At 38.7% G+C, this 288358-nt stretch overlaps 2 protein-coding genes and 1 pseudogene across 4 annotated transcripts; all 3 read right to left on the minus strand.

Moving 5' to 3' along the window:
* Nucleotides 1-25332: 25332 nt before the first annotated feature.
* On the minus strand, nt 25333-137185 carry NDUFS4 (NADH:ubiquinone oxidoreductase subunit S4). 2 transcript variants are annotated; one of them, XM_068990729.1, is made up of 5 exons: nt 137085-137185; nt 79498-79576; nt 48149-48321; nt 45483-45556; nt 25333-25524 (listed from the first exon to the last, which is right to left on the minus strand). In XM_068990729.1, the coding sequence occupies exons 1-5, from the start codon at nt 137180-137182 to the stop codon at nt 25421-25423; spliced, it is 528 nt and encodes a 175-aa protein (XP_068846830.1). In that variant the 5' UTR covers nt 137183-137185; the 3' UTR covers nt 25333-25420. The 2 variants fall into 2 exon arrangements, with proteins under 2 accessions (XP_068846830.1, XP_068846831.1); XM_068990730.1 differs by lacking the exons at nt 25333-25524; nt 45483-45556 and having other exon boundaries at nt 48145-48321.
* On the minus strand, nt 118409-118912 carry LOC138094716 (cytosolic iron-sulfur assembly component 2A pseudogene; annotated as a pseudogene).
* A 61695-nt stretch (nt 137186-198880) lies between the features above and the next one.
* On the minus strand, nt 198881-205153 carry FST (follistatin). 2 transcript variants are annotated; one of them, XM_068990493.1, is made up of 6 exons: nt 205062-205153; nt 202892-203083; nt 202236-202454; nt 201686-201910; nt 200799-201026; nt 198881-200039 (listed from the first exon to the last, which is right to left on the minus strand). In XM_068990493.1, exons 1-6 carry the CDS (start codon nt 205144-205146, stop codon nt 199957-199959), a joined length of 1032 nt encoding a protein of 343 aa, XP_068846594.1. In that variant the 5' UTR covers nt 205147-205153; the 3' UTR covers nt 198881-199956. The 2 variants fall into 2 exon arrangements, with proteins under 2 accessions (XP_068846594.1, XP_068846593.1); XM_068990492.1 differs by having other exon boundaries at nt 200799-201029.
* Between the last annotated feature and the right edge of the window lie 83205 nt (nt 205154-288358).

Here is a 288358-nt window from a genome sequence, read left to right on the forward strand (position 1 = left end):
AGGGAGGCCTGGAGTGATGCGATTCATGGGGTTGCAAGGAGTCGGACATGACTGAGCGACTGAACTGAACTGAATTTTGTTGATTTGATTCTCCTCTCATTTTTTCTTGATGAGTCTGGCTAAAACTTGTCAATTTGTTTATCTTCTGAAAGAACCAGATTTTAGTTTTATTAATCTTTACTATGGTTTCTTTCTTTTTCATTTTTTTCTGCTCAGATCTTTATGATTTCCTTCCTTCTACTAAGTTTGGGTTTCTTTACTCTTCTTTTCCAGCTGTTTTAGGTGTAAAGTGAGGTTGTCTATTCAGTGCTCTTGTTTCTTGGGTAGGACTGTATTGTATAAACCTCCCTCTTAGAACTGCTTTTGCTGCAGCCGATAGATTTTGAGTTGTCTTGTTTTCATAGTCATTTGTTTCTAGAAAATTTTTTATTTCCCTTTTGATTTCTTCAGTAACTTGTTGGTTATTTAGAAACATGTTTAAGCTCCATGTGTTTGTGTTTCTTACAGTTTTTCCCTTGTTATTGATATATAGTCTCATAGCATTGTGGTTGGAGAAGATTCTTGATACAATTTCAATTTCAATTTTCTTAAATACACTGAGGTTTGATTTGTGACCCAAGATGTGGTTTATCCTGAAGAATGTTCCATGTGCACTGGAGAAGAAAGTGTATTCTTCTGCATTTGGATGGAATGTCTGTGAGACCCATCTCATCTAATGTATCATGTAAGACTTGTGTTTCCTTATTAATTTTCTGTTTTGATGATCTGTCCATTGGCGTGAGTGGGGTGTTAAAGTCTCCTACTATTATTGTGTTACAGTCAATTTCTCCTTTATGTTTGTTAGTGTTTGTCTTATGTATTGAGGTGCTCCTACATTGGGTGCATAGATATTTACAATTGTTATGTCTTCCTCTTGGATTGATCCCTTGATCATTATGTTGTGTCCTTCCTTAACTATTGCAATATTCTTTATTTTAAGGTCTATTTTGTCTGATATGAGGATTGCTATTCCAGCTCTCTTTTGCATTCCATTTGCATGGAATATATTTTTCCATTCTTTCACTTTCAGTCTATTTGTTTATTGAGGTCTGAAGTGGGTTTCTTGTAGACAGCATATATATGGGTCTTATTTTTGTATCCATGCAGCCAATATGTATCTTTTGGTTGGAGCATTTAATCTATTTACATTTAAAGTAATTATTGATATATATGTTGCTATTGCCTTTTTCTTAATTGTTTGGAGTTGATTTTGTAGATCTTTTTTCTTCTATTGTATTTCTGGACTATATAAGTCCCTTTAACATTTGTTGCAAAACTGGTTTGATGATACTGATTTCTCATAACTTTTGCTTGTCCAAAAAGCTTTCTATTTCTGCATCAATTTTGAATGAGATCCTTGCTGGGTACAGTAATCTTGGTAGTAGATTTTTTCCCTTTCAGTACTTTAAATTTATCCTGCCATTCCCTTCTGGCCTGCAGAGTTTCTGCTGAAAAAATTAGCTGTTAAGCATATAGAGTTTCCCATGTATGTTACTTGTTGCTCTTTCCTTGCTGCTTTTAATATTCTTTCTTTGTGTTTAGTCTTTGTTAGTTTGATTAGTATGTGTCTTGTCATGTTTCTCCTTGGGTTGATCCTGTATGGGACTCTTTGTGCCTCTTGGACTTAAATGACTATTTCTTTTTCCATGTTGGGGAAATTTTCAACTATAATCTCTTCAAAAATTTTCTCATACCCTTTTTCTCTTCTTCTTCTGGGACCCCTATAATTAGAATGTTGGTGTGTTTGATATTGTCCTAAAGGTCTCTGAGACTATCCTCAGTTCTTTTCATTCTTTTTACTTTATTCTGCTCTTCAGAAGTTATTTCCACCATTTTATCTTCCAGCTCACTGATTTCTTCTTCTGCGTCATATATTCTGCTATTGATTCCTTCTAGAGTATTTTTAATTTCAGTAATTGTGTTATTTGTCTCTGTCTGTTCATTCTTTAACTCTTGTAGGTCTTTGTTAATTGAGTCTTAAATATTCTCCATTTTGTTTTCAAGGCTTTGATCATTTTTACTATCATTCTGAATTATTTTTCAGGTAATTTGCCTAGTTCCTCTTCATTTATTTGGACTTCTGTGTTTCTAGTTTTTTCCTTCATTTGTGTAGTATTTCTCTGCCTTTTCATTATTTTTTTTTAAACTTATTGTGTTCGAGGTCTCCTTTTCCCAGGCTTTGAGGTTGAATTCTTTCTTTCTTTTGGGTTTCTGCCCTCCTAAGACTGGCCCAGTGGTATGTGTAAGCTTCCTATAGGGTGAGATTTGTGCTGAGTTTTTGTTTCTTTGTTTTTCCTCTGATGGGCAAGGCTGAGTGAGATGGTAATCCTATCTGCTGATGATTGGGTTTGTGTTTTTGTTTTGTTTGTTGTTTAGATGAGGCATCCTGCACAGGGTGCTGTTGGTGGTTGGGTGATGCTGGGTCTTGTATTCAAGTGGTTTCCTTTGTGTGAGTTATCACTATTTGATACTCCCTAGGGTTAGTTCTCTGGTAGTCTAGGGCCTTGGAATCAGTGCTTCCACTTCAAAGGCTCGGGGCTTGATCTCTTGTCAGGAACAAAGATCTCACAAGTGGTTTGTTATGGCATTAAGTGAGATTAAAACAAATATCCAAAAACGAGAAACCAAAGATGAACCCCAGACAAATGGCAGTTACAAAATCAGACAAATAATAATTAAAATAATGGAATATATGCATATACACATACACCCATGAGCAAACTGAAAACAGTTCAACAAAAATAAAGTACAGCAGATTGACCTGGCAAACAAAGTATATCAAAAATTATATTTACCAGTTAAGAACAAAACTAAAGCACAAACTGGAAAACAAAACTAAAGCAAGGTGCCAAGTGGAAATAAAGCAATGAAAACTAACAAATATGTTGAGCAGAAAGGAAAGAAAGAAAAGAAAGAAAGAATAGATATACAAAGTTAAATAGAGGTAGATGAAAAAGATTTACATACATTAAAGATTAACTGCAAGGGGAAAAGAACAGTAGGAAAGGCAAACAAAGGAAGAAATGTAGAAAAACTATATTAGATTTTTTAAACAATTAAAAATTAAAGTTATAAAAAAGAGAAAAGGAAAACTCCACAGAACTGCAGAAGACCAACTTAGAGGCAGAGGTTTATAACAGCAATAAACAATGTGACTGAGGGGGAAAAAAAGCTCGAAAGCTTAATTAGATTTCATAGTGCCAGTAAAATTGACAACCACAACAGAGAGACTGTATGCCATGATCTTAGTTCTCTGAATGTTGAGCTTTAAACCAACTTTTTCACTCTCCTCTTTCACTTTAATCAAGAGGCTTTTTAGTTCCTCTTCACTTTCTGCCATAAGGGTGGTGTCATCTGCATATCTGAGGTGATTGATATTTCTCCTGGCAATCTTGATTCCAGCTTGTGCTTCCTCCAGCCCAGCGTTTCTCATGATGTACTCTGCATATAAGTTAAATAAGCAGGGTGACAATATACAGCCTTGATGTACTCCTTTTCCTATTTGGAACCAGTCTGTTGTTCCATGTCCAGTTCTAACTGTTGCTTCCTGACCTGCATATAGGTTTCTCAAGAGGCAGGTCAGGTGGTCTGGTATTCCATCTCTTTCAGAATTTTCCAGTTTATTGTGATCCACACAGTCAAAGGCTTTGGCAACACTTCATGGCAAATAGATGGGGAAACAGTGGAAACAGTGGCTGACTTTATTTTTCTGGGCTCCAAAATCACTGTAGGTGGTGATTGCAGCCATGAAATTAAAAAACACTTGCTTCTTGGAAGGAAAGTTATGACCAACCTAGACAGCATATTAAAAAGGAGATCCATAACTTTGTTAACCAAGGTCTGTCTAGTCAAGGCTATGGTTTTGCAAGTGGTCATGTATAGATGTGAGAGTTGGACTATAAAGCAAGCTGAGCACCGGAGAATGGATGCTTTTGAACTCTGGTGTTGGAGAAGACTCTTGAGAGTCCCTTGGACTGCAAGGAGATCCAACCAGTCCATCCTAAAGGAGATCAGTCCTGGATGTTCATTGGTAGTACTGATGCTGAAGCTGAAACTCCAATACTTTGGCCACCTCATGCGAAGAGCTGACTCATTTGAAAAGACCCTGATACTGGGAAACACTGAGGGCAGGAGGAGAAGGGTACGACAGAGGATGAGATGGTTAGATGGCATCACTGACTCAATGGACATGGGTTTGGGTGGACTCTGGGAGTTGGTGATGGACAGGGAGGCCTCGCCTGCTGCGGTTCATGGGTCACAAAGAGTCGGACACGACTGAGCGACTGAACTGACTGAACTGACAACAGAGGGGAGAGAAAAGAAACAAAATCCAAAAGAATCTACAGAGCAAGTCAAAGCATAAGAATAATAAATGTTTTTCTTCAGTCACTGCTGTCAGAGTCCTTTCCCTCACTGGGAGTCACAGTTTACCTCACCTCCCTAGGATGCTTTCCAACACTGTGCTGATCTCTGGACCTGCTGTGGGGGCAGCTCAGATTCTAACCTGGTCCTACTCCTATGTGTTCTTGCCTCCAATGTCCAGAGCTATCAGAACTACAGTATTTTCTTTTGTGGAAGCTCTCAGTGACCTTTTATATATTCCATATACCTAGCATCTGCCTAGTTGATCGTGTGGATTTAATCTTCAGCTTGTATGCTGCTGGTTTTGGGTCTTCTTCCTTAGCCACACTGCTCCTGGGTTTCAGTTGTGGTTTTATTTCCACCTCTGCATGTGGGTTGCCCACTGGGGTTGCCTTGGAGCACTTGGGTTTGCCCCTGTGAGGGCCAGGTGTAGAGGAGGTGCAGTTGCTTGGGTCACAGGGGTTCTGACAGCGCGAGGTATTCAGGGGAGTTGGTGGCTAAGGCAGTAGGAAATATAGCACTCTAGAAGGGTACAGCAACAAGTATTGGGCAGTACGCTCCAGTATTCTTGCCTAGAGAACCCCCCTCCCTGACAGAGAAACCCGGCAGGCCACAGTCTACAGGGTCGCAGAGTCAGATGTTACTGAAGTAACCCTGCACGCATAGAGGGCAGACTTTTTTTTGCCTGTGGCAGCTCTGCCCAGTGAGAGTTGAGTGTGAAGGTGGCACAGCTGCTTGATTTGCAGGGACCCTGGTGGCGCCAAGTGTGCAAGTGACTGCCTCCACCACAGGAGTTACGGACCTATCAAAGTCTTTTTTTTGAGCCTCTTGTAGCTGGTGATCAGAAGACCTCTGGCCGGTCTTTCTCCGTAGCTCTGCCGGTTCAGACGCTTAGAGGGCTCTCTTGCCTGGGGTCCTTCTCTGTTGTTTGGTGCGTCAGGCAGATAGAGAGGGCCCCCCTGGCTGGGGTCCTACTCTGTAGATTGGTGTGTCAGGCACTTAAAGGGGCACCCTGGGTGGGGTCCTACTGTGTAGTTCAGTGCATCAGGTGTTTGATGGGCCAGCCTGTCTATTGTTCAGCTGCCGATGCTGGTGCATGGGGAAGAGAGAGGCTATGGTGATGGCTCCATCCACTATGAGTGACTCAGCAGTACTGCCTTGCTTCCATGGCTGCCCAGCTTTTTCCACAGGCATTTCCCATCACAATCTCCTTCCTCACCTCCCTCGATCCATCTCTCTGCAGTCAATAGCAGCCCTCACCTCCACACTCCCCAAACTACCTCCCAGCCCCTGCACTTTCTAGGGGACCCTTGTCCCTGTCCCTGGTATGTATGACTGTGGCAAGGACTGTTTGATCCTCATTCCATTTAGGCTGCCACAGATCAGCTGTTTCACTCTCAGCCTTAAGTGTTTCTCCTCTGACTGAGACAGCTGCCCTGGTGTGGGGATTGGACCCCTGCCTCAGTCCCCTCACCCGGTGAGGGCAGGTCCAGTCCAACAACACTCCTGCTTTTCCCCTAGTCCCTTCCTCCTACTGAGTTTTACGTGGTTCTGCATATTCTTTTCCTCTGGTCAGGTCCTCCCATCTGCTCTCAACTGGTGTTCTGCATGCACTTCTGTGTCTGAAGGTGTACTCCTGATGTATCTGTGGAGAGAGATGTACTCTACATCCACCTATTCTGCCACCATCCTGTTCTCTCGCATGCCTTAAACTTTTGACATTTTAATTATGTGTCTTGATGTCAGTCTCTTCGGGTTCATCTTATTTGTAACTCTCTAGGTTTCCTGGATCTGGATGTCTGTTTCTTCCCCAAGTTGGGGAAATTTTCAGCTGTTATTTTTTTCATGTAAGCTTTTCGCCCTTTTCTTTCTATCTTCTCCTTCTAGGACTTAATGTGAATATTATTTTGCTTAATGTTGCCATGTAAGTCCCTTAAGCTGTCTTCTATTTTTTTCATTTTTTCTTTTTGCTGCACTGAATGTGTAAATTTCTTTTACCCTGGCCTGGAGGTTATGGATCCTTTTTTCCGTTTTACGTAGTCTGCTGTTGAACCCCTCTACTGTAATTTTCATTTATTAATAGTTTCATGTCTGTTACTTCTATTGGAACTTTTAAAATATTTTCCATTTCTTTGTAGAAGTTCTCACTGTGTTTATCTGTTCTTTTCCCAACTTTGTTCATTATCTTTATAGCCATTATTCTGAACTCTTTTATCTGGTAAATCACTTATCTCTGTTTTATTAAGGACTTTTTCTAAGGTTTAATCTTGTTCTTTTGTTTGTAATATACCCTCTGTTTCTTCATTTTCTCTGTGTTGGTTCTTATGCATTAAATAATGTAGCCATCTCTCCTAGTCTTGAAGGAAGTGACCTTGTGTAGTGTAGTAGATTAATCCCATTGTTTAACTTTGCCTCAGCTCTTGGTTGTCTCTGAAACCTTTGTGATTGTCCAAGCTGATTATTTTGAATGGTTCCCAGTAATTGACATGTGCTGACTTTTTTTTTTTAATTTAAATTTATTTATTTAAATTGGAGGCTAATTACTTTGCAATATTGTATTGGTTTTGCCACACATCAACAATAATCCACCATGGGTGTACACATGTTCTCCATCCTGAGCCCCCTCGCACCTCCCTCCCCGTACCATCCCTCTGGGTTATCCCAGTGCACCAGCCCCAAGCATCCTGTATCCTGCATCGAACCTGGACTGGCGATTCATTTCTTATATGATATTATACATGTTTCAATGCCATTCTCCAAATCATCCCACCCTCTCCCTCTCCCACAGAGTCCAAAAGACTGTTCTATACATCTGTGTCTCTTTTGTTCTCTTGCATACAGGGTTATCATTACCGTCTTTCTAAATTCCATATATATGCATTAGTATACTGTATTGGTGTTTTTCTTTCTGGCTTACTTCACTCTGTATAATCGGCTCCAGTTTCATCCACCTCATTAGAACTGATTCAAATGTATTCTTTTTAATGGCTGAGTAATACTCCATTGTGTATATGTACCACAGCTTTCTTATCCATTCATCTGCTGATGGACATCTAGGTTGCTTCCATGTCCTGGCTATTATAAACAGTGCTGCGATGAACATTGGGGGTACATGTGTCTCTTTCAATTCTGGTTTCCTCGATGTGTATGCCCAGCAGTAGCATTGCTGGGTCATATGGCAGTTCTATTTCCAGTTTTTTAAGGAATCTCCATACTGTTCTCCATAGTGACTGTACTAGTTTGCATTCCCACCAACAGTGTAGGAGGGTTCCCTTTTCTCCACACCCTCTCCAGCATTTATTGCTTGTAGACTCTTGGATCACAGCCATTCTGACTAGCATGAAATGGTACCTCACTGTGGTTTTGATTTGCATTTCTCCAATAATAAGTGATGTTGAGCATCTTTTCATGTGTTTGTTAGCCATCTGTATGTCTTCTTTGGAGAAATGTCTAATTAGTTCTTTGGCCCATTTTTTGATTGGGTCATTTATTGTTTTGGAATTGAGCTGCAGGAGTTGCTTATATATTTTTGATATTGTTTGTCATTTGCTTCATTTGCTATTATTTTCTCCCATTCTGAAGGCTGTCTTTTCACCTTGCTTATAGTTTCCTTTGTTGTGCAGAAACTTGTAATTTTAATTAGGTCCTATTTGTTTATTTTTGCTTTTATTTCCAGTATTCTGGGAGGTGGATCATAGAGGATCCTGCTGTGATTTATGTCGGAGAGTGTTTTGCCTATGTTCTCCTCTAGTTTTATAGTTTCTGGTCTTATGTTTAGGTCTTTAATCCATTTTGAGTTTATTTTTGTGTATGGTGTTAGAAAGTGTTCTAGTTTCATTCTTTTACAAGTGGTTGACCAGTTTTCCCAGCACCACTTGTTAAAGAGATTGTCTTTTCTCCATTGTATATTCTTGCCTCCTTTGTCAAAGATAAGGTGTCCACAGGTGCATGGATTTATCTCTGGGCTTTCTATTTTGTTCCATTGATCTATATTTCTGTCTTTGTGCCAGTGCCAAACTCTCTTGATGACTGTGGCTTTGTAGTAGAGCCTGAGGTCAGGCAGGTTGATTCCTCCAGTTCCATTCTTCTTTCTCAAGATTGCTTTGGCTATTCGAGGTTTTTTGTATTTCCATCCAAATTGTGAAATTATTTCTTCTAGCTGCGAAAAATACCTTTGGTAGCTTGATATGAATTGCACTGAATCTATAGATTGCTTTGGGTAGTATACTCATTTTCACTATATTGATTCTTCTGATCCATGAACATGGTATATTTCTCCATCTGTTAGTGTCCTCTTTGATTTCTTTCACCAGTGTTTTATAATTTTCTATATATAGGTCTTTAGTTTCTTTAGGTAGATATATTCCTAAGTATTTTCTTCTTTTCATTGCAATGGTGGATGGAATTGTTTCCTTAATTTCTCTTTCTATTTTCTCATTATTAGTGTATAGGAATGCAAGGGATTTCTGTGTGTTGATTTTATATGCTGCAACTTTACTATATTCATTGATTAGCTCTAGTAATTTTCTGGTGGAGTCTTTAGGGTTTTCTGTGTAGAGGATCATGTCATCTGCAAACAGTGAGTGTTTTACTTCTTCTTTTCCAATTTGGATTCCTTTTATTTCTTTTTCTGCTCTGATTGCTGTGGCCCAAACTTCCATAACTATGTTGAATAGTAGTGGTGAAAGTGGGCACCCTTGTCTTGTTCCCGATTTCAGGGGAAATGCTTTCAATTTTTCACCATTGAGGATGTTTGCTGTGGGTTTGTCATATATAGCTTTTATTATGTTGAGGTATATTCCTTCTATTCCTGCTTTCTGGAGAGTTTTTATCATAAATGGATGTTGAATTTTGTCAAAGGCTTTCTCTGCATCTATTGAGATAATCATATGGCTTTTATTTTTCAATTTGTTAATGTGGTGTATTACATTGATTGATTTGTGGATATTGGAGAATCCTTGCATCCCTGGGATAAAGCCCACTTGGTTATGGTGTATGATCTTTTTAATGTGTTGTTGGATTCTGATTGCTAGAATTTTGTTAAGGATTTTTGCATCTATGTTCATCAGTGATATTGGCCTGTAATTTTCTTTTTTTGTGGCATCTTTGTCAGGTTTTGGAATTAGGGTGATGGTGGCCTCATAGAATGAGTTTGGAAGTTTACCTTCCTCTGCAATTTTCTGAAAGAGTTTGAGTAGGATAGGTGTCAGCTCTTCTTGAAATTTTTGGTAGAATTCAGCTGTGAAGCCATCTGGACCTGGGCTCTTGTTTGCTGGAGGATTTCTGATTACAGTTTCAATTTCCGTGTTTGTGATGTGTCTGTTAAGATTTTCTATTTCTTAGTGGTTCAGTTTTGGAAAGTTGTATTTTTCTAAGAATTTGTCCATTTCTTCCACGTTGTCCATTTTATTGGCATATAATTGCTGATAGTAGTCTCTTATGATCCCTTGTATTTCTGTGTTGTCTGTTGTGATCTCTCCATTTACATTTCTAATTTTATTGATTTTTCTCCCTTTGTTTCTTCATGAGTCTGGCTAATGGTATGTCAATTTTATTTATCCTTTCAAAGAACCAACTTTTGGCTTTGTTGATTTTTGCTATGGTCTCTTTTGTTTTTTTTTGCATTTATTTCTGCCCTAATTTTTAAGATTTCTTTCCTTCTACTAACCCTGGTGTTCTTCATTTTTTCCTTTTCTAGTTGCTTTAGGTGTAGAGTTAGGTTATTTATTTGACTTTGTTCTTGTTTCTTGAGGTATGCCTGTATTGCTATGAACTTTCCCCTTAGCACTGCTTTTACAGTGTCCCACAGGTTTTGGGTTGTTGTGTTTTCATTTTCATTCATTTCTATGCATATTTTTATTTCTTCTGTGATTTGTTGGTTATTCAGCAGCGTGTTGTTCAGCCTCCATACATTGGAGTTTTTAATAGTTTTTCTCCTGTAATTGAGATCTAATCTTACTGCATTGTGGTCAGAAAAGATGCTTGGAATGATTTCAATTTTTTTGAATTTACCAAGGCTAGATTTATGGCCCAGGATGTGATCTATCCTGGAGAAGGTTCCATGTGCACTTGAGAAAAAGGTGAAATTCATTGTTTGGGGTGAAATGTCCTATAGATATCAATTACGTCTAACTGGTCTATTGTATCATTTAGAGTTTGTGTTTCCTTGTTAATTTTGTTTAGTTGATCTATCCATAGGTGTGAGTGTGGTATTAAAGTCTCCCACTATCATCATGTTATTGTTAATTTCCCCTTTCATACTTGTTAGCATTTGTCTTACATATTGTGGTGCTGCTATGTTGGGTGCATATATATTTATAATTGTTATATCTTCTTCTTGGATTGACCCTTTGATCACTATATAGTGTCCTTCTTTGTCTCTTTTCACAGCCTTTGTTTTAAAGTCTATTTTATCTGATATGAGTATTGCTACTCCTGCTTTCTTTTTGTCTCTATTTTCATGGAATATCTTCTTCCATCCCTTCACTTTCAGTCTGTATGTGTCCCCTGTTTTGAGGTGGGTCTCTTGTAGACAACATATATAGGGGTCTTGTTTTTGTATCCATTCAGCCAGTCTTTGTCTTTTGGTTGGGGCATTCAACCCATTTACGTTTAAGGTAATTATTGATAAGTATGATCCCGTTGCCATTTACTTTATTGTTTGGGGTTTGAGTTTATACACCCTTTTTGTGTCTTCTGTCTAGAGAATATCCTTTAGCATTTGTTGGAGAACTGGTTTGGTGATGCTGAATTCTCTCAGCTTTTGCTTGTCTGTAAAGCTTTTGATTTCCCCTTTGTATTTGAATGAGATCCTTGCTGGGTACAGTAATCTGGGCTGTAGGTTATTTTCTTTCATCACTCTAAGTATATCTTGCCATTCCCTCCTAGCCTGAAGCGTTTCTATTGAAAGATCAGCTGTTATTCTTATGTGAATCCCCTTGTGTGTTATTTGTTGTTTTTCCCTTGCGGCTTTTAATATTTGTACTTTGTGTTTGATCTTTGTTAATTTGATTAATATGTGTCTTGGGGTCTTTCACCTTGGGTTTATCCTATTTGGGACTATCTGGGTTTCTTGGACTTGGGTGATTATTTCCTTCCCCATTTTAGGGAAGTTTTCAACTATCATCTCCTCAAGTATTTTTTCATGGTCTTTCTTTTTGTCTTCCTCTTCTGGGACTCCTATGATTCGAATGTTGGGGCATTTAATATTGTCCTGGAGGTCTCTGAGATTGTCCTCATTTCTTTTAATTCATTTTTCTTTTTTCCTCTCTGATTCATTTATTTCTAATTCTAGACATAATCCTATCTTCTAATCCTATCTTCTGCCTCTGTTATTCTACTATTTGTTGCCTACAGAGTGTTTTTGATCTCATTTATTGCATTATTCATTATATATTGACTTTTTAAAAAATTCTTCTAGGTCCTTGTTAAACCTTTCTTACATCTTCTCAATCCTTGTCCTCAGGCTATTTATCTGTGATTCCATTTTGATTTCAAGATTTTAGATCATTTTCACTATCATTATTCAGAATTCTTTATCAGGTAGATTCCCTATCTCTCCCTTTTTTGTTTGGTTTGGTGGGCATTTATCCTATTCGTTTACCAGCTGGGTATTCCTCTGTCTCTTCATCTTGTTTATATTGCTGAGGTTGGGGTGGTCTTTCTGTATTCTGGCAGTTTGTGAAGTTCTCTTTATTGTGGAGTTTCCTCGCTGTGGGTGGGGTTGTACAGGTGGTTTGTCAAGGTTTCTTGGTTAGGGAAGCTTGTGTCGGTGTTCTGGTGGGTGGAGCTGGATTTCTTCTCTCTGGAGTGCAATGAAGTGTCCAGTAATGAGTTATGAGATGTCAATGGTTTTGGAGTAACTTTGGGCAGCCTGTATATTGAAGCTCAGGACTGTGTTCCTGTGTTACTGGAGAATTTGCATGGTATGTCTTGATCTGGAACTTTTTGGCCATTGGGTGGTGCTTGGTTTCAGTGGAAAGTGTCAGACTGTATTTTTTTGGGCTCCAAAATCACTGCAGACCGTGATTGCAGCCATGAAATTAAAAGACGCTTACTCCTTGGAAGAAAAGTTATGACCAACCTAGATAGCATATTCAAAAGCAGAGATATTACTTTGCCGACTAAGGTCCATCTAGTCAAGGCTATGGTTTTTCCAGTGGTCATGTATGGATGTGAGAGTTGGACTGTGAAGAAGGCTGAGCACCAAAGAATTGATGCTTTTGAACTGTGGTGTTGGAGAAGACTCTTGAGAGTCCCTTGGACTGCAAGGAGATCCAACCAGTCCATTCTGAAGGAGATCAACCCTGGGATTTCTTTGGAAGGAATGATGCTAAAGCTGAAACTCCAGTACTTTGGCCACCTCATGCGAAGAGTTGACTCACTGGAAAAGACTTTGATGCTGGGAGGGATTGGGGGCAGGAGGAGAAGGGGATGACCGAGGATGAGATGGCTGGATGGCATCACCGACTCGATGGACATGAGTCTGATTGAACTCCGGGAGTTGGTGATGGACAGGGAGGCCTGGAGTGCTGCGATTCATGGGGTCGCAAAGAGTCGGACACAACTGAGCAACTGAACTGATGGAGGCATTTGATGAGCTCCTGTTGATTAATGTTCCCTGGAGTCAGGAGTTCTCTGGTGTTCTCAGGATTTGGACTTAAGCCTCCTGCTTCTGGTTTTCAGTCTTATTTTTACAGTAGTCTCAGAACTTTTCCTTCTATACAGCACTGTTGATAAAACATCTCCTTTCAAAGACAATGGGCTGCTTTTCTGGGTGCCTGATGTCCTCTGCTGGCATTCAGAAGTTGTTTTGTGGAATTTACTCAGCATTTAAATGTTCTTTTGATGGAATTTGTGGGGGAGAAAGTGGTCTCCCTGTCCTATTCCTCTGCCATCTTAGGACGCCACTTTTTGTTTTTTAATATGATCCACCTTTTGACATTTAGATGTTGTTTCCTTCTCTGGAATTCTCTCCATATATTTCTTTAAATGGTATAACCTAAAGCAAAATGGATTCTGTATTTGATCCTTGGGAAATTTAACTGAAACAATTCTTCACTTATCTCAGTTTATCCTTTGCTTCAGTTCAGTTCAGTTCAGTCACTCAGTCCTGTCGGAGTCTGCAACCCCATGGACTACAACATGCCAGGCTTCCCTGTCCATCACCAACTCCTGGAGCTTACTCAAACTCTTGTTCATTGAGTTGGTGATGCCCTCCAACCATCTCACCCTCTATCATCCCTTTCTCCTCCTGCCTTCAATCTTTCCCAGCATCAAGGTCTTTTCAAATGAGTCAGTTCTTCGCATCAGGTGGCCAAAGTATTGGAGTTTTAGCTTCAGTATCAGTCCTTCCAACGAATATTCAGGACTGATTTCCTTTAGGATGGACTGGTTGTATCTCCTTTCTGTCCAAGGGACCTCAAGAGTCTTTTCCAACACCACAGTTCAAAAACATCAGTTCTTTGGTGCTCAGCCTCTCTCTAGTTCAACTCTCACATCCATACATGACTACTGGAAAAATCATAGGTTTGACTAGACAGACCTTTACTGACAAAGTAATGTCTCTGCTTTTTAATATGCTGTCTAGGTTTTTCATAGCTTTTCTTTCAAGGAGCAAGCATCTTTTAATTTCATGGCTATAGTCACCATCTGCAGTGATTTTGGAGCCCAAGAAAATAAAGTCTGTCACTGTTTCCATAGTTTCCCCATCTATTTGCCATGAAGTGATGGGACTAGATGACGTTAGTTTTCTGAATAATCTTAGTTTTCTGAATGTTGAGTTTTATGCCAAGTTTTTCACTCTCCTCTTTCACTTTCATCAAGAGGCTCTTCAGTTCCTTTTCGGTTTCTGCCATATGGTTGGTGTCATCTACATATCTGCGGTTACTGATATTTCTCCCTGCAATCTTGATTCCAGCTTTTGCTTCATCCAGCCTGGCATTTCACATGAAGTACTCTGCATTTAAGTTAAACAAGCAGGGTGACAATATACAGCCTTGACATACTCCTTTCCAGATTTGGAATCAGTGTGTTGTTGAACATTCATTTCTAACTGTTGCTTCTTGACATGCACATAGATTTCTCATGAGGCAGGTAAGGTGGTCTGTTATTCCCATCTCTTTAGGAATTTTCCACAGTTTGTGTGATCCACACAAAGTCTTTGGCATAGTCAATAAAGCATAAGTAGATGTTTTTCTGGAACTCTTGCTTTATTGATGTTCTGATGGAGGTTGGCAATTTGATCTCTGGTTTCTCTGCCTCTTCTAAATCCAGCTTGAACATCTGGAAGTTCATGGTTCATATACTGTTGAAGCCTGGCTTGTAGAAGTTTGAGCATTCCTTTGCTAGCACGTGAGATGAGTGCAATTGTGTGGTAGTTTGAATATTCTTTGGCATTGCCTTTCTTTGGGATTGGAATGAAAACTGATCTTCTCCCGTCCTATGGCCACTGCTGAGTTTTCCAAATTTGCTTGGCATAAGTGCAGTCTTTTCACAGCATCATCTTTTAGGATTTGAAATAGCTCAACTGGAATTCCATTACCTCCACTAGCTTTGTTCATAGTGATGCTTCCTAAGGCCCAATTGACTTCACATTCCAGGATGTCTGGCTCTAGGTGAGTGATCCTTTAGTACACAGCAAAATTGCAGTATGTCCACCTCGGGTCCTTCCACATTTTTACATACTTTGTTGTTCAGTCACTCAGTTGTGTCCAACTCTTAGTGACCCCATGGACTGCAGCATGCCAGGCTTCCTTGTCTTTCACTATCATACTTACTTGATTCCTCTTCATCTTATGGTTCTCTATAATCGTTCATCTCCTTCTCATTGTTAGTAATTTTTTAATTTAAAGATCAATTATTATGTCTTGCAAATGTATAATCTATATTTCAAGTGTACTACTGTGTCCCCTTAGGTGAACTGCCATTTTTAAAAGAGTAAAGCATGCTTTAATTGTGGTGTATATTACTTTAGACTCACATGGAAATCCCTTTGTAAAAATCATGATGTCCAAAATATTTCCTTCATTTCAAGAATTGTAAATTTGTATTAATGCTGAAAACCCAGCCTCTGTGCACCGATGCTGAATTGAATCTTAGAGAAAGAGTTTTGGGTGAAATAGAAAAGAATAGTTTTGTTGCTTTACCAGACAAAGCAGGACACAGCAGCCTCATGTCTCAAAAACTGTGTATCACAACCTAAGAGGGTTTGGTGAGGAGTTTTACAGCGGTGGTTCAAGGGCAGGGTTACTGATAATGATCATGGTGTGTATATTCATAAAGAAAAATATCAGCAGATATTACAGTATAACCTACTATTATTGATTTTCTCTTGAAATATTCATTAAAGAGTATATTCAAGTTAGATAGTAACATATGCTTAATCACTCTGTATTCAAATACATTATTTCCATTGCTTACTCATAAAACCATTAATTAGTTCAAGTATTCACAACAGACTGCTAGGTCCTGTTTATTCTTGATTATAAATACAAATTTAAAAATGAAACTACATTATTTTATAAGTTCTACTTTTCTACTTTTATCTGTAGGCATTCTGCTTTATCTATCTTACATTATGATTAAGGTTTTAAAAAGTTACTTAAGTAGAGATCCTAGCAAATACACATCAATTTAGCCAAATGCCTGGCCATAAATAATATTTAATAAATGATGTGAATTTTCATGAAGGAAAAGTATTTAATATTTATCAAGTATCTACTGAGTGCTGATTGATTCAGTGACACTTGATAAGGGCACTAAGGCATTAGAGAGGTAAAGTGCAAGCGGCATATCTGACATTTGACCTAATAGCTGTCTTGCTAAAGAATACTGTGCTTTAGTTTCTCTTTTAAGGAGGTAATGAATCTAATAAGTTTATTTATTTACTTATTACAAGTTTTATTTACTTAAACTCTTCTTGGCTTAGGCAGGCCTGATTTTATTCATAGGTCATAGTCGGCACGTGACTGTTCTAAGAAACTATTCAAAATGAGAGACAGTTATGAAGCCTCATTGTGATTAAGACTGGTTTTGACAACTTGTGTAAGTTAGTCCTTGTTCCACAACTTCAATTACATCTTCTATTATCTTTGAAGGCTCTTCTAAACTAATCTTTCTTGTAAATACCCATAACTATGTACTGCCAAACAAACTTAAGTTTAAAGAATGCAGTGTTTCTGGGCTAAGAAGATTCCCTGGAGGATGACGTGGCAATCCACTCCAGTATTCTTGCCTGGGCAATCCTGGGCAGAGGAGCCTGGTGTGCTATATTCCATAGGGTCGCACAGAGCCTGACATGATTAAAATGACTTAGTGTGCATGCATGCATTCCTTACTTACCACCTCTTCCTCTCTGTTTACTGAAAGTAATTTCCCTAAGGAATTGTCATGGACCCTCCTGTTTTTATAATCTTCTAGCCACTACTCTATTCATCGCCAGAGCTTTCATTATTACAGTACAGCCAATGGTCTTGGTCTATATGCTAAGCTCCAGACTCACATTTCCAATGGAGGGCTATGAATCTTTAACTGATAGCTCATACGCATCCTGTAGTTACTATAACTAAAATTGAATTCATCTGCCCACATGTAGATTTATAAACAGAAAACCAAATCACACCAAAAATGAATGTTTCACCAAATAAGGAATGTTAAGAATTTTGTTTTGTTTTACACAATGATGGAAAACTAGAGAAGTATCTAATTTTTTGGTTTTTGCAGATGTCAGTTTTGAGTAATATTTCTTCCAATATTTCTTCATGTTGCTTTGTTCCACATGGACCATCCTAGTCATGGTGCAAATGCTGCAGGAATGGAAAATCTGACTTTTAGATTATTCTGTATGTGGCTTTTAACCCTGATCTTGTCAATCAAGTATCAAAAACATTACATATAGTTGTTTTCGTGTTTAACCATTATAAGCCATAACACATGCTCATAGATCATGAGCATTTTATGTGTTGCTCTGATATCCACTGAGGTTTGTTTTTATGTTTGTCAAATTTATTGGGGTTTTACATTCATTCAGTTCAGTTGTTCAGTCGTGTCTGACTCTTTGCGACCCCATTCAGTAGGATGTACAAAATTTAAGTATAGAGCTGATATGATATACACTAAGAAAAAAACACAGCAAAGTACAAGAGTACACAGTCTGCTTTGCATACAAAAGGATATGAATATGTAATTTCCTTAATTTGCAAAATGAAATACAAATCAGCAATAAAATTGGTTCCACCATAGAGGGTGGGTAAGAATGGGGCTCTTTCAACTTTTTAGTACAATTTTGACTTCTGACCATGTTAAAATTTTAAATGTTTAAACAATAAATCAACAAGAAAAAATCCTATAGATGAATACAAAGAACAAATGAACCTAGTTGTACATGAAAATAGATAACAGAGTTAATTCAATAAACCAGGAAACAGTTTTTCTGAAGAAACTGTTGAAAAAATCTTGTACTTTACCTCATTACCTCATTTAGAGATTTTAAACCATTTTGTGTGTATTTTAAGAGAGTAAAAGAGTAATACACTGATGTTAGGAACCAGGATTCTCATTGAGAGAAGGGTGTTAAAATATTAAATGGGGGTGGGAGGAGTGAAGGGGAAGGTGAAGAGAAAGAATTCTGACCCACTGGACTGGAATTGGGTTATCAAAATAATATAAAATGTGTGTATACGTGTAAACTTTGCCCACTTACATGGGCCTATATAGCACCCCAATTAAAAAAAATTTTTTTGAAGTATAGTTGATTTATAATCTTGTGTTTTTACTATATAACAAAATGATTGTTATATATTTTTTTCAAATTCTTTCCCATTATGATTATCTTCCCATTATGATTTATCACAGGATATTGAACATAGATCCCTGTGGTATTCAGTAGGACCTTGTTTATCTATTCTACCCTATATATACTAGTTTGTATCTGTTAATCCCAAACTCTCAGTCCTTCCCTCCCCTTCGGCAACTAGAAGTTTGTTCTCTGTTTCTGTTTCATAAATATGTTCATTTGTGTCACATTTTAGCTTCCACTTGTGAGTGATATCATACAGTATTTGTCTCCTTCTGACTTACTTTGCTTAGTATGATAATCTCTAAGTTTCATCCATATTGCTGCAAATGGCATTATCTCATTCTTTTTATGGCTGAGTAATATTCCATTGTAATATTCCATCATGGCATCTGGTCCCATCACTTCATGGGAAATAGATGGGGAAACAGTGGAAACAGTATAAGACTTTATTTTTGGGGGCTCCAAAATCACTGCAGATGGTGACTGCAGCCATGAAATTAAAAGACGCTTACTCCTTGGAAGAAAAGTTATGACCAACCTAGATAGCATATTCAAAAGAAGAGACATTACTTTGCCGACTAAGGTCCATCTAGTCAAGGCTATGGTTTTTCCAGTGGTCATGTATGGATGTGAGAGTTGGACTGTGAAGAAGGCTGAGCACCAAAGAATTGATGCTTTTGAACTGTGGTGTTGGAGAAGACTCTTGAGAGTCCCTTGGACTGCAAGGAGATCCAACCAGTCCATTCTGAAGGAGATCAACCCTGGGATTTCTTTGGAAGGAATGATGCTAAAGCTGAAACTCCAGTACTTTGGCCACCTCACATGAAGAGATGACTCACTGGAAGACTTTGATGCTGGGAGGGATTGGGGGCAGGAGGAGAAGGGGACGACACAGGATGAGATGGCTGGATGGCATCACTGACTCGATGAATGTGAGTCTGAATGAACTTTGGGAGTTGGTGATGGACAGGGAGGCCTGGAGTGCTGCGAATCATGGGGTCGCAAAGAGTCGGACACGACTGAGCGACTGAACTGAATTGAATATTCCATTGTATACCCACATCTTCTTTATCCATTCATCCATTGATGGACATTTAGGTTGTTTCCACGTCTTGTCTATCATAAATAGTGCTATGGACACAGGAATAACACCCTAACACTGATTTCAAAATATTACTTTCTACTAAAAGGAAACAGAACTTCTTAAAGAAATGACTGATTCCAGGTCTAAGGGGGGAATGTACAAGGTAAACCTAACATATATATTGTTCCAGATTCTTTATTTGTTATTGCAGATTCTTTATTCTTTACCATCTGAGCTACAGGGAAGTCCCATAGGACAGTAATGAATACTGAATAAAAGAGAATCCAAAAGTCAATAATAAGTTGGTGGGGGTAATTTAGTAAATGGAGGAACTGAAAGAACTAAAAATTTATCATTTGCAATATCTGGTATAGTACCTGATTTGGGTAAGGATGGTCCAAAAATCCTTACACAATTTGGTAAAATTTTCTTAGGAAACAGGATTTATGCAATCTTGAAGTATCAACCCATAGATTACTAAATAAGAGATAAAAAAGTACTTTATGATGGAAACCCTGGCATGTACCACCTTAGCCAAGTGATCACACTGACATCACCAGTAACTGGACAGTGACTTTACGTGCTGCCAGAATTGATTCTTTGAGAAAAACATAACATTACTATTAATTGGTGATTTTAAGTTTGAACACTTGGTTGATGTGGTACATGCCCAATTTCTCCATCGTAAGTACTTTTATCTCTGTTAGTACATAATGTATGGGTTGGCACTTTTGAGATTGCATAAATCTGTTTCCCAACAAAATTTCACCATTGTGTTAGCATTCTTTGGATTATTACAGTAAATATTTAACTCAAATCTCAACATGAGAAAACACTGGGAGAAACCCAAATTGTGGAACAGTTTTTTGAGGACAGCCCAAATTCTTAAAAAACAAATGCTACGGAAAAAACAAAAAAGCAGGTAAACTGTGCAAAATAAAAGGAGACTAAATTTAATATACAATTACTGACTGGATATGGGATTGAAATAAATCAGTATAAAGAACAATATTGGGGCAATCTGGTGAAGTCTGAATATGGACAATTGAGCTGAATTTTTAAAAATTGTGACAATGCTGTTATAGAATATAGAATGTCTTTTTCTTTTTTAATTTTAATTTTTATTTTTCTTTACAATACTGTATTGGTTTTGCCATACATTGACATGAACCCACCACAGGTGTGCATGCGTTCTCAAACATGAACCCCCCTCCCACCTCCCTCCCCATAACATCTCTCTGGGTCATCCCCGTGCACCAGCCCCAAGCATGCTGTATCCTGCATTGGACATAGACTGGCAATTCGATTAGAATGTCTTTTTCTAAATTATGTAGAGATATGGTGCCTGAACCTTTTAAATGAAGGCTGCAGGGAGGAAGGAAAATGCATGTGACAAAATATTAACTAGTAAACTTAAGTGAAGGGTATATGAGTATTTTTTTTCTTATAATAAAAATTTACAGAAAACCCCAGCGAAAAGAAAAAAAAAGCTTAGAAATATAATCACTGATCTTTAGGAGAAAATCTATTACATTATGATAATTATATTGCAAAAAGCAACATCATGAATTTCCTGCAGTAAGTAATGAAATCTCCTGGACTTATTCTTGTTAAACCGGAGAGAGACACTGAAGCTCCTCATGAGGTTCCCAGAGTCCAAACTACAGGTGTAATCATGTCTATATCTATAGGTAATCAATTAAATCACAATCCAAAATCTATTTTTTCCCAATTTTGTGACTTAATCTTCATTACCCATGTAGGATTAATATTTATTTTCCAAAGAAACCCACTGTAATGAAACTCAATGTAATAACTGTACATTAACTTTTCTATCATTTTAACATTAAGATAAAACAAGATTTATAAAATTAAAAAAAAATCTTTTGAGACCTAAAATTTTAAAAATCCATTTAAAATAAAATTAACTCTTGAGCGGTCAGTATAATTCTTAGATGAGTATAAATAAAGTCAACACTTGAGCAGCTATTTAATAGAGTTCCAGTAAATATTCACTAACAGTTTCAAAGAGATATCAACTAAAAGCCAGAAGAGATTGGGACAGATTAGGTTTGGTTTGTATTCAGAATCATTTAAACAATCAAAGTAACCATTTTTTATCCAGTTTTCCCATGAATGAGGCTTTGAAGAAGACATTGAGAAAGAAATCTCAGAGCTTACGCTTCTAGTCATTTGCAGTCTGGCTGGGGAGGTAGGAGTTATGTTTTTAAATATAAAAACAAAAACCCAGAAAATAAAATCAATACACAATTTAAACTTCTGTTTTTCAGATGTTTAAATTGTGTATTACATACCATATTATAAAAAATGTCATGGGAAAACACTATAGTCAGTGGAAAGTGTGATAACAGTGCAGTTTTGTTTTTTTTTAAATGTACTTTTGTTTTATAAAAGCAACATGTATTATGAAGAAAAATAATACCAGAAACACACACACCAGGTATACAACTATGGTTATCTTAAGAGTGGTGGAATTTATGATTCTTTGATTTCTATATCAAATATTTTTGCAACACTTTTATAACCAAAGCACAAATATTTTAAAGAAATAATTTAAAGATATCATTAAAAATACAAAGTAATATACACTATAAGCACCTAATTGTCCTGAGAAGTTAGTTCTGCAACATCAGCTTCATAGGGCTGGGGTGCCCCAGGATATCTTCCTAGAAGAGACAGAATGCCCACACAGCTGTAACAGTGCCCTGTGCATGACAGAGTGAGTGCTTAATAAAGTCACTCAGATTATATTAATTTTCACCTACCCCATTAGGTCAATAACCCCCCATTCTGGAGATGAGGAAACAGAGAAATTTACTTGACTTTGTAAAGATCACCGAGCTAGTAAATGGCTGAACCAGAATTCAAGTCCAAGTTGTCTAACTCAGTCTTTACTCATACTAAATTGGCAATTACTAGCAGAATATAAGCTCCCTCTGTAGGTCTGTAACACACGGGCAGGGGGACCTTGTCAATCTTGTCACTATGGTTTATAGGTAATGGGAAACTTAAAACTGGCGTTCAGAATCGGTCAATAAAGATAATAACTTTGTATCTGTGATCAAAAGGAAAAAAAAAATTCAAATACCAAAAAAAAAAACAAAATGATAATACTAAAATTTTTAAATTAAAATAGTGTAAAAGAATAAGATATTAATAACTGATGTTAAAAGTCACTAAAACATCTATTTCAGGATTATTGGCAAAGTACCTGCTTTTTGACTTAGAAAATTTACATCACAGGATCCCTTAGTGTTGCATAAGACAGATTCTATAAAAATGATAGCTGTCTGGTTTATTTTCTTTCTTTTAGGACCTGTCATACTTAACATCCCCCAAAAAACAAAAGGGGACTCCTTTATGCTAGTCTTATATTGTCTTATTATAAGGGGTATAAATATTTTTTTTAAAAAACTGAAATTTAACCTTATACTCACTGAAATATCTGTGGAACTTAACAGCTAAATTTTATCATTTTGTAGAGTTTACCACTTACTTAAAATCTTAAATTAGTAGTAATTAAAATGTATAATTTTTCAAGCAAAGGTAAGATGGCATGATATGAACTGTAGTATAAAAGATGCATTTATAACTATGTAGACTTATACAAATAATACATCCTTACAGTAGTATATTTAAAAAGCATATTGAAAGTTAAATGTGAAAGACCCACGACTCTCTTCTCCCACAACCAGTGGTAAGCAGTAAACTCAAGTTACTAGTTTCTTATATATTTTTTCCCAAATATTCTAGGTGCATATGTAATACCACGTGCTGCCCACCAAACCCCAGATATTATTTACTACTCTTTTCTTTCACTTAGCACTATATCTTGAATATCATTCCAAACAGCTCATACAGATTATTTCTTGTTCTTTACAATAGCTGTATTAACACTCCATTTAACTTTATTCCATTTTAATAGACATTTAGATTATTTCCACTTACTAGCTATTAGAAACAATTCTGTAATATCCTTGGTACATTCACTTCTGTGTACACCCACAGGCTATTTGTCTGGAAGATAATTTTTAGAATTAAATGGAATACGCAGTTAACATTTTGAAGAGAGACTTCCAATAGGCTCTCCAAAACAATATCATAAAAATTTATACTCTGACATGTTTTCTTTGTTGGGCTAGGTCAATGTGCTATTAGTGTTTTTAAGAAATGCGATTGTGAGAGACTGTATATTTAGTATATAATTTTTGAAACATCAAAGAATGTATTAACAATCCAAAGAAATTATTTGCCATTAATAACACCTATTTCTCTGTAACTAAAGTAATTAACAGTATGTGCTTTGAAGACAGACAGAAATGGGTTCAAATGCTATTGTGTAATTTTGAGCATGTTATCTAGTCATTTTAACCCTTAATTTAAATGTCTGCAAAATGGGGAAAACAGTGAATTATTCAGTTCAGTCATTCAGTTGTGTCTGACTCTTTGTGACCCCATGAACTGCAGCACGCCAAGCTTCTCTGTCCATCACCAACTCCCGGAGTCCACCCAGACCCATGTCCATTGTGTCAGTGATGCCATCCAAGCATCTCATTCTTTGTCGTCCCCTTCTCCTCCTGCCCTCAATCTTTCCCAGCGTCAGGGTCTTTTCAAACGAGTCAGCTCTTTGCATCAAATGCCAACGTTTTGAAGTTTCAGCTTCAACATCAGGCCCTCCAATGAACACCCAGGACTGATCTTCTTTAGGATGGACTGGTTGGATCTCCTTGTAGTCCAAGGGACTCTCAAGAGTCTTCTCCAACACCACGGTTCAAAAGCATCAATTCTTTAATTTCATGGCTGCAATCACCATCTGCAGTGATTTTGGAGCCCAGAAAAATAAAGTCAGCCACTGTTTCCACTGTTTCCCCATCTATTTGCCATGAAGTGATGGGACCAGATGCCATGATCTTTGTTTTCTGAATGTTGAGCTTTAAGCCAACTTTTTCACTCTCCTCTTTCACTTTCGCCATAGTTCCGCTTCACTTTCTGCCATAAGGGTGGTGTCATCTGCGTACCTGAGGATATTGATATTTCTCCTGGCAATCTTGATTCCAGCTTGTGCTTCTTCCAGCCCAGCGTTTCTCATGATGTACTCTGCCTAGAAGTTAAATAAGCAGGGTGACAATATACAGCCTTGATGTACTCCTTTTCCTGTTTGGAACCAGTCTGTTGTTCCATGTCCAATTCTAACTGTTGCTTCCTGACCTGTATACAGGTGTCTCAAGAAGCAGGTCAGGTGGTCTAGTATTTCCATCTCTTTCAGAATTTTCCAGTTTATTGTGATCCACACAGTGAATTATTATGAAGATTAGTATATAGTGTTTATTGAGATAACTGACAAAAGTATGTGCTTGGTAACCCATACTGTATGATCTAAATGATCAGCACATAACAAAGACATGTATTTACTTACATTTTCTAAAAACAGTGAACACTAGACATATCTAACAAAGAATTGATTTTTATTTTCTGAGTCTTTTAGTTCACAAGAGTATAAAATCTTTACCTGAACCATCACAATCATGAAGTACTGATTAGTGGGCAAAGTTTAGTATGGAACACAATTCACTCAGGTTCAAAGAAGCTTAGAGAAACAGTTCTAAATAAAGAAGCAAATTTCAATAATAAGGAGATTTGGGCTTAGGTTTATCAGACTGCAAAGTAATCATGAATTTCTTTTCCTGCCATAAGGGTGGTGTCATCTGCGTACCTGAGGATGTTGATATTTCTCCTGACAATCTTCCTTTCTTTAACAGGAAAATTTGTAAGACAGTATTTTGATAATGAGGGTTGGTAGTTTATAAACACTGTTAACTTGAGAATGGCCATAAAAAACAAGTGTAAAACTTCAATGTTGCAGCTGATTTCAAATATTTTTTTTAATAGATTTTTTAAGTGCTGAAATTTCCTAGAGGTATGATCACCTGTAAAGGAAATTATAACATGTTTAATTTGGGACATCAAAAAACATTTAAAATAGACACCACAAAAATGTTTCTGTAGTTTAAAGGTCAAATTTATTAGGAGATTAAGAGGTGTATTATACACAGACTATAAATACTGCACAGCTGACTTTATTCACAGTCAAGCACAGAGATACAGTCCATGCCAACCTATTTTGTGGATACTCTTGTTCTTTTATTCCAAGAAAAGTTTGCGCCATAAGACTTGGACTTAGGTTTTGGAACCTTTCTCTCCTCAACATCATAGCTCCATCCTAGAAAACAAAGACAATAATAAACCCACAAAAACACAATTAAAGAGGATCCCTGAAGAACACAGCAAGCAGAGGCTAACTTTCATAAATTTAATGTTCATTTATCAGGAGTATGTGTCAACACATCTTAAGTATAAATACTTAGTAATGTGTTCCTTTCTAATCCTATGTGACAAGAGGGTCTTAACTATTGCCTGAAGATGATTTATCATATCTTAAAGGTTCAAGCCATGATTCAGTTTCTCTCTGCTGAATATTGTTCAATATTGATGGTTATGTATTATGTAAAAATTTACATTCCTCCTTGTGGTTTAATATGTGACTTCAGTATCTGAAATAAGGAGCACTGAACACCACAACCCATCTCACTGCTTTCTAAGAGCTGGTGCCTTTACAACAGTTTGGAGCTCACTTGAAGTGATTATAGAAAAACATGTACACAACTATATAAATCAGAGTTAGAAGAGACCATAAGAGATTACTTGGTTCAGCTCCCTTGACTATGACAGGCTATTGATTAAACTCAAGAAGTTTTTCAACATTTGTTTCAAGGGCTATCAACATCAGAATCCCATTCAAGTATCTGGTAACAATGCAAATTCTTAGGCCTGACCAGAGGTCCACTGGATCAGCTCTTGAGGGGACCTGGGAATCTGCACTTAATTGATTCCAGGAAATTTTTATGCATAGAAATTTGAGTTGTTTCTGCTTAGTCCCTAACTTGTGTCCAACTCTTCAGCGACCCTCGTGCACCGCAGTCTGCCAGGCTCCTTTGTCCTGGGATTTCCCAGGTAAGAATACTGGAGTGGGTTGCCATTTCCTTCTCCAGGGGATCTACCTGACCCAGGGATCAAACATGCATCTCCTGCACTGGCAGGTGGATTCTCTACCACTGAGCCACCTGGGAAGCCCTACCGCTCGTCTAATCTGTTCATTCTCTTCTGAGAGTCATTCCTTCTCTCCAAAGTCCTTCTCAGTGTTTCACAATTTTGAAAACTGGGTTTATGTATGTCTATGCTATGCTAAATGGCTTCAGTCATGTACAACTCTGTGACCCTATGGACTGTAGCCCGCCAGGCTCCTCTGTCCATGGGATTCTCCAGGCAAGAATACTGCAGTGGGTTGCTGTGGCCTCCTCCAGAGAATCTTCCTGACCCAGGGGTCAAACATCTCTTACACCTCCTGTATTGGCAGGTGGGTTCTTTACTGCTAGTGCCATGTGGGAAGCCCCATATATGTCTATACCTCTGCCTTGGGTTTTTCTCCATATCTTTGAAGAACTATACTTAAAGCAGAAGTATATCTTATTCTATTAAACCAAACAAACACTCCTCCTTGAAAATATAATTACGTCCTCCTCCTATTCCCCAGTCTAAGCAACCTATCTATACAATTCACTTTTCTTCATTAGATCCATTTTCCATCCCTGTAATTTATCATTCTTCTCTCCCAGAACTTTCTTCAAATAACTCATCTTGAAACATTTGATTCATGGCTGAATCATGTAGTCATATATAAAATGTCCAAACTGAATATCATAGTCTAATTAAGTAACTTTCTTGATCTTAGGAGTTGTCATGAATTCTAGTGCCTCTAGGTGAGTCTAATTTGCTACCACAAAGCTTATGTTTCCACAAGCCTCTTAGAATTCATTTTGCCATAAAAGTGAAACTTAAGAAACTCAAAGTATACTGCTAGTGTGCCTATTTCAGTGTTCTAAAAGGGAAAGCAATTTAATAACTCCACTGCTATATCTCTTTGAAGAAAGCCCATTTGCTATAAGGAAATGGAGGAGGGAAGAAAATGAAACAAATGTCTTAAAATATCTTCCACAGACCCTGAACTTATTATAAGATATTAACAAGTAGTTATTTGAATTTCAAAAAATTTACTAAAGAGCATAAGAATAGTACCTACTTTACAGGTTGTCATGAAGATTAAACAAACGAATTCATTAAAGTGCTTAGCGCCTGGTATTTCAGTTCTGTGAGACAGGTATTTTTCTAAAACCTTTATATGAATTCATATTAGTTCCTTTACATAACTGAGGAAACTGAGGCCCAGAATGATTAGGAAACTACCTAGCACAAGGTCCCTTTCCTTTCTCAGCTAGGAAAGGGCACAAGCAGAATCTGAATACACACGGCCTAATTCTGGAGCCTGTGCCTTAAATACACTATATTGTTCCTTGTGGTTTAATAGTAAGCACTTGATAAATGTTAAAGCTATTATTTTTCCCTCAAGTTTGATTTTCAACTTCCTAGCAGCTTACTTTCTATTGAAGTAAAGTATTAATGTAAATAAACTTTCTGTCACATTGTAACCCATTAGTTTTGAATTTATGATGCTTTGAATATAGTTAGGCATAAGTTGGTCTAGTTATTTACTACAGAAAGAGGTTTTGGTAAGCAAACTAATACTATAAACTGAGCATAATTTTAACACTATAAACTTCTCAAGCATTTTCTACATTAATCAGCAAATGGTGCTGATAATTATAAAAAATATTCAGTTCAATAAAGCAGATGTAACTATTTACTGTACATTTATTATACATTTAATAAGTATTATCAATTGCTTTCTCTGTGTCAGGAACTCTATGGAAACCAGAGGTGAAACGGTAAACAAAAAATCCCCAAGCTGCTTCAAGTATTTATGAGAAGAAGTTAACTAGTAAATGAATAGTATATTAGGTGTTATTATAGTAAAACAGGGCTTCCCAGGTGGTGCTAGTGGTAAAGAACCTGCCTTCCAATGCAGGAGACATAAGAGCTGTGAGTTCCATCCCTGGCTTGGGAAGATCACTGGAGGAGGTGAGGGCGATCTAGTATTCTAGATCCACTTTAGTGTTCTTGCCTGGAAAATCCCATGGACAGAGGAGCCTAGCAACCTACAGTCCATAGGGTTGCAGAGTCAGACACGACCTGGCACCCACACATAGTAAAACATCCAATTAAACACACACACAGACACACACACACACACGAGTACTTAAGAGAAAACAGTTTAAGAGAGGGCACCTTGCATCTGAGAAGATCACATTTGAATGAAGATGTAAAGGTCAGAATTAGTCATGCGGATGTCTGGAAAGACAGCTTGCAGGCAGAGAACCCAAGTACAAAGACCTCCAGTTAAGAATGTCCCTGGTATTCCACATTCTAGGTCCTGTGCTTTAAATGTAATTGCACTGAGTTTTAAAATTTAGCTCATAGGTTTCTTGGTTTATGGGTTAGGCATTATAATTATCCTTATTTTGTATCTAATTATGAGGAAAAAATAGAGGAGATAAGCAGCCTAAAGCCACGTTGTTAATAAGTGGCAAAGCTTGGATTTTAACTCAGGTTAAGTCTATGCACATAGCCACATCATAATAAAACTGTATTTATTTTTAAAAGTCCTGTAACTGTGATTTTTTAAAATCTGTTTCACCCATGTCCTTTCAATCTATGTGATTTCCTAACCATTTTTCCTATTTTTGTAAATGAGTTGAAAAGACTGTTTTAAGAATCCTTCCCTATGTTCCTCCCCTAGTTATGAAGCAGGTAAATAGTTTCTAGTGTCAATTCTATGTCTGACTACAATGGTTACTGGTAAGTTACCTGAGACCTCAGTAAACTTTTATTGCCAAATGATGGGTGAGAGAACTTATCTTCCCTCCCCCTCAGCCTCCCACCCCAAACTCTCCAGACAAGAAAGACATCTTAAGAGGAGCTGAAGAAGAAATGAGAAATATTTAGGAATTGCTATTACAACACACACATACCTGGTAATCACTCATTTACACAGTTAATCTTTCAATCACAAGGGAGAAAAAGCAATTTTTTAAACTGCATCAGAATGCAGACATTAGCTCTATTATCTCTTCTGTCTGTGAAAGTCTAAAAATGTTGTCAGGGTCACTGCAATGTGAGAAGACTGGGGTTTTGTACACATAAAAGAACAACTGGTTTGAGTTTTCTCCTGGTAACTAAGGAGTGAGCTGACTTGGGAATTGTAAGCCAGATTATAGTTGCTGTTGATGGTGATAACAACAATAAATAGAAGTATCACTATAGGGGTTGGAATGTGGATGGGCAAAACACCCCGTGAAAGCAAACAAAACCACACATAGAAGAAACGTATTAGCATTTGCTAATAGTATCCACCTCTGTATTACTTTACCACAGCCATCCATGATTTTAAGGACGTATGGGAGAAAAGTTTCTTTCCCTCACATTTTTCTGTGGAAAACAACTGTGTTCCCAAAACTAGACACACACCTATGTTTCTCTGATTAAGTAAAAGCAAAGAAGGATATGGGGAAGTCTAATAACAATTCATAATAGAGACTGAAACTCAAGTCAGGGTCTACGTAAATCTCCCTTTGGATTTTTTAGCAAAGTTTTCTACTATATAGGACTGATGTTACAATGAAAATTTGCTCTTTTCTGGAACCCTGTTAAGAATCTGACCACATTTCCAATCATCCTTTTCCAAAGAGTTTACCTTATAGTGCCTGGATGAACAAATTTACTGGTCCCACTAAAAACTTCCTACCATAGTCTCCCCCACATTTTTTGTGATATTCCTGGCAATATAAAGGACAGTGGAAGAAGCGGTGAGCTTTAGCTAAAAAGACAAAATGACTGTTAGAGTAACAGCACTTGAAAGGACATCAAACATTTGTACTTAATAAGCATGTTACATGAATTGTACTCATCTTTTCTATATCCTATTTGAAACTTCTTAGAAAGATAATATAACTTGCAGGGAATAAAACAACAGGCATTTAAGAATGCAATCTTATTTGTGAAATGTTTAAATTTCCATAGGAATTTCTTTTTCAGCCTGAAAGTTTTCTTTTTTTAAAAGAAATAACTCAAACTTGAGAGTTTTTTAATGAGATTAGGAAAGTGAAAACGCATCCTCTGAAGAATGCTTGTATAAAATCAAGGTGTGTGCAGTCTATGACAATGGTTTCATGTGTTGTTCTTCTGCGACACTGAAAACCAGCCCGTCCTCCTCCCAGCTGTGCAACAGAAGATGATCAAAGCAACTGAGTCCAAGGCAGCTGCCCCAGGGACGGGGTAAAGCTCCTAGGGCTGCCGTCACTTCCCACTGAGGAGACCAGCCATATGGCATGGATTAGCTACAAATCCAACCACCGGCACCTACATGATGAGAAGCTGACTCCCTTGGCTGTTTCACACACTGGAATGCTTTCACAAAGATATTTTGAATTTTAAGCCCTAGTATCAGAGAAATACCTCTGGCAAATGTGCCAATAAAGTTAAAATGTGACCTATAATATCCCATGCTCAATTTCTTTTTCAGAAATTCACCCATTTATTTTGCTGTTCTCCAGACTGTGGCTGGGAGATTCTACTTCCTATAACATGAATGTCTGGTGTAATCTCTTCAAATACTACTAAAAAACAAGAGCCCCTGAACAAAACTAGATCCCAATAATTTATGAATTCCAAGTATTGTATGAGATAAAAGAAAATCCCATTCATTTTAATTTCAGAACCATTTCACTTATGTTCAGTAAAGCTGAAATACAGAGAAACATTCATCGGTATTTTTACTGCTTGTGAAATATGTTACCTTTAGTAACCTTGGTTCAAGTCCTGTTAAAGGTCTGTCCCCTCCAGTAACCTAATGGCAAGCTCTGATAATACTCAGAAGTGAAAGGTTTAATGATTTTTCCTACTGTGCATTTATGTACAAAGCAAGAACAACCACATAATCTGGCACAGACTGACATAACTGGCAGGCGCTGCTGAGGATAGCAAAGGCTTTGGGAGGCCACAATGATGTTTGTTAGCACTTGCAAAGTTTCAAGATTCCTCACCAGGCTATGTGCCCATAATATGCCTAGGTCAAAACATAGCATAAACATAAATTATATTTTGAGGGAAGGTAACGAGGAAGAAAAGTAGCTTTATAAGCATTCGTTTTTAAAAAGTACTTCTATTTGAAATTCTCATGTATTTCATTTTGGGAGAGAGGAGAGGTTCAGATCAGAATAATTTAAAAATATCTTAGATCGTCTTATAGAAAATATTATGGAGGGTAGATGTATTTTGGAAACATTGACAAAGCAATTCTTTCCACGAAAATTATATAAGATGGATTAGTAACACCCTATACCTGCCACACCTGCAACACCCCCTCCCCACAAAAAAGAACCTTTGCTATGATAGCAAATGCCTCCATAAATTTTATCTGTTCAAATAATATAGTTGCTATACGGTATTACTATTTTGGAGCCACATTATTCAGAATTTGCCACAGAACAAACTGGTTTGTGTTCCAAAAGTACAACTGAAAAATTAGTCATTAGAAATTTAGAAACCCTTTTTCTAGAAAACGAAACTATACAGCAACGGTAGAGATCCAAAAATCACTGAGATTTTGACATAATTGATCTGGGTGTGGTCTGTGCATAGGATTTCCACAATCCTATGTAACCCATAATATATTAGAACCTTATTAAGCTGCCATGTATATATAACACTACGAGAAAAATTATTTCAGACTTCTGACTGGGAATCTAAGGAATTCATGTCTGTCTCCTTAGTAGTCAAGTTGAACATTTCCCCAGCCAAAAAACAGACGGTACCAGGACTGGGGATTGGGAAGACAGTTATGTAGAAAAAAACATTTCTGCTTCAATAGAGACTATGCAGTATTTACAGAACACCAGATCATAGCCTTGTTTGTTTTCTTTGAGTTATTTTGCAATTCAAAAAGTTGTATATACAAATAATCTTATTTGCTGATTCTGTATTTGTGATTTGCCTACTAGCTAAAATTCATTTGTAAATCCAAAATCCTCCAAGGGCTCCTCCGACCTGGGAACTCTGATGCTGGCATCTCTTTCAGACTCCCTGCAGGCCGCAACGGTGCCTGTGGGTGATGCTTGCGTGGTCATTCGTGACACGCACAGAGCCGTGAGTTCTGAGTCACCCAGCACACATGCTCCAGCTGAGGTCAAACAAGGTAATGCTATGCCTTCTTGTTTCAGCTCTCACACTGCAAACAAGTGTCCTTTTCGTAGTCTATTAACAGCACATTTTTTTCATTTTTTTGCATTTTGTTGGTAATTTCACTGTTTGAAATGACCCCCAAGAGTAGTGGTTTAGTGCTATTTAGTGTTCCTAAATTCAAGAAGGCTGTGATATGCCAACTTGGGTTAGATAAGCATCATCCAGGATAAAGTATAACACAGCTGGCCATGAGTTCGATGTTCATGAAGCAACAATATACATTAAATAAGGCACTTTAAACAGAAACACACATAAAAAACAAGATGATGTATTGATCAGCTGACAAAACTTTGTGATCAGAGGCCCACAGGAATCTTTTTCCCTAGGAGCAATTTTTTCAGATTTTTCACTAGTGTTTGTGGTGACTTTACAGAACATAACTACCATGAGTAATGAGACTTAACTGAACTTGAGGGGTACAGAAATTCTGTCCTGCCTCGTGACTCCCCAAGCCTCAGAAAAACCAGTTTGTCTCCATATGCAAGTCATCTCAGCATTCTTTCACTTTATATAATTTTGGGCTGTACTGACTTTTCCTTTGAACTGGTTATAACACCAGCATGGGTCTCTTGTTTCTTTAGTAAAATAAATCTTCAACATGTGTTCATTTATATCTCTATTAAGTCATGATCTTATCTTTTTCAGGATGTTCTTTTAATAATTTTGGAGGTGCTACTGAGATGGCTAATAGCAACCAAAGTCAGGAAAACTTCCTTACCAGAAATGGTTTATGTTATTTTAAGCCCAAGATTATTTTTTCTTGGCTTCTGAATGTCAGAACTTTGCTGAATCTCTTGTTTATCAAATTTCAATTTTGTTCTCCACCAAACTGGGGAACTGATTTTTTAAGGTCTGATCATTTAAGATTCTTTTAAAATGGATTAATGGTTTTAAAAATCCATTCTCAGAGGAAAAAAGAAAATCTGGTTTGTCTTTTTCTGTATTTAAGGTCTAATGAAGTACTTCCTGAGTAGAAAACAGCTCTTTAGTATGGTATGGGCCACTGAATGTTACAATTCTGTGGCCATTAACCCATGGCTTAAATTGTAGAAGTGAAATAAGTTCCCATCTGTCTGCATATACGCTCAGTCAAATCTGACTTACTGTGGCTCGCCAGGATCCTCTGTCCATCGGATTTTGCAGGCAAGAAATAGTGGAGTGGGTTGCCATGCCCTACTCCAGGGGATCTTTCCAACTCAAAGATAGAACTCGCATAGCTTGTGTCTCCTGCAGAAGCACGCAGATTCTTTATTACTGTGACAATTGTGTCTGTCTGCTGCTGCTGCTGCTGCTAAGTCGCTTCAGTTGTGTCCCACTCTGTGTGACCCCACAGATAGCAGCCCACCAGGCTCCCCCGTCCCTGGGATTCTGTCTACATACCTATTAATTCAGAAATGCATTTACTGCTCATTCTGTGTATAGGTAATGTTTTTTCTACCTCCAAGTATAATTAATGAATTAAGATTATAAAATACTTTGAATGGGTTCTGTTTTGATTCTCTTACAGAGAAAATACATGCTTGTATAAGTGCAATATTCCTAAAATAGGAAAATGGAATTTCTAATACTTTGAATATGCTAAATTTAAAAAGTATTCTTATAGGATCTAACAAACATTTAAGAATTTAAATTCAGGTAGTATTGGTAAATGTTTGGCAAATGGAAAATTTAATTTTTTCTTTAATAAAAACAATTATGTTTTCTCTAATTTATCAGTATTAATATAACACAAGCATAGATTTTTATTCTACATGGCCATGTTCTTTCTAAATTAGCACATCTTTTCTGATCAAATAAGCTAACATTATTTCTGTTTAATGTTTTACAATCCTGCAAGATGCAATTTTTGTTTATTCACAATGATTCCCTGTTCTGACAATTTCAACATTAATTACATTTTGTAATACGTCACCTTGAAAATTAATTTCTATGATCTTTAGGTAACTTAAAACCCTAAATGGTATTAATGGATACTTATTGATTACTAAGCAAAAATTTAAACTTATTTACTTTTTTTTTTAATGCTACAGGGAGGCTGCATCTTTGAGTCTGTTAATGGACATGTTCATTTTTGCCATTTGGATAAGTTGAACTATAAAGAATGCACATAGTTGTGGCAAGTTTTGTTATGTGTATTTATCAACTTTGCCAGTCTACTAAAATGCTGGTGTGTAACAGTTTTCATCTCTACTTTTTCTATGAAATCAAAGTAACTTTGGCTAAAAGATAATTAAATGTACATAAATGAAACACTACTGGGAGTGATGGTGGAAAAGGGATGTAACCTTGTATACAAAGTAATGAGTTGTGTTTTTGGTTTACTAAGGGTGGTGACAGTGGTAAAGAACCTGCCTGCCAATGCAGGAGACAGTTGTGGGTTAGATCCCTAAATCCAGAAGATCCTCTGGAGGAGGGCATGGCAACCCACTCCAGTATTCTTGCCTGAGAAATCCCATGGACGGAGGAGCCTGGTGGGCTACAGTTGATAGGGTCACAAAGAGTTGAACATGACTGAAGCGACTTAGCATACTCAGAAGAAGGGAAAAAGGTAATAGTTCTAAAGTAAAAAGTCTGTTCCAGAATGAGAAAGGAACAGTGAAGGACAAAACTTGAATGGGTACAGAAAGTTATATAAGATTTATAAAAAGTAAGTTTTATGTACCTTAGATTACAGTGTATCTGGAAAATAAGTCTGAAAACCTATGTTGCTGTTCAAACTGACTCGGCCGTGTCCGACTCTTTGCGACTCATTGACTGCAACATGCCAGGCTTCTCAATACTTCACCATCTCCCGGAGTTTGTTCAAACTCATGTGCATAGAGTCGGTGAAGCCATCCAACCATTTCATCCTCTGTCATCCCCTTCTCCTTCTCCCTTCAACCGTTCCAAGCAGCAGGGTCTTTTCCAATGAGTCAGCTCTTCATATCAGGTGGCTAAAGTATTGGAGCTTTAGCATCAGCCATCCAACCATTTCATCCTCTGTCATCCCCTTCTCCTTCTCCCTTCAACCGTTCCAAGCAGCAGGGTCTTTTCCAATGAATCAGCTCTTCATATCAGGTGGCTAAAGTATTGGAGCTTTAGCATCAGTCCTTCCAATTTAGGGTTGATTTCCTTTAGGACTGACTGGTTAGACCTACTTGCCATTCAAGGGACTCAAGGGTCTTCTCTAGCACCACAATTCAAAAGCCATCAATTCTTCGGTCCTTAAGCCTTTTTTTATTGTCTAGCTCTCACATCCGATACATGGCTCCTGGAAAAACCATAGCTTGACTATAAAGACCTTTGTCAGCAAAGTAATGTCTCTGCTTTTTAATATGCTGTCAAGGTCTGTCACTGCTTTTCTTTGAAGGAACAAACGTCTTTTAATTTCATGGCTGCAGTCATTGTCCACAGTGATTCTGGAGCCCAAGAAAATAAAGTCTGTCACTGTTTCCATTGTTTCCCCATCTATTTGCCATGAAGTGATGGGACCAGATGCCATCATCTTAGTGTTTTGAATGTTGAGTTTTAAGCCAGCTTTTTCACTCTCCGCTTTCATCTTCATCAAGAAAGAGGCTCTTTACTTCCTCTTCACTTTCTGCCATAAGGGTGGTATCATCTGCATATCTGAGATTGCTGATAATTCTCCTTTCAATCTTGACAACTGTGCTTCATCCAGCCTGGCATTTTGCATGATGTACTCTGCATAGAAGTTAAATAAGAGGACAATATACAGCCTTGATGTATTCCTTTCCCAATATGGAACCAGTCCATTGTTTCATGTCCAGTTCTAACTGTTGTTCCTGGACACAAGTTTCGCAGGAGGTAGGTTGAGGTGGTCTGGTATTCCCATCTGTTTAAGAATTTCCCACAGTTTATTGTGATCCACACAGTCAAAGGCTTTAGCATAGGCAATTAAGCAGAAGATGTTTTTCTGGAATTCTTTTGCTTTTTCTATGATGGAATGGATGCTGGCAATTTGATTTTTGGTTCCTCTGCCTTTTCTAAATCCAGCTTGTACATCTGGAAGTTCTCACTTATGTACTATAGAAGCCTAGCTTGAAGGATTTTGAGCATTACTTTGCTAGGATGTGAAATGAGTGCAATTGTGCAGCAGTCTGAACATTCTTTGGCACTGCCCTTTGTTGGGACTGGAATGAAAACTGACCTTTTCCAGTCCTATCGCCACTGCTGAGTTTTCCAAATTTGCTGGCATATTGAGTGCAGCACTTTAACAGCATCATCTGAGAAGCTATGAAATGTGTTAAAATCTTACCAAAGTTTGTTCCATTTTGATGGGCTTGTTTCATTAGGTTACTGTTTATTGCCTTCACCTACAATAAGAAGGGTTCTACTTTCCGTCTAATCTGCCTAGACTACAAAGATTCTGTGGCTTACCAGAATAACTTTATATGCTTGTGTTGACTTTAAGTACTTGATAACTTATCTAAGAGCTAAAGTTCTTTACAGTTAGGCTAAGTTCTTTGTAAATTGTATCACCAAGCTGAGCAGTCAAATACTGTTTATCAGCCACTTCTAATCCTATTCTTTCCTAAATGTTCAAATCTTTTGAAAATTTTTGATTTTTGCCTTCTCCAAATCAAATCTTAAATGTAAAATAAAACAGAGTATCTGTGCACCTAAAACTATCTTTGTGATATTCCACAGGCCCTCTGGGAAATCTCAAAGATGTATTCTTTCAACTTTGTAAAAATAAGTGCTCAAAGACTCAGACTCCATATGTCAGTTGTGTCCGACTCTCTGAGACCCCATGGACTGTAGCCTACCAGGCTCCTCTGTCCATGGGATTTTCCAGGCAATAGTACTGGAGTGGATTGCCATTTCCTTCTCCAGGGGATCTTCCCGACCCAGGGATCGAAACCGGGTCTGCCGCATTGTAGACAGACGCTTTGTGTTACAATTGATGAGCTACATGGGAAGAGCTGTCAATTTGGAATAGATGCTTAACCATCATGAGGTTAATTCTGTTTGGATAAATGTTAATGATATTTCTCAAATTACAAGCTATATGCTAAGCTTAGAGATTTGTCAATACCTTCACTGTTTATGATAGGTTTTATTTATCTGAGCTCTGGTGCCTGATATCAGAAATAGTATAGGTTATCTTTCAGAATTTGTTATTTTAAAAAATATTAACTTAGTTGCATCTTTAGTTCTTTACTTTGTATCTTGTATATTCTTTAGTTTACTTCTTGTATCTTCTAGGCCAGTATATGCCAAATAGAAAGTCATACTACATATCTATGGAGGTTTATTAATATATAGACACACAGGACCTACCCTAGAATAACTGAATCTTTTAACTTGATTTTTTTGGGGTATATTCTTAACTATATGTTTGGTAATTCACGGTATATTATATCGCAGGATTACTGTAAAAATTTTTTTCCTCTGTAAAGAGTATGTTTATTTTTATAAATTAGGTGAACATTTGCTATCTTCTTTGAAAACAGGCTTATTAACAAATTGAGTACAGATATTTTGTAACGCTTGTTGGAATGCCTTTAAGTTGCATTATTCTTGTTATGAACTCCCAATCATATTTCACTTTTGAAATTTAGCTAATGTTATACATGGAAGTTCAGTTCAGTTGCTCAGTCATCGCTGACTCTTTGCAACCCCATGGACTGCAGCACGCCAGGCTTCCCTGTCCATCACCAATTCCCACAGCTTGCTCAAATCATGCCCATTGAGTTGGTGATGCCATCCAACCATCTCATCCTCTGTCGTCTGCTTCTCCTCCTGCCTTCAATCTTTCCCAGCATCAGGGTCTTTTCAAATGAGTCAGTTCTTCACATCAGGTGGCCAAAGTATTGGAGTTTCAGCTTCAGCATCAGTCCTTCCAATGAATATTCAGGATTGATTTCCTTTAGGATGGACTGGTTGGATCTCCCTGCAGTCCAAGGGACTCTCAAGAGTTTTCTCCAACACCACAGTTCAAAAGCATCACTTCTTTGGTGTTCAGATTTCTTTCTAGTCCAACTCTCACATCCACACAAGTCTACTGGAAAAACCATAGCCATGACTAGACAGACCTTTGCTGGCAAAGTAATGTCTCTGCTTTTTAATATGCTCTCGAGGTTGGTCGTGGCTTGGCTGCAGTCACCTTCTGCAGTGATTTTGGAGCCCGAGAAAATAAAGTCAGTGTTTCCACTGCTTCCCCGTCTATATGCCATGAAGTGATGGGACTGGATGCCATGATCTTCATTTTCTGAAAGTTGAGTTTTAAGCCAATTTTTTCACTCTCCTCTTTCATTTTCACCAAGAGGCTGATTTTGATTTTTGCCTTCTCCAAATACATGGAAGAGACCCAGGAGAACTAAGTAATTCACCAAAATTGCCAAAGCCCTCATCTGAAATACTATCCAATGCTAAAAACAAAAGAGAACACTGAGGATATAGAGTCAATTCTGTGAGATTACCAGGAAAAAGAACAGTAAATAAGGGTGAGATTATTAGGCAGATTTAAGTCACTTCCTTCTCAGTTGATTAGAGTTTCTAGAGATAAGGTCATCCTCCTCTTTCAGGTACTTCCAGAGATACCCTTACAAATGGAAATTTCCCTTATGTATATAAATACTTCTTACAAAAGGGGAACTCCTACTTTGTTTTGAGAGTTTTCCCCAAGTTTGCAATTTCTTAGGAAAAAAAAAATCAGCTTAAATAATATGCCAAAGAAACATTTTGTGGTGGAAAATTCTCCCCTATAGAGTAAAATAAATACTTTACTTTATGAAGAATTTTATATATATTGAGTCATGACATACTTTTGTTTTGAAATTTGTCTTTGTTCATTTTAGTTTCTGAAAATTGTTTTTTAATAAATAGATGGATATAAGGTTGAGACCCTCATGAGAAGGTTAAAGATAGGTGGAAATCCAGACCTTGCTGATGGTGTCCACTTCTGAGAAAATTCTAAGTTCTGGTTTGCAACTCCCAAATTAACTCTGTATTTTCCTGAGTCAGTGCTTCCACCTTCTGTAACTTTAGAGGTGGGTTTTTCCTCCCCAATACATCATGATAGAAGTTTCACTGCTTATTCTCTGTCATCCTGTTTACTCCTGAAGAAAACCCTCCTCTATTGGAGAATTTTAGTAAGTTGTTACAGCTAACAGGGGGTAAAATGACAGACCAAAGGGAAGTCACAAAGTTTCAAATCAGATCAAAAGGGAAAGGGGATAAAACCATTTCTGGTTTCATTAGCATGTAAATGTAGGGATCCTAGCCCACTACAAGAAAAGACAAAAGCCACATGAGTGAGAAAGGTGGGTCTTTTCTGTACACAAAGAAAAAAGAAAGGTTCATCAACATTTGAGAAAACCACAGATTAACTTTCTTTATAAAAAGACAAAGCATCTTTGAAGAGTTCTTCTGGAATATATGCTGAGTTCAAAGGGAGATGTTTAAGATGAGGCTCCGGTGATAAAAAGACACAAGGGTATTTATAACTTACTTAGTGTATGCTAATGGAGGGAGAAGTGAGAGGTGAGCAGGGGAAAAAGAAGCCAAGGAAGAGCATTCAGTCTTTCTTCTACCCCACTCAGCAGGTGACAGAACCAGGCTTCCACAGGAAGTGAGGTATGGTGAGAAGGGAGACCAGAAGCAAAATTATCAATAGCAGGAAGAAGAAAACCTTTAATGTCAGACAGAAGGGCATTCTTATGTAAATATATGGCTTTACATAATGCCTTATTTAAGAAATTGAAAAAAAGTGTTAACAGGGATTAGGTGATGTAATGTAGATCTTTTGCCCTTCCTTGGTGGTTCAGATGGTAAAGAATCTGCCTGCAATGATCCCTGAGTTGGGAAGATCCCCTGGAGAAGGGCATGGCAATCCACTCCAACCTTCTTGCCTGGAGAATCCCCATGGGCAGACAAGCCTGGTGGGCTACAGTTCATGGGGTCACAAAGAGTTGGACACAACTGAGCAACTAAGCACCCACATAGATTTTTTAGCTATTTTATTTCACTATTGTATGTAATATAAAAGTTTACACTTATCCTTGATCCTAGGTAAGGGTCTGAAGAACAGAAGTGCGTTTCTTTTTTAAAAAAATTATTTTTATTTTTTTGGCCACGCAACACAGCTTGTGGGATCTCAGTTCCCCAACCAGGAACTGACTCAGGACCCCTGGCAGTGAATGTGCAGAGTCCTAACCACTGGACTATCAAGAAACTCTCTGCATTTCTTAAGTAATGTAACTTTTCAAAGTTGGGTAAGGTTTTCCTATTTCTTATATTCACTACAGAATATATAGAAATGATATATCTAGAATATGTATGTAATGTATGTCTTATATAGCTTGAAGTATTCTAGATTAGTGCTACCCAACAGAAACATAATATGAACCAGACAATTAAAATTTAATAATTTTAAATTACTTAGGAGCAACATTTTTTAAAATGTCTAAAACGAAAAAGTAAGCCTTCAATCATTTAGGTTCCTAGCCTAATATACATCTTAAATATTATCATTTTAATATGTAATCCATGTAAAATTTATTAGATATATTTAATGCTTTTTTTAAAATACACTTAAGAGCACAACCTAATTCTAACTAAATATATTTCAAGTGCTACACAGCCACATGTGGCCTACCGTACTGGACCATGCAGATCGAGATGATGGATGTAACATCTACAGCAGCATAGTAGTATCATGGAAAAAAACACTGGACTTGGAACCTAGAAACTTGGGCCCTATCAGCTAGGTGCTATGTGACAGACACTGGTCTTATAGGAATTAACAGTTCTTCTAAAAGAAAGAACTAGTAGCCAAATAAATTCAAAATGACTTAAGGAAAAGTTTAAAACATGATCTGGAGAGTAATTTACAGCATCACTAAATGTACTGTTCAAATTTACCAATTTTTATTGAGCATATAAAAAGATTAAGATGACTGGGGTGGTCTCCCTGGTGAAAGTGTTAGTCACTCAATCATTTGGCACTCTTTGCGACCCCATGGGCTGTAGCCTGCCAAGCTTCTCTATCGATGGGGTTCTCTAGGCAGGAATACTGGAGTGGGTAGCCATTCCCTTCTCCAGATCATCTTACCTACCCAGGGATCAAAGCTGGGTCTCCTGCACTGCAGGCAGATTCTTTATCGTCTGAGCCACCAGGGAGGTGCTCATAATTCAGCAAATAAAGTATTATAGTTTGAGTAAGAGGACTATGTCTTATTTAAAGAATGATCCCCAGAACCTAAGCCAGGAGTGCTGGCATATAACAGGGTGCTCAACATATGTATGACTGAATGCAATACAAAAAAGTAAAATACAATACCACAGTAAGAGAGTTATAAAAAAGGAATAAATCAATGTGGAAGCTAAAAGGAAGAGAGAGCACATCTATTTGGAGGTTGGAAAGGGAAGTAAGAAAAGCGATCAGGAAGGAGGTAACATTTAAAATGTATTCTGAAGAGTAGGTTGGAGTTCGTAGGCAGGGAAAAAGAGGAGAAAGGGAACAGAATGAGGAAGAGACTGCAGAAGGAAGAAACTAAAGCAGAGATAAGGGCAGGAAGAAATGCTGAGGCACAGCAAGATAAAGGTAGGTTACTGTTTGAGTGACAGGCTACTATTGGAGTGATAAGTTAATGCTTATATTGTGAAGAACTTGAATTATCAGCTGAGGAGTATATTAAGCATAGGCCTTTTGAAGTGTTTGAATAAAAAGTATTTCAGATTAACAAAAAAGTCAGAGGAGAAAGGGTCTCAGTATTGATGGAGTACATAATTGTTTAGACCAGAGGTCAGTAAATATTTACTGTAAACGGCCAAATACAAAATATTTTTAGACTATGGGGGCCATATTGTCTCTATTACAACTATTTACTTTTACTGTTAGAGCTGCAGAGTTATCACCGACTATACAGGGATTGAACTTGTGTCTCCTGCATTGGAAGGTGAATTCTTAACCACTGGGCCACCAAGGAGCCAAGATATATAATACTAAATGTTAAGTAAGTGAAGAATGAGAAATAACCTCTTCCCTCGGAGATGAAAGTGCCTTCAAATTCCTGAGTAGGGAAAATATTTTAGAAAGGCAATAATTTCACCAGATAGCCAGTGTCCACTATATAGGTTTTGTGTCAGGCACTGCAAACAAAAAGAGTTGGACACAACTTAGCGGCTGAACAACAACTGGAAACAAAAAAGTGAATGATATCAACAGAATACCTACTACCTTAAAGGTTGTCAGGGCTTCTCAGGTGGCACAACAGTAAAAACTTCACCTGCCAATGCAGGAGACAAGTTTGGTCCCTGGGTCGGGAGGATCCCCTGGAGTAGGAAATGGCAACTCACTCCAGTATACTTACCTGGAGAATCCCATGAACCGAGAAGCCTGGGCACAACAGATAACCTAGGTTTTTCTGGTCAGTTTGTTCTCTCCCTGTAAACCATACTTCATCCTAACACACGATCCCTCCCATGCAGCTCTCTCTAGGTCTTGCTCCATAAGTTTGGTAACACCATCCCACTGTCCCACTATGTCCTGTGGTTTTCTTATACCTTGTCCATACTTCTGTAAGTCCTTTGGGCTTCCCAGTTGATTCTAGTGGTAAAGAACCCACCTGCCAATGCAGGAGATAAAAGAGATGGGAGTTCAATTCTTTTGGGTTGGGAAGATCCCCTGGCGGGCGGCATGGTAACCCACTCCAGTTTTCTTGCCTGGAGAAGCCCACAGACAGAGGAGCCTGACAGGCTACAGTCCACAGGGTCATGACTAAAGCAACTTAGCATGCAAGCACTAAGAGGTAAGAATTCCTGATTCACTGTTTTTCTCTTTGTTTTTTGTTTTATCTTGGCTGCGCCAGATGGTTCTGAGATCTCAGTTCCCCAACCAGAGAAGGAATCTGGGCCATGGCAGTGAAAGCGCCAAATCCTAACTATTCGATCACCAGGTAACTCCCCAGATCCACAGTTAGCTTACAGTTTTATACGGTAATATTCTCTAGGCTTTTTCAACTTACACTGTCTATCGACTTTGGTAATGCTCCTCAACTTTCATTCTGGTGTGGGGAGTAGAAATCACATTGGAAAGGCACTTGATTTTATTAGTAACAGTAGCAGTGGTTAGATCGTATATCTGCAATTCACATGGCAACTACAGTCGAACAGTCCTTGTGCCCAACTCAGGAAGTAGTCAGGTTTAAGAGTTTAATTAGACTTCCTGTCATTAAACGCACATGATAGACTATTTGAGGTGTCAGACATGAAATATGGTAGGCTACAAAGATGAAAAACATTAACAGAACTGTTGCTGATGAGCTACATTACAGTTTAATTTTTAAGAGAGCAATGTAAATGTTACATCAAAATAATATTTTAAAGACTATGATCACTTTGAAAACAAGTATGTAATTTGGAAATTTGGTAATATAGGATACTTAAGAAAATTTATTTTTAAAGTCTACTAATAAGATAAACAAATACTATTATATACTTAGCTATGTCCTAAGTAGTTTACTTTTATAAACTTATTCAATCCTCACAACAATTCCCATTGTATTTGCATTTTCTCCTTGTACAAACCCAAACAAATAGAGATCCGACATGGACTCAAATCTGACAGTCTGGCTTCAGATTCTTAAGGTATAATATAAAGTGAACACAGGATGAAAAGCAAATATTTCAGATAAGAATAATCTTTATAGCGCTTTTACATTTATGTCAAATAGGTTGAAAAAACACTAATAATCATTTACACTTATATTGCCTTATAGTAATAACATACTTAAATGGACACGATCTCATTTAAATAGACAGCTGAATTAGATTCAAATTCAATTTGATCAACTAGAACAATAGAATGCATCAGGTACAAAGGCACAGTATTGCAGTTAAACCTGAGAGAAACAGAAGAAACAACAGATGAAGGGAGGTAAGGGAAAGGAATAATAGTTTCCAAATGGCCAGTTGTGTATGCATGTGTGTGTTCAGTTGTGTGTAACTCCTTACAACCCCATGGACTGTAGTCCACCAGGCTCCTCTGTCCATGGAAATTTCCCAAGCAAGAATACTGCAGTGGGTTGCCATTTCCTGACCCAGGGATTGAACCTAACTCTCTTACACCTCTTGCACTGACAGGCGGATTCTTTACCACTGCGCCACCTGGGAAGCCCATTATGTTTTAAGTACTTGCCTAAGTACACCTTTAGATAAGTACCATTATTTGAACAATGAAGAAACATTAAGTACATGATGAATACACAATCATGTAGCTTTGAGTGGCATAATAAGGATTAGAATTCATCATGATCTTCCTCCAAAGCTTCCTTTCACTACCCATACCAACACTACTGTGTTGCATGGTTTAACAGCAGAAAAATGAGAAAAAAAAGACATTCTATTCTGTGTTTCTGTTGAAAGAAAAAATAACATAGGTCAAGAGTTTTAGGTAGCTACTAATATACTCTTAGGTTGTATTAATATAAATACAGACCCAACATATCAATAGAAGTGGTAAACACAGACATTTATGTTCACATGACATTTTAGAGGAAACATGATAACCAATTTGTAATAACTGAAAAGCTATTAGGTAGAGTAACAGACATGAGATTTTGTTTCAAAGTAAGAAAATAATAAACAGATGTCAAAACTGGAATAGGTTGCCTTATGAGATGTTTAATGTTTTAAACTTAGTGATTTTGCAGAGGCATTCATAAATAAGATAGGAGTTAGAGAAGTAGTTTTATTCCAAGCCTCGACTTCAAATTTAGAGCAGTTTGACTTTCACATGTTACACGTGCATTTATTTTTCAGATTTTTTATTTTTTGGAGGGGTATGTTCTCATGGTGTAAAAAGAAAAAAAATCTAAAACCACTAGACTAGATACATTGATTTCCTTCAACTTAATTATAGAATGTAGGTTAAGAACATAAAATCATATCTTACCTGTCAAAACAAAAGCAAATCACACTTACCATTTTTTTCTGCAAAGGCAATTGCATCTTCTTTAGTACTAAAAGTCAGAACCAGGTTGGATAAGGGATCAGCCCTGTAAGAAACAATTTTTTTCCCAGGATTTAACATTAACCTGTGATTGAAAATTGCTTATTTTGAATAATTTATTTAAAACTGTTAACTATCTGAATATGTTTTTCTATGTTAAATTACAGAGAAGGCAATGGCAACCCACTCCAGTACTCTTGCCTGGAAAATCCCATGGATGGAGGAGCCTGGTAGGCTGCAGTGCATGGGGTCACTAAGAGTCAGACACGACTGAGTGACTTAACTTTCACTTTTCACTTTCATGCACTGGAGAAGGAAATGGCAACCCACTCCAGTGTTCTTGCCTGGAGAATCCCAGGGACGGCGGAGCCTCGTGGGCTGCCATCTATGGGGTCGCACAGAGTTGGACATGACTGAAGCGACAGCAGCAGCAGCAGTGTTAAATTAGGGCAATTTTCTAACTAAAAACTTTAAAATGACAAAGACATTCAGCAATCTTTAGTCTCTAATAAAAATCACTTATTAAGCTTTAAAAAAAAGAAAATGAATGAGAATCCTCTTAGGTTTGTTTTTATTCTTTAAACATATCTTATAAATTCACTGTAATTAGAACGAGCTTGGCCAAAATTGTGAAGACCCTGAGCTTACCTCTTCTCACAGACACATCAAAACTACAACTGTTAACACAGCAACAATTGAGAAAACCTAGAATCTAGCAGAAAAGATCTTCTATAATCAAAGGTACAAAGAAGGAACCACAATCAGACAGGAGGCAGAGACCCATACCAAGATGGGCAACCCACAAGCAGGAGCTAAGTACAACTGCAGAAAGTCAGTCGCTCAGTCGTTTCTGACTCTTTGAGACCCCAGGGACTGTAGCCTGCCAGGCTCCCCTGTCCGTGGGATTCTGCAGGCAAGAATACTGGAGTGGGCTGCCATTTCCTTCTCCAACAACTGCCGAGGTTCTCCCCAAGGAGCAGTATGTCCAAGCCCCACAATGAGCTCCCAAGCCTGGGGATCCTGAACTGGGAAGACAAGCCCCCAAACATTTGGCTTTAAAGGCCAATGGGGCTTAGTTTCAGGAGACCCAGTAGGCTGTGGCAAACAGACTATCTCGTAAAAGGCTCACAAAAAATCTCATATACTTCGGGACCCAAGGCAGAAGCGGTAATTTGAAGGAAGCGTGGGTCAGACCCACCTCCGATCTTTGAGAGTCTCCTGGAAAGTCAGGAGACAACTGAAGCCCAGGGATGTAGAAAACTGGCAAGAGCCATTTGGGGGAGGCCATTCCACCATTTTGGAATCTTCTCAATAACTTCTAACCACCGGACCAGATTGTAAGCACCATTCCTGAGACATCTCAGGCTAAGCCATTAGCTGGACGGGAACACAGCTCTACCCACCAGAAGGCAGGCTGCCTTAAGAACTCCTGAGCCCATGGGCTGCCCCAGGAAACAACAGCCTTGTCCACCAGAGGGCCCTGCAGCCACCCCAGCAGACCCTTAGCCTGCCACAGAGAACCCAACTCACCTGCCAACACGCTAGCACTAGCCAAGACCCCATGGGCCCAGGCCCTGGCCCTGCCAACCAGCTGGACAAAAACAGCTCTGAGACACTGCAGACATCAGTCAGTGGGCCAACACACCAGCTCAAGGACTACTGGGGTTTTGGAGGCAGAGGTCCCACAATTTACCTCTGCTGAGCAGTGAACCATCACTAGGCCCAGAACCCCTTGGCCCTACCCACCAGTGGTTAGACATCTCCTCTAGAACCCCTGGGCCCTGAAGCAAGAGACCATTAGACTTGGCTTCATGCAACAGTTGGGAGGGGTGGGAGGAATTAGCCTCAAGATGCTCCAGGACCAGACCCTGTCCACCAGCAGGTGGTCACCAATCCCAGGACCACTGCAGCCCCACAGCCTGCCTTATCAGGATCCAGCCAACACCTCAGGAGGCTGACACCAGCACTCATCACTTGTATTCAACATAGTACTGAAACTCCTAGTTACCCCAATCAGACTGGAAGGAGTAAAAGGAATTCAAATTGAAAAGGAAAAGTTGTCACTGTTTGCAGATGACATGATACCCTCTATAGAAAATCCTCAGGATACCACCAGACAACTGTAAGAGTTGAATCTGATAAAGTTGCAGGATACAAGATTAATATTCAAAAATCTATTTCATTTCTATACACTAACAATGAATTATCAAAATTTATAAACTCATCTAATCTCCTCTAATAAAAAATATAAAGAAATTTTATTTAAAAACTAAATGTCATTAAATTATTAACACTATTCACAATATATTTTAAACTAATATCTACAGCTTGGGGACCATGTTAAAAGTGCTCACAGTGTCAGCCATTTTTATCCAATATATAGTACTCTGAAAAAAATTGTTCTTACAATATATTTTGCTGGGCCACACTTATATAAATATTCTTATATATATGTTACCTATGTGGAACGTATATGTCTATACCATTAAACATGGTGATATCTATGCAAAACTGTCTCAAAAAGTATTGTTATAAGGCATCCTATATACAAAAAAGCCTGAAAATCAGTGCGTTTAAAAGGAAAATCTACACAGAAAAAGAGCCGAAAATAGTACTCAAATTAAACCAAAATACTCACGTTGATGCCCAACCCATCAAAGGATTTTCCCATCTCTCTCTGGTATCAAACTCCATCTTCCATTTCTTCGTGTTGTTTACTCCAGACTGCATGTTATTGCGAGCAGGAACAAAGATCCTGGCTTTTCTAGTTTTGATATGCTCTTCTGGAACACCAGTTAAAGTAGTAATATCCTACAGAAAAACAAACAAATGTGTTGCTAACAGCCCACTTACACCCTAATGTATTTCTGTTGCTTTCTGTATCTTACAATACATACTTATTTATAATTTTTTTAAGCTTTATTTCACTTCTTTGTTATTTTACCATGTAAACTACTATTTTGATATTTGGAAAAAATATCTTAGGGGAATGTTATGGTACAGTGGGAAAAGGCTCATAAAAAAATTTAGGCCCATTTTGTACAACAAGGTACTGGTAATTTTTGAAGAGTCTGCTGGCAGAAAAGCCTGTACTGAGTAGACTCTGATTTCATGAGCTGGTATAATTAGCAGAGAAAGAATGTAAAGGGATATTAAAAGTAAACAAATATAAAAAGTGACTCAATTTTAAATAGAAAAATATATCTGTTACCAGTGGTTTCTGTGTTCTGCTTACAAGGCATTCTTTTCAGAGAAAGGCCTGACCCTTTTCGTAAACAATTAAAATCAATTAACAACTTTAATTACCATTTTGATTTATCTCTCTTTAATGAAACCTACTGAAGAGAAAAGGATATCAGATAGATGTCAAATTTATTCTGCAAAGATAAAAAAATCTGCACAATTTTTGCAGAAATGTTAGAGGAAAACAATGATAACTTGACTCTTTTTCTATATTTCTACCCAATAACAAAAGGTCAACTGATGAATACATACAATTTTGACTCCCTGATTAAATATATTTCAAACTATAGTAGCAATCAGGACAGAAAATAACAAAGTAATTTAGAGTTTAAGTCTCCATTTAGTAATGGTAAAAGACTTCATTCTAGCAATGTAAAATCATATTACGGTCAACTATATGATGCTCATAAAGCATTTTAAAATTATAGTTCCTTACTAAGGTAAACTTTAAAAAACTGGTTAAAAACAACAGGTTTAACGTGTAAATGATTATGTCAAAACTTGTGAAAACTAGAAAACTTAGCACATTTTGTTAATTTTAATTTCATGTTTATTTGTAGTTCCAATCTAATCAATGCTTTAGACCAAAGAAATACTTGGAGTTCTTAGCTGTAATATATACTGGGAAAAAACTAAATGTATTTCTGACTCAATTAATCTTTCTACCCACAGATTAAAGAAACAATTTCTTAAAGTTATTTTAGCTGACAACTATACCTTTTCACCTATATCAATAATTAGGTGTGGTTACTTTGTCACAGTTTGTCTATTTGGAGAAACTATTAAAATGATCCATAAAAATATTTACACAAAAATGTACTTCTAGTGTATGCCTACATTTTTAAAGTTTATAGGATAAAATAAAAGCTAAATGAGTACAACTGATACATAATTTTTAAAGGCATCAATATGTCAAGTTACTACAAATTGTCAAGTTCATCCTCAAAGAAAAGTAATTTCAGGTTATTATTACATTCAATAACTTTCTAAAGAATATTCCTCTACTCAAGAGCTTGAAAGAAACTCAGCTCCTGGAAAGTCCTTAATGTTTATTTCCCCCTTTGAATTCACTATAGTGTTGGTAATCTTTCACATTAACTTAGTATTTAATATTATATATTTTCACATTTAAAAATCTATTTAGTTATAGCTGAAGCAAAGTATAAACAAACAGTAAGTATATTACAAAATTATGAATTCCATAGCAACACCTCCATTCTGAGCTGAGCTCATAAAAGCTGAAGCTATTAAGTTGGCTATTCTTTTAATTAAGACTTACAGAAAAGACAGCATATTAACCTCTTAATACCAGTTCAGGAAACAGACTTACTTTTTTTTAAATAAATGTCTATATTGTATGCATATACCAAAGTAATTAAAAAACCAATAAAGCTTTAGTAAAATGGAAAGAGTATTTCTTGATTTGTACTATCAAAGCAGAAAGGCACAGCATGATTTTTTAAGGATGGAAAACCACTTTAAAATCAGTGGCTACAAAATAGCTGCAAGTGCTTCCCTGCCTTCTCAAATTATGGCAATTATTTGGTATCTTCTCCAAATAAAACTGGCATTCAAACAAATGAGTTTCTGAAGTTTGAAGTCCAAGTTGTTCTGACATGGAAGCCCTTTGCTGGCAGAAGACATGTAAGGTACTGGAGAATTGAACTGCTGCCAAAGACGGAATAAAAAGGCTTGGCATCTCTCACATACTTGACAACTAAAGGGCACAGAAGCTCTAAAATTCCTAGTCCTTGTAGGCACACACTCAGTCTAGACAAACTGATTTCTCACACTTTTAAAGCGCATCACAACACTCTATTGTTATCATTTCATCCACACAGCTTCGGCAAGTGACAGAAGAACATGTCCTTTAAGCGACATTTCAATGGGCTAAAGCTCCCATTCCAAGATTCCATTAAAACAATGTAATACTTGAAAAGAACTATGAGGCACTATGAACTTTTTACGTGTCTTCAATGCTTTGCTTTCCCTCAAAGTTCTCACTGACCTATCTGTGACTCAACTTTTGAAAATAAATAAATCATCTGCAGACTACTGAAACTATACTGAACTAATGATACTCTAGATTTCTACTTTAATGACACTCTTTTTGGATGTCTACTTTTCTACTGCAGTATGGATCATATGTGATTATTTTCATAGATTTTCTATGTCTACAAAAAAGATAAAACACATAAGATAGGAGAAGGCTGCAAGTTGGCACCTGAAGAATCTGAAGACTCACCAGTTAGTATTTATAAATTCTAAGGAAACAAGTAACCCTATACATAATATATACACTTACTGAATTTTAAAACTTTTTAATTTTTAACAACTGGATCAAGCATGACACCTATGTTTACATTATTAAACTAAGTATCTTCATAAAGTTTCATAAATATGAACTTGTGTACAATATGCTATTTAAGAAATAGTAACTAGTTACCTAATCATGATTCATAGATTAAAGGGCATTCATATTTAAAAATTTGCTACTTTGCTACAAGCATATCATTAATTTCAAAGTTCTACTCTTTTAGCATAATCTTTTTCACAATTTTAAATTTATAAGAGCTGATACACTGACTTTCCATTTCACAAGTCTAGTTTAAATTGAAGAGTAATTTAAAAAATCATGAAGAAAGTATATGCCAGTATATGTAAATGAACTTTACTCTTTCAAATACCAATTTCCATTATAAAATATTAGTTTTCCATATAAAAACTGTATGATTCGATTATCAACTGTCCCCATTTATCTTGTGTGAATTCAACTTGTTTTTTTAAACAAAGGAAGCAGGGAACAAGCAATGGGAAGTTGGTGTCAAAATGCAGAAAAACCTCCCAGCAAGCTTCTTGCAACCACCCAGGATTTAGAGTCTTGCTGGCCGCTCTCTTTTCAATACCAGAATTTCACACATTTCAATGACTATTATGACTTCAAAGAATCAAATTTTCATCATTGTCTGTCATCTGCCGGTTGATTTGTATAAAGGAGTTCTTCTGCATGCACTCCAAACAAAAGCCTCCTTACTTTTGTGGCTATATATCAAGTTTAAAAGTTTTGTTTGTGACAGTTGTGTCTTTGGTAAATTAGGGTAACACTGAAGGAGTGCAGCTGCTCTGCAGGAACCTCCTTTTTGGCACCATTTCACTTAAATAAAAACTGAATAATTAGCTTCTGCCTTTATTAAACCACAAAAATGCCACTGGCCTTAGTAATTACTTCCGGTTGCCCCACCCACTTAACCTTAATACTTTACACCTGTCATAAAGAGAAATTAACGAAAAAGGCTTTCACCACTTTGGATGAATTTCTGATAGATCTCCCAGTATACCCAGAAGAGTCAAAATTCTTAACAGGCTTTTTGGTAATAAGTTCACTACACTGTATGTTATTTGTGGATCAATGTTGAAAAGTTTTAATAGAGTACATATTGGAACATTAAGTACAAATATTGCTTACAGAAACTTGTTCTACTGCAGGCTATTAGTTACCAATTATGTGTTTAAATTTGTTTTAGGACTAAAATCCATCTAAATTTGATGATTCTGTTTATATTCTACTTCAACAATGAAAGATGTTAAAAGGAAAACAATCCTGGATATATAATAAAAACTTCCTTTCAAGTACTCTATGGATACTTAATACAAGAAACTCATTAAGTGGTCTAATAAATAATGAAGGACACTATACTAAATAAATACTAGTTTGAAAAATAATAGATTTGGCAGACAGCATAACCATATGTATTTTATTTATCATGGAAGAACTTGAAACGCTTCTAAAAAGTTAGTGGCCATAGCGATTCAAGATACAACCAAAACTGTAAATGAGAAGTGTGCTAGTAGAACCAATTTTTGTTTGTTAAAGGAAGACATTGATGTAGGAGTCTAACAAGGTAATGAGACAAGCATTGAAACATATCATCCATTTTATCTTGCATATCGAGCAAAGCTATCGTGAAACCAAACCTGGGTGGTGGCGCTAGTGATAAAGAACTTGCCTGCCAATGCAGGAGCCACAAGAAACACAGGTTCAATCCCTGCGTCGGGAAGGTGCCCTGGAGAAGGAAGTGGCAACCTACTCCAGTATTCTTGCCTGGAGAATGCTATGGACAGAGGAGTCTGCCAGGCTACAGTTCATGGGGTCGCAGAGTCAAACATGACTGAAGAGACTTGGCACACATCAGGAAACCAAAAGTTCAGTTTTAAATGGAATGTTGTTACAATACTAACAAGAGATCAAGCAAATGATACACCTAATCATATAATGAATAAAAAAAAAATCTTAAGAATTGTCTCATTCTCAAACTATTTTCATTACTCCTAGATCCTTCTGAGCACGTTAGGGTACAGCAATGGCCGAAAGCAAAGGGCTGAGTCAAAACTGGGTTAGAATCCCAGCTTTTGGGCAAATTAATAGATTTCTCCTAAAATATTATGTATAAGGATCAATTAAACAAGGTAAAATGAGGACTAAATAATGTATGTAAAGTGCCTGGGCAATAAAACAATGTCCCATGTATTTTTAGTGCCTATGTATTAGAACCTAGACACAATGCTCAAAGGTAAAGACATGATCTCTATTCTCATGAAAATTACTATCTGACTTTTTTAAAAAGACAGACTGAACAAGTAATGGGAGGTTGTTGGTGAGATGCAAAAAAATTCCCATCTTCTTGGGATGGGATAATATGAGTTAGTAAATAAAATACAACAAAAGATTTTGTAATTAGAGTCAATTAAGTTGCTTCAAGCCTAGAGAAAAGCCTTGTTTTCTTCCTAAAGGCTGGATATTCCATTTTTGTATGTGTCAAAATAAAAATAAGATTTTATTCCTGAACTTAAAGTCTATAATCTCTGCACCCATAAGAAGGAGGGAGGATAACTAAATAATCATTACTGTAAAATACAGTATTAAGACTCAGATAAATCTCAAGGAACCCAAGCCCCACCATTTGCTACCTGTGCAATATTGACAAGTTGCTTAAATTCCATCAGCTTCCTCCTTCAAAAAATGTACTACAGAGAATTCCCTGGCATTTCAGTGATTAGGACCCAATGCTTTCATTGCCGAGAGCACAGGTTCAATCCCTAGTCAGGGAACTAAGATCCTGCAAGCTGTGTGGTAAGAGTCCCCCATCCAGGTACTACAAAACATACCTCATAGTAATGTTTGGAAGGATTAAGTCAGGATACAAAGTAAAATGTAAAAGAGAGTGCATTTGGTTTTAAAGGCAGAAGTATCTATCTCCTTCTTCAGTTACTTTTTCTAACTGAAGAAGGAGACAGAAGATGATTCTTTCAGGATAGTTATGATTTTAAGAAGTTACTGTTAAAACATTATAAAAAAATTAAAGAAAAAATTCAAAAATATATTCATATATTTGGACTTCCCTAGTGGTAAAGTGATATAAGAATCAGCCTGCTGATGCAAGGGACATGGGTTTGATCCCTGGTCTGGAAAGACTCCACATGTTGAGGAGCAACTGAGCCTGTGGGCCACAACTACTGAGCGTGTGCTCTAAGACCTGCAAGCCACAACGACAGAGCCCACGTTCTGCAGCTACTGAAGTCTGGGCTCCCTAGAGCCTATGCTCAGCAACAAGAGAAGCCACTGCAAGAAGAAGCCTGCAAGCTACAACTAGAGTAGCCCCTGTCCTCTGCAACTAACGAAAGCCCGTGGGCAGCAATGAAGACCTGGTTTGACCAAAAACTAGAAAAATAAAAATATATCCATGTGTTTAAAATCTTAGCAACTGCTTTTCTTATGTATATTACACAATAATGATCTATATACATATCCACTTTATACAGCGATAATAGTTTTTTTGCACTATTTCCAAGTATCACACTTACTTTTTTTTCCATGTAGTTACCCTATTTTGATATTTCTTGTTTTAATGGCCTCAGTAATAATCTATGAAGTTGATATACCACAATTTCTCAGCCAATCCATTACTGAAAAATCAAATTGTTATTATTTCTTTTACAGTATAGGTTACTACAATGAAAATCTCAGTACCCTAATTCTTTAAGGTTAGTCACTGAGGGTAATATTAACTGGGTCAAAGGTTATGATAAATTTCCATGGTTTCTGACATGTTATCAAATTCCTTTTTAAAGAGTGGTAAAATTTTATGTTGCTACTCACAATATGGGTCAGTTTCTATTTATGCTTTAAAGGCACAGAGAAATAGTATATATTAATTGGACTGAATTTATTTATTGTATATTCTTCCTTACAAACCTATAAAGGAGAAGATGAATTTGATTTTTGACTTGTAAGAATATTTTTAAAAATTAACAAAATTTCCTCAAAATTGACTCAAATGATATTATTTTATAGGAGCTGCTACTGGTAGAAACAGGTGGTAAAAGGTACCACTTACCTAAAATCTAACTGATTGCTCAAAATGTAACTCCAGAACATACTACAAATGCATAATTTTTTTTGTAATGGTATAAGGATGTATGTTCAGATTCTTACTGTACAGTTATATCATAGTACATGATCGGATGTATGGTATAGCCAAATCAAGTTTACTAAACAGACATTTTAAGACAGAATGCTGTAAGTTGGTTTTTTTTTTTTTTTGGCCACACTTCGCAGCTTGAGGAATTCTCAGTTCCCTCACCAGGGATTGAACCCAGACCACAGCAGTGAAAGCCCAGCTGGAATCCTTATCACTAGGGAGCAACGGAACTCCCCTGGAAAGCTGTAATTGTTTTAAATAATATAGAAATAAATTTTCTCTCCCAATCAGGAAAATCCACTGGAAGGCTTCATTTTTACAAGGAAACACTGGAAACAATAATTTTCTATTAACTTTGAAAGAAGTGAAAGTTACTTAGAAAAAAAAAATGCTTACAAAATAAATTGGTTAATACTGCCTCAGTGAAAACCAGTATGCTTCAATGAAGCATGTGAAAGTTATTAAGTAATTGTTTTAAACTTGTAAGATACAGCATATAAATAATGACCAACTTAATACCTAAACCCTTCCTTGTTTATTTTTTAACCCAATGATCCAGAATTTTTTTGATTTTTAAATTACTAATTCATGTAGCTACAGTAGGTCACATAATAGTTTTTTCAGAAGCTGAAATAAAGGGAAAAAATGGCCACAAATACTTGGAACTTCTATAACATATTACATTTTTAAAAGATCCATTCTGTTATTTCATAATCAAACAGTTCTCCTCATACCTTGGTAATAAATTAAAAAGCTGATGTACACACAATGTAAATTAAGAATTACGAGAACAAAAGCTACAGCAGCAGAGAACTAAATATGAAATAACTGCTGAATAAACAAACATCAGGGCAAAGGGAGAGAAGGTGAATAAACAACTGGAAAACAAGTGGTGGTTTAAACATAAATGAAATTAGTTATATCTGGAAAGGAACTGAAAATAATCTAAAGCTGAATGTTTCTAGTTTAGTAAAACAACACTGAATAGGCAATGTGTGAAAGTCAAACTTCAAGGAGACAAAAAGTATAAGATAATCCCTCATTAATTTAGCATAAAAATAAAAGTTAAGCTATGGATCGAAGTCTTTTTTCTGACTTAGGAACAGATAGTTGTTAACTAAAAATATTGGTGAAAATAGATCATTAAGTGAATACACACATTCATGTATACACAGCAACACTTTCATACTGTATTATAACTTAAAAGGTACACATGTACATTCTTTCAATAATCTTCGGATATAGGGTCAGTACCTTTCCATTGAGTGTAGGTCCAGTGGTTAGAATTCCAAGTGTCATTTCTGTCATAAACTACCAAGAAAATGCATATCTACAATCTACAGTTTTGTTTTTAAAAAATGCGAAGAATACAAAGAGATTTGTGAAACATTAAGTCCAAAATCAATCTAGATTTCCTTTTGTAGCACAACCTTTTATAACTGTTTCACCGCCACCTAGTTTGACAAAAATCATGTCAGAAATTCACCTTTATTATCTTTTCAAAGTATTCAAAAGAACAATCATATAAAGAATTCTTTGTCCCCCATATAGCAGCATTCAGACTGTAGTATCCAATTAAATTATGTAATTACAATGGCAAGTAAAACTGGCATAGAAAGGTATGGAAACAAGCACAGCTGAGTCTTGGTAAACATGACTTATTACTGAGAGCTAAAGTCTGGTAGTATATTTAAATTAAGACATAATATGCAGTACATTGGTAAGGATGTTTTACAGAAATAACTGAGAGCATCAATAACGGAGCAAATTGTTAAAAGGCTGGTTTAAAAAATTAAAGATTCATTAAACCCATTATTGTAAAAGGCTGTCACAATGCAATAGATGGATTTTTATTTGTATCCATGATAGAGTAACACTGCAGATTACCATTGTGGCCTTGTAAAACTATAAAATTGGGAAAGCAATTTTTTTCAGATATTAGACAACTGGATAACAGGCAGCATCATACTGCTATCCCTGAAAGAAGGGAAATTCAGGATGAAGTCTTACAGTCGTCCCAGTTTGACCTGGAGGCACACTGCAGACCATGACAGAGCCCAAGCAGAACACCACAGCCTTGAGGAGCAGAGACAGTATAGTGATTAGAGCACAGGGCTACTAACATTTGGGAGGCAGAGTTCTCAAGAAAAAGAAATTAAAGGCATCCAAATTGAAAAGGAAGTGGTAAAATTATCTCTGCTCACAGATTTATAGGATACTACACACAATCACAAAACCTATTAGAGCTAATGAACAAGTTCAACAAAGTGGCAGGATTTAAAAAAAAAAAAATCATGCATGCTCTATCATTAAGTCATATCTGACTCTTTGACCCCACTGGATGCTCCTCTGTCCATTGGGTTTCCTTGGCAAGAATACTGGAGTGGGTTGCCATTTCCTTCTCCAGGTATCTTCCCAACCCACAGACAGAACCTACATCCCCCGTGCCTCCTGCATTGGCAGACAGATTCTTTACCACTGGACCACTTCAACACACAACAAATACCAGTTGTGTTTCTATACACTAACAATGAACAATATGAAAAGATTTAAATTCCAATTTAAAAGATATATGCACCTTTATGTTCACTGCAGCATTATTTGTAATAGCCAGGATATAAACACAACCTAAGCACCTACTGATGGATGAATGGATAAACAAGATGTATATATAAATACAATGGAATATTACTTGGCCCCAAAAAGAAATCTTGCCATTTGCAACAATATGGACGGACCTAGGGGGTATTATGCAAAGTGAAGTAAGTCAGAAAAGACAAACCTATGATTTCACTTACATGTAGAATCTAAAAAACAAAACAGACTAATAGATACAGGAAATAAACTGGTCGTTATCAGAGGGAGGAGTGGTTGGAACGTGGACAAAACAGGTGAAGAGGATTAAGAGGTACAAACTTCCACATATAAAATAAATAGGTCATGGGGATGTAATGTATTAATACGCCATATGAAATATAATCAATAATACTGTTACAACTTTAAGGCTTCAGATGGTAAAGAATCTGTCTGCAATGCAGGAGACCTGGGTTCAATCCCTGGGTTGGGACGATCCCTGAGAGAAGGGAATGGTTACTCACTCCAGTATTCTTTCCTGGAGAATTCCATGGACATGGGACCCTGGCGGGCTACATTCCATGGGATTGCAGAGTCAGACAAAACTGAGCAACTACCATTTTTTTCACTTATCACTTTTTTCAACCAACAGTAACTAGATTTATCATGATAAAAAAGGCCTGATAAAAAATGCCAAGACCATTTTAATAGGGAAAGCACCAACAAATGGTGCTGGGAAAACGGCATACCCACATGCCAAAGAATAAAACTGAATTCTTTACCTAATATCATACACAAAAGTTAGCTCAAAATGGATCAAAGACCTAAATGTAAATACTTAAAAATAAAACTCCCAAGTTTTGTGCACCAAAGGACATATACATGATAATAGATAAATATCCAGAATATATAAAGTGAAGTGAAAGTCGCTCAGTCGTGTTTGACTCTTTGAGACGCTATGGTCTGTGGCACTCAAGGCAACCCCATTCATGGAATCCTCCAGGCAAGAATACTGGACTGGGTAGCCTTTCCCTTCTCCAGGGGATCTTCTCAACCCAGGGACTGAACCCAGGTCTCCCACACTGCAGGTAGATTCCTTACCAGCTGAGCCACCAGGGAAGCCCAGAATATATAAAGAACTCCTACCACTCAACAAAAAACAAGCCAAAGTACTTGAATAGACATTCCTCCAAAGATATGGAAATAACCAACAAGCACATGAAAGAATGCTCAATATCGCTAGTCATTAAGAAAATGCAGATCAAAACCAGTGAGATACCTTTTGACACACATTAGGATGGCTATTATCTAAAACCAGGGAAAGTAAGTGCTGATGAGGAAGGATGTAGAGAAACTGGAACCCTTGTGTGTTGCTGGTGGGAATGTGAAAATGGTACAGCCACAGTCTGGTCGTTCTTCAAACTGTTGAACATAGAATTACTGTGTAATCCAAACACTTCCACCTAAGGTAGGGATTGTACAACAGATATTTGCACATCCATGCATATAGCAGCAACAGGCAAAGGTGGAAACTATCCAAATGTCCATCAACAGATGAACGGATAAACAATACAGCACACATATACAACATGAGCTCAAAAAGGAACGAAATTCTGACACATGCTATATAACATGGATGGACCTTGAAAACATCATGCTAAATGAAATAAGCCAGTCACAAAATGTCACATATTATACGGTTTCTGCTTATATCATATATTGTTTGGCAAATTAACATAGCCAGAAGGCATAAAAAAGGTTACTAGAGACTAAAAGAAGGAGATAATGGCGAGTTACCGTTTAAAGGGTTCAGAGTTTCTCTCTGGGATCACAAAAATGTTCCAGAAATGGATAGTGGTAATGGCTGCATAATACTGTGAATATGCTTAGTGCCACTGAATTATACACTTAAAAGTGGTTAAAACTGTAAATTTTGTTATGCATATTTACAATTTTTTTAAAAAGAAAGTGGAATGACATCTTTAAAGTGCTAAAAACTTTCAATCTAGAATTCTATATCCAATGAATAGATGGTTATGGACTGAATACCCATAACATTCAGAGTCCCCCTGCCCTCTCAAATTCACAGATTGAACCCTTAAGCCCAAATATGAGATATTTGGAGACAGGGGCTTTGGGAGGTAATTAGGGTTAGATGGCATGATGTGGGGTCCTTATGATGGGATTAGTGCTTTTGTAAAAAGAGATGGCAGGGTGCTTGCTTGCTTTTCTATGCCATGTGAGATGCAGCCACCTACAAGCCAGAGACAGTCCTAATCAGAAACTAACCATAGAAGCACCAGAATCTTGGACTTCTAGCCTCTAGAACTATGGGAAAATAAATTTCTGTTGTTTAAGCCATTCAGTCTATGGTATTTTGTTATGGTAGCCTGACCAAAAAAAAAAAGAAAAACCTCTTTCAAACGCAGAGGCAAAATAAAGGCATTTCCAAATAAACAAAAGCTGAGATTTTTGTCCCCAAAGATCTGCAAAATAAGCAAGGTTAAATGAAGTTCTGTAGGCTGAAGGAAAGATACCAGATGGAAAGAACATCAGAAATGGTAAATTTCTGAGTAAATATAAAATTTTTTCTGCTTAAATAAGCAAGGTGACAATATATAGCCTTGATATACTCCTTTCTGGTATTCTCATCCTTTTAAGAATTTTCCACAGTTTGTTGTGATCCACAAAGTCAAAGGCTTTAGCATAGTCAATGAAGCAGAAGTACATGTTTTTCTGGAATTCTCTTGTTTTTTCTATGATCCAACAGATGTTGGAAATTTGATCTCTGGTTCCTCTGCCTTTTCTAAATTCAGCCTGTACATCTGGAAGTTCTCAGTTCATGTACTGTATAAGCCTAGCTTGAAGGATTTTGAGCATTACCTTACTATCATCTGAAATGAGTACAATTGTATGGTAGTTTGAACATTCTTTGGCACTGCCCTTCTTTGAGATTAGAGTGAAAATCAACCTTTTCCAGCCCTGTGGCCACTGCTGAGTTTTCCAAATTTACTCACATACTGAGTGCAGCACTTTCACAGCATTATCTTTTAGGATTTGAAATAGTTCAGTTGGAATTCCATCACCTCTGCTATCTTTGTAGTAATTTTTCCCAAGACCCACTGGACTTCACACTCTAGGATGTCTGACTCTAGATGAGTGACCACACCTTCATCGTTATCTGGGTCATTAAGACCTTTTTTGTATAGTTCTTTTATGTATTTTTGCTCCTTCTTAATCTCTTCTGCCTCTGTTAGGTCCTTACCGTTTCTGTTCTTTATCATGCACATCCCTACATGAAAATGTTCCCTTGAAATCTCCAATTTTCTTGAAAAGATCTCTCGTCTTTCCAATTTTATTGTTTTCCTCTACTTCTTTGCATTGTTCATTTGAAGAAGGCTTTCTTATCTCTCCCTGCTATTTTCTGGAAGGCTGCATTCATCTGGGTATATATCTTTCCTTTTCTCCTCAGATAACCACTTGGTTGGTGCAAAGTAATTGCAGTTTTGCACTGTTGAACTTTGCCATTTGATACTGGAATATATTCTTAAATAAATGTGGTAATGTTACACATCATTGCATCATTGCATGTGCATTTAATGCACATTTCTTACTTTATGTTTTTTGTTAAGGACTAGTCACTTGCTACTTATTTTATATTTATTTTAGACTAGGGCAAGAAGGCAATGGCAACCCACTCCAGTACTCTTTCCTGGAGAATCCCACGGATGGAGGAGTCTGGTAGGCTGTGGTCCATGGGGTCGCTAAGAGTCTGACACGACTGAGTGACTTTGCTTTCACTTTTCACTTTCACGCGTTGGAGAAAGAAATGGCAACCCACTCCAGTGTTCTTGCCTGGAGAATCCCAGGGACACGGAGCCTGGTAGGCTGCCGTCTATGGGGTTGCACAGAGTCGGACACGACTGATGTGACTTAGCAGCAGCAGCAGCAGCAGGGCAATGATGTTAGACAAAAAGCAAATTCGAATGATTTTCTTATTTGAGTTCAAAATGGGTTGCAAAGCAGCAGAGAGAGCCCACAGCATCAACACTGCATTTGGCCCAGGAACTTCTAATGAAAGTACAGTGTGCAGTGGTAGTTCAAAAAGTTTTGCAAAGGAGACAAGAGCTTTGAAGATGATAATGGCCAGCCCTCAGAAGTTGAAAAAGACCAACTGAGAGGTTCACTAAAGCTGATCCTCTTACAACTACACAAGAAGTTGCTGAAGAACTCAATGTTGACCATTCTATGGTCCTTTGGCATTTGAAGCAAAATGAAAAGGTGAAAAAGCTCAATAAGTGGGTACCTTGTGCTGCTGCTGCTAAGTCACTTCAGTTGTGTCCAACTCTGTGCAACCCCATACACTGCAGCCCACCAGGCTCCCCCTTCCCTGGGATTCTCCAGGCAAGAATACTGGAGTGGGTTGCCATTTCCTTCTCCAATTCATGAAAGTGAAGTTGCTCAGTCGTGTCCGACTCCTAGCAACCCCATGGACTCCAGCCTACAAGGTTCCTCCATCCATGGGATTTTCCAGGCAAGAGTACTGGAGTGGGTTGCCATTGCTTTTTCCAACCTTGTGAGCTGACCGCAAACAAAAAAAAAATAACATTATCAAGTGTCATCTCTTATTCTAAGCAACAACAATGGATTGTGATGTGCAACAAAAAAGTGGATTTTATAAAACAACCTGTGAAACCAGCTCAGTGGGTAGATCAAGAAGTTCCAAAGGAGTTCCCAAAGACAACCTTGTGTGAAAAAAGGTCATGGTCACTGTTTGGTGGTCTGTTGCCTGTCTGATCCTCTACAGCTTTCTGAACCCCAGTGAAACCAATACATCTGAGAAGTATTCTTGGCAAACTGATGAGATGCACCAAAAACTGCAACGCCTGCAGCCAAGACTGGTCAACAGAAAGGACCCAATTCTTCTCCCTGACAACACCTGTCAATGTCGCACAACCAAAGCTTCAAAAGTAGAACAAATTGGGCTATAAAGTTTTGCCTCATCTACCATATTCACCTGACCTCTCACCAACCAACTACCACCTCTTCAAGCATCTCGACAACTTTTTGTAAGGTAAATGCTTCTCCAACCAGCAGGAGGCAGAAAAAGCTTTCCAAGAGTTCACTGAATCCTAAAGCTTGGATTTTTATGCTACAGGAATAAACAAACTTATTTCTCGTTGGCAAAAATGTGTTGATTGTAATAGTTCCTACTTTGATTAATAAAGATGTGTTTGACCTTTGTTATAATGATTTAAAATTTATTGTCTGAATCACAATTACATTTGCATCAACCTAACAGTTCACGTCGACTGTACAAAGTTAAGAATGCATGTTGTAATCCATAAAGCAACCACTAAAAAAAGGAGGTAGAACTAAGACACAGAGGAGAAAAAATGAGCTTCCAAAAATGTACTCAATCCAAAATGAAAATGAGAAAGGTAAGGAGGAGGAGAAAACAAATCAAATGGAAATTAAAAGGCAGAGACTGTCAAACTACATAAAATAAAGCAAGAGCAAAATATATGTGCAAGGTACAAACTTTAAATGTAAGCTCACAAATAGGTTAAAAGTAAAAGGTAGAATAAGATGCACCATGTAAAACTAAGAATAAGAAAATGGAAGCTATATTAATACCATCAAAGTAGACTTCAGAACAAGGATTAGCACCAGGATAAAGAGAGATGTTTCATAAGGATAAAAACATCAATTCATCATGAACATGTAAGACTCTTCAATCAATGTCTATGCATCTAAAAGTAGAGCTTCAAAATAACTGAAGCAAAAAAGTGATCCAACAGAAGAAACAAATTATATTTTGAGATGTTAACACTTCTCTCTCAGTAACTGACAGAAGACAGACAAAAACAGCAATAAGGATAAAGAAAACCTGAACAACGCTGTTAACCAACCAAAAACTTATTTGAAATTTATAGATCACCAAACCCCAAAAGAAAAAAATGCGCATTCTTTCCAAATGTACATGAAACACTAATCAAAATATACCATATTCTGAGCCATAAAAAAGTCTAGGAAAATTTCATAACTGAAATCATAATACTGTGTTGTTGATTACAATAAAATTAAATTAGAAATTAAAAATAATGCAGTTCACCAATAAACAGTGAAGATAAATACTATAGATATATTAGTGGATGATCACCTTGCATTGTTCTGGAAAGGCTTTGGAGTAAAGAATACAAACTGACACATAAGATGTGGAGACTATCACTCAGATACATTCTTTACATAACAAACTCTGTTACAATGCATTATAAAAGAATAGTAATAGCAACAGTAGTACTAATTGCTATGCAGTGGCCTAATATTTTACATTTATTTATGATGTAACTATATCAACATATACACACACAACTTGATAGTACAATGATAGCTAAGTTCATAATGCTGGTCCTCAGGATATACTAAGTTTTGAAGTACTTTTTAATTCAATGCTACATTATTTAACTACTCTGTATTTTTATTGTTTTCTAATTTTTAGATGTATAGTATTTACCCATTAGACAGAACATGTAACACCCTATGTGTCAGTCTGAAAGGCATCTTTAGAACTGGATAATGTATACTAGAAAAAAATACAGGGCATGAAGAGCCATATCTCTAAAATTATATAGTTAAAGTAAAAAAGTAAAAGAAAGAAAAACTTCTCAAAAAGGTTATTAATCATGTTTAGGTATCAAAAAATTAAAATATTTACAATAAATAAGCCCTTTAAGTTAGTAATCCCACTTCTAAGAATCAATCCTAAAATTGAAACGTTATCAAAAAGACTGGGCTTCCCTGGTGGCTGAGATGGTAAAGAATCTGCCTGCAATGCAGGAGACCCGGGTTCAGTTCCTGGGCCAAGAAGATCCTCTGGGAAAAGGAACGGCTACCCACTTCAGTATTCTTGCTTGGAGAATTCCACGAATGGGGGTGCCTCAAGTGCTACAGACCACAGGGTCACCAACAGCTGGACACGACTGAGCAACCAGCACTTTTATCAAAGATTAGCCTTAGGAATACAGATGTTCATTCTAGCATTGTATATAACTGCAAAAAACTGTAAACAACCTGCATTATATATAAAACATGTCACAAAAATAACACAAAATAAACACAACACAAAAATAACAAAAGATATTATTATGGGGTAGCCATATAATGGGAGGTTATATATCAATTTACAATCATTCTTTTGAATAATTTTAAAGATAGTCACAACATAATGCAAATAAAGTAAAAAAAAAAAAAGGACATCAAACTACAAAACATAATTTGTGTTGCATATAAGTATGTTGGATGTTGCTGTTTTTAAATATTCATACAAAAAAGAAGTAAATTTACCAAGACTATGACATTAAAGGTGATTTAATATTTCCAAGTTAATGTTTCTACAATGTATATGTTTTACTATTAAATAAGTAAAACAAAATTTTTTTAAGTTACATACAGTTTAATGACCAAATATTAAGTTTAATAACATGAATAAGCCCTTCAAAAACTTCTTCAGAGTTATAGTTTAAAATTCACACCATGAAAAACAGGTTATAAATGACTAAAGAAATTTATCATGAGAATGACAATTATATAGCAATATATCTACACAACTGACTGGCAGAAACTATGTAAAGAAAGGCAGTAATATCACAGATTATTTAGTAAAGTGCCATAGGCTGTAAGAAAAGGCGTTACATGACAAAGTCACTGAATACTCATTTGACATACATAAATGAATACACTCCACAGATATAAGACCATGATAACTGAGAATCAATATTTTGCTCCAAGATCCCAAAGGAACTCAATATCTGAGTAGCAAATTGACTAAGAACGGCAGTCTAAATTAACTCAGATTCTAAGGTTATAATATCCATCTGATTTTCTTTTCAGATTAACAACTCTACATAGGAAAAAAGTGCAATGGGGCAGGGGAAGAGGATTTTTCTTGAAAGATGAAATAAACAAGATACTGTATTCTCCTGTTGTTTAATGGGGGTATTCTAAATTAACTTTCAAAACAACTCTAAAAAGTGTTTTCATTTTAAGAGAATACTCACAGAGGTTAAATAACATGCTCAAGGTCACACAACTAAAAGAAGGGATTTAAAGACCTAATGCTGTATCTATAAATACGCTCATGGTCTTTCTAGTATCACAAGCGTCTCATTAGGTTGAAAATTTCAAGTAATACAATGTACACGTTATGATAGTTCTTCTTACAGTTTGTAAATGTCTTCAAGTCCCATATATTCCCAAAGGGGGAAATAAGACAATGAGAGGGAAAAAGTAATTAAAGAGTGGTGCCATCTTTGTCTCTCCTCTATGGATCTGATGTAGCTCTCCTATCATTTTGAAAAAAGAGGAAAAAAGAGGCAAAGATTGAAGAAAAACGGCAAAAGGAACAAAAGTGTGAAGACAGGCAGAACAATAAAGAGGATAGAAGAGACACAGAAGAATGAAAAAAAGAAATGAACGTTAGCCAAAGAATTGGCCAGAGAGTCAAAACCAGACAGAGACAGGGCGGAAAGAGCAGAGGAGAAAGAAATAGCCAGCCATTTGAAAAGGGAAACTGAAAGGAGGTAAGAGAAAACACAAGTAGCCAAAAAGATAAAGAGAGACGACTATCAGCTACACAGTCAGCAAAAGAGGAAGAGTCACAAAGACAGAGGGAAAAAAGACATACAAACATTGGGCAATACAAACATATCTGGGATCTAGGGCTTTGTCAGCACCTACCTGGTGGACAGCACCTCAGACAGCCTTACCTTCTTTTACCCTGAGGACAAATCTCCACCCTTTTCCCGTTTTTTTTTCCCCCCGCCCCGGGGCGGGGGCTGGGGGGGGCGGTTTGATTTGGGGGTGGAGCAGGATCAGTATAGGAGGGCCAGTATAGAGAGTATAGAGAGTAGAAAATTCAGGGAAGATGAATTTGTTATTCCAGGTCCCAATAAGATCTTTATTAAGAAAGCAATTTCAAATTTAGAAGATTCTTTAATAGAAGAATCAGTGAATTGTTACACCATATGTAAAATCTAAAAACAAAGATTTTTTAAAAATGGGGTCCTTTAAAAAAATAGTTGTTAAAAATTCAATCACGTGTAGAAAACTTGATGAAAACTATTTAAATTTCATGGAACGTCAAAAAAAGGCATATGAGTTAACAAAAATGCCAACAAACAGATCACTTCCTTTGAACTTCTTTGAATGACCTTTAACCATAATTAAGTAATTCTCAAGCTTTTTTGAGAAGTAAATCAGATCAAATCACTTTCCTACTTAAAACCCTATAATGGTTTCCCATTAAAATTAGGATAAAATTTAAACTTGTTACCATGGACCCAAAATCTTACCTAACCCACCCCCTTCCTACCTGTCTGACCTTGCTTTATATCACTCTCCCTCTTACTCAACATGTCACAGCTTTTCTTCTCTTCTTTGACTACTGTCACCAGCTACACTTTACGGCATTACCTTGTTCCTCTACCTGGCACGCTGTTACCTTGGCTTCTCATGCAGCTGGCTCCTTCATCATTCAAACCTTAGTTCATATTTCATATCTTCTCAAAGTGTCTTTCTTTGATTGCCCTATTAATAACACCTATTTTACCCAAACCCCCAGCTATTCTCTAGCCTATCACCTTGCTTGATTTTTTTCTCTAACATTCATTATTCTATGAAAGTATCTTAATCATTTAGAAATAAAGTTGCCATATGCTTACACATGAAAATATAAGCTCTAAGGGCAACAATGCTGTTCTTTATTTATTGGTATATCCCCAGGGCCAAGAATATGGTACATAGTGGGTGCTCAAATAACTGAATAAACAAATGGAAAAGTACAATACAGTTTTTATATTATAAATAAAATATGAGCTTAATAAAAATTCCTTGCAGAATCTTTACAAACAGTTACACACTGTTGTAGTTACAGATTGTTGTAGTCGAAAACTCCTAGCCAGAGAGATTTAGTCCTCAGTCTAGGCACGTGCGACTCCAGTCACCATGTGAATGTTTAATATATTATAACGCTTATTAAAACAGGAACTTTATTTTAATTTTTTGGATGTAAATTTCTAACTAGTGAACTATGCTTAAATGTCTTTTAATTGATAAATTTTAACTAACAATACATATTCAGTAGTCACTGTAAATAACAGATGCAAATCAGTACACTAATTGAATCCTCAGCTCTTGAATTTAAATTAGCATTCTCAGCCCAACATTTCAGTTTATTTGTGTCCTATATATTGCTTAGAGAAAGCCAAGATCATTTTTAATACCTATTTTATTGGAAGCATTACAATTTTTTTTAAAAAGACCTTCACCAAATAATATGCAATAAATTCAAAGTTGAAACAAATAAAACATTTAACATGAAACAGGAACTGAACAAAATGCCTATTAACACATATCTTGAAAAGTATGCCTTATAAAGAGAAAGAGTTTTATGAACACATAGTACACTGCAAGCAGCAAAGCTTCCATATCACTACCCTATGTTTTAAGCCTCCTTACCTTGTATAATGTAAGTGAAACTTGTAAGCTTGCAAGTGGCAAGCTTATCCTGAAGAATAAAATCAGAGCACAGACTAAGTCAAATAAGATCAGAAAGCCTGAACCCAGAAACAGATTGGATGATTGCTAGTCTCAAATTCTGAGGTCTGCATTGTTCTTTCCTTTATTCCAACTCTAGTCCCAGAAATACATGATGAAAAATGGTCAATTTTCTTTCTATATATTGTCACCAAAAGATGTTACTGTTTTCTTCACTTCCTCTCACCCCTACCTTCATTAAGAACTTACTATCAGATGATGGACATGAGGCTTTTAACAAGTTTAATGTGGGTATCTAGAATTAATTTTTGAAATTATCTGACAAGCTGGCCAATCAAAAAAAGCCTTATAACTCTAAAAACAAAATTATCCTCTTTCTACTACCAAAGAAACAACAACAAAATCCCACCTACATTCAAATACAGTATAAAATGAAGCATTATATATCTACATACTGATATAAACCTTTATGATTAGTTTATAATTATATTCAGTTAAACAAAGTTAGACAACCAATTTCCAAGGAGATAATATGCAGCTTATGTACTTTGATTTCATTAAAAAGATAATGTATTTTTATAGGTAAATCTCTAAAATATGACCTGAAATAATCTCTAAAATATGACCAAAAAACCTGATATAAAATCTAAACAAATAAAATATTATCAATTCTACTTTATTGAGAGCCAAAGTGCCTACATAATTACATGCAAGAATTTTAAATTCTTGAAAGCAAGTGTCAAGTACTAGACACAATTTCCATACACAGCAGGTAGCAAAGCAAGAAAAGAACTGACACAGTTACTCTCCTTAAAAGAGACATACAATGAAGAACTGTTATACAGCGCTAACATACTACAGATCTATGCATTAAAGATGTTGTGGCTATTAACAGTTTAAACCTTTACTGTATTTTGCTAATTGGTACATAGAACTTTAAAGCTTTTGAAAGATAAAACATTCCAGTCAGTTCAATTCTCTAGCATTGTTCAAGTACTGCAAGTAGGAACAAAGAGGAAAATAAATCTGCTTTAATTGCCGAAGAATCACAAATAGAGATGGCTGAATACTGTAGAGGAAAGACCTTTTGTTCCTTAAACAATTTTAATAAAGATCATTCTCTATTTTAAGTTTAAATAGTTCTTGTCTGTGTATTAAAACTACTACAACATTCATTTTCTCTGTATTTAGTATAAGTTTTTATATAGTTTGACTGTATGTGAAAATAATTTATTTTAATTGGGAGTATATTTTAGAACATGCTGCTCTATATTTATCACTTTTATTTAAAATAACTATATGAAAATTGATTTGACTTGTTTTAATCAGTGTTATATGTAAGAGTTAACTGAAGTTGTGTTAAAACAAATGACATGTCATTAATAAGAGGAGAAATATTTCTATTTAAATGATAAATTAATGCTATTAATTTAATGGAATTCAGTAACTTAAGAGCATGTTTTTGCCATAAACATAAAATAAGCTATGTTAATATTAGTTCATATGCTGAGGTATATTACATCATATAATAGGAATATTATATGCAATTGAATGATCTTCTAAACATAAGCAATCACTAACCATGTGATTAATGCTACTGGTACATAATACATTTACTGATTAACCTATACCAAAAGTATAGAAAGAAGAACATTTATTTCTAGCTATACTAAGTCTTAACATTTTTCATTACTTGGATTTTTTGTTTTCCAAAATCAACACACTGCCTCCTGTACCCTGCCCCCACCAAGTACTTGAAAAAAGGCCAATTAAAGAACGGCCATTTCAGTATAAAATTTACACTACCAAAATTATGTCATTACTTCTTTACAATTTTAAGCAATCGTATTGCTACAATTTTATATAATTTTAACAGCTACTCACCAATTTTTTTCAGTAGTTTATGGGTAATGTAAAATCAACAGGGAGCAATAATACATAGTTAAAAAAAAAAACTATGCTGTTTCTAAAACCTAAAACTATACTGCAACCTAACATGTACATTTAGTCAACACCTCTCTTTTTAATAGTCTCATCCAAATATAAGAATATAAATAAGCAACTGCAAAGTAAAAAACATTATTCCATATTTAGTGAGTCTTTAAGAAAAAAACTTTCATGCTAAACTGCCACCATGAAAGGTTCTCAAAGGCTGCTATTCTTTGATGTAAAATGAAATACTACTTAGTGAATAAAACATAAAAAACTCCTGTCTACCCTTCAAAGAGACATATCCTTTGACCCAATGCTCCAGACTAAAGCCTTGAAATTTTTGCACAAGAATGCTGCATGAGCAAAGTCCAGACAAAACAGACACTTGAGATGCTAGAAGGCTGTATAACCCCAATTGCAGACACTACTCCTTCTAATAATCTAGCAGAGATAGCGCTGCCATACACCAAAAGAAAGTAATCTCACCAAAAGAAAACTGACCCCTTTAAAAAGAAAAAAAAAAAGCAAGCAGTCAAAGCAAATGCAAGCCTTTAACTTAGGTTTATCTTTTTGTGCAGGTCACCTCATAATGACCAATTTTTAATTCAAGTTTGCAGACTTACAAAAAGTTTTCATCTATAAACTTTTAGTATTGTGGGAGGCAAAAATAGCATAAAATACAGGTGTTGCAAATATGATTTTATTTTGAAGACTTGCAGAAATCATTCATTTTTATAAAGTTGTTAGAGCAAATTCAAGCAAGGAAGAAATTTAAAACCTATTAAGTGACAATAAATTTCTATTAAATAACTTGTTGCTTGCAGACATTCTAAAATAGCAATATTATCACCCGGTTGGCTGAATGTGTTAATAACATGTGCTTAATCAAATAGCAATTACTTATTGTAAGTATCAACAAGTCACAAAGCTTTAATTACTGTGTTATTGCTATTTGGAAGTAATTGTCAAACAGTAAAACACAAATAGGCAACATTCAAATTACTGACTCTATTTTACACACACACCTAACTTTTAAATCAAGATATTAACACAGACTACTTAAAATGTCCAAAATATTAGGATTTTAGATTAATACTATATACTATCAAATAATTTTTCAAAAAAAACTTAGAAATTAAAGCTATCGTTCACAACCCAAGTCACAGATTTGAGATTCACAGATTGCAAAAGAGAAAGTTTCCTTTCTCACATGCATGTATGTTGAGAATGCATGTATTACTAAGCATAACACCTTCATAAGATATAAAACAGGTGGTGCTTAATAGTTTTTAGAGAAAATAAGTACCTAAATGAAAACAAACCACTGAAAGTATCAATATAAACACTGAAGGCTAGTGCCTGGCACACTTAAGGGCTCAGTAAGTATATATTAAATAAATAAATGAAGGAATTAAAGATGGCATATAATAATTTTATGGAAGTAATATGCTAATGTCAAACCATTGAGACTTGTTTCACATTATTTTTATGAATAAACAAATAATTCTTGTATTTTATCATAGTAGTTTTTTTATCTTTTGTGTAAAATATTAACTATAGCAGGTGACACTTAAATAGGTAATTGTGAAAAACAAGGAATCAGTATTTTAAAAATACTTAATACAAATGCTTAAAAAGCAAATAAAAAATACACCTATGCAGGTCTAATTTTTATGCTTTGTTTTGTGGGAAGCCTTTACTCAAAATCTTCAAAGAGTACTGAAAATTTAACTTCTCTCTTTTGTATAATACAAGTGAATATAAAAAGACAATGTGTTCACTGGACTTGGGTATTCATCAAATGTACTGAAAGGAGATTGGGGTGGGGTAGCATGAAGAAAAAAAGTTACTCTCTTAATAAAGCACAAAGACAAAGACATTCTTCACCCAACCTCCATGGTACAGCAATTCCTGCAACAGAAGCACAAGGGCCTACCAAACAACCATTTGTAAGCTTTCCTTATTATCTGTAGGACATATTTGGAAATAATAATGGTACAACCCCAAAAAGTTTTTTCTTTTTAAACACTGTGCTTCTACATATATCAACAAGATTATTTTAAGACACTGTCATCTACTCTTTTAACATTTTATTAGTTGCAAGAGTAAATGAAAAGGATAGTTAGCAGTTTATATACAACAGAGAAGATTTTAAGAATGATTAAAAATTTGCCATGTGCAGAATATAAAATTCATTATTAGCAGTAATCCAGGAATGACTACAACTTTATTCTCTGGAGATCTGTTTTCTAACAATGTCAACATTGTGTATAGTTCTAAAATGACAGAAAAGAATTCATTACACTAGAAAATGCCAAGTGGACTTTACCCCTCTACATTCTATACCTTAAAAAAGAAAAGGACAGGATACAAGTTATCAATATACAACTGATGCCCAGAATAAAACAATTTTTCTTCGTATGGTATTGATGTCCACAAAACACTATAAAAATTCCTTCAATTATTTTTACTTGTTACACACATTAAATTTAGCCTGTCAGAAGTAACAGTAAAAAAAAGAAATTTACTTGGTGACATGCCCTTTGAGCTAACCTAGTAACAGTTTTAAATAATAAGCAGCATATACCTAAGATGAAAGAAATGAAACAGGACAGTGCAAATAAAAAAGTGTCTGAGGTTCCACCTCTCCATGAAATCCACATAAGGAAGAAGTATGAGGACCTAATTTTAAGTTGCCTTACTAGACAGCTAAGATTAGAAGGAACAGAGGTAATAATCCCACCTTATCCTGCACCATACATCTGGAGCATCATGAGAAATCCTGGCAATAATGTTTTAAAACAAATTCAGTCAAACTAGAAGGTAATCAAGATGATGAATTAACTGAAACTCACAAAATGAATCAAAGCCCTGGGGATATATAGGCCAGGAAAGAGAAGACTTAGGAGAATAAGTCTCTAAGATTTTGGTGTTTAGGATTCCTTTACACTCTCAAATACGATTGGGACTCCTATGAGATTTTACAAAATCTCATATATCTATAGGTATTTTATCATGTAAGAAATTAAATTGGAGAAAAACTTAGATATAGACAGCTTAAAATAATAATAAAATGATTATATACTAACATAAATAATATCATAAAAATACATTTTCAAAAACTGAAAAATTGAGAAGAGCAGCACTTTTGAAAATCTCTAATGTCTAGTTTTATAGAAGACATTCTAACTTCTGTTCTTACATTCAAACTGGCCAAGTTGTTTTGCTTGTAATATGTGAAGAGAATTGATTACACAGATATGTAATTAGAAAAGGGAGCAATAACTTAATATTCTCATTCTCACATTAAATCTATTGTTTGCTCTTGCACTTTAATTGATATCCATTCATGATTTTATAACATACGTTAAGTCATACGGAAAACAGTGGTTCACACAAGTATGAAGATCTTCCAAATGTTAAAATATTTCATTACACAATATTTTAAAAGTCACATTCATTAATTTCACTACCAATCCCATTAAAATAGTCTTCAAGTATGGGGAAGCTGTCAAGCTCATTCAGATCAGTGACTAAGTTCTACAAAAATTCTCATTTTCACTTGAAATAAAGTTTATCACAGAAAACACTTTCTGGAAATGACAAGTTTATTTTTTAAAAAATGGGTTGGCTACCATGTACCAAAAACAGAACAATCATAATTTGCCTGTTGTCTGTTTTTTCACATAAAAGTTCTTCCATGAAAAAAAGGACTAGATTCAGTTTGCAACACCAACTCTGTCATACAAGTGCTTTTCCTTGAGACAGCTGTCCTTCTGTATGCAGAAGAGTTTTATGCATACTTCTGTTTTGCTACATAGAACATTTTAAAAAGTATATGCACATTGAGATTTTTTTAAAAACTAATAATTTTCACTGCTTTATCAAAGATATTAAGTGAAACTAGCTTTTCTCCTTTTTTTAAAGGCTCAAATGCAAGGAAGTGAAGGGTACAAAGAAAGGATACACAGGGCCACTGCCTTGACTTAGGCTAAGATGCTAACAGTTTTGCCACAGTTGTTTTTATAACAAGTGTCCATGTCAGCACAGTGAAAGGGCAAATTAAGTCTTTGTATAATTATGAAAATAGTTTGACTTTGTAGGCCTTCTACAAAAGTCATGCTCCCTCAGCCCCAGCCAGTATTGTTTGAGAACCGTTGATTTCGGACCACAGAACTGTTTTCAAATATACAGAAGGTGATCATGTAGAAAATGGCAAGCCCCGTATACTATTAGGCCAGCTCTTGAACCACTGGATATTATTTATAAAGAAGTAGCTTGGGGCTTCCTTAGTGGCTCAGTGGTCAAAACTGCCTACCAATGCAGGAGACACTAGTTTGATGCCTGGTCCCAGAGGACCCCACATGCCTCAGAGCAACTAAGCCTGTGGACCACAACTATTGAAGCTGCGCTCTACAGCACAGGAACCAGGAACGTCAACAGTACTAAAGCCCACGTGCCCTAGGGAACTAGAGTAGCCCCCACTCGCTGCAACTAGAGAGAAGCCTGTGCAGCAGCAAAGACACAGCACAGCCAAAAAAATAAAGTTATTTTTAAAAAAAGTATCTTAGCACCAAATTTGGAAATAATCTTTTCTGTTTAAAAAATTTGATTAATAATTTATGAACAGTAAAATCCAACCTTGGTTCTGACTCAAAAAAATGAACACCAGAGTCAAACTACAGAACAGTCTGATCACCTCCTAAAATTTTCTAATGCCCTTTATAGTTAACTCCTCCTCCTACATCCAACCCAGAAAACCACTGATCAGTTTTTCTGTCCTGAGAGTTTTGCCTATTCTAAAATGTCAAATGCCAAATAAATGAAATCACACAGGATGTACAAAGTCTTTGGGTCTGGCTTATCAGCATAAAGCACTTGAGGTTCATCCATGGTGGTTCCTAATCAGTGTGTATAAATCGACTGACAAGTTGTTTCCTGTTTTTGGAATTATTAATAAAGCTATTAAAAACATTTACATGCAGGATTTTGTATAAACATAGATTTCATTTCACTTGGATAAATATTTAGAAGTGAGACTACAGGATTATATGGTAAAAACATGTTTCACTTTATAAGAAACTGCCACACTATTTTCCAAAACAGCTAATGGTTGTACCATTCTGGATTCCTCCTGTAAGAGTTCTAGCAGCTCTGTATCCTCACTAGCATTTGGTATGGTTAGTATTTTTTTTTTAATAACTTATTTATTTTATTTTTGTTTGTGCCAGGTCTTCCTTGCAATCCGTGGGCTTTCTCTAGTCACAAAGCACAGCTTCTAGGCACACGGGCTTCAGTAGTTGCAGCGTACGGGTTCTAGAACAGCGGGCTCAGTAGTAGTGCGCCAGCTTAGTTGCTCCAGGACATGTACAATCTTCCCAAACCAGGGCCCAAACCCATGTCCCTGGCACTGGCAGGCAGATTCTTACCCACTGTACCACCAGGGAAGCCCTGGTATGGTCAATTTTTTAAAGCCATTCAAATAAGTGTCTAGTGGTATCTCACTGTAGTTTTAATATGCAATTCTATAATCACTATGATGTTAAGCATCTTTTCATGTGTTTATATTCCATCTGAATATCTTCTGGGTACTGCCTGCTTGTTTTTGAGTTAATATCTTATTATTTAAAGTGGTTTTTATTTTCTGGATACAATTCCTTTATTAGAAACGTGTTTTGTAAATATTTTCTCCCAAACTATGGCTTGTATTTCCATTCTTTTAACAATGTCTTTCAAATTTCTTTGAAAATTTTATTTGTGAGGGAAGTCTAACTATAATTAAAAAAAAAAAAATGAATTATGCTCCAGTGTTATAGCTAAAAAATATTTATCCAATCCAAAGTTACGAAGATTTTCTCCTACATTTTGTTCTAAAAGTTTAACAATTTTCAGTTTTACATTTTGGACTATGAGTTTACATCTAGGGCTTTGAGTTAATTTTTAAGTATGGCACAGGCATGAATGGTTTTTTTTCCCCCTGCATTTCAATATACAATTATTCTATCTTGATTTAAAGACTATTTTTCTCAATAAGAAAAAGCCTTCTAATAATTATGACTGATCAGTAACATAAAGAGCAGCATCAAAAGAAATGAGAATCAGCTGTTCTGTCCAAATTACCTTTCCAACTCTCCCTCTATGAAGTCCCCAGAGGGGGATGTCTTGAGGAAAGACAGGGCTTCTTCCCTCATGCACTTAATCCTTACCCTCTAACAGTTCAGCTTTCATCGTTTATTATTAATTGAATTCTCACATAAAATTTCTCTTGAATAAGAGGTTAAATAATTTTTTAGATGAAAAAAACCTGATGCAGTAACAAAACTAGGTAACATCTGAAGTTATCCTTTGGTTTTAAATTCCTAAGATCCATTTTCTAAAAGTAGAATAACCAATGAAATTGATCCCCAACTAAGTTTAGTTTGTATGCTTAATCACTGGGCTTTAGACAGCATCACCTATATTAATTTTTAAAATATATTATGTAACAATATTCAACAGAAATCATAATAATGGCTATTTCCCTTAGCTTCCAATTAAGATTCTGCTGCTGCTGCTAAGTCGCTTCAGTCGTGTCTGACTCTGTGAGACCTCATAGATGGCAGCCCACGAGGCTCCCCCATCCCTGGGATTCTCCAGGCAAGAACACTGGAGTGGGTTGCCATTTCCTTCTCCAATGCATGAAAGTGAAAAGTGAAAGTGAAGATGCTCAGTCGTATCCGACTCTTAGCGACCCCATGGACTGCAGCCTACCAGGCTCCTCCATCCATGGGATTTTCCAGGCAAGAGTACTGGAGTGGGTTGCCATTGCCTCCTCCGAATTAAGATTCTAGCTTCTATCTAATTTCAGATACAAATACAATAGTAGTGTTGAATAATAAAAATGGTATATTAAGTTAATAAATGGGTTTACCTTATGTATCAGTGACATTAAAATGCTGTTTCTACATCTTTTAAGACACTCATGAGGATTTACTTCACATTTTGAAATATTTTTTATCATTAATGATATATATTTTTAGAATCATTTTTGTTCAAAATGCAAACATAATCAACTTCAACTGCTCAGTATTTCTGGAGGTACTCTTCAGACCCTAGTCTTATCATTTTGCCACTTATCATGTTTGCCACTCAACAGTGTGTAGGAACAAGAAGACATAAAACCCCTACTGGCATTATATTACCTATTCGATTACTTAAATGAATGGGTAAAACTTTGGTTTGAAAATTACCTGTGGGTTTTAGTTTTCCATATTAAGTATCAATTCAAGAACTATGAATAATTATACATAAGACTTCAACTCATTTCAACTGGAATATCATACTAATATATTGACCACTATACTTTAAGAAAAACATAACAAAGCTGGGGAAAATCTAAAAAGAACAAAACTCATTAAAAAGAGTATACAACTGACTTTAGGGAATATCATTAAAAACACAAAACTCAAAGCAGTTTGTATATCTCTGGTATGATTCACAGCACCTTTTTAGAGCAACGGATTGTTGTTGGACTTACTCATTTTGTGAACTAGTAAGAAACGCTACTGACAAACTCTAAAATTTGAAACTTTACTGTAGACAGTAAACCTCATAATACCGGAATGAGAGAGTAATCTCTTGAGGCTTAAAAGAGATAGTCAATGGAAAAAGTAAAATAATAGTATCCTCATTAATTTATGAACACGTGGCATGTGTAAATCCTCTTCCTCTCACACACATATCTGCCTCATTGCTTTCATACTTGACTAAGCAAATGATATTTAGGGAGTTTTTGTTTGTTTTTTTGCTACGCCTCACAGTGTGCAAGATCTTAGTTCTCCAAACTATGGATGGAACCCGGGGCTCCCCTGCAGTGGAAGCTTGAAGTCTTTACTACTGGACCATCAGAGAATTCCCAGCAAGTGATATTTGATTAACATTTGATGAATAGGTAGATGGTACTTGAATGAAGGGCTAGTGAATTGGTAAAAAGCAGCTAGGCATAATTAACTGAAATCTCAATGCCCTAAAGCAGTAAAGAACAGCAAGGGCCAGGCTTGGTGAGGCTGAAGCACAGTTATATAAAAGACAGAGATACAAGATAAACTTAGAAATGCAGGAGTTAAATCACAAAAGACTTCAAAGGCCATGATAGGATTTTAATGTTTACTCTCAGGTCAGTAAGAAACACCAAAGGATTTTAGACAAGAGGATGATACAACCAGCATTTTAAAAAGACTATTCTGGTCATCCTGTGGAAAATGAATTAGAAGAAGATTAAAGTATCTATGGAGATCAATTAAGAAACACCACAGCAATCCACCCTTAACTAGGATGATGGCAAGGTCAGTACAGAGATCTAAGAGAGAATTTAAAGACAAAACCAACCAGTCTTAAGCATAAGCAGACTTCCAAACTGTCCATTTACTTCTCTATTTTTTTTATCTGTTTATATCTTTAAGGTGCAAATAGAAACTTAAATATGACCTATTATTTAAATTATGTTTACAGGTTCAAAATGAAGTTGCAAAAGAATGTACAATCGGAAGGAGAGTAGCAAAGAAACATACCCATGTATCTGATCATTGTAAACCAAATATAGAATGAAAAGTATGTCTATACAATTGCATGTTTTTACTAGACGTCTTAGAAACTTTTTACAAAATGTATACTGTTGTACGACAGAAACATAATAACAAGTTGCATCTGAAGTAACACAGAAAAATTTTATGTGAGTACCAAAATTCAATCTGCTACTGATCAACAGAAGAACATTATTCATTTGTTGGTAGTTGTAATCACTCACACATAATGCAGAAATAGGATGTGTATGAGTATATACACACATATATATGCACAGTAACAGTAACAATCATTGATTCCAGAAAAACCCAGTATACTTAATTTTAGATGGTACTAGTGTGTCTTACAATTTAACTGAGAAAATCACAAATAGTATATTCATTACAAAACCAAAAAAAAAATTCTGGTGTCTACTTATAAACATCACAAAAATGGAAGCCTTTTGTAATTTTAATTTGATGTTTGTGTATGACAATATTTGTGTAAAATGCTTAACACAAATTATCTTTTTATCTTAAAATTTATATACAGTCAAGAAATCACTATCCTAGAAGAACCCTGACCACCATACTGAAAAATCTGTTGTACAAAAATAACCCTGAAGGCAGAATCCTAGCAGTGTATAGCAGAAAATTCTTACCAATTTTTCATCAACTGTTATGAGCTGCGTGTCTCGAGTTTGGTCCTGTGCCAGCCTCCATGTGGAAGTGCTCAACGACCTGCAGTGCGAGACTTTAAGTTAAAAAATGATCCATGCAACGAGAAAAGAGAGGCAGACAAATCTTACATAAACCAGCTACTTTAACAGTATCAGTCTTATAAAACAAAAAGAACAGAAAGAAAGAGGGCACAAAAAATCCTTTTTCTCCACAATTAGTTCTGTCTGCTGAGATTTTGGCAGAGTCTCACTAGACAGTTCACAAAAGGCTGCACTTTATGGCAGTCTATAGGCTCTCAGTCACAGAAGGCCCCCAGTAACAAGAACTGTTCTGCTCTCTATAAATGTACACTGGCTAGTTTGTCATTATGAGGAGGAAAAATGCAGAGCTATATCAACCCTTCTGGAAGGCCAATTCCTAAAGGATGCCATCAGAAAGAAACAGATATCTCAATCAAATTCTTAGTGGAATAAAGAAAGGCTGTGCAATTAACACAAGATTAACAAAAAGTTTCTTTGCTCTAATTTCAAATCAAAAGTAGTTTAAATAGGAATGATTTGTATGATCATTTAATATTATTGTTTTAATCATGGATCCCATTCACAGAATTGAAGAAAGTCTGAATAGTTAAAATAGAAACATTAAGCCAGCAATAAAATCAGGACAGAACCTAACTCTTTTACATTAGTATGGTCTCATCCTCAACCCAAAGAAGCCTGGCGCTAGTGGTAACGAGCCTGTCTACCAATGCAGGAGATATAGAGATGCGTATTCCATCCATGGGTTGGGAAGATCCTCTGGAGGAGGAAATAGCAGCCCACTCTAGTATTCTTGCCTGGAAAATTCTATGGACGGAGGAGCCTGGCGGGCTACAGTTCATGCGATCACAAAGAGTTGGACACGACTGAGCGACTAACACTACTACTACTAACAGATTTCTAAATTTCATGTACACATTGTAGTTTATACCAATGAATGTAACAGCCATCAATGATTGTGACAATTTAGCTTTTTTAAATTTTGCAAAATATTAAGCCATCCTATGTAGATTTCTTTTTTGAAAGTAAATTAATATATACAATTGACTCAAGCCAGCTGAATATACAGTATTCAAATTCAATTCTTTCACTTAATGTAATATAATCACCATCATAATTTTGATGTTGCTGTTCAGCCACTAAGTCATGTCCAACTGTTTTAAGATACAACATAACCACCAATAATTGATGCAAAACTTCACGCTAATGTTTAATTTTCAATAGATACACGGTTTTATGAAAAAAAATCTACTTACTAACAACATAAAGATGATTCATAATACAAAGGGTTTTATTTCATGAACATATTTTCTAAAAAAGGTTCATTATTTTCCCAAATTAATACCATTCATTACCAATGTAAATACCCTGCTCAGAAATATATCTACAAAAAAGAATATACCAACAAAGTATAATTAAGCACCTCTGAAATCTATTTACTCTGGAAATCACTAAGATCAATAACCACATTTTGAATACTTTTAACCAAATCCATATAATGCAAGAAAAAAAAAGGGCAATGAAAAGGGTACTCAGGAAAACCTGAAATATTAGAAGTATTAGAAAATGTAGCTATATTACAAGGAAATGAAACTATATAATTCCTCTAATGAACAGAAGTATTAGGCAAAAATAGTACAAATTAGATAGATTAAAACTATAATCCATGAACTGTGCAATTTTAAACTGTGCAGTAGATTTGACTGATTTAAAGAATTTTAAATTGTATGATAAAATCTTATTGTAAATTAGTCAAAACACAAAATAAATTTTTAAAAACTTCTAAAGTATATATACTTTAAGGATATGTTGTTTAGTCGCTAAGTCGTGTCTGACTCTGCGACTCTATGGACTGCAGCATGCAAGGCTTCCCTGTCCTTCACTATCTCCCACATTTGCTCAAACTCATGTCCATTGAGTTGGTGATCCCATCCAACCAACTCATCTTCTGTTGACCCCATCTCCTCCTGCTTTCAATCGTTCCCAGCATCAGTGCCTTTTCCAGTGAGTTGAAACTTTGTGCCAGGTGGCCAAAATACTAGGGCTTCAACTTCAGCATCAGTCCTTCAAATGAATATTCAGAGTGGATTTTCTTTAGGATTAACTGGTTTGATCTCCTTGCAGTCCAAGTGACTCTCAAGAGTCTTCTCCAACACCACAGTTTGAAAGCATCGATTCTTTAACGCTCAGCCTTCCTTATGATCCAACTCTCACATCTTTACATGACTACTGAAAAAACCATAGCTTTGACTAGACAGACTTTTCTTGGCAAAGTGATGTCTCTGCTTTTTAATACACTATCTAGGTTTTGTCATAGTTTTTTTTTCAAGGAGCAAGTGTCTTTTAATTTCATGGCTATAGTTATTGTATGCAGTGATTTTGAAGCCCAAGAAAACAAAGTCTGTCATTATTTCCATTGTTTCCCATCTATTTGCCATGCAGTGATAGGACTGGATGCCAAAATCTTTGTTTTTTGAATGTTGAGTTTTAAGCTAGCTTTTTCCACTCTCCTCTTTCACCTTCATCAAGAAGATCCTTAGTTCCTCCTCACTTTCTGCCATTAGGGTGGTGTCATCTGCATATCTGAGGTTATTGATATTTCTCCTGGCAATCTTGATTCCAGATTGTGCTTCCTTCAGCCCAGCATTTCACATGATGTACTCTGCATATAAGTTAAATAAGCAGGGTGACAATATACAGCCTTGATGTATCGGGCTTCCCTGGTGGCTCAGACAGCAAAGAATCTGCCTGCAGCGTGGGAGACCCAGGTTCAATCCCTGGGTCAGGAAGATTCTCTGGAGAAGTAAATGGCAACCCACTCCAGTATTCTTGCCTGGAAAATCCCATGGATGGAGGAGCCTGGCAGGATACAGTCCATGGGGTTGCAAAGAGTTGGACACAACTGAGCCACTTCACTTTCCCAATTTTGAACCAGTTTGCTATTCCATGTCCAGTTCTAACTGTTGCTTCTTGATCTGCATAACAGGTTTCTCAGGAGGCAGGTAAGGTGGTTTGGTATTCCTCTCTCTGTTGTGATCCACACAATCAATGGCTTTAGCATAGCCAATGAAGCAGAAGTAGACATTTTTCTGGAACTTTCTTGCTTTTTCTATGATCCAACAGATGTTGGAAATTTGATCTCTGGTTCCTCTGCCTTTTTTAATTCCAGCTTACACACTTGGAAGTTCTCAGTTTATGTATTGTTGAAGCCTAGCTTGAAGGACTTTGAGCATTACCTTGCTGGCATGTGAAATGAGTGCAATTGTGCGGAAGTTTGAGCATTCTTTGGCATTGCCTTTCTTTGGGATTGGAATGAAAACTGACCTTTGCCAGTTCTGTGGCCACTGCTGAGTTTTCCAAATTTGCTGGCATACTGAATGCATCACTTTAACGGCATCAACTTTCAAGATTTGAAATAGCTCAGCTGGAATTCCATCACTTCCACTAGCTTTCTTTGTAATGATGCTTCCTAAGGCCCACTTGACTTCACACTCCAGGGTGTCTGGCTCTAGGTGAGTGATCACATCATTGTAGTTATCCAAAGTCATTAAAATCTTTTTTGTATAGTTCTGTGTGTTCTTGTCACCTCTTCTTAATATCCTCTGCTTCTGTTAGGTCTATACCGTTTCTGTCCTTTATTGTGCCCATCATTTGCATGAAATGTTTCCTTGGGATCTCTAATTTTCTTGAAGAGATCTCTAGTCTTTCCCATTCTATTGCTTTCTCTATTTCTTTGCACTGTTCACGTAAGAAGGCTTTCTTATCTCTACTTGATATTTGGAACTCTGCCTTCAAATGGGTATATCTTTCCCTCTCTCATTTGCATTTTGCTTCTCTTCTTTTCTCAGCTATTTGTAAGGCCTCCTCAGACAACCATTTTGCCTTTTTGCATTTCTTTTTCTTGGAGATGGTTTTGATCACCACTTCCTGTACAATATTATGAACCTCAGTCCATAGTTTCTTCACGCACTCTAACAGGTCATAACCATTAGTGAAAATATTAAGTCGCTCAGTGGCAAGCAATTCTTTGCAACCCCATGGACTGTAGCCTGCCAGGTTTCAATGCCCACTGAATTCACAAGGCAAGAATACCAGAGTGGGTTGCCATTACCTTCTCCAGAGGATCTTCCCAACCAAAGGATCAAACCTAGAGTTGTCACCAGGGAAACCCTCATACTCATGAGGATAGTTACCAAAAAAATAATAATAAGTATTGGTAGAATATGGAGAAATAAGAACTCTTGTGCACTGCTAGTAAGAATGTAAAATGCAGTTGCTGTGGAAAACAGCACGGCAGTTTCTAAAAAAATGAAACTCAGAATTAACATATGGTCCAGCAATTCCACTTATGGGTACATCCACAAAATAATTGAAAACAAAGACTCAAATAGATACTTGTACACAAATATTCATTGCAGCATTATTAGCAAAATCAAAAAGCAAAAACTGTCAAATATTAATAATCATATTTTAGTTGACCATGTATCATAACACTAGGAAGTTAAGTATACATGTAGAAATAACTAATATGCAATGATTAGTAAATAAATGGGAATTTTATTTTGCTATTGTACTTATTTTTGAGAAACTTGGAAATTTAATTTGCTCCATGAACTTGCCTTGCTATCTATCCATTTCTTTTGTTAACTGTGTATGTGTGAAGTCGCTCAGTCATGTCCAACTCTTTGCGACCCCGTGGACTGTAGCCCACCGGGCTCCTCTGTCAATGGGATTCTCCAGGCAAGAATACTGGAGTGGGTTGCCATTTCCTTCTCCAGGAGATCTTCCCGACCCAGGGATGGATCCCCAGTCTCCTGCATTGCAGGCAGACGCTTTATCCTCTGAGCCACCAGGGAAGCCTTTTGTTAACTGACCTGTTTACATTTCTAAGTTTCTTAAGTGTCAATCTAAATTCTGAGCTCAAAGGATAAACCATGAGAGCTGTGATATTATCAATTATTATTAGAGTATACGATCAATTCTATTTATTTTTTGTATAAATTTCCTGAAAGAAAATGAGGTATCCTGGAAATGGATATTATAAGATATTATTTCTAACTCTGATTTTCCTACTTATTGTTGTGTCTATGAACAAATCATTTAACCTCTCTGCATCTCAATTTCATTTTTGTATATTTATAACATGAAGACTGGTTGCTCTATTTTTTTTTTTCTAATGATGAGTCTATATTATTCTATTAAGTGGAAAAGATCATAGTTCTAGTTTGTTTTAAAAGGCAATCTTTTTGCCTGAAAATTCCCAAGGACAGAGGAGCCTGGTGGGCAACAAAGGGTCACAGAGTCAGACATGACTGAGCACCTAAGCAAGCTTACAGAGAAAATTTAAACTGTCTTCATCATACTGCACTCACCTGGCAGAAGCAAGAAAGACCTAATTATTAACAGGAAAAATAGACACCAGAGGTCAAGAGATCATTTAATATTCTGGGAAAATATGCAGAGTAAAAGGAAAGGCAAAGATCTACAAAAGACTCGGCTAAATTCAGTGGAAACAACAGAGAATATAATTTATAATATATGCACAAATAAATTATTTAATTCTAGTTTAAATTTATTCCAATAATGTCCAATCTTCACCTAAGCAATTAATATCATCTTAAAATGTTCAACTGATCAAGTAAAAATTATAATACCCTGCTCGTAGATATCTTATGCTTTTCTGAGCCAGGTAGAACTTGTAGCAGGAACTAACAGCTGTTGTGCCAGGGGGTACAACCCAAGCTAAAACCTTAAACTAATTCTTTGAGACTCATCCAACGGACTAAGAAAAGATCTGTGTAAGAGGGATAAGAGTAATTATGCTCACATACCAAACTTTGAAATGGAACTGAAGAGTATAAGGAGGAGAATGTGGGCAAGGGTAATTTTGGAAGGCAGTAACAAAGAACCTGAAGGGCATAATAGAAATCATAAAGGAGAAAGAAATATGCTTAAGTCTATACCAACAGGATATCAAAATAAATATATATGAGTTTAACAAAGGGGATAAGAAATATAAATGTTGTGGTGATGACAGTAATAATATTACAAAATACAAGAAATATATGAAAAGTTCATATTTATGAAGGCCAAATCATTGAGCTATATGGGTTATTAAGCAAAAACTTTACTGGTTTGGAATGCCTTAAAGAAAGGAATTGAGTTGCTGTACTTTTGGCATGTCTTGTAAATAATGAAAGCTAGTTTACCATAAAGATGTCAGTTATTAATCTACAAATTAAATATAATAATTATGAAACCTCTAACAGAATTTTTATAAAGTTAGATGATTCTCATGAGGGAAAAATGATTCACAAAAACAGCCAAGAAAACTTTGAAAAACAATCAGAGGCATATTTCAGAGATGTTGCAGGTTCACTTTCAAACTACTGCAATAAAGGAAATATAGCAATAAAGAAAGTCACGAATGTTTTGGTTTGTGGAAGCCTATAATAGTTATATTTATACTATACTATAATCTAGTAAGTGTTCAATAGCATTGTATCTTTTTTAAAAAAATGTTCTTTAATTTTAAAATACTTCATTGCTAAAAAATGCAAAGCATCAACTGAGACTTCAACAAGTCACAATCTTTCTGAAATAGTAAATCAAGGATCAGTGATCACTGTTTTAAAAAAAGGTGGTAACAATAATGAAAGAGTTTGAAATAAAGTGAGAATTCTCAAAATGTGACAGACACAAGTGACCGAATGCTGTTGGGAAATGGTGCTGACAGACTTGATCAATGCAGGGTGTCCACAAACCTTCAATTACTGTATCTGTGAAGCACAATAAAATAAGGTATGCCTGTATAAGGCAGGATTCACCTTACCAATTAATAGGCTATAGCAATTAAAATATCTTGGTGTTAGCACAGGCACACACATACAGATCAAATAAACGGTTCAAAGTACAGAAACAAATTACTTAGATCTGTAAATTTATTATATAATAAAAGTGCAATTTCAAATCTGTGGTGAAAAGCTAGAATATTCAGTAAATGATACTGAGACAACCAGCTATCCTTCCATGGAAGAAAAATATTTAAATCCTCTTATAAAATAGTTATATACCAAGGAATTCCACAATTACTGGGATAAAACATAAGAATTTTAAAAATTTAAAAAATACAATATCCACTGGACTTTCTTGGTGGTCCAGTGGTTAAGAATCCACCTGCCAATGAAAAGACATGGATTCGATCCCTGGTCCAGGAAGGCCCACATGCCACAGAGCAACTAAGCCTGTGCACAGTGACTAAGCCTGCGCTCCAGAGCCTGTGCAGTGCCGCCGCTGAGCCCACACCTGGAGCCTGTGTCCCGCAGTGAGAGGAGCCCCTGCAGTGAGACCATGCTCTACAGTGAAGAGCAGATCTTGTCTGCCCTGACCAGAGAAAGCCCGTGCGCTGCAAAGACCCCGCACAGACGAAAATAAGTAATTAATTTTTTAAAGAGGCTATCCATGAGCTGTAGGATATCTACAAAGCAAAGTAACTTCTGAACAATAGAAGGTGCTGCAGACTAAATTCAAGGAAAAATCAGAGATAATAAGCACGGTACACAGAGAGAGTAGAGGAATCAAGAAAAAAATCACCCCCAAAATTGGAGGAATAAAGCATAGGGTATGAACACAGTAGACATTAATGCCAACTATGTTGCTATCACCTTAACAACTTATTGACCAGAGACATATTAATATGTCTTTTGTTACCTCAGCATTACTAACCAGAGATGTTTCTGTATTCACTTACATAATAAATCACCAGCCACAGGCATTAGTTTCTGCAATAATGCCCCAGTCAATGTGTTAAATGTGAATAGACTACACCAACGGGAAGAGAAAATGTGTCAAGTAATGAAAATTAAAACCCAGGACCCAGTGATGTTTCCTGAAAGAACCCCATTTTAAATATAGACACAGACGTTAAAAGTAAAGAAATGAACAACAACAAAACAGAAAAGAGATGGAGAAAGACACACCATGCTTACAGAAATCAAAGCTTACTTCTGTAGCTTTATTAACCTCTAAGCAAATTTCAGCAAAAAGAACATTATCACAAATAAAGAAGGGCGTTACATCATGATAAAGGAGTCAATTCCCCAAGAAAACAGTAACAGTTCTAAAGGTGTATATGCCACCTTTAGAGCATGTCAAAATATGTGAGGAAAAAACTAAAAGAACTGTGAGGAGAAACAAAGAAATCCATTAGTATAGCTGGAGACTTCAATACTCTTTTAATAGTAATTTGACAGAGCCACTAGGCAGAATATCAGTAAGGATATAGTTGAACTGAAAAGCCCATTCAATCAACGGAATTTAATGGACATTTATGGAATGCTTCATCCAACAACAGAAGAATATAAATTAATATATATACATGGAATATACATGGAACAGTCACAAAGACAGACCACCTTCTTGGCTATAATACACATTAACAAAAAAACAACAACAACAACACTCCATGTATATGCTCAGTTAAAAATGAAATTAAACTAGAAATCAGTAACAGAAAAATAGAAAATCCCTAATTACAGTTGACCCTCTAACAACACGCATTTGGGCTACACAGGTCCACTTACACACAGATTTTTTTTAAGTACATACATGTACTATAAATGCATTTTCCCTTCCTTATGACTTCCTCAACATTTTCTTTTCTCTAGCTTACTTTATTGTAAGAATATAGTATATAATATATACAACATACAAAATAACTTAATCAACTATTCATGTTATCAGTAAGGCTTTTGGCCAACAGTATGCTATTTGTAAGATATCAAATTTGGAGGGAGTCAAAATTATACGTGAATTTTCAAATTCACAGAGAAGCAACCCTAACCCCCATGATACTCAAGAGGTAATTGTATTTGAAGACTAAACAACATACTTCTAAATAACTTATGGGTCAAAAGAGGAATTCTCAAGAGAAATTTTTAAGTATTTTGAAGAAAATGAAAATACATTTCAAAATGTTGTGGGATACACCAAATGCAGTGTTTAGAAATATATAACACTGAATGTATATATTAGAAAAAAAGAAAAATTCAACCACCTAAGTTTCCACTATAAGAAACTATAGAAGAGAGCAATGAATATAAACCTCAGGCATTTCTACTGGGGCTTTGTTCTATACTCTGGGTTTGGGCCACAGGCTGTTCCCACAGCAACATGAACTTAAACAACAGCCTCTATCACAAAGCACACATTTCTGTCAGATTCCCCATTCAGGCCCTCAAAGACCTGCTATGGTGTGGACTGGACCAAAGCCCCCAGCTCATGTCTGAAGAAACTTCTTACACAAATGATTGGCTGTTCCTCCCAATCGTAGCTCCGAACTTGTGGACGTGAAACACCTTGAAACAGTCCCTGCAGAAGGCTTCTCCTCTTATATCCCCAGGGCAGGTAACCATCTCAACACTAAGACCTGGGTACACCCAACTGCCTACAGGCCCGAGTGCTGGACACCTCATACCAGACAACCAGCAAGACAGTAACACAGCCACTCTCATCAAAAGAGAGGATGCCTATAGCCATACTAAGCTCACAGACACCTCAAACCATACCACCTGACACAGTCCTTCCCCTAAGAAGATAAACACTCAGCATCACCCACCAGAGTGTAGATTACTGTCCCTCCCACCAGGAAGCCTACACAATCCCCTGGACCAACCTCACCAACCAAGGGGCAAACAACAGAAGCAAGTGTAAAGAAGCCTGCAGTGGATAGAAAGGAGATCATAAACAAAGTAAGTAAAAAAAAAAAATGATACAAAAGAAATATGCTGCAGATGAAGAAGCAAGGTAAAAAGATCAAATAAATGAAGAGAAAATAGGCAATCTACCTGAAAATAATTCACAGTAATGACAGTAAAGATGACTCAAAGACTCAAAAATGGAGGCACAGACCAAGAAGATATAAGAAATGTTTAACAAAGACCTAGCAGAACTAACAAACAATCAGTGATAAACACAACTGAAGTGGAAAACACACTAGATGGAACCACTAACAGAATAAATGAGGAAGAAGAACAGATAAGTGAGTTAGAAAATAAAATGATGAAAATAACTGCTGTGGAGCAGAATAAAGAACAAAAAGAAATGAAGACAGTCTCAGAAACTTTTAGGACAACATTAAATGTACCAATGGAAACAGTGATGGACTTTATTTTCTTGGGCTCCTAAATCACTGCAGACAGTGGCTGTAGCCACGAAATTAAAAGATGCTTGCTCCTTGGAAGAAAAGCTCTGACAAACCTAGACAGCATATTAAAAAGCAGAGATATTACTTTGCAACAAAGGTCCATCTAGTCAAAGTTATGGTTTTTCCAGTAGTCATGTATGGATGTGAGAGTTGGACTATAATGAAAGCTGAGTGTCAAAGAACTGATGCTTTTGAACTGGTTTTAGAGAAGACTCTTGAGAGTCCCTTGGACTGTAAGGAGATCCAACCAGTCCATCCTAAAGGAAATCAGTCCTGAATATTCAGTGGAAGGACTGATGCTGAAGCTGAAACTCCAATACTTTGGCCACCTGATGAGAACTGACTCATTTGAAAGGACCCTGATGATGGCAAAGACTGAAGGTAGGAGGAGAAGGGGATGACAGAGGATGAGATGGTTGGATGGCATCACTGACTTGACAGACATGAGTCTGAGCAAGCTTCAGGAGTTGGTGATGGACAGGGAAGCCTGGCATGCTGCAGTCCATGGGGTCGCAAAAAGTTGGACACAACTGAGCAACTGAACTGAACTGACTGAAATGTACCAACAGTCAAACTGTACAGGTCCCACGAGAAAAAAAGAAAAGGTTTGAGAAAATATTTGAAGACGTTATAGTTGAAAACTTCCCTAACATGTTACCAGCAGTCATGTACGAATGTGACAGTTGGACAATAAAGAAGGCTGAGTGCAGAAGAACTGATGTTTTCAAACTGTGGTGCTGGAGAAGACTCTTCAGAGTCCCTTGGAATGCAAGGAGATCAAACCTGTCAATCTTAAAGAGAATCAACCCTGAACATTCACTGGAACAAATAATGCTGAAGCTGAAGCTACAATACTTAGGCCACCAGATGTGAAGAGCTGACTCACTGGAAAAGACCCTGATGCTGGGAAAGATTGAGGGCAGGAGGAGAAGGGGACAACAGAGGATGAGATGGTTGGATGGCATCACTGACTCAATGGACATGAGTCTGAGCAAACTCAGGGAGATGGTGAAGGACAAGGAGGCCTGGCGTGCTGTAGTTCATGAAGCTGGAAAGAGTCAGGCATGACTTAGTTACTGAATAACAAGAGAATAGGAAAGGAAATAGCTCACCCAAGTCCAAGCAGCACAGAAAGTTCCATACAGGATAAACCCAAGGAGAAACACATCACAACACATATTTGTCCAAGTAACAAAAATTAAATTCAAAGAAAAAATATTAAAAGCAGAAAGAGAAAAGCAACAAATAATATCCAAGGGAATTCCCATAAATATATTAGCTGATTTTTCAGCAGAAACTCTGCAGGCCAGAGGCAGTGGCAGGATATATTTAAAGTGATGATAGGGAAAAACCAACCACCAAGATAACTCTACCCAGCAAGGATCTCAATCAAATTCAACTGAGAAATCAAAAGTTTTACAGACAAGCAAAAGCGAAGAGAATTCAGCACTACCAAACCAGCTTTACAACAAACGCTACAAGAACTTCTCTAGGTGAGAAACACGAGAAGAAAGACATACAAAAGAAAAAAACATACAAAAAGAAACTCAAAACAAAATTAAGAAAATGGTAATGGTAACACACATTATCAGTAATTACCTTAAATGGAAATGCATTAAGTATTCCAACCAAACAACACTGACTGGCTGAATGGATACAAACATGAGGCTTGTATAGTTGCTCTCTACAGGAGACCCACTTCAGATCTAAGAAGACATAGACTGAAAGTGAGGGGATGAAAAATATGTTCTATGCAAACAGAAATCAAAAGAAAGCTGGAGTAGAAATACTCATATCAGACAAAATAGACTTTAAAATAAAGACTATTTCAAGAGACAATGAAGGATACTAAATAATGATTTAAGGATCATTTCAAGAAGATATTAATCATAAATATTTATGTGCCCAACACAGGAACACTTCAGTGTATAAGGCAAATGCTAACAGACATGAAAGGAAGAATCAGCAATAACACAATAATAGTAGGGTACTCTGGCTCAGACAGTAAAGCGTCTGCCTGCAATGCAGAAGACCCGGGTTCGATTCCTGGGTCAGGAAGATCCCCTGGAGAAGGAAATGGCAATCCACTCCAGCACTCTTGCCTGGAAAATCCCATGGATGGAGCAGCCTGATAGGCTACAGTCTAGGGGGTCGCAAAGAGTCAGACACGATTGAGCAACTTCACTTCACTTCACTCTAACACTACTCTTGTACCAATAGATAGATTATCCAAACAGAAACTTGATAAGGAAACGCAACCCTTAAATGACACATTAAACTAGACAGACTTAACATTTATAGGACATTCCATCCAAAAAAGGCAAAATACACTTTTGCTCAAGTGTACATGGAACATTCTCTATGACAGATCACATTCTGGGTCATAAACCAAGCCTTGGTAAATTTATGAAAACTGAAATCTTATCAAGCATCTTTTGCAACCACAATGCTATGAGGTTAGAAATCAATTACAGGAAAAAAAAAAAAAACCTGTAAAAAACAAACATGGAGGCTAAACAATAAGTTACTACATAACAAAGACATCACAGTAAAGAAATCAAAGAAGAAATTTAAAAAATACTTAGAAACCAATGACAATAAAAACACAACAACCCAAAACCTATGAGACATAGCAAAAGCAAATCTCAGAGGGAAATTTATAGCAATAAAATTCCTCCTCGAGAAACAAGAAAAATCTCAAATAAACAGCCTAACTTTTCACCGAAAGCAACTGGAGAAAGAACAAATAAAACCAAAGTTAAAGGAAAGAAATCATATAGATTAGAGGAGAAATAAATGAAATAGAAATGAAGAAAACAATAGCAAAGATCAGTGAAACTAAAAACGCATTGTTTGAGAAGATAAACCAGATAAACAAAGTGAAGTGAAAGTTGCTCAGTCATGTCCAACTCTTTGTGACCAATGGACTGTAGCACACTGGGTTTCTCCGTCCATGGAATTCTCCAGGCCAGAATACTGGAGTGGGTAGCTGCTCCCATCTTCAGGGGAATCTTTGGAACCCAGGAATCAAACCCAGGTCTCCTATGTTGCAGGAGGATTCTTTACCATCTGAGCCACCAGATAAACGTTTAGCTTCCATCAAGGAAAAAAGGTAGAGGATTCAAATCAATAAAATTAGAAATGGAAAAGGAGAAATTACAATGGACAATGCAGAAATACAAAGGATCATAACAGACTATCACAAGCAACTATATGCCAATGAACTGGACAATCTGGCAAAAATAGACGAATTCTTAAAAAAGTATAACCTTCTAAGACTGAACCATGGAGAAATATAAAATACGAACAGAGCAATGACCAGTAATGAAACTAAAGCTCTGGTTTTAATAACTATTCAAAAAAACAAAAGTCCAGGACCAGATGGCTTCACAGGTGAATTCTACCCAACATTTAAGTAAGAGCTAAACTTTTCAAACTCATCTAAAAAATTAGAGGGAGGAATATTCCTAAGCTCATTCTATTAAACCACCATTACTCTGATACCAAAACCAAGGTATCACAAAAAAAGAAAATTACAGGACAATATCACCAATGAACATAGACACAGAAAGTCATCAACAAAATACCAGCAAACTGAATCCAACAATACGTTAAAAAGGGGATTCCTTGGTGGCTCGAACAGCCAAAGCAATCTTAAAAAGGAAAAACGGAGCTGGAAGAATCAGGGTCCCTGACTTCAGACTATACTAAAAACCTACAATCATCAAAACACTATGGTACTGGAACAAAAAAAAGAAATATAGATCAATGAATCAGAAAAGAAAGCCCAGTGATACACCCATGCACCTATGAACTCCTAATCTATGACAAAGGAGGCAAGAATATAGAGTGCAGACATTTTTTCCCAATATGTGCTGCTAGAAAATCTCTTTAAGGGTGAAACTGCAACACCCCCTAATGCCATATACAAAAAAACCCCAAAACCTCAAAATGCATTAAAGACCTAAATGTAAGGCTGGACTTTATAAAACTCTCAGATGAAAACAGGCAGAACACTCTTTGACATAAATCTCAGCAAGATCTTTTTTGACTCACGTCCTAGAGTAATGAAAATAAAACCCAAAATTTAACCAGTGAAACCTATTTACACTCAAAAGCTTTTGCACACTAAATGAAACCATAAACCAGGTGAAAAGACAACCCTGAGAATGTGAAAGAAAGTATTTGCAAATGAAGCAACCAGCATAAGGATTAATCTCCAAAATATACAAAAGCTCCTGTACCTCAATATCAAAAAAACAACCCAATCAACAAATGACACAAGACCTAACTAAACAGGCAAAAGACCTAAATAGACATTTCTCTAAAGAATGCATGTAGGTGGACAACAAACACATAAAACGATGCTCAACATCAATAATTATTAGAGAAATAACTTACACCAATAAGAATGACCATCATCAAAAAAATCTACAAGCAATGAGTTCTGGAGAGGGTGTGGAGAACAGGGAACACTGTTGGTGGGAATGTAGATTGATACACCCACCATATAACCAGCAAAACATACAGTATCATTTACATTATCACCAAAAAATAAACAATATTTAGGAGTAAGTCTAAAAAAGCATGTATATGAAGAATACTAGAAAACCCTGATGAAGGAAATCACAAACATCTTAATAAAATGAAGGGGCTATTCCATGTTCACCCATGCTCTTCCTGACTTAATACTGTTAAGGTGCCAGCCCTCCCCAAGTTATTCTATAGACCATCACATCCAAATCAAGATTCCAAAAAAGTTATTTTGTGGATCTCAGCAAACTGATTCCAAATTCAAATAGAAGGACAAAAGATCCAAAATAGCATGAAACTATTAAAGAATAACAAAATCAGAGGACTAACACTGACTTCAGACTCACTACATGTCAGTAATTAAGACAATGCAGCACTGACGAAAGGATAGACAAATAGATCAGAGACACAATTGACAGCCAGGAAATATACTACTCATAGATATATACTACTCATAAATATGCTAATAGAGTCAGCTGATCTTTGGGAAAGAAGCAAAGGAAATCCAAGGGGAAAAAAGATAATCTATTTAATATGAGGAACTAGAACACAGCTCCTGCAAAAGAATCAATCTACATACCTTTTACAAAAACTTACACCTTACCTTACACCTTTTACAAAAATTAATTCAAAAACAGATCATAGCTCTGAATGTAAGAAACAAAACTATCAAACTTCTAGAACATAACATAAAAGTCTAGGTGACTTTGGGTTGGTGCTGAGTTTTTAGACACCGTAATGAAAGCACACATGAAAAAAAAAACCTAGATGAGTTTGACTTCATAAAAATTAAAAGCTTTTGCTTTGTGAAAAACACTTTAAGAGAATGAAAAGCACAGAGTAGGAGAAAATAATTGCAAAACACACATCTGATAAAGGACTTTATTTACAATATAAAAAGTCTTAAAATTCCAACAGTAAGAAAACAACCCGATTAAAAAACGGGCAAAGAGGGACTTTTCTAGAGGTCCAGTGGTTAAGAATCTGACTGCCAATGCAGACGACATGCGTCTAATCCCTGGTCCAGGAAGATCCCATATGACACAGGGCAACTAAGCCCAGGAGCCACAGCCACGGAAGCCCATATGCCCCAGAGCCCATGCTCCACAACAAGAGAAGCCACTGCCACGAGAAAGCCACATACCACAACTAGACAGCAGCCCGTCTGCTGCAACGAGAGAAAGTTCATGCAGAAACGAAGACCTAGTGCAGCCAAAAAAAAAAAAAAAAATTTTTTTTAAAGTGGACAAAAGATCTGAACAGACACCTCACCAAAGAAAATATATGAAATGTGTTTCAACATCATATGTCATTTGGGAATTGAAAATTAAGGTAACAATGAGAGGCTACTACATGCATGAATTAGAATGGGCTTCCCTGGTGGCTCAAATGGTAAAGAATCTGCCTGCAAGGTAGGAGACCCAGGTTCAATTCCTGGGTTGGGAAGAAGGGAATGGCTACCCATTCCTGTATTATTGCTTGGAGAATTCCATGTACAGAGGAGCCTGCTGGGTTACAGTCCATGAGCATGTGGAGCAAGAAGTCTAATTCACAGTGGTAGAAATACAAAGTGGTACAATCACTTTAGAAGATAGTTTGGCAGATCTGTACAAGGCTAAACAAAGTCTCAACATACACTCAGCAACTGTGCTACTAGGGTTTACCTAAATGAACTGAAATTATATGTCCACACAAACCTGCACAATGATGTTTATCACATCTTTATTCATAGTTGCCCAAAATCCGGAAGCAACCAAAGGTCCTTAAATAGGTAAACTGGTAAACTGTGGTGGAACCACACAATGAAATGTAATTTAGTGGTGAAAAAAGAAGAGAAATGGGCTGGAGAAAACATTTATAAATCACTTATTTGACAACCTTTATGCAGAACATAAAGAAAACTACTTAAACTCAACAACAAAATCACCACCAACTCAATCCAAAAATGAACAGAAGACTTAAACAGACATTTCTCCAAAGGAGGTATACAAATGGCCAATAAGCACATGAAAAGATCTTCAACATCACTAATTATTAGGGAAATGCAAATTAAAACCAAAAGATACTACATCATACTCATTAGGGTGACAAAGCAGAGGAAGGGAAGGAGCAAGGGTATGCAAGGATACAGAGAAACTGGAACCACTGGTTAGAATGTAAAATGGTGCAGGTGTTATGGAAAACAGTGTGACAATTCCTCAACAAATTCAAAACAGAATTCCCAGATCATCCAACAATTCTACTTTGGATATTTATCCAAAATAACTGAAAGCAGGTACACAACTTGGTATTTGTTCACCAAATGTTAATAGAAGCATTACTGACAGTAGCCAACAAGAAAAAAAAAAAAAAAAATCAGCTGTCCACTGGTGGATAGGTGGATTAAAAGTGATGTGGTATGTACGTACAAAAAAATTTTTATTCCGCCTTGAAAAGCAAGAAAGTTCTCACATATGCTACAATAGGGTTATGAAACCTGAAGAAATGCTAAGTGAAATAAGTCAGCGAAGGACGAATGGTGCATGGTTCCATTCATACAAATTATCCAAGTAGTCAAATGCACAGACAGAAAATAGAATGGTGAGTGCCAGGGGCTAGTGGGAGGAATAATGGAGAGTTATTATCCAATGGATACAAAGTTTCAGTTTTGTAAGATGAAAAAAAGTTCTAGAGCTTTATGATGGAGATGGTTTCACAACAATATGAATGTAGTTAATGTCACTGCGGCTGCTAAGTTGCTTTAGTCATGTCTGACTCTTTGTGACCCCATGGACTGTAGCCCACCAGGCTTCTCTGTCGGTTGCCACGCCCTCCTCCAGGTAAAGCCACCAAACTACACTGTAAAATGGTTCAAATGGTAAATTTTGTGTATTTTAATAATTAAAAAACTATATATGCCTTATGAAGAAATTGCTGAACCCTGGTTTACACTACCAATAGAGAGAAACACACAAAAAGTGTGTCAACACCAAAGATTTATAACTTTGCCTAGAGAAAGCCTCTCCGTGTATGTATGCCAAAGTACTCTGTCTATAACAATTACTCATGTCTTCACAAATGTTTAGAATACCAAATTGAAGTTGCTGAACTTCAGTGTCAATACTGATACTGCCTCACATAATGTATTTTCCAAAATTTAAGTTTTTAAAAACTTCTAGCTTGTGTCTATAGAATACAAATTACGTAATATTCTGGTGCCATACTTAATTACAATAACCATCTTTGTGATTTTTCAGACCACTGCACTGGCACATTCAACATGTTTTCCATTAAAATAGTTGGTACTTTAGAATTATTTCATTAATAGATTTATGTTACAAATAAGCAAATAGCAGATGTTTTAAAATATATTTATGAAAATTTAATGGACAAAAGACAAGAAAAAACAAGCCCAGATGAACTCCTTGACTCCATGAAAGTAAGTAAACTACTGAACATTTTCAGTTATTTGCCTACTCGTCTTTTAGAATCGAGATCCTTAATCACAGTAATATTACCTCAAAGGTACTTAGTATCCTTTGAGGGGGGAAAAAAAATGGCTTATAAGAATCAACCGTGCATAATTCTCTGTGTTCCTCTAAAGACTGTTAGCTATCACGGCAGTGCACCAATATTCCAGTCCTCCATCCAAACACATGGTGAGAGTATACTTCACAGCCGTCTCTGAACTTGGTGCGGGCATGTGACTGACTTTAGCCATCAGACTGAAAGGTAGAGTATCCAGGAGAAGCTTTAAAAACTGGTGTGTTATTACCTATCTCTTTTCAGTCAGAATGATGGTAAGTCTGGGTCTCCAAGTAAGGACAAATGGAGGTACAGAATTCCCAGCTGTCCCACTAGGGACATGCACCATGAATAAGAAACCAATCTTTATGATTATAAGCTACAGAAATGTTGGGGTTTAGGATACTGACAGCTTGATAAGGAATTCTCTAGTCAAGGAATTTCCTAAGGAATGTCATATGAGAACTCAGTTATGGGGTGTCTTTTTACATTACATGTCTGAGGTTAGAAGTGTTATAGAAGGAGAGTTTACTATGTTCAACTGAATCAAAATGTCACTTTAAAAAGTACATTTTTGGTCTTTCAGGGAAGCATGATTTATCTTCTCGTGCCTCCAAAGCTCAGAAGGGGTCAAAAAAAATCATTATATGATTTGCTTCACACCAGCTTTAATGCTGTTTAATCATGAACAGTTCACTGTATTTTTAAAAAGGCTATGTATTTTATCAATAACCTCAGGTATGCAGATGACACCACCCTAATGGCAGAAAGCAAAGAGGAACTAAAGAGTCTCTTGATGAAGGTAAAAGAGGAGAATTAAATAGCTGGCTTAAAACTCAACGTTTAAAAAACGAAGATCATGGCATCCAGTCCTTAACTGTGTGGATCACAAGAAACTATCAAAAATTCTTAGAGATGGGAATACCAGACCACCTTATCTGCCTCCTGAGAAACCTGAATGCAGGTCAAGAAGCAACAGTTCAAACAAGACATAGAACAACAGACTGGTTCAAAATTGGAAAAGGAGAGTGTTAAGGCTGTATACTGTCACCCTACTTATTTAACTTACGTGCAGAGTACATCATGAGAAATGCCAGGCTGGATAAAGCTCTAGCTGGAATCAAGATTGCTGGGAGATAGATCAATAACCTCAGATAGGCAAAGACCACCCTTATGGCAGAAAGTGAGGAGGAAACTAAAATGCCTCTTGATGAGGGTGAAAGAAGAGAGTGAAAAAGATGGCTTAAAGCTCAACATGCAAAAAACAAAGATTGTGGCATCCGGTTCCATCACTTCATGACAAATAATAGATGGGGAAACAATGGAAACTGACAGACTATTTTCTTGGGCTCCAAAATCACTGCAGATGGTGACTGCAGCCATGAAATTAAGACACCTGCTTCCCTGGAAGAAAAACTATGACAAACCTCGACCACGTATTAAAAAGCAGATAGATTACTTTGCTGACAGAGGTCCATCTAGTCAAATCTACAATTTTTCCAGTAATCATGTAGGGATGCGAGAATTGGACCATAAAGAAGGCTGAGCACCAAAGTAGTGATGGTTTTGAACTGTGGTGTTGGAGAAGACTCTTGAGAGTCCCTTGGACTGCAAGGGGATCAAACCAGTCAATCCTAAAGGGAATCAACCTTGAATACTCATTGGAAGGACTGATGCTGAACCTCCAACACTTTGGCCCCTGATGTGAAGAACTAACTCATTAGAAAAGACCCTGATACTGGGAAAGATTGAAGACAGGAGAAGGGGATGACAGAGGATGAGATGGTTGGATGGCATCATCGACTCAATGGACATGAGTTTAAGCAAACTTTGGGAGATGGTGAAGGACAGGGAAGCCTGGGGTGCTGCAGTCCATGGGATCGCAAAGAGCTGGACACAACTGAGCAACTGAAGAACAATGTATCTTCATTTATCTTCACTTTTAACTACTGCAGCCTGTTGCTTATTTGCCTCAATTTAAGAATCGTTTACTTTAAAACTTTTAACTGCCATAAGACCATCAGGACTATATTTGATAGAGAACATATTTAAAATGAAATAAATTCAATCAGAGAAAATATGCTGAAATTATAAGATATAACAGCTAAACAACACAGCATTCATTATCTAGTAATCTGACAACAAAAAAAGCTAGTTGGGGGACTTCCCTGGTAGTCCAGTGGCTGACTCCACGCTCCCAATGCAGGGGGCCCAGGTTCACTCTCTGGTGAAGAAGCTAGATCCCACATGCCCCAAGTAAAGATCTGGCATGCTGCAACTAACCTGGCACAGCCAAATAAATAAATTTTTTTTTAAAAAAAAGGTAAGCTAGTTCGTAGGTATTGCTTACTCTTTGATTTTTCAAAGATGAAGCATATTTCCATCAGGAAATCTGGCATTCTTGGAATACTATTTCTTAAAGGTTGATGATTACATGATTAAGAATAATTACCGATACAATGAGAAGGAAAGAATCACTAACATTCACATTTGCTTCAATTTTTTAACTTCATGAAACAATTTGGAAAATGGTCATGTAGTGACTCCAGACTTAACCAGAGCCATATTAAAATTTCATATCTGCCACTTAAGAGCAATACAATCTTGAACAAATTACTTCACAACTCTGCACTTCAATTTTCTCATCGGCAAAAATAAGGATAATAATACCTCACAGGATGACCGTGAGAATTAAGTAACATTTTAAATAACTAGTCTTTTCTTCCTTAAATGCATCTTCCCCATCAGTCAATTACATCCTATCATTTCACTCCTTTACTTAAAATCTGTCATTCACTGGTAGTTTACTATTACCAGTTTACTATTGGTAAGAGTTTTTTAAAAGAAAACTTTTTTTTAAAGTTTTTTAAAAGTTTTTTCTTTTAAAATGGAAGTATTTGGAGATGGAGTACTATATTTGTAATTTACTTTCAAATAGCTTGGGTAATAAAAATATCTGTGTGTATGCATTTTGCTCATAATCTACACCCTAAGCTTGGTTAGTTACACTGTCCAGAAGTATCTTCTTATAGACATGAATTTCAAAAATAATTATCAAAATTCATAACAAAGGAATTTTTGGTGGGCATAAATCAAGACTGAATTTATTTTACCTTGATGATAAGAGTGGTACCTGAAATATATGACTGTCTAGAAAAACTGCATGTATTCCACTGAATAAGAAGAGCAATTTAGCAAGCTTGGTAGTAGTCTAGAATTTTACACCACCACTCAAGGTTTAGAGCTCCATTTGGATCTAGGATCTCCCACTGTTGCCCCTGACCAGTCTTGGCATCAGACTTCTGCTATTGCTTATCTTTAGTAAACCAAGATTCTCATCATAAGGCCGGTGGATTACTTCTTGATGGATGGCCCTACTACATAACCTGACTGGACTGCAGACCATTCCTATTATAAGTACTGGAGTTTCAGCTTTAGCATCAGTCCTTCCAATGAACACCCAGGCCTGATCTCCTTTAGAATGGACTAGTTGGATTTCCTTGCAGTGCAAGGGACTCTCAAGAGTCTTCTCCAACACCACAGTTCAAAAGCATCAATTCTTCGGCACTCAGCTTTCTTCACAGTCCAACTCTCACATCCATATATGATCACTGGAAAAACCATAGCCTTGACTAGATGGACCTTTGTTGGCAAACTAATATCTCTGCTTTTCAATATGCTATCTAAGTTGCTCATAACTTTCCCTCCAAGGAGTAAGCGTCTTTTAATTTCATGGCTGCAGTCACCATCTGCAGTGATTTTGGAGCCCGGAAAAATAAAGTCTGCCACTGTTTCCATTGTTTCCCCATCTATTTCCCATGAAGTGATGGGAACAGATGCCATGATCTTCGTTTGCTGAATGTTGAGCTTTAAGCCAACTTTTTCACTCTCCTCTTTCACTTTCATCAAGAGGCTTCTTAGCTCCTCTTCACTTTCTGCCATAAGGGTGGTGTCATCTGCATATCTGAGGTGATTGATATTTCTCCCGGCAATCTTGATTCCAGCTTGTGCTTCTTCCAGCCCAGCATTTCTCATGATGTACCCTGCATATAAGTTAAATAAGCAGGGTGACAATATACAGCCTTGACGTACTCCTTTTCCTATTTGGAACCAGTCTGTTGGTCCATGTCCAGTTCTAATTGTTGCTTCCTAACCTGCATATAGGGTTCTCAAGTGGCAGGTCAGGTGGTCTGGTATTACCATCTCTTTCAGAATTTTCCACAGTTTATTGTGATCCACACAGTCAAAGGCTTTGTTTAGTACTCAATTAATAGTTTTACAGGTCTCCATACCATTTAAGAAAAATTCAGCATTCACTAAAATATTTACGCAAGAGACCTGGTATAAATTTTGGTATGGTCAAGATGGCAAAGTAGGATGATGTTGAACCACTTCCTCCCATGGTCACAGCAACCATCTATTGATGATTGAAGACTAGCAGAAAAGATTTTCCACAGCTAAAAACACAATGAGATGGGTAAGAAGGGTAGAGATGCTGAATAGTGAAGACCTACACTCACAGATAGGCAACCTACAAATCGGAGGACAGTCACAATTGCAGAGATTACCCCAAGGAGCAAGGGGTCAAAGTCTCATGTGGCACTCCCCAGCCCAGAGGTTTTATACCAGGAATAGGAGCTCCCAGAACAGCAGGCTGTGAAGGCCACAGGGCTTCCATAAAGGAGACAGAGGGCTCTAGGAAACAGATTCTACTTTTTTTTTAAGTGGCACAAAGAAAATCCCACACATTTCAAGTCCAAGCATAGAGGCAATAATTTGAAAGTTGCGTGCATCAGACATGTTTACTAATTTTGGAGATCCTTCTAGAGAGGCAGGAACCAACTGAGATTCGCCCCCTGGAGAGTAGAGAGGCTGGCAGCAGTCATTTTGAGAAGCTCACTCTACCACAAGGACACTGATGTCTTCAGGTAAAATTTTGGAGTCGTCCCTCTAGCCATTTAGTCCTGGGAGCTGCTAGCATCAGCTCTGGAAGCCCCGTCAGTCATACAGCCAACTATACTGGAATCCAACACAGTCCAGCCCATCAGCAGGCCAGTAGCCACCACAAAACCCAGGACCCGGCAGCCATCTAGGCTGGGGGCAAGCCCTACCTACCAGTGCATGCATAGTAGTTGGTCCTACCACAGCAGAAGCGCCCACGCCACCCACACAGAGGCAGCCCTGGAGTTCACGCCTCATGACCAGAGCAGGTGTGCTGCTGGGCCCCATAGGATGCGTCCTACAGGCTTAGTTCTCAAAGCTCAGGAAATGTACTCAACCTATCTAACACAGAGAAATAAACACAGAGATCTATAGACAAAATGAGGAGGAAGATGAATGCATTTCAAACAACAAAACCCCAGAAGAACTAAATGAAGCAGAGATCAGCAATCTATCTCAAGTTCAAGGTACTGATCATAAAGCTGTTCAACAAATGTATGAAAAGAATGAAAGAAAATAGTGAGAAGCTTAACAAAGAGATAATATAAAGGAACAACCAAACAGAGCTGAAGAATATAGTACCTGAAATTAAAAATCACTAGAAGGAATCAACAGATGATACAGAAGAACATAGCATGGAACTGAAAGAGAATTAAAATTAACCCAAGCTGACCAGGAAAAAAGAATTTTAAAAAAGAGATAGTTTGAGACCTCAGGGACAATATCAAGCATCCTCATATTATAGGGGTCCCAGAGCAAGAAGAGAGAGTAATAGGCTGAGAATTTATTTGAAGAAATAAAAGAAACATTCCCTAAGCTGGAAAAGGAAACAGACGTGCAGATCCAGGAAGCACAAAAAGTCCCAAACAAGATAAACCCCCCAAAATGCACACCAAAACACCTTATAATTGAACAGCAAAAACTAAAAGTAAGGAATCTTAAAAGCAGCAAGAGAAAAGTAGGTAGGTACAATAGAATTCCCATAAGACTATGAGCTAACTTTTCAGCAGAAACTATAGGCTAGAAAGAACAGCATGATACATTCAAACTGATGAAAGAAAAAAAATCTACAACCAAGAATACTCTACACGGCAAGGCTATCATTCTGTTATGCAAGAGAGACAAAGTTTTACAGACGAAGAAAAGCTAAAGGTTTCAGCACCAACAAACTGACTTCATAATAAGTGTTAAAGGATGGAAAGGTGGATGGAAAACATTCCATGTGAACAAAAATGAAAAGAAAGCTAGGGTAGCAATACTTGCATCAGACAAAACAGACTTTAAAAAGAAAAACCATTACAAGAGACAGAAAAGGTCATTTGTGTATAATGATCAAGGAATCAATGCAGCAAGAAGATAAAACAATTGTAAATAGATATATACATCTAAGACAGGTACACACAAATATATAAAGAAAATGTTAACAAATAAAGAAACTGACAGTAATGCAATAGTAGTAGGTGACTTTAACACTTCACTTACATCAATGGAGAGAAAATCCAGACAGAAAAATCAATAAAGAAACACTGGTCTTAACTCGAGACAGATGGACTTAACACACTCCATCCATGAGGCAGAATACACATTCTTTTAAAGTACACATGGAACTTTTACATACTAGGCCACAAAACAAGTCTCAATAAATTTCAGTTCAGTTTTATTCAGGCGTTCAGTCGCGTCTGACTCTTTGGGACCCCATGGACTGCAGCACACCAGGCTTCCCTGTCCATCACCAACTCCTGTAGCTTGCTCAAACTCATGTCCATTGAGTTGGTGATGCCATCCAACCATCTCATCTTCTGTTGTTCCCCTCTCCTGCCTTCAATCTTTCCCAGCATCAGGGTCTTTTCAAATGAGTCAGTTCTCTGCATCAGATGGCCAACATATTGGAGTTTCAGCTTCAGCATCACTCCTTCCAATGACTATTCAGGACTGATTTCCTTTAGGAATGACTGGTTAGTTCTCCTTGCAGTCCAAGGGACTCTCAAGAGTCTTCTCTAACACCACAGTTCAAAAGCATCAATTCTTTGGTGCTCAGCTTTCTTTATAGTCCAGCTCTCACTAGACGGACCTTTGTTGGACGTTTGTATTCTATGTATTCCTGCCACCTCAATAAATTTTAAAAGACATAAGTCATATTAAGCATCATTTCCGACCACAATGCTATGAGATTAGAAATCAACTACAGCCAAAAAAGCCTGCAAAAAAATAGAAATACATGGATGACAAATAATCATGTCACTAAACAACAAAAGGTTCATAAAAGAATCAAAGAGCAAATCAAGAAAGATATGAAAAATGAAACAGTGATCCAAAGTCTATGGAATGTAGCAAAAGCAATACTAAGAGGGAAATTTACAGCAACACAAACATACTACAGGAAAAAAAAACTTCAAATAAACAATCTAACTTTACACATAAATCAACTAGAAAAAACCCAAAGTTAGTAGAAGGAAAGAAACAATAAAAATCAGGGCAGGAATAAAGGAAATAAAGACTTTAAAAAACAAATAGAAAAGATCACTGAAACTAAGATCTTCTTCTTTGAAAAGATAGGTAAATTTGATAAACCTATAGCTAGACTCATCAACAAAAAAGACTAGGCACAAATAAAGAAAATCAAATGAAAGAGAAGCTACAACTCACACCACAAAAAATAAAAAAGGATCATAAAAGATTACTACAAACAACTGCACTCCAATAAAATGAATAACCTGGAACAAATGAATAAGTTTCTGCAAACATACAGTCTTGAATGAGAAAGGAAATATGGACAAATCAAATAACAATAATGGAACTGAATCAGTAAAACACATTCTCAACAAAGTGCATGACCAGACAGCTTCACAAATGAATCCTACCAGACATTTAAAGCAAAGTTAACACCCGAACTTCTCAAACTACTTTAAAAATTGAAAAGGGAATACAAACTCACTCATTAAGCAAAATCACCCTACTATCAAAACCAACAGAAACATCAGAAAATAGGAAAACTATGGGCCCAACTCATTGATAAAATAGGTAAAAAAATCCTCAGCAAAATATCAGCAAACAGAATTCAATGATACATTAGAAGTATCATATACCATAATCAAGTGAGCCTTATCCCAGTGATGCAAGAATGGTTCAGTACCTGAAAGTCAATCAGCACGATTTACCGTATTAACAAAATGAAGAAGAAAAATTGGAGAAAAAAGCATCTGAAAAAATCAGCATCCATTTATGATAAGAATTCTCAACAAATTGGGTGTAGAAGGAACATTCCTCAACATAATAAAAGCCATATATGACAAATCTTTTGCCCATAACATACTCAGCAGTGAAAACCTGAAAGCATTTCCTCTAAAATCAGAAACATGAAAAAGATGCCAACTCTTGCCACTATAATTCAACAGTTTTGGTCCTAGCTACACCAATCAGGCAACAAAAAGAATAAAAGGAATCCAAATCAGAAAGGAAGTGTAGAACTGACACTTTTTGAAAATGACATGATACTGTAAATAGACAATCCTAAAGATAATACCAAACACTAACAGAACTAATAAATGAATTAATAAGACTGCAGGATACAAAATTAATATATAGTAATCTGCTGTTTCTATACCCTAAAAGCAATCAGAAAGATATATTTAAAAAACAGTACAGATTCAATGCAGTCTCTATCAAAATACTAATGACATTTTTCACAGAACTAGAACAAATAATTCTAAAATTCATATGGAAACATAAAAGACCTCAAAAGTCCAAAACAATCTTGAAAAAGAAGAACAAAGTTAGATTTTAACCAACCATATTACAAAGCTATAGTAATCAAAACAGTATGGTACTGGCATAAAAACAGATCAATGGAACAGAATAGAGGGCCCAGAAAGAAACTGACATTTTTATGGCCAGGAAGCACATTAGTAAAGCATCTGCCTGCCTACACGGGAGACACAGGTTTGATCCATGGATTAGAAAAATCTCCTGGAGTAGGAAATGGAAACCCACTCCAATATTATTGCCTGGGAAATCCCATGGACAGTGGAGCCTGGCAGCCATGGGGCTGCAAAGAGTCAGACATCACTGAGCACAACGACTGGATTGGATTCTATAAAAAAAGAGGCAAGAATATACAAGGGAGGAAAGACAGCCTCTTCAATAAATGATGTTGGGAAAACTGGACAGCCACATGCAAAATAATCAAACTGGACTACTTTCTCACACCATATACAAAAATAAACTCAAAATAAATTACAGGCTTAAATGTAAAACCAGACACCATAAAAATCCTCAAAGAAAACATAATCAATATGTTGTTTAACACTGGTCTTAGCAATATTTTGGGGGGTATCTCCCCTCAGGCAAGGAAAACAAAAGCGAAAATAAAGAAATGGAATTAAATCAAACCAAAAAGCTTCTGCACAGAAAAGGACACTGTCAACAAACTGAAGAGGCAGCCTACTGAATGGGAGAAGATATTTGCTACAACATATTTGATAAGGGGTTGATATCCAACTATATACAAAGAACTCACACAACTCAACAACAAACAAACGACCCAATTAAAAACTGGACTCAGGGCCTATTTAGGCGTTTTTCTAAAGATACACAGATGGTCAAATGACACATGAAAACATGCTCCAGTATCACTAATCATTAGGGAAATGCATATCAAAACCACAATGAGAAATTACCTCACAAATTTCAGAATAGCTATTTAAAAGATAACAAATAACAAGTGTTCAGGAGGATGTTGAGAAAAGGGAATGCTTGTGCACTGTTAGGAGGAATGTAAACTGCTAGTCACTATGGAGAACAGTATGGAGGTTCCCCCACAAATTTAAAAAACAGAACTACCATATGATCCAGGAATTTCACTTCTGGATAATTTTCTGAAGAAAACAGAAGCACTAATTCAAAAAGGATATACAAACTCCTATGTTCACCACAGCAATATTTACAACAGCTGAGATATGGAACCAAACTAAGTATCCATTCATAGATGAATGAATAAAAAAAGATGCGGGTGTGTGTGTGTGTATAAAAGATGTGGTATATGGAACACTACTCAACCATAAATAAGAATCAAATCTGGCCATTGTGACAGTACAGGTGAATCTGGAGGGTACTATGCTAAGACAGAGAAAGACAAATACTGTATGATTTTACTTGTATGTAGAATCTGAAAAACAAAACAAATGAACAGACATAACAGAAAGAGATTAACAGACAAAGAAAACAAAAGGGTGGTTTCCAAAGGGGAAAGGATAGGGAGGATGAGTTAATTAGGTAAGGGAGATTTAAGAGGTACAAATGATCAGTTATAAAATAAACAAGTCATAGGGACATAATGTTCAGTTTAGGGAGTATAGTCAGTAATACTGTAATAATTTTGTATGGTGACAGACTAGATTTACTGTACTAACCATTTTGTAATGTATAAAAATATTGTGTCATTATGCTATACATCTGAAATATAATATTGTAAGTCAATTATACTTCAACTAAAAAAAAGAAAAAAATTTTAATTTATCCAAATCCAGTAAAACTGTTGACTAGACCTGAATATAATAATTAGAACTCTTAATGACTTCCCTAAGTAAATTACATAACTAAATACGTAAGTCTATGACTTTAAGTATTTTCAAATTTCGATTTCAATTTGATTTCAATCAAAAAACTATAATAATCAGTAAGAAAATGAGACATGAACTTTTCCACTGACTTTTCATAATAACAGTCTATCTTTTCAATAGAAAAAGCAAGGGAATTTCAGAAAAATATCTATTTCTGCTTCACTGACTATACTAAAGCCTTTGATTGTATGGATCACAACAAATTATGGAAAATTTTGTGCTTAGTCACTCAGTTGTGTCTGACTCTTTGTGACCCCATAGACTATGGCCTGCCAGGCTCTGTCCATGGGGATTCTCCAGGCAGCAATATTGGAGTGCGTTGCCATGCCCTCCTCCATGGGATCTTCCCAACCCAGGAATCGAACCCAGGTCTCTCACATTGCAGGCGAATTCTCTACTATCTGAGCCACCAGGGAAGCCAAGGGATGGGAATACCATATCGTCTTTCCTGCCTCCTGAGAAACTTGTATGCAGGTCAAGAAGCAACAGTTAAAACCTTAAATGGAACAACTGGTTGGTTCAAAACTGGGAAAGGAGTATGACAAGGCTATTTGTTGTCACCCTGCTTATTTAACATCTATGGAGAGTACATCACGTGAAATGCTGGGCTGGATGAAGCACAAGCTGGAATCAAGATTGCAGGGAGAAATATCAACAACCTCAGATAGGTAGATAATATCACTCTAACTGCAGAAAGTGAAGAGGAACTAAAAGAGCCTCTTGATGAGAGTGAAACAGGATGGTGAAAAAGCTGGCTTAAAACAACATTCAAAAACGAACATCATGCCATCCAGTCCCATCACTTTAAGGCAAACAGATGAGTAAAGAGTGGAAACTAGGACAGATTTTATTTTCTTGCGCTCCAATATCACCACAGATGGTGACTGCAGCCATGAAATTAAAAGACTCTTGCTCTTTGGAAGGAAAGCTATGACAAACCTAGACAGCATATTAAAAGACAGAGACATCACTCTGCGACAAAGGTCTGTCTAGTCAAAGCTATGGTTTTTCCAGGAATCATGAATGGATATGAGGGTTGAACCATAATGAAGGCTGAGCACTGAGGAATTGATGCTTTTGAACTGTGGTGTTGGAGAAGACTCTTGAGAGTCCCTTGGACTGCAAGGAAATCCAACCAGTCAATCCTAAAGGAAACCAATCCTGAATATTCACTGGAAGGACTGAAGAGGAGGCTCCAATACTTTGGCCACCTGACACAGAGAGTCAATTCAATGGAAAAGACCCTGATGCTAGGAAAGATCGAAGGCAAAAGGAGAAGGGAGCACCAGAGGATGAGATCATAGGATAACATCACCAACTAAGTGAACATGAATTTGAGCAAACTGTGAGAGATAGTGAAGAACAGGGGTGCCTAGTGTGGTGCATGCAGCCCACGGGGTCGCAAAGAGTCAGACGTGACTCAGCGACTGAGAAACAACAAATAATAATATATATATTATTTTACAAAAGATTCTTGAAACAGTGCTTCTTCCATCTGTCACTTTAGTCTTTGGTGTTAATGTTGACATAGATTTCACTTCCACATATTTTAGCAATTGAACAACAATCACATCTTTTAAAAACATTCTCCTAAAATTTTTTTAATTGAAGTGAACCATGTATTAGTCTCAGATGTACGATTCACTATCTGTATATATTACAAAATGATCAGCAGAAATAAGTCAATGCCATCGGCAGAGTTACAAATTCTTTTTCTTATAGTAACTTTTAAAGCTTTACTCTCTTAGCTTTCAAATATGCAATACAGTATCAACTATACTCATAGACTATAGTCACGCTGCTATGGACCAAGGCTTGCAGGATCTTAGTTCCCTGACCGTGGACTGAACCTGGGCCCCTAGCAATGAAAATGCAGAGTCCTAACCACTGGACTGCCAGGGAATTCCCAAAGAGGTTTTAACTTTAAATATTTTTGATTGCGCTGACCAATATCCAGACAATAAAATACTCTGAAGAGAAGTTTAAACAGCACCTGAGAGTTAATACTTGTCAACTACAAAATAGTGCATCTGTGTTCAGTTGAACTCTACTGACCATATATACTTAAGAAAGTATACCAAAGTTCTAACTCTTATTCTCAATTCAAACATATACCGAAACATCTGCTATGTCTTATGCACAATACTAGATCCAGTAACTGGCTTTAAAGGTTTTATTGGAAGGAAAGCAAACATATAAACAGTAATTTCAATGTCACTGTTCTGAATGCTAGTGGTAATTTCTATAATAAAGCTATATCAAGGTGCTCTTCTTGCTATAGAAGGAAAAACCATACATTGTGGAGTAGAAGATGTAGCGGGTGGGATATGGCAGGACTGTCAGGAAAAACTTAACAATGTTGCCCATGCTGTCTAGATACATTTGCTTCTATTGAGCACCCAATGCTATAGGATTGAGAAGGGAACTACAAAAGGTGTTACTTTAATTTATTCACACATCTAGTGCCTACTGTGTGTCATACAATCTTGACAAATAAGTTCATAATTTATTTTTAAATTAGGTATAATCCCACAAAGCCAGGAGTTTTAAATTGTGGTTGAAAGATCATGAATTCTTTATTTTCCAAAAAATGCTTATTTTTCCTCCAATGCTTCTCATTTTACCTCCTGCCAACTTCCTCCCAGTAAGTTGAATGAAATGGTAACATTTAATAATATCTACAATACTCCAAAATTCTTTAAAAACTAGTAGATTCCATTGTTACTTGCTTTTACTTCTAAAATAAACAAAACTGAATGAATAGAACTAAGTAAAATCATATGGTTTGCTTAATGCTGACTGTAACAGCAGAAAGTAATTCTCAATCTCAAATCAGGGTTTATTCTGTGTATTGAGCACTCTGTAATTACAAAATCTATAATATAATAGCTACAGAGCTATTTATTATAGAAAAATGGCAATTATTTAAATTTGCAATACATTTCCATCTTATCCATTCTGTCTTTGATGGAAAACTTTGGAGTCATAGTGAAGAATCAATTCACCAAAAAAAGCTGGCTGACAGAATTATACCTATTCATTTCAGTAAATACTGCCATAAGATAAAGCTTACAACATAGATACCACACACATACACACACAAAAGAAAATTACAGGTCAGTATCACCAATGAATACAGGTGCAAAAATCATCAGCAAAACACTAGCAAACTGAATTCAACAATACATTAAAAGGCTCATATACCTTGATCAAGTGGGAATCATCCCATAGATACAAGGATTTTTCAATATCTGCAAATCAATCAGTTGTGATACACCACAATAACACCACTGAAGAATAAAAAACCTATGATCATCTCAACAGATGCAGGAAAAGTTTCTAATAAAATTCAACATCTATTATGATAAACCCTCTCCAGAAATATGGGCACAGAGGGGAACATACCTCAGTATAATAAAGGGCACATAGGACAAGCCTGCAGCTAACATCACATCCAATGATGAAAAGCTGAAAGCATTTCCTCTAAAATCAGGAAGACAAGGATACCTAATCTTGCCACTTTTATTCAACATAGTTTTGGATCCTAGCAGCAATCAGAGAAGAAAAACAAAAGGAATCTTAATTGGAAAGGAAGAAGTAAAATTGTCACTGTTTGCAGATGACTAAAAATACTATACAGAGAAAATCCTAAAGATGCCACCAGAAAACTACTGGAGCCCATCAGTGAAAAGTTGCTAAACACAAAATTAAAATACGTAAGTCTGTTGCATTTCTATACACTAACGACAAAATATCAGAAAGAGAAATTAAGGAAACATTCTCATTTACGATCACATCAAAAAGAATAAAATACCTAGCAATAAACCTTCCTAAGGAGACAAATGATTTGCATTCCAAAAACTGTAAGATGCTGATGAAAGAAATTGAAAATGACAGACGGAAAGATACACCTGCATTCTTGGACTGGAAGACTCAGTATCATTAAAATGACCATTCTACCCAAGGCAATCTACAGATTCAGTGCAACCCCTATCAAATTACCAATGGCATATGTATGGAAATACAAAAGACTCCAAATAGCCAAAACAATCTTGAGAAAGAAGAATGGAGCTGAAGCAATCACACTCCCTGACATCAGACTATATTATCAATGCAAACCTACAGTAATCAAAACAGTATGGTACCAGCACAAAAACAGAAACATAGATTAATGGAATAAGATAGAAAGCCCAGAGATATACCCATGCACTTATGATCAATTTATCCACAACAGAGGAGGCAAGAATATACAATGGAGGAAAGACAGTCTCTTCAATAAGTGGTGCTGGGAAAACCAGACAGCTATTTGTAAAAGAATAAGAGCATTCTCTAACAGCAAATACAAAAACAAAATTCAAAATAGGTTAAAGACCTACATGTAAGACTGGAGATTATAAAACTCACACGGGAAAACACAGGCAGAACACTCTTTGACATAAACCACAGCAATATTTTTTTGGATTGGTCTCCGAGAGTAATGGAAACAAAAGCAAAAATAAACAAATGAAACCTAATTAAATGCTTTTGCACAGCAAAGGAAACCATAAACAAAATGAAAAGAAAACCTATAGAATGTGAGAAAATATCTGCAAACAATGCATCAACAAGGGACTAATTCCAAAATATACAAACAGCTCATACAGCTTAATATCAAAAACAAACAAAAAGCAATCCAAAAAATGGACAGAAGACCTAAATATTTCTCCAAAGAAGACATACAGATGGCCAATAGGCACATGAAAAGATGTTCAACACTGCTAATTATTAGAGAAATGCAAATCAAAACTACAATGAGATATCACTTCACACCAGTCAGAATGGCCATCATTAAAAAATCTACAAACAATAAATGCTGGAGAGGGTGTGGAGAAAAGGGAACCCTCGTGCATTGCTGGTGGAAATGTAAACTGATACAACCACTATGGAAGATGGTAAGGAGATTCCTTAAAAACTAGGAATAAAGCCACCATATGACCCAGCAATCCCACTACTTGGCATATACCCTGAGCAAACAAAAACTGAAAGACACACGTACCCCAATGTTCACTGCAGCACTGTTTACAATAGCAAGAATATACATAACAGCAAGAAGCTGTTACATATATACAATGGAATACTACTCAGCCATAAAGAGGAATGCATTTGAGTCAGCTCTAATGAGGTGGACGAACCTAGAGCTTATTATACAGAGTGAAGTAAGTCAGAAAGAAATATAAATATCATATACTGATGCATATATATGGACTAAAAAGATGAATTTATTTTCAGAGTATCAGTGAGAAACACAGAGAACAGACCTATGGACACAAGAGGAGGGAAGGAGGAAGAGGGTGAGATGTATGGTGAGAGTAACATGGAAATTTACAATACCATATGGAAAATAGACAGCCAATGGGAATTTGCTATATGACTGAGGGAGCTCAAACAGGGGCCCTGTGACAATCTAGAAGGGTAGGATGGGGAGGAAGATGGGAGGGAGTTTTGGGAAGGATGGGACATGGGTGTACCTATGGCTGATTCTTGTTGATGTGTGACAGAAAACCACAAAATTCTGTAAAGCAATTATTCTTCAATTAAAGAAATAAAATGGCAAAACAAAAAAAAAAAGTCTACAAATAATAAACACTGGAGAGGGTGTGGAGAAAAGAGAACCTTCCTAAACCGTAGAACAGTATGGAGGTTCCTTAAAAAGCTGAAAACAGAGTTACCATATGATCCAGCAATCCCATTTCTGGGCATGTATCTGAAGAAAACTCTAATTCAAAAGGATACATGTACTCCAATGTTCACAGCAGCACTGTTTACAACAGCAAAAATGGAATCAATCTAAATGTCCACAAACAGATGAATGGATAAAAAATATGAAATATTACTACTAAATTTACTACAGAATATATATTATGGAATATTACTCAGTTGTAAAAAGAAAGAAACACTACAACATGGATGGACCTAGATATTATCACATTAAGTAAGTCAGACAAAGAAAGACAAATATCACATGACATCACTTATATGTAGAATCTAAAAAAAAAGACACAAATGAACTTATTTACAAAATAGAAATAAATACAGAAAATAAACTTATGGTCACCAAAGGGGAAAAGGAAGGAGGAATAAATTAAGAATCTGGGATCAACAGATATGCACTACTATATACAAAATAAACAACAAGGACCTGCTATAGAGCACAGGAAACTATACTAATTATCTTGTAACAGCCTATAATGAAAAAGAATCTGAAAAAAAATAGGTGTCTATATATAACTGATTCACTTTGCTGTACATCTGAAAGACTGTAAATCAACTATAATTTTTTAAAAGAATTTTTAAAAAATATAAAGTCTCCAACATGCAATACTAGTATTCAATATAAGGAAGAAGCAGGACACAACCTAACAAGGAAAAAAGTCATTTTCCAGTAATCTATAACATCATTGTCCGTGACACATTTAAAACCCAAATATTTATTTCATAAGGAAAACAAAAATCTAAAATGCTATCTTGCTTAAGGAGATGCTGGTATGAAATATTTTAAATATTCTATACTATTGTATAATCATATGAGCCCACAGATGTTACTGTAGTTAAGTACTGTGTTATGCTATGAAAGGCAAAAGGTGAAGAAAACAGTTCCAACTCTCAAAGAACTTACAACTAATGGGAAACATAGACAAAGAAATAGGCAATCACAATGAAGTATAACCAGTACCAGAAAGAGGTAAGACATAAGAATAAGGCATGCTAAGACCACACAGAACTGGTATTTAACCTAAGCTTGTGAATTCAAATAATGCTCCTTAGAGAAAGTGATGGTAATGTGCCATCTGAAGGACAAGTAGTACTTAAATATCCAAAGAGTGCTGAGGTGGGGTAAGAGACAGGAAGGTCAGAGAGGAAACCAGAAGAAATAGTCCGGGCAGACAGAATCTTGATTATGTAGGAGCAAGAGCATACACGTGCCAGCAGTCAGGGATAGCAAGCAGTTCAAGACAGCCAAAATATAGTTTGCATATGGCTGGAGACGGGGCCAGAATGGAACTGAGAAGAGGATGAAGGTCGAAGAATGAAAAGAAGATGCAGGCAGGGAATATGAAGGCCTTTCTGACATGTTGAGAAGTTTGGACTTTATCCTACAGGCAACACAGAGAACAAATTAAGCCCAAAGACAAGTAGACCAGTTAGGAGGTAGGATGAAAGTAAATGTTAGGAGAATGAATACTAGAACTGAATGACACTGATAGGAAGCCTAAGAGGGAGAAGACAGGAATGGTACATAGGTTTCCGGCTCAGATAACTGGCTAGGTATTGGTGACAATACTAAGGGAAAAATGAGAGGAGCAGTGGAAGAGATGGTCATTATCAACTTGTTTCAGACATACTGTGATTCAGATGCCTGTGGAAAATCAAACAGTTCTAAGGGTCTAAAATTCAAGAAAAAGATGCAGTTATATATCTTAAGAAGCCAGTCCTCTAGCAGTAGAACAAATTACTGTTTCTTTGGTTGAAAAGTAAACAATCACTAAGGTAAAACATCAAAGATTTAACTTGAATTTTTAAATGTTACTAAAACATTTTCTACTCTTATTTGCCATGTGCATAGCCTGAATTCCTTGAGTAAAAAGTATGTATGATACAAATGAACTATATACATTTAAGCTTTCGTGTAAACAGGTGGTAACTGAAGTCACAGCAGATAAGGAGATAGAAGAAGAGTATGCTAGTTTCCTATTGCTGCCATAACAAACTTCCACAAAGTTGGAGGAGTAAAACAACGTAAACTTACTCTCTTACAGTTCTGGAGGTCAGAAATCCAAAATGAGTCTCACAGGCTAATAATAATCAGTGTGTCACAAGGCTGGTTCCTTCTGGAGGCACCAAGGGAAAATCCCTTCCTTATCTTTTCTCCAGCTTTTATAGTCTGCCTCACCAGTGGTCACAGCACTCTAGTCCCCGCTTCTGTGGCGGTATTTCCTTCTCCTCGGACTCTTCCTGTGGCCTTCTTATAAGAACCATTTTTATTACATCAGGCCCAAAAGGATAAGCTGCCACCTCAAAAGCCTCAATTTAATCATACCTATAAAGTCACTTTTACATTCAAGGTCATATGTTCTGGGGATTAACACATGGACATTTTAGAGTGAAAGGGTATTATTCAGCCTATCACAGAGTATGCAAAGAAACAAGGTATTGGTAATTTTTAAATTGAATGTTGAGTTCACATCAATTCATTTTGCCATTGTGCTTCCTAAACATATATATACATGTATATATTCACATGTATATAAAGTATTATATAATATAAAACACTTTTAAAAGAGTAAAGAACTATAAATCAAACTCTGAGAAACACTGCCAGTTCAAGGAAAGGGCAAAAGCTGATGGGCATTCAAAGTGAGAAAAGCCAAAATAGAAGTGAAAGGAAGACTCTTTCAAGAACGAGAAAGCCATCCTTTTGGATTTCAAAGGCCATGTAAGATAAGGACAGAGAAAGGTCTTCTCATTTAGCAGCAGGTTCACTATCGACCTTGATGAAAGCTATTTCAGAGGAATGATGGATACCAAAAATAGATTACACTGAGCTGAGGGGTGCATGGGAGGTCACAATCTGGAAAAAGCCAGGTGCAGATACATCTTTTAGATACTCGCGAATAAAAAACTAAGTAAACACAAAATCCAAGATGCTCCAATAATCCAAGAAGAGGAACTAGAATCTGGGCAAGATTTACAAAAGGAGGGGACGAAAAGGAGAAGAAAGGAATAAACACTAAAAGAAGCTACAAGAATAATGACAATGATGATTCTGTTGTTACAACTATTAGGCCTTAGCATATGCCAGGCACTGCCCTAAATACTTCATAAACTTTATGAAACAGAGGTTATTCCGTCCAATTTACACAACAGAAAACAAGCACAAAGACAGAGCTAAGCATTGTCAGAGTTGGACTTCAAATGTAGGTAGAGTTGACTCTAATAAAACGTGTGCTTCTAAATACTATATTAACTGATGTGATGGCTCCATTGGAGTAGTTCAAGTATGAAAAAGCTAAAAATATAGCCTGGCAGCATGGCTACTATCAGCAGTTAACAGAAAATCTCTAGAAAGCAGTTTTTCCCAAAACTAGAGTCAAGGACACTTAGCAAAGAGACTATTAAGAGAGTTGGCCACATCAACAGTTTGAACTTAAAGCCAAAAGATTAAATTTGGGACCAAAATAAAAACGCGAGTCCTAAAAGGGGCCATTTACAAGCAGTAATTAAGATGCATGAATACTTAAACCAGTAACTTCAGTAGCAGCAGAATACCAATGTTTTAAGTCTCAACTAAAGGAAAACGAATTTGTGAGATAACCCATGATGCACTGTATGCATCCCAGAGCTAACTACGCACGAATATGGTATGCTAAAACATGTTAATAAGATGGACAACAAAACTGTCACCATAGTAATCAGTCACAGACAACAGTGGAACAGGAGCATGAGCCTAAACGGTAGCAGCAGAAAAAAGTCCTCAAAACTATCATTAAATCATTTAGGCAGTATCAGTGAAGAGAAAATATATGCTCATTCACCCAGGTTACTGGCCACTCGCTGGATCTGTTACATTCTCAAATTCAAAGAAAATTCTATAGGTTGATCTTTGTCTGCTGGGATGTTATACAGTCACTGGTCAACTGGTACATAATACAGGAGTATTGTGCCATCATGAATTTTTTTTTTTTTTAAACAAGAATCATCTCCTTTATTTATTTTACAGAGTAATGGTTTAATCTGAAAACACTTGGGCACAGTAAATATTTTGACATGAAAAGCGTCAGAATGGAAAAAAATAGCAACTCATCTTACACACAATAACTAGAAAATATTTTTGTCTGATCATTTAAGGGTTACAAATCCTGAGAATGTTATACATTGAACAAACTAGGTACTATCTGATAATTAAATCTTGCTTGGAAATCATCGTTTAAAAAAATGCTCCGAGGTACAAATCACCTATGTATTAAGCATGAATCTTTTACATTTTACAAAGACTTTAAACAAATATATCAAATGATTATACTTCAGTGGCTCTAAAACAGCTATCAGTCAGGTTCCACTGTTCCACGATTTCCCCTAAGTTGGGGTTCTCCATGGCAGCCGCCACTCGCTCTTTGTCATTTATCTGCTTGTTGATATTCTCCTCTGTTGAGTGGGTTCCTTCAGAAATGTAGCTTTCCAACTTATGTTTAAACGGTAAACACCACTGAAGTTTTTACTCTTAAGCACAGCCCAATAAGAGTCGCCAAAGAGCAATGAGGTACCGTTGGCGTGAACCTTATAATAACCAAACAGTCATCTTCATTAATCTCCTGAACCTCCACACAACTTTCCGTTACCACTTCCAGTTCTTCTAAAGTATTGGGCTTCTCTGGGTCCTGGATGGTTCGAATCAAATCATAAACTTCTAGCGCTTTCTCTTCCATGATCCGGGGCTGCCGGGCAGCTCCCACTCAGAGAGGCCCGAGAGCCAAAGGAATCTGCACAGTGTCCAAGAGAGCAGTCTGGACACCCGCTCCATCCTTACGTTCCGCCATCCCTGGCGACTGTCCATGAATTCTTTAAACATGGCATTGTCCTCTCCTCTGGAGAACTTCTATTATTATTTACAGTTAAGTGAGTTTTAAGACTTCAGTTTCCTGATCCTTTGTCATGTCCTTCAAAATACTGGTGAATAAAGCAAATTCTAAAAAATATGAGTTATTTACAACCCTAGGAATAGATTGTGCTGTGCTTGGTCACTCAGTCATGTCCAACTCTTTGCGACCCTCTGGACTGTAGCCCACCAGGCTCCTCTGTCCATGGGGATTCTCCAGGCAAGGATACTGGAGTGGGTTGCCATGCCCTCCTCAAGGGGATCTTCCCAACGCAGGGATCAAACCCAGGTCTCCAGCTCTGCAGGCGGATTCTTTATCTTCTGAGTCACCAGGGAAGCCCAAGAATAGATTAAACTATAAAATAATTATCAATAGATCATCTAAAATGAGATCATTCACTTTGATGAAATAACATACATAAAGCAATTACCAGTGTCTAAGTGTTCATAAATTATAGCTATTAAAATTATAGGACTTCCCTGGTGGCTTAGACGGTAATGCATCTGTCGACTATGCGGGAGACCCGGGTTCAATCCCTGGGTTGGGAAGATCCCCGGGAGAAGGAAATGGCAATCCACTCCAGTACTATTGCCTGGAAAATCCCATGGAGAGAGGACCCTCACAGTAACAGGTTAGAGAGAGTCTTTTGAGTTATAAGGAAGCCTATAACCAATACCTTTGGTGCTCACATTACATCCCCTCGACCTGTTTTTCATTTCAGCCCCAGCCCCAGAAGCTCAGACTCACGTCATCTTCCAGTATTCCAACTGAAGTGAACCCATTATGCCTCAGGGTCTTAAGAAGCGCTATAACTCAAAAGCACAAAAAAAGCTAACACCTTCAACCAAAAGCAAACAAGAACCAGTGGGTAACTGTCCGAGCGTTCCAGCTTTCAAATGGATAATACTGAAAGGCATTCTGTATAATTCTTAAGTGATTCCATTGAAATTAAACCTCTTACTGCTCACCGCAAGCACTCTCATTTATCACCCTTTTTTCCTCCTTCCCTGTCTCACTCCAGAGCTCCTCACTTCTAGTTCCTAGGTCAGTTTTCAAATAAACCACCTATATCCATGTTTTTGTTTCATACTCTACTTTGGGAAATGCCAATCTAAGACAAAGCCCACCCATAAGACCCTAAGAAATGATCATCCAGCCTCTGCTTGAACACTTCTATCCTACTATGTTCATCCTCAAAGCAGATGTTCTAAGAGTTCACATTCTAGCAAAGTGCAGAAATGCAATCCTGGAGACTAGAAAAGAATTACAAATATTTATTGAATGAGTGAACAAACTTTAACAAGCGAAGTGCCAGAGTTCTTTAAGAAAAAGGTTAAGAGGTCAGTCTACACAATATATACAGACATTATTTGTTCTCTGGACATGACTGAGCGACTGAACTGAAGGATACTATAAAATATTACTGGTTTTTAATTTTTCTTCAAGAGGCCCAGCTTTCATTACAACTGACTTCCAGAGTTCCTATAATCTACATGCATGATACCTGTAGGATAACTAACATGTATCCTGTTGTATGGTACAACAGGAATAATAAAATTACAAACAATGACCGTAGTCTGTTTAATCTGACTCAGTTGAATATTCCCAAGACTTTTAAACTTGGTACCAAAGAAAGGGATTTTTAGTCCCTTTCTAATGATAAAACTATAAGATATAAGCCTGAAAACACTTCCATCAGCTATATCTGCCACATTGAAAAAAAACAATCTGACATAGTAGTTGACAAATGACAGAGACAAGTTAGAGAGTCTGGCAGCTTTCTAGCTCTGATCCCTGGGACCAGTTAGCTACCCTTCCCCTTCCATTGCTTGATGATATAAGTCAATTGCCTTTTCCTGACTGTGCTACCTGTTTGAGTTTCTAGGCTTCTGTAACTTGTAACTGAGAACAGCCTAAAACAAGAGCTAGTATAAAGAAAACGTTGCATAAAATCTAATGCTCTCCATGGAGGGCTGCAAAGCCTGGGATCCATGAATCCTCTAGAAATCTCAACTCTCGATTTTATATATTTCTAGAGATATACATATGTATACATATGTATACATATCTCTAGAAGGAAGTCAAAATAAAACTCAAAATAAAACTCTGACTTCTATACCCTCTCAAAGAAATTAAGATCTATTGGTTGGTGGTCTAAACCAAGGACTCGATGTATTTTTCTGCCAATTAACATGGACAACAATCTTCCATCGTTGATTAAATCCAATAATTTTCTACCAAGGGAATATGTATTTTCTTTGAAACCCTTTCTCTGGCCCATTTCTAAGATTCTTTCTCCGACCACAGTTGAGAATCAATGGTTTAGAATATGATTGTATGAAGAACTGTTGGGAGTCGCTTGATCTTTTATTCAGATGTGCTAAAATATGAGCAATTTTAGAACTAGATAATTCATTCTAGGCTGGCTAGCCGTGGTAAGATGTAATAAGCACACTCTATTCTGTCTCTCCCACTGAATGCAATCGTAATCTCTGGACATGATACACGGAAAAGTTATTTTAACACTGTAAAGTAAATAGCAAGCAGATTACGGAAAGGTTATCAGAATTCAAAGTATCACTCAACCAGAGACGAGTCTGTCATATTATTTTTCCCTCTAGTATCCCTTGCCTTCTGCTTCACTGATTATGCTAAAGCCTTTGACTGTGTGGATCACAACAAACTGTGGCAAATTCTTAAAGAGATGGGAATATAAGACCACCTTACCTGCCTCCTGAGAAATCTGTATACAGGTCAAGAAGCAACAGTTAGAACCAGACATAGAACAATGGACTGGTTCCAAATTGGGAAAGGAGTACATCAAGGCTGTATATTGTCACCCTGCTTATTTAACTTATATGCAGATTACATTATGTGAAATGCCAGGCTGAATGAAGCACAGGCTGGAATCAAGATTGGCAGGGAAAAATATCAATAACCCCAGATATGGAAATGACACCACCTTTATAGCAGAAAGCGAAGAGGAACTAAAGAGCCACTTGATGAGGGTGAAAAGTTGGCTAAAAATTCAACATTCAAACAACAAAGATTTTCATGGGCTCCAAAATCACTACAAATGGTGACAGCAGCAATGAAATTAAAAGACACTTGCTCCTTGGAAGAAAAGCTATAACCAACCTAGACAGCATATTAAAAAGCAGAGCATTACTTTGCCAACAAAGATCCATACAGTCAAAGCTATGGTTTTTCCAGTAGTCATGTATGGATGTGAGAGTTGGACCACAAAGAAAGCTGAACGCTGAAGAATTGATGCTTTTGAACTGTGGTGTTGGAGAAGACTCTTGAGAATCCCGTGGACTGCAAGGAGATCAAACCAGTCAATCCTAAAGGAAATCAGTCCTGAATATTCATTGGAAGGACTGATATGAAAGCTGAAGCTCCAATAATTTGGCCACCTGATGCGAAGAGCTCATTGGAAAAGACCCTGATGCTGGCAGACTGAAGGCAGGAGAAGGGGACAACAGAGGATGAGATGGTTCGATGGCATCACCAGTTCGAGGGACACGAATTTGAGCAAGCTCCGGAAGTTGGTGATGGACAGGGAAGCCTGGTGTGCTGCAGTCCATGGGGTCACGAAGAGTCTAACATGACTGAGCGACTGCACTGAACTGACTGATCCCTTGCCTAACCTTAATGGAACTGCAAACTTAGAAATGAGCACTTCAGGAGAAGCATCCTATCCCAAGAAGCTAGAAAGAGAACTAACAGAAATGTGTGATTGTGTAAATCATTCATTTTTTTTCTATTTACTTTGTTTTCTCATGTACCAAGTGGTATACATGGAAACCTAAAAGACCCAAAAACTAGAAGCAAGGAAATCTTTTTCTCCATTCATTGAGGTGTTGGTCCTACCTTCTTATTAATAGAATGACAACCTCAATGAGGTACAGAGATTGGACAGATGAAATAAACAGTCCCTATGCACAGAATGCATGATCACCTACTTTAAAAAATCCCAAAGAATCTACAAAATACATAGAAAACTAACGAATCAACTTAGCAAGGTTGCCTGCAAAGTCAAACACACAAAAATCAATCATATTTCTATACATGGCAATGTTCAATTAGAAACTGAAATCCTAAAAACAAGGCTATTTACCATAGCTCCCCCAAACTGAGATATGTAGGCATAAATAGAACAAAACATATAGGATCTGCACATTCAAAACTATGAAACACCAATGAAAGAAATCAATAAATACATGAAGACACATCCATGTATACGGATTGGAGGGGTCAGCATAATAAAAACGACAGCGCAGGACTTTCTTGGGAGCCCCATGTTGAAGTCTCCGATTTCATAATGCATGGGGCCCTGGTTCGCTCTCTGGTCAGGGAACTAGATCCTCATACCACAACTAAGAGTTTACATGCAACCAAGACCCAGGGCAGCCAAATAAATATTTTATTTTTAGAAACGACAACTATGCTCCGATTTTGTTGTTGTTGTGCAGTTGCTAAGTCATGCCTGATTCTTTGCAACCCCATGGACTGTAGCACACCAGGCTTCCCTGTCCTCCACTGTCTCCCAAAGTTTGCTCAAACTCATGTCCATTGACTCAGTGATGCTAACGATTTCATCCTCTGCCACCCACTTCTCCTTTTGCCTTCAGTCTCTCCCAGGATCAGGGTCTCTTCCAGTGAGTCAGCTCTTCACATCAGGTGGCCCAAGAATTGGAGCTTCAACTTCCACATCAGTTCTTCCAGTGAATATTCAGGACTGATTTCCTTTAGGATTGACTGATTTGATCTCCTTGCTGGAGGGATCTTGAGGGACGCTCAAGAGTCTTTTCCAGCACCACAATTCAAAAGTCTCAATTATTTGGCGCTCAGCCTTCTTTATGGTCCAACTCTCCTCAAATTAATCTATAGATTTAAAGCAATACCAATCAAAATCCCAGCTGGAATTTTCAGAGATATGGATAAAATGATTCTAAATTTTAGATGGACAAGTAAAGAAACTCAAATAGCTAAAAAGTTTTTGAAAAAGAATGAAACAGGAAGAATCACAACTCCTCAATTACAATACATTAACCATAAAACTATAGTAATCAAAGTCTGTGTGGTAATGGCAAAGGGATTTAGATCAATGGAATAAACCCTGACAAATATTACTGAACACTGACAAAGGTCCAAAAATAATTTAATTATAAAAGAATAGTCTTTACAATAAATGGTGTTGGATCAAACGTACATGTGTATGCAAAAAAATTAACCTCAACTTAAATCTCACATTGTATATAAAAATTCACTCAATATGATCATAGATCTGAATAAAAACATTTCAAAGCCTCAATAAGAAAACAGAGTAAAAAATATTCATGCCCTAGGGTTAGGCCAAGAATTCTTAAATACGACAACAAAAGTACAATAAATAAGAGAAAACAGCTGGTGAACTGGACTTTATCAGTATTAAGAACTTTTACTCTCGAAAAGATACTGTTAAAAGAATGAAAAGAAAAGCTACAGATGAGCAGAAAATATTTGCAAACCACAAATCCAACAAAGGACTTATAGCCAGAGTATTTTAAGAACTCTTAAAATTCAACAATAAGAAAATAGACACCTCAACTTAAAAATGGGCAAAAGATATAACAGACACTTGGCCTCAATATTATCAGCTATCGGGAAATACATATTAAAACCACAACGAGTTATCTGCAATGGAAATGCAAATCAAAACCACCAGACACCACTTCATACTCACTGAAGTGAAGTCGCTCAGTCATGTCCGACTCTTTGCGACCCCATGGACTGTAGCCTACCAGGCTCCTCCCTCCATGGGATTCTCCAGGCAAGAGTACTGGAGTGGGTTGCCATTTTCCTTCTCCAGGGGATCTTCCCGACTCAGGGATCGAACCCTGGTCTCCCTCATTCCAGGCAGATGCTTTAACCTCTAAGCCAGGACAGTTATATAAATACAGTAATAAGTGTTGGCAAGGTTGTGAAGACCCTCATTCACTGCTGGTGGGGATGTAAAGTGGTGCAGCCAGTTTGGAAAGAGTCTGGCAATTACTCAAAGGGCTAAACACAAAGTTTTTATATTATCCAGCAATTCAACTAATCTGGATATATCCAAAAGAATGAAAATCTGTGCCACACAAAAACCTGTACACAAATGTTCACAGTATTGCTATGTGCCTTTGCAACCCCAAGAACTGTAGCCAGCCAGGCTTCTCTATCCATGCAATTTTCCCAGTAAGAATGCTGGAGGTTGTTGCCACTTCCTCCTCTAGGGGAATCTTTCTGGTCCAAAGATTGAACCCATGTCTCTGGTGTCTCTCGCATTGGTAGGCAGATTCTTCACCCCTGGGCCACCTGGGAAGCCAATGTTCATAGAACATTATTCATACTAACCAAAAGGTAGACACTCCCAATGTCCATCAACTTGTGGATAAACAGTGTGCTATGTCCATTCAACAGACTATCATCCATCAATAAAAAGGAATAAAGTACTGATACATGCTACAATTCAGATAAACCTGGAAAATATTAAAAGAAGCTAGTCACAAAAGGTAACATATGATTCTCTTTGTATGAAATGCCTAGAGTAGGCAAACTTAAAAGACAGAAAGCAGATCCTGGCTGGCTAGAGCTAGAGAACGGAAAAAAACACACAGTGAAGGCTAATGAGCACAGGATTTCTTCTTGGAGTGATTGTCTAAAACTGACAGTGAACAGTAGCAGTTTACAACTCTGCTAAGTCATATCTGACTCTTGCAAATCCATGGACTGTAGCCTGCTAGGCTCCTTTGTCCATGGGGTTCTCCTGGCAAGAATATTGGACTGGGTTGCCATTTCCTTCTCCAGGGGATCTTCCCAACCCAGGAATCGAACCCAGGTCTCCTGCACTGCAGGCAGATTCTTTACCAACTGAGCTATGAGGGAAGCCCATAAATATACTGCTGCTGCTAAGTCACTTCAGTTGTGTCTGACTCTGTGCGACCCCACAACGGCAGCCCACCAGGCTCCGTCATCCCTGGGATTCTCCAGGCAAGAACCCTGGAGTGGGTTGCCATTTCCTTCTCCAATGCATGAAAGTGAAAAGTGAAAGTGAAGTCGCTCAGTTGTGTCCAACTCTGTACGACCCCAGAGACAGCTAGAAACCATCAAATCATACATTTTATATGAGTGAATTATGTCTCAAAAAAGTTGTTTAAAAAAATGCAATGAATTATCACCAATTAAAATGGTTAAATTTTAAAATATTGACAATACCAATGTTAATAAGGATACAAAGCAACTAAATTTTATACATTGCTGCTGGAAAAGCAAAATGGTACAACTACTCTGGAAAATGGTTTTGCAGTATCTTATAAAGTTAAAGAATATTACCTGAGGCTTCCCTAGTGGCTCAGTGGTAGAGAATCCACCTGTCAATGCAGGAGACACTGGTCCAATCCCTGGTCTGGGAAGATCCCACATGCCGCGGAGCAACGAAGCCCATCTGCCACAACTATGGAGCCTGTGCTCTAAGGCCCAGCAAGTGCACCTAGTGAGCCCATGCACTGCAGCCACTGAAGCCCCCTTGCAGTCTAGAGCCCATGCTCTGCAATGAGAGAGGCCACCTCAGTGAGAAGCTCACACACCAAAATCAGAGAGAAATCCCCACTCACTGCAATGAGAAAAAAGCCTATGCACAGCAATGAAGACCGAGAACAGCCCCCAAAAGTGTTACCTATGGCCCAGGAATCTCCCTCCTAGATATATATGCTAGAGAAATGAAATGTTTACACAAAATCTTGTATACAAATGTTTAAAAGTGGCTCTATTTACAACTGCCAAAAACTAGAAATAATTCAAAAGACCTTCCAGGGTTAAATGGATAAACTGTGGTACATTCAAACAATGGAATATTATTTAGCAATAAGAAGAATGAGGTATTGATATACACAACTTAGAAGACTCTCAAAGGCATTATGATGAATGAAAGAAACCAGTTTTCACAAGATTGTATACCATATGGTTCCATTAATATTACAGTCTCAAAAATCACAAAACTAAGGAGATGAAGAAAAGATTATTTGTTGCCAGATATTACAGGGAAAGAGAAGTTTTTTTGGGTTAAGTATTTTGTTATTCTGTACCCTGATGACTGAGGTAATCACACAAATCTATACACGTGTTAAAATTCTAAAAACTGTTCACCAAGATAGTGAATTTTTCTTAATAATTTAAAAAATTTTAAAATGTTAAATCCAATCAAGAGTCAACTCTTTTATGATTTCAATTCACTAAACTACCACATTTGATCATCTCATTTAGTTAAAAATACAGTATATAGTTCAAAGATAGATACTGGAAAAAATGAAATACATCCTAAGGAGTACCAAGAAGTATCAGGAAACTTGGTCATTAATTAGGGGTAAACAAACTAGACATGCTAAGCCTGGAGCAAGAACTCAGAGGGAGAATGACTGATGACAAATGTCTTCAATTAACTAACGGGCTGACATATGTATAAGGGTTACAATTTTTCCATATAGTATTAAAGAGAAACTTCATTTACCAGTAAGTCTAAATAAAAGTACAGAGGGCTTTCTAAGGCTACCAGAAATTCACCGTATATTCCTCAAGTGTTAGATAATCAAGAAGCAGAAAGTTCTGGGGATTCCTGCATTAAACAAAGGATCAGACAGGACGGTCCAAGAGTTTTCTTCCACCTCAAACATTCTATGAATCTATGAACTATAACTTCTACAGTTAACCTACCTACCAAAGTAGAAGACACTGAAAATCAAAAGAGTATCCCAATCAAAAAGGTATCCCTATCAAAAAGGTATCCCTTTGTGTAAAATATCACCTTTCATTGCACAAAAATATTTAATATTAATATTTAATATTTAAGTTTCCAATTTTAAAAAGACCAAATAAATACAAAACCTTAACAAAAGCCTTATTAAGACCTATTTTATTTCTCTAAATTTCATTTGTACTAAGGACATTAAATTCAAATTATTAATGACCAATTAAATCTAATTTCATTAGACATAAAAGACAAATGTTACAAATATAAATTTCATGCAAACGTCTGTAAGTATATTGAAGAAATTTCTTGAAAAAGTACTCTTTCCACACAAAGGGTGGTAGTCCTCAAAAGAGCCAAAACATCTGTATTCACTTTAAAGCTCATCAGGACAGACTGACATTTTTAGGAGAAGCATATGGCTTGCTGAACAGTCATCTAGAACAGGATCTTTTGTCTAGTAAACCTATTCAAGGACCATTTACTTATGTATGGAGTGGCTGAATAAAGAAAAGAACATATTTTTGAGTCCTAGAAAATGCAAAGACTTAAATCCTTCATCTAGCGTTGTTAAGGATACAGCAAAACACATTAGAGAAGCAGCCAGATCTTTACTCTCAGAGATAGTGCTCTCACACATCTGAAACAATTCTAAGAAATCACTGAAACAAAAGAACTCTAGAAAAGCTTTCTTAGAGAACTATATCCAGCCAAAGACCACCTCCCTAAAAAGTCATTTCCATTTTAAAGGATAAAACACTTTCTTCTTAAAACTCTGAAGGGCAGAGTTCAACAGCTGCGCTATATTAAACCTGAGCCCTTCCAAAAGGAAGAACAAGAGTCTCTGGAGAGTGAGTAACATGGCCTGCTTTCTCCAAAATTATCAAAATGCCTGCTTTGCCTCAAAGGAAAGTATCTCCTGGAAAAAGCCTCTATAAAATACATGGGTAAAAAACATAAAACTTAGATTAGGAAAATATACAAAAACAGAAACATTTTTGCTGGTTTTTTAAAATCTCCACCTAAGGTAAAATGTCGTTTGACATCCTTCAAGATATAGCATGGAAACTATGAAACAAAAACAGTAGTTTTCAGCCTTCCCTTCCCTTCAGAATCACTACAGAGCGAGATCTCAACCTAAACTTAGTGAACCAATATATACTGGGACCCAGACATCTGAATTATTTATGCACACAACAGGTGATTTTGATGCATAGCAAGAGTTTAAAGACAACTGACCTAGAGCACGATCCCATAAGAAAAAATTTAAGTCTAGACAGTAAAGTCAAGAAAAAAAGGTCACATTTGAACAACTAGTTCTAAGGAACCTTAGTACTTTAATCTATGAAATACCATTTAATATTTAATACATTTAATATTAAATATTCAATATAACTTAAATTTAATATTTAATATAATTTAATGTTTACTCTATTAAAATACTCAGTAACAGAATTTGAAACAAATTCTGAATTGTTCTCATGCCATTACTTAAAGGACAAAAGACTTCAAATAGTTTGCTAAAATATTCAAATATTTGGATGAAAGTTGTTATGAAGAATATGATCACTGCAAAGATTCCATCAGGGTGTTTGGATATTGCAAATTGAAAAAAAATGTTATAATAAAGAGCTCATGTAGGACAGAGGAGCTTGATGGGCTACAGTCCATAGGGTCACAAAAGAGTCAGATACAACATAGTGACTAAACAACAATTATACGTATTATCCATCAACATTTAAAAAGTTCAAGGCTGTAATCACAATAAAGTAAATTTCAGCCACCAACAAAGCTTTAATTCTATTTTATACAAAATTCTAATAGGTTTATTTGCTCGGTATTCAAATCCATTATAAATGAAAAGCAGTAATGGAAATGCTAAAGGGGAGCAGACCAGTCAAGGAAGAACACAAAAACACTATTAAAAAACAGACACAAGAACTCAGAAAGCATAGCAGACACTTGATAGTTTTTAAAGGCAGCAGAATACAATAACTTTTTCCCAGTGATCACAAGGGTAAGGAAGAAAAATATGGTCAGTATTCTTTGTTCAATATATATTACATGGATTTTGTTTAATAGGGAAAGACAGTATAATCATGAAGTTACCTACAGTCTCTTATCAGAAATAATGACAAACTTTAGGGGAAAGATCCTTACCACACACACACACACACCAAAAAAAAGCCCCAGTTCCTCAATTGGAGACTCTCATTGTATAAAAGGAATAGTGGAGTGAAAGTAAAGAGCATCAGAGTCTTTCAAATAAAAAATATACCTTGCTAAAAGGAAAAAAAAGAGAAGACAAGTTATAGGTTACTATTATCAGACATAATATTTCTTCCTGCAAAAGTCACATATTCCTTTAGCTAAGTCAGACTATTTCCTAGTAACGTAAACTTGAAAATGTTTCCTCATCTGACAAATAAGAATAAAAACATCTAAGTTTGTAGGATTACTTTGAGAAATGGGATAACGAAGGTAAAGTCCTTGGCCCAGTGGCTAATACACAGTAAGTGAGAAATGTTAGCTGTTATTATTAATTTGTACTCAAAATAAAAATCACAAAAATTATTCTCTATGTTCACCAAAGGATATATTTTAGAAGCTTTTTCATTTGAAATGGTCTTATCCTGTTTTCACCCTATCCCCAAACAGAGACCTCTTCTAACATGCATTATACAGGAACCAAGTTGGCTCATTTGTCTTCACTAAGTCCCATGTACTATTATTAACTTTTAAAAACTTCAAGTAGATTGCAGATAGCAAGTTTAATAATCACCTTTAGTTACTATTATTCCTAAAGAGTTCAGAGGTTCTGTGAGTACACTTTCTCAAATAAATTCATTTCCATGTCTTTTTTAAATTTGAAAACAAAAGAGGAATCAGGACACTTCTCAAAGAAATGTATGAATACAAAAAAGATCTATTCATGAGACAACTTCAACCCAGAAGTTAACAGGGTTTTAGGTGAATATCCTAAACTCAGACCACTGCAAACGATTAGAAAACAATGTGTGTTGTAGATATTTTATATCCACATTTAGTAGGTTATTGCCTATCTGGTTTTCACTGATGAGGCTATTAATAGAAATACTACCTAGGGCTTCCTGCTTTTCCTTACCATCTCTGAATATGTATTTACTCATCTATGTGATAAGCATTGTTACTGTAAGACCAATTACACTAGATGCTATGAAGTATAGAAAAATAAATTAAAAATTTTTTTATCCCTCCAAAAGCCTGTGACCTAATTACTGATGTATCAGTGCACATACCAAAACCTGCTTATTTTCATGTGTATGTGCAAGAGTCAGTATAGGCTGTTACACTGAGGTAGTCGACAATCCAAACATCTTTGTGGCTTGTAACAAACTTTATTTCTTAGTCTCTTTATATTTTATATAACCTATAATAATCAGCTCTGCTTTTCCCCATGTTATCTTTATTCCAGGATCTAGGCTGAAAGGAAAAAGCCCACCTGGGACAGCAGAGGAAAAAACAACATGGCAAAACATGGGAAAGTTCCTGGAGCTAGTGTCTGACGTGAGCTAGCTATTTCTGGTTAGGATTTCATTGGTCGAAACAAATCATTTGCCAAATGGGGCAGTGATGCATAACCCTGTCACAGGGAATGTAAATGTTATAAATAATAATATCATCTACCACGATATCCATCAACAAGATTAAAAAAAGAAAAATATTCGGCCTATTCAAACCAATAATAAAATCAGCATATATTTAGGTAAAATTTACTATGTGCCAAGATATTATTCTAATATTAGACTAATCAGAACTAGTCTCTACACAACTGCACTCATTTCACAGGCTAGCAAAGTAATGCTCAATATTCCCCAAGCTGGGCTTCAACAGTACATGAACCAAGAACTTCCAGATGTTCCAGCTGGATTTAAAAAAGGCAGAGGAACCAGAGATCAAACTGCCAACATCTGTTGGATCATCGAAAAAGCAAAAGAGTTCCAGAAAAACATATACTTCTGCTTTACTGACTACACCAAAGTCTTTGGCTGTGTAGATCACAACAAACTGTGGAAAATTCTAGAGATGTGAATATCAGACCACCTTACCTGACTTCTGAGAAATCTGTATGCAGGTCAAGAAGCAACAGTTGGAACTGGACATACAACAATGAACTGGTTCCAAATTAGGAAAGGAGAACATCAAGGCTGTATATCATCACCCTGCTTATTCAATTTATATGCAGACTACGTCATGCGAAATGCCAGGCTGGATGAAGCACAAACTGGAATCAAGGTTGCAGGGAAAAATATCAATAACCTCAGATACGCAGATGACACTATCCTTATGGCAGAACTAAAGAGCCTCTTGAAGAAAGTGAAAGAGGAGAGTGAAAAAGCTTGCTTAAAACTCAACATTCAGAAAACTAAGATGATGGCATCCAGTCCCATCACTTCATGGCAAATAGATTGGGCAACGGTGGAAATAGTGGCAGACTTTATCTTTTGGGACTCCAAATCACTGCAGATGGTGACTGCAGCCATGAAATTAAAAGATGCTTACTCCTTGGAAAGAAAGTTATGACCAACCTAGACAGCATATTAAAAAGCAGAGACATTACTTTGCCAACAATGGGGCATGTAGTCAAAGCTATGGTTTTTCCAGTAGTCATGTATGGATGTGAGAGTTGGGCTATAAAGAAAGCTGAGCACTGAGGAATTGATGCATTCGAACTGTGGTGTTGGAGAAGACTCTTGAGAGTCCCTTGGACTGCAAGGAGATCCAACCAGTCCATCCTAAATGAAATCAGTCCTGAATGTTCATTGGAAGGACTGATGCTGAAGCTGAAACTCCAATCTTTGGCCACCTGATGCGAAGAACTGATTCGCTGGAAAAGACCCTGATGCTGGGAAAGATTGAAGGCAGGAGGAGAAGGGGATGACAGAGGATGAGATAGTTGGATGGCATCACCAACTCGATGGACATGAGTTTGAGTGAACTCTGGGAGTACTGGTGATGGACAGGGAAGCCTGGAGTGCTGTTGTCCATGGGGTCACAAAGAGTTGGACACGACTGAGTGACTGAACTGAACTGAGAGTGCTCTAGACTCACTCTAGAGCAGGAGCTCAGAGTGTTAAAATGTTTAACTAGTTTTTAAATCTCCTAAGACTCGATGGAGGTGAGTCTGAGTGAATTCCGGGAGTTGGTGATGGACAGGGAGGCCTGGTGTGCTGCAATTCATGGGGTCACAAAGAGTCGGACACGACTGAGCGACTGAACTGAACTGAACTGAAGAGGAATTCAACAAATATGTCTGCTGATGAAAACAGAACAACTAATTATGGATATTTTTAATGAGGAAAATAAGCAAAACAATGAAACCTATTAGAAAACACATTATGAACACTGCAAGCTCACAAAACTTGGTCTTGATACATTCCAGACAGCAAAAAGTAGCTGCCCTTAAGAGAGGAATTTGTTTATCTAGCAGAAGCCAACCTACCAACTTTAAATGTCCTAATAGCTGAAGCTCCAATACTTTGGCTAACTGATTCGAAGAGCCGACTCACTGGAAAAGACCCAGATGCTGGAAAAGAATGAAAACAGGAGGAGAAAGGGCAACAGAGGATAAGACAGTTGGATGGCATCACCGACTCAATGTACATGAATTTGAGCAAACTCCAGGAGATAGTGAAGGACAGGGAAGCCTGGCCTTCTGCAGTCCCGGGTTCCAAAGAGTCAGATACGACAGCAACTGAAAAACAAGTGTTCCTCAAACTTAGGCTGAGACAGTTTCTCAGCAAGGTGTAATATACAGAGAACTCTTATCAAACTTAGTACCTCTTACTCATTGAAGGTTCCTGCAAACTCGCAATTTCATACTGGCTTATCTAACGCTGAAAAAGAAAACAGAGCAAAAGAATACAATACAAAACAGGCCTCACAAAAAGGTCCCATACATTTAGCTCCCACCAGTATTAATAGCACACCCTCTGAAGAACCTAAGGAGCTATTTGAGATAAACACAAGACAGTCCTATCGAGAGAAGTGACAGAACAGGGCTAGGTAAGTATACATGAACAGGTTAAAGAAAACAGCAACACTGTATCAAATGTCCTGAGTCCTAAATACTGCTATTTTGAAATAAAATGCCATTTTTCTCTGGGCTTCCCTGATAGCTCAGCTGGTAAAGAATCCGCCTGCAATGCAGGAGACCCCGGTTTGATACCTGGGTAGGGATGATCTGCTGGAGAAGGGATAGGCTACCCACTCCAGTATTCTTGGGGTTCCCTGGTGGCTCAGCTGGTGAAGAATCTGCCCACAATGCGAGAGACCTGGGTTCGATCCCTGGGTTTGGAAGATCCCCTGGAGAAGACTAATATCTAAATAGTTAAACTTACTCTGGACAATCCCTTAGGAAAGTCAGGGAAAGTAAGGAAAAGTGCAGGCCATATATCCAGGGTTTTCTCCCTTCTCCTTCAGTCCAGGGAAATAAGAAGCACCTGGAAACACACTCACTCTAGAGCAGGTGTTCAGTAACTAGATCAGCTGAAATCAACTACACCTTTTAGTTTTTTCTCTGTCTTGTGTGTACATGTTGTCTGGCTTTTTGGTCTCTTTGGTTTTTTACAGATATACTGCAGTTAAATTCACACATTAATAAGTTAATGTAACAGTTAACTGCTTCTTTCCTTCTGCTAAGAGTTTTGTTTTTTTTTTAAGTATTTGATCACTACTCCCTTCCTTACCAAGGGCCTTACTGATTCTCCCCTCTCATTTTACTCAAGTGATTTAAAATGTCACATTATTTACAAATAAAGTAATAAAATACAATGAATTTTAGATGTATATTTCCCCATTAATTGGCTCTCTTTCCACACTCCACTTTTCCAGATCCTCATTAATCACAAGTCATAATGTAAAGAGATTTTAAGGATAAAAAGCAAATAGTATGTAAGAAAGAAGTGCCATACATTTCCCTCAAGATGAAATTAACAACATAAGCTCTTTAGGGAAAAAAAGAAAAAAAAAATAGTAAAGAAAGCAAACAAGTGTATCATTTGACTTTTAAGAATTTTAATATCTGAAACTGGAGAAGGAAATGGCAACCCACTCCAGTATTCTTGCCTGGAGAATCCCATGGATGGAGGAAGCTGGTAGGCAACAGTCCATGGGGTCACAAAGAGTCGGACACGACTGAGCAATTTCACTCAATATCTGAAACAGTTCGTCTTTACATGGTTTAAAGTTTTATTTTCAAATCTCTTCTAACACATTTGCAAGCAGAAGCTTTTTAAATGTGGATAAGACTAATTACCAGAGTTTCCAAAATCTAGTATCTTAACTTCAACTACTGTAAATTGCTAACAAAATGGCTGTGACTTAGACATACAGCACAGCCATGTTTTGTTTGTTTATTTTTGGCCACGCCCCGGAAGCTTGTGGGATCCTAGTTCCCCACCTGGGATTGAAGCTGGGCCCTCCCCCAGTGAAATGGCTTCATACTGGCTTATCTAAGAACTAGTGTGTGTTAGCTGCTCAGTCATGTCCGACTCTTTGCGATCCCACAGACCGTAGCCCACTAGGCTTCTCTGTCCATGGGATTTTCCAGGCAAGAATACTGGAGTGGATTGCCGTTCCCTTCTCCAGAGGATCTTCCCCACCCAGGGATCGAACCCTGGTCTCCTGCACTGCAGGCAGATTCTTTACCATTTGAGCTACAGGGAAGTCCTTCTAACCCTTAGAGCACCAGGGAATTCCCTACAGCCACGGTTTGATTGGCCATGGACCCTTCAAATTTGCTCTCAGTTCTAGGGCTACTGTGAATTACTTGGAAATACAAAATTAATCTCCATAGTATCTAGGAGAATAGCTAACCTGGGTCACCTCTATTCTAGTCCTAGGTTAACCAGTGGAGTATCTTAGAGAAATACTTTCCATTCTTTAAGCTCCCCGTAAGTAGAACAGTTAATTACAAACTTATATTTTTGAATGACACTATATTATGTATATGAGCTTCTCTGATGGCTCAGAGGTAAAGAATTCGCCTGCCAATGCAGATAACACAAAAGATGCAGGTTCCATCTCTGGGTCAGGAAGATCCCCAGAGAAGGAAATGGCAACCCAATCCAGTATTCTTGCCTGAAGAATTTCATGGACAGAGGAGCTGGGGGGCTACAGTCCATGGGATCGAAAGAGTCGGACACGACTTGGCAACTAAACAACTAACAGTATTATGTATATATTGCACTCAAGACTTTTAATAAGCCACTGACCCTACCTAGGGCATTTTTCCCATCCATCATCCACTATTTAAAACCTAAATAAAACTTATCTCCAAAAATCCTTTTTAATTAACTTTTTCCAAATCTCTGTATTCCCTTCATGTTTAATATAACACTAAACTAATTTCAATAGACTCTCTTCAATTTTTAACACTCCCACCCCTCACACCCGCTTCAGTTCTGTCCATCCAGTCTTTGCATCGCTGTTCTAAGCACTCCTGCAGAAGACAAACAACAAAAGCCCTGGTTTATATTTATACTAACAAGCTGTGAAAACAGCAATTTAACAAAATAATAAATTTTTCGCAGATAAAAATGCTAGATGTGTGTGGGCGCGTGAGCTGTTGTGTTATACTAAAATCAGGAAAATTCAGAAAAATAGGGAAAGGAAGGATTAAATAATGCAGTCAAAAAAGAAAACACCATCACAAAAATGCTTCAATGCAAAACAATGAACAACAACAATCTCTGAATTACAGTGAGACTTTAATAAAATTCTAGATGGGAAAACTCTCGGCATTACCACCAGCCTTTTAAAAATTACTTTCCAGTACTACTAGCAGCGGTAATTTCACTAACATTGAATACCAACCAAGTTTTCCTCCCAAGCAGCCTGACAAAATGTTTCAGTTCAGAAACCTAATCAATACCACTTAAAGCCGTGGAAGGGAAAGAGAGATTCAACCCTCCAGTAAAAACTGGAGTGATGGGCAAACAGGTGAAAAATGGACGGTTTCGGAAAGTGGGGAAGAAAAATGAGACCCCGCCTCCTCTCTGGGGGCTCAGGCTTGGTTCATGGCTTCGGAGACAACCCCATATCCTAAACCCTCTCCCATAGCAGCAATGCAAGGTTCCAAGAAACCAGGGGTCCTCCTCCCCTCATGCACGCCCCCACTCGCCTGGCCAAGCTCCCCTAGATCGGCCCAAATCCGCCCGCACTCTCCCGAGGAAAGGGTCAGAAAAGGACGTTTTCCCGAGGCCTTCTCCGAGACCCAGCTAGCAGAGACCTCCGCAAAGGTAGAGAGACCCGAGAAGGTTGAAGAAGAAGCCTCATAATCCTGTTACCTGGTCGAAACCTTGGAAACGGAAACGGCAGCTACAGTCGCTACCCTTCTCCCCCACAACGCTTGCCTCAGCGCCACTGACATTGAGACCGCCGCCATCTTGCTACAGGCAGACACTAGGACGGATCACCGCAAGGGACAAGCTTCCTTCGTTTCCAAGCCCATGGAACCGCAACGCAAAAGAGTAGAGGGGTTTTGGTTAACTTCATTATTGTTAGGTGTTTTGTTAAATAATGGAGTTTTAAAAAGAAGTGCAACGTTTGGTTGCAAGAGATAAGGAAAATGGACGGAAGAAAAATGCAAGAAGTGCATTAAGTGTAAATATCAACCTCATAAAGTAAAATCCTTGTCTGTTAGGACTGGTTTACTTACCGGTTAATGAAGAGACCGAAAGAAAATGCTCGAAAATTTCAACACCTGCAACTCATAATTTTTTCAAAGGACTCAATATAAGAGGCTGAGGCCACTAGAAGAGCCAGAGGGCTTGTTGGTTCTTGAGAACCTAAAGTAGTACTTTTCCAAAATGTTGCCAGATTCAGTTTGCAAGCCCTCAGGAAAGGGCTGTATTCAGTTTGATGTTCTGTAGTTGATAGTTATAATGATCATATTTTCCAAATGAAAAATCTAGACACATGGCCGGGCAAAAGTTTTTTTTTTTGATGTGTGTATTCATATGAAAAATTTATGAAACATACTATTTTATATCAGTCTTTTCCCAGTAAATCTTGAATGTGTAATCATAATTCATGGATACTAGACACACAAAACAAAAATTATCTTCTGAGGCAATTGTTAGAAATATGTTGGTATTGTGGGCTACTAACCTTAAGAACAATGATTAACTGTGGATTATAAAATAAAAAGCAGGTTCGTTGTACTTTTTTTAAGTTAGAATGCCCCTGCTTTTAAAATTAAGCAGGTGAAAACAATTTTTATTAAAAGAATAGTATTAACAGGTGAATGGGGAATGCCTTGGTTTTGCATTAAAGCCAATTAAAAGAAAATGAAATACATAAGGGAAAGGGGTTAAGAAAGAGATTGAGTGGGGAGTGAAATGGGATGGGTATTTAAGATGGAAGGGGACATAGGAATACCTATGGCTGATTCATGTTGCCGTTAGGCAGAAACGAACACAATGCTGTAAAACAGTTATCCTTCAGTTAAAAATAAATTAATTAAAAAAAAAGATTGAGCACCACAGCACCTAGTACCAGAGAGAAAGCCTTGTCCAGGGAAAGAGGAAAAGCACAGAAAGATGAAGAAAGATATATCTCACAGAGAATTTTCTTTTAAACTTTTAATTTTGAAATAGATTTCACAGGAAGTTGCAAAAACAGTACAGAGAGCTCTTGTACAAACTTAACCCAGTTTCCCGCATTGATTACATCTTATATAATTGTTGTACAGGATGGAAGCCACGAAACTGACATTGGTATAAAGTGTTTATGCATTCCTTTGTCATTCTATCACGTGTCAGTTCATGAAACCCCTAACAGAATCAAGATACAGAACTGTTCATCACCACAAAGATTTCCCCTGGTGCTATTCTTTTATGTACCCACCTCCCAACCCCTGGCCACTACTACTGTTTCCATTTGTATAATTTCGTATTTCAAGAATGTTATGTAAATAGACTTGTAGTATATATAACTTTTTGACATTGGCTTCTTTCACTCTTCATAGTACCTTTGAGATCCATTCAAGTTATTGCATTTAACAATAGTACGTCACTTTTTGTTGCTGGGTGGTATTAGTACTCTGTGGTGCATTAGTCTAGATTCTCCAGAAAAACAAAATGAATAGGATATATGTATCTGGATTACCACAGTCTGATTAACCATTTACCTGTTGCAGAATATTTTGGTTTGGTTAGGACTATTACAGATAAAACTGCAATGAGCAATCATGTAAAGGTTTTTGTGTGGACATAAATTTTCATTTCTCTGGAATAAATGCTCAAGTGTGCAATGTATATTTATTTAGTTTAATAAAACTGCTAAACTATTTTCCAGAAAACCTGTACCATTTTTCATACCCACCAGCACTGTATGAGATCCAGATTCTCCGTGTCCCCACCAATATTTGTTGTTTTTAATTTCAGTTCAGCTAACATAAATAATAGGTGTGTAATGATAGTTCATCAAGATCCTAATTTATATTCTCATGGTGACTAATGATGTGGAATATCTTTTCATGTGCTTATTTGCCATTATGAGTATTCCATTCAGTTCAATGTCTCATTTTGTCCATTTTCTAATTGCATTATTAGTTTTTTGCTGTTACATTTTGAGAGGTTTTATGTAGTCCAGATATAAGTCTTTTATCAGATACGTGGTTCACAAATATTTTCTCCTATCTGTAGCTTGTCTTTTCATCCTCTTAACAGGATGTGTTGCTCAGTAAATATTTCTAATTTTGATGAAGTCCAGTTTAGTCATTTTAAAATTTATGGATTATGCTTTCTTTTGCTTCCATGTTTTACTTATTCATTTTTTTTGCATTATAATTAACATGCAATATTGTAGTAGTTTTAAGTGTCTAACAGTAATTCAATATTTTTGTACTTTATTAAATGATTACGGCAGTAAGACCATTTGCCATCTGTCACCATACAAAGTTGTTATGACATTATTGACTGTATTCCCTATGTGTACATTATATCCTCGTGACTTATTTATTTTATAGCTGGAAGTTTCTGCCTCTTAATCCCTTTCACCTATTTTGTCCATCTCCCTACCCCACTCCCATCTGGCAACCACCAATTTGTTCTCTGTATCTATGAGTCTGTTTCTGTTTTGTTTGGTTTGCCCATTTGTTTTGTATTTTACATTCCACATGTAAGTGAAATTGTACAGTGTCTGTTTTTCTCCATTTGACTTATTTCACTTAGCATAATACCCTCCAGATCCATCTATGTTGTTGTGAATGGCCTGATTTCATTATTACTCGTGGCTGAGTAATATTCCATTTTATATATAGACCACACCTTCTTTATTCATTCATCTATTGATGGATACTTAGGTTGCTTTCATGTCTTGTCTATTTTAAATCTTGCTGTAGTAAACATAGTGGAGCATATATCTTTTCAAATCAGTGTTTTCATTTTCTTTGGATACATACCCAGAAGTTGATTTGCTGGATCATGTGATAGTTCTATTTTTAGTTTCTTGAACCCCCATCCTGTTGCTTTTGGTATCTTGTCCAAGTACTGTTTACCAACCCTAGGTCCTAAAGATTTTCTGTTTTTTTCTAAAGGTTTTTTTGCCTCACCTTTTACATTTAATTCTATGATCCACTCTGAGTTAGTTTTCGAGTTAAGTTTTAAGTTAATAAGGTGTGAGGTATAGGTCGAAGTTTTTTACCTGTGGATATGCAGTTGTTTTAGCACTATGGATTGAAAAGTTTGTCCTTCTCTCACTGAATCGGTTTTGTACCTTTGTCAAAAAAACAGTTAGCCATACTTGTGCGTGGCTATTTCTGGATTCTCTATTTCAGAAGAATTTTAAGGCCAAGGGCGACTTTGATTTTAGATTAAATTTTTATGTTTGTTTCCTTTTTTAAGGAGTAACATATGATCTGTCCAAATATTCATAAGAGCAACTTACTATAGCCATGTTTCTAGTCCTATTGGCCTAAACCCAACCTTTCCACCTACCAGCTACTGTAGCACCTTCCTTCTGTGAATCTGCAATCCCCAGCAAAACCTTCACTCTCTGGTTTTTTTTCGCCCTAACCTGTGTCTTCTGGGTTGGCAGGTGGACCCTTTATCACTGAGCCGCTTGGGAAGCCTAGATCATAAGGTAGCTCCATTTTCAGTTTCTTGAGGAACCTCCATACTGTTTTCCATCATGGCTTTCTAATTTACACTCCCACAAACAGCGCACAAAGGCTTCCTTTTCTCCATACCCACAGCTCATGACCCCAAACCTGCATTGCCAATAATACGCTCCTGTGGAATCTGGTTCTCCTGACCTTTTGCTGGATTTCCCCACCCACCCATACATGAGTTCCTTTCTGACTTCGCATACACAATATAAGCCTGAGAATGAAACAGAAATAACTTGCTGTGTGCTTTTTTCTTTTTTTCCCAGCAATTTCACCTAAACTATAGATTCTACCACTAAGCTTAATAGAATGCCTAGGTCCAAATACCATTCTATTATCTCAGTTGGAGTATTAAAATATTAGTTGACTTTAACTTTTGCTTGCATTTCTTGCAAGGTTCCCAGAATACTCCTCCTGAGCCACTCATGATGGCTAAATAAAATAACAACCTAAAATACTTATTTTACTACCAACAAGTACTCACTATCTAACCTTATCTGATCAGGACCTTTGCACTAGCTGTTCTTTGTGGCTAGCATGCTATTCCTTGTGTCTGGAATAATCTCTCACCTTTCTGTCTCTCTCTCACACAAATTACATTTTCAGTGAGGTCCTTTCTGATTACCCTGTCTAAACTTTTGACCCCACCACAACACTTTCTATTCATCTTCCCTGCTTTAGTTTTCCTCCTTAGCATTTTTGTAAGTTTTAGCACTTTATGAACTTTCTATAATAAATGTGAATTATAAAAGAAGGGAGAAAATTGTCCAGTAGTTAAGATCAATCTTTTTCTACTTATGAATGTAAACTTTTTCTAACCAGGAATGTTGCCAAGAATAACTATTCAATTTCTGCAATCAACCAAATGAAGATATTTTACCTAGTTACAACAATTAGTGAACTATGTAATTCTACTCTCCCTGTACCTGGAAATCTGCAGTGGCCTCTATTCAATTACCACACTTATTCTGGCCTCCCATTTATATCCATTTTGGATATAAATGGAAAACCTAATTGTGTCACCTGTATAAATCCCTCCACTGGCTTACCAGTGTCCTCAGGATAAAGACCAAAATCCCTCACCTGATCTGACAGGCTCCATACTTCCCCACCTTCTTTCTGTCCCCACCTTCTTTCCTGTCTACCTACTGACTGTCCTACACTGAACTCTTCACAAATGGTCACCTACTGCAGTGCTCTTCTTTGCCTCTTCTCTAGTCACCCTCCTTGCCTTTCAGATCACAGCATGAAAGTCCTTCCCTGTGGTAGAAAATGTAGGTATCTTATTAGCATTTCCCGCCTCCCCCTTCCTGGATGACAGAGACTGAATCCTACTATAGAGGATTTAAAAAATGTTGTATTCTTGCTTTTCCATCAGCTTGCAGCTAGCACAAGGCCAAGAGATCTGACGTTCCTTCTGAGAAAGCAGGCTTCTGAAAAAAAGAGACACAAGTAAGAAGATCTCTTTTTCTGCCTTCTGATACAGTTGTGTGAAGAAATACGCCTAGAGCTGTCACATCTTCTCAGCAAGAGAAACAAAAAAGAACTTAGCCAGCAAGAAAGGTTGGAAGAGCAGAGAGAGGGTAAGAGCCTAGCGCTTTATCGGCATTGTTGAGCTTCTGAATCAACCCTGATCAAAACACCTCTAGACTTGTTTTAAGTGGCTTAAGTGTTGAAGCCTCTACTTGTTAGATACCCTGTAGCTGAAAAGATTGTTGAAAGTGAAAGTCGCTAAGTCATGTCTGACTCTTTGCGACCTCATGGACTACACAGTCCATGGAATTCTCCAGACCATAATATTAGAGTGGGTAGCCTTTCCCTTCTCTGGGGAATCTTCCCAACCCAGGGATCTAACCCAGGTCTTCTGCACTGCAGGCAGATTCTTTACCAGCTGAGCCACCAGGGAAGTCCAAGAATACTGAAGTGGGTAGCCTATCTCTTCTCCAGCGGATCTTCCCAATCCAGGAATCAAACTGGGGTCTCCTGCGTTGCAGGCAGATTCTTTACCAACTGAGCTATCAGGAAATGTTTTTACTGATGTTCTTTTTATCAGAAGTTTCACATGCAAGAATTACTTCTCTGACCTCCCTGACCATGTCAATTCCTCTTTTTATAGACCCACCTAGCATATCTTTCCCTTCAGAGCACCTCCTATGCTGCAGTTTCAATAATGTAATGTAGTCATCTCTTTCTCCAGAATGTAAAGTAAGTTCTCTGAGGACAGGGATCATATCCGTTTTTGCAGATCGTTTGCCTGTATCTGACACATAGCAAGACCCAAAAAAAGTGTAGAATCCATGAGTGAATGAATGAATGAAGCTAATTAGAACTTTAAAAATATCAAAAATAAGGAGAAAGAGCCTTTTCTTTTTCCTACTTTTGCTCATAAAAAGTTGATACACATTGTTTTTAAGGTGATTTTTGCCTCAGGTCTACAGATCTTTTTGGTTTCTAATATTTCATCTTTGATCAAGTACCATTTCATGAAGACCTTGGTGGGATACTGAGGATAGGGGTCAATGTTACCAGCAAAAGACTAGAAACCATATATCTACCTTTTACTAGGCCTGCATTAAAAAAAAAATTTAATAACCCCTTTCATTTCCTTATTTCTCACATTTCAAATATAGGATATAAGCCTAAAAATGGAATGCAAATAATTTGCTGTGTACATTTATATTTTTAACAATTTCACCCAAACTATGGTTCCTACCACTAGGTTTAATAAATGTTTAGGTCCAAATACTATTTTATTTCAGATATGAGTATTAAAATATGAATTTGTTTTGCTTTTTGCTTGCATTTCAAGCATGGTGGCCAAAAGAAACATTTAGTTTAGTTTTTCTAATGCCATGTGAAATTTACAGTGGATTTGAAGTTGTCTGGTTTTATTTTTTTCCCTTTGCACATGGGTCTTCAATAAAGCATCCAGAAGAAAATAAATTAAAACCAGACATTTCTATCAGAAGTTTCACATGCAATCGCTATAGACATGAAAAAATTCCACCATCGCTTATTGGCTACAAACTAATATTTTAAATCGCATCTTATTTTTCACAGTTAATTTAATTGAAAACCTTGAATTAATACCTTATCATCTTATAAAATTATTATGACATCTGGCAGGGTTGTTGAGGCTTTGGCAACAAACGAAATAATTTTTACCAATAGTGAAGAAATACCACTTGAAATTATTTTTGGAAATCAAAGTGTGCAAACAATCAAAATTCCTAAAAGCTCAAAGAATTTTCCCACATAAATTTGATCACATGCCCCATCACAACTTGGAGTTCTAGTCCTAGATTTTCAATGCTTATGGGTCATTCTCAAACTTGACAAGTGACAAATTAATTATATTTTTTCCCTTTCTCTTACCTAAAGCAAATCTGTCCTTCACATTCACTCTCTCTGTCTTGGCAAAATGCTGTCATCTTTCTTCCAATATAAGATGTCATCAATGTAAAATGTATTGTTTTTCTGTACTAATAAGTATAAAAAATGCAACAATTAAACTATGACACAATACCAACTCTATTATCCTGCTTTCAGAGAGGTAAAATGTGGGGGAAATTCACATTTTAGAAGCAAAGAAACATAGTAATTACCTAACCTATGTCCTCCCCTTTATCGTAAGGAATAGAAGTCATTATTTACTGGTCTCTGGAATAAATATTTTATTGCTAGGAATAACCATGTAACAAGTTCTGACCAAAGAAATATAACAAAAAAGTATCATGTGACACTTTCTGGGAAACCTACCATAAATATAGACAATAATTGCACCTCTTTGCCCTGCCTCTCCCCTTTTTCTTTATTTCTTCTATCATCCTGCTATGAAGATGCAAATGTGAAGGCTCAGACCATGAAAACAAGAGCTCTGTGATGAGCAAATAATGAGGTGAAGAAGACTGGATACTCCGACCATCTTTTGATTCCTTAAGCACTGTATTAATCCTACCACGGTTTGCCTGTTCTTCACTTTCTTGATGATGGCTCTGTGTGTGTGTGTGTGTGTGTGTGTGTGTGTGTGTGTGTGTGTGTGTGCACGCTCCGTCACTCCCCACTGATCCAGATTAAATTCCATGGCTGGTTATTATGATCATTTTCTTGCTTACACTGCGATTCCCTTGTCCCTCTCTGTTTTTTGTATTCGGTGAAATTGCCACCTAAGTTAAGTTCACCTGTCTTTCTATCCTGCATCTTCACCTATGCAGCTAAACACAACTGGGGGAAAGCACCAAATTATACTGACTTGTCTCACTTTACCACAACCCTCAAGTTGGCCCTTAATGCTACTTGCCAAACATATTGTGTGCGCATGCTTAGTTGCTTCAGTGATGTCTGACTCTTTGCGATCCCGTGGACTGTAGCCTGCCAGGCTCCTCTGTCCATGGGATTCTCCAGGCAAGAATACTGGAGTGGGTTGCCTTGCTCTCCTCTAGGGGATCTTCCTGGCCCAGGGAACGGACCCATGTCTGCTGCGTCTCCAGCATTGGCAGGCAAGTTCTTTACCACAAGTGCCATCTGGGAAGGCCAACTTTCCTATGTTCTATATTCATTTATTCTTAACCCATTTACCTTTTTACGCATTCTTCTTTCTCCTGAAACTTCTGTTTCCTCTTCTCCTATCCTTACTCCTTGCAGTAACTCTTCTACTTCATTGAGAAATTTCATCAATCAGAATAATTTTTCTCAAATCCTCCTACACTATTGGTGAGAAGGTAAATTGGTATAGCCACTATGGAGAAGAGTATGGAGATTTCTTTCAGTTCAGTTCAGTCGCTCAGTTGTGTCTGACTCTTTGTGACCCCATGGACTGCCTCATGCCAGGCTTCCCTGTCCATCACCAACTCTCGGAGCTTACTCAAACTCATGTCCATTGAGTCAATGATGCCATCCAACCATCTCATCCTCTGTCATCCCCTTCTCCTCCTGCCTTCAATCTTTCCCAGGATCAGGGTTTTGTCAAATGAGTCAGTACTTTGCATCAGTGGCCAAAGTATTATAGTTGCAGCTTCAGCATCAGTCCTTCTGATGAATATTCAGGACTGATTTCCTTTAGGATGGACTCTCTTTAGGATGGTTGGATCTCCTTGCAGTCCAAGGGACTCTCAAGAGTCTTCTTCAACACCACAGTTCAAAAGCATCAATTTTTCGGCACTCAGTTTTCTTTACAGTCCAACTCTCGCATCCATAGGATGATCTCTGTTTGTTTCTAAGGCAAACCATTCAATATTATAGTAATACAAGTCTATGCCCGGACAGTAATGCTGAAGAAGCTGAAGTTGCACAGTCTATGAAGACCTACAAGACCTTCTAGAACTAACACCCAAAAAAGATATCCTTTTCATTATAGGGGACTGGAATGCAAAAGTAGGAATTCAAAACATACCTGGAGTAACCTGCAAATTTGGCCTCGGAGTACAAAACAAAGCAGGTCAAAGGCTAACAGAGTTTTGTGAAGAGAATGCAAACTTTTCTAGGCACTGGTCATAGCAAATACCCTCTTCCAACGACACAAGAGAAGACTCTACACATAGACATCACCAGATGGTCAATACTGAAATCAGACTGATTATATTCTTTGCAGCTAAAAATGGAGAAGCTCTGTACAGTCAGCAAAAACAAGACTGGCAGCTGACTGTGGCTCAGATCATGAACTACTTATTGTCAAGTTCAGGCTGAAATTGAAGAAAGTAGGGAAAACCACTGGACCATTCAGGTATGACCTAAATCAAATCCCTTATGATTATACAGTGGAGATAACAAATAGATTCAAGGGATTGGATTTGAGTGCCTGAAGAACTATGGACGGAGGTTTGTGACATTGTACAGGAGACAGGGATCAAAACCATCCCCAAGAAAAAGAAATGCCCCCAAATGCAAAATAGTTGTCTGAGGAGGCCTTACAAATAGCTGAGAAAAGAAAAGACGCTAAAGGAAAAGGAGAAAAGGAAAGATACCCATTTGAATGGAGGTTTCTTAAAAAACTAAAAATAGAATTACCATATGACCCAGAAATCCCACTACTGGGCTTATACCCAGAGGAAAGAATAATTTTAAAAAATACATGCACCTCTATGTTCATTGCAGGACTGTTTTCAATAGCCAAGACATGGAAGTAAGCTAAATGTCCGTCAACAGAGGAATAGATTTAAAAAGATGTTTTATATATATATATATATATATATATATACACACACACATATATATACACACACAATTGAATATTGTTGTTTAGTCACCAAGTTGTGTCTGACTCTTGCAACCCTGTGGACTGTAGCCTGCTAGGCTCCACTATCCATGGGATTTTCCAGACAACAACACTGGTGTGGGTTGCCATGTCCTTCTCGAAGGGATCTTCCCAACCCGGGGATCAAACCCACATGTCCCGCATTGGCAGGTGGATTCTTTACCACTGAGCCACTACAGAAGCCCACATATATACAATGAAGTATTGAGTGAGTGAGTGAGTGAAAGTGAGTGAAGTCGCTCAGTCGTGTCTGACTCTTTGCGACCCGGCGGACTGTAGCCCACCAGGCTCCTCCATCCACGGGATTCTCCAGGCAAGAATACTGGAGTGGGGTGCCATTTCCTTCTCCAACAATGGAGTATTACTCATCAATAAAAAAGAACAAAATACTGCCATTTGCAGTAACACAAATGTACCTAGAGATTGTCATACTGAATGAAGTCAGACACAGAAAGACAAATACATGATATTGCTTATATGTAGAATCTAAAAAAGAGGGATTCCAAAGAACTTATTTACAAAAAGAAGTAGTCATGGATGTAGAAAACAAATTTATAGTTAAAAGTGGGTAAAGGGCAAGGGGGATAAACTATGAGATCTGGATTGACATATACACACTACTATAGATAAAATAGGTAATAATTCTAATGAGATCCTGCTGTATAGCACAGGGAACTCTACTCAGTACTCTGTAATGGCCTATATGAGAAAAGAATCTTAAAAGAAAAAAGGAGATGTATATGTGTAACCAATTCACTTTGCTATACACCTGAAACTAACACACTGCAAATCAACTACATACCAATAAAATTTTTTTAATTAAAAATAAATTGTTAATTTCAATATTTGTTATGCTATTTTCTTTCAGATGGCAGTGAAGTATCTTGTCCTAACAAAAATTAGAATAGTGTGATAGTTTAAAATGTCTTGAGGAAGGAAATTCTCTTTCTAATTTAAATGAAAGTGATATATTAAATTATCTTTTTTTATACATTTACTGAAAATAAGATAACGAGTTTTTGTATATCACAAACATTTTGTAACACAGTTTTAAATTGTCTTTTGAGCTGGTTTAAATTTTTTTTATTGCAGAAAAGTTTTTTAAAAACTTTTGTGTCATCAAGTTTATTATGTTTTCTTTTATCATCTGTGTTTATATCCTGCTTAAAGAACCCTTCCCAATGATATTGGAAATGTAGGGATTTTCATGCGAGAAGGCAATGGCACCCCATTCCAGTACTCTTGCCTGGAAAATCCCATGGATGGAGGAGCCTGGTAGGCTGCGGTCCATGGGGTCGTTAAGAGTCGGACACGACTGAGCTACTTCACTTTCTCTTTTGACTTTCATGCATTGGAGGAGGCAATGGCAACCCACTCTAGCGCTCTTGCCTGGAGAATCCCAGGGACGGCAGAGCCTGGTGGGCTGCCGTCTGTGGGTTTGCACAGAGTTGAACACGACTGAAGCGACTTCGCAGTAGGGATTTTCATATACTAATTACGTAATCACCCTTGTTATTATTTCTAAACTTTTTTCAAACACATGTTGAAATAATTTGTTTTTTGTCCACCTTGGATGGATAAATGTGATGATTAATAAAAGAATAAATAAAATTTACAAGTTTGGGGGAAAAAATAAAAAGAAGAAGAACTCTTTTCCAGACACCCATCACCGTTTCACTGACCAGAAGCTGCACCTACATACTCTGCCTTCCCTTGGTTATCATGGATGAACTATTCCCGCTCCTATCTAATCCTGATCCCTCAACTTGTGCACTAGATCCCATCCCATCCTGAACCACCTTCCTGAGAACACTGCCCCATTAATCCTGTCTCATATGCACCGTAAATCTTTCACTATTTCCTGGAACATTCTCCTCAGTTCACAAGCATGCTGCCATTTTTCCCATTTTGAAAAACAACACTGGATGGTTCCGTGGTGACTCAACAGTAAAGAATCCTCCTGCCAATGCAGGAGACACGGGCTCCATCCCTGGACAGGGAAGATCCCACATGCCACAAAGCAGCTACATCTGTGTGCCACAACTATTGAGCCTGAGCTCTGGAGCCCGGGTGCCCCAACTCCTGAAGCCCGCATGCCCTAGGTCATGTTCCTCAACAGAAGAAGCCACTGCAATGAGAAGCCTAGTCACTGAAACTACAGAGTAGCCCCCACTTACTGCAACAAGAGAAAAGCCCAGACAGCAACGAAGACCCAGCACAGCCAAAGCTGATTAGTAAAAAAAAAACCACTTATCTTGATTCAATTTATCCCACCAACTACTGCCGTATCTCTTTGCAATAACATTCTAAATAGTTGTCTCCATACACAGTATCCAGTTCTATTCTCACTTCAACCCACCCCAGTCATGCTTTGATTCCACTTAAACTGTTTTTTCAAGATCACCAATATCCTCTTGGACAGCAAGGAGATCCAACCAGTCAATCCTAAAGGAAATCAGTCCTGAATATTCATTGGAAGGACTGATGCTGAAGCTGAAACTCCAATCCTTTGGCCACTTGATGCGAAGAACAGATTCATTTGGAAAGACTGGGAAAGATTGAAGGCAGGAGAAGAATGGAATGACAGAGAATGACATGGTTGGATGGCATCACCAACTCAACGGACATAAGTCTGGGTAAGCTCCAGGAGTTGGTGATGGACAGGGAATCCTGGCACCAGGCAGTCCATGGGGTTGCAAAGAGTCAGACATGACTGAGTGACTGAAATGAACTGAACTGAATATCCTCTATGTTGCTAAAGCCAATGATCAATTCTAAGACGTCATGTCATTTGACAAAATTGATTACTAAGTCTTCAGTATACTTGCTTCACTTGGTTTCCAGGACACCATACTGAACACCTACCATTTCATGTAAATACTCCTTCTCAAACTTCACTTCCTGATTCCTCCTTCTCTCCCAAACTTGTTAATGCTGGAGTGTTCTAGAACTCAATCCTTGGCCTTCATTTTTCTCCCTTGACAACCTCATTCAGACACATAGCTTTTAAATATCATCTATTTACCAATAGCTCCCAAAACTTTATCTCCAGCTTAGTCTTTTATCATGAATTAAAGATTTATATTTCCACTTATTACTTGATTTTTCTCACTTGGGTATTTAATAGACATCACCAACTTAAAAATGTCCAAAAGTGAATTCTTGATCTCCCCCAAATCTGTTTAATTACATCCTTCCCCATCTTAACCAATGGCAACCTTACCCTTTCAGTTGTTCAAGCTAAAAACTTTCGAGTTATCCTTAAATCCCTTCTCTCTCTTTGGGACACTAGTTCTGAAACATCTTGGAATATTTCTGAAAAATGATTCTATACTAAGGAGTGACCACAAAGTCCCTCTACGTGAGGTTCAAGAATAATCAGTTAAAGACCTAAAAACTGTTCCCAGAAATTGCATTAATGATTTTCAACCACTGACTCTGGAAGAGGTCCAGAAGAACATAAGGGAAAAAACTGCTTGTGTAGCTATTAAAGCAGCGCATGCCCATGGCTTCTCACTGCCGTGCCCAAAGACTTCTGGTCGTTTTGTGTATCCCTAGTTAGACATTGACAACATTACTACAATCTTTCTTCAGTCCTCTCTTTCCCACCCCAGTAAATTCCTTTGGTTCTGCCTTCAAATTATAGCTATAATAGAACCACTTCTTACTACCTCTATTGCTAGCTCATAGGTCCAAGCTACCATCATCTCTTGCCTAGAATGCTACTAGAGTCTTTGAACATGACTTCCTTCTTTTGCCTTTGTCCCCTATCATATATTCTCAACACAGTTGCCACAATGGTCCTTTTAAAATATAAGGCAATTCATGATACCCCCTTGATCAAAACCCTCCATCAGATGATCAGGCTCCATGACCTCTCCTATCTCACCTGCTATTATTCTTTCTTTCACTCTGCTGTTTTCTTCAACATACCAGGCATTTTCTCACGATAGGGTCTTTGCGCTGTTCCTGCTGCCTGGAATACACTTCCGCACACATATCAACAGGGGTAACTCCCTCCTCTCTTAAGTCTTTGATCAAATGTCACCTTTCAAGGAGGCTTTCCTCAACACACATATCAGTCAATGTCCTGCCAGGAAAAGAGAAACCACTGTTTCCTACAGAGGAAATTTAATTCAGGGAATTGTTTACACAGGTGATGGAGTTGCTGAGGAGCCAAACAAGGAGGATTAAGAGGCAACTCAGATATCAGAATCAGCAGGAGTTGCTGTCACCCCTAGGGCTAAGCACCACAGGGAGTAAGTGGTGTGAATAGAATTCCAAAGCTGGGGTGATCCATAGGCTCTGAAGTCCTAGCAAAGAGGCTGAGCCAGAGCTGGGATCAGGGAGGGAGAGATAATCCAATAGGAACTGGAATAGGATGATGGGGAAAGTGTCAGACATCACCCCACAAGGGGAGAGGGGAAGCAGACAAATACCCAACTTGCCTTCCAGTCTGCCAGTACCTCCCATTAATTGAACCCACCTGAAAGTTCGAAGTTAAGAGAACCTGGGAGAGGTTGTTCTTTATGAAATGGTAGAGCAGGGAAGTTAAGGAAAGAATCTAAGAGAAACTGGCAAAAATTCAGCCTACCACCCTACCTAAAATCGCAAGATCCAAAACACCACGTCTACCATACAGTCCCTCTTACTCTGCTCTGTGTTCTTATCTGTCAGGATTCCTAGTTGGTAGGATCAGAAACCTAGTGTGACTTTTGAAAAGCAAAATTGTTGACGAGTGTGTGCTTAGTCCATCAGTCGTGTCGGATTCTTTGCAACCTCGTGCACTGTAGCCTGCCAGACTCCTCTGTCCATGGGATTCTCCAGGCAAGAATACAGGAGTAAGTGGCCATTCTCTTCTCCAGAGGATCTTCCCAGCTCAGTGATCAAACTCAGATCTCCTGCATTGCAGGCAGATTCTTTACCGTCTGAGCCATGAGGGAAGCTGTGTTGAAAATGTATTGAGTAGCAAATAGAATTACAGGAGTTCTGGAGAACTGAGCTCAATTAAAAAGAGGGCAATAGCACAGGAAGCTGGGCAGAAAGCGGGACCAAAGCAAAACGTGCCACAGAAACTAGCCCACCGAGGACCCTATTATGGCCATGTTAAAAACGGATGCTCAGCAGTTTTGTGTATCACTGGAGACTAGATCCCACTGCTGGAACCATGGCTACTGCTATTCGTGAAAACTGGGTGTCACTGCCATTACTACTGCCACCTGTCTCCAGAATGGTTTCTCCACTACCCTGGGCCCTTGGTATTAATGACTTCCTATCTGGAATCCAGGGCAAGTGTGTCTGAATGCCTGAGTCTGAGTCACCTACTTATATCCTAGCTGCAAAGGAGGGCTGGGACTGGGTGATATTCTCAGATTTCTTGATGGGAGGCAGTCTGTACGACTCATCAATATTCAGAAAGTGATCATTTCACAAACACACAAAGGAGACTTACATGCTGGGCCAGAAAATTACAAACATTTACAACATCTTTGCATGTATTCAAACAAAGTGTAACTTTTCTATCTTGGACTCCCTTTACACTCTTTTATTCTTTCAGAAAAGTCTAATACAACCTTCAAGATCCAACTTCAGTTTCTTTTTCTTCATTTTATGCCACCCCTCCCCGACCCTGCAAAGGGTATCCATCAAGCTTTCTTTATACCACCACTTGTACAAATGTCTGCATTCCTGTTCAGTCGCTTGGTTCTGTCCAACTTTTTGTGTCCCCATGAACTACAGACTGCCAGCCTCCTCTGTCCATGCAGTTCTCCAGGCAAGAATACTGAAGTGGGTTGCCATTTCCTCCTCCAGGGGGTCTTCCCAAATCAGGGATCAAACCCACGTCTCCTGTGTCTCCTGCATTAGCAGGTAGATTCATTATCACTGAGCATAGAGGAAGCCCCTACTATGACACTATTAAAAAAGTAAAAAAGTAAATCTTACATACCTACTATGTGCTGGATAATATGTTTTATAGTTTCATTTAATCATCCCTAGGATGTACTGTTTTTGCTGTGTTGCATGTGAGAATATTGCATTTTACAGAGGACAAAGTAACTTGCAAAACACGGATACAGCTAGAAAGTGACAAAAACAAGATATGAAGTCCAGTAGTTTAGTCACTAAGTTGTGTCTGACTCTTACAACCCCGTGGACTACAACCTATCAGGCTCCTCTGTCCATGGGATTCTCCAGCATGGAGAATCTGAAGTGGGTTGCCGTTTCCTTCTCCAGGGGATCTTCCTGACCCAGGGATCGAACCCTGGTCTCTGGCATTGCAGGCAGTCTCCTGCATTGCAGGCAGAGGCTTTACCATACCAGAATCTAAATTTCTAACCATTCAGGAGATATACTGCTTTTAAAAAGTGTGTGTGTGTGTGTGTATGCACATAGAACCAAGAGTGGCAAAAGGCCGAAAATTGTTGAAGCTGGCTTCAGTGGGAATTTATTATACTTTTCTCATATTTAAAACATTTAAAACCTGCAAACATACATGTCCTACACAATATTTTTTTCTGGAGTATTTTTTTTCACTTCCTTATTCGGCTGTGTTGGCCCCCTTCTTAGTTGCATCATGTAGGACCTTCCATTGCGTTGCACAGAGTCTCTAGTTGTGGCGTGTGTGCTCAGTAGTTGCAACAGGTGAGCTTTGTTGCTCCAGAATATGGATGTTCCCTGACCTAGTTCCCTGATCAGGGATCAAACCCTTTTCCCCTGCATTGCAAGGTGGATTCCTAACCACTGGACCACTAGGGAAGACATTTTTCTGGAGTATTTTCAAACAAAGCTTAGACATTGCATCATACCTTTTGTAGTTGTTGTTGTTCAGTGACTAAGTCATGTCCGATTCTTTATGATCCCATGAACTGCAGCATGCCAAGCTTCCCTGTCCTTCACTATCTCCCAGAGTTTGCTCAGACTCATGTCCATTGAGTTGGTGATGCTATCCAACCATTTCATCTCTGTCGTCCCCTTCTCCTGCCTCCAATCTTTCCCAGAATTGCTCGGCATCGGGGAGTTTTTCCAAGGAGTTGGCTCTTCACATCAGGTGGCCAAAGTATTGGAGCTTCAGCTTCAGCCCTTCCAATGTATATTCAGGGTTGACTACCTTTAGGATTGACTGGTTTAATCTTGCATTCCAAGGTACTGTCAAGAGTCTTCTCCAGCGTCACAGTTTGATTTTACTTATTAATCAGTAGAAGTTTATGGAGTTCACACTAGAATCCCACCATTAAAATAATTCAGTTATGGTCAGTTCCTACTTAGTAGTGTTGCTACTTTCAACTTCCTATGAGAGAAGAATCATATTGGTCCATACTGGGTCAGATCTCTACCCCTGCCAGTCAGCTAGATTGGGTCATCCTACTACATCGACTAGATATGGCTGACTATGACCATCCCTTCAGAAGAGACAAATCCTAAGGAAAGTGTGTGAGCAGGTAGATATTTCAACTTTCACCTAGGAAATAGAAGCTGTATTTTTCTCCTGAACCAATAAAAGAAAATAAAATCTTAAAAATATTATTTGACAATGAACACAACTGGGTTTATTGATCATAAATAAGACTGACTCTAGTAATTTGTGAATCGGATAACATTTATCTCTGGTACCTTTAATTTCCTTGTGTTAGTTAAAATAATGCTGACTCCTTTAACAAATAAACTGTAAATTCTCAGTGGCTCATCAAAATAAAAGTTTATTTATCACATAACAGTAAAATCAATTGCTCTCCATCAGATTAAGGACCCAGGCTCCACCCTTCTCAAGGTTCCTGAAGAACTTTGTCTTCAATAAGTGGATGAGAAAAGATACCATGAAGTTGAATGCAGCTACTCAGTGACTCAAACTGATTTCTTGTGGAGCTGAGTTAAGACATTCATCACTCTGAGCTATTTCACAGTTGCACAATTACCAGTAGATAAATGGTTGTGTTTTAATCTACTAAATTTGGGATTGTTACACAGCAATAGATAACTACATAATGCAATGACTTCCCCCCACACTCCCCTTAACTAGCCAGCTTCCCACGTGCTGCTAGAGGTAAAGAATCTGCCTGCCAATGCAGGAGATGTAAGAGACGCAGGTTTGATCCCTGGGTTGGGAAGATCCCCTGAAGGAGGACACGGCAACCCACTTCAGTTTTCTTACCTGGAGAATCCCATGGAACCTGGTGGGCTACAAGTCTATATGGTTGCAAAGAGTTGAATATGACTGAAGTGACTTCGAACTCACTCATCTAGCCAGCTACCTTCAAAGTCCGGGTTAGGAAACTACATCTATAATCTGATATTTACCAGAATGAGTCATATTAATACTATTAATACTTAGGCAGAAATAAGAGACGTGAACCGTGAATATCCCAGGCAAACTGAAACATATAGTTACCATATAGCCCTATTTTTCAGTCTTTTTTTCCTCTTTCAATGGGTTTAGAAATAGTTGAATTTTCCAGTCCTTTGAGGAGCTAAATGTCTGGACTCTCTTCACTCCCTTTCATCTCTGTTTGGAAACTCGGATATTCTTTCTTTCCGAGGTCATCAGTTTCCTTGTGATTGCTTGCTGAAAGCACTTATGCTTACTTTTTCCAGGCACTTCCACTAGTACTACGGATTCAGAGGTTATACAGTCTTTCTCTTGTAATAGGGAAGAACATTTTGTATCCTATTACAAGTTAATCACTAAAGGGATGTTGCCTATAAGCTTGAATTATACCTAATAACCTATGTCTGGGAACCCTGCCTCCCACGTAGTGAGCATTAAGCTAAAGTACCTTTGTTTAGGACTTCCCAGGTGGTGCTAATATTAAAGAATCTGCCTGCTAATGCAGGAGACATAGGAGAGCCCTGGGTCAGAAAGATCCCCTGGAGAAAGACATGGCAACCCACTCCAGTATTCTTGCCTGGAGAATCCCATGGACAGAGGAGCCTGGCGGGCTACAGTCCACAGGGTCACAAACAGTTGGACAGGACTGAAGTGACGTAGCACACACCTACCTTTGTTTAATTCACAGGAAACATCTTGCCCAGCCCCAGCTGAGAATGACTACAGGGAGGAAGAAGTTACCACATCCCCTCCAGAGGCTGACCAGGCCCAGAACTAGAAAATGTTTGACTTAACTTCTTCCCTTTTTAGTATAAAATACATCTGAGGACTTCCCTGGTGGTCCAAGGCCTAGGACTCGGCACTTTCAATGTAGGGGTCCCAGGTTCAATCCCAGGTCAGGGAACTAGATCCCACAAGCTGCAACTAAGAGTTCACATGCTGTAACTGAAGATCCCACATGCTGCAGCAAAATTTGAAGAGCCTGTGTGCCTCAACTAAGACCTAGCTCAGCCAAACAAATAAATATTTAAACAAACAAACAGTAAGAAGCCTGACTAAGCCTGAATTCTAACTCAGACAAGATGTTTCTTTGGGCCACAAGTCCACCATCTTCTCCATTTGCTCTCTTTCTGAAAAGTCACTATTCCAACAATTCTCTCGATTTACTGGCCTATCATGCATGTGGGGAGTTATAGGAACTTGGATTCAGTAACATTTTAAGCTATCATTGGAATGGTAGTTTCCCCCTGAGTTTTCTACTCCCTGGCCCCTCAGCACTGCTCTTCATCCTTCCCCTAGCTCCTAAAAAAGAAAAAAATAAGTTATCATTGGAGACACACAATATGCTTGTTTGTCTCCAAACACATTCTAGGTGTTTGTTTTGCTTCTAGGTGTCATGGTTCTCTATCTTTCCAGCTTCCAATATCAGTTTCCTCACTGCTTGATGCCCAACCACTAAACCAACGTCACAAATGTGGAGTTATTTTCAGCTGCATTCCACTTCCAGTATGAAATGTGCAATGGCTTAAAAAATAATAAAAGTTTATTTCTCCATCAGAAGTCCAATGAAAGTGTTCTTGATTGGTGGAGTTTTACTGTAAGTAAAACTGTAAGTAAAGCACTACTGTAAGTAGCGTTTCTGGAATTCTTGTGGGTCTGCCCTCTTTATCACAAGTTTTCAAAGTCACCGTGCTCTGAGTCAGGCTGGCAGGGGGAGAAAGGGCATGAACGAGTACACATGGGAGACTTTTATGGGCCAGGTCTGGTGGTAAAGCACATCCTATTAAGTAAATACACCCTACAGCTGAAACACAGTCAAATAATTACAGCTAACTGCAAGGAAGGCAGGAACGTGTGGCCTTGCTATGTGCCCTAGAGAGAGAGAGAGAAAAAAAAAGGTGTTCTGTTTGCTTTTACTTATTTATTTTTGGCTGTTTATTATTTGTGGCACATGGGCTCAGTTGCCTCTCAGGATGTGGGATCTTTAGTTCCCCAACCAAGGATCAAACCCACGTCCTCTTCATTGGAAGTTGGATTCTTAATCACTGGACCACCAGGGAAGTTCCCAGAAATAAGTTGTTTTGAAAAGCCAGCCAGTCTCTGCTATCCCGGGTCTCAGAGTGACAAGATATTCATAATTTTCAGTTTTTCACCCTTTAGGAATAAAGGCAGATTTGTGGATTAGCTAAAACACATTGTGCATTGCAGTTTGGAAGGTGTTTTCTCTTTGTTTTTCTGATATTCTTGGAAAAACCCTCTAACCAAATAACATGCATTATATAGATTTCATTCTTGCAAGGCCAAGAAACTGATCAATTTTGTTATCCAGTCTCCTCTGCTCAGCTCTTCCTTTGGAACAATTGAAAGACGAATCTAGTGTTCTGTCTTTCAAATCTTCTTTGAAGCTAAAGGTAATATTTCAATAAACTTTCTTATCGGTCTTCTGGCTAACTGCAGAATAAGACATAATAAGTATCTAGTCAGTATAGAAACAGATATCATCTGGTCCACTTCCTTTAATTTTCAAATGATTATGTTTATTCTACTGTCTGTGGGTGCTAGCAGTTAGTAAGCATGAAAAGAATATTCTCAAGAAACGCAAAAAATATATCAGTGCTGAGCAATTGAGTTGACTAAACAAAATAAAAAGACCTATAAACATTTTTGTATTAAATTTGGTTTTGAAAAATTGTTTTCAAAATATGTCACCATTATTTGTAGAATTTTTTAAAATAGAGATGATAAAAACTGTCAACAGTTTTTCCAGACACTGTTAGGAAAACTCTTGAAATCTAATCATAAAGGAATTTACCAATTTTGTTTGCTGAGTCTTTTTTAATTTTTTTCTCATTGCTCTAGAGTTTCACCAGGACTGTACGTCCATGCAGGCACTAAAGAATTAGGCAAGAAGCGTCAATAGATTATATTACCAGAAGGAATATTAATTTCTGGAAGACAGCAAGATTCCAAAGCTTGCCTTGAAATCATCAGTTTGTCACGTGGCCCAATTGCAACAATTGAGGAAAGCAGGATGGAGCTATCCCATGCCACTAAAAGGCTTAGCATACTAATGGCCCTTTGACACTACCAGCCATTCAGAAATCAGACTTTGTCATGCTCAAGAATAGACCACTCACCCCCAACAGGAAGCACTGGGGAGGCAAACGTGACAGTAATTCCCTGTCAGATAAAACTGAGGTATTGTTTTGGATTCCATCATATGTGAAAGGAATTACCCAGTCATAAATTTAAAATATTCTTTCTTTATCTGTTAGTCACTCTGTATTAGAGTTAAGGATCTATGACAGGTTAACAATTTTGAGAATCTAGGTGTTTTTGAACAGGTTATGGAAATCAGGATATGACCACCTGCTATATTTTGATAATCTAAGTATTGCTAAAGATTACACACCCAGCCATCAAAGAGAACAATTAAGCAAGACTCAAGTATTTTCTATCTTTTCTTAGCTAGCAGAAGACAGAAGGCGGTGTGAGAAAATAAGCAAAGTAGGGAATGCTCTGCTTTAGAGTTGTTTTTTTCTGTATTTACATAGCTTTAAATGACATAGCTTTAAATGACTTCACATTAACATGCAACAAAACACTAGAAACAATTCAGGGAAAGCCAGCGTAAAACCCCAGTAATGGTCCATGGAAACTTGGGGATGGGGAACTCACACATTAACACATCAAAACTAATTTGAAGAGGATTTAATTGATCCGTGGGCTGTCAAAGGAAGACATCAGCTCCTAAACTACAAGTGGTTGTCTGCTCATTACCTTTTTTCTTTTGAAAAAAATGAGAGAGATAATCTTAGTGTTTTATCTGTTTCTATTTATTTATTATTTCCCACATTAACTATATGTTTAGCACCTTATTTTGCCCAGTTATCTTTTGTTTAAATTGGGGAAATATTTATTTCAGAGAGATTATCTCTTGTTCTATGAAAGAGGTAAAAACAGGTTCAAATCAGGGAGACTTCATCAAAGAGAGTTGTAATCCCTATTGTTTCTGTGTATTCTTCCCATCAGTTTAGAGAATGTGATAAATATCTCTTTGAATCAAGCATTGGCTTTTACTTTTCCTGGCTCCAATAATTTAAATGTGGTACAAAAATAAGACATTCAGATATAATAATTTACTACACTGTGTTACTTTGTAATGTAAAAAAAAAACTACTTGTTCTTTAAAAAATGCCACTTTGGTTAGAAGCAGGTTAGTATTTTCCTATAATTTTTATTTATAACACTAAATGTCTTGAGGGGAAAAGGAAAATAAAAATAAGATCATTCTTTGTGACCTAACACATTTCACTGAACTCAAGAAATGAATAATTGCAAAAGAAAGAGAAGGCTTTTAAGGTTTCATTTAACACTGAAAACCTTCCCAGACCTTGTCAGCAACATTCTCTTGCGAAAAAAGATATTATTTTAGAGTTTTGAACAGTAACTGGTTTACAACAACATAGAATTTATTTTTCTTGATCGCTCAGTTACCCAGATTGATTGTTAAATTGTAATTTGGTTGTCCTGGCTTTCTTGCCAAGTTCCCACATGGTTTTAATTTCATTTCATCAGCTGGTATCTTTATTACTCCCTGCCTCCCTCTAACACTGGATAATTATATTTTTCTTTGTAAAAAACAGAGTAATAAATACATTTAGAACTATTAAGTGCTTACTAAAAGTTTTTCTTAAGTTCAAGGATTGTCAGAACAGTTTTCTTAAAAGAGAAAAATATCATGCTTTAAAGGATAACATTATTATCCGGAGAATAAATATGTATTATAAATTTTGTTTTGTTGTCCTGAAAGAGAAGGAAAAAAAAGAAACACTTTATTTTAAAATTAAATTTGACATTGTGAGTGATTTATGAATATCTGGGGCTTATTCATTTTCTAATGATCATTTGTAAGTATTTTATTTTTATTTTTTATTTTTTGAATATTACTTCATCTTGTACTTTCTTAATAACTTTCTTTTTATTTATTTTTTAAATTAAATTTAATTTATTTATTTTTTAAAATTTTTATTTTTACTTTACTTTACAATTCTGTATTGGTTTTGTTTTACAAAGCATTTGCAGTAAAGGTATAATATTGTCAGAATATCAGAAAGATTAATACAAAGTCTTTTGAAATAAAAACTTTATTTCAGCTTTACCTGATTTTTTGATGTGCTAAAATGAGTACTCAGGAAATATGTCTTACTTTATTACTAGTTAATATTTTACTTTTTTAAATGCTGTTTTCATTTTTAGGACTTGAGTGCTAAAGACAACTGGTAAAATGAACACAAGTTTTGAAGTAACGGTAGAAGCCAATGCATTCTATGACATTCTCATCACGTGTTTTCTTTCCTGTTCTGTGATTTCCATCAAGCGCTGAGACACCCTGTGCAAAGTTGGAGCCTTATTTCACTAGAGCAGCTGGTCGGTCAGTGATACTGATTTTAGGAACTGCACACTTTCTAGACTGACTTTCTTCTCTACTGGGGTGAGTTACTCCACCCTCTCAGCCCACCAGGCACTAAAACTGCAAGAAAAAACCTGGCCAGTTTTTTCATGGAGCATCATTTTTACTCTAGGATAAATACATTTAAACTCCATTTTGCATTAAAATTAAAGTTATGTTATGGATGCAATGCAAAATTCTCATGATTTTTTGTTTCAAACATAAAACTTTAATAAAGAAGTTTCAAGATTATGAAGGCATCCCAGATTCTTATCTCCACAGTCAGGGTGTCCAAGTGGAGAAGTGTGAAAAACACTGAATTAACACACTAAAATGTGCAACCTTTTTGTCTTTCCCCAACTTTATGGTAATGTGTGTGTGTGTGTGTGTGTGTATATATATATATAGTTATATACGATGAGTTTTTCTCATTCAAATTCTTCAAGCTCTGAAAACCTCAGGACTCTAAAGTCAGGGCGTTTTGAACTAGAGAAGACCTGCAATAGCAGAATAAAATCTATTGAAATCCAAATTGAGTGATGAATGTATAGGGAAGTAATTATGGTTTTTTTTTTCCTGGTTTTTCCTTTTATAAAAATGAAGATATTTTTCTACTTCTAAATATATCTGTTTGTTTGGAAAAAATATAGAAAAAGAAAAAGATGGAACCAAAATTTACCTTAGGTCTTATCACTTTGAGACTAATTGTTCATTTAACAAAATATTTATTCAATGCTCACTGTATGGCAAAGACAACTTTCTACCCTCTCTCACACACACATACACACACACACAATATTTCACATAAATAAGGACACACCATATAGGCTATTCTATTATTTGCATCTTTATAATAAAAAATACATTGTAGATAACAAATGTCTGTATCACCGCTTTTGATAGTTGTCTAGCACTTCTCTATGCAGCGCTAGACTGTTACTTGATCACTGTTGTTATGGCCTTTCTCAGTTTCTTATACCTGGACCAATCTCTTGAGACTGAAACTTTCTCAAGTTTACTTCAAAAATGAATGTTTCTGTCATTTAGTGATTTTTCAACTGAAGAATGCAAAAGGCAGTCCTCGTACACATTTATGGGTTTATATATCCATATATGTATGTCCGTTTGAAATGTTTGTATGCTCCATCTATATATGGGTTTATTTTTGCCTTATTTATTTTTAAGTCTCTGCATTTAAAACTATTTCCTCCACAGGTTATGATAAGAAAACAGACATATCTTTACCAGTTCCATTAAATAATAGATTATTTGCAAATTGAGCCTACGTCCGTTCCCTGCTGATAACAGAGTCATTTCCTTTGAAAGATGTCTTTTAGAATTGTAACCACTGTCCTGAGAATGAATACACCTAACTGGATCTTAATTTTCAGTATATTTGCACAACTTCAGCAAGTCTTTCTTGGTTATTCTTGTCCTTTTCTTTGTGCTTCATCTTCTCTTGGAGTTAGTCATCCAAACTGAATTTCCTCTAGGGAAACTGTAAGCACATTTTCTGCATAATCTCTTGAGGTTAAAAGCTTTGAGGATCTTTGTACATAATGGAAGAGGAGAGTCCTTTGACTACAATTGTCTTAATCCTTAAGATGTTTTGTGTGTCCTGAATGGGGAAGCCATCATTTCTTTTAAGGCTTCCTGAGACAGGATCTGCAAGATTTTGCTTCTTGGTGATTTTATTGAGTAACTCATTGAATAGACAAAGTTAATTATTACTAAATAAGCATGTTTTAAATAAATCCTCTGTAACCATATTTTAAAATTATTTGGTGCCCTCAGGTTATATCTAATGTATGTGATAACATGTAATAATGAAAAAGACATTTGTCTTATTGAACTAAATGATTTTTCTTCAGTTGGGAGGTGAGTTGGACACATTACTTCTAACTGGATTTGGCATATTAAAAATTATTTTATTGTAGAGGGAATTTTCATGATATTTTACATATAGATAGCCTTTTGCTTAATAATTATTTTGTTATCAGTACTAACAACCATCTGTCTTAAATAACAGGAAATTGTTATTTAAAAAGTCATAAATTAATTTTGTGTTATATATACCTAGATTTAATATAGAATCAAAGGGACAGTTTCTCTTTGTTTCTTTGTTTCCAAAAGAAAATAGACTTACATCTCTCCTCCAGTTACTTAACCTGCAGAACTTTGTCAAAAATTATTGATATATTATGGCAGAAACCAACACAATATTGTAATTATCCTTCAATGAAAAATAAATGAATTAAAAAAAAAAAAAACAAATGGAAACCCGATGGAGATATAGGATTTCTCCTTCTAGAGTACTTTTTATAAAAGAGAACTTTAGGGACTTTCCTGGTTGTCCAGTGACTAAGACTCCATGCTCCCAATTCAAGGGGCCCGATTTCAATCTCTGTTCAGAGAACTAGATCCCACACAGCTAAGACTGGCTTAGCCAAATGAATAATAAATAAAATAAAAAATAAGTATTTTTTAAAAGAGAGATCTTTGTATTTCCCTAGAGTAGCAGTTTGCCGTTAGGTGACAAAATGAACAAGGTGACTTCCTGGATTCCCTTTAGTCTCATAATGAGGTCATCCTAGCAAGCCATACTAGCTTCACTTATTTCTCTCAGTATTTTCTCCAGAGAGAAACGAACCCTGGCATATTTGGGTGTATAATCACAAATCTCATAAGCTTGACTTTCAGAATCCATTTTTTGTTGCCTTGCTTTTGCTCCTGAGATATAGCCAAATAAGGTTTTAAATACTTTAGAAAGTAATTCTCAAGTCTTCTATGGCTAGTCATTCATTCCTTCATTGTGAATCGATCCACATTTCATATGATTAAATTGGAAAATAGACTTAAACGATTATTAAAGTAATACATGTTCATCATAAAATATTTAAAAATTCAAGACAAGTTTAAATAAGAATGTCTATAATGTTACTATCCAGAGATAACTATAACAGGCATTTGATGCATTTTTTTCCATTTTGCATATGTACATTATGTTTATACATATATACATTTGAATCTTCTGTTTGTCCATATTTAAATAAATCTGTCTAGGACAAATTCTTAGATGCTGGATTACTAGATAAGAGTATGAATATTTTTAATGACTTTAATTCATACTGCTACATCGTTTTGAACAGAGTTGTACCAATTTATAGCCTCACCAGCTGTGGATGTGTATATATCCTATCTCTTTTCCCTGCATTGAATGTTCATTCTATTTAAAGTTTTGCTAGTTTGATAGGTGTAGTAGGACTGAATGGTAGCCTCCCCAAAAGATAAATCTATATCCTAATATGTAGAGTCTAAATTTTACCTTACATGGCAAAGGTGGTGAGTACATTTAAGGTTTCGAGAGGAGGTTTTATCCTGGATTATGCAGGGTGGCCTGAAAGCAAACATATGTGTTTTATTTGTTTGTGTGTGTGGCTGTGCCAGGTCTTAGCTGCGGCATGCAGGATCTTTTAGTTGCAAAATATGGACTCTCAGCTGCAGCATGTGGGATCCAGTTCCTTGACCAGGGATCAAACCCCAGTCCCCTGCATTGGAAGCACGGAGTCTTAGCCACGGGAACACTAGGGAAGTCCAAAACGTATTTTTTAAAAAGAGCTGCAGAGGAAGTTTTGAGGCAGACACACAGAGAAGAAAACAAAAGTACAGACAGAGGGAGAGATGGGAATCATATGGACACAAGTCCGGGAGTGCCATGCCAGCCGTCCCCAGAAGAGGGAAGAGGGAAGGAACAGATTTTCTCTAAAGTCTCCTGCCATACCTGGCTTTCAGATTTATGGGCTCCAGAGCTTCGAGAGAATCAGTGGCTATTGTTTTAAGCCACCAAGTTGAGGTGATTTGTTAGAACAGGTGCAGGTAGTGAATACAGCAGGTCAAAGTTATATTTCAATGTTGCTTTTAATCTGCAGTTCTCTCACCAGAGACATCCTGCGTGGATGAGTGCTCAGTCATACCTGACTCTTTGAGACCCCATGGACTGACCAGTCAGGCTCCTCTTTCCGTGGAACTTTCCAGGCAAAAATACTGGAGTGGGTTGCCATTTCCTTCTCCACAGTATCTTCTTGACCCAGGGATTAAACCTGCATCTCCTGAATTGACAGGTGGATTCTTTACCACTGCCACGTGAGAAGCCACCAGACACACAGTTATTTTAAATGTTATTTATTTAATGAATAATAAGGTCGGACAAAGCTAAGACAGAAAGTGAAAAAAAAAAAAAAAAAACCAACTTGGAGGCTACTGCAATATTTTAGAAGAGAAAAATAGCCTGACTTGAGATAAGATAGTGGAGTGAGGATAAACAGACCAGATTAGAGAGGGGGTTAAAGTTTAAAAAGACAAAATTTATTGATTGCTTAAGATTGCAGAGGGAGAGGAGATGAAGATAGTGGACAGCTGGGTGGAGGACTGAGATAGAAAATGCTGGAGGGGAAGATGCAGATTTGGAGGAAAAGTAAAGAATTCAGCAAGGATGACTTAAAGTGCTTGTTAGACCTGTGTGTGAAAATGTCTCCAGGGCCAGTGGCTACAAAGGCCTAGAGCTGAGGACAAAGATCATGACTAGAGGCATACATTTGTATGTCACCAGCATCTTGAGTCAGAGAAGGCAATGGCACTCCAGTACTCTTGCCTGGAAAATCCCATGGATGGAGGAGCCTGGTAGGCTGCAGTCTATGGGGTCATGAAGAGTTGGACACGACTGAGTGACTTCACTTTCATTTTTCACTTTTATGCATTGGCGAAGGAAAAGGCAACCCACTCCAGTGTTCTTGCCTGGAGAATCCCAGGGACAGGGGAGCCTGGTGGGCGGCCGTCTATGGGGTTGCACAGAGTCGGACACAACTGAAGCGACTTAGCAGCAGCAGCAGCAGCATCTTGAGTGAAGGGCATGGCATCCCACTCCAGTGTTCTTGCCTGGAGAATCCCTTGGACAAAGGAACCTGGTGGGCTACAGTCCATAGGATTGCAAAGAGTCAGACATGACTGAGGCAGCTTAGCAGGCAGCTGTATCTTGAAACTATTGACATGTGTGAGATTTTTCTAGATAGAGTATTCAGGGTATAAAACAAACAAGAACTGGGACCAAATCCTGAGGAACAACATAAGTGGATGGTCAAAGAAAGCTTTGGTGAATGCTCAGTTGCTCAGTCATGTCCAAATCTTTGCGATCCCACAGACTGTAGCCTGCCAGGTTCCTTTGTCCATGGGAGTTCCCAAGCAAGAATACTTCAGTGGCTTGACTTTTTCTCCTCCAGGATATCTTCCTGACCTAGGGATAGAATGGAACCGGTATCTCCTGAATTTCCTTGCATTGATATGTAGATTATTTAGAAAGCCACCAGGTCAGAGAAAGAGAGGCTTTCAAAAATGATTGGGAAAAAGTTGGGATAGTAACAGGAAAAAAATGAGGATTTTTTTTTTTTTTAAGAACATAATCGTTAACGGCATTGAGCTGAGAGTCCAGCTTTTGATACCAGCAGGGCCCAGGTGGTGCTAGGGGTAAAGAACCCGCCTGCCAATGCAGGAGACTAAGAGATGCAGATTTGGTCCATGGGTCAGAAAGACCCCTGGAGAAGGGCATGGCAACCCACTCTAGTATTCTTGCCTGGAGAATCCCATGGACAGAGGAGCCTGGTGGTCTCCTGTCCACAGGTTTGCAAAGAGTCAGACATGACTGAAGCGATGTAGCAATCATTCAGGGCCCTGTGGGGCTCCCAGGAACAAAAGTCTTTCTGTGCCACCCCCATTTCTTTGACTACAGGGAGTCATCTTCGTTCAGCCTACATGACCTTTCTTGAGTTCCAAAGTGAAGTGAAAGTGAAGTCGCTCAGTCGTGCCCAACTCTTTGCAACCCCATGGATAGTAGCCTGCACCAAGCTCCTCTGTCCATGGGATTTTCAAGGCAAGAGTACTGGAGTGGGTTGCCATTTCTTTCTCAGGGAATCTTCCCAACCCAGGGATCGAACCCAGGTCTCTCACGTTGTTGACAGATGCTTTACCGTCTGAGCCACAAGGAGACCAGGGAGAAACCAACAGTCAAGAACAGCTTTGGGACAAGGTCTTTTTCCTCATCAATGGATACACACAGTATCTTTGAGCTATTTTGCAGACATTGAAACCCTCTCCAGGTGGGAGAAGTTAAGGATTAACAATGGTATGCTGCCCACAAGCAAGTAGACCCCAGACCTGAAGCTTGATGATGCTGGCTCCTATTTAACCTCACCATCAACCCATCAGAAGAAAGTCCACAAGCTGATTATGCCCTCTTTGAACAATTAGTTAAAATGTCTCCCTACCTTCCCCAATTCAGGACACAGGGTTTTAAGGACATTATCCCGCTATGGCCCCCTTTGTCTGGCAAAGTCATAAAGCTATCCTTTTCTACTTCACCCAAAACTCTGTCTCTGAGATTTGATTCAGAGAAGCTGAGTTTAAAGGTATCTCTTTTAGTACCTCTTGAATCTGCCTCAGCTTTCAGACCAAGGCCAAGCTCTTTCTGGACAGCCCACAGCCAATAATGGGAGATAAACAAGAACACTGAGTTACAGATGTTTCTGCCCAGCCCAGGAATACTTTAAGGAACAATGTTTGCCCCAGGACTTCTTGTTGGATTGACCGAGAACTTTTCAGATTTGCATAACCATCTGAAGGCCTTCCATGTTCAAATCCTGCTTCCTGCTCCTTTCATGTCTCTTCCCAGGTGGCGCTAGGGGTAAAGAACCTGCCTGCCAGTACAGGAGACGTAAGAAACACGGGTTCAATCCTGGGTTTGGAAGATCCCCTGGAGAAAGAAATGGCAACCCACTCCAGTATTTTTGCCTGGAGAATCCCACGGACAGAGGAGCCTTGCAGGCTACAGTCCACTGGGTTGCAAAGAGTTAGATACGACTGAAATGACTTAACATACACCCTTTTCATATTTCACAGGTGCTATTCCCAAAGAAGCCTCTTACACTGTTCATTCTGTCCATTTCTGACACAGTGATCTTGCAAGAGAAGTTTCCATGGAATTAGAGGAATTAGAAGATGTTGAGGAATAAATGCCCAGTAAAATTTAAGACAGAAGACGAGATGGTTGGATGCCATCACCAACTTGATGGACATGAATTTGAGCAAGCTCCAGGAGTTGGTGATGGTCAGGGAAGCCTCGCATGCTGCAGTCCCTGGGGTTGCAAAGAGTCTGACACTACTGAGTGACTGAACTGAATTGAACTGAAAGTTCAAGACTCAGTGGTGAAGAGGTATAGTGAGGGTAGAAACTGGAATGGAACTTGAGCCTGTGGAGGCTTCACTTTAGGAATGGACAGGCATGAAATATTTCAATCTGGTAACTTGGATTGAGTAGAAAGGGTGATAGCCCAAGATCCCTGAGAAAAATGAAAAGATGGAGTCCTGAGCTTAATAGTCAGAGGAATTAAGCTGAGACAAAAGGAGAAACCCTCCCCCATTGAGAGAGGAGAGAAGGAAAACAGGATGAGCACATAAGTTTGCAGATATAGAAGCAGATGGGGCCATGTGCTTAGAGGTGGGGAAGAGGTGATAGTGTTCAAGGACAGTAGAGATGGTTTGATGTAGCTACAGTGTCAGACAAGATGGTTAATGGTGAAACACTGGAAGCATCCAGTTTAAGCCAGGACTAGACTGAAGTATTCACTATTACCGATTTTACCAGTAAGGTTCCTAGCCAGAGGCAGATGACACACCCAAGTTGGGTACCAAGATGAGAGAGTAACAAAGGCTACTAACAGAGGTTTGGTGGAATATAAGGGAAATTGGGATATCTAGTGCAACGCCCCAGGACTATCCCACTACCAGGACTGAAATAGGAAGAAGAGGGAACAGGAATGGAACTCAGTAACTTTGAAAGCTGAGTGGAGAGCCTGGCTTTTAGGAACAGGGACTTGTCATAAGATGAGAGACATTTCCATTCATAGGGCCCCACAAGTGGGAAGCTGGGAGAATAAATACTTAGATCTCACTATCCCTATTCACTTCCTTTTCTTTGTTGGCCAAACCCAACCAGAAGCCAGAGAGCAAAACATCTATGTTGTATTTTCCAACAGATCAGCCTCTTGGGGACAGAGAAGGGTGGAGAAGAGTGAATTTGGAGAACTAAAATATGCCCTACCACACGTTAAAAAGTATCACAAATATACCAACAAAAGAAAAATAGTGCATTATTGGATCAGAAATAGGTTACAGAAAAAGTTAGTGAGTCTGAAAATAGGACCAAGTTAATATATGGCATTCATTATATGGTAAAGGTGTATTCAAACCAGTAGAACAAAAGATAAACTATTCATCAAATAGTATTTTTTAGCACTTGGCTAGTGACTTAGAAAAGTTAAATCCCTACTTTTAGATACTTGTAAACTTAAAAATAAATTAATGATTTAAATGTAAAAAGACTCACGAAGGAGGGGATATATGTATTCTCATAACTGATACACTAAAAATTAGGAACAATTCATAATACATGTTAAAAAATTAATAGCTATAATGTAAAAGTGAATAAATCTATAAAAAATAATTCAGTAGAGAAAAATCTGTGATAGGCCAATGATTCATGAAGACACATGCTGGTAAATAAATATAAAAATACTTTCAGCTTTATTGATAAAGACATAAACTAAAAACAACTGTGAAATATATTTCCATAAAGTTGTAAAAGATTGAAATAACCCATTGTAGGAAGTGAAGGAAAACAGACCCTCTGACTATGGGAATATAAATCAATACAGTTTATCTACAAGGCACTTTGACACACTGTATTAAATATTTTTTTACTTTTTTATTAAAAAATTTTTTTTGTATTAAATATTAATTTAGTAACTAATTTGGCTGCACTGGGTCTTAGCTGTGGTGTGTGGACTCCTAGTTGCAGCCTGCGGAATCTAGTTGCCTGACCAAGGACTGAATCTGGGCTCCCTGTATTGGGAGCAAAGGGCATTAGCCACTGGACCACCAGGGAAGCCACTTTTTTATTTCAACCCCCTCCCAATCCATTAATATGGGACTGGACAAGAAACACAGGATAGAATCTTACAGTGGAACATGCTATGGGCATTAGAATATGTTTCTATATTAACTCCCAATTGGCTCGGATGGGAAAGAATCCACCTGCAATGCCAGAGACCTGGATTCAATACTTAGGATGGGAAGATCCCCTGGAGAAGGGAATGGCTACCCTCTCCATTATTCTGCCCTGGAGAATTCTATGGACAGAGGAGCCTGGTGGGCTACAGTCCATGGATGGGGTAACAAAGAGTCAGACAGGACTGAGCGACTTTCACTTTCACATTTTAAGTTATGTAAAAACATATCCACAAGATTCAATCAGTGAAAAAGCATGTATTGAATAATCTCCACCTTAGCTGCCTCCTGAGAAGGTCAAGAAGCAGCAGTTAGAACCAGACATGGAACAATGGTCTGGTTCCAAATTGGGAAAGGAGCACATCAAGGCTATATATTGTCACTCTGCTTATTTAACTTATACGCAGAATGCATCATGTGAAATGCCAGGCTGGATGAAGTACAAGCTGGAATCAAGATTGTGGGGAAAAATATCAATAACCTCAGACATGCAGGTGATACCACCCTTATGGCAGAAAGTGAAGAGGAACTAAAGAACCTCTTGATGAAGGTGAAAGAGGAAAGTGAAAACCTGGCTTAAACTTCAACATTCAAAAAACGAAGGTTATGGCATCTGGCATCCATCACTTCATGCAAACAGATGGGGAAACAAAGAAAACAGACTTTATTTTCTTTGGCTCCAAAATCACTGTAGATGGTGACTACAGTCATGAAATTAAAAGGTGCTTGCTCCTTGGAAGAAAAGCTCTGACAAACCTAGCAGAGACATTACTTTGCCAACCAAGGTCCGTCCAGTCAAAGCTATGGTTTTTCCAGGGGTCATGTATGGATGTGAGAGTTGGACCGTAAAGAAGGCTGAGTGCTGAAGAATTGATGCTTCTTAACTGTGGTATTGGAGAAGACTCTTGAGAGTCTCTTGGACTGCAGGGAGATCCAACCAGTCCATCCGAGAGGAAATCAATCCTGAATATTCATTGGAGGGACTGATGCTGAAGCTGAAACTCCAAGACTTTGAAACCACCTGATACAAAGACCCAACTCATTAGAAAAGACCCTGATGCTGAGAAAGATTGAAAGCAGGAAGAGAAGGGGACGACAGAGGATGAGATGACTGGATGACATCACTGACTCAATGGACTTAAGTTTGAGCAAGCTGTGGGAGATGGTGAAGGACAGGGAAGTCTGGCATGCTGCAGTCCATGGGGTCTCATAGAGTCGGATACAACTGAGCGACTGAAAAACAACAAATGCATAATCTCATTTATTAGAAATTGATTACAAAGCATCAGTACAGTTCAGTTCAGTTGCTCAGTCATGTCCCACTCTTTGTGACCCCATGAATTGCAGCACACCAGGCCTCCCTGTCCATTACCAACTCCTGGAGTTCACTCAAACTCACGTCCATTGAGTCAGTGATGCCATCCAGCCATCTCATCCTCTATTGTCCCCTTCTCCTCCTGCCCCCAATCCCTCCCAGCATCAGGGTCTTGTCCAGTGAGTCAACTCTGCATGAGGTGGCCAAAGTACTGGAGTTTCAGCTTTAGCATCATTCCTTCCAAAGAACACTCAGGACTGATCTCCTTTAGAATGGACTCGTTGGATCTCCTTGCAGTCCAAGGGACTCTCAAGAGTCTTCTCCAATACCACAGTTCAAAAGCATCAATTCTTCAGCGCTCAGCTTTCTTCATAGTCCAACTCTCACATCCAAACATGACCACTGGAAAAACCATAGTCTTGACTAGATGGACCATTGTTGGCAAATTAATGTCTCTGCTTTTGAATATGCTATCTAGGTTGGCCATAACTTTCCTTCCAAGAAGTAAGCGTCTTTTAATTTCATGGCTGCAGTCACCATCTGCAGTGACTTTAATAAAAAAATAAAGTCTGACATTGTTTCCACTGTTTCCCCATCTATTTCCCATGAAGTGATGGGACCAGATGCCATGATCTTCATTTTCTGAATGTTGAGCTTTAAGCCAATTTTTTCACTCTCCTCCTTCACTTTCATCAAGAGGCTTTTTAGTTCCTCTTCACTTTCTGCCATAAGGGTGGTGTCATCTGCATATCTGAGGTTATTAATATTTCTCCTGGCAATCCTGATTCCAGCTTGTGCTTCTTCCAGCCCAGTGTTTCTTATGATGTACTCTGCATAGAAGTTAAATAAGCAGGCTGACAATATACAGCCTTGACGTACTCCTTTTCCTATTTGGAACCAGTCTGTTCTTCTGTGTCCAGTTCTAACTGTTGCTTCCTGAGCTGCATACAGATTTCTCAATAGGCAGGTCAGGTAGTCTGGTATTCCCAACTCTTTCAGAAGTTTCCATAGTTTCTTGTGATCCACATGGTCAAAGGCTTTGGCATAGTCAATAAAGCAGAAATAGATGTTTTTCTGGAACTCTCTTGCTTTTTCAGTGTTCCAGCGGATGTTGGCAATTTGATCTCTGGTTCCTCTGCCTTTTCTAAAACCAGCTTGAACATCTGGAAGTCCACAGTTCACGTACTGCTGAAGCCTGGCTTGGAGAATTTACTAGTCTGTGAGATGAGTGCAATTGTGCAGTAGTTTGAGCATTCTTTGACATTGCCTTTCTTTGGGATTGGAATGAAAACTGATCTTTTCCAGTCCTGTGGCCACTGCTGAGTTTTCCAAATTTGCTGGCATGTTGAGTGCAGCACTTTCACAGCATTAATCTTTCAGGATTTGAAAGAGCTCCACTGGAATTCCATCACCTCCACTAGCTTTGTTGGTAGTGATGTTTTCTAAGGCCCACTTGACTTCACATTCCAGGATGTCTGGCTCTAGGTGAGTGATCACACCATTGTGATTATCTTGGTCTTGAAGATCTTTTTTGTACAGTTATTCTGTGTATTCTTGCCACCTCTTCTTAATATCTTCTGCTTCTGTTAGGTCCAGACCATTTCTGTCCTTTATCGAGTCCATCTTTGCATGAAATGTTCCCTTGGTATCTCTAGTTTTCTTGAAGAGATCTCTAGTCTTTCCCATTCTGTTATTTTCCTCTATTTCTTTGCATTGATCACTGAGGAAGGCTTTCTTATCTCTTCTTGCTATTCTTTGGAACTCTGCATTCAGATGCTTATATCTTTGCTTTTCTCCTTGGCTTTTCGCTTCTCTTCTTTTCACAGCTATTTGTAAGGCCTCCCCAGACAGCCATTTTGCTTTTTTGCATTTCTTTTCCATGGGGATGGTCTTGATCCATGTCTCCTGTACAATGTCACGAACCTCATTCCATAGTTCATCAGGCACTCTATCTATCGGATCTAGGCCCTTAAATCTATTTCTCACTTCCACTGTATAATCATAAGGGATTTTATTTAGGTCATACCTGAATGGTCTGGTATCACCATGTCTTGAAAGGTAGTCACAGAATTGTTAGCAGCAGTTATCATTTTGGGGACATTTTGGGTGTTTTTTTTCCTTATGTGGCTTCTTCTGTGCTGTTTGAGCTTTATATTTTTATTAATTTTTTTTGAGTTTTTAAAATGAACATGTACAATTTTACAAAATATAAGTAATGAAGAAATGAAATAGTTTGTATGAAGATGAGAAGCAATTATTACATAGAGAATTTCAGCAAATCCTTGACAATCTAGGTAAAGCTGGAAATTATTCATTTACATCTTCAACATTAAGTAATGGTCTCCAGCTCTCCTTTGGTTATCAAGAGGCAAATGAACTCAGATTATAGAATTTAACTACAACCCCTCTGGAGGAGGCCACTCCAGTATTCTTGCGTGGAGAATCCCTTGGACAGAGGAGTCTGGCAGTCTCCTCTCATAGGGTCACAAAGAATCAGATATGACTTAAGTGCCTTAGCATGTAGGCATCATTATCCATAGTATGAAGAGCAGGCAGAACACAATGAATAGGAAAGATCTTTCAGACAGGAAAAAGAAAAAGTTTTACATGATAGGAGAAAGGAGACTGATTAGGAGGGCTGAGCCATACAGAAAGAAGATAAGAATAGTTGAATCCTGGAATAGGAATTTGGTGAACCATCATTCCTGGCCTTGGGCAAAGGAGGGTTTAGCAAGATGACAGTAACTCCAGATAGCCTGAGGGAGAATTTGAAGACATATTGACCTCTCTCCCCTTCCCTCTCTCTTTCCTCTCCTTAACCCTTCCTATCCTTCCCTGTTTTTCTAGTCCCCCGGTCCTGGACACAGGAATCTGGTCGAAGGGCCCTCAGCCTGAGCTGAGGATTGGAGACTGATCACTTCCTCTTGGCAGAGAACTTGAACTTCTGGTCTGGTCTGATTTCTGGTAGGGCCAAGTTCCAGTCCTTTCTCTGGAGGCCCAGGGAAAAGTCCCGTAATGCCTGGGTATCTGTAGGTGGCAGGAGACGTCTGTAAGGCCACCCCTTTTGCAACACCCCCCCCCGCCTCCACCCCCTTCTTCTTTCAACTTGGCATCCTTTCCTCCCTTGAAATCTTTGATGTTAGTACTTGGATCTGAAGTTCTGTGTCTCTATAGGAGGTTTTCTGAGAGACTGTATTCTTGTATTTAAGGGCTTCCCTGGTGGTGCAAAGGTTAAAGCATCTGCCTGCAATGTGGGAGGGCTGAGTTTGATCCCTGGGTTGGGAAGATCCCCCGGAGAAGGAAATGGCACCCCACTCCAGTGTTCTTGCCTGGAGAATCCCATGGATGGAGGAGCTTGGTGGGCTCCTTTAACAGTCCACGGATCGCAGAGTCGGACACGACTGAGTAACTTCACTTTCACTAGGCATGTAATCAGCCTCTCGGTTTTATCTATCATAGCTCTGTTGTTCCATTAATAAGTTGTATCTGTCTCTTTGAGACCCCATGAACTGCAACATTCCAAGCTTCCCTGTCCTTCACTGTCTCCTGGAGTTTGCTCAAACCCATGTCCATTGAGTCAGTAATGCCATCCAAACCATCTCACCTCTGTTGTCCCCTTCTCCTCTTGCTCTCAATCTTTTCCAGCCTCAGGGTTTTACCATTGAGTTAACTCTTCACATTATGTGGCCAAATTATTGGAGCTTCACATCAGCGTCAGTCCTTCCAATGTATTTTCTGGGTTGGTTTCCTTCAGGATTGACTAGTTGATCATTGCTCTGGAATGGTAAGTTAACAAGGCCAGTTGGAAGATTCCAGAACAATAGGCCTGGGATACAGTATTATACAAAGACTTTATAGGCTTTTTAAAAGTCTATGACCTCTACAGAGGCAGGAGGAAAAGGGGACGACAGAAATTGAGATGGTTGGAAGGCATCATTAATTCAATGGACATGAGTTTGAGTAAGCTCCGGGAGATCATGAAAGACAGGGCAGCCTGGCGTGCTGCAGTTCATGGGGTTGCAAAGAGTTGGACATGACTGAGCAACTGAACAACAACAAATGCCTTTTATATGCTACTAAATGGTAGGAAGCAGAGATACTGCAAAGACTAATAAACATTCTATATCCAAATCCAATGTGGGTGTGTGCTAGGGCAGTTTTCTCTACCATAAGCAAACAATTCTTGGACCCTGGCTATGTGAGCTACAGTTCAGCTCTATTCTGACACTAACTACCTGGAGATAGAGTCAGATTCCACAGTTTCAGGGTTCAATTCTGACAAGACTGCCCTTGACATCAACCCTCTGCCTAAATGCAGATGACTAATCACAAACCCAGGTTGTCATCTGTACTTCTGACTATAAATCAGAGGTTCCCATGACCCCCTCCTTAGCTTCAATAAATTTGCTAGAGCAACACACAGAACTCAGAAAAGCATTTTACTCAGTAGATCACTGGCTTATTATAACAGCATGTAATTTAAGAATGAAAAGTGAAAGTGTGAGTCACTCAGTTCTGTTCTACTCTTTGCGACCCCACGGACCATTGCCAACCAAGCTCCACTGTCTATAGAATTGTCCAGGCAAGAATACTGCAGTGGGTTGCCATTTTCTTCTCCAGGGTGTCTTCCTGACCCAGGGAATGAACCTGGGTCTCCTGCCTTGCAGGCAGATTCTTTACTATCTGAGCCACCAATAGCCAGATGGAAGAAATGCATGGGGAAATGTCTCAGAGCATCCATGCCCTCTCTGAGCCCACTGCTCTTCCCAAATCTCCACCTCTCACCAACCCAGAAGATTTAGAAACCCTGTGCTTTGGGGCTTTAATGGATGCTTCATGACACAGCTGTGATTGATTAAATCATTAGTCACTGGTTATTGATTCAACCTCCAGCTTCAATCAAGCCTCTGCCATTTTCTCTCTATATTTATCCTCTGCCAACCTCCAGCCTCTGCCATTTTCTTGGAGAAGGAAATGGCAACCCACTCCAGTATTCTTGCCCGGAGAAGTCCATGGACAGAGGAGCCTGGCAGGCTATAATCCATGGGGTCACAAAGAGTCCAGCATGACTGAGGCACTCTGACTCACTCACTCCAGCGTATCCCCTCCCGGAAGGTCGGGGAGTGGGACTAAGAATTCCAACCCTCTAACGACAGGGCTGGTTGCTCCACCCTGTGGAGTGCTTTCCCAAAGCCACCTCACTAACATAACAAGATGCACCTGTATCTGCTCTTATCCCAGGAAATTCCAAAGGTTTTAGGAGCTCTGTGCCAAAACCAGGGCAAAGAACAAATACATATTTCTTATTATCAATTACAGTATCACAGACAGAAAGATCAAATTGGATTGGGCTGGGAAAAGAAAGCCGAAATCGGTGAAGAACTTATCTCTGGAGGACGGTCCCCATGACAGTAGCCATCCTTAGTAGTTATCATGCTGGATTGGATACTCCTCAGCAGATGCAAGTGCAGACTGCTGAGGAGACACAGACTAGCCACACTGCACCAGAGGTGGACGACCCCGAGCAGCCTCGTGCAATGGAAATACAATGCCAGTTACACATGTAATTCATGATTACCTAGTAGCCACATTAAAAAGGTTTAAAAAAGGTGAAATTAAGGGCAATAGTTAACATATTTAACTCAGTATAAGTAAAAATATTTGCATTTCAACCTGAAATCAATATAAAATATTAGTGAGATATTTTATATTCTTCTTTTTGTACTAAACCTTTAAAAGTCAATATGTATTATTAGTTTTACAGCACATCTCAATTTGGCTTGGCCACATTTCCAGTGCTCAATAGCCACACATGGTCAGTGACTTCTTTTGGATGATGCAGACAAAGAGAATAGGAGGCAGACTAAAGGCTCTCCTCTTCCACCGTCACTGATACGCCGAAGCTTCTTTCTCTACGCAGAAACAACCTTGGAAAAGAGGAGGGGATGGGAGATGAGGCCCTTCTAGCTGTAAGAAATGTCTTTAATAGGAAGTTAAAATTATGGATTGATTAAGAGACTTTAAGGGACTTCCCTAGTGGTCCAGTGGCTAAGACTGTGCTCCCAGTGCAGGGGGTCTGCGTTCAACCCCTGGTCTGGGAACTAGATCCCACATCCTGCAACCAAGAGTCTGCATACGGCAACTAAAGATCACACATGCTGCAGTAAAGAATAAGGGTTCTGCATGTGGCACCTAAGACCTGGCACAGCCAAATAATTAAATACATTTGTTTTTTAAATCAACTTTTAGCTAGAAGCAACAGTTAATTTTAAACAGAGACTAACTTTTTTTTTTTTCAATTTTCAATGGTGGTGGGGACCCAAGGATAAGATTATTTGAAATAAAGAAATGTATAATTTTCTGTACATCTAAGTAGTATTGGGTACATTTCAACCCATGTTACAAAAGTTTAGAGAGTTGTTTTTACTGAGCAAACCTGGTTAAGCATGTTGACAAAGTAAAATCAATATTGAGCTCACTGAGTTTAGGCATAGTTCTATGGAAGGTAAGGCAGTTGCTTGAACCCTCCAGATGCTTGTAACCTAAAGCCAAGGCTACATAACACTAATCATTATAAGCAAGTCATGATCATTGGAAATGGGCATTTTGGGGGGACAGGAGTTTCACAACTAATTTCATTTCAAACAGCATTAATGCATTGCTTTAGAAAAGCTCTTCTCTAAGCTGTATTTACTACTGTGTAGTATCCACCAGTCTGGCTCTCTCTTCTCTGCCTTCACTTTTGATGTTCCCTATCTAAAATACCTCTATCCTCAGCTCTGAGAGCTGATTCTATGTGTACCTCACAAACCAGTGTAAGTCCTCTCCTTGCCAAGAATCATGCCAAGACTTGTTCAATAAAATTTATTGTGTGGCTCACATTAAGTGGCTAAATTCCTAATTATAAACTTTTATATTATTCCCTGGTTGTTTTACTTGTGAATTTCTTATCTCACCAGTGAATTCATGCTCTACTATGGGAAGAAACTTTTCTTCCTTTTTTATTAATATGTCTGATGCATTCAGAAAGTGCTGGGCTTGAGATTAATTCTCAAAAAATACTTATTGCTTGAACTGAAGCAACAAAACAGTCTGTGATGATTCAATTTGAAAATTAAAATAGCCAAATGTAGTAATACCCACTAAGCCCAGGGATGCATTTTCAGAATACCCAATGGGGAGTGCTAAATTCAAACAGAAAATTGTAAGGAATTCTCGTTTCAGGCATTGAATAAACAATTTTGACTCTATCCTACTTGAATAACCTGAGTTGAGAAATGCTCCTGGCTGATATTCTTGCAGTCAACCATTGTTCATAAAACTTCTGATCACTTCTTAGCTGCCGTGAGAAAAATACAATCACCATCTGTAAATGGTCCTGCTATCTGCCATTTATTTCTTCCACTAGTTTCTAAAAGGTGCTCTTCCTCCTCAAGCCTTTTAACATCCAGATGAGTACAGCATGGATAATTCTGTTTCTTCTAATGAGTCAATGGAATCACTTCCAGTACTATAATGTGCACATCTTTGATCAATGACCACGGGCTGAAACTATTTACCAAAACATGAAATACAAGTTCACTCCCACTTTTTCGCCTTCACTTTTTTTGTGTGGCTGTACCACACAGCTTGTGGGATTTTAATTCCCCAACCAGAGATTGAACCTGGGCCAGAGCAGTGAAAGCACCAAGTCCTAGCCGCCAGGGAACTTTTACCAATCTCAAGAAAAGAAAGTTTGGCATGCCTGTGCAAATGCAGGCAAAGTAAGTAGGGCAAATGATAACGTATTACAATTGACTCATCAAGAGAAAAATACCTACAAAGTCAGATTCCATGTGTTTTACACATACATACACACACACACACACACACGTTTTAATATGAAATACTTCAGAGACAACAGCTCTATAATACATCAGTGCTATTCAAAGCAGTGCTCAAGGAAGTATGCTTCTAATACTCCAGGGAGTCATTTGAGGCCTTCTGGCACATTGTAAGATAATAAAGATATCTAAATAAGTTTATAGCCTCAATTCTGATTTTGGATGACTTCACAAAACTTTGAATTTATCATTTGTTTTTAATCATAGCCCCTTAACATTTGTCAGGCACATGGCTTTTTCTCTTGTCTCAATCTTGATAATTTTGATGTTGATATTCTGTTATTTAAATCATCTTTATGCTGTTCATTTTTGTGTGTGTGCTGAAATAATAATTCTTTGACCAGAAAGGCTTGTGTATTAATATTTTAGATGAAGAATTCAGTTCAAATGGGACTGTACTTGGTCAAAGAAACAGATACTTTAGCAATTGTGATATCTATAGATCCACAAATTTAGAACTTCTCAGATTCCTAAAGGAGTGATTTAAAAGCTGAGTAATTTATTTATGTGGTTTCAACAATGGGGAATAATATGGGCTGATAGATTAGGAAGAAAATGGTAATATTTTGGAGTGAAGAATTATATACAAAAAAACTATATAATAATGGATTATGTTAAAACTAAGCACAGCTATTCATTTTACAAACATCTATTGAGGGTTCACTATGTGCCAGGCACTTTTTTAGATGGTAGGTAAGCTGTGATGAACAAGACACACATTATTCCTAGGGAATTCCCTAGGCAGTCCAGTGATTAGACGCTATATTCCTCCTGCAGGGGGCATGGGTTTGATCTCTGGTCAGGAACTAGGATCCCTCACATGTCATGAGGCAAGGCCAAAGAAGGAGACAGACATTGTTCCTAACCTTGGGAGTTGAGAATCCAACAGATACTAATATATTGATAACTGAATGAAAAATATTATTTGAAAGGACTGATGCTGAAGCTGAAACTCCAATACTTTGGCCACTTGATGCGAAGAGCTGACTCACTGGGAAAGACCCTGATGCTGGGAAAGATGGAAGGCAGGAGGAGAAGGAGATGACAGGGGATGAGGGGATGAGGGTGGTTGGATGGCATCACCGACTCAATGGACATGAGTTTCAGTAAGCTCTGGTAGTTGGTGATGGACAGAGAAGCCTGGCATGAGGCAGTCCATGGGGTCGCAAAGAGTCAAACACGACTGAGCAACTGAACTGAAGTGAATGAGAAATAAAGTTCTTTATCTTAGCTGACAGGAGATTTTGCTGGTTTGTGTAATGTTCCTTCAGTTCAGTTCAGTCCAGTTCAGTCATGTCTGACTATTTGCAACCCCATGAATCGCAGCACACCAGGCCTCCCTGTCCAGAGTGCAGCAAATAAAACAGCAGTTTAGTTTCCTTTCTCAAATTCCATGTAAATGGAAATCAAGATTTGGTCATTATGGGATATTACATCCCATAATACTTAGCTTCACAATAAAGGAAGCATAAAATCTCAAGTCCTTGGCTAGTTTAGGGGTTTATAGTTTAGACTGATGACTTGAAGGTTTGTTTGGATTTCTTTTCAGTCTAAACAATATTTTATAAGAGATGCTTCTCTTTTTTAAAGCCTTCAAAATTAGGCTTGCAGAAAGTGCATACTCTTTTTCATATCTCATCCTTCACATAGTTCTAGAAACAGTAGATAAACTTTTAAGTATTGAGAAAACATGAGATTCTTGTTTTAAGTCTTGATTCTTTGATACCCTCAGATAACTAACATACTGACTAAGGTCAAATAGGACATTTAGGGAGCATGTTATGTCCATACAGTGCAAGTATCTCTTAAAAGTGTTGCTGGTTTTTTTAATCTTCTTTATAGTCCAGATAAAACTGTGGCTATGACCTTCGTTTGAATCTGAAGCATGTTGCAAGTCAGCACAAAGAAACTCAAATAAATGTAAACATTTAGAATTTTTTAAAGAAAAATTGCTACATCTGCAAGAGCCATTATTTTGAAGTTTGTTTGTTTTTTAAATAATGCTTTGCTGCTGCTGCTAAGTCAATTCAGTTGTGTTCGACTCTGTGCGACCCCATAGATGGCAGCCCACCAGGCTCCCCTGTCCCTGGGATTCTCCCGGCAAGAACACTGGAGTGGGTTGCCTTTTCCTTCTCAAATGCATGAGGTGAAAAGTGAAAGTGAAGTTGCTCAGTCGTCTGACCCTCAGCGACCCCATGGACTGCAGCCTTCCAGGCTCCTCCATCCATGGGATTCTTCAGGCAAGAGTACTGGAGTGGAGTGCCATTGCCTTCTCCGAAATAATGCTCTATGTGCAATCAAATCTTGAAAAAACAATAAAGAAACCAAATGGAAGGACCATCAGTAAGCATATAATAAAAAATAAATGAACATCGACTGTTTGTCTTTGTCAAAGGCAAGGGGATCTGAGTCTAATAAACAATGCTCTCCAGTCATTGAAAATGAAATGGTGTAAGTCATGACAAGGTGTGGAAAGAAAACACAAAGGAGAATAAGGAGACTTTACAAGAAAGATCTCATTCTTTAATATAATACTTTGCTTCTACTTTCTCCAAAGAGAACAACCAAGAAGTTTCTTTAGTGTCTTAGAGCATAGTTGGCATGAAAGTGAAAGTGAAGTCGCTCAGTCATGTCTGACTGTGTAGTCTACCAGGCTCCTTCGTCCATGGGATTTTCCAGGCAAGAATACTGGAGTGGGTTGCCATTTCCTTCTCTAGGAGATCTTTCCCACCCAGGGATTAAACCCAGGTCTTCTGCATTGTAGGCAGACGCGTTACAGTCTGAGCCACCAGGGAAGTTCCATGGTTGACATGGGAAGCAACAATCCTCATGTAGGCAGAACACAAGGCTGTGTTGTGTTCAGTTGCTCAGTCGTGTCTGACTTTTTGCGACCCCAGAGGCTGTGAGGGTTCCCTACATAACTTAAAGCACAGCCAATAGTGGCTGGATACAGATTGAAGCCAACTCCCAGAATTTGCCTCCTTTGGCTTCCCTGGTGGCTCAGTGGTAAAGAATCTACCTGCCAAGCAGGAGATGTGGGCTCGATCACTGGGTCAGGAAGATCCCCAGGAGAAGGAAATGGCAACCCACTCCAGTACTCTTGCCTGGGAAATCCCATGGACAGAGGAGCCTGGCGGGCTGCAGTCCATGGGGTATCAAAGAGTCGGACACAACTGAGCAACTAGCCAGCAGCAACAGCAGACTAAGTCGTCACTAACTGGGACCACAGCAAGGGGCTTCTAACTGGCCTCATCCCCCATCTAGTCATGTCCCTCCTCTCCTCTTTCCCTCAGTTCCTCTTTCCCCCAATTCTGCAGACAGTAGAAGTTTAAAAATTGAAATTTGATGGTTTTCTCGACCTGTTTGAATTCTTCAATGACTTGCAATTGCTCTTCAGATAAAATTTAAAATTCTACAGATTTCTGCATGATGTGGCCCTTGTTCATCTCTCCAATTTCATTTTCTAACTTTCTCTGCCTGCCCTACTGAAAATCATATTCAGTGACCTTGGTCTTTCTCAAAGAAACCAAGCTCTGTGATCCTTCAGAGTAGCACTGTTATTATCTGAGAAAAATCATTACCACCTCCAGCCCACCCCAGGCTACCACTGCCAGCTGGTTCCTCCTCAACCTCCAGGTCTCAGCTATAGTGGCCCCCCACCCTAGGTTAGGCTACATATTTTGACAGTATCCTAGACTTTGTCTTTACACATATTACTTCTATAAGTAAAACTTCTCAAATAAATAGTAATAATAATAAGAATATAATGAATTGGGGCTTCCCTCATGGTCTGGTGGTTAAGACTCCACACTCCCAATGCAGGAGGCCTGGGTTCAATCCCTGCTCAGCTCAGCCAAAAATAAATAAAAATAAATACTTGACAAAATAAATTTTAAAAAAATATGGTGAATTATTTATTGTCTTTCTCACTTGATTTATTGTCTTTCTCACTGGATTTTCAGCTCCATGAAGGATTTTTGTAAGCCAACTGTTAGAAGTTAACAAGATGTTATTCAAAATTAAGCTATGTAGGTACAGGTATATTAGTTAAATTACACCGAAGTAAAAGTAATACTTATTTCAAAATGCATCATTTCCTAATCACTGTACTATTGTCTGTGATGATGAGGTATATGCTTGCTTATGCACTGAAGTATAGGGAAACTGGTTCCATTCATTGCTTCAGAGGAGGGGAACCTGGTGGCTGAGGTTTAGGGGTAGAAGAGAAACATTCTATTCCCTAGATATTCTTTTGTTTCCTTTGAATTTCATAAAACATGTTCAGTTCAGTTCAGTTCAGTTCAGTTCAGTCGCTCAGTCGTGTCCGACTCTTTGTGACTCCATGAATTGCAGCACGCCAGGCCTCCCTGTCTATCACCATCTCCCGGAGTTCACTCAGACTCACGTCTATCGAGTCGGTGATGCCATCCAGCCATCTCATCCTGGGTCGTCCCCTTCTCCTCCTGCCCCCAATCCCTCCCAGCATCAGAGTCTTTTCCAGTGAGTCAACTCTTCGCACGAGGTGGCCAAAGTACTGGAGTTTCAGCTTTAGCATCATTCCTTCCAAAGAAATCCCAGGGCTGATCTTCAGAATGGACTGGTTGGATCTCCTTGCAGTCGAAGGACTCTCAAGAATCTTCTCCAACACCACATTCAAAAGCATCAATTCTTTGGTGCTCAGCCTTCTTCACAGTCCGACTCTCACATCCATACATGACCACTGGAAAAACCATAGCCCTGCATGGGTTGCAGGGTCTTAATTCCCTAACCAGGGATCAGACCTGGGCCTAAGACAGTGAAAGCACCAAGTCTTAACCATTGGACTGCCAAGTGAAAGTGAAGTCGCTTAATCGTGTCTGACTCTTTGCGACCCCATGGATGGTAGCCTACCTGGCTCCTCTGTCCATGGGATTTTCCAGGCAATAGTACTGGAGTGGATTGCCATTTCCTTCTCTAGGGGATCTTCCCAAACCAGGGATTGAACCTGAGTCTCCCGCATTGTAGACAGACACTTTACTGTCTGAGGAACACAATTATATTTCTTTATGAATATCCACTAACATTTATAAGAAAATCTATGATAAGCAGCTTCCAAATAGAAAGGATTTTTTTTTTATTAACAGTTGTAACCTATATACAAATAGCTCACGCAGCTCAATATGAAAAGAAAAAAATCAACCCAATCATCAAATGGGTGGAAGATCTAAATATACATTTGTCCAAATAAGACATACAGATAGCCAAAAAGCACATAAAAAAGATGTTCAATGTCACTAATTATTGTGTGTGTGCATGCATTATTAGAGAAATGCAAATCAAAACTACAAAAAAAAAAGCTACAATGAGGTATTATCTCAAACCAGTCAGAATGGTCACCATCAAAGAAATCTACAAACAATAAGTGCTGGAGAGGGTGTGGAGAAAAGGGAAACCTCCTACACAGTCATTGGGAATGTAAATTGGTACAGCTATTATGAAAAACAATATAGAGATGCCTTAAAAAAGGAAAAATATAACTATCATATAACCCCCAAATCCCACTCCTGGGCATATACCCCGAGAAAACCATAGTTCAAAATGATACATACACCTCAGCGTTCATTGCAGTACTCTTTATAATAGCCAGGACATGGAAAACAGCCTAAGTGTCCATCAACAGAGGAATGGATAAAGAAACTGTGGTACCTATATACGATGGAATATTACTCAGGCATAAAGCGGACTGAAATTGTGTCATTTGCAGAGATGTGGATGGACCTAGAGACTGTCATACTGAATGAAGTAAATCAGACAGAGAAAGACAAATATCAGATGATACCACTTTTTGTGGAATCTAAAAATGCTAATACAAGTGAACCTATTTACAAAACAGAAATAGAGTCACAGATGTAGGAAGCAAACTTATGGTTACTAGGGGGGAAAAGCAGAGGGGGCGATAAATTGGGAGATTGGGATTGACATATAAACACTGCTATATATAAAATAAATAGCTAATCTGTATAGCACGGGGAACTCTTCTCAGTACTCTGTAACTAACTATATGGGAAAAGAATCTAAAAAAGAGTGAATATATGTATATGTATAACTTATTCTCTTTGTTATAAAGCAGACACTAACAAAATACGCAAATCAACTACATTCCAATAAAAACTTTTGAGAGATACACAATACAGAAAAGGAGTCAAAATATGAAAAACTATGTGCGAACTTCTTTGGTAAGTTCTTTAGTTTCTTGTAATAAAGGATTTCTCTGAACAGATATTTAACATATATTACTTAATAAAAGATACATATAATGAAAAGATAAAAAATTGTAACCTACAGACTTCAGGTTATGTTAATCTCCAGGCATGTTTAAGGAATGTGTTAGAATATTTGTTATATAAAATCACATTTATTTACTTTAATACATACATTTGTCTTAGGAATTTGAATTTATTTAACCTATTGGTGATAATTAACCCATTGACTATGACCTTACTTGTTTTATTATATTGATACTTTCCATCACATAAACAGGTTAAGTTCCTTTGTTAATCCAAAAATGTAGCAGATTTCTGTGTCAGGACTTTTCTCCTCAGTTGAGCAAGGAAATAAAGCAATGCTTACGGCAGGCTCATTATCAAAATACACAGTTGAAAAAGTTGTGCTTTCAAACAGATGGTGCCAAGGTTCTGGTGACAAGTCTGAACAGAGAGCAGTGGAATAGATTACTTTAGCCCTAAAACTGGAGGGTGCTGGTGTAACAGAAGACTCAGGATGTGGACTTAGGAAACCTCTGTTCTGGTCTTCAATGGAAGCTGCCAGTCTTTGCTGCCTATTCCCATTTGAGAGTGTGAAACTGCTGTTTTCACTATATTAAGTCTTAAAAAAATGCACTCGTTCAGGTGTATTGTGTAAGAATCCAAGTTTCAGAAGCAGTGTCAGCAAAAGCAGTGTTTTTCAATGAAATGAGGTCAATCGAACCAAGCAGTCATATCAGACCATGGTGAGAAACTACTCGCTCCCTATTTTCACCCTCCATTTTCTTATATGAATTAGGGACTGACCAACCAAAAATCAGGTCTGAATAGGAAATCTTAGAAGATTCCTGTGTCTCTCAGGGTTCATGCAGGAAAAGCGAATTCACCTCTTGCCCCTGACCCCAAGGGTTTGCAGAACTTTCATACAGGATCTCCCTGGTAGCTCAGATGCTAAAGAATCTGCCTGCAATGCAGGAGACCTGGGTTCCGTCCCTGGGTTGAGAAGATCCCCTGAAGAAGGGAATGGCTACCCGCTCCAGTACTCTTGCCTGGAGAATTTCGTGGACAGAGGAGCCTGGCAGACTACAGCCTATAAGGTCACAGAGCCGGACACAACCGAGCAACTTTCACTTTCACACAGGAGAGAACTACCTGCAGTTGTGTTGTCAGAGGGTAAGAGAGTGAGGAAGCTAGGGCTCCTAGACAAGTAGCCATAGAAAGACCCTACTTTCCTTAGAGAAAAGGAACAAAGGCAGTATATAGAGTTTCTGGACTCAAAGGAAACTGGAAATGTGTGCACTGGGCCTTCCTGCTTCTGCTTGATGGTTACAGAGGGAGGAAGCTGCTGCCAGAGAGTCTGTGCTGAAAGGGAGGGGGCAGGAGCATGTACCCCACATCTCTCTCCTCCCATCCTCTACTCTCTTCTCACGGTCCTGGTCAAACCTAGAGACAAACCACTCCCCACGGGGGCATCTGCAGGGTTTGGCCTTTGAGGACGCAGAGCACAAGAGAGAAGGATGGAGAATGGAGGGGAGTGGAAATGCAAACAGAATAATCAGCACACTCAGCACTCATTGCCTGCATTAAAATCCTTTGGGCAAATTCCCAGAGGAGCAAATGGTGTGTGCATTTCTCTGACAAGTAAGCGATTAGTAACCCTGGTCTGTGCAAACCCTAACTACCTTGGGCGATTATGGAAACCCTATGGGAATGAATGTAGAGTTTTAAGGGAAGATTCTCTCTGGATATCTGCTCATTATATAGGCATAGGCATCACTGTCATAGTCTGTTGTATATACAGGATATGCATATATACTGAGCAGGTATCCAATGAAAATCTTCCCTTAAAATTCTACTTCAGTTCACATAGAGTTTCCATAATCTCCCAAAAGTAGTCAGGGTTTGCCACAGACCAGGGTTACTAATTGCTTACCTGTCTGAGAAATGTTGTATACCATATTTTGAGACATATAATTAATATTCTAGATAAACAAGAAAGTACTCACATAAATTCTCAAGTCTGCCCTCCCCCATTAAAGGAATCAAATGATCAAATTAAAATCTTTTTTTAAAAAGGCACATTCAACTTGAACAAAAGAATAAGAAACTGAGTTAGGATTGAGGATTTTATGAAAGATCAAGATCTGTCAAGGAGGAAGGACATAGTTAGCTCTTTCCTTCTTCCACATTCTGAAAGGGAAAGCTGCAGTTTTAAAACTGTAATTTGTGGAAAACAATTTAATTGAACTAAAGAAAACTAGCATTCAGATGGTTAAGGCCTAGTTTTCTGCTGAGTTTCTAAGTGGAAAATAAAGCATATTTATTGAGGAGTGAAAATTCTTCTTAAAGAAGGAATTATTTGCTCTAATCAGAAAGACTGAGTATGCATAAATATATTTGCCAAAAAGGTTGCAAACTTTTCATTTCCAAGATGAAACACAGCAAGCAACACTAAAATACTACCACAGATTAAACTGTTCTATACTAATAACTCTCCTTCCCAACATCACTTTACACCCAAAAGGGGGAAAAAAAAATTCTGTGCTGATAGAAACTGGCAGCACACCAATAAAAACATGTGATAACATAATTAATTGCCCAAAGACTGTTAGTATTAATAGCCAGGTGGAGCCAAAATCATTCTTTCTTTTGGTAAAGTTTTTATATAAATTTACTTATTGTCATTCTTTTAATTTTAGGATAAATGTCTTCAGTGAAAAGTAGGATATAATAAGATAGGGATTTTTATAATTTACTTCATCTGAGAATTCTCTTAGTAATGTTAAAAGACAGTGGTAAACTCTTTTTTTCCCTTTTCTTACCATCTCTGTGGTGATAAAACTAGGATGAATGTATGGAGTATTTCGGACTTCCCTGGTGGTCCAGTGGTTAATATTTCACATTTCCAATACAGGGGGCATGGGTTTGATCCCTGGTCAGGGAAGTAAGATCCCACACAAGATGCAGCATGCCCCTCTCCCAAAGAGATAATAAAAATATAATAAATATATTTTAAAAGAAAGCATGGAATATTTTTAATTCATGAAAAGAATCCTACTGAAGCTAAAAGGACTACATTTTCCAGAGCTATAATTTCAATTCTTGATTTGTATTTACTACCATCAAAGCTGATATTTAACGGCATAGAAATCTACAGTAAATATGAGTACACAACTAGAAGAGATGTTTTGAGTTGTAATAATGTGTATTTTTAAAAATCCATTCTTGGGACTTCCCTGGTGGTCCAGTGGCTAAGACTCTGAGCTCCCAGTGCAGGGGGCCCAGGTTTGATCCCTGGTTAGGGTGCCAGATCCCACATGCTACAACTGAGACCCAGAGCAGCAAAATAAATAAATAAAATTAAAAAATAAAAATAAAAAAATAAAAATCCATTCTTGTAAAGCTAAAACAGTTGTAAAAGTAGGTGAAAATATTAAATTCTTCTATTTAAATTATCTTGGAAATTATTTTTTAACACAACTTCATTAAGATGAAATTCATATGCATTACAGTTTATTTAAAGTGTACAGTTTAGTGGTGCTGGAGAAGACTCTTGAGAGTCCCTTGGACTGCAAGGAGATCCAACCAGTCCATTCTAAAGGAGATCAGCCCTGGGTGTTCTTTGGAAGGATTGATGCTAAAGCTGAAACTTCAGTACTTTGGCCACCTCACGCGAAGAGTTGACTCATTGGAAAAGACTCTGATGCTTGGCCACCTCACGCGAAGAGTTGACTCATTGGAAAAGACTCTGATGCTGGGAGGGATTGCGGGCAGGAGGAGAAGGGGACGACCGAGGATGAGATGGCTGGATGGCATCACCGACTTGATGGACGTGAGTCTGAGTGAACTCTGGGAATTGGTGATGGACAGGGAGGCCTGGCGTGCTGCGATTCATGGGGTCGCCAAGAGTCGGACACGACTGAGCGACTGAACAGAACTGAACTGAAGGACCTACTGTAGAGCACAGGGAACTCTACTCAATACTCTCTAATAACCTCTATGAAAAAAGGATCTGAGAAAGAATGGATGTATGTATAACTGAATCACTCTGCTGTATACCTGAAACTAACACAATATTGTAAATCAGCTATATGCCAATAAAAAACAAAAATTAAAAAAAAAATAAAGTGTACAGTTTAATGGTGTTTATATATTCACAGAGTTAAGCAATCATCACCACAATCAATTTTAGAATATTAAAAAAAAAAACATTTATTTTTCATTGCCCCATCCCTGAGCAACCACTAATCTTTCTGTCTCTATAGATTTGTCTATTCTGAATATATTGGCTAACTTTTAAAAGTACAATATTTCTCTGACAAATTCTGAATTTTATATTGATCTATTATATATAGATAAAAACTTGTTTCTGTTTTCTAATTAACTATTGAAATTTTGTATTAATTTTTTTTATTTCTAATTTTTTTAATAAAAAAAATTTTGGTTGCGCTAGGTCTTCGTTGGGATGTGTGGGCTTTCTCTAGTTGCAGCACAAGTGTTCTAGGGAATTGACTCAATAGTTGTGGTGTGTGGTCTTAGTTGCCCTGTGGTATGTGGGATCTTAGGTTCCCTGACCAGGGATGGAACCCATGTCCCTTGCATGGGAAGGCAAATTCTTAACCACTGGACCACTAGGGAAGTCCCCAACATTTTATGTTAATTTAATACTGAGTTCATGAATAAGATTTTTGAAAAAAATTACAGTTGATTCTCAAACTGCTGTCATAAAATATGAATAAATTACACCTGTGGGTTTTTGTTGAGGTGTAATTTTGACCTGTAAAATGTAAAGCACTTCAGGAGAATTTTAAATGGATTAAAAAAATCAATAAATCAAACAAAGCAACTTTCAAAATGTTGATTACATTTATATTCATTCCCTCTGCCCCTGAATTTGGTGAAGGAAAATGTGTATCTTGATCTGGATACAACGTCATCAGGATTGGAGATCTGACTTTCCCATACGATGATCTTTGCTAATAGAGAATTCTTAGTTTTCTATCAGTCTTTGCTTGAGGTTGAGTTCAGACTCCGCAGTCACTTATTTCTAAGTAGGAGCTCCTGCACTCATCTATTAGAGGCTGGAGGTCAGAAAGCTTTCGCTTGCAAAGCATTCTACTATTTGGGAAAACGCTTCTTTGCCTGATATTGTCATTCTGTTTCATTTCTCTGTCCTCTCCATGTTCCTCTCAATTGTGTTAGGACAATGCAGAGTGTTTGGCAATTGTCATTTCACTGGGTGGAGAATTTAGCTGGCAGTAGATTGGCAACATTTTCCTGGTTGTTTAGTGCTTCTGAGAAAATATTCTTGAAACTTCCTGAAGCTGATGAATTCTATACTCTCCCTCTGGCTACAGCCACTTACAGTTCTACTTTTAACAACTTTATTCCTGTCTTTGTTGAGATTATCTAGTGGTATTTACCTGTCATTGTGGTTGCCAAAATCTTTGAGACATTTTCTCTACTTTGTACTTCTCTACGCTGAATTCTCTCCAGTACTCTTGCCTGGAAAATCCCATAGATGGAGGAGCCTGGTGGGCTGCAGTCCATGGGGTCGCGAAGAGTCAGACAGGACTGAGCGACTTCACTTTCACTTTTCACTTTCATGCATTGGAGAAGGAAATGGCAACCCACTCCAGTGTTCTTGTCTGGAAAATCCCAGGGACGGGGGAGCCCAGTGGGCTGCCGTCTGTGGGGTCGCACAGAGTCGGACACGACTGAAGCAGCGCAGCAGCAGCAGCAGCATGCTGAATTGTACTTTCCCAATTTAGAATTTAATCCTGCATTTCCCAGCTTCTCTTGTTGGGGACTTAGTTTCACCAATCAGATTTATTCCTATAAGATTTTGATTTGAAAGGAATCTGTGTGAGGAAATGGGCTTCTCAGGTGCCTCAGTGGAAGAAGAAATGGCAACCCACTCCAGTAATTTTGTCTGGAAATTCCCATGGACAGAGGAGCCTCACAGGCTGGACTCCACGGGATCACAAAGAGTCAGACATGACTTAGTGACTGAAAACATAACATGTGAGGAAAAGCCAAGTGAAGGGCATCCTTTGCTAGGGGTAGGCTTTGCAGATCTATTCAGTTCAGTTCAGTTCAGTTCAGTCGCTCAGTTGTGTCCGACTCTTTGAGGATCTATTGTGGAGGTGCAATTTCTTGATGATATAAGAGAAGGTACGAGCGGCAGCTAACCAAATGTCAGAGTTCATCATAGCAATCTTCAGTCACCAGCTTTTGGATTGCAATGAAAACCATGATGATATGATGATATCAGAATATACAGAAGGCCGTATAAATTGAATAGTGAGGGAGTGGAGTATGGAACTCTTGGCTAACAAAGAGCAATCCAATCAGGTAGAAGAGTGAAACAAATCATATGAATTAAGGAGAACAGGTGACATGAGAGATGCAGGTATTCATCTCAAGGAGAGAATTGCCACTGTCTTCTCTGTTTCTGGTGATTGTGCCTGTGTGGGCTCACAGACCCAGTGATCACTGGCTCTCAGATTTTTCAAGAGAAAGAGAAATCCAGATTTTTGTGTGGGATTTCCTAGTTTCAAAATATTGTTAACTAATACAAAATTGTTTTACAGGTGTGTGTAACCAAATAAAATATAAATTGGATACAGTCCATAAGTTGCCAGCTTTTGATCTTGCTTTACTGGTGAGAAGAAAGCAGCACATAAAGACTGGTGAGATAACAGTAGGTGGGAATACAAAAGAGGATTTGAGAAGAGCAGAGTTGGGTTGACAGTATACAAATCAAAAAGTGATTCATTAGTTAAGGTGGGAGTCATGTCCATTGTGTCCATTGTATTGGGAGCTTAGAAGTCGTTGATAACCTTTGCCAAACATCTTTAGATGAATAATAGGAGGAAAGATCACATTGCAGAGGGTTGAGGAATGAGGGAGAGGTGAGCTAGTAGAGACAGAATGGAGATTACTCCATAGGTTGTGTCTAGAAGGAGACATAGGAGAGATAAGAAGGCTTTCTATTTTTTTAAGGGCTAGCAAGTATGTGTGTGTGTTGAATTAGGCAAGTTTTACTAATTATTTCCATTTTTTATCCTTACCTTAAAAGTTCTTTATAAAACATATTTATAGGCTCAGATTAGTAAAACCACTATAGAGGAAGAAATTTAAAATTATGGAGAGAGAGCTCAATTAATAGAGTAAATTTCTGGAAGAGATGGGGGATGTGATGGAAAACACAGAAAAGAAAATGAGATTCTTTGAGATTAGAGGGAAGGTTATTACAAATGATATGGAATTGAGCAAACTTATGGTAATGCTGGCAGTGGAGGAAGCTGACATAATTCTTTCTTGATGGCAGCAATTTTCTAGTTGAGTAGATAAGATAAAGTTTGCTGGAAGTAAGCAGAGTGGTGGACATGCTGCTTGAGGAGAGCAGTGACGGTATGGAAGTGCCAGGAAGGGAAATGGGCATAGAGAGTTGTGTAAAATAGAGCTTTTAAAGAACCTAACTGAGATTAGATCCAATAATTGTATAAGGGCACCTAGTGGTATTTTTGGAGGATTTCATCCTTGCTTAGCAGCACAATCATAGATGTGGAGAGGTTGATTTCACTGATCCATAGTTAGGATTTTGGCCCGAGAATGTGGGGAAATGGACACAAATTCATAGAACCAATGTTTTAGTGAGAGAATCACTGAGGTAATTGAGGTAGGGAAAGATAAGAGGCCAGGAGGGATAGAATGTCAAAAAATTTTGACAGGGCATTCCACTCTTGGTTCAGGCTATAGATCTTGGGGTGTGGTTGCATCTGGATGCATTCCGAAGAGGAAGTCACTTATTATTGTTTCTACTTCATTTGGTTGCTTAGATCTCCCTGTTCTTAAAAGAACTTAGGATCCGTTGAGTAGTAGTCTTGGCTCCCTGACCCATGGATGAAGCTGAAGTGCTATTCTAAAAAGGTGATGTAGAACTCCTAGAAGGAGCTCTAGGCAAGTGAAGGGAAGGAAAGCGGACCAAATGTCAACTGAAGGGAGGACCAGGGTTGGAATGTCGCTACTCTTCATTCAAACTTCGTGTGTCTTATTAGTAAACTAGCCATGCAATGCATATGCCTGGAAGGGATGGTAAAGGCAAGTTCACAACTCCTAGCCAGTTCAGCTTAAATCTCATTGGGATCTCCCAGAAGGAAGTGGAGGCTGAGAATATTCCTAGGAAAAATGTGCTTTGTGATATCTATGGCCAAGTGCTTTTACCACCAGCAGGCACACTCCTGCAATGAAGGCCAATTAAGTGTGGGAATCCTGGCCCAGGTCAGGCTGAGGGGCACAGGACTAAACACAGCTCTGCTGTAGCCCTACCAGAGACCCATGCATGAGTATTCTGGCTGCCTTTGGAACATTAGGCAGCCGATGCTCACTCAGAACTTGAAATGATTCTAAGGCAGCTGTTCTCGAACTTGAGCATGCACCAGAATCACCCAAAAAGCTTGTTAAAACATAGATTCTTGGACCCCAGGTGAATTTTGTTCAATGGCTCTGGGGTAGTGCTCAAAATGTTGTATTTCTAACAAGTTCACGGGTAATGCTGATGCTGCTGGTCCAGGCACAACACCTTGAATATCAGCTCTGTTTATATTTGGGAATTTTATTGACTGGGTCCTGGTTCCATATACCTAGTAAATATATTGCCCTCAATCTATTTAGATGTCTTTTCCTGGGACACTAAGTCTATAAAAGACTGTAGGCGTTTCAGGTATTGGTTGCCTTTTGAGTAATCCAGTTCTTCCCTTGTCATTGACCCATAAAGCCCACAACAGTCTCAAGAAACTATAGAGACTGGCCTTTGCCTTGCTCTTTCACTGTCACCACTGTTTACGGGATGCAGCATGACCAGGAAATCATCCCATAATTTTTTTTTTTTAATGGTGCTGGAAAAGATAGAGATCTCTTAAAACTTGAATGGATGTACAGCCCACTGTCTTACCAGCAAAGTGTCTGACTTTGCTGCTGATTTCTTGCCTGCCCCAACTTCTTGAGAAAAGCTTATACTCGTTCTTTAGCCAGAGATCTTTGTCCTTAGGGAATTAATACAAGAGACTTCTGGTGGGAGTAATCTGGCTCCTGACTGTACCAGTTGGTTCCTGGGCCATATTCTTAAAATAGAAAAATGACAAATTATAGCTCTGCCAGGACTACATTTGGTGTAATCCGGAGAATATGTTTTTAAGTGTCTGAAGGACTCAGCCACAGGAATCTTGATGGTACCAGCCAAGATATCTGAGGTCCAAGGATGGCAAAACCCAGGGACCATCCAGTACTCATGGGGGGATTCCAGCTAAATTGAAGCTGGGATTTGGACATGTCTGGGCAGGTCTGCTGAATACGCAGGGCAGGCATGCCTGGAGTCTATTTACATGACAACTTTTGGCTGGAGAAGGATTGTTTGCTGATCTGAATGGAAAGTGGGATGGGAAGAACAGAAATGTGCCTGTCTTAGGACCCAGGTTTTGAAAAAATGTTTTTTAATAAATGAGCTTATTAATTAAATAATATATCATCTTTTTATATCAAGATAATTGTACACTATTCAGATTATGTTAGGATTTTGCTAGCTTGGAAATAATTTATTGCTATCTTTAGGAATCTGTAGTCCTCATGTAGGAGATTGTATCTAAGATAAAGACAGATTTAATTTAATTTACTTACCAGGGATTGTGTTGGGTGTGTGGATGAAAAGACAAAAGGCACGTTTTGTGGTTTTGGAAATGTTGGGTGATTGAATTTTTTCTAAATTTCCATGAAAATTAATGTATCTCCATCTGTTATTTGAACCGTGAACTTTTGCTATAGCAGCTAGAACTTCATGGTATTTTGTTAGATATTAACGTGGCTAAAATAGTTTAAAATTTAAAATAAATCGTTTACACTTGTGCTTCTGGCCCTGATTGGTGCCATTCCTCCTTCATTGTATTTCCAAGGTAGAGGTTGATGAACCACAATTCCACCCTTTTTCTTTTTGGCTGTGCTGCTGGCCTGCAGTGGAAGAGCAGAGTCTTAACCACTTGACCACGAGGGAAGTCCCTTTTTTTCTTTAATAACAAGTAGTACAATCCTAGAGGACATATTCACTGGCTGTCTTTTTACGTGCCAGGCGCAGATCTAAGCACTTTATACAACTTATTTCTTTTAATATTCAGAACACTATTATGAGGGAGACACTTTCATTGTCCTGGGTACATACATGAGGAAACTGAGGCCCAGAGAAGTTAAATTCCTTGTCTAATTAATATATAGCAAGCAATGGGGAGAACTGAGGTTTTGGGTGTTGGCAGTGCTTTAGCAAAGCTACTAATTACTCTAAATTTTAAGATGGCTATGGAAAAGAAAAAGCTGTTTCTTGGTATGGTTTAGGGGTCAGAAATTCTCTCATTGCCAATTTTGATTCTCTAGCTTTTGCAGTCACTGGAATTATTTTCCAGTCTTTTGGTTACATAAAGTAATTTTTTAAATGACGCTATTTCAGTTGCTTTTCTAGAGACTGGGAAAAGCAGTCTACTGTGCATCTCTTCCCGAGAATGATTTTTTAAATTTCTAAACATTTATTTGATATGATTCCAAATTTATAGAAAAGTTGCAAAAATACAGTATTAAAGATATCCATATACATTTTACTCAAATTAACATTTCACTCTACTTCTTTTATCATTTGTATGCTCTCTCTGAATACATATAGAGGGGGAGAAAACCCTACTTAAAACTATATTTTTTCTTTGTAAATCACTTGAGAGTAAATTACATACATTTTGGTCTTTCCCCCTAAATACTTTAGTGTGTCTTTCCTAAGTTCAGAAATATTCTCTTGCATGCATATGCAAGAGAATCATATTACAACGATTAATTTCAGTAAGTTTGATATTGATACAGTGCTTTAATTTATGGGCAGTATTCTAATTTTGTCCAGTGGCAATAATACTATATAGTGTGCTATCCCCCTTGGGTACAAGATCTAGTCTAAGGTCAAGTACTGCACTGAGCTGCGTGGTTTGAGAATGATTCCAATTATGCCAGATTTTATTTTGTTATACCCATATGGGCTTCCCTGGTGGTATGGTTTAGGTGTCAAAAATTCTCTCATCGCCGATTTCAATTCTTTCAATGCAAGAATCTGCCTGCAGTGTGGGAGACCTGGGTTCAATCCTTGGGTTGGGAAGATCCTCTGGAGGAGGGCATGGCAACCCACTCCAGTATCCTTGCCTGGAGAATCCCATGGACAGAGGAGACAGGTGGGCTACAGTCCATGGGGTCGCAAAGAGTTGGACACAACTGAGGGATTAAGCACACAGCACACATACCCATATAGCAGATAAAAATCTTAATTGAAGTGGACATCTGATGAAAATTCAATCCCTGATAGAGTTTTTGCTATTTTCAGGCTTTTTGCTCTTTTCACTTGTTATTTTGCAGTTCCTAATGATGTTTAGGATGTACTCATACTAATTAAAACTAGTTACTAGTAACTTTATATTAATTACTTTATGTGCATCATTGAGTTCTAACTGAAATTCTAACAGTAGCCTAATGGTACTAACCTAATTTTAATTTTAAAGGAGAATTCTACTTTTTTAGTACTAATTAGCCTAATACCGTATTACTGGAAAAGTCAGAAACTCCAAGAAGGAAAATGAGAAACTGTCTGATGTTGGAGATGAATGATTGATGCTGACAACTCTGAAATAAAAAATTTTAAATAATCTGGATGTTGTTTAAAGGGCAAGCTGTTGATTTTATCACTCACCCTTGCCAAGACACACATTGGTGCCTGTTAAATTTGACGTTTTTACTCTGATGTCAATGGCAACTTTAAAGCATCGGTAGCATCCCAGGATGAGGTAACAAATCAGTTCCAGGAAGGGATGTGAAACCAGCCTGTCTGCTGTTTCTTTCCCTGAGTGTTCAACCCTAGTGGCAAGCCAGTAGCTCCCAGACACTACATTAGTTCCCATCTTTGTCTTTCCCTCGGTTTTTGGCAGCATTGGTCTTCTGCACTTCTTCTCCTTTCTCTGGGAACTGGGAGCTTTAGGCTAACAGCACCGACAGGCTCCTAATTATCATATGAACTCTGCCCACCTAAGAGGCCCCTCTTCCTCCACCAAATTTCTCATTTGGTGACCACAGTTGAGAGCCAATGGTCTCCTATAATTCTCTAATTATTTATATTACAGAGGGTTTTCACAAAAGGAATAAACTTTTGGAAAGAACTAGGGTCACAGTCTTTGAAAGAATATATTTGTTCAGCTATGTTTGTAATATTGTGTGTTCTTTGCTCTTTCCCTCCTGTGGTTCTAATTCTCACTTCTTTGCATCTTGTACTTCATATTTTTGATATATTTAGGCAACGAAGTAGCAGAGTTGGAAACTTGTGATTATCTAGTTATATATCACTATGTATTACAATGTTTTACTGGGACAACCAGTTGATGCCCTACATGCCAATCTGAGGCCCTACCCACTCCAGTACTCTTGCCTGGAAAATCCCATGGACGGAGGAACCTGGTGGGCTGCAGTCCATGGGGTCTCGAAGAGTCGGACACGACTGAGTGACTTCACTTTCACTTTTCATGCATTGGAGAAGGAAATGGCAACCCACTCCAGTGCTCTTGCCTGGAGAATCCCAGGGACAGGGGAGCCTGGTGGGCTGCCGTCTATGGGGTCGCACAGAGTCGGACACGACTGAAGCAACTTAGCAGCAGCAGCAGTAGTGTGACTTGACTAAAACAAACTGCAAAACATTAATACATGTCCTCTTACCTTGAAAGTGTCATCATTTACTCTCCAAGAACCATGACCATTGTGGAGATCCACCCCTGCTCCATCTTTACCTCAGAAAGTCTCTAGAATTTCAATATTATACTGCCTTTATTTCTGTAGTTGACATTCTGACCTAGGTTGTGCTGCCGTATATGTGTCTATTTTTCCTTTTCCTTGTAATGTGCTTTGTTTAAAGATTTAAGATCTACTTTATTTAGATGAGGAAAGAGAAAGGGTGCTTCTGGTTCTGGAGATGAGCTTGGGACAAGGAGAGCTAAGAATATGATGTTTTTAAAGAGGAAACTTTAGGCTTGGCACATTGCAAGGAGGGACATCTACAGGTTCCTCCAGTGCTGAGTGGAAATATGCCATCACTACTACAAAGGCATGGTTGGACCTCAGATTCCTTTTTCCTTTTGAGATGATCTGTAATTTACCTTGGAGTTCTTACTACCCTGGTCACTTAATTTCAGTGATAACTGTATTTCTCAATGAATGTATCATATACATTTTTACTCAAAAGTCCTAACAACTTCTTTTACATCATCAGCCACTGAGACCATTGGCTTTTTAAACTTTTTTTATTTTTTCACTCATCATTTATTTACAAATACACATTATAACTTTTATATACATTGCACATTTACATGGTAGAAAAGTATAAAACTATATATTTAAATGAATTTATATTTAACTTGCCATGTTTGAAAATATAAAATTGCATCAGAAAAAAGTATTATGAAAAGCAAGAAACCTGAACTGATAAAGCTTTGATATACTTTTCATGACACATTGGGTGAAAAGAACTAGTTGAAAAGGTACAGCAGACTAGCTTTGAAAGGAAACACCTAACATAAGGTTGAGTGTACAGCATTCCCCTTCTTTCAGGCTCCTGACACCCATATCACTCAATTCTTTGGATCTGTCACATCTTAGAAGTACATGATTAGAAACCCAACATTGCTATCACCACCTGCCTCATCGATGTCTTCATCACAACAAGAGAACAGAAATAGGAGCTTCCTCAAAGATGCATCCTCTGTACCTGCTATCTGAGTCAGAGTTATAATGCCTTTTGGTCAGTCAAGATTCCTTGTAAACAAAACCCGAGGGGTCAGGTATGTACAGAACAGGCAGCAGAGAATCCAATAAATAAACAGGACAGAAACTGACATGCAAGTTGGTTAAAGTGGAAAAGAGTCTAACGACCGTTAAATGAAGGGAGACAGATGAGTGAGTGAATAGTAAGGAATGGACTTAAATGGTTTACAAGGAAAAAAAAAAAAAGCGTTTACTTTACAAGCAAGAGACCTCACAATAAATAACAACTGCTCTTCCTTTCACGAATAAATTTCTTCAAAAACAAGGTGTACAGTCAACCAGACATTTTATGTATAAATTATAAAACAGGACACAGTATAAATTAATGTCTACAAGTCTCAACTATGGGCCTCATCCAGTAGACCTCACAATGACTGCCTCTCCGGGTCCAGTGAGTAACAAGGTGGCCTGGGAGAGAGCTTTAGGACAAAGGTCCTTTATGTATAGTTTTCCCCCCAAATAAATAGGCATACACTTATTTACAGTATGGACAATGTATTTTTTTCTTTTACTTTTTTTCTTTCCTTTTTTTTCTTTTTTTTTGCCTAAAGGCTATGTCAACATTGAACATTGGTGGAGGGTTTACCACTCTAGAATGGAAGATATAGGAAAGCTGTAGTCCTGGTCTTCATCTTCCTCCTCGTCCTCGGTGTCTTCCGAAATGGCTAGATGGGGGAATACAGGGGAGCTGCTGTTTAAATACGGACAACAACAGCGCAGAAGCAGCTCAGTGTATGTTTTCAAAGCCCTCTGTAACAGCCATATTACAGCGTTGCATTTTTATGTGACTTGCAGTAAGATGCTGTTTTGTTTTTGGCATCTGCTGTTATGTAACAAGTTTTTAAAAAACTTTTTTGTTTTTTAGAAAAAAACATTATCTATGAAGTCAAAAACTGCAGAAAGTTCTGAAGAATCAATGGCTCAGGTTTTACGGGCAGATTCCTGAAATTAGATAAAAAGCGCTCTTGTGTTCTAGGCATAACTTGCTTTGGGTCCTTAATTTAGTTAGTAGGGGCAACTGCACAAAGCAGCAGCCTATGTGTGATAACAGAAAGCTGTCTTTGAAAAAGAAAAAAAAACCAACAACCTTTGAAGTAGTTAGTTCAGATTGAAGTGTTAATAAAAGCAAACAGCAAAGCACACTACTAAAACAAAAGGAATTAGGGGCAGATGACTGGAATGGGCTATTTTAGAGGTGATCTTGTTGATGATCATCAGACAAGTCCTAAAGGCCCGGAAACATTTCAGGTGATTTTTTTTTTGTGGATTGCTGAATTGCTGGTGCACTTTAGCAGCTACCTAACTTAAACAGAAGTGGGCTTATCTGGGGGAAGTTTTCGTGCTTTTTGAATCTCCATTCTAAGTCTCCCTAGGACTTGCCTGGGAAATCCTTAAACGGCAGCAAGGTTAGAAGTCACACTTACAGTTGCAAGATCCGGAGTGCTTCACTTCCAGCAGCACGCCTGAGGAGCAGGCCGCTTCCTTCATGGCACACTCGCTGGCATAAGTGGCATTGTCACTGGCACAGACAGGCTCCTCAGACTTACTCTCAGGGCACAGCTCACCGCAGAGGGAACACCGGCCTCTGCCAACCTTGAAGTCCCATAAACACTTTTTTCCACCAGTGCACTGGATATCTTCACAGGACTTTGCTTCTAGGATATAATACACCTGTGATAAGTAAATCCATTCCCCTTGCCTTGTCCCCTTTCTCTAGTCTCCTATCAATAAATGAATAAATGTAAACATATAAAACATATTTTATTACTCACTACTCGGGCTCATGGAAATACTGTGCAAAAACGCTCTATAAAACTGAAACACACACACGCATACTCAAAACTCCCAGTTTCCTATACACGAGCTTAGTGCATGAAAATACTGTAGTATTTTCTTAAAACAGGATGTCATGGTATCCTTCAGTTAAATATGTATTTGATTACTTCCCACAAGTGGGAGCTTTAAAAAAAAAGAAAGATTCTATCAGTTATCAGAATCTGATAACAGATTTTAGGAACTGTTAAGTAATTATTTTTCACTTCCAGCACGTCTAGCACTTAAAAAAATGTGTAAAATTGAGTGAGTTCTTAGGTTTCTAAGAAGGAAAATTGTTTCCTGTGTCTTGCTGGCATTTCAATATGTATGTCAATGCATCCAGAAGACAATGGTTTCCTTAAGGTGGTCATGACAGTTTACCGAATTTGATAAAGCTAGTTTCGGGAAGTTTGGGGTTTATTTATTGGTTAAGCTCACAGTTTTATCACAGTTATAGCCTTTTTCTCTTTTTCCTTCCTCAATCCAGAATACCTACTGATACACTTTCCCTCATAGGCCAATCCAATAGATCTGCCCAGTAGGCAGGTAGCTTTTCTCAGGTGACAGGCACTGGGGTAGGTCACTCCATCATTCCCACAGAGATACTGTTCAGAGGAGGTGGGCTCTGGGCAAATTCTGTTACAAGTCACACAGTAGGCATTATTAGTCTGGTCCACCACGCATGTAGAGCTGCCTGGACAGAAAACATCCCGACAGGTCTCTGAAACAAAGAGGGAAATACATTAATATTAAACACGTTAATAGGTACCTTCTTCCGGACTGAGCCACTGGGCAGTTTTTCAAGGAAAATCATGAAACAGAAGCATTCAGCTTTAGGAATGCACTTGGGTAGCTCTGCAGTTTTTAAAAGAAAACTAAAACTCTAGGTTGAACCTTCAGTGTCTTAAGGAATCTTTAGAATATAAAGTTAGAAAGGGTTCCTTTATTTGATATTATTATTGTTAGGCTATTACTGCCCATCCCAGGGGTCTTGCAGCGGGTCTACCTCAAGCAGAAGGCTGGAGCAGGGGTCGGGTAGGACCTACTTTTACATTTGCCCTGGTACTGGACTTGCAGCTCTGGCTGCTCTTTACATCTGGCCTTGAGGAGTGCACATTCATTGCGGTAGGTTTTTCCGTCCAGCCCACACACCGGGCCTTTCCAGGTGATGTTAGAACAATCTGGGGCACAGACGCAGCGGGGTTTGTTCTTCTTGTTCATTCGGCATTTTTTCCCGGGGCCACAGTCCACGTTCTCACACGTTTCTAGGAGTTGGAAAGAGGCAGGGATTAAAACCAGGGTCAGGCACCATGCAGGTTAGCCAGGAGGGCTGTGGGTGCCTTGCGCAATTCTGCAGCTAGGCGTCTGAGCCCAAGGGGCTAGGCTGTTGCCCGGAAGTTGAGAAGAGGGAAGGGTGGGGGACAGTGGGCTGCATCCTGTACCCAAATCTCCCTCAATGAGCAAGGGTTGGCTGGCTTCACCGCCACATTTGGCTAAGAAGTCCGAGAACCTCTGGCGACCCTTGTTTTGCCTGTAGTGTGTGACAGGCGATTCAGCCCCATAGGCTTACCAGAGATGGGGGTGGTTAGGGGGAACCCACGAACAAAGCCCTCCCAGTCCCAAACCCCGGCTGGGCACCGGGGAAGCTGAGGGTAAGACGCCCTCTACTGAGGGCCTGCAGGCTGGGGAGGAAGAGCCCTACCTTTACACGGGATGCAGTTGGGGGCGCCCCCATTGAAAATCATCCACTTGAAGAGCGTGTTGTCATTTACGTCCTCCTCGGTCCACGAGGTGCTAAGGCGGCCAGTGCTGCAGCACTCCTCCTTGCTCAGTTCTGTCTTGTACAGGACCTGACAGCGGCCGTTCTTTGCTTGGCGGAGCCAGCAATTTCCAGCTGCGGGGAGACAGGGGTGGGGAGGTAGGCAAGAGAGCCGGCGGCGCCGGCTGGGTAGGGGGAGGGAGGCAGTGAGCCGGCAAGGGAAGGAGACCCGGCGGGGATGGGGAGGGAGTGAGCGTGGAGGAGAGACGGCAGAGAAAAAGCAGAAAATAAATCAGAGGGAGTGAAGGGGTGGAGAAAGGCGAGGGGTGGGTGAGGGGGGGGACCAGATTGAAGAGATGGGAGGTGGGCGATGGGGAGGGAGGGCGAGAGCGAGAAGCCCGAGCGCTCCAGCCATATCAATGTCAGTTACCAGTGACCCAGACACAACACGTGCAGCTTGCATTGACTTTTACTAGACTGTTTACTTTTATTCGTCCCATTTCATAACCTGCAGCGACTCGAAGAGCAGATTAAAGAATCTGACAAAAACAGGATGCGACGGATGTTTTTACATGTCGGTTTCATGTAGGCGGTACGAGTATTATTTGTGACAGGGGTTAAGAAAGTAGGAGAACTTCGAAAGAAAAGAAAAAGAGAGAGAGAGACCCAGACAGACAGGCAGACACACTCACACACACACACACACACACACACACACACACACACACACACACACATACAGCAACAGATCACGCAAAAGGCACTTCTGAAAAATGAAAGCAAAAAAGCAACCGGGCCCTGCCCGGCGCTGCCCCTCGCGGCCTCGAGGCGCAGCCCGCCCGACGGGCCGTTTTGCAATCCTCCAGACCCAAAGGACGCCCGCGGCCACCGCGATCTTTCGAAATCTCCGAGGGCTGCTTTCCCCGGCGCCCACGTCCCGGGCAGTCAGGCAGCGCCTCGTTCCGAAAGGTGGACAACTCAGAGCAGTAGTGCATCGCAGGCGGCTAGGGGCCGTGCCTAAGGGGCCGTATACAACACGCATAAAATAACGCTAAAGTCAGGAAAGTTACAAGTCTGCCTCAAGAAAAGTACCGGGGTTGGGGGCGGGGGGAAACAAGGTGGGAGAGGGACTTACTATCGTTTCATGGTTATATATACATATACATACATACACGCGCACACACACACACACACATACCCCTATATCATACCTACCGAGATATCGTTGCAAGAAATCCCCCCCTTCTTCCTTTTTAATGTTCAGATTTTGGTCAGGAAGACGTCTCATGAATCATCCATATAACTTTAACAATAATTGGACCGCAAGCTGCTATTATTATTTTTAAAAATTCTGCCCAAAGACTAATGGAGATAAATCTAATTAAAAAAAAACTTTAGAAATTTGCTCTTATTGCATCTCAGAATTTAAATCAATTGTGGGTTCCTCACTGTTCTACAGAAAGTTAACAATCAGTAATGAGACAAAAGGGAAAAAAATTGTAAACTTTTCAAAACAGTCCGGGGTAATTTTTTTTTTTTTTTTTTTTTTGCGGGGTTGGGGGGAGGGGGTTAGACGAAGCATCCACTAGGCAGAAAGCTACTTCCCTCTAAAATTTTCGGCACCCTCATTTCCAAGTTTGGGCAAAGTTTCTGAAACCACGTCCCGCAGTCACCGAGGAAATTTCAGTATTCCCCCTTCCCCACTCAGTCGTTTTTTAAAGTATCCAAAAGATGCAGGAGGGAGAGAGATTAGATTGCAAATGGGTCGATTGCAATCTTCAGGCTACCGATGCTTATCCCCTTCTTCAGAGCCAAACAGGGGAGATAACATCTACACTCATTACATCCAGAACTTGGAGCATCTAACCCTAACTACTGAGAGAGACTCTAGCTCACTCCCTTTCCTTTTAAAGGATAACTGCGCTCCAAACTCGGTTCCCAGTTCTAAAGTGTCACTGCCTTCAGTTCTCCCACTCCTCTCCATCCCGGATTCGCTAAGTTGGTCCAACATCTTCCGAAAGCAGAGTTGCTCAGAACAGACCCGGTGGAGACGCCCGAAAACTACAAACCCCTGCCCTCCTCCGAGCCTCCCTGCGCATCCCGCCTCGCTTACCCTGGGCGCTGCGGTCCTCCATGAACTGGCAGAGAAGCAGCAGCAGGAGGCAAAGCCCGCCGGGCTGGTGCCTAGGACGGGCCATCCTGGGGCTAGGCGCGGGGCGAGGAGCGCGGCGGCGCGGGGAGCGGGCGCGGCGGCGCGGGGAGCGGGCGCGGCGGCGGGTGGCTCTGGCAAGCGGTGCGCGTCGCAGAGGCGAGCAGCGGAGGGCGCAGATATCCCGGCGTAGCCCAGCGCTTGCCGCCGGCCGCCCTCGCGATTCAATGGACGTCAGAAGCCAGGCGCAGCCGCGCTTTAAATCTAGACGGGGGTCTCCACGGTTTGCGGTGGGCGGTCTCCCAGTGTGTGGGGCAGTGGGAGGGCGGCCGCGAGCGAGGGTGTGCGCGGTTCCTTGGGGGTGGGGAGCTTTTAAAAGTTCAGTGTGAATCAGGTGACATTTCCCACCTTCTGAAACCCTTCCCAATTATCTGGTGGAGGTGCCCGAAATCAAAGCGGCAGGAGGGGAATCGCCGAGTTCTTATTTGCGTAGGAGCGAGAGGGAGGGGGCAGGAGACCCGGGCGCGGGGGTGGGGAGTGGGGAAGAACACCCACTTCAAGTCCTGCACGCCGCCGCTCGCTGGCAGCGCCGGCGCGCCCGGGGTGGTGTGTGTGTGTGTGTGTGTGTGTGAGTGTGTGTGTGTGTCTGGCGCGGTGTGGGCGCTGGAGGCGGCGGCGGGCAGGGCGGAGCGGAGCCGGGCGGCAGGGCGGGAGTTGATCGCAACGCTGCTCCTCCGCTCCAGGAAGACTTCGCAAACGTCCGGAGAGCCCCGAGCTGCCTTAATACCCCGCTGGAGGTCCGGTCGCTGCCGTGTTAGGCCCCCGCAGCCTGGAGGCGGGACCCCGCGACGTTGTCTGTCTGGGTCTGCGCGTGCCGAGCGCCGCGGCCACCCCCGAGCCCAGGGTTGTGGCTGGGAACCCCGGGCCCCGGCACCTTCCACCCCGGGCAGAACCTGGCGGAGACGCGGCCCTCCGTCTCGACGAGTTAGAAGCAAACAAAAATGTTTAACACCTCGGGCCGGGCCTCCCCCCACCGTCACAGTCTCGCCCTCTCCTTTTCTTTTCTCCCCTTTCACTTCCCAGCTTCTGGAGGAGTCGGAGCCCGGAGCGGGGGCGCCGACGTAGGCGGTCTACCCCCCCCCCCCTTCCGCGGCTCGGAGACTCCCCAGTTTCTGTCCTGTGTCTGTCTCTCTCACTCCCAGTCTCCTCAGTCTCTCTCTCGGTTCGCGGAATAAAAAAGATTGCAACATCAATAATGAACTTCTGTAGCCTCAGTTTATTAAGCACAGTGCCTGGCATTCTTCGCTGAAAGTTGGCGGGTCTCTCATTTATAACATTTTTGGCACCGCTGAATGAAACAGAGGAGGCGATATTTCCTTTTATATAAAACGATTACTTCACGGAAAATGCTATATTGTTTATTTCAAAGCTGCCTTTTAAATTTCTATTCTTTTCGCTTCTGGAGCCCGAAGAACAACAGACAGTGAAGTATGCAGACAAAATTCTTGGACATTCGCAGGTCCCTGGGATTTTGTTCTACGGATTTCAAATCCGCCCCTCTTCGCCCCCCACCCGCCGACCTCCCCCCTCCCCGCCAGACTGACCCCCCCCCCCACGCCTCCTCTCGCCCTCCCACCCAACTTCCACCACCCGCCTCCCACCCTCTCCACAACTGCAAATAACTCAGTGATAACAGATTTTTTTCCACCAACTGCAGGAGATAGTGCTAATCTTTTAATAAAAGATCCCATTACAATGGGATCTGTCTGGACAGACTATAATAGATCCCGAAATACAGCCGTGCTAATATTAGAAGACAGTTGTTTGGGTGCCTCTCAGACGGGCCCAAGCCCCCCTTTGAAAGTGGGCATGAATCACAAAGCCCCGCGGCCGCCGCACCTGCACTGCGCGCATTCGGTGCAGCAGGCTGGTAAAAACGGGTGACCTCGCCGCTGCTTTTCGCTTTATAATTACCGTCCCGAGGACGAGGGAGGAGGGGCGCGGGCGGTCCGGGCGGGGTGGGGTGGGGGCGCTGGCTTTTGCTCACTTCAGACGGCTCTGGGGGCTCCACATCCTTCTTAATCTTTCCAGATTTATTCTTCCTCTCTCTCTTCCCTCTTCTCTCTTTCCCTCCCGTCCGCCCACCCCTTCTCTTTTCTCTTTCCCTCCCTCTCCCCCGACTCTGCTCCCAGTCTCCCCGCTTTTCCCTCCCCTCTTTCTTTTCCCGTCTTCCTTTCTCTCTTCCCTCCAATGCAGCATTAATGTAGAGTTGTTTAGTGCCCTCTAATGGCAGACGACATTAACAATTAATAGCAAACTGTCCCCTTTGCAGGAGCCGACACTCCATGGCAGAGTTCCAAAGTTGAATTTATTTCTTCTTTATTCAGGCAGATGGATATAGTGCTTATATAGTAATGTGCTGGAGGGAAAGTTTGTTTTCTCCCTTTCAAGTCCTCCTTCCCAGGGAAAACTTGGTTGAAAGAAAGGGGAAACCTAACAATGATTTTTACTAAACTATTTTTTTTAATCAGGGAGGGGTATGGTTATAGATTTGTCTTTTAATAGCAGCAAGAGATACAGCTTCTGTTTTATCAAAGTTTATCAAATGTGTATCTAGGGTTGGGAAATAAATTCGATATTCAAAATATATAAATGATCTTAGACGGTTGGATCTCACGGCAGTGCTACCAATAGCCATTAAACATTTTAAGACCCAAATGTAATTACATGATTTTATATTGCCTCCTGTTTAAGTATATTTCTTGGTCCTGAATCTTCTGTAGCCTCTGGAAGCTGAAATTTTTCACTTTTGGGCCATGCAAACCATTTAAATTCCCTCCTGCTTGTGAAGTCATCTTGCCTAGAGGGCTGTGGGATCATATTTTAATGCATTGTTTATTTTCTCAATACTTTTGGGAAGATCATTTTAAAGACCACAATTTCCTCTTATTTTATAACCATATAGCAGTGAAAATAGTGATGTAACTTGAATGTTCTCATTATAATTTAACTTATTCATTCACTATACATGTGCACCCAGAATATATTGACATAAAAAGAGCATACACAGCATGACTTTTGGGGCTAGTCTATGTGGCTAAATTAAAATTAGAATAAAAGTAATTTTGAGGGTTTAAAGATATTTGGATTTTTGAATTTTTGGTTTTTAAGATAGTTTGTGTATATAGAAACAACTCATATCACAAGACCTTTCTGAATTAGCTTAATCCAAGGTATGACCACACAATTCCAGTATGATGGGTAAAAAGAAAAAATTCTGTTCCTGTTTTATTCTTTTTTTAAAAAAATTATTTATTTATTTCAGGCTATGCTGGGTCTTCGTTGCTGTGTTTGGGCTTTCTGTTGTTTCAGAGCACAGGCTCTAGGTGAGTGGACTTCAGTAGCTGTGTGTGGCACTTAGGCTCAGTAGTTGTGGTACATGGGCTTAGTTGCCCCATGGCATGTGGGATCTTCCCCAACCAGGGATCAAATCTGTGTCCCTTGCGTTGGCAGGCAGATCCTTGGCCACTGGACTGCCAGGGAAGTCCCCTATTTTATTCTTTGTCTACATAGTGCCAAGTGCTCAGACCAGACATTTGACTAAATTCACCACATTGGCTAGTTGCTTTGGCATCATGTGATTGTCTAGGCCAAAGCAGACACAGTTGCTTTTATTGTAAAAAATGCCACCACTCACAGGAGTGATCAAGCGTACCAGAGGAGTACCAGAGGAGTACCCAATACGGGATTACTTCTTGCGGAAAAGAAGGTAGCTCTGTTGGTCAGGGTTGAGGTCATAGGCAAACACACTGTGGAAAACATAAGTGCTGTGTTGCTTTGCCTTTGTGAATAAGCAGTTTGGTGTTTGTTTAGTGATACAAGCTCATCCTGTTTTTCAGCTGCACCTTGGATAGTATTGATCTGTTTGGGAGAATGTCTGCCCCTAATCGGCACAGATCAGTCATCAAGATTCTTGTTGGCCTGGCGTTATTTTCTAGCCGGTTGTAGGAAATGAGACACAGGTCAATATGGTCTCATCCGAGCCTCCTGCTAGCATCAGCAAAAGAGTCGTCCAATTTCTGGGGTATGAAATGGTATCACACCTGTTTGGTGACATCACAGAAAAACAGCTGCTATTTCTTTTACTGTTTTATCTCCTATAAATGTTAAATTTTGGGTTTGTAGATGTCTAAATGTCAAGGGGACATTTTAAAATAAAAGTGCCTTCTTTCATTTTTGTTGTATGCTTCCAAGTTTGACTTCTTATTTTTTCCCTTTCTGCTCTGCCAAAAAAGTAAATGTAAATTATGAGAAATACAATAGGACTACTTTGTAACTGACTTTCTGGGCAGTGCACAAAAAGACTGCTGTTCTCTGATTGTTTTTTGTCAGCTTCAAAAGCTATCTTCCTTCTGAAGTTTATAAATTTAAAATATTAGAGTTTAGCAAATAATTCAATCTAGCTCCCAAGATACCTATTTTAAATCCTACGAAATGGTTGTTTGAATCAGAACTGACCTGGTTAAATTTTAGTCCCTAAAAAAAGGAATATGGAAGGGGTATGTGAGGTTACATAGGGAAAATTTGGAAGTCATGGAGTAGCTTTTGCTCTTTGCCTTAAAATTAAACGTCGTATGTTTTTTTGAAGTTAGGTATTTTCCCAAATGATATTAAGATTTCCAATGCAAATAATCAATCTTGATTAAACAGGAGAATTTAAGCACTTGAGAAATAGACTGAAGTGATATTAAAATCAGATTTTATTCTTCTGGGTACAAAGCCAGTTACTTAGTGTGTCTTTGGTGTTGTGTAACATCATAGGCTAGATGAGGATTGGGGGTAGTGGTAATAGCTCTGTATTGGCTGAATTGTTGCAGAACTAAAAAGTTAAGAAATGTGAGTACATAAAAGCAATGTTTATTCAAGATGTCCAAACCATCAGTTAACTTTTTAAAAATGTGATTAGAATATATACTTTTAAAATACGGTATTGAGAAAACAAACAATTCTTACCTGAATTGTTCTCTTTCCAATGTTGCTTGTATGTTATAAAGTCAGTGTTTTATAACAGCCTTTTCTTTTTGATACTACTTGTTTCTAATATTTTATTCCTTATACTCTCCTTCGATTTCAGAAATATTTTGTTTCTACAAGTCACCTATGCTATGTGGGACATAGTCACGTAAACCAGTCATAGAAGCGTGTTCAGGTTTAACACAACTGAGTCTTTCAAACAGACCTTAGTAAAGAATTAAAACCGTGCCTTAGGGTAGGAATGTTATATGGGATTAATACAAACTAAATAGTTTATGTATTTTAGTTCACTTTGACAATACAAATGATTCATATATTGTATATGACTGAAAATATCAGCTTGTGACCTGATTCTATTTATGATTTCCCCTGAATGGAAAGTGTGAGGAGAGCAAATCAGTACTTGTTGTTCTGTATCCGGACTTTGTGACTGAAACAATGTGTCAATCAAAGTAAGAGCCACCTTTGGATTACTCATTGGTTGAATGTGAACTGATTTGCTGTAGTTACTTCTGTGTATTTTGGTTTTAATTACCTCCTTTTAGCTTTCCTTAGAGTAGCAGTGGTTTGCACATTTACTAATTAGTTCTTTTCTGAGTGTTTCGCTAATCAATATTGCAGTTAGTAGTTGATATAATCACTGATCATTGATGTTGTCATCTGTATTTTTTTTGACATGAATCTTGTTTCATTTCTGGTGTCTATTTTGCCCCAAATGTGAAATATTGTTTTTGACAGGTCTAAAGTTCACAACCAGTCCTCCTAAAGGAAATCAGTCCTGAACTTTCTTTGGAAGGACTGATGTTGAAGCTAAAACTCCAATACTTTGGCCACCTGATGCAAAGAGCTGACCTATTTGAAAAGATCCTGATACTGGGGACGATTTAAGGCAGGAGGAGAAGGGGACGACAGAGCATGAGATGGTTGGATGGCATCGACGACTCGATGGACATGAATTTGAGTGGACTCCGGGAGTTGGTGATGGACAGGGAGGCCTGGCGTGCTGCGATTCATGGGGTCGCAAGGAGTAGGACATGACTGAGCAACTGAACTGAACTGAAAGTTCACAAGACACTTAGACGTGACTTTATATATCCTATTGCATCCTTTATAGACTTTTAATTAATCATCTTTCTTTGAAGAATTCATTCCAAACCTATTTTGCACTTTGCCTCTCCTAAGTTTGGATCTATCTTTGGGTTTTCGGCTTTGTTCTAGTCGTCTATTTGTTGATCCTATGTTGGTCTCAGAATCTTGACTACTATGAGGAAGTCAGGTAATGTAATTCCTTCAACTTCTTTCTTTCTTTTTTTTATTTTTTTATTTTTATTTTTTAATTTTAAAATCTTTAATTCTTACATGTGTTCCCAAACAACTTCTTTCTTTTTTAAGATTGCAATTACATTATATACAATTGAATATTGTAGTTGTGTTTTCATATAAATTTTAGAATACATTTGTTCAATTTTATGTGCACACACAAAATGTTTGATGGGATTATGATTGGGATAGATCAATTTAGGGAGAATTGAAATTTTAAAGTAACTATGTGCCACATATGGATAACTTAAAGAAACACAAAACATTTCTGAAATTGAAGGGGATTATAAGGAATCAAATATTAGAAACAAGTAGTATCAAAAAGAAAGGGCTGTCCATGATTGACTGATCCAAAAGCAACATTGAAAAGAGTCTTCAGGAGATGGGAATGGCAACCCACTCCAGTATTCTTGCCTGGAAAAGTCCATGAACAGAAGAGCCTGGCGGGCTGCAGTCCATGGGGTTACATGACAGAGCACTCACACGAGGGAGATGGAGGAAGATGGGTTGGTAGCAATAAACAGAGGTAGAACTAAAAGAAAGAAAAGAGTCTTCAAAACCATGAACATGGTATATCTTTTCCATTTACTTAAGTTTTAATTGTTTTCAACTATGGATGGCTGGATGGCATCACCGACTCGATGGACATGAGTCTGAGTGAACCCCGGGAGTTGGTGATGGACTGGGAGGCCTGGCATGCTGCGATTCATGGGGTCATAAAGAGTCAGACACGACTGAGTGACTGAACTGAACTGATGGTTTGTAGATCCATTTTGTATTTTAACAGTTATTGAAAAACCATGCAGAAATAGAAAAATAAATACAGTTTCCAGCTCTTCACCTCAAAGGATCTCGATGAGTTATAAAGAATTCCTAGTGCACGCTTATACATGTCTTCAATACTTTTTAAGGCTGATTACCTATGGTCAGTTAAAAAGAATGTATTGAACACATTTTCCGGGAGTGGTGTACTAATTCATCAAAAGCTCTTGAATGCATTTTTTGGGTGTCTGTTTTAAACCACAGTCACTCCTTTAAATGAATAATTTTTGTCACTGTGAGATTTATACCCACTGAATATTAAAAATGATCTCTTATTGGTGAGTGTTCTATTGAATATTATTTCATACTTTTCATATGAATAGGTTCCTACTCAAAACAATCCATCACTGGGACTTTCCTGGTGGTTCAGTGGTTAAGACTCCATGCTTCCAATGCAGGGGGCACAAGTTCAATCTCTGGTTGGGAAACTGGATTTCCACATGCTGTGCAGCAAAAACAAAACAAAACAAAAACAATCCATCATAGTGCTTGAATTTTGAGTGGTGGAAACATGCAGTTCCCATTGTGCCAACATTTGGGTGACAGTTACTTTCTGCTGTATTCCTTACTGGAGAGCTACATCATCTTTTCATTTGCCTTTGCTTTTCCCAATTCATTCATCCTCCCTGTGGTTTCCTTTCCTCTTACATCTCATTTTCCATCCACCAGAAGGATTAGCACTGTAACCCCAAATTGTACCTTTTGCAGCATATATTGGCTTATTTTCTCATGTAAATGCTACATTCAAGAGTAAACTATACTTTGTATTGTTTATCCAACAGTACTATTAAATATTTAACAATGGGTTGAGGTCAAATGGTGATGACACAACACGTGGAAATACAGAACAGATGATGCATTAGGTGTTGAAATAAATTATTTCAACACGCGGTGAGCCTTGCTATTTTTTTGGACTAGAATAGGAATATGTATATTATGAAGACTAGTCGATGAATGACTTAGAGGCAGTTTTGGTCAGTGTGTGCTTAATCTCCCATAAATAGTCATTCTTTTAGTAATATAAAATTGTTAGTATATAGAAGAGGCTCATTTATTTGGTTTTCCAATACATTAGTTAAATGATTCTTCTGAACTAGTCCTAGTGTGATTTCCCTGCAAATAAGAAAAGGAAAATCATCAACAGAAACCATGTGTTAATGGCTCACATGCTGGGCAGATGGAAACATAGTGTAGAAGAATTATTCAGTTGAGATCATTTTGGCCCCAAGACTTCTTTGCTTTAATAGAAAACATTGATTTGGCCAGCCAGATGACACAACCATCACACTGTCAACATTTTCATCTTTGCCAGAGTACCAGATTTCCTGAAGAAATCTTTAGGCAGTGATTCCTAACTTTTTCTTAATCACAGTCCATCTGAGAAGCTGTTGAAAGATATGAACCATCTTCCTAGAATGGTGCATAGACACAAACACATATATACCTACACAATATTTTGCATGCATTTTTAGGGAGGCCCTACGCATTTTGAAATTCATGCATGGAACCTTGTAGGGTTCCATGGACCCCAGATCGAGATGCCTAAGTTTGAAAGATCCAGTTGGTAGATGGTCTGATTATTCTGCCAGCGCACTCCAATGTGTCTACTTCTTTTTTAAGAATCATTCAGACTACAGTCAGTGTATCCTCCCTGGAATAATTTCCTGTATTAGTGTGTTTTACAAAAGGAACCAATGTCACCATTAAAACAACTGTTTTGAGAGGGTTCAACACACACCCACACACTGATAATGCATCTATCTATGATTTTTCCTTTAATAATAGCTAACATGTATTAGCGAGCTAAGTTGGTAAAGAATCTGCCTGCAATGCAGGAAATCTGGGTTTGATCCCTGGGTCGGGAAGATCCTCTGGAGAAGGAAATGGCAATCCACTCCCAGTATTTCTTGCCTGGAGAATCCAAAGGACAGAGGAGCCTGGCAGGCTACAGTCCATGGGGTCACAAGAGTCGGACACAACTTAATGACTGAACCCCCACCCCCACCATGTATTAGTGTCTATTACATGCCAGGAACTTGAAATATATCATTTCTGTTTTCTTAACTACCTTTCCAGACAGATATTATTATCGCCATTTCCAAGATCTCTCCACAAAATTGGACAAAGCTGAGCCAGGAAAACTTTATAGCTCAGCATTTAGGAAGGGATTGTATTTTAGGTATTCCAGGAAGTAATGAGCAAAAGAAACAGCTCCATAATTATTACTATATTCTAAACAACTTAACATACTTTGACAGATAATGTTTTTTTACTGTTATGCATAAAACCTGCTGTTGAGGACTTCCCTGGTGGTTCAGTGGTTAAGAATTTGCCAGCCAGTGCAGGGGATTTGGTTTGATACCCGATCCTGGAAGGTATCAGGGTGGCTAAGCCTGTGCACCATAACTACTGAGCCTCTCTTTCTAGAGCCCATGCTCCATAGTAAGAGAAGCCACCACAACGAGAAGATTGTGCACTATAACAAAAACCCAGTTCAGCCAAAAAAAAAAAAAAAGAAGAAAAAGATATTTGCAGTTGAGACACACAAAATACACTAGTGCAAATAGCCTGAAGTCTTTCTGTGGCTTAGTTTTCAACATAATTTCACCAAAATCCAGTCAATCTTCAGATTCTGTGACAGAGACAGAGCAGCAAGCAAGGCAAATCTAGTTGGTTGCAGCTTTCTTTGAACTTTTGAGATAGCAGAGGAGATAGATATTAAATAAGTGCACATAATAACTGTGATGAGGATGGCCAGGGAAAGTCCTCCTAACAAAGTGACATGCAGCTGAGACCTTACTTTTGAGGAAGGGTTAGTCAGGAGAAGGTGGTGCTTGGAGGAGATGGTGAAAGAGTATTTGTAAAGCCCATGAAGCAAGAGAGAAATCATTTGAAGAATCAAAAAATGTTAGTAACGGCCAAAGTATGTGCTTTGAGAGGAAAAGTGAAAATTGAGGAGTGGGAGAAGTTGATGGTGCAGATTATATAGGCTCTTATAAAAACCAAGGGTTCACTGGTTTTCCAGAAGAAAGCCACTGGAATATTATAAGTAAGGGGTGGCATGAGTCATTCTTCACTTAGAAATGCTCTCCCTGCCTGAACTGCGGAGATAGATTTGAAAGGCAGTAGCACTGGTGAATGTGGGAACAGTGTCAGCCCAAGAAAATGTTCTTGGGCTCCAAAATCACTGCGGATGGTGACTGCAGTTACAAAATTAAAAGATGCTTGCTCTTTGGAAGAGTAGCTATGTCAAACCTAGACAGTGTTTTAAAAAGCAGAGACATCATTTTGCCGACAAAGGTCCGTCTAGTCAAAGCTATGGTTTTTCCAGTAGTCATGTATGGATGTGAGAGTTGGAGCATAAAGAAGGCTGAGTGCCAAAGAATCGATGCTTTCAAACTGTGGTGCTGGAGAAGATTCTTGAGAGTCCCTTGGACACAAGGAGATCAAACCAGTCCATCCTAAAGGAAAGCAACCCTGAATATTTATTGGAAGAACTAATGCTGAAGCTGAAGCTCCAGTACTTTGGCCACCTGATGTGAAGAGCTGACTCATTGGAAAAGACTCTGATGCTGAGAAAAATTGAGGACAGGAGGAGAACAGGGCAACAGAGGATGAGATGGTTGGATGGCATTACTGACTCAATAGACATGAGTTTGAGAATACTCAGGGAGTTAGTGATGCACAGAGAAGTCTGGAGTGCTGCAGTTCATGGGGTCACAAAGAGTTGGATACGACTTAGCAATTGAACAGCAACTGCACTGGTGAAAGGCTGTCTTAGGATGTCATCCCAGTAGCAGAACTCTATCAGGGGCTGACACTTGGGTTGAAGAGAGGATCGATTCAGAGACAATGAAGAGGTGCAATTGATAGGTTCTGTTGATTGACTGAATGGGGGTGGTGAGGGTTTCTGGTATCAGTAAGTGAGTGGGTGGTGGTATCATTTCCTGAGAGAAACAGCAATGCAGGAAGAGCAGGTTTCTGTTTGGGACTAGTCTTAAAGGAGCCTGTGGGATTCAAGAAATTTTGAATGCTCTGAATTGCCAAAGTCATCTTTATGAACAAATCTCATACGGGTAACACAAGACTGTCTTCCTTTCTGACCCTGAAAACAGGCAAATCTACTTAGATATGACCAATTACAACCAAGAATACAAAGCACTTTGGGATGAACTAACCAAACAAATGAATGAGAATGGGTGGTAGTTTCATAAACCAATTCCAAGAAAATACATGCTCCCCTTTGCACGTTCTAAGCACTAACTTTAAAGGGTGGCAGCATCTCAATATATAAAACTTGCAATGATAACATGGCAGTTCATGTTATCCATCTTCAGCTACTAAGGATACTTATTCATACACTAAACAGCATTTATTTTGTCAACAGAATTGAGTACAACTGAATTATAATTGATAGCAAAACCATTAGCTGAATGATTGATGGAAAATTGACATTTATGTCAATATGTATATATTCTCACTAATATTTGTGTTTCAGTCTTGAGCTATAATGAATAATACTGCTGTGAACATACTCATACAAGTTGGTGTGTGTTATACATTTTCATTTATATTTAATACTTAGGAATACTACATATAAATTTACCTAGAAGTGAAATTACTGGATCATAACTGTATGTTAAACTTTTTGAGATACTACCAAGTTGTTTTCCAAACATTACTTTGAAAATTGTTTCTGGCATTTTATACTCCATTAGCAAAGGATGAGTGTTCCAATTTCCCCACATTTTTTTTTGCCAATTCTTATTATTAACTGACTTTTTGCTTATAACCATCTTAGCAGGTGTGAAGTGGTAGCTCCTGTTCATTGTTTTTCAGAAGTAATAAATTCTGAAGTGAAGTGAAGTGAAGTCGCTCAGTCGTGTCCGACTCTGTGTGACCCCATGGACAGTAGCCTACCAGGCTCTGCTGTCCATGGGATTTTCCAGGCAAGAATACTGGAGTGGGCTACCTAAAATCATTTAAAGAGATTCTGTAATGAGGAAACAAATGACAGCAAGCTGTACATTTCAGGTAAAGAAATAAAAATGCACAACAGAGAACTTTGGTACTTGTACATTCAGATGAGGAAAGTATATGATCTGTAAGCGTGCGTGCTCAGTCTTGTCTGACCTTTTGGGACCCCCGTGGACTAGAGACCCGCAGGCTTCTCTGTCCATTGAATTTTCTTGGCAAGAATAGTGCAGAGGGTTACTATTTCCTACTCCAGGGGAATCTCCTGGACCCAGGGATCGAAACTGCATCTTCCTGCATTGGCAGGAGGATTCTTTAGCACTGAGCTCCTGGGAAGCCCTATATAACCTGCAGCACAATATAAATGATCTAGGAATAAAACGGAGAAGGCGAGGGCACCCCACGCAGTACTCTTGCCTGGAAAATCCCATGGATGGAGGAGCCTGGTAGGCTGCAGTCTATGGGGTCGCTAGGAGTGGGACATGACTGAGTGACTTCATTTTCACTTTTCACTTTCATGCATTGGAGAAGGAAATGGTAACCCACTCAAATGTTCTTGCCTGGAGAATCCCAGGGATGGGGGAGCCTGGTGGGCTGCCGTCTATGGGGTCACACAGAGTCGGACACGACTGAAGTGTCTTAGTAGCAGCAGTAGCAGCAGCAGGAATAAAACACATTTCCCAGGTAGAGTGAAAAACTGTAAGATTTTATAAAAGAAAGCAGTTTCCCATCAACGCAGAAAGACCCAAAAGTCTTGCTAGTAAAGCACTATGTGGAGTTGAGGCAGGAAGGGGAAGAGTAAATTTCCAAAGCTGGTCATTTGATTTTTGTCTATGACATAATTCCTTATGTCCTGCTTCCTTCTATTTGTGGCTTTGAGTCATTTTGCAATTCAGTTTTAACATTATATTAATTTTTTATTTTGTGATTTTTAACTTAAATTAAAACAATTTTCATGGTACCATGAAAATCTTGATTTCTTATATCATGAATAAATCATTTATCTTCCCTTTTCCATGTTTTAAAGGATATGGTTTCAAAACCTTGCTTTTCTATGTTATAAAAGATTTAAAACCCTTTTAAAAAAATGTTTTCTCTTAGAATTTGTTCTTTAGATTTTGGCCTTCTATGTGGAGAAAAGTTCTTTTTCACCAGGCTGGATTTGGAAAAAAGAGGAGAGAATTTACTGAAGCAGAAACACAGTGGAAGGGTAATGGTATGTCTTGGTAACTTAGCAAAACACAAAACATTTTTTCTTTCCCTGAGTACAAAAGTAATAAAGAACATTTGGAAAATATAGTAAAGGAGAAAATTGAAATCATGTGTTTCCTTACCACCCAGAGATAACAGTTATTAATGCTTTGGTGTATATTCATCGAGATTTTTTTTCTATTTATAAAAGCAATGACTCAAAGGATCACCAATACCAGTCCATTTGGGCAGGCAGAACCTCGCCAATAAAAATGTAGGTATTCTGGATATATTTCTCACTTTTCAGGATTTCAGCCAACACACAGATTCTAGCTCTGGGAAGGAAGGCTAGTAGGAAGTAGATTGAGTTCAGGGTTCTTAGCCTGCAGACTGAGTTTCAAGCAGGGTTCCAGTATGTTTGTTACTGAAGAAGATACAGGGGACTGGATCAAAAAGCTTCTGGACCTGGGGAAACTGACCTGTTGGCAAGCTTTGTAAGAGTGGTAGGGTTATGGCTCCTCTGTACCTCGTTTTCCTGTTAGGACTATCTCAGGAGAGGGGATAGGCTTGACCTCTATTGATGGAGTTCATCAGAGGCTTTCACACTGGGTTCTGAGGAAGAGAAAGGCAGGCAACCAAGGCAAGGACTAACTTTGTACAGGTTGAAAATGAGTCTTATTTCTAATTATATTACACATTTTCTGAAAGAAGTCTTTTAAAACATGTTTTAACGTGGCTTTTTTCTTGGCTCAAGCTACTAGTGGGCTTGGTTGAATATTTAAAGTACCATAGAGCCTGCTCATAGGGTATATTATGTTAATGTAATTTTTAATAGAAGAAGTGGAAAATTGTATTGTGTTATGGGAAGCAATTAGAGATATTTTAGGAATGTATATTCTTGTTGCCCTTACAGTAGCTAGACAGCTTTTAGCTTTCAGCCAAAGTGGGATTTTTTTTTCCCTAGAAAGTTTAGTAAGATACAAGCTATACATTGGTAGAATGTCTGGCCCAATCGTAGGTGTTCAATGAATATTAAACACTAACGGCAATTGTGAAGTTTCCTATGCTATGTTTGTCTCAGAAAGGACTGCTTCAGCAGAGCCATGGATTAAGGTTAGCCTGGGACTGCAAGAAAGAGAGACATAGAAACTTTGCCCACAGCCCAATCCCACACATCAAAGTGTCAGAACAAAAAGATCAGTATATGGTGGTAACTGCTGCAGTCCTCCCAGCATACTGAGCTGCCTTTTCTTGCTATTGGCCCTTTATGAATAAGGAGTTGAATCAGCCTGTGATAAGGCAACTGAGAAGTGCTGGCATCTTGAAAAGGATAACCTGTGAGTATGGTCTTGGGTTTTACTTACATATTTACATTTCCCCAGGTCTAGCTGCAACTTGAGAAGAAGCTGGGAATAAGGAGATAAGTATTCTTTGGCCCAAATGAAGGGCAGAAGTCAGTCTCCCCTCTGATCTGCAGTCTGGATCTTAAATCGGTGAGCCGAATCTCTAATACGAGGGACGAGTACAGATTGTGCAACAGAGGACTGCTGTGTGCATCTGACATGAGAAGTTTGTTCTGTGTGTCATAGTGTAGTTTTCATCTTGATAGACTAGCACAATCTGGGTGAAGTGACAGGGGAGGATCTGGGGAAAGGAGAAATGCCCAGGTAGCTGAACAATGAAAGCTTACATGCTACACAGACAGAAAGGAAAATAACACAGATGGCTCAGTGAAACTACTCACTGGTGAGTGGAGGAAATGAGAAAGCAGAGTGGGGATTTAAGGAAGAATAACATTTGTGAAGGCTGAATAGAATCAAGGGGATCAGAACCGTATACTGGAAAAGTGATATGGCATACAGTAATGTGTCCATTACCCACAGCACCATCACCGTCAATCGTCTTTTGTCTATGGTGAGAATTCAAAACTCAAGAGAGGCCTGTCTTGAACTGTGTCTATACTTCACATTAAGTATTTATTTTTGTCTTTGGTATTAGGAGAAGCTTCTGCTGATAGCAATGGCACCCCACTCCAGTACTCTTGCCTGGAAAATCCCATGGACAGAGGAGCCTGGTAGGCTGCAGTCTATGGGGTCGCTAAGAGTTGGACACAACTGAGCGACTTCACTTTCACTTTTCATTTTCATGTGTTGGAGAAGGAAATGGCAACCCACTCCAGTGTTCTTGCCTGGAGAATCCTAGGGACGGGGGAGCCTGGTGGGCTTCTGTCTATGAGGTCGCACAGAGTCGGACACAACTGAAGCGACTTAGCAGCAGCAGTAGCAGCTGCTGATAGCATTCCCATTCATGTGTGTGAGTGGGGCTCAAGGCTTACCAATTAATGATGCACAGTTCAATTTTGTCTAAGTACACAGGTAGATAGGCTGTCTTTCACCATTGGTGGCTTTCCCTCTTCACCTCTGGGGCTGCACGAAATCTCAATTAACTAAGAGCTTCTCCAGGTTTAAAGAATACAGCAGCAATCCATTGACTGCTATGGTTTCAGAGTCAGAGTATATGCCACATGGCTAACTGTTGAGCTTTAACACATTCTTCCCACTTTTCTCTTGTTGACCCCGCTTCTAATCAGGACCCTTTAGCTTGGGTGGGTGCAGCTGCTATGGTTTAGTGCACATATCTAGGGGCAGAGATTCTATGAGTAGAACTTAGATGCTGATGGAGTGACTATACTTTGAATCTTTGTTTTTGGCACTCTTGAGTTTCCACTGATGTTAATTATGGCCCATGGGTGATTCTGTGGGGTCTCTAAAGGAAGCAGGTGGAAGTCCAAGTGACTGTTGTTCTTCCTTTGGAGAGATGCTTGCAGTGCAGAGGTTTACGTTGGCTGACTGCCTGATACCTTGTCTTGGTCCTTTTGGGGTGATGTCCACCAGAAGAGAACCTTTTTGAATTGATTTTTTTTTAAAACACTGCTCATGCATCCCTGAACAACAAGTTGCCTAGGAGGTGGCATTTGCATTTAGTTCTTTGCAATGGATTTCTATGAGGATGACCACACCACCACAGGCTTTGGATATCATTTTTGCATTGATATGATTTTGCATCATCTAGGACAGAATTCCATGGAATCATGTGTATTTTTTAATGCTTTGGGTTTAGAAGTACAGTCAATGAATATATAGAAGCTCCTGAATGACTGCACCAATGTTGTGTGATCCTGCCTTCTGTGCTGGCTTGATTTTTAAGAGGATGCTGGGCATAGTCTGATTCTGGCTTTAAGAATCACGGTTTTGTCTAGCACACTGCACAAATAGATGTACCCAAAATTCAACTGGTGGTGAAGAGCAGATTTCATAACTTTAGTAAAGTCTGCCACCAAATCTAACAGGCTGGCTTCATCATTATTTTAGAAGTTCAGAGAAATTTTCTTGTCAAGATACCTACTTGTTAAGACTCTGGTGTAAGAATCTGAGTTAGGCTAACTATCTTGAACCAGTAATATCAAAGATGTGGAAATGAAGTGAGTCAGGATTAAGTTCAAATTCAGGGATTAAGTACTGTGCTTTTTGAGGATCATCTCTGATACTACAGAATTTGACCCTGTTGCTTCACTGTGGAAAAAAGCCTGTCTGTAGACAGATGTGACATTTGGACATTTGTTTTCATTTCCATATTCCACATTCTGCTTATCAAGACTACTCTTTTCCAAATAGGTTTATATGGCTTAGTTAAAAAAAAATAAAAGAGATGAAGTATAGATATATACTTCCTATATAGATACAGGAAGATTTCTGTTATTTACTGAGTAGAGTGGTCGATATAAAATGATTCATGGGTGCAAAAAATTAAGAGAGTATACATTTAATATACAAAGCAATTACTGTGTGTAGAAAGGTCTTATGCATTATGAAGTAAATTGAAATATTGGGGGATTAAAAAGGGATTTGCCTTTTTACTTTAAGGTATTTAAATTTTTGTAATTAATATATTAATTTTGCCAAGAAAAAAAAATACATCAGTTTATTGGTCAAGTTTGGACACTTTGAGAAACCCAGCCCTCTCTAAAAAGAAATAGCATTTTTATGAATGTTTCAGTGCCTTGGGATAAAAAATGTATTCAGATAGACTCTTAGTTAGATGTGAGGATTCTGAGTATCAGGCTTCAGCAATCCTCAGGGATAAAATTGAAGAGAATAACAAATGAAGGTTTCCCATACTCATATATATAGGGCTATTCACTTTATTATATTATAGTCACAGCTATTGTGGCTGATGTTTTTGACACACAAGGGAACAAAAGAAAATATATATGTGACCTCATTTCTTAAAGATTGTCTAATTAAGGTAGAGCATGGAGACCTGAGCAGCAATGGACTAATCCCAAAGCAACCTAAAAACCAAGTTAACGGTCATATAGTACACATGGTATACATAATTTCTTGGAGAAGGAAATGGCAACCCACTCCAGTATTCTTGCCTGGAAAATCCCATGGACAGAGGAGCCTGGCAGGCTACAGTCCAAGGGGTCGCAAAGAGTCAGACACGACTAAGTGACTTCACTTCATACTTAATTTCTAAAGGAATTCGAGACAGGAAAATATTTTGTGTGGATCTGTTTAGCTGATTACAGTCACTATGTTTTCAAGAAATAATCATCTGAAATAAATAAATCCAATTCAAAAAATAAGTATAAAGGTGAATATAACACATATAGTGTTCCTTAGAAGATAATCATATTTATAATCTTTATAGATAAAATGCTACAGGAGGATGGAGTAATCAGTAATTAAAACTTTCTGGAGATGTCAGAGATGTGGTCATAGTATATGGAAAAGACCTCAAAAGAGAATTATTTCATTACAAGGACTGGATAGATAGACATCCCAGGAAAAACAGAAGAAATAGCACAAATATAGAGAAATATATAGGATTGTGAAGGGCTTCTCTGGTGGTTCAGCAGTAGAGAATCCACCTGCCAATGCAGGAGACTGCCGGTTCTGTCCTTGGGATGGGAAGATTCCCTGGAGAAGGAAACGACAACTCACTCCAGTATTCTTGCCTGAGAAATCTCATGGACAGAGGAGCCTGGCAAGCTGTAGTCCATGGGGTCACAAAAGAGTCTGACAGGAGTTAGTGACTAAACAAGAATAACAACAACAAGGACAACAGGATTTTGAGGCAGCTACTGTAACCCATGAGTCTGGAAAAATTAAATTGTGCAGGTCCTAGAATGACATATGCTCCCTGGTGGCTCAGGCGGTAACAATCTGCCTGCAAAGCAAGAGACCCCAGGTTTGATCCCTGAGTCGGGAAGATCCCCCAGAAAGGGAAATGGCAATGCACACCAGTATTCTTGCCTGGAGAACCCCACGGACAGAGGAGTCTGGAGGGCTACAGTTCATGGGGTCACCAAGAATCGTACAGGATTGAGAGACTAACGCACACTAGAATGACATTCTATTAAAGCATTCAAACTTGATCCTGTAAACAACGTAGAGACATTAAGGACACAAGGCATGATTAGCTCTGTAGCTGTTACTATGAAATATATGAAAACAAAATGTAATTCATAAATTAAAACAACCAGTTCCGCCGGCACAGGTGCAGTCCCGCCTCAGGGCAGAGGATGAGGGTGCAGCCACTTTCGCCTTCCGCAGGGGCCCCTGGGAAGGACTCTAAGGTGGAGTTTCAAGCCCCCGGGATCTGAGGGCCAGACTGTGACCCTGGAAAGCATACTCACCTTCTCTAAAGACTGTGAACAGAAGTTTTCAAGCATTGTTCAAATTTCGCCCCAGTTGTAAGAGAACACGCCTCCCCAGGACCGTGAGCGGTCCTGGACCTTTAACCACTTGAAGCGTGCTTCCGAAGCTCAAGGAGAGAGCTGAACGCCATTTCTGAAAACTTCTTCCAAGAAAGTGAAATGTACCAACTCTGTCACCTCTCCCCCGTCAACCATCTTCTCAAACAGTGACAATTCAGGTCTGAAAATACCTCAGATCCTTGTGATAGACTCAAAGGGTCCTGATGCGCACCTGTCTTCCAAAGCCGCTTGCATAGGACCTAGCGCAGCCCTAGGACACTGAAGTGGAGCATGGCACCGCCATGCTTGAGGCCTGGCCCACCGGGACGATGCTGACACGCAAAAGTGGGCATCACTGGAAGCTGGGATCCCTCCAGACCACAGACGACCAGGGCATTTTCTATAAAGGTACCCTGTACACACACGGCAGGTGCTGCTCTGGGCGGGGCCATCTTCGAGCCAGGGCAAGGGGAGGGGGACCCCTTTCTGAGATAGAGGATGAAAGCCAGGTCCAGTTGCAGACTCTCCTCTTGGCAGCCTATTAGCTGCAAAGCTACCTATGGGGACTAGGCAGGTAGAGTAAATGAGTGCTGGAGTCTGCACGGTAAGTTGCTTCAGTCGTGTCTGATTCTTTGTGATACTATGGACTACACCCCGCCAGGCTCCTCTGTCCATGGGATTCTCCAGGCAAGAATACTGGAGTGACTTGCCATACCTTCCTCCAGGGAATCTTCCCGACCCAGGGATGGAACCCACCTCTCATTATGTTTCCTGCATTGTCAGGTGGGTTCTTTACCACTAGCACCACCTGGGAAGCTGGAGTGGCAGAAACCGTGGCCAAATGGAGAGCATGTGCCTGTGTAAAGAGGGCACTCTTCTGTTCTGCTTACTGTTGTCATGTGGGAGTGCAGGCCCCAGTGTGGCTGATTGATACGGTGGCTTGTTGTAGCCACCCTGCAGAGATAGGATGGACCCCTGTGTGGGTGTCCGACTCATTGGGACCTCATGGACTGTAGCCTGCCAGGCTTCTCAGTCCATGGGATTCTCCAGGCAGAAATACTGGAATGGGTTGCCCCTTTTTTCTTCAGGGGATCTTCCTGACCCAGGGATGAAACCTATTTCTGCTGCCCTGGCAGTTGGATTCCCCTACTCCACTCCAAATTTGGTTTGAATGTCAAGATTGATGATGTCACACACACACACACACACACACACCAAGAAGTTATGAAATTTTTATTGCTTATGTAATTGAGGTCTCTCTGGAGAGCAGGTCTGAAATGCTTTGAAACAAGGGAAGGAGCCTGGCTTGGTTTTTATTGTAGTTAAGGGCTGGGGCTGAGGAAAGGGTTCCTGCATATGGGCTAGGGCCTCACCTAGTTTGAATCTTCCACAGGCACCAAAGGAAGGAGCACTCAGGCTTTCTTATCTGCTTGCCCATATGGGTGGGTGGGGGAAAGGGAGGACCAGGCTTAAAAGCTATCTGTAGTTAGACATAAAAAAATGGAATCACTTTATTGCAATGAAGAAAATAATAACTGTCCTGGAAGTTTTAGTATTAATTATACCTAACATTGATTGAGTGCTTACTCAAGTCCAAGCCCTGTTCTAAGCATTTTATTTTTTAGCAATTTTTCGATTGAGATAAAATCCATATACCATGAAATGCACTGTTTTAAAGTACTTAATTCAGTGAGTTTTCAATTATTCAGTTTTGTGTAACTGTCACCACTATCAAATTCCAGAACATTTCCATCATCTTCAAAAGAAGCCCAGTGACTTTTAGTGGTTATCTCCTATTCTCCTTTCTCCCTAGCCTGGGCAACCACTAATCTACTTTCTGTCTCTATTGGCCAGTTCTAAACATTTCATATAAATGGAATCATACAATAAAAACAAAAAACCTCTAACAGTTCAGATAGAAAGTGTATGGAATAAGTTCATGGCTTCTCAGTAGGTGCTGTTAACATTTCAGGCATGTCTATTTAATCACACAACATATGATTATGACCAGAAGACATTATAATGCATACACCCTTTGATACACCAAACTCTTTACTATAAAATGCTAAACAATAAAATAGAAAAATTAAATGATAGTTTTGTTTACAGTTACAACTTTTTGCTAAATGTTGTATAAAAAAGAAAACCCCCAAAGCAGTAACAACAACAACAACAAAAAACACACAAGAAGCATAATGCTTCAGTTGTGTCTGACTCTTTGTGACCCTATGGACTGTAGCCTACTAGTCTCCTCTGTCTATGGGATTCTCCAGGCAAGAATACTCGAGTGGGTTGCCATGTCCTTCTCCAGGGAATCTTCCCAACCCAGGGATCAAACCCGCATCTCTTTTGTCTCCTGCATTGGCAGGCGGGTTCTTTACTTCTTGCACCACCTGGGAAGCCCAAGACATTCACCAATTTTACTTAAAAGCTTTTGTTGGCTTCCCACTACTATTATTACTACTGCTACAAGCAATTGCTACTTACCTTTTATTGAGTGCCTGCTATGGGCCAGATTGTTTTGTTCTGTTTTAGAAGTTATTAGAAATTTTTTATTCTGGAAAGAACATGAGATTTACCCTTTTAATGAATTTTAAAGTGTATTTAAGAGGAGGTGGCAAGAATACACAGAAAAACTATACAGAAAATATCTTAATGACCCAAAAAACCACAATGGTGTGATCACTCACCTAGAACCAGACATCCTGGAGTGTGAAGTCAAGTGGGCCTTAGGAAGCATCACTACGAACAAAGCTAGTGGAGGTGATGGAATTCCAGCTGAGTTATTTCAAATGCTAAATATGATGCTGTGAGAGTGATGCACTCAGTGTGCTGGCAAATTTGGAAAACTCAGCAGTGGCCACAGGACCAGAAAAGTTCAGTTTTCATTCCATTCCCAAAGAAAGGCAATGCCGAACAATGTTCAAACTACCACACAATTGCACTCATCTCACACTCTAGCAAAGTAATGCTCAAAATTCTCCAAGCTAGGCTTCAACATTATGTGAACTAAGAATGTCCAGATGTTCAAGCTGGTTTTAGAAAAGGCAGAGGAACCAGAGATCAAATTGCCAACATTTATTGGATCATAGAAAAAGCAAGAGAGTTCCAGAAGAACATGTGCTTCTGCTTCATTGACTACACTAAAGCCTTTGACTCTGTGGATCACAACAAACTGGAAAATTCTTAAAGAGATGGGAATACCAGACCACCTTTCCTGCCTCCTGAGAAATCTGTATGCAGGTCAAGAACAGTTAGAACCAGACAAGGAACAACAGACTAGTCCCAAATTGGGAAAGGAGTATGTCAAGGCTGTATGTTGTTACCTTACTTATTTAACTTCTATGCAGAGTGCATCATATGAATTGCTGGGCTAGATGAAGTACAAGCTCAAATCAAGACTGCTGGGAGAAATATCAATGACCTTAGATATGCAGATGACACCACCCTTACGGCAGAAAGTGAAGAGGAACTAAAGATCCTCTTGATGAAGGTGAAAGAGGAGAGAGAAAAAGCTGGATTAAAACTCAGCATTCAAAAAATGAAGATCATCGGATCTGGTCCTATCACTTCATGGCAAATAGATGGGAAAGCAATGGAAACAGTGACAGCCTTTATCTTCTTGGGCTCCAAAATCACTTCAGATGGTGACTGCAGCCATGAAATTAAAAGACGCTTGCTCCTTGGAAGAAAAGCTGTGATAAACCTAGACAGCGTAGTAAAAAGCAGAGATATTTCTTTGCTGACAAAAGTCTGTCTAGTCAAAGCTATGGTTTTTCCAGTAATCATGTTTGAGTCGGACCATAAAGAAAGCTGAGCACTGAAGAATTGATGCTTTTGAACTGCGGTATTGAAGAAGACTCTTGAGAGTTCCCTGGACAGCAGAAGATGAAGCCAGTCCATCCTAAAGGAGATCAGTCCTGGGTGTTCATTGGAAGGACTGATGCTGAAGCTGAAACTCCAGTACTTTGGCCACCTCATGCAAAGAACTGACTCATTTGAAAAGACCCTGATGCTGGGAAGGATTGAAGGCAGGAGGAGAAGGGGATGACAGAGGATGAGACAGCTGGATGACATCACCGACTTGATGGACATGAATTTGAGCAAGCTGTGGGAGTTGGTGATGGACAGGGAAGCCTGGCGTACTGGAATCCATGGGGTCGCAAAGAGTTGGACACAACTGAGAGACTGAACTGAACTGAAAGTGTTTATTATATTACTACTGACTACAGGTATAGTGTTGTAGAGTAGATCTCTAGAGCTTGTTCATCTTGCCTGACTGAAACTCTATGCCCATTGATTAGTCAACTCCCTGTATCCCCTTCCCCTTACCCCTGATAATCACTATTCTGCCCTTTGGTTTTATGAATTTTGCTATTTTGAAATACCTCATATAGTTGAAATCATATTAATTTTTTGAGGAACTTCTGTACTGTTTTCCATGGCAACTGCACCATTTTATGTTGCCATGAATATGGTGTAAGGGCTCCAATTTCTCCACATGATTACCAACACTTATATGTATGTATGTTATTTATTTAATTATGTAATAGTCATCCTGACAGATATGAGGTGATATCTCCTTATGGTTTTGATTTGCAATTTCCAGATGAGTAGTGATATTGAACATTATCATATACCTATGGGTTGTCTGTGTATCTTCTTTGGAGAAATATCTATGCAAGATTTTAGGCCTCTTTTTTTTTTTTTGGCTGCACCAGCTTTGGATATGGGATCTTTAGTTTCCTGATGAGGGATTAAACCTGTGCCTCTTACAGTGGAAGTGTGGACTCTTAACCATTGGATCACCAGTGAAATCCCTCTTGGCCCATTTTAAATTTCATTTTTAGTGTTTTAAATTATTGTGTTGTAGAAGTTCCTTGTATAGTTTGGGTATAAACCTCTCATCAGATATATGATTTGCAAATATTTTTTTCCTGTCCTGTAGGTTACCTTTTCCCTTTGTTCATTGTTTACTGTATAGAATCTTTTTAGTTAATGCACTCCTACTCGTTCATTTATTTATTTATTTCTGTTGCCTGTGCTCTTGGTGTCACATCTTTGCCAAGACCAATGTCATAAAGCTTTTCTCCTAATTTTTCTTTTAGGAGACTTACAGTTTGGGGTTTACATTTAAGACTTTATTTTGAGTTGATTTTTTGTGTATGGTGTAAGACAAGCATCCAATTTCAGTCTTTTGCATGTGAATATTCCGTTTTCCCAACACCATTTGTTGAAGAGATTGTTCTTTTGCCATTGTCTATTCTTGCCTTCCTTATTGAATATCAGTTGACAATGTATATGTGAATTTATTTCTCAGCTGTCTCTATTTTGTTCCATTGGTTATATGTCTTTCTTTATGCCAGTACCATTAATGTACTTTATAATATATTTTGAAATTAGGAAGTTTGGTACTTCTAGTTTTCTTGTTCTTTCTCAAGATTGATTTGGCTATTTGTAGTTTTTTGTGGTTCCATGTGAATTGTAGAAAAAATTTCTATTTCTTTAAAACATGCCATTGAGATTTGGATGAAGATTGCATTGAATCTGTAGATCACTTTGAATAGTATGGACATTTTGACAGTGTTAAGTGTATATATTATTCTTAATGCTTTATATATAGTAACATTTAAAACTTTTTATAATTCTAGTTTTTACCTCTTAAATAAACTTTATTTTAGAGTACATTTAGATTAACAGAAAAGTTTGAAAGATAATATAGAAAGTTCCATATACTCTACACTCAATTTCTGCTGTTATTAATATCTTCCTTTAGTATTATGCATTGAAGCTGTATTATACATTATTATTTTTAAATAATCCATACTTTGTTTGAACTTCCTTAGTTTCTACATAATTTTTTTGTTTGTTTGCTTGTTTTAGAATTAATTCAGTATTCTGCATTACCAATAGACTACTTTTTGCTGTGACAGTTCATAGTAGTGTTCTTATTTATCACAGTGATTCTATGTGGTAGGTCTATTATTTATTTTTATTTTTTTATTTATTTTTAAAGATGAGGAAAATAAAGCTAGGGTCACACAGAAAAGGGACTCAACTCTGGAAATCTGGGTCAGAGTCCTCACTCTCAACCACTGTACTGCACTGCTTCTAACATACTGGCTACTCAGTGAAAGGTAAACAAATGCACCACTGTGTACTTGGATTATGATCTGAGGCAGCCTGTGGAAAATGGTCTAGAGCCCGGATTCAGTTCAGTTCAGTCTCTCAATTGTGTCCGACTCTTTGCAACCCCATGAACTGCAGCACACCAGGCCTCCCTGTCCATCACCAACTCCCAGAGTCAACCCAAACCCATGTCCATTGTGTTGGTGATGCCATCCAACCATCTCATCCTCTGTTGTCGCCTTCTCCTCCTGCCCTCAATCTTTCAAAGCATCAGGGCCTTTTCAAATGAGTCAGCTCTCCACATCTGGTGGCCAGAGTATTGGAGTTTCAGCTTCAACACCAGTCCCTCCAATGAACACCCAGGACTGATCTCTTTTAGGATGGACTGTTGGATCTCCTTGCAGTCCAAGGGACTCTCAAGAGTCTTCTCCAACACCACAGTTCAAAAGCATCAATTCTTCGGTGCTCAGCTTTCTTTATAGTACAACTCTCACATCCATACATGACTACTGGAAAAACCATAGCATTGACTAGATGGACCTTTGTTGGCAAAGTAATGTCTCTGCTTTTTAATATGCTATCTAGGTTGGTCATAACTTTCCTTCCAAGGAGTAAGCGTCTTTTAATTTCATGGCTGCAATCACCATCTGCAGTGATTTTGGAGCCCAGAAAAATAAAGTCTGACATTGTTTCCACTGTTTCCCCATCTATTTGCCATGAAGTGATGGGACCAGATGCTATGATCTTAGTTTTCTGAATGTTGAGCTTTAAGCCAACTTTTTCACTCTCTTCTTTCACTTTCATCAAGAGGCTCATTAGTTCCTCTTCACTTTCTGTCATAAGGGTGGTGTCATCTGCATATCTGAGGTTCTTGATATTTCTCCCGGCAATCCTGATTCCAGCTTGTGCTTCCTCCAGCCCAGTGTTTCTCATGATGTACTCTGCATAGAAGTTAAATAAGCAGGGTGACAATATACAGCCTTGACATACTCCTTTCCCTATTTGGAACCAGTCTGTTGTTCCATGTCCAGTTCTAACTGTTGCTTCCTGACCTGTGTACAGGTTTCTGAAGAGGCAGGTCAGGTGATCTGGTATTCCCATCTCTTTCATAATTTTCCACAGTTTCTTGTGATCCACGCAGTCAAAGGCTTTGGCATAGTCAATAAAGCAGAAATAGATTTTTTTCTGGAACGCTCTTGCTTTTTTGATGATCCAGCGAATGTTGGCAATTTGATCTCTGGTTCCTTTGCCTTTTCTAAAATGAGCTTTAACATCTGGAAGTTCACAGTTCATGTATTGCTGAAGCCTGGCTTGGAGAATTTTGAGCATTACTTCACTAGTGTGTGAGATGAGTGCAATTGTGCGGTAGTTTGAGCATTCTTTGGCATTACCTTTCTTTGGGATTCGGAGAAGGCAATGGCATCCCACTCCAATACTCTTGCCTTGAAAATCCCATGGACAGAGGAGCCTGGTAGGCTGCAGTCCATGGGGTTGCGAAGAGTCAGACACGACTGAGCGACTTCACTTTTACTTTCACTTCTTTGGGATTGGAATGAAAACTGACCTTGGTAAAGGTTATTTGTAGGAGTTTAGTGAAATTTGCGTAAGATTTCAACAATGAGGTAAAGATTGAGCTAGGCCCTAAGAACTTTATAGTACTTTATAGTTCTGTTTTCAAAGAAATTAGAATTTCTGTCCCAGATCATTTTTATAACATCTCCAAGGATAGATGAATGGTTTTGCCCTGGAGTAAATGACTTGGGGACAAGAAGTTTGGAGTCATGGTTTAAACTTTCAGTGTTTAACCAAAGTCATGTTGTAGAATTTCATTTTACTTCCAACAGGACAAAACATTTAAAAAATATGGTATTTTTTAACCTGTGAACGTTTAGTCTCAGAGTTAGTTTGATCACATTCCCAAATTCTTTCTCAACCAACTGAAGACAAGGATAAAGTCAATTTTATTTGATGCACTGTGGATTCTTTTACAGCATTCTGGCACATAGGAAATAATGAATAAATATTTGTTGAATGAGTGAATGAACCCTGATTCAATTCAAAGAGATATTAAAGACTGCTTGATTTTTATGTTGACAGGTAGAGGCTACACAGGGTTTCCCTTATCAAATGAAAATACTATTAATTAGAGAAGCTTAGTGTCTTTCAAGACTTGTACATGTTCAAACTCCCTTGAGTCTGTAAAAAGGGGGAACAGAGATGTCCCAGAGAGTCCTGGCTCTTCCTTCCAGCTCCCATAACAAGAACTGTAACTCTCTGAATTTATAAAAATATAATTTTCAGAATGTTCTAGGAGTATGTTTTATTAGTGTTTACAGCTTTTCTAAAAAGTAAAGAGTAGGTCTTAGAACATCAAGTTTATTTATTTGAAATGAACTCTGTTGAGAAATTGTTTTAAAATGACAACCTGTAGCTTTCCTTTGTATCAATTAACTGTGTTCACATGGGACAATGATTAAGGGATTTGTAACTAGTTTTATAAAGAATTGACTTTTTTTTTTTAAAAAAGAAGTGCATTCTGCTTTAGAGGAGAATGTAATATGTATGTCATATATTTGATTTTTGGAGAACTTTCAAATTTGGGACATGGACATGGTACTTACATCAACGATGCATCCTTTGGAATTATAACCCCATTCCTGCTACTCTCCCTTTTCTCCCAACTAATGGGAAATGTTTATGAACAGAAAATGAAAGTGAAGTGTCTCAGTCGTATCCGACCCTTTGTAGCTTACCCTGCTCCTCCTTCTGTAGGATTCTCCAAGCAAGAATTCTGGAGTGGGTTGCCATTTCCTTCTCCAGGGGATCTTCCCGACCCAGGGATTGAACCCGGGTCTCCCACATTGCAGGCAGATTGAACCCGGGTCTCCCGCATTGCAGGCAGATTGAACCCGGGTCTCCCGCATTGCAGGCAGATTGAACCCAGATCTCCCGCATTGCAGGCAGATTGAACCCGGGTTTCCCGCATTGCAGGCAGACGCTTTAATCTCTGAGCCACCAGGGAAGCCCCTTTATGAAGAGAAAACTAGCCAATTAGAAACAGTTCTGGCAGAGTAAGTCCAACCTTGCAGGAACCTGGAAAACGGCCCTCTCAGTCAGTCAGTTCAGTTGCACAGTCATGTCCGACTCTTTGCGACCCCATGAATCGCAGCACCCAAGGCCTCCCTGTCCATCACCATCTCCCGGAGTTCACTCAGACTCACGTCCATCGAGTCCATGATGCCATCCAGCCATCTCATCCTTGGTCGTCCCCTTCTCCTCCTGCCCCCAATCCCTCCCAGCATCAGTCTTTTCCAGTGAGTCAACTCTTCACATGAGGTGGCCAAAGTACTGGAGCTTCAGCTTTAGCATCATTCCTTCCAAAGAAATCCCAGGGCTGATCTCCTTCAGAATGGACTGGTTGGATCTCCTGGCAGTCCAGGGGACTCTCAAGAGTCTTATCCAACACCAGTTCAAACGCATCAATTCTTCAGTGCTCAGCCCTCTTCACAGTCCAACTCTCACATCCGTACATGACCACAGGAAAAACCATAGCCTTGACTAGACGGACCTTAGTCGGCAAAGTAATGTCTCTGCTTTTGAATATACTATCTAGGTTGGTCATAACTTTTCTTCCAAGGAGTAAGCGTCTTTTAATTTCATGACTGCAGTCACCATCTGCAGTGATTTTGGAACCCCCAAAAATAAAGTCTGACACTGTTTCTACTGTTTCCCCATCTAATTTCCATGAAGTGATGGGACCAGATGCCATGATCTTCATTTTCTGAATGTTGAGCTTTAAGCCAACTTTTTCACTCTCCTCTTTCACTTTCATCAAGAGGCTTTTTAGCTCTTCACTTTCTGCCATAAGGGTGGTGTCATCTGCATATCTGAGGTGATTGATATTTCTCCCGGCAATCCTGATTCCAGCTTGTGTTTCTTCCAGTCCAGCATTTCTCATGATGTACTCTGCATAGAAGTTAAATAAGCAGGGTGACAATATACAGCCTTGACATACTCCTTTTCCTATTTGGAACCAGTCTGTTGTTCCATGTCCAATTCTAACTGTTGCTTCCTGACCTGCATACAGGTTTCTCAAGATGCAGGTCAGGTGGTCTGGTATTCCCATCTCCTTCAGAATTTCCCACAGTTTATTGTGATCCACACAGTCAAAGGCTTTGGCATAGTCAATAAAGTAGAAATAGATGTTTTTCTGGAACTCTCTTGCTTTTTCCATGATCCAGCGGATGTTGGCAATTTGATCTCTGGTTCCTCTGCCTTTTCTAAAACCAGCTTTAACATCAGGGAGTTCACGGTTCATGTATTGCTGAAGCCTGGCTTGGAGAATTTTGAGCATTACCTTACTAGCATGGGAGATGAGTGCAATTGTGTGGTAGTTTGAGCATTCTTTGGCATTGCCTTTCTTTGGAATTGGAATGAAAACTGAACTTTTCCGGTCCTGTGGCCACTGCTGAGTTTTCCAAACTTGCTGGCATATTGAGTGCAGCACTTTCACAGCATCATCTTTCAGGATTTGAAAGAGCTCCACTGGAATTCCATCACCTCCACTAGCTTTGTTTGTAGTGATGCTTCCTAAGGCCCACTTGACTTCACATTCCAGGATGTCTGGCTCTAGATGAGTGATCACACCATCGTGATTATCTGGGTCATGAAGATCTTTTTTGTACAGTTCTTCCATGTATTCTGGCCATCTCTTCTTAATATCTTCTGCTTCTGTTAGGTCCAGACCATTTCTGTCCTCTATCGAGCCCATCTTTGCATGAAACGTTCCCTTGGTATCTCTAATTTTCTTGAAGAGATCTCTAGTCTTTCCCACTCTGTTGTTTTCCTCTATTTCTTTGCGTTGATCACTGAAGAAGGCTTTCTTATCTCTTCTTGCTATTCTTTGGAACTCTGCGTTCAGATGCTTATATCTTTGCTTTTCTCCTTGGCTTTTCGCCTGTCTTCTTTTCACAGCTATTTGTAAGGCCTCCCCAGACAGCCATTTTGCTTTTTTGCATTTCTTTTCCATGGGGATGGTCTTGATCCATGTCTCCTGTACAATGTCACGAACCTCATTCCATAGTTCATCAGGCACTCTGTCTATCGGATCTAGGCCCTTAAATCAATTTCTCACTTCCACTGTATAATCATAGGGGATTTGATTTAGGTCATACCTGAATGGTGTAGCAGTTTTCCCTGCTTTATTCAATTTCAGTCTGAATTTGGCAATAAGGAGTTCATGATCTGAGCCACAGTCAGCTCCTGGTCTTGTTTTTGTTGACTGTATAGAGTTTCTCCATCTTTGGCTGCAGAGAATATAATCAATCTGATTTCAGTGTTAACCATTTGGTGATGTCCATGTGTAGAATCTTCTCTTGTGTTGTTGGAAGAGGGTGTTTGCTATGACCAGTGCATTTTCTTGGCAAAACTCTATTAGTCTTTGCCCTGCTTCATTCCGCATTCCAGTGTGGTCCACTGGAGAAGGGAATGGCAAGCCACTTCAGTATTTTTGCCTTGAGAACCCCATGAACAGTATGAAAAGGCAAAATGATAGGATACCAAAAGAGGAACTCCCCAGGTCAGTAGGTGCCCAATATGCTACTGGAGACCAGTGGAGAAATAACTCCAGAAAAAATGAAGAGATGGAGCCAAAGCAAAAACAATACCCAGTTGTAGATGTGACTGGTGGTAGAAGCAAGATCTGATCCTTAAAGAGCAATATTGCATAGGAACCTGGAATGTCAGGTCCATGAATTAAGGCAAGTTGGAAGTGGTCAAACAGATGGCAAGGGCGAACGTTGACATTTCAGGAATCAGTGAACTAAAATGGACTGGGATGGGTGAATTTAACTCAGATGACCATTACATCTACTACTGCGGGCAGGAATCCCTCAGAAGAAATGGAGTAGCCATCATGGTCAACAGAAGAGTCCGAAATGCAGTACTTGGATGCCATCTCAAAAATGACAGAATGATCTCTGTTCGTCTCCAAGGCAAACCATTCAATATCAGTTATCCAAGTCTATGCCCCAACCAGTAACACTGAAGAAACTGAAGTTGAACAGTTTTATGAAGACCTACAAGATCTTTTAGAACTAACACCCAAAAAAGATGTCCTTTTCATTGTAGGGGACTGGAATGCAAAAGTAGGAAGTCAAGAAACACCTGGAGTAACAGGCAAATTTGGCCCTCTAGTGGAGCTTATTGAAATTTAGAACTGGAGGGTTCCAATAGACAAGTGTCTTAGGGTCAAGGGTGATATGAAATTCCATATTGTTTCTCAAATTTCTGAAAAGCATTGATGGGAATGGCAGTTTAGAATGGAAAGACTAAAGGTTTAATGTGACCTATCAAATATGCATTTATTATTTTATTAATCTTTCTTTTTGGTTATTCGGTTATGTTAGTAAGGCCTGTGTTTTCAAGGTAATTATAAATGCATTAAAAAGATCTTATAAGCCAAAATAAACTGAAAAAATAAAAATTAAAGAGTATAGGCAGAATAGTTAAACCTATGAAAAATAGAGGTGTGGTCATTTACTTTGTGGTGACTGGTTTTGATGTTTGATTTTGACTGTGACTTTGAGGGAAAAGTCACCATCTTTAAATTTTAAAAATTCTGTTTTCTGTATAAATTTCTGTGGTAATTCTGTATAAATTATTCCATTTTCTGTATAAACTCCAAGCTACCTTCTGTGTAGGTAGCTTGGAAATAGTCAGATGTTCTGTGAATTTATCCTGATGTTCAAGGCAAGTATGTACTGGTCATAAGAGGGAAGCTCCAAGGATCCCCACCTTGTGTGTAGGAGAATAGTTATCTCTTAGGGTTTGATTTGAGTCCTGTTTATAGGATGAATGATGTTGAATGAAAGAGCACCAAAGAAGAACTTCTGCATTTCAAATATCCATTATCTAGCCAGCATTCTGCCATTGGAGTTACATAGCTTCATTTCTAAATGCTTCCAGTCAGGAGTTCTTTGTTAAAACCTAGGCTGTTATTAATGAATACTTGACCAATAAACAACATAATGCAGTATTTCTCCATTGGGCCATTTGCATCAGAATCACCTTGAGGGTCTTTTAAAAACACTGATTTAAGGACCCCACTTTAGACCAGTTTGGACAGAATCACTGGTTGGGGAAGACGGGTGAGCCAGGGTAAACCTTATACCCAGTGAAGTTCTAGAATCAAGAAAATAAGTTGAAAGTCCTCAGAGATCAAAACTCTTTAGAATACAGGGTAGGCATCTGAGGAGGAGGAAAGTGAAAGAAAGAAAGTGAAGTTGCTCAGTTGTGTCCGACTCTTTGCGACCCCATGGACTGCAGCCTGCCATGCTCCTCCGTCCATGGGGTTTTCCAAGCAAGAATACTGGAGTGGGTTGCCGTTTCCTCCTCCAGGAGATCTTCCCAACCCAGGGATCAAACCCAGGTTTCCCGCATTGTAGGCAGACGCTTTACCATCTGAGCCACCAGGGAATAATATGCCAAAGCGAAGGAGAGAGCAGAGATGGGCCGAATGCGAGACGCCAAATCTGAGCTTTGGCCTCTTCATTATTCTGTCCAGGGCCACTCCCCAGAAGAGTTAGAGTTACAGTGGTCAGCGGCTCTGTGACTAATCTCATTCATCAGGAAAATGGGAGACATGAAAACCTTTTGGAAAAAGCAGTACTAGCCCACAAGAAAGCCTGAAATACAGAGAATTCTGAGATCAACTGTCTCAACTGAGCCACTCGGGACACGGGCTTTTTATTAGTGCTGGTCCCAGTGACATGTGGTGCAGATCCAGATATGTCCTGGGTCTTGTGATCACAGTCTTCTTTTGAAAACAGTTGCTGACAATCTGTCACTCCTTTGTGTTAGAGCTCAGTCTGTTTGAAAATGCTGGGTATCAGCTGCTGTTGCTGTAGGTCCATTTCTATTTTCCAGCAGGTGGGTGTGTCTGTTTCTTTCCTTTCATCTCCATCCAGGCTTTCTTCTTTCAGACACTTTCCGGTTTGTCAAGCCAAGTATGCCTGTCATGTTGGAACCCAGCCCTGGGACACTCACCAACTTCTCTTTGTGTTAGTATCTCCCTTGACTGTGTTTCCATTTTTTCTTATCTTCGTAAAGGCCATCAGTCCCTTCACATGCTCACCTGTATGTCCTGTTCTCTTTATTGTGGGGCCTCAGAAACTGCCAGTTAACCTTGTAGTCTCACCTTTTCTGTAGTTTTGCTTCATCTAGACTTGCCTTGTGCTTTTCCTCTGGGTCATTTTGGCCTATCCTTATTTCTTTTTCCCATTATTTTCTATATCAAGTCATACTAAATTCTTCAGTAGCTTCCCTGAACAGAAATATTAGGGTTCAGTAGAAAGAGAATGGGTTTCAGACTCAGACTAGGATTGGAATCCTCTCTTTGCTACTTATTGGTAGCTCTGAAAACAATAATTTTCTCATAGAATTCTGAAAATTTAATTAGATAATGTAGAAATATGCCAAGCACAGCAGCCATAACAACAAATGTTCAATTTATGATAGCTATTATTATTCTGTATTAAATTTTTTTTACTGAAGTGTAGTTGACTTACAGTATTTCAGGTATACAGCAAAGTGATTCAGTTATATATATGTACCTGTACATACGCATATATATTCTTTTTCAGATTCTTTTCCAAGTGGGTTTTTATAAAATATTGAATATGTTCCCTGTGCTGTACAAGTAGCTTACATATTCTTATTATTTTTGTATGAAAGCTTTCCATACTAGTGTAGCCCACAGTGCTTTTTCTTCCTTGATGTTTGTATAGATTTTCTTGGATTTGGGGTTCCAGGAGAAGTAGGAGAGTAGGATATACAGCCTTTAACCATGACCCAAGAATAAAAGGGTTCATGAGCAGTAGGAAGCTATCATTTGCCTACTTATAGGCAGAGTTTTCTCTTAGAACCTGCCCCAGGTTTTCTTTGCCTGAGAGTTCAAGCTGTTCTTTCTTGAAGCACAAACCATTCCCAGAAGTGCTTGCTGGAGGGCACATGTTTTCTTCCTGTTAATTAACAGGCTTTAACTCAAAGCTTTAGAGTTCCAACTGGACCTGTCCAGTGGGGTCATGGAGCTCCCACCATGTTATGGGTTTTTGTTGTGTCCTGGCTCTGGTGCCAGCGTAATTCTCCAGCCTCCTAATATGCTTTCCCATTGCTGTTAATTTCTCTTATTCTGCATAAGACCTCTCTAGATTGAGGGAGCCTATAGACAACCATGTTCCTGGCTCCTTAATCTCTGAGACCCCCAGGAAGGAGCTTCTGGTACAGTCTACTCATCCTTTCCTTTTGAATTTACAAACTATAAAATGAATGTGAATACCTTATACTTAGAAATCTCTGGTTGGTTTCACCCTACAACTGACAGTCTTTTGCATATGTTCTAACCTAGAGGTTCTCAACACGTTACCATATGGGGGAGATTTTTCCTTGAAATTCTGTGTCCTTCTCTGTTTATTGGGGAGGAGGATGTCTACTTACACTCTCTCTGTTAAAATTTACTGTGGAGAACCTCTAATAACCTTTAAAAATATTGAGAAGGAGCACAGATTCATTAAAATTCTTAAATAGGATGGAAAAAAAAATTCCCTTTTTTCCCCTCCAGCTTTATTGAGATAAAATTGACATACAACATTGTACTAGGTTAAGGTGTACTATGATGATTTGATATACGTATATATTGTGAAATGATTGCCAAATACTGTTAGTTAACATTTCCATTGCCTCCCATAGTAACTTTTTTTTTTTTTTAATGCATGTGTGGTAAGAACGTTCAAGATCTATTTTTTCTTAGCAACTTTCAGGTACATAATATGGTCATCCTTTGATATTTGTGGGGATTGATTCTAGGACTCTCTATGAATACCAAAATCCATGGAATGCACAAGTCTCATAGTTGGCTCTCTGTTTTCAAGGTTCTTCATTCTTGGATTCATTTACCATGGGTCATGTAGTACTATATTTATGGAAAAAAATCTATGTCTAATAAGTGGGGATCTGTGTAGTTCAAACTAATATTGTTCAAGAGTCAGCTGTACAGTATTGTTAACTACAGTCACCATGCTGTGACCAGAGTTTCTCTGTGTTCCACATCCTTGCCAATACTTCTTGCAAGAATGTTTTTGGCAATAGCCATTCTCACAGGTGTGAGGTGATACTTCTTTATGGTTTTGATTTGCAGTTCCCTGATGATGAATGATATTGAGCATTTTTTTTGTATACCTGTTGGCCATTTGTATATCTTCTTTGGAAAAATGTCTCTTCAGATCTCTGCCCATTTTTTAATCAGATTTTTTTTCTGTTGAATTGTGTGGATTATTTATATATTTTAGACAGTAACTTATCAGATAGATGACTTGCACATAATTTCTCCCCTTCTGTAGTCTGTCTTTTCATTTTATTGAGATAAAATTGACATACAACATTGTGCTAGGTTAAGGTGTACTATGATGATTTGATACACATGTATATTGTGAAATGATTCTTTTGCTAATCAGAAAATGTTATTTAAAGTTGAAATGTAGTTGATTTATCATGTTAGTTTCAGGTGTACAACATAGTGATTTAATATTTTTAATAGCTTATACTCCATTTAAAGTTATTAAAAATAATAACTTTATTTTCCCGTTCTGTACTATATATTCTTGATGCTTATTTATTTTATACATATTAGTTTGTATCTCTTAATCCTCTATACTTATCTTGCCACAAAGCTCCCCTCACCTTTTTTTGCTCTGCCAGATTCTATCCATCCATTCTTGGACGATGCTTCCCTTAAATCTTCCTTTTATGTCATCTTGGCCATCACTGGCATTTCTGTCCCTGTGTTTCTAGCCACTGTTCCAAACTCTGCTTCTCCTTAGGATCCTCAAAAACTTATTGCTTTTGCTTTGTTAATGCAGATCACATACTGTTTACTGTTGGGCTTTTGTTGTTGTTGTTGTTGTTAGTCAGATTGTATGCTTCTTGAAGGCACAGCCCCTTGTACCCTCTATAGAAGGTTCAATGATTTCCAAAAAACAGCTGCTTGATAAAAATTTATTGACTGGTTATTGATTTTTTCTTTAATTATATTTCACAGTTTTCCTGCTTGCCAAGTCCTGCTTCTAGCCAACATGGGATTATGTGTGGCACCTGGGAAAAAGATGGCATGGAGAACTAAAAATCTAGAGATGATCGTATAAGCTCACTTAGAACAAAGGGTTTAATTATTCCCCTATCAACTGAGCCTTTTATCTGAGCTGAGTTGCCATAAGCAACAAATTAGTGCGTTTCATTCACTCTGCTTGCTTTGGCTACTGCAAACAGCATAAGAAGCACAAGTCAGGGAGAAGGGGAAGCAGAGGATCTGCACAGGACAGGTACCTTTTGTCTGAGTATGTAGGCCAAAGAGCAACATGTGTTAAGTGCGTCACTGGGCAAGTGTTTGACTTTTCTGTGTGGGGAAATAAGCATCTGACAACTTGTTTCATGATAAACTAGAACTAGTCTGGGAATGATACTTTCTGATGTCAATTTTACTTATTCATAAAACAAAAGACTAAGTGGTGCTGTCCCTCTGGATGGAGTTAGCCAAGTGTCAGTGGAGGGGGACAGAGATGAAAAAGGGGATGGGGACTTACAGTATGTTTTTCTACTGCTGCCAAAGAGGGGGCTCTTTCTCCTCCCTCCTGTACCCTCAATACTTCCTACTCCTCAAGGGTCAATAGCCAGAAGAAATTGGTGACCTGTGGTAAAGACTGTTGGCGTGCTGAAAAGTTATTATTTCTATCTTCTAGAAACTTCTTGCATCTCTTTGCATCTCTACCATCACCTCCATAGCAGGGTTTATAGTCAAAATACTTTATAACTAGTATGGTACAGGGTACTGACCTATGAGGATGGAGGCTGGCTGGTTATGAATAACCAAAATAGTCTTACTGGCCCTTCTTTGGAATCTAAGATCCGGTTGCCTCTGGCCTGGGCCCTGTAAAGGCCTTCTAGGTGAACCCTCTGGTATACCCGGATCCGCTGCCCAATAGCCAGAGTGATGTTTTCCAAGTGCAAACTGTATTTGTTCCCCTTCCTCCCTCCATTTCTTAAAACCCTTATGGCACTCCATGGCTCTTAAAGAGAACTCCCTTCACTTGGCCTTTTAAGCCTCACATAATTTGTCCCCTATCTCTCTGTAATATAATTGATAGCCTGTTTTCTTACACAAAACTGTAAGCTCAGTGAGAGTAGGGACTGTATTTGACTTTTCCCTGCAGCTTTTTCCCCAGGGACTACTTTGTATAGTGTCTGACAGTGCGGGAGCTCATTAAATATTCTTTAAATAAATAACAACTTCAAGTTTTCCAAAGTGTATCTTCCTATCTAGTCCAGGATTTTAATTGTATATACATGTGAAGGTGTTTTTAATAAACAGTTTCATAGAAGGTACTTGTTCATATTTCTTAAATTGTTGAACAGCATCAGCATTCTCCTGATGGTGGGCGTCAGGCATCTGGGAGCTATTGGATATGAGACTGCCCTCTCTACCCTGCCTCCTCCTCCCCACTGTCTAAATAGTCATGTGGCACTATAGTTCTGTTTCCCAAATGGTTCTCCCAAGTGATCTTGCCTCTCCAGCTCCTGGCTATGCCGTGGTCCATGACTCATCATTTCTTGCAGTTGCTTCTAACCTGGTTTCTCTACTTTCTCTCTTGCTCTCCTTGGTCTCTTTTGCAGAGCTGCTAGGGGAAACTGTAAAACTCTACTGTCTATTGGTGGATTCTCCCCTTGGAACAATCAAACATAGCTACTATCTGTGTATCCCAGAACCTACCACACTCTCATATTTCTTTACCATAGCTGGGGTTCTCCTTCTCTTGCTCACCTCTACCCATATCCACCAGACAAACTCCTATTTGTTTTACAGAACTTAATTTAAGGCCCATTTTTTTTTTGGGGGGGGGGAAGGAGGGGGAGGACATTTTGATTACTTTCCATCCCCTAGAAGAATTTATAGTTCTTTCATTTCCATCTTCTCCCATATTACTAATTACATTATTTATATTTCCTTACCTTTCTCCAGCTAGTCTATAAATTTGACATCATATGACATTTGTTTTAGTCATCATTGTCCGTCCAGAGAATAGAAAGGTATGTGTTAAGTGGTAAGCAGGCATTCCATAATGTTTGTTGACTAAGAAAATGTTTTCTTGGAATGCGAGATCCAAGAAAATATGGTATGTATTAAATCTTGTCAAAAAATTTGAGATCTTAAGAAATCATAATATATTAATTTTGTTATATTTTAAATTTTACTTAAATTTTATTCAATATCATTTGTTTAAATGGAATCCAATTGTGAACTGACCTCTTACAAAGCTTGTTATCATCTATGATAATTAAATTGTATACCTTGAATGATATACACACAGCTATTGCAAATCTAAGCAGTGAAAATTTTCCTTGATTCTCTCTTGCTTCAATTTATGATGGACTTTGGCATAGTCTGGTAATGTAAGCGCTGAATGCAAATTCTTTCCTGGAATTAGCTAAATTTTCTTCCTATTGATGAGGATAGATATTTTAGCAATTTATTTTCAAGCTAGATTTCCCAGCCATTTCTTTTTCCCCAGGACACCTATTTTTATTTCCATATGTTAGTGGTTCTCCCATTTTTAAAAATAATTGACTGGAATATAGTTGATTTACAGTGTTGTATTAGTTTTAGTTGTTCAGTAAAGTGAATATGTCTACTCTTTTTTATATTCTTTTCCCATATAGGTCATTACAGAGTATTGAGTAAAGTTCTCTGAGCTATACTGTAGATCCTTATTAGTTATCTATTTCATATACAATAGTGTGTATACGTCAGTCCCAATCTCACAATTTATCCCCACCCTGCTTTCCTCCCTGGTAGCTTTACGTTTGTTTTCTGTCTGTTTCTCTGTTTCTGTTTTGTAAATATGTTCATTTGTACCATTTTTAATATTTTTTAGATTTTACATATAAGCGTTATCATATATTTGTGTTTCTTTGACTGGCTTCACTCAGTATGACAATACCTCTTTGTTATTCTTAAGCATAAAGTTAATATTAACTACTTCCTTTGACAGCAGACCCTGGTTAGACCTCTCTGGGCTACGAGGATTCCAGTGGAGGGTTTTCCAACATGAGACTACTAGGGATTGGTCTTGTCAGAGCACAGATATTTATTAAGCACCTGTTCTGTGCCCAACTCTTCAATAAGGTATAATTCTATTCACTACTGTATTTCCAATGCTTAATAAGGCGGCAGCAGCGGCCGGCGCACTAAAGCACAGCCGAGAGCTACCCCATGTTTGAGGTCAGGGAGCTACCCCACGTTTGAGGTCAGGGGCAGTGGCCTAGAGTGCCAGGCTGCGACGGCGCAGGAACGGCGGAGAGGAGCTACCCTGTGTCCGAGGCCAGGGGCAGTGCCTGAAGCCAGGGGCGGTGGCCGGAAGGAGCAACCCCAATCCTGAGGCCAGGGGAGGTGGCCGGAAGGAGCAACCCCAATCCTGAGGCCAGGGGAGGTGGCCAGAAGGAGCAACCCCAATCCTGAGGCCAGGGGAGGTGGCTGGGAGGAGCAAACCCATGTCCAAGGAGTGGTGGCTGCCTGGGCGCAGGAGGGCCTAGAGGAGCCATCCTACGTTGAAGGTCAGGAAGGGCGGCGGGAGGAGATACCCCTCATCCAAGGTAAGGAGCAGCAGCTTTGCTTTGCTGGAGCAGCCGTGAAGAGATACTCCACGCCCAAGGTAAGAGAAACCCAAGTAAGATGGTAGGTGTTGCAAGAGGGCATCAGAGGGCAGACGCACTGAAACCATACTCACAGAAATCTAGTCAATCTAATCACACTAGGACCACAGCCTTGTCTAACTCAATGAAACTAAGCCATGCCCGCGGGGCAACCCAAGACAGGTGGGTCATAGTGGAGAGGTCTGACAGAATGTGGTCCACTGGAGAAGGGAATGGCAAATCACTTCAGTATTCTTGCCTTGAGAACCCCATGAACAGTATGAAAAGGCAAAATGATAGGATACTGAAAGAGGAACTCCCCAGGTCAATAGATGCCCAATATACTACTGGAGGTCAGTGGAGAAATAACTCCAGAAAGATTGAAGGGATGGAGCCAAAGCAAAAACAAAACCCAGCTGTGGATGTGACTGGTGAGAGAAGCAAGGTCCGATGCTATAAAGAGCAATATTGCATAGGAACCTGGAATGTCAGGTCCATGAATCAAGGCAAATTGGAAGTGGTCAAACAAGAGATGGCAAGGGTGAACGTTGACATTCTAGGAATCAGTGAACTAAAATGGACTGGAATGGGTGAATTTAACTCAGATGACCATTACATCTACTACTGCGGGCAGGAATCCCTCAGAAGAAATGGAGTAGCCATCATGGTCAACAGAAGAGTCTGAAATGCAGTACTTGGATGCAATCTCAAAAACGACAGAATGATCTCTGTTCGTCTCCAAGGAAAACCATTCAATATCACAGTAATCCAAGTCTATGCCCCAACCAGTAATGCTGAAGAAGCTGAAGTTGAACGGTTTTATGAAGACCTACAAGACCTTTTAGAACTAGCACCCAAAAAAGCTATCCTTTTCATTATACGGGATTGGAATGCAAAAGTAGGAAGTCAAGAAACACCTGGAGTAACAGGCAAATTTGGCCTTGGAATATGGAATGAAGTAGGGCAAAGACCAATAGAGTTTTGCCAAGAAAATGCACTGGTCATAGCAAACACCCTCTTCCAACAACACAAGAGAAGACTCTACACATGGACATCACCAGATGGTCAACACCGAAATCAGACTGATTATATTCTCTGCAGCCAAAGATGGAGAAGCTCTATACAGTCTACAAAAACAAGACCAGGAGCTGACTGTGGCTCAGATCATGAACTCCTTATTACCAAATTCAGACTGAAATTGAATAAAGCAGGGAAAACTGCTATACCATTCAGGTATGACCTAAATCAAATCCCTTATGATTATACAGTGGAAGTGAGAAATCGATTTAAGGGCCTAGATCTGATAGATAGAGTGCCTGATGAACTATAGAATGAGGTTTGTGACACTGTACAGGAGACAGGGATCAAGACCATCCACATGGAAAAGAAATGCAAAAAAGCAAAATGGCTGTCAGGGGAGGCCTTACAAATAGCTGTGAAAAGAAGGGAGGCGAAAAGCCAAGGAGAAAAGCAAAGATATAAGCATCTGAATGCAGAGTTCCAAAAAATAGCAAGAAGAGATAAGAAAGCCTTCTTCAGCGATCAATGCAAAGAAATAGAGGAAAACAACAGAATGGGAAAGACTAGAGATCTCTTTAAGAAAATTAGAGATAGCAAGGGAACATTTCATGCAAAGATGGGCTCGATAGAGGACAGAAATGGTCTGGACCTAACAGAAGCAGAAGATATTAAGAAGAGGTGGCAAGAATACACAGAAGAAATGTACAAAAAGGATCTTCACAACCCAGATAATCACGATGGTGTGATCACTCATCTAGAGCCAGACATCCTGGAATGTGAAGTCATGTGGGCCTTAGGAAGCATCACTACAAACAAAGCTAGTGGAGGTGATGGAATTCCAGTGGAGCTCTTTCAAATCCTGAAAGATGATGCTGTGAAAGTGCTGCACTCAATATGCCAGCAAGTTTGGAAAACTCAGCAGTGGCCACAGGACCGGAAAAGTTCAGTTTTCATTCCAATTCCAAAGAAAGGCAATGCCAAAGAATGCTCAAACTACCACACAATTGCACTCATCTCCCATGCTAGTAAGGTAATGCTCAAAATTCTCCAAGCCAGGCTTCAGGAATACGTGAACCATGAACTTCCTGATGTTCAAGCTGGTTTTAGAAAAGGCAGAGGAACCAGAGATCAAATTGCCCACATCTGCTGATCATGGAAAAAGCAAGAGAGTTCCAGAAAAACATCTATTTCTACTTTATTGACTATGCCAAAGCCTTTGACTGTGTGGATCACAATAAACTGTGGGAAATTCTGAAGGAGATGGGAATACCAGATCACCTGACCTGTCTCTTGATAAATCTGTATGCAGCTCAGGAAGCAACAGTTAGAACTAGACATGGAACAACAGACTGGTTCCAAATAGGAAAAGGAGTACGTCAAGGCTGTATATTGTCACCCTGCTAATTTAACTTATATGCAGAGTACATCAGGAGAAATGCTGGACTGGAAGAAACACATGCTAGTATCAAGATTGCCGGGAGAAATATCAATCACCTCAGATATGCAGATGACACCACCCTTATGGCAGAAAGTGAAGAGGAACTAAAAAGCCTCTTGGTGAAAGTGAAAGAGGAGAGTGAAAAAGTTGGCTTAAAGCTCAACATTCAGAAAATGAAGATCATGTCATCCGGTCCCATCACTTCATGGCAAATAGATGGGGAAACTGAAACCGTGTCAGACTTTATTTTTTTGGGCTCCAAAATCACTGCAGATGGTGATTGCAGCCATGAAATTAAAAGACGCTTACTCCTTGGAAGAAAAGTTATGACCAACCTAGATAGCATATTCAAAAGCAGAGATATTACTTTGCCGACTAAGGTCCGTCTAGTCAAGGCTATGGTTTTTCCTGTGGTCATGTATGGATGTGAGAGTTGGACTGTGAAGAAGGCTGAGCACTGAAGAATTGATGGTTTTGAACTGTGGTGTTGGAGAAGACTCTTGAGCGTCCCTTGGACTGCAAGGAGATCCAACCAGTCCATTCTGAAGGAGATCAGCCCTGGGATTTCTTTGGAAGGAATGATGCTAAAGCTGAAGCTCCAGTACTTTGGCCACCTCATGTGAAGAGTTGACTCATTGGAAAAGACTCTGATGCTGGGAGGGATTGGGGGCAGGAGGAGAAGGGGACAACAGAGGGTGAGATGGCTGGATGGCATCACTGACGCGATGGACGTGAATCTGAGTGAACTCTGGGAGTTGGTAATGGACAGGGAGGCCTGACGTTCTGGGATTCATCGGGTCGCAAAGAGTTGGACATGACTGAGCAACTGAACTGAACTGAACTGAATAAATACTTGATGAATTTCTTTTAAATAAATTAATTTTTGGAAAATATGAGCCTGTTCTTAGAGGAGTTGAGAAGAGTAGAGAGACAAGTATCCATTATGCTCCTACTGTGTGCCAGGCGCTACATTCACACTTCTCACTCGTTGCAAGTTTTACAAAAGCCCTTTGAGGCAGATGGGCTTATTTCATTTTCCATGTGCTCCTTGTTTTCCCAATTGCAGAGCTAAGGAGTAAATTAGGAATCACATAAATAACATCATTGTGTTCCTAACTTTGTACTTAAGCTGCCTCTGTTGATGACCTTCGCTCTTTCAAAGCCCCCTCAGTTATTATGAAAAATGTCTGGGGGAGTCCTATGTGTACTCATGGAAATAGCTTTGCATTTACTACTGCCCTTCCATTTATCGCATTGTGTCTGCCACTTTCTCCCTCCCCTGGTCTGCTGCTGTGGGTGTTTCTGCCTGCTGCTGTCTCCAGGGGTTGAGCTGGGCAAGCCCTTGTGGCACTGAGTCTGTTTCAGTGTCGCATCATAACCCATTTTGTGCACAGATGTAGCAGTGTCCTGGATTTGTAAGAGAAACAGCCTGGTGACAAGACTATCTTTTCCTAGCAGAGGACAAAGCCTCTGGAGGGAAGGGCTGACATGGGCAAGGCACTCCTCTGATGTGCTCTTACATGTAGTATGGCCATCAGAGGCATGGAGATCACTGGAGGCATTGTAGATAGAGCTTCAGCTAGAGAGTTCACTGTCTGGCTCAGTCCACCCATAATAATGTTTGCTATTACAGCAAATCTTCCAACCCTGAAGGAGAAGGAAAGAAGGAGCAGAGGTTTGGGATCTGATGGGAAATGCCTCTGGGGAACAAGTTAGCACACACCTCTTTGTAGAGACCTACCAAGGTTTAATTAGAAGAAGCTATGACAAAAGCAAAAATAACTTGGTCAATACTGTTAGCCTTTTCTTCTTTCTCTGCCTTTGAAAGAGGAAGTAGTCCTCTTTTTTTTGCTGCAGTAGTCCCAGGGACTGGGATTTTGTTCTGATTAATGTCTGGGGTATACTATTGGAAGGAGCCCCCAAAGTCTAAACTGATATCCAAGTGACAGGGTAGAGCACTATTTAGGAAGAACAATAGACTGAGAGATAAGGGAATATGAGAGAAATAAACAGAAGTATGGACTAGAGTTTTAAAGGTAGAGAATCTAAGTGACAGGGAGAGAGAAGACAGATTATTAAGCAGCTGTTAAAAGGCCTCAGAGATAATGATGGAAAAAGAGGATCTTTATGATATTTTCTGTCTCTTTGAAAAATCTCTGAAAATTCCCTGGTGGTCCATTGGTTAGGATTCAGCATTTTCACTGCTGTGGCTTGGGTTCAATCCCTGGTAAGGAATTAAGATCCCATAAGCCATGTGGTACAGCCAAAGAAAGAAAGCACAGTAAGAATTTGAGATATTTTAAAGTACATGTTGGGTTTTAGACTTCTGTTTCTGTTGGATACAGCAGTGATCCAAGACTGGCCATGGGAGTGGCTCAGCTTTGTGTTAGTATCTTCTTAGAGAGCCACAACGGGGCCATGAAGCCATTGGCAAACAGAGTGATGGATTGTAAGGTGCAGACAATGTGCATTTCCAGAGATCCGAAAAATCAAAAATCACTGTGGGCTGTGGTTGTTGGTGAAGGTCTCAGAATGCTTAATAGAACATATCTGGGACTCAGGTCTTAAAAATATATATTGCAATTGCACATGAATAGATGGAGAGAAGGAAGGACATTTTAGCCAGTACAAATAAACCTAAGTAAAGGCATGAAGTAGGAATGAGCATTGTACAGTATCAAATGAGGGCTGGTCAGGAGTTCAGCCCAAGGGAAAGAAAAAGAAGAGTGATGAGTAGCAACTGGGAATTAGAATGTATCAGTAAAGTGGGATCAGTTTATGGAGGGTTTTAGAGGTTACACAAAGGAGGTTGTTTTTAATTTATAAAGGTCTGACTCGATGGACGTGAGTCTGAGTGAACTCCGGGAGTTGGTGATGGACAGGGAGGCCTGGCGTGCTGCAATTCATGGGGTCGCAAAGAGTCGGGCATGACTGAGCGACTGAACTGAACTGAACTGAACAGATATATTCTGTAGAGTGATGAAAACTAGAGTTTTAAAAAGCTTCATCTGGAGGAAGTGATTGAAATGGAGAAAGCCTGGAGACTTTTTTCTTAAATCCATGTGTGAAGCATTTAGGTTTGGACTTGGAAAGGAAATGTTGAAAGGACGAATCATAGGACTTGTAACTGATTAGATGTTCAGGGCAGACATGAGATCAGAATCAAACATAATTCTACTTTTTCTTGTCTAGAGGTTTTGGAGAATTATGACTTCATTCATTTTTCCATTTATCTTTTCACTTATTCAAGAAATATTTATTGAGTACCTACTGTGTTGTCTATACTGGGATACATTGAGCAGAAACATTGAAAACTCCCTGACCTCATGGAGCTTACATTCAAGAGAGGGAGAAACTGGTAATTTAAAATATCAACAAGCAAAGTATGTAGCATATTAGCTGCTAAGATCTTTGAAGGAAAATAAGGAAGGAGAATAATGAATTAGGGGTAGGTAAAGAGGTTACATTGATAAATAATTGAAGTGGAGGTGTTAGAAAAGGAGCTAGTTGTCCGGGAAAGGTGAGATTTGGACATATTAGTGGCACTATTTTCTGAGAAATGCGGGTTAGTAATTCTTATGAGATGTTGTGGTTGCAAATGTAGATTTGGGAGCCACTAGCATGGCTGCAGTAATTGAGGCCTTTATCTTGGGAGAACTCTTAAAAAAGCAGGATTTGATGGCTCAGATGGTAAAGCGTCTGTCTACAATGCGGAAGACCCGGGTTCGATTCCTGGGTCGGGAAGATCTGCTGGAGAAGGAAATGGCAATCCACTCCAGTACCATTGCCTGGAAAGTCCCATGGACAGAGGAGCCTGGTAGGCTACAGTCCATGGAGTCGCAAAGAGTCGGACACGACTGAGCAACGTTCCGTTCCATGGGGTCCCAACCCTGGGCGCTGCCCATTTTTTTGGGGAGGATTTCTTGAGGAGAAAGACTCAGGGAGGGAGGAACAGTATTCACATGTTGCCAGGATTAGAAAGAGAGGTCGGAAAGGAAGGGAACTTGCTTCTCATGGTTGCTTTTATTGTTTTATGTGGATGATAATTGGAAGGTACAAGCTTATCTAAAGTACATTCCAATACAGTATTCATCATCTTCTGGTAATGTCTTAAGACAGTTTCTGCAAATATCTGGAAGACTATTGACTAAAAGGGCAATGACCCACTCTGTTGCCCAGAAGTGTAACCAAAGTAAGTTCATTTTTATCTTAACAGCAGAACACACCATTAAAATGACAAAGCCCTGATTAATGAGTACTGAAGACTTTGTTGATGTGTTTATTTCACAACCAACCCATCCTCTCATCCTCTGTAGAAGGGTTGTATGTCTCTCGATGCCGTGTCCCCTGACCTTGAGATTTGACAGTCTAGCATGAAGAACACCAATGTGGTAGGACATGAAAGCCTTTTTAGACAGGGAAAAACCAGTAACCAAATATTCCATGAAACAAAAAGTAAATAAACAGGTGACTAATACAGAGGTCTGAAGGGAATGGCCTACCAATTAGGCAGTGGCTTCTCAGCATTTTACGAGGTGCTATTATCAATTCCTTCCTGTGAAGTTAAGGCTGCTAGTGTACCTGTTAGTTGTTTTCTCAACATTAAAATCTTTTTCTTTTTAATTTAAAAGATTACTAAGATAGACAAATGCAGCAACGAGTGCTCTAACTCTGAAGGATTGCGTCGTAAGTCTTTGTCTGTAAACTCTGAAGGCATCCTGTGCTGACACTCCTGTGAGAACTTGTAGGTTGGTATGATAAACAACAGTGATGCAATAGCAACATAGCTCTGGAGACTTCAAATGATTGTGATCTAAATCTCATTTAAAAACTTAAATATTAATGGTCTTTTAAAATCAGTACTTTTCAACTGCATGGACATTTAATCGGAAGGAAGTGAATAACATATTTTTTTATTTTTATTGTATTGGGAAATATAGCACATATAAGAAATATTATATGTAAGTACAGTTTAAACACTAATAATAATATCTTACGTAACCACCACTCAAATTAAAAAAATAGAGTTTTGCCAGTACCAGAGAAGCCTTTATGGCCCTTGGTAATAGAACCTGATAACTTAGAAATGAGTTACATTTACTAATGATCAAAAGCCCCTGAGATCTAAATTTAAAAAATTAATTTACTACCTTTTTGTCCTATTCATTAACTTGTAGGGTAATTAAAATAATTACAAATGACAGCAGTGATTGCAGCAAAAGTTCCTTATTGTCTAATAATGCCACATGAAATTCTTAGAGGCTGAACATACTTGTTTCTATCCTTATGTTACACATACCATCTTTCAGTAATGGAAAGAAGCAAGGGACCAGCTTTAGTTCCGATGCTCACAAATGATGACCCATTCCCAGTTTGGGAACCTGGAATGGTTGAATAGCGTTATCCTTGATGTGTAAGCTCAGGTTTTGCTATTGGAAACAGATACTTCCATTCCCACCTTCCTCTCTGCTCTCTTTTCCCTATAACAGTTCAAGACTGAGAGAAAGTAAATATTTTTCCCCTTGAACATTTTTCCTTTTGATTTTTCTACAAATAGTAGGCATACTATCATCATTCTTAAACTAAAAATGACAGGTGTTTGAAGGCAATATCATGTCATTGGTTTTAGTTGCCTGTTTTTTGTCATACTAGATATTTCTGTTACTGAAGTTGATTTGGTTTTGTGTTCTTTATTGGTTTCTGTGTTGTGAAAAAGGAATGTTTATTTCATAAAGTATTTAAAAATATTTAAAAATGAACATATATTAACCCAATACAAGTCTCAGTACAATATTCAACATAACTTAAATGTTGTTTTAACTATTGAATTCTGTGCCCCTGTAATTGATAAATAGAGCAAAGCAAAGCCAAGGAAACAGTAGTTAAATTAATTTTCATAATCCTTCTTCTATAGGATCATCTGGAATGTATTAAACATATCTTCTCTTCACCTTACCATAAAATCTAAGGGGAAATAAATATTTTTCACAGAAGTGAATTAATCACATTTGAAGTTAGTGAAATGGAGGACACACTCAGGTTTCTTTCTTCATTAAAGTAACTCCAAAGATACTTGACTACATGGTTTAGTCTGGCCAAATAAAAAGAGAAATTGGGACCAAGATGCAAGAAAAGTATGTGTAGCATACAATATCTGTATTGGGATATGTTTTGAAAGACTGAGAAAAACTTACATATATTCCAACATATCACATATCTTTACATATTATTAATGTCTTAAAAAAGCTGGACATAAAATAAATTGTGTAAAAGCCAACATTATGTCATGAGGAGCAGAAAAGAGAAGAAGCAGACATTATAAACTTTCTTACATGCTTTATACCAAAATCCTTAAAAAAATAAACTGGAATGTGGCTGGTAGCCATAGGTGCAAAATAGATTATAAATTAATTTGGAAGCAGGTGTTTCCATGGCTGTGGGAAAAACAATGCCAACTGAACATTTCCATAGCATTAAAACAACAGACTATGGTAATACTTACAACAGGCAAGAAAGAGAAATAAGATCATAATGCTGGAACATATTCCTCACTTTCTGAAACAAAACCTGGAGCCATAAATGCTGCAGCTGGAAGAGTTTTGTAGGAGTTTTGATCTTGGTGGGCGAATTCGGTATTAACATCTTTAACTCAGATGCATAGCTTGCAGTAAAATCCGTATCCACAAAGTATTTTCTATCCCCAACTGTGAAGTTTTTGCTCTTTCTTTTTCTTTTAAGAAGAAATAAACAAAGACCAAAAATTATTGTATTTGATAAACTTCAATTTGTCATTTTTTGGAGCAAGTGAAATTGCAAAACAGCAATTCTCATGCTAGCCATGTATATAGTTATGGTATTGTAATACTTTATCCTCATTGGCACATAATCCCATTCCATTAGTGAGCTGTATTAAAGAATAACAACGTCTATGCTTTCATGAGCAATAGTTTCCTCTGATAAGACTGGTGTTTCCAGTTGATAACAGATTCCATATACCTGCACAGTTTTCCTGCACTGAATTCTGGCAATTCCCACCCCTCTTATTTTCATTTTAGGGCAAAGAGAAAGGTCTGACATGGGACTCATTTGTCATTTCATTCTGTGGCCTTGGCCAAATGCCAGTTTTGATATCTTTCCACTCTGTTCTTCATAGAACTTGGACATTTTGTGGGATACATATATACTGAAACTACTGAAAGTTACCTGGCCCTCCTAATAGACACTTGGGATTGTCAGCTAGTACATTTGATTTCATAATTAAAATATGCATAAAATATATAGCATATATTTTAATATAAGCATATAAATACTAAAGATATAAAGCAATAAATACAGTTGATCTTGTCATGTTTTAGTGGTAATTTAAATCTCTGCTTGTATTTTCCTTAACTTAAAACTACTAGGCAAAAAATAAATGAATCATATACAAACAGTTGATTTTCCACCGTCCTCCTTAAACTGAGTAATCACCTACTGAATTGTCTGGTTATTTAGGTTTGGTTGAATCGTATGGCATTGTTATTTCCATAGGAGAAAAACATTTGAATATTAGGAATAGCAAGTGATTCAGCCTAATAGATTCAAGTTCAGTCATAAATTATATATATCCCTTTGTTGGTTATAGCTAAAATTATTAGGATCGGGAATTTTGACCCCCAGCACTTCCATTGGAGGGACTCAGCTTTCTCCCACTACTTGCTGTATCCGGTGTTTCCTCTTTCAGGGGTCCATTTTCTCTGCCTTCTTGTTCCTTTTCCTTTCTTATATCATTTCTGCAGAGAGAAAGAGGAAGAATAAAGGAAGATGGAGATATGAAACTGTCCCCAAAGCCTCCTAAAGATTCTAAACTCAAAAAAAAAAAATTTGGTTATGAGTAGATTTTTGTAGAAATTGGTAAACAGACTGGGCTTCCTGCCTGAATTGATGTATGGGAGCATAGAGGGGGAAGCGCATGGAAGCCAGTCCTGAGCACTCACAGAATCACAAAGAAGATTCTGGTGTTCACATCCTATAGAATTTGGGTTTGTCGAAGTTTAAACAGATCTCCAAATTCCCTATTTGGCATCTGTGTTTCATCTGGGGTCCTGTCCAGTATCGTTTGAATTAAGGGGCAGAGCTGAACCAGGAATACAGTATAATGACTTCCAAACTGTGGAATACACTGTGCAGGGAGATTAGGGGTTTGTTGAAATGGCTAAAAATGTTGATTTTGGAAATTCTATTTAAATTTAGAGAAAAGTTATAGGAACCATTCTGAGATAGACAATATAAATTTTGGGGAATGTACACTGTTTAATATTGGGTATTTCAGAAAGAAGCTTGGTATGTGCTGAATCACAAACAAGGTTGGTGGTAGTATCTGTCAGTATAAGAACATACATAGGACTTCCTGGTATGCAGTGTGGTTTTGTTAATGGAGAGAAGAGACGTTTTGTGGCAGATGCCTGCTAGCAAGAAAAACCATTACTTCCAGAAGTTAAGGTCAGGAAATGAGAAAGAAGTTAAAAGAGGTGAACTACTCCAGCACCATGAGCAAAGGTGCCCATAGAAACACCTAACCTTTTCTTGTGTGTGGGTGAGGCTCTAGAGGGAGGTGCTGCAGAGGGCTGGGTACCCACTTAACAATATCCAGGGTGGTCTCTCACTCTGAGGATGAAGCAAACATGGCACCAGGTTTAGGTTGGGAGTTTCATCCTGTTCTTGGGGCTTCCTTAAGCCTAGTGCTGTTGACTGTGTTGTTACAGTGCTGCATCCACAGACTTCTCTCCAGGTTCCTCGGTGACCTCTACTGCCAGAGAAGACCTTGTCTGGTTGAACTGAATGGGGGAGACCCCTCAAACGAATAAAGAGGCAGAGCTGGAAGAGGATTCCAATAAGACCTGCAGATGCTGGATGTCTCCAAGGAGAGTGATGGGGAAGTTAGGGCTGTGTAGTGAAGTAGGTGTGGTGTGGAGGGAAAGGGAGTGCTAAGTAGTCATCATGCTTTGCCTTCTCCCTACCTTTTGCTTTGGGAGAGAACTTGATAAATGTTTCCCCTTTTCCCTTCAGTTAGGGCAAGTTTTAATCAGATTTGGGAAAATTGTATTCACTAGAATTCACTTAGGCAACATTCTGTTTAGAAAAGAGTGTGGGGTTTAGAACAGGATTCCAAGGATATGCATGGAACTCTTCTGAGCTAGACAAGCAAAGAGCTTTCTCAGTTCGTGGAGGAGAAGAAAGGAGAGACTAGTACTGGTGGATCCACCCAAATGACAGAAAGTCACATGCTTTATAATGCAGCTCTCTTCATGACTGTGTACCAAGGTAAGAAATTCAAGAAGTGCTTGAACAGGAGTGGAGTTTTGGTGGCAGCCAGTGAGGAGACTCTGTGTGGATTTCCTGGAGAACTTGGATGGGAGAGCATGAAGCCAGAGAGAAGGATGAGAAAGTTGGACATTACCTGTAATATTTTGCACTCTCACAGTCTGTATCATTGGCAGGCAAGTTTAACCAGATTTGTGGTGTATGTATGTGTGTGTATATGTGTATGTGTGATATCACCTAGCTAAATGAAGGGAGTCATGTCTTCCTGGGAATCTTCCTGCCCCAGGACTTATATTCCCATGGCAGCATTTTATACATTGTATGCAGACACAGACATTTCCAATCCACTGAGTTATCACAGTTCCCTCATTCAAAGGCTTCCTTGTCTCTCTGTTTCCATAGGAAGTCCGTGTAGATGAGGCAAAATTCTTTCATATAATTTTAACCTTGTCCCATCGGATGTATCTAAGAAAATCAAAAGAAAAAGGGAGGGAAAGAAATGCTTTCGTGAATCCTATGTGACTGCCATACTCCAGCTTTCACATCTTTGTTTATCTTAGCCTCTTGCCTAAATGCCTTCCTTCCACCCAAATGTTATCTGTCCTTCAAGACCTAGCTAAAGGCACATGTCCTCCTGAACTTCTTTCTGATCTTTCTAGTCCTTGCTGATCTCTTTTCTAGCATTTGTCTTGTCTCTGACTTCACTGAGTCCTCTTTGAGGATGAGGCATGTTTTATACTTCTAAAACTTCCACAATACAGTGCTGAGTGCACAGCAAGCATTTCATTTAAACACATTTTTTACTAGCTGTGTGCGAATGTGGTCTACTGCTTTAAGATATAAGCCCCTGGAGGCAGAGCCTAGGGTTTGCAGGTGTTTTTGTTTGTTTGTTTTTGTTTTTAAACAGAGCTTCACACGTTTTAGACTGTTTGGCTATATTAAACAATGAAGGCCATGAGAATACTAGAACCTCATTAAAAGTTTCCGTGGGGTGCGTGCTTAGCTCTGTTACTTTATGATGGATGTGAGACAGCAATGAGCTGTTCTGTAAGTGTCCTCCCAGTGGCCAGGCATGCCAGGAAAACAATTCTTACAGTTATTACCTACTGAGATTTTAACTGATTTCCGTTTGTGCAAATATTGCTGTAAGGCTAAAAAGCCCAACATCTTGACTTTGAATTCATCCTGAATTGAATAATGAATTATTATTACTAAGACAAAGAGCAAAGAATAAGTAGAAAATCAGCAACCACTGGTTGATAGTAAGACTGGAAAAATGGAATTAAGCCAGAGTCTCTTTACTTGCTCAAAGAGCTCATACCTTTCTTAAAGCCTCGTGTTATTAATAATAATAAGAAGAAGAAACTTTGTCAGCTACTTGGATCCAGAGAGCATTCCAAGACCAACAGAAATGATTTCAGGGAGCCAAGTCTTCAGGGTTTGCATAATTGCTAAACACTGTACTTCTCAACTTTCATAAGACAAGGCCATCTTCAAATTTTATTTATGAGATGAATAATTGAGCCTGAAAATTTGATTCTGACATTTCCTGTCTGTTGTGGATCTCTGAAGAGCTGTCTTAATCACATTTTTAGTAGTGTCCAAGAATGACATTCTTCTGACTCCTTTTAAGCAGAGACTGCAGAAAATTTCTGGGGTAAGTGATTGCCTCAGTTTTGGGTAGTCATTTCTTTGGGGGCATACAGTTTGCCTCTTTCACTTGTGGAGTAGGTCCTACAGAGTGGAGGAGTCATATTCTTCCCCCAGACTTCCTCCATGCCATCAATACTGTGGAAGATTTGACTTCATGAAAAGCCTTTATGTATCATAGACAAAGGATATTCTTTTTCATCCTTATAAAAAGTGATCTTGCCCAGGGAGTCTCATAGAGAAGAACTGGGTGAGGCAGGAATGAACTGACTCATTGATGTATCTTCCATGAACTCTGGATTGCTTTAGAGGGATGAAATGAGCAGTTGAATGATTGTCTAAATTCCAAGGCAGAGAACTGGCTTAAGAACAACAAACATAGTTTGGGCCTGCATAAAATAGAGGGCTTTCTAGGGGATCAGAAAAAACCTGTTTTGCACAGGTGTTACTCTGATTGTGATCCAGAGCTAGGGAGGGTTTCACAGTGTGCTGCGATTCCTGTGTTGAGACCACAGCTGTTATAATTCAACTGTCTCCCCACCCTGCATGGTGGTCTTGCATTGTTTCATAGGTCCCTAACGGGGTGAACATAGGAAAGTAAAACAAGACATCAAGGCTTGTGCTTGGTTCCAGTGAATGGGGGGTAGTTTTGCTCCCACAGTTGGGTTTTGATCTGTCTAATAGGTCTTTGGAGAGGCAAATGTACAAACTGAAAACTTCTAGCATATAGAACCACTTGTTTTAGTAATTACAAGTGAAGATTGCACATGCTTTTAAGTTATAGTGGAGCCCAAAATTAAAGGTAAAGAAACCCCTCTTCTGTTCAGGATATGAGTTTCTGTTAGTAGGGTTTTTTAGTGTCGTTGCTCATAAAAGTTGATTTGGTCCTGAATGTTAGTCTTTTGGATAAAAAAAAAGTTTCTGTGTGTGTGTGTATATATATATATATACATATTATATGTATGTATATTTTTGACTCTTGGGGTAAGAATAGAAAGTATCCATTTCTTTTTATTACTGGATTTACTTGAGTGTGAGTCATTTAGTAGTGTGCTTTTAAATTGGTAGATATGATTTTCCTTGAGGGTTGTTGTCCCAAATATAATTGGCACAATATTATGAAACATGGGCCCAGTAGAGTAGACCAGTTTTTAAGATAGTATGTTTGATTTGCTGTACTTTATGGGATAGGGCAGTAAGGTATTTCATGTCTGTGAAATTAACCTTTTTAAAAATATCAACAACAAATAACTTTTCCTTGGTTATTCAGAACTCCTTATTGAACTATCAGTACGACTTCTTTTAAATTTTGAAAATGTTGTTACCCAACCGTCTTGGGTGTTCTTACCTCCCCGACTTTCTATACAGCGTTTCTTGTGTCTCTCAAGTCTGTATAAAGTGCTTTACAGTTAGCTTCCCATATAGCTACATTTCAGGGCTTTTGTCCTCCCATTCTCCTGGCACCTTATATATTTTATTGGTAAAAGGATTGTAAATTCTTCAAAGGTTAGGAACTGCTGTATATTTATCTCTGAATCTCTGTTATTCTGAATGTATTTATTAACTCAAAGATTATTCCCCACATCTTACTTCTTTCATATACCTTTGTCTTTTTTCTTATTATGCCTTCTTTGTATCATCCCACTGAGAGAGAGAGTATTTTGTTAATAATAACTTTAATGCCATGGTCCTTAACTACATATTGGGCTTATGTGGAGAGCCTTAAAAAATCTAGATACTTGGGTCCCATTTCCAAGAATTCTGGTTGAATTGGTCTGCAGTGTGTCCTGGGCTTTGGGGTTTTGTTAAAAGCTCCCTAGGTGATCCTAATATCCAGCCAAGGTTGAGAGCCACTGCTCTGTGCCCTGTCAATACCAATTATGAATTTGAGCTTACTTGGGTTTGCACTCTGTGCAAGTGTCTAGCACTTTAATCTTTGCAGTGATATTTATGTAAAATGATTGATGATAATAATGATTACTAACGATAATAATAATAACAGTTATTGAGCACTTCTTGCCAGGCACTAAACACTTTATAGTTTATTTTATCTTACCAAAATAATGAGATAAGAAATAGCATTATTCCCATTTTATAGATGAGGAAATTTAGGCATAGGGAAGTTAAATAAATTCCCAAGTCACACATTTAGTAAATGATACAGCTGAGATTTGTATCTAGGCAAGTTAACCTCAAAAGTCCACACTCCCAATCACATTATGCCATTGTCTGTTACACCTTCTTGGGATAATGACTCCTGATTAATGGGGATTTCTAATTATTAGAACAAATTGTTAGCCAGTCACATAGTATTTCTTTATTGCCTTCATCTACTCAGCTCTGCCCTGAGGGGTATGATGAAGAAGAAATTTCTTCTAAAGAGGGACCAGGCAGACCCCAATATACAAGAAAAACATTCTGCAGAGCCATAGAGACATCTAATCCAATGTTTTCAATTGTGGTGCTGTTGAGCAGTTGCATGTCCCCTTCAGTTGTGACAATCAGAACGGTTTCAGACATTGCCAAATGTCCCCTTGTGAGAACCACCACTCTAATCAAACAGCTTTCAAGCTAATAATAGTAATTAAACTTGGAGTAATAAGATGTTTTGATTGATGGTGACAACTTATTTCAAAACAAGCATATCATAATTTATTTATTCAAATGAAAGTGTTTCTATCCAAGTAATCAACTGGGAAGATGACATTCATTCCAACAATGCTGCTGTTGTTGGAAATATTTAAAAAATTGTCTTCAGATCTTGTAGTACAACTGAAAAATACTATCCAGCATAATAAATCATCCTTTGCATGGTGAATTTAATATTTAGAAATCTCTGAAAGATATTTAAAGCCAAGTCTGGTGAGTAGGGTGTATTGATAAAGACGAAAACTGTTTTTTTGTAACTCTAACAACGTGGTCTTTCTTATGTGACTCATTAACTGATAGCCATTAAACAAGACGAATTCAAACGAATATTCTGATTAATGATGCTCTTCATAGAAGTTGTTCCAGAACTTCTCTGAAGGGCAGTGCTCTATAATGCTCACTTTTGTTTGAAAACAAATTTCATTTTCTAAACATCATATATCATGCATGTGCTAAGAATTTTCATGGGTGAGCAAGTCCTAGAACTAGAGGAACTGGGAAAGGTTCCTAAAGGAGGTTAATCTTGAAAGAAGGAAGAGCCAAGGACTGGCTGAGGAAAGTTGGGGAAGCAATTCAGGTAGGGGCAGTAATTGTGCAAAGCTTGAAGGTAGGAGGGAATTAGGCACAAATTAGTGATGGTGAGCAGGTGCACTTAACTAGATTGGAGAGTCTGAGTCAAGGACTGTGGTCTTAATCCTGCCCACATTATCAGTGTCACCAGAGAAGTTTATAAAAAGTGATAGCTTCTTGAGTCCCATCTCTGTGTGTGTGTGCTCGGTTGCTTGGTCGTGTTTGACTCTTTGTGACCCCATGGACTGTAGTCTGCCAGGCTTTTCTGTCCAGGGAGTTTGCCAGGCAAGAATACTGGAGTGGGTTGCCATATCCTACTCCAGGGGATACTGGACTATAAATGAGAGACTGCTTTGGTGGTGTCTTGCCTGGAGAAGGAAATGGCAGCCCACTCCAGTACCCTTGCCTGGAAAATCCCATGGACAGAGTAGCCTGGTAGGCTACAGTCCATGGGGTCGCAAAGAGTCGGACACGACTGAGCGACATCACTTGGTGGTGTCTTGAGTCTCTGTGTTTTGTTTTGAAAATCTTCACAGCATATCTTAATGCATATACATGTCTGAGCATCAATTTAATAAGACATGTACTCGGTTGAGTAAAGAGAGCCTGCAATCCATATTTTCCATGCTTACAAAGTGATAGTGGGCCAGGACAGGCTTTTTAGAAGGGCAGTAAGAACCTCATGCAGTTTTGTATATACCAAGACAGTGATACTGGTGTGCTGCCAGAGAATCCTGAAGATTCACTGAGGCTTCCCTGGTGGCTCAGATGGTAAAGAATCTGCCTGGGTTGTATCCCTTGGTTGGGAATCTCCTGGAGGAGGGAATAACTACCCACTCCAGTATTCTTGCCTGGAGAATCCCCTGGACAGAGGAGCCTGGTGGGCTACAGCCCGTGGGGTCACAGAAGAGTTGGCCCCAACTGAGTGACTTTCACATTTTAGTTCTCAAGAGATTAAATTACTTGTCCAAGTTCACCTAGCTAGTAAGTGCAAAGCTAAGGTATGCTTCCCAAGTCTTTTAATCTCACACATGAGCAAACCAGAGAAAGAATTAGGGAATTTGTTGTAGTACAGCAGTGGGTGAGAGGTTAAAATACTAATGGAAGGTGTCTATACCTTTAGAGGATCTTAGAGAGCAGAAGGGAAGAAAATGAAAATTGAATACCCACCATGTGTCAGACTCTATTATCATTTAATTTTCCCAGTATCCCAGCAGGGTAGCAGTGGTGCCCACAAGCGTACTGTGGCTCAGAGTGTTCAATAACTTGTCTGATGTTGCACAGATAGGAAATGAGATTCAGACCACACCTAGGTCATCTGGCTCCACAGCTTATCATGCTTTTTAGTGCCTCATTAGGCCTCTATCTGATAGCAGTGGTTCTTTACTGAGGACAGTTTTGCCCCCAGGGACATTTTACAATGTCTTGGGACATTTTGGGTTGTCATAATTGTGGGGTCTGTGCGGCTTCTACTTCTGTCTAGTAGGACGAGGCCAGATATGCTCATCGATAATGCATAGAACAGCCAGCTCAAAGTGGCAATAGTGTTAAGATTGAGAAACCTTGAGGATGGTTGAAGCTCAGGAAGTTGGCAATGAAAGACAAGTTTATGGGTAAGATGATGAAGTGTCTTCAAACGTTCATGTGTTAGTTTAGTGTTCAGTTAAATCTAGCTGTCTCATCTCCTTCCACCTGACAGTTGCTTGAGGCTGAGACATTGCTCACTGTAATCTAGTAACATTGCTCACTTCTAGTAACCGACCTCATGCCTTAACTGACTCCTTTTTGACAGGAGCCCTTCTTTAAGACCCTGCATGGTTTACCACAAGAACAGTTAGTTTCTGACCTCTTATTAAGGTGAAGAGGCTTTTCTCCTATGTTTTCCCTTTCTTTTTTCTTCTGTTATTATTATTATTAATTTATTTCTTCTTTGTGGCCCATTGAGTTCTTGGCAGATCTTTTAGATATTTGTTTCAAGTTTTTCTTTTTAGCCTTTTGTTCGAGGGAGGTGGATCCCTGTTTACCAGGACCCAAGTGGAAACGTCTAAGCCCAGAGGCCACAATAAGGCAGCCATTTTTAGTCACTCTCCACCTGGACTGAATCTGAGCCAGTAGATAAGAGGCAAAACATACCCATTATCAGGCCCCCTAAGCCATCTACTCCCCTGGTTTCTCCCACGGATATTCTTGTTCCAATGCCAGTAAGCCCACATACTCTGTTTGCGGTGGCTTAGAGCCAAAATCCAGGTGTGATATTCCAAAGCATTCTTGTAGAGGAGTTTTCAGCTGGTATTTTGTTTACCTGCATTTTTGGCTAGTCTCACTCACTTGGGAGCCAAAAGCTTACAGAACTGAAACATCTCTAGCTTTTACCTTACCTGTCTATAAAATATGCATGAGTACAGACTTTAGACAATATGTCTGTGGCCTTCAGTGACCCCTTCTTTGCCTTTATATTTCTTTAGGAAATTCCAAGAGGCTGTGGAAACACCTCTTACTTAGCTACTGCTGATTGGAAATCTGGTACCCCCACAAAGTGCTCTGAGGTGCTCAGCAGGGGAAAAAAGCCCTCTAAAATCAAGGTATGTTGTTCTTGGGATTATTTCCTATTTTTTAGTAGAAGACTCTTCTTGAATGTTCATTTTAAGGCAGCGCTGGAGAAAAATCATAGTAAATAAACTAGCCATCAGTGAGTTCTTCCACTCTATCATTTTAGGGAAAGACCTCAATATTATATAGATTAGGATTTTTGGTGTGTTTGGCTTTGGGGTCATCCTCTTTGACGTCATCAAGGTCATTGTGTTATTCCACTAACTTTGGGGCTTGGGTGTATGTGTTCTGGCTGGCTCTGTGACTTCCTGCCTAGCTCACCTTTGCTAGTGCTCTAGGCTTTATCTCTGTTGTCTGCCTTAGCCTCTGCTATGCAGGGCAGTGGGGCAGGTGGAAGGTCATGAGTTAGTACACAGAGATTTATGTCAGAGCTTCAGCTCTTACTGTACTGTTTTGTTGGGAGAGTGGTGTAAAGTGAGGACTGATCCCCCCTCTACTCTCTTGGGAAATTGAGTCTTACTACCTTTATTCTCAGTGTACTTGCTTTTGCATGTTTGAAAAGGAGCAATTTGTAACGGATGGAAATATACAAGTGTGTGCTTTTATATTACTTTTGTTGTTGAGACCTCTCTCAATCTTATTTCTGTTATCTGTAAAATAGGAATAACACTCTGGCATCTTCATACCATACCTGAATTAGGACTTCGCCTTGTTCACTGTATCTAGGATAATGCTTGGTGCTTTGTAACTACTTAATAAATACATGTTGAATAAATAAACATAAAGTTTTCCAGTTCTAAATGAATTTAAGATACTGCTTTCTCAGAGAGGAGGTTGCATTTTAATCTATTTTTATTAGACATAAGATAAAATAAAAATTGTTGATATTTCTGTCTTAACTTGTCTTATTTCTGGCCCTGTGCCATAGAACTAGCAGATGAGCACAAGGAATGAGATTATCATATTTTTCCGTGTTAGTAAGTAGGGGCCTTTCAGAGTACACAGTGTTTTGTTTTTGTTTTCGTTTTTTTTTTTTACTAAGCATGGTTTTAGTGGAAAATTTATTATGTACTTTTAAAGGGAAAACAGTTGTGTAGAATTGTAATCTAGATTATTTGCATCTCAGTTTTTAAGATTTATATGAAGAAAATACAGGATGTATGGTCTTTCTTGGTCCGCTGCACTGTATATTGTGCAGAGACTTCAAAGACCCTTGACGTTAGCTTGCAGCTTAGGGAGAGTGAAGATATCTACAGGCTATGCCTGTCTTTTGATTCATAGGTGTGATATACCCACACATGCATACACACATGTATGCACACGTTATCAGGACAGTGGCAGCTCATTTGATGAACCTTGTTGTCAGAAAAGTCAAAGTTGCGTGTTTGCTTATGCCTTTTGTTAAGATTCCTTATTGTACTCATGTTGAATCTTCGGTAACTAGAGTTTATAAATGTCTCTGGGTAAATTACTCAGTGGTGTTTTTCCTCCTTTGAACTTTTCTGTGATTAAAATTTGAAATGTTAGGACATTTTCTACTATTGGCAATCTGTCTGATCCTTCAGCTAGAAACTTCAGGACCACTTGAAACTTGGAATTTTTAGATTTGAGTTTTTAGAGATTTCAGACTTTATACCTCACATTTTTGAAAGACAGTGAGGTGCGTTTACTATGTTATGTAACACTCTCACCAGGGTCTGGACCAACATACATAGTCAATCGAGTTTTACAATGAAATGCACGATATGTATACCAAGAGGGACAAATCAAGACTCTAAGTAGCCTCGTGGAAATTTAGGTCAGCTTTTTGCCACCAAATGTGTTTTCAGATCAAGTAGAGTTTGCCATCAAAAGAGCTGAGGGGGAAAAAAATCTTTTGCTTTTTAGAAAATTTTGGTTATTTGAATTAATGGAAAGATAATTGTAGGCTGGTATTTCAAAAATACAATTATTCTATTTTTTGATTTTATTAAGAAGACAGATCATTTGTGTATTTTTTTTTCTTTTTGACTTTTAATTTTGTATTGGAGTCTAACTGATTAATGGTGTTGTGATAGTTTCAGGTGAACAGCAAAGGAACTCAGTCATACACATACAGATATCCATTCTCCCCCAAACTCTGCTCCCATTCAAGCTGCCATGTAACATTGAGCAGAGTTCCATGTGTTATATAGTAGGTCCTTGTTGGTTATCCATTTGAAGTATAGCAGTGTGTACATGACCATCCCAAACTCCCTATCCCTTCTTCGTGGCAACCATAAGTTTGTTTTATAAATCTTTGAATCTTTTTCTGAGAAACCTCATATTATCCAGAGCCTTTTGGAGGGAGGGAGGTGGCTTGGCTTAGGGTTCGTTGTCCTCCACAGAAAGCCTACAGTTTCTGTTCACAGTCATTTGAAAATCAGCTCAATATATTTCTTTGTGCAGACTGTTAAAATGGCTTGGATTCCACTAGAGGGCAGTTGGGCCTTATCTCAGTGGACTTTATGGATATCAGATCTGTTCCTGTCAAATTGAGTAATTTTTGCCATTAACCACCACTCATTTCTGTTTCTTTTCAGCACCTGTCTGTCCTACTTATCATCACCCATGCTACTAATATATGTCAGCTATTCCCACACTTGCATCCAGCCTAGATTGTTCTCCTGAACTCTTATTCAGCATTTCTAGTTGGCTGTTTTAAAGACCATTGAATCTCGATAAGATGAAGGTTGACCCCAAGAACTCTACTGCCTGTTATCTACCCCTAATTCTCTTCTTCCTGTGCCCCTTGGCTCAGGGAAAGTCACCCCTGTCTGTTTGCTTATGCAAGCCTTGGAACTTAGGCTTCATCCCTGATGCTCCCTTTCCTTCATAATTCCTCATCAGAGCCTCTCCATTTTACTTGCCAAATGTCTCTCAAGGTCTATCTACTTTTGTATGTCTCCACTTCTAGCTAACAACTTTCTTTTATTTGGCTATTAGCCACCTATTTAGTCTCTAGTCTTGCCTTTCTCCCTTCTTCCAAATTCCTCTCTTATCCTCTGCTTTTCCTTCTGCCAACTCTAGACCTTTCAATCTTCATTTCTATCCCCACACTTTCATATTTCTACCCATTATGAAATGCTGTTTCTCAAACATGCAGAAAGCTAGTACACGGAGGAGGAAGGTTCAATTCAGTTCAGTTCAGTCGCTCATTTGTGTCCGACTCCTTGTGAACCAAGAGCTACAGCACGCCAGGCCTCCCTGTCCAACACCAACTCCCGGAGCCCACCCAAACTCATGTCCATTGAGTTGGTGATGTCATCCAACCATCTCATCCTCTATCATCCCTTTCTCCTCCTGCCCTCAATCTTTCCCAGCATCACTGTTCTTTTCAAATGAGTCAGCTCTTTGCATCAGGTAGCCAAAGTATTGGAGTTTCAGCTTCAGCGTCAGTCCTCCCAATGAACACCCAGGACTGATCTCCTTTAGGATGGACTGGTTGGATTTCTTTGCAGTCAAGGGACTCTCAAAAGTCTTCAACACCGTGGTTCAAAAGCATCAATTCTTCGGTGCTCAGGTTTCTTTATAGTCCAGCTCCCACATCCATACATGACTACTGGGAAAACCATAGCCTAGACTAGACGGACCTGTGTCAGCAAAGTGATGTCTCTGCTTTTTAATACGAGGATAAATGTAGTAAGACTCAATTTCCCAAGACAGTAGAGGTGGGTCATATATACAAGTAGTCCTTGCTGTGCACGGTTCCTTATATGTATGAATTTGAGTTAGCATGATTTAGCTAAATAACACTAGTCCTCCAAAGCCAGTCTTCCAGCAATACAGTACAAATTTTAGATTTCCATTTAGTCACTTCCTTAGAAAAGTCTTCCCCTCAGAGATTTAAGAACATCTTAAAGGCACTTGCAACACCCTGTATTATTTTTTTTTTCATGGCACTTATCATAGTTTGTAATTATCTCTTTCCTCCTACCTTTCCTGTGTCCCTCCCTCCCTTTCTTCTTTCATCCTGTAATTAGCTTATCGTTGTCTGCCTTCGGTAAAGCGTCTGCCTGCAATGCGGGAGACCCGGGTTCGATTCCTGGGTCGGGAAGATCTCCTGGAGAAGGAAATGGCAATCCACTCCAGCACTCTTGCCTGGAAAATCCCATGGACGGAGGAGCCTGATAGGCTACAGTCTATGGGGTTGCAAAGAGTCAGACACGACTGAGCCACTTCACTTTGTTTGTTCATTACATTAAAGGGCAGTGAGGTTATACTATCTCTAGCTTTTAACAGTGACTGGGAATTCTCAGTTAATAAAGGCTGAATGAATGGATAAATTAACAAAAACAGGGCCCATTTGTTTCTTGGAAAACTAAGAAAGACACAAAGAAAGAAATTTTAGTGTGAAGTTTAGTTTACAACATACCCTCAGTAAATATTCATTGAATGGATGACGAATCTATGGTGCTGGAATTGATATGAAGGACCTATGTAGGAAAACTGAATCTTTCCAAAACCTTAAGAAGAATTATTTGAACAATTCAGGATGATGTATAAAAGAAAGTTAAAAAAAAATCACTCATAATCCATCTTTCTCCCTTCTTTTCTATTATTACTCAAGTATTATATGGATATAGTCTTGTTTTAGATTCAGACCATACAGATGTTTGAAAAAATGAAGAATAAAAGATGACAAACTCTTTCTATCATCACTTCCATTTTTCTGCCAGAGGAAACCATTATCAAATTAAATGTACATTTTCTCTACTACCCCTCTCTGCATTTCACAATTATATATATGTACATGAAAGCACGCTAAGTTACTTTAGTTGTGTCCGACTCATTGTGACCCTATGGATGCCAGCCTGCCAGGCTCCTCTGTCTATGGGATTTTCCAGGCGTGAATACTGGAGTGGGTTGCCATGCGCTCCTCCAGGGGATCTTCCCAGTCCAGGGATTGAACTCATGTCTCTTACATCTCCTGCCTTCCCAGGCGGGTTCTTTACCACTAATGCCACTTGGGAAGCCCTATATATGTACATGCACACACATTAAAAAAAAAATGGAAGAAAGAGAAAAACCACTTGAAGGCATGAGGATCACATGGTGGGGGCTACCACGTGAGGCAAAGAGTCCATGAAAACACCCTGGTAAGACTGTTAAAGTGAAAAGTGAAAATGAAGTCGCTCAGTCGTGTCCGACTCTTTGCAACCCCATGGACTGTAGCCCACCAGGCTCCTCCCTCCATGGGATTCTCCAGGCAAGAGTACTGGAGTGGGTTGCCGTTTCCTTCTCCAGGGGATCTTCCGACCGAGGGATCGATCCCGGGTCTCCCTCATTCCAGGCAGATGCTTTAACCTCTGAGCCACCAGGGGAAAGGAGAAATAACATATTTAGCCCCAAATTGATATGGTATAGTTCCCCCTTTCTCTGTGCCCAACCTGAAGCACACTTTATAAGTCTACTTCACACATATATGAGGACATACAAACAAAACAAAGAGCACCAAAAACCTAAAAGAAAAGTAAATAAAATGGGATTATGTTGTAGGGGAGAAAAAATAATTTCCCCTTTAGTCTTCTAGGTTTTTGGCTGAGACCTTCCTGTAATAAATGATAGACTATTAAGAGAGAAGCATATACAAGTTTAATAATGTGTGAAAGTGAGAGTGAAGTCGCTCAGTCGTGTCCGACCCTTTGCGACCCCATGGACTATAGCCTGTAGGCTCCTCCTTTCATGGGATTCTCCAGGCAAGAGTACTGGAGTGGGTTGCCATTTCCTTCTCCAGGGGGATCTTCCTGACCCAGGGATCAAACCTGGGTCTCCTGCATTCCAGGCAGACGCTTTAGCCTCTGAGCCACCAGGGAAGCTCCTGAATATGTGGGAGATATCCAGGAAAGCTGAGTAACTCTCTGAAAGCCACTACCTTAAATACCATCTCCAACTAAAGACGAAAGACATGGGGTGGTGGTGGTAGGGGAGGCCAGTTAGGGGAGGTTACCAGGAAAATCACAGTAAAAGCAAGAGTGTGGCTATTTAGAGACTTAGAGTCAACGTCCTCTTCCTGGGGCTTCCTTGGTGGCTTAGACAGTAAAGGATCTGCCAGTAATGCAGGAGATCTGGTTCAATTCCTGGGTCAGGAAGACCCCCTGGAGAAGGGAATAGCTACCCACTCCAGTATTCCTGCCTGGAGAGTTCCATGGACAGAGGAGCCTGGTGGCTTACGATCCATGCAGTCACAAACAGATAGACATGACTGAGTGACTAACACTTTCACTTTCCTCTTCCTGGTGCAGTGAGGGCAACACCCTTAACAAATGATGATATCCTTTATAAATGCAAAATTTCTTACCAAAGGGTAACTTCTGGGTTTTCACAGCTTCTTCAATATCTGCTATTTTCTTAAAAAAAAAAAAAAATTCAAAAAACTTCTTGTGCCATAGGGGCATATTTTGGCACAATTCTGCTCTCCCAGTGTTTTTCTTACTATTTAGTAACTATGCTTTTCTTAATGAGACTCAGAATTCTCTCAACATGATGATAGACATAAGTTTACCTTATTCTTCACAGTGCTTCGTAAGATGGACGTACTATTATTAATTTACCATTCCTCTATTAGTGGAAATATGGCTTCTCCATTTTTTTCAATTACAAACTATGCTTTGTTAAACCTCCTGCTTTTGTGCATATATTACATCTTCTTCTGTGTGGGTTTTACAAAGTGGAATTGCTACATTTTACATTTTGATAAATATTGTCAAGTTGAATCAAGCGTGCTTGTCTCCACTTGTCAAGACATAGTAGTTAAGTAATTATTTAAAATGATAGGGACTTCCCTGGATATGAATCTGCCTGCCAATGCAGGGGACACGGGTTCAATCCCTGGTCCCAGAATATTCCATTGGCTGTGGAGCAACTAAGCCCATGTGTCACAACTCCTGAGCCCATGCTTTAGTGCCTGAAAGCCACAACTAATAAAGCCTGCATGCTCTAGGGCCTGCAAGCCACAACCACTGAGCCCATGTTTCACAACTACCGAAGCCTGTGCACCCAGGGCTGGTGTTTCACAAGAGAAACCACTGCAATGAGAAGCCCACACACTACAACTGGAGAGTAACCCTTGTTCTCTGCAACTAGAGAAAACCCACATGCAGCAACAAAGACCCAGTGAGACAAAACATAAAAGTAAAATAAATAATATACAATTTAAAAAATAATGTCATCTGATGGATGAAAAATATTTCATTGTTGTTTTGGTTTGCATTTCCCTGATATATAATGTAGATGGGAATCTTTTAATTTGTTTATGTTTATGTTTAATTTGTGGATGTAGGCATATATATATCAATTATATCTTTTGCCCATTTTCATATGGTCTTTTTATTTAGAAGGGCTTTTCATAGTCATTTGTTTAATCATGTCAGCAAGAATTTATGTCACTTGCACTGTATAGGTATAATGCTAGGTGTTGGAAATTTGGATAATACAACACAATATATAACATGCAGTACCGGCTCTCTTAAGGGTAGGCTGGTTAGAGGAAATACAGGCTTGCAAAGAAAATATTAATAAATGCAATAATGCATTAAAACTGTGTGTTGGACAAAGTGCTTGCCTAAGAATAACTGGGTTGTGGACAGTTGCTTATAAGTCATATCAGAGGGAGAAAAATTGAAACTGGCATAACAGTTCATCTCTCTAGTAGCAAATTCACAATATATTGAATGTTGCTTGCTATTTTTTTAGCTTACTGTTCTATGCTTAAATGAGACTTTTTACATATTTAACTCAGCAATTATTGCTTATGCTATACTAGTTCTTGCCTGGAGAATCTCAGGGACGGTGGAGCCTGGTGGGCTGCCATCTATGAGGTTGCACAGAGTCGGACATAACTGAAGCGACTTAGCAGCAGTAACAGCATACTAGTTCTGAAGGCCAGAGTATTAAAAATAAAGACTCTTTGAAGTCTTAATTTTGAGTTTTGTTTTCCTGTCTCTAAGTGCAATGGTGTTCTCACCCAGCTAGATCAGAGTCCTTTGACAGCTTCTGTGACCTTTCATTGTACACAATAAGTGGACACACAAGCAGAGTCGCACAGACATAGCTGAACCAAGTGGCATTATGAGAAAGTACCAGACAGGTAGAAAGTACGACAGGCACTTTCTGTCTGGTAATCTGTCTGATGCTGGTGACTGCAACGCTGATGAAGAAAACTGTCCAGCTGGAGAGGCCCACATTCATGAGATCTCTGTTTGCAAGTTAAAGCAAAACTTATTTAATACGTCAGGACTACAGTTTAAGAACCATAGAGACCTGAGTGAGTTAGTAAGATAGTGAGTGCTTTACTTTTGTCCAGAGAGAGGGTTAATGTTTGCATATCTTTATGGAAAAATAAAATTCATCATCTTTGTACAAAAGTCACCAACAATTAATTTTTTTCTTCAGGTGAAAGCTGGAGTGGTGTTTCAAATTTACTGAGAGTGAGCTTGAAACCCAGAAGGACCTTGTGGGTCTCTTGGGTGTGGAAGCCTTTTTTGTCACCTGTTTCTGGTGTTCAGTTCAGTTCAGTCGCTCAGTCGTGTCCGACTCTTTGCGACCCCATGAATCCCAGAATGCCAGGCCTCCCTGTCCATCACCAACTCCCAGAGTTCACTCAGACTCATGTCCATCGAGTCCGTGATGCCATCCAGCCATCTCATCCTCGATCGTCCCCTTCTCCTCCTGCCCCCAATCCCTCCCAGCATCAGAGTCTTTTCCAATGAGTCAACTCTTCGCATGAGGTGGCCAAAGTACTGGAATTGCAGCGTTAGTATCATTCCTTCCAAAGAACTCCCAGGGCTGATCTCCTTCAGAATGGACTGGTTGGATCTCCTTGCAGTCCAACGGACTCTCAAGAGTCTTCTCCAACACCATAGTTCAAAAGCATCAATTCTTCGGTGCTCAGCATTCTTCATAGTCCAACTCTCACATCCATACATGACCACAGGAAAAACCATAGCCTTGACTAGATGGACCTTAGTTGGCAAAGTAATGTCTCTGCTTTTTAATATGCTATCCAGGTTGGTCATAACTTTTCTTCCAAGGAGTAAGTGTCTTTTAATTTCATGGCTGCAGTAACCATCTGCAGTGATTTTGAAGCCCCCAAAAATAAAGTCTGACACTGTTTCCACTGGTTCCCCATCTATTTCCCATGAAGTGATGGGACCAGATGCCATGATCTTCATTTTCTGATTGTTGAGCTTTAAGCCAACTTTTTCACTTTTCTCTTTCACTTTCATCAAGAGGCTTTTTAGTTCCTCTTCACTTTCTGCCATAAGGGTGGTGTCATCTGCATATCTGAGGTGATTGATATTTCTCCCGGCAATCTTGATTCCAGCTTGTGTTTCTTCCAGTCCTGCGTTTCTCATGATGTACTCTGCATAGAAGTTAAATAAGCAGGGTGACAATATACAGCCTTGACGTACTCCTTTTCCTATTTGGAACCAGTCTGTTGTTCCATGTCCAGTTCTAACTGTTGCTTCCTGACCTACATACAGATTTCTCAAGAGGCAACTTCCATAACCTTCTCTTAGTTCCAAAGGGCAGATTTGCACAGTTGCTAATTAAGGGAGAAGCAGCCAAGAAACCACCTGAGGCAAGATTAACGGGACCAGAGAATCTCATCAATATTAGGAGACCATTACTTGAGATTAAGAGAGTGCAAACCCTGCTCACACTCTCATCTTGTCAGCAATCCCACCCTTGAACTATTGGTATAAAACTCTTCATCAGATCCTCCCAAGTTAGGACAGTTTTTAAGAGCAGAAGCCTGCTGGGTCCTGTTTTGCCTCACAAAGCAAAAAAGCTATTCTTTCCTACTTTACCCCAAATTCTGTCTCCGAGATTTGATTTGGCAGTGCAGAGAGGCTGAGCTTTTGGTATTTTCTCTGTGGATTTAGGAAGGCAGAAGAGTAGTTAGTTTTATTTCTTTTTAAGTACACTCACAGTTAAATTAACCAGAAGGGAGATAGGAGAGTGGGTAGAATTATTGATCAGGTCAGTACAGAGAAATGCACAATGCATCCTTCTGGGTTCTCTAACTGTGTGTTTGGGGGAGGGTGTCAGAAATATGATAAACCATGAGATATGATAGTGGATGCAATAGCTTGTAAATTGTGTGTTATTAGTCACAGTGATATTGTTTTCTATCGAAATATAAACCCCAACCACGGGCTTTGATGTTCAGTTATAGAATGGGTTCATAAACAGCAATCTGACTGGAAAAAACTTACCTTGAAGCTATGTTTGTATAGCAGACATCTTATTTTTGTTTATGTGGAGTGGTAGGAAAGTCAGCAATGTAGATTGTGAGTCACTACAATACCACATGTACCCTCATCTCCTTGACAGCACCGCTGAACCTCACAAATATTTTGTCAAGATAGAGATAAACTCCGACCACCATCTTGTGGAGGGGTCTGCCATTACCAAGTCACACTGAGTGTGAGGTGGTGATAGAGGAGGAGGGACTGAGAGGGAGATAAAAGCCATCGGCAAATGTTTCTCTCACCTGAGGATTCTTGTAGAGACTATAGGAGAGATAAAAACCCACAGATACAAAATTTGTCGCCTGACAGGAAAGCTATATTAGCTGAACCTGTAGAGGAGGTCTTCCCTTAGTTTGGTTTAGGTTTCTATAGAATGGCGGATCTGGATAGCTATGAGGGAGCATTTGTCCTTCTTATCTTCTTGTTCCCAGATCCCTGAGGCATTTTTCTCACATTCTTCTGAGTTCAAAGAGCTTACTGAAAAACAGACAGTCAATATTTATTCTTCCATATTACTCCATTACATACTACACTAGACCACATTTGTTTCCACAGTACTTAATTAGATTTTCCGGAAATGGAAAGCATTTGCTTTTTTATGGATTTACTATCAGTCTAAAATCCAAAAACCTTTCCAATTTTTTAATACAAACCAGTTTTAGAGACTTAAGTTAAAGGAATGTGTTCAATGTAGAAATAACACTGATAAAAGAGACTTTCAGTATGTCCCAGATAGCACCCAGCCTGACAGGATGATCTTTTGGTGAAAATGACTAAGATATGTTATCAAAGGAGGTTTTTTTAATTTTCCTTGAAGTGTTTAAAGCGTAGTTTGCTTTTCACTTGACAGGACAACAACAACAGGAACCACGTGACCATTTTTCAGTTAGCAAAGCATTCTTTACAGATGCCTGTCCGGTTTTTCTTGGATGGCTTCAGGGTACAGACACCGTATTTATCTTTTGGAAGTTCTCCACCAGGTCCAAGTGTTTGATCCCAGGAATGGGTGAGGCACATCATGCCTTCTGAAGGGTTTGGCATTTTATTTGCCTGTAATGTGGCGTGCTCAGGAACATATCTGGGTGAAGACTTTATCACCAAATCTAGAACCTTACACAGAGAGGGCAATGGCACCCTACTCCAATACTGTTGCCTGGAGAATCCCATGGACAGAGGAGCCTGGTGGGCTGCAGTCCATGGGGTCGCGAAGAGTCGGACACGACTGAGCGACTTCACTTTCACTTTTCACTTTCATGCATTGGAGAAGGAAATGGCAACCCACTCCAGTGTTCTTGTCTGGAGAATCCCAGGGACGGGGGAGCCTGGTGGGCTGCCGTCTACGGGGTCGCACAGAGTCAGACACGACTGACGCGACTTAGCAGCAGCAGCAGAGCCTTACAGGACTGCAGCATTCTATGTTTCTAATGTAAATTTGGCAACAATACCTAGTGCAATATCTGGCACAGAGTAGGTGCTGAATGAATGCCCTGAGATAAGAGGGTTGAGTTATCACTCATAACCTAGAAATATACTGAAATTCTTGTAATGATTTCTACAAGAGCCTCAAACAATGGTCCCAAATTTGGCTCTATTACTGTTTGGGGCTGAACCATTTTTTGTTGTAGGGGGCTGTCCTATGCATTGTAGGAGATTTAGCAGCATCCTTGCCCTCCACCTGTTAGGTGCCATTTGCATTCCACAGTTGGGAAAACCGAAAATGTCTTCAAACATTGACAAAATTTCCCAGGGGGGCAAAAGTTGGAGTTGCTGTCCTGAACTTCAGTGTGGTTGTGTGGAACAGATCTGGTTTTAGGCGTGAGTTGAGTTAGCATGACTAAATAATGAAATATGATATAAGCACCCTGGAAATGCCCTTTCTACCAATAGTATCTCCCCTGATGAGAACATCTTTTAGGAAGGCTTACCATGTTAGCTGGGATAGTTACAGAAAATTGAGAGCAAATGACTAGGCAGTCAGCCAGGGAAATGGTTCTTTTTTGATTTAAAGAGATAGACAGTCACTGAGGAGTCATGCAGTCACTTGTAAAAAGCAGGTGTCCAAGAGATAACGTGGTGTATTTGGGTGGGGGAGAAATGGAAAGGAAATCAGGAGACTTGCATTCTAATCCTGACTTGGCTACTGACCAGTTGTGTCTCATAGGGAAATTCTCTTACACTTGGCTTATAACAAGAGGGCTGAACTAAGTGACCTCTGAGGTTCTTCCTACCCCTCAGGTGTGAATAAATTTTGAATTTATTTATCCAATGAATAGCCTGTTATTACCTGTTTTTGCAGAAGAGGAGTAGGGCTTTGAAGGAATGCAATGTAGGAATCAGGGAAATATTGATTAGAAGTATAGGAAGATAAGTAGTAGGGTCTTGGGGAATGATAAAATCTGAGATGAGGGTAATGGAGTTTGTGCTAAATCGAAGTCATAATGTATAAAGATGCAAGAGCCATACAGTTGTGCCTGTGTGTGTGTGTAGGTTGATGGTGGGGGTGCTGTGTGGGCCACAGCTAGCAAGCTCGTCAGTTTCCACATGACTCCTTAGGGAGGAGGGTTTACTTGGAAGAACAGTCTCCCTTGCCAAATATGAAAACCACCATCATAGATTACTGACAGCAGTGGGCACTCTTGGATGTGTATGGAAGCTCTCAGTGGAGCATTCAGCTGATTTGACTGCATTACCTATTTTGCAGATGTACATGTCAAAGCAGTCCATAAATATTATGTCTTGTGGAAACCAATGTCATGCTTCATTGACTAAGAAAAGTAAAATGGCCTAAAATGTTCTGATATTCAATAACACAGAAACAAGGCTAGGACAAATCTGGCTGGAATTCGAATGTTTGAAGAGTTTTTTAGCCATTTTGGGTTTGATAAAAGAGCAAACTCATTTCATGAAGTAGTCTTATCCTTTCCAAACACAATGTGTATTTGAAAGGAAATTCAACCCATATGTTTTTGATTAATCATCAAAATATTATTTCTTAAGGGTTGTTTGATGTCTAAGAAGTATTTAAACCCTTTGAATAATTTAAAAGAAATATATATATATATATTTATTTTATTTTATTTTTTCTCTTTAAAACAGGAAATCACTTTTTAAAGAGTTTAAATTAGTTTGGACACAAATGAGATTCAGACTTGAAATCCTGACCCTGTAAGATTAGGGAAAGTTTGAAACTTGCCAAAATAGACTCTCCCATTCCTCCCTAAATGTTACCTTCTGATATTATATTGTCATCAGAAATACTTGGGTATTGTCCAACAGGGTGAAATATTTTGTTATAGTTTTCTTTCAAGTTATAGGATTCATAACCTCGGTAAACTTTGACTCTCTTCTTCTCTCATTTGCATTGGCCTTTGTATCAGGTAAGCTACTAAATTCTCTACCTCTTTCAATCTGTCTCTTTCTCTTAGATTTCTGTTGCTTCAACCCTTTCAGGCTTTAATCACCTCAGATCTAGATCACAGCATTTACCATCTAGCTGGTGCCTCCCTATGTCCAGTCTCTCCTGGCACCAATCAGATGTATATGTTGTTGCCTTTTAATCCTCACCAAAATCCTCATTAAATCTTGAGTAAAATCCTTACTCTTCTGCTGGAGAACTGTCAGTGGTTCCTAAGGCCAGTGAATCCTTTAGTACACATTCAACACTTCTCTTCCCTCGTAGCTCAGTCGATAAAGAATCTGCCTGCAAAGCAGGAGACCCAGCTACAATTCCTGGGTTGGGAAGATCCCCTGGAGAAGAAAATGGCAACCCACTCCAATATTCTTGCCTGGAGAATCCCATGGACAGAGGAGCCTGGCAGGCCACAGTCCATGGGGTCTCAAGAGTCGAACACGAGCAACCTAACCACTGCTACACTTCTCTGCATTCACTGGCCCAGCGTACTTTTCAAACCTATCAGCCTGTACTGACCAGTAGAGAATCTCTTCCCAGAGTGACTTGGTTGCTTTGTGAAACACAAGATGTGTAGGTAGGTCTGAGATGTCCTTCCTCCCCTTCCTTCTGCTCATTTAATGAGAATCAACCCTACTCTCACCTCCTTTCTGATGACTCTTGCCTCTGCTATTATTCCTTCCTTAGAGTTCATCACACTTTCTTGTGCCACTTGTCTTTCTGTGTTGGTGTCAGATCTAATGCTACTGCATAGAATTACTTCACTTCATAGGTGTCTATGCCTTGCCTCCTTATCTAGAAGAGAGACTTGGTTCTATAGTGGTGATTCTCCAAGTATAGTTCCTGAAATGTAGTATCAATATCATCTGAGAATTTGTCAGACCTCTAATTTCTTAGGCCCCACCCCAAGACTGCTGAATTAGAAATTCTAGGTGTGGGTCCCAGGATGTTGCATTTTAACAAGCCTTCCAGGTGATTCAATTGCATGCTCAAAGTTGCAAACTGCTGTTGTAAAGGAAGAGACTAATTTTATACTTCTTTGTATCCTGCACAATGCCAGGACAAAGCTAAAAATACAGAAATTATTAAAATTCCAGAAAACTTGAATTTTAAAACAAGTTCTCAATGACAGGCAAAGAAGAGAATGAGAACACAAGGTTTTTTAAATGAAATTTTAAGAAATAAAAGCTACTCTTTCTTACTGATGGTCATGGAGGATGAAGTAATTCACAAATGTACGAATAATCCTTTGAATAAGAACTTCTTCATTTTTCTTTTTTCCTTTTTAAAGAACTTTAGTATTATTTAGCATTGAGTAATCAGATGATAGAATTTAGCACATTATGTTCCCAACATTTCTGAAAATGTAAATCTGTAGTTCGTAGATGATTTTTTTCTTTGGAGGTTGTTTGCTTTTTTTCTTTGGAGGTTGTTTGCCACATGTGAGCCTAGAAAATAATTTCCTTTTCTTCTGTTTTTCCTTAAAATCCTTTCTTATAGCTTAGAATACTTATGCAGAGGTGAATGTTGAGACATAATAAAAAAGTAGTGATATACAGAAAAATCAATCATTTGTGTATATCTGTGTACCACCAAGGAATAAATAACTTACTGTTTCTCAAGAAGTGTAAATATTGTACTCTTCTCTTCTCTGTCCTCCTCCAATTTATACACAGCACCACAGTTTATAAGCTTCAGTGCTGTGGCGAGCCTTAACCCAGTCATATTTTTTCTGTACTCCTCAGTAAAGTTTTACAGTCAGGGATGAACCCTATAAAGTGCCTGTGTCTGGCAGGCCTACCTATTGGGCAAGCCCACAATTGCAGTGAGCCAGTTTGACAACACTGGTACACGTGAGCCCAGGCAGATGACAGAGGAGCCAAGGTCTATTTCAGTTTCCATTGGTAACAACCTGTGAGCCTGACTTTTGATTAGAGGCAGCAACCCAGTTAATTAGCATGGCACTGAAGAACACATTTGTGCTTTGGAGTTGGGCAGACCTGGGTTTGAAATTCAGCTCTATCTCTAGCCATTTGCTTCCTATTATTTTTTCCTTTTGAAATGAGGTTCCTATTATCAGTCCTTTAGGGTTGTTGAAGAAGGTATGGCTTATGTATCCAAAGTACATGGCTCAAGTTGAATGTTCAGTAAGTGGGAGTTACTATTGTTAGTCTCTCATAATTACTGTTTTTAATTTTGAATCTTAAATATATAACTCCAATGAAGTCATCCCCTATCTGGCTTTTTTGCTTTCAGAGAGCTGTTTCTAATTGTTCTCCTCTAACAGTGACTGTGTTACGTTGACATAAAGTGTGTTGAACAATTTTTTTTCTTTTTCTCTGATCTTCTTCACTAAAGTTGTACCTATTGAATTTCTAGAAAGCAGGTGGGTACCTAATCAGTGCTGTATCATTTATTCAGAAATCAAATCTGTCTGCACCTTCCTTCTTTTATTGAACTAGTATTTATTGAACGCTTACTCCATGGCAGGCTCTGAGGATACACAAGTGTGCATAGGAATTAGAGTATGGTCTATTTAATTTCAGTCAATAGAGAGCAGAAGTGAACATTTGTGCCTAGAATTATCCTATTGTGCAGACTGTTCCTACAAACTGGATTTAGGAATCAGGTATATACCTACGTGGTGAGATTTTCCAGGACTTAATACAAAGCATTTCCCTCATCTGTAGTTTACCTGATGTTTCCACCACTAGAGTTAATGCTTCTCAGGGACTTGGCTCTTTTATCCTCTGCTGAAGGAGAGCGTGAACTGGAAATAATACTTTCCCCCTGTAGTAGTCTCTGAACAGATTAATAAAAATTAACTTACCAGATCAGCAAAGCTATACTTAGCAAAGAATAGAGAAGTAAGATCATAAACATACTAAAAATTTGCTCTGGTTGGGAGGCCATCTGGAGAGAATGGCTGGGACAAATGCAGACAGGCAGGCAGGCCAGGATGGGAGGCCTTGGGCAGTTAGGGTACGTGGTAACCTCCAAGAGGCCCCCAGTGATTCTTGTTTCCTGTTACTTGCAGTTGTGTGGTTTCTACCACTTTGCTGGTTCTGCTGCTGCTGTTGAGTGATTAATTCATGTCCAACTCTTTACGACCCCATGGACTGCAGCCCACCAGGCTCCTCTGTCCATGGGATTTCCCAGGCGAGATATTGGAGTGGGTTGCTATTTCCTTCTCCAGGGGATTTTCCTGACCTAGGGATCGAACCCTTGTCTCTTGCTTGACAGGTGGATTCTTTACTGCTGAACCACCTGGGAAGCCCTTGTAGCACTTTGAGTGAGGGTTAATTTGTAACTAATAGGACATTATGAAAATAATTCTCAAAGCTAGGTCCCACTGAGATTTCTGCATTACTCACTTCTTAAAAAACTGTTATTTATTTGGCTGCACTGGGTCTTGTGGCAGTTGCGGCATGCAGGAATCTAGTTCCTTGACTAGGAATCAAACCTGGGCCCCCTCCATTGGGAGTGCAGAATTTTAACCACCAGACCTGCATTACTCACTCTTAAATCAGTCATTTGGGGAAAGTCAGCTGTCATGGTTTGAAGACACTCAAGCAGCTTTATAGAGAATTTTTTTGGTAAAGATCTCAGGCCTTCTGCTAACAATCAGCACACATTAGTGGGTATATGCCTGAGGTATGTTGGAAGTGAATTCTCCAGCCCGAATGAAGCCTTTGACTATTTGACAACAGTGTCACGAGAGACCTGCAGGCAGAACTACCTGGTTAATACACATTAAAATTCCGGGCATACAGAAACTACATGATAATAAATATTGACTGTTTTAAACCACTAAATTGTGGGGTAATTTGTAACTAATACAGGGCCCAGTGTATGGTGCTAGATTCCTGGAAGAAAATTTTGAGCAAAGTTAAGGAGGGAGATGTTGAAAGGGAACATCGGACAGGTCAGACACATTTTTACACTCCGTAGAGCTGGTGCTGGGAATGGTGGTGGGGGAGGAGAAAATGAATTTAACCCTCAATTCCCACGGTACATGGAAGGAAAAAAAAAGGCTAAATGATGGACGTTAGTTTGGGAAGGACTCCTAAATACGAAAACTTGAAAATGGATCTACCTTTCAACACTATGTGAAGTTTTAAAAATTGACTTTTGCTTGGATTTCATCAAACCGTGTAATCACAGTATTAGAGGTAAAAAAAATTTTCTGGAAACCCTTTAGGCCTTCTCTTTCTTTTCCCATGGAAGACACTAGGTAAAACTACCAAAGGCTATCTCACCTTTTAAGAGTCAGCATGCCAATGAAAGCAGCAGTTTCCAAAGCTTGGCAGAAGGTTTCACATTCATTTAAACAAAAGGGGCTCTTTCTAAAATTATCTACAACTATATTAAGCTATGAATCACTTTTGTAACTCCAGGAAGGACTTAAGTGACATATGAGCATCTAGGTAAGAAGGCTTTGTATTAGAGATTTAAAAAAAAAATTTTTTTTTAAACAAATTGCTTTCTTTCTAAGTGGTTTTAGAACTATCAGTGTTTTCTGTGTTTTTAATTGAGGAAAAGGATGAAGTTCTTTGGAGAGGGGCAAGGCAGGAAATCAGTAATGATTCATACCACTTTTTCACATTCTTCTCTGACGAGTTTTAATCACAAATCTGGGTCCACTTGTATAACAAAAACATTAAAGTGGGTGTTTTAAACTGTGTCTTTTTATTAATCATGTATTTGGTCTTGTAAATAATACACGCAAGTACATCCTTGTTACGTCAGTTGGAAACAGTGATTAACTAACTAGCTGTTTAACTAGGAGTCTAGAGTATCTTGGAATTTTATATATAGTTCTGAAATAGCCGTGTGTTTTCTTGTGTGTCATTTAATTTGATTTAGGCAAATATTTTAAGTTTTAATTGATTTTTAATTTTAACGATCCTTTCTATCTAATGCCAATTTCTAAGACCCTAAAGATAGTTTTCTATGCCACAAAAGCTTTTTGAAAGAAGGGCACATTTATTTGTAAGAAGTACACTTTATTATCTCTAAGTCCCTTTGATATCACTGAAAATGGTTTTACTTTAGTTTTCCCTTCAGCCTCCTTCCTTTTCCCCTTTGTTTCTACGGGGATGAGGTAATCCCGGGTTTGGAATCTTTTGTGATGGAAATGATTGTGACCACACAGACACAGCATAATATTTACCAGGAATAAGAGAAAAAGAAATATCAATAGTGCTGTTCACGAAGCAGTTGAAAATACTCAAGTCCATCATTTGCAGAGAGAAAAATGCCACTTAGCATATTCATTATTAAGTGACTGAAACATCAGTTAAGTTCAGTCGCTCAGTCATAGTATGAACCAAAATTGAGTGGGAGGAGATGAGTGAAATTTAAAAATTATGACAAGTAGATGAGATGGACTGACGTTAAGGAGGCCAGATGCGGTATTAACAATGCAGTAATATAGTGCAGGACATTCATAAGTGGAGTGAGAAAGTTATGTGGTGCTGAGCAGGCTCAACAGATGAGTAGGGGCATGTGTAAATACAGTAGCTAGCTCAGTTGTAGATTCTAGAACAGGACTTAGAGACCTTTTTCTGTAAAGGGCCAGATAGTAAATGTTTTTAAGGTTTCAGTCACAACTGCTCAGCTCTGCAGTTGCAGCAGAAAGCTGTCATAGCACATAAATGGATGAACATAACTGTGTTCCAATAAAATTTTATTTACAAAAACAAGCTGCAGACCAGATTTGGCCTGTGAGCTGTAGTTTGCCAATTTCTATTCTACAGTACATAATTTTTCTTATTTACTTGTTTGTAGCTCAATGCATTGCATAAGGTTTGAGGCCTTATAGGAATTTATAGGGCTTCCCTGGTAAAGAATCTACCGGCCAATGCAGGAGACAAGGGTTCAGATTTCCTGATCTGGAAAGATCCCACATGCTGCAGAGCAGCTAATCCTGTGTGCCGTAACTGTGGAGCCTGAGTTCTAGAGCCTGGGAGGGGCAGCTGCTGCAACCCGTGTGCCCTAGACTTGTGCTCTGCAACATGAGAAGCCGCCACCGTGAGAAGCCCACGTACCACGACTAGAGGGTAGCCCCTGCTCGCCACAACCAGAGAAAAGCCCGCGCAGCAAGAGGGACCCAGCACAGCCGAAAGTGAATAAATAAATTCTATTAAAAAAGAATTTGTACAACACTAGATGCATATGGCAAGTTAGAGGGTCACTGGGACTTGCTGAGATTTTGTGGGGAGGAACTGAGTCAGCTCCTGTTTACCCTAGATTGAGTGCATACATTGCTAGCACCAGGGAGTAACTTGGGAGCAAAACCAGTGTCTGTGGACCATTCTGTTTCCCTTTCACTGACTATTACACATAGCCTGCCCTGAGGACCTAATTAGATGCCCTTCATATGAACATTGGTAGAAGCCTTCCAGATTCGGTAACTAATTTATCTCCCAGTGATCATTCAGAAAGATTATGCTCAATTCCTATTTGACTACAGGCAAAGAAACCCCTCTTTTCAGTGACTTGGAATACAGTAAGATGCCCTGAGAAAGGAGGTGGGGCCCTCAGCACCTGAGGGGTGATGGTGGGACAAGGGGAATCTGCATCTATACTGGGGTGTGATTAAACAGGACTAACTCAACCCCTCCATCCCCTACCAAATGTAACAGAAATAAAACATCCCCTCTGTTTATGTGTATGTCCCTTAATAATGCCTTTTCCAGTGATCTATCCTAAGAAAAATTCTAGAGTAGCTGGTAAAATTTATAAATTATATATGAATTTCAGTCTAATTTATTAAATAGGAAATTGGAAAGAAGTTAAACATCCAAAGCACTCTAGAATTGATGCTTTTGAACTGTGGTGTTGGAGAAGACTCTTGAGAGTCCCTTGGACTGCAAGGAGATCCAACCAGTCTATCCTAAAGGAAATCAGTCCTGAATATTCATCGGAAGGACTGATGCTAAAGCTGAAGCTCCAATACTTTGGCCACCTGATGTGAAGAACTGACTCACTGGAAATCCTCATGCTGGGAAAGATTGAAGGGAGGAGGAGAAGGGGACAACAGAGGGTGAAATGGTTGGATGGCGTCACCGACTCCATGGACATGAGTTTGACTAAAGTCCAGGAGTCAGTGATGGACCAGGAGGCCTGGCATGCTGCAGTCCATGGGGTCGCAAAGAGTTGGACACGACTGAACTGAACTGAACTGAATATCCAACAAGAGAATAGGGAAATATATTATGCTATATATGAGGTGAAAAATACGTTGTCTTTAAAAACTGCTTTTGAAGATAATTTTATGACAGGCAAATGCTCAATATATTTTGAAGTAAATATAACAGAAAAAAGTATGATCTTAATTTTGTTGAAAAATATAGGAAGAAGTGTAGGAGACAATACATCAGGCAGGAGACTACTATTTACCGAAATCCTCTCTTTACTTCTTCCTGATATACAGCCACACTACATTTCCTAACGTCCCTTGCATTTATGTGATACCTTGTGACTAAGCTCTTTCCAGAGGAATATGAAATAAATGAGGTATTTCACTCTCAGAGTTTGCTTACAAAAATCTCTTACGTATAAGAACCTCCTGCTCTTTTTAACTACCGTCAGTTGACTAGAATTCAGTACTCAGGGCAACCTTGAAAGTCACGTGTTGGAAATGGCAGCATGTCCATCAGCTTGGGCTTCCCGGGTAGCTCAGTGATAAAGTGTCAGCCTGCCAGTGCAGAAGACACAGGGTTGGTCCTTGGTCCGGGAAGATCCCATGTGCCGCAGAGCTGGGAAGCCTGTGCTCTGCAACTACTGAGCCTGTTCTCTGTACCGGGAAGAACAACTAGTGAGTCCTGGTGCAGCAGCTTCGGAAGCCCTCATGCCCTGGAGACTGTGCTCAGCAACAAGAGAAGCTGCTGAAATGAGAAGCCCTACTCCACAGCTAGAAAGTAGCCCCACTCACCACACCTGGAGAAAAGCCCACGCAGAAGCAAAGACCCACCATAGTCAATCAATAAATAAAATTATGTGAAAAAAATATGGGCCAGGAAAAGCATAAATTAATGTGGAGGGTGAAGAACCAATGTACGTACAACATATAAGCCATTATGTCCTACACAGTTTTTGAAAACTGAGTGTAAGTTAACTCTGACTTTCTTGTCAACCAAAGTGATTAGTTAAATGATTAATACATCAGTTTCTTATATGTACAGATGTTCCTTTTGACAATTAGCTCTGAAAGAAATTAGCAATGTCCTCAGCAGTATCCATAGGAAAATATCAGAATGCAATTTATAGTGCTGCTTCTGGATTAACTAAAAGGACTCTGAATGAAAACAAACTTTAGGAAAGAAAAGAAAAAGTGAGATGTACAGCTTGACAATAAGACATGGTAGATGATGGCCCTACTGATCCGGGAAGGAAACCTATGTCTAGAGAAATCCTGGGAAATTCTGTCCTTCAAATAGGCCTTCATTAATATCCTTGATCTTCATGAGCCTTTCTTTTTTTCTTTAATGTTAGATTTTAATGCCCCAATGTAAGGTACTTTGAAAAATCTTTGTAGTTGGTTTACAATGTTGTATTATTTTCTGGTGTACACCAAAGTGATTCAGTTATATACATTCTTTTTCATGTTTTTTTTCTATCATAGTTTATAACAGACTATTGAATATAATTTCCTGTGCTCTACAATAAGACCTTGTTGTTTATCTATTTTATATGTAATAGTTTGTATCTGCTAATCCCAAATTCCTAATTTATCCCTCTCCTACCTTTTTCCCCTTTGGTAACTGAGAATTCATTTTTTATGTCTGTGAGTCTGTTTCTGTTTTGTAAGTAAGTTCATTTGTATTATTTAGATTCCAGATGTAACTGATATCATATGGTATTTGTCTTTCTCTCTCTGAATATTTCACTCAGTATAATAATATTTAGATCCATCCATGTTGCTTTAAATGGCATTATTTTACTCTTTTTTTGTGGCTAGTAATGGCAACCCACTCCAGTGTTCTTGCCTGGAGAATCCCAGGGACGGGGGAGCCTGGTGGGCTGCCGTCCATGGGGTCGCACAGAGTCGGACACGACTGAGGCGACCGAGCAGCAGCAGGAGCGGCAGTGTTCCATTTTATCTATATACCGCGCCTTCTGTATTCTTCCATCTGTTGATGGACGTTTGTGTTGCTTCTGTGTCTGGGCTATTGTAAATAATACTGCTGTGAACATTTGGGGTGCACGCAGCTTTTCACATTAGGGTTTTTTCTGGATATATGCCCAAGAGTGGGATTGCTAGAGCATATGGAAACTATTTTTTTTTGTTTTAAGGAACCTCCATGCTGTTTTCCATCGTGACTGCAGCAATTTACATCCCCGCTAGTAGTACAGGAGGGTTCCCTTTTCTCCACAACCTCTCTGGCCTTTGGTATTTGTAGACTGTGTTTTATTAATTGTCCATTTTAAAATTGATTTTTAATTGGAGGATAATTGCTTTCCGGTGTGATATTGGTTTCTGCCATACAACTGTGTGAATCAGACATTAAGTATGCATATGTCCCCTCCCTCTTGAAGCTCCTTTCCCCACTCCACCTCACCCTACTCCTCTAGTTTGTCACAGAGCCCCAGGCTGAACCCCCTGCGTTGTATAGCAACTTCCCAGTAGCTATCTAATGTAAATAGTGCTGGAAGGAATATTGCAGCACATATGTCTTTCTGAATGATGGTTTTCTCAAGGTATATGCCCATTAGTGGGATTGTTGCGTCGATGATAGTTTTGTCCCTAATTTTTTTAAATTTATCTTTAAAAAATTGATTTATTTTCATTGGAGGCTAATTAATTTACAGTATTGTAGTGGCTTTTGCCATACATCGACACGAATCAGCCATGGGTGTACATGTGTCCTCCATCCTGAACCCCCCACCCACCTCCTTCCCCATCCCATCCCTCAGGGTCATCCCAGTGCACTGGCTCTGAGCGCCCTGTCTCATACATCAAACCTGGACTGGTGATCTAGTTCACATTTGACGATATACATGTTTCAGTGCTGTTCTCTCAAATCATCCTGCCCTCGCCTTCTCCCACAGAGTCCAAAAGTCTCTTTTGGCTGTCTCTTTCGCTGTCTCACATATAGTGTCATCATTACCATCTTTCTAAATTCCATATATATGTGTTAATATACTGTTTTGGTGTTTTATTTTCCGACTTACTTCACTCCGTGTAATAGGCTCCAGTTTCATCCATCTCATTAGAACTGATTCAAATGCATTCTTTTTAATGGCTGAGTAATATTCCATTGTGTATATGTACCACAGCTTTCTTATCCACTGACGTCTGCCAGTGGATGTCTAGGTTGCTTCCATGTCCTGGCTATTGTAAACAGTGCTGTGATGAACATTGGGGTACACGAGTCTGTTTCGATTCTGGTTTCCTCAGTGTGTATGCCTAGCAATGGGATT

The sequence above is a fragment of the Capricornis sumatraensis genome, chromosome 18 (genome assembly GCF_032405125.1).
Source record: "Capricornis sumatraensis isolate serow.1 chromosome 18, serow.2, whole genome shotgun sequence".
NCBI lineage: Eukaryota > Metazoa > Chordata > Mammalia > Artiodactyla > Bovidae > Capricornis > Capricornis sumatraensis.

What these genes read in the sequence shown, in the direction of transcription:
- NDUFS4 (XM_068990729.1), bottom strand. Translation starts at nt 137,182, where the DNA reads ATGGCGGCGGTCTCAATGTCAGTGGCGCTGAGGCAAGCGTTGTGGGGG. An exon ending in TTGATGGGTTGGGCATCAAC is followed by an intron (nt 45,557 to 48,148) that starts GTGAGTATTTTG and finishes TGTTTCTTACAG; the next exon opens with GGCTGATCCCTTATCCAACC. An exon ending in TGCCTTTGCAGAAAAAAATG is followed by an intron (nt 25,525 to 45,482) that starts GTAAGTGTGATT and finishes TTTGTTTTCTAG; the next exon opens with GATGGAGCTATGATGTTGAG.
- FST (XM_068990492.1), bottom strand. Translation starts at nt 205,146, where the DNA reads ATGGCCCGTCCTAGGCACCAGCCCGGCGGGCTTTGCCTCCTGCTGCTG. An exon ending in GGAGGACCGCAGCGCCCAGG is followed by an intron (nt 203,084 to 205,061) that starts GTAAGCGAGGCG and finishes GTCTCCCCGCAG; the next exon opens with CTGGAAATTGCTGGCTCCGC. An exon ending in GTACCAGGGCAAATGTAAAA is followed by an intron (nt 201,911 to 202,235) that starts GTAGGTCCTACC and finishes TCTTTGTTTCAG; the next exon opens with AGACCTGTCGGGATGTTTTC.